Source organism: Brachycentrus maculatus, unplaced genomic scaffold, assembly GCF_059751285.1.
Source record: "Brachycentrus maculatus isolate JH-2025_06_01 unplaced genomic scaffold, ASM5975128v1 h1tg000231l, whole genome shotgun sequence".
Classification (NCBI taxonomy): domain Eukaryota; kingdom Metazoa; phylum Arthropoda; class Insecta; order Trichoptera; family Brachycentridae; genus Brachycentrus; species Brachycentrus maculatus.
Window position 1 is genome coordinate 145,699 of NW_028280982.1, and position 288,358 is coordinate 434,056.

The window sequence follows — 288,358 nt, forward strand, 5'->3', positions numbered from 1 at the left end:
ATGGTTCTGCCATTGCGTTCAATACGACTGTTTAAAAACCACATGTTTTTACCCGTCGCAAAAAATTAAAACACTAGTCACTTTTTTTACAAACACGCGCGTATTCGAACTAAAAATTGTGTCGAAATTTCATAACAATCGGTGAATTACTTGAGAAGATTTAAAACATTGAACATACGAGCATTTTCACTTTTATTATTGTAGATGTATTCCACTAGACCTGAAGCGTAAGACTGATCACATTGCCACCATATAATTAACGATCAACTAAACACATCATCATTTAACATTTGATGCAGTGCCCGATACACCATCGGGTACGTTTGAGGATAATGAGAAAGAAAACGGAACGATATTCTGTACATGGTAAGTATACGGGATAAATACGTACTAAGAAATTTGAGAGAAATGCAAAAACACTGCATTCGCGACGGTTGCCAATTTCGGACTGAGTTGACGACGCAAAAAAAATTGTGACAATATTTTTTCAGGTAAAAAATTGACAAAATAATACAGTATCAAAATGACACCTGCATGCGGAAATTTCATAAGTCGCGCAAAAACAATTTCGTTTTTACTCATGTTTTGCAGGGGTGATCAAACCATTAAAAATTACGACCTGTTTAAAAAAATAATTACATCGAATTTATTGATCCTTTTCATAACCCTTATTTGCACCCAATGGTGCATAGGGCACTGCATCGTATTGACGCAGTGTCACCTTGATCGTTGGTTACTTGAAGGCAAGGTGATCATTCCTGCGCTTCAGCGACCAGTCCAGGGTTATATTAAATAAATATTGCAGTGTAAAATCACTCAAATTTATTTTCACCCCCCCTGGGAATCGAACCCGGGACCTCCAGCACGGTAGCAAAACACGCTAAACATTACACCACTGAGGCGTATAATCGATCAATAGTGATCACTTGACCAGCCTGTACATATAATATTAAAATACATATGTATTATCTATTAATTCAAATGTCATATCACTTGATCATACCAAGTCTTCTTCTTCTTCTCCTCTGCTTCTATTATCATCCACATTCTCATCAGATATTTGTTATACTATTCTTTCCTCACTCATTCGTTCCTATTGGCCAAATCACCTTAACACACTTTTCTTAATTTTATCGATAATGCTTATCTCAGCCTTGCATTCTTTCTTTATTTCACCATTCGACAATCTCTCATACATCGTTTTCCGCACATTGGTCTGAGAGATCGCACTGCGATCATGATACCTTCATCTTTCTATTGCCAACTCCATGCTTTAGTTCTTTACATTAAGGCTGGTACCAGGACACCTTTATTAATTTTATCGATAGTGCATATCTCAGCCTTGCATTCATTCTTTATTTTACCAGTTGACTATGTATCATGCGTCGTTTTCCTCACACTTGTCTGAGAGATCACACTCACTTATTTTAATTTCATCCACCTTTTGCAAACTCCGTGTTTTTCTTCCATACACTAGGGTTGGTACCAGGACACCTTTATTAATTTTATCGATAGTGCTTATCTCAGCCTTGCTTTCTATTCTTATTTCACATCCATTATACATCGTTTTCCGTTACATTCGTCTGAGGGATGGCACTTCCACTGCATTCATTCTACTTTCAAATTTATTTTACAAACCCATGCTTTACATCCATACATTAGGGTTGGTACCAGGACTCCATTGCATACCGCTGGAAACATGACATTGCATATAATTTTTTTTATATAATTTTTTGACATTGCATATTTTGGGAAATATTTTCATATTGTACACATCAAACAGGCAGTTGACTAGAATTATAAACGCAGTCCACTAGTCGACCGCGGCCTACGCTTTGGTCACCCCTGATGTAATTTGTTATTTATGTACTGATTTTATAACGCAGAATATTTTTAAATTGTTAAAATACCTATTTGCACATTATATAAATAAATTAAAACAACAACCACGGAGTCCTGGTTCCGACCCTAATGTATGGAGGTGAAGTATGGAATTGTGAAGAGAAAGATGAAAGTAGACTGATTGCAGTCGAAATGCGATCTCTCGCACGAATGTGCGGTAAAACGAAATAATGCAATAAATTAAAAAATATTTATACTTATTAATTAACCATCACGCTGCTTCTCCGTAGAGGTAGGCAGAGAGAATAGAACGCCACACCACTCTGTCTTTACAAACAATCTGTGCTCTTCCACATTCATGAATCTTCTCATACATACGCTTCGATTATTCCGACTCCTGACTTGACTGCACCCAAGAATTTGACAAACTTGATTATGGCAAGTTTTCCTCGGACTTCCGCTGCTCCTTTTTCCAACACTTTTTGCCTCATAAGTTTGTTCTCACCGTTCTTACTTCAGTCATTCATTCCACATATCCAAACCATCTCAACACAACTTTCTTAATTTATCGATAACTCTTATCTCAGCCTTCATCATTTCAACATAACCACGGGACCATAACCCGACACAATAGCTCGAATAGCTATTTGCTTGATTCTTTCTGCCTACCCCTGCGGAAAAGCGGCATGATTGTTGATTAGTTTGTTTATCAAATCAAAACGTACTTTGGAAATACGTGACTTGATATACCGCGTAGGACGCAGGTGTTTTCAGGTTAAAACGTACCAATAACATGTTTACAAAATTGTTCTTTCAGGTAGCAATAAATAATTTTGTCACCAGTACGCGCACGTTTTTTAGCGGAAGTGTTCATTGCGAATTCGATGACATTTTGTTGATTTAATCCTGTGCAATTACCATGAGTCATAGTGAAAAAATATTGTGAAATTATTTTTGCTAGTACCATTATTTATTTTAAAAGATTTCCAAAATTATTCACCGATTGCGTAAGATATTTTACATACATTTGCACCCCAATACGTGTGTGTTTAGTTTTTATTCATATGCGGTTTTAATGATTTACATATCGCTCACTCCTTTCAAGAACGTCATAAATCAAAAATCGTCCATTTCGAGTTTTGCATGTTTTCGTAATGCCCAGAAAATGTACTATATCCCAGCAAAAGCGGCATATTTTTAACTTAATATTTACCCGCTACAGGGCAGAAAGTGTTGTTTTTGCATTTTTAAGAAAAGGTATTGTTTAATTATTTTTTTAAATATACTAAATATTTTTCATATGGACAAAAAATATTCAGGTTTTACCTAAAAAAATCTATATCACAGTAAAAAGTTAAATAAGTGGCTTGATATTTATTTTTAATACATTGTGTTATATTTTCAAACTTTAAAAACGTTCTCCTGAAAAATCAAGTTTTTTGATTTATGACGTTCTTGAAAGGAGTGAGCGATATATTGAAAAAATATTGTAAAATAATTTTCGTAAATATCTATGTACCATAATTTATTTTAAAAAAATCTCCCAAAATAATTCACCAATTGATCTGAATTGTTTACATACATTTGTACCCTAATACGCTTGTGTTAAGTTTTTATTCATATGCAGTTTTAATGAGTTACATATATTGAAAAATATATTGAAATAATTTTCGTAAATATCCATGTCCATTATTTATTTTTAAAAATCTTCCAATATTATTCATGTGATGACATGATTTTTTTACATACATTTGTACCCCAATACGCGTGTGTTTAGTTTTTATTCCTATGCAGTTATAATGAGTTACATATATTGAAAAAATATTGTGAAATTATTTTTGTAAATATGTATGTACCATAATTTCTTTTTGAAAAATCTACCAAAACTATTGAGTTTTTGTTCATGTGCAGTTACAATGAGTTACATATATTGAAAAAATATGGTGCAATTATTTTTGTCAATATGTACAATATTTTATTTTTTAAAAATCTCTCAAAATTATTTACTAATTGATCTGAAAATTTTACATACATTTGCACCCTAATACGCGTGTGTTTAGTTTTTATTCCTATGCAGTTTTGACGAGTTACATATACTTATTGAAAAAATATTGTGGAATTATTTTTCTAAATTTGAACCATATATTATATTTAAAAAATCTCCTAAAATTATTCACCAATCAATCTGAAATGTTTACATACATTTGCACTTCAATACGCGTATACTTATACGTTGAGCCACAGCAACGCGTGGCCGGGTTAAGCTAGGTGTCAATTACCGTATGGAAGTTTGGACATCCCAGGGCATACGACATGGCATTTGGCTGACTTTAATAATATTGGAACTTCATTCGTAGGGTGAATAGTACAGTGTCTAATATAATACATAATATTAAAATTGTAATTTTCAATATTTTTATTGCATTCTTAATGCAAAGAATTTCATCACTTTCATTGCTACATATTGTGAAATTAGACATATTGGAATTGTGTGCTTTCTGTTCCATTAAACTAAATTGAGCCCCAGCAACGCGTGGTAGGGTAAAGCTAGATATACGTCGCTTCATGTGTGAGTTTGCGACAGCATGTTTGGTTGATTTGAGTTGGCTTCTATAGCAGAGACCCTTATTTTTAAAAGTATGCAAGATCCTTCTCAAATTATTTTACATACCGGGAGACGCCTGAAAACGTGACTTCAAATTAGTATAATGATTATAATTTTACCATTTATTTTATTCACAACATTTTGGGTGTGTAAAAAAACTCCAACATTGCAAAAAATCCAGATTTGTGAACAAGTATTTGGTTATGGTATTTTTATATGGTATTATATGGGTTATATGGTATTTTTTAATACATTCCGCTTCCCCGCAAGGGTAGGCAGAGATAATAGAACGTCACACCAATCTGTCTTTGCAAACAATCTTCGGCTCATCCACATTCACGTATCTCCTTAACATGCCTACCAATTAGTCCGACTCCTGACATGACCTCACCAAAGTATTTGAAATACTTGATCATGCCAAGATTTCCTCGGTCTTCCTCCGCTTCTGTTACCAACCAAATTCCCCTCATAAATTTGCTTTACTATTCTTCCTTCATTCATTAGATTTTTTTAAAAAATGCATATAATTTTTTTTTATTTACATATATTGTATACATTTATTTAAAAGAACAATTATTTATTTTAACCTTATTAATATACACAAAAAAGAGGAAAAAATGAAAATATAAAGTATTTTACTATTTTCATAGAATTTACTCTTGATCATTTACTTATGCCTATATTTTGGCTTTGTTCCATATTTTATTTTAACCTCTAACCTCCGTTTATAATGTTTAATGTTTTTATACTTTTCCAACAGTTCTGGATTTCCCGTCGTCCATGGTTACAAGACATCTATAGTCCTGTATGATCGGACGGAGTTTGATGGGTAAGTCTATTGTTTTAATTAATTCATTAGATTACATTTGTATCTTTATATAATTTTTAATTATGTATTATTTTGTATTTTTTTATATTATGACAGGTACAATAAATTGTTTCCGGCATTTCTCGGAATTAAATGCGATCATATGAATATTTAAATGATATCAAAAACTCCTTGTGTAAAGGGAATAATACGGTTTTATTTAAAAATCTACATATGTATGTATACATACACGCTCGTTTATACATAAAAATACCCCTTATTTTTAAAGATTTTTTTAATGCATAGGGACTTTTTTTCGTATTGCTATAAAACAATATAAAACTTGAAATAACCCGTGGTGTCTTGTATCGGATTTTTTATTATATTTTTTTATTTGGCAGTCACCCAGTGAAAGAATGTTTCTGCCAGTGTCAAGTTTTATTTTTATTTACAAACAAAAAAATTATGGAAATAATAACTATTTATACAAAATTTCGTAGTTTAAATGCGTTTAGCTTTATCATTCTAGAAATTATGCCCGCAATTCTAGAATTAGGTTCAGAAAGAAGGGTGGATTCCTGCTCGTGTTAAGCTATTGAGAAAGTTCGCCTTCTCTGTTGTGAGCGGACGCTGAAAGAACGTATGGTTTGCATCCCCTATATCTTGTCCACATTCGCAATATGGTGATCGGAACATTTTCCTTTCTTGTTCATTCGGCTTTAACGTTAGTGAACATATTAAGTTGTTTTTTAAGGTAAAATATTTGCAATCAATGTAATATTACAGTAATTAAGTAGCAATACAGGTACAGTACTGCAAACTTTAAATTGTGGAGCGACAAATTATACTTTTCCAGCTACCCGATTAATATTGTATTCCTTGCTTTTCTTCGCTTAAAATTTCATTCCAACAAAATTTTTGATGTAAAACATTACTTATTTTAATAACGCACCGTTTGGGTCTACAAAAAAAGCATAAATTTAAATATTTGTCTATATAAATTGATTTTTTTACATATTCCTTATACGAACTTTAAATATGTAACAATACATATTTAAAAAAAAATTAAAAATCGGAAATAAATATATGTATCAAATTGTTTGGCCTATACGTTATTTAAATTTAAATTAATTTATTGCGTTTCACAACCATGTATTTTGTTAATCTACTGAACGTTCTACAAAGTGTGGCGCCATCACGAAGTTTATTTAGCACAAAAATGAACCATTCTAAATCTACTCAACTACAGATGTCTCTTTAAAGCAGTAGCATGCGTCTTCAATATAAATATATTTTTTTAGTTTTGCTATTGACCGCTAGAGTAAATACTATTATTTAGTTTCACTATCGTCCGCTAGAGTTAACGGAAAAACAATAATTCTTACCAGTTGGAGAGGTGAAGGTAAAATTATGTATGAAGGTGTTGATTTAAGTACAGTATCGAACAAACAACGAATGCTTTCATTTTTCTCTACAAGCGTTGAAGAGTTATGTTTATTCCAACGATTATATGAAAGAAATATGTAACCTAGTAACCTCTTTTTTAGATACTTTTCTGCCAATCACATAAGTACCTATAAAATATGACCTGAATACTTTTTTACTAGACAGAAAACAATATCGCCCTTGAGGTATTTTTTTACGAAAATGGCGCTATATAAGTTATCCAATTTTATTTTTATTATAATATCCAATTGTTAGAAACAAATATTGAATAAGAAATTGCGAATGCTTGACATAATTCAATTTAAACTAACTTACTGACTAACCGACTAACTAACCATCACGCCGTTTCCCCACAGGGGTAGGAAGAGAAAATAGAACGCCACACCAATCTGTCTTTACAAACAATCTTCGCCTCTTTAACAGATTTGTAAAAAAAATGGTAGCACCTCAAATGTAGTGAATTTTCTCATTAATTTTTCTCTTTAAAAAAATAAATATTTCTGCAACAATATTTATAAACAATTATAATAATAAAACCTTTATCCGCACCCCAATGGTGCATAGGGCACTACGTCATGTAAACGCAAAGTTATGTTGATTGTTTACACATGATAGAAAGGTGACCAGTCCAGGGTAATATTGAATAAATATTACAGTGAAAAATTCTAATATTAATTTGAATTTGAATTTTTGGATATTATTATTGAATATAAGTATAAAAAAATACTTTAAAAAAAAGTTTTGTGGCAATTTTTTTAGAAATTCATAAAATATAACTAAAACTTTGTTTTAGTCATTTTTATTTTTGGTACTTTACTCCAAACGGTTTCGACAAGCATCTTGTCATCTTCAGGGATGGAAATGTACTTATCTACCCTTTAACCATCCATTCAGTACAAATCTGTTCTTAAAGATGACCAGGAGATTGTCGAAACCAGTTGGAGAAAAGTAGTAAAAATAATGTTTTAGTTTTATTTCATAAAGTTTTGTAAAACAGCAAACTTAACTGGCAGTACACCACGGAGTCCTGGTTCCAATCGTTATGTATAGAAGTGAAGCATGGAATTGGTAAAAGGAGGATACAAGTAGACTGCAGGCAGTCAAAATGCGAGCCCCCAGACGAATGTGCGGCAAAGCTATGTATGACAAGACGTGGAATTTTGTCCCATCGTTTTTGTTTAATTTTTTATATAATAACGTAAGAACTACATATTTTTTTCGAAACTAATTTTATTTGACCAGCAACCGGGTTTCGTCGTGACCGGCATCATCAGGCTGTTCGAAATTGGCTCTTATTTTTTTTCCACAAAATTAAAAATTATGTGGAAAAAATTACTTAGTTTTTATTTTATTATATGAAATTCCAGTTCCACCAAGAAATGTCAGTACATAACTTAAATTGATTTATTTAGTGATTTTTTAAAAATCCTAACTGATCCTAACTGTCCATCAAACCTCCTCCCTTAGTTTTTCCCTCTACCTCCTTCCCTAAACTCCGTTTTTCTTTTTCCTTCCTTATTACCATAAATTTGTAATTTAATTATGATTTTTTTTAATGTCTATGTACTATAAGCGGAGGGCTGATCACTTTTCTTTCATGTGTTAACGATCGAGATAACACTGCGTTTATATGATGCAGTGCCCTATGCACCATTGGGGTGCGGATAAGGGTTTGAATGAATGTTCTATTTACCCCCTGATTGCAAATAGCTATATATGGTATCAAACGTTTTGATCAATATCACTGGTCTGTTTTTGGTTGGTTGGAGAAAATTGCTTTTTTTAGCAATAATAACCTATGTACTTATTTACTTTCTGTACAATTTGAATAAAATAATAATTATCTGTACTAGTAGAAACACATTTTTTTTATTTGATCGAAAATCTACAGATTATCTCAGATTAAATTTTCAATTAAATATACTAAGAGGTTTAACGTTATGTATTTTGCTACCAGGAGCGCATAATTTTAATGGTTAAATATTATTTAAATTCGATGGCGTTAATGTAGTTCAACAGTAAACGCACCCCTCCCTTCTAGCACTATTTATCTATAACTTATTTTTCTGTACATGAAGTTCTAACATTTTGTTTTATTTGTTATTTACAATATATTACTAGATTCAATAAAATATGAAAAAGATATAAGAAAGAAATGTAAGGCTGAACGAGGAATAATTGAAAAGATTAGGAAGAGCTCTTTGCGGTGGTATGGACATGTGGAGCGAATAGATAGCGAGAGAATGACTAAGAAAATATATGTGGCGAATGTGAGAGGGAAAACAGAACGTGGACGACCGAAAAAGACTTGGCACGATCAGATCAATCAGAACCTAAAATCGGAGGGCATGTATGACTAGATGTATGGATGTGAAGGAGGCGAGGAGTGTATGTCAGGACAGAAGAGTGAGGCGTTCCATCCTCTCTGCCTACGTGTGATGGCGGTGAAACGGCGTGATGGTAGTAGTAGTAGTAGTAGTAATAAAATATGGGGTTCACAGGTAAATAAAAATGCATGATACGTATTTTTAAACATTGTTTTTATTTAAAAATAATTATAACTAGCCAAATTTGGCAATAATTAAAGGTAATTTTGTGATTAAACATGACACGTCCAAGCAGATAAAAATGATAAAAATAAAATTATACAAAATAAATTATTCTATTACAAAGTACGAGAACTCGTGTAATACAATTATACAAAAACAATCGATGACACAATAATGTAATTTAAAATTTCCGTTTACCAATTTTTTTCCTTAATATTTAATATCCGAATCCTATTCTTAAGAAATTTTCAAACTAAATGTTTTACATTTTTTTCCATATATAATTTACATTTTTTACAATTTTTTTAAATTTAAATATTGCATCCGAAAAATTGCCATCTTGATAAATAAAATTAAATTTAAAACTAAATAACACAATTAAAATGCGGTAATTATAAAAAAATAAATGTTCACAGTTAAATGGTAGATACGTGTAATATCAATTATTTATATCTACTGAACACCAGTTATTGCGAAATTATACATGTTTTTTTAAATGCAGAAAAAAATTGCGAAAAAAATGACGGAAAATCCAAACACTTTTTTTTATTATTATCCAATTATAATATTAACTTGTGATTTTCTATGCATTAAGTACAAGATTTTTTTTCTTTTATTTCTGTTTATTTTTTTGTATTTTTTTTTGTTTTATTTTTTTCTGCATTACATCGATTACGTTTGTGTATTTTGTCCAATAAGATAATAATTTTGTTAAATATATTTATTTCTAAGTAGGGGCTATCTCCTATACATGAACACATGAGCACTTGGGTGTAATGGTTCGTCGACGAATGAATCAATTTAAAATAAAATACATGAAATGACAAATTAATTTTTAATATTTTTTTATGAAAAAATATGTTTGAAATTTGAGAAGGAATTTTCTCAGTATATAACATACAGTAAAACCTCGGTATAAAGGACTAATTGAGAGGAGTGGGTGTCCGTTACAGCCGGAAGTCCGTTTTATAAAAATTGACTTAAAATAACTCAATTAAAAAAATATGAACACTTTAAATATAAATAAATAATACAAAACGCAAACAAAATTCTATTTATCGTCTTCGGACACTTATCGGAGGGTGACGTTGCTATTTGATATCGACGCGCTTGCTTTCGGTAATCCTGCTTTGAAAAGGAATCAAGTTTTATTTGCACTTTTGAAGTTTTGAGAGATATTTTGTGATTATCATGGCAGCTAAAAATTGTTTACATGCGGCGACACTTGAATTTAAATATGAATGATTTAACCAGGACGTTTTTAATTTTTACTATTTTTAGTTGTTTTTTTTGTCTATTTGATTTGACCGGAATTTGGTCAGTGCTATCCGAAATTAGTTAATAGAGGTCCGTTATATCAAGGTTTTACTGTTTATGACTTATGGTAAGTCCTTTTTTAGCTTTTTCGAAATTACGTAGTCTTTTTGGATTTGAATAATATGATACCCACATTGTAATAATATGGCTTTACTTTGATTTAATGCAACGCTATCTATGCATCTTTTTGATTTGCACCGTTATTATTGAGAATACTGCATTCTACGTGCAATTATTTCTCCCCACACGCTGTGTAAATTGCAGGAAAATCGCACCGAAACGCCGCGTTTAAAGAGTTATCGTACGTATATTTTTAGTACAAATTTTATGCAATTGCTCTTTTCTTGATAAATGTCTTAACCTTTTCAGTGTTACAGTAAAAAAAAAGCGAAAAAATATTATTTGGTCGTTTACACCTTTTTAAGCGAGTGTCCTATATGAAATATCTTTTGCACGTTAAGTAAATTGAAATGATGTATTCGTATCTCGAAATGTCCTTATTAAGTCTTAAAATTACGGAAATAACGTTTATGGCATAGTTACGGAACGGTAAACGTAATCAATAAAGATCGAGACTCTTAATAACTATGAACATTACGAAGATGGAGACTACAACACTGTAAATACGACTTGAACATCGATAAAACACCAACTTGAACATTAATTTGAACACACGCTTGAACAATCGAAAGTTCGACTCCTAACGGACTCGTATCCGTATTTTCGTAAGCGGTTATGTTCAAACTTCTTAACCTAAATTCTATTGAGATAATCGTTAATGTGTTTAATGCATAATTAATATCTATCCTGTGTATTTTATAATCAAAAACCTGTCTATCTTGGCTACGTATTAATAATTAATTACTTCTAAACATTAAGGAATATAACTGTGATCTTAACTAACTGTTATAAAGCAGTGTTATACAATAATATAAAAAAAAACATATTTCAAATATTAACTGACTTGTTAAGTGTTTACTCATATAAAGTAAATAAATAATAATATTTTATAAAGAGTAACATTAACAAAATAATTATAAAGTTTATAAACAATTAAAAAATAATCATTTCACTTAATAACTACAATTATAACATTAAATTAATGTTTTTATAACAACAAAATGCATTACTGTAAAATCGATGATAAACTGAGTACGATTTGTTTCGTGAATTATTAATTCTAGGCCTTTATATATTCGTCAATTAATCGTAAATAATGTAAACGATATTGATTAATTAATTAAAATAATATTTTACTATATATGGCAACGTGTTTCAAGTATTTTACGAAGTTTAATAATATATGTAGGTACACAAGGACATACGAAATACAAATGAAGTGCAAAAAATATTTCACAGTAATTTTATAAAGGTTATTTCGTCAACTAACCATTGGTTAGATAAATACGAATATTTTTTTTCTCTAAAGTTTTTTAACCTTTATAAGCAGGACACAATTATTTCAAGCGCTCACGTGTATATAACATGTATAAGAAGATTATTACAATAATTACAAATATAATAGTCGTATAACATAAAAAAAATAGTAACCAAATCCGGTTCTATTGCAACTATTTATTTAAAAAAAAACTTCACAAGGAATAGTATTAAATTCAACTGATGATGGTAATTATAAACTTAATGTAAATAACAGTTTTTAGTGCTGGTTGTCGTCCGAAAAAATATTGGTCGTGTGAATAATTTTGCCCGAATCTTAAAACCGCGTTTAAAACGTGACTTATATGTTTTTTGTAATGTAGTTGTGGTCTAAGTAATTTTAATCAGTTACAAAATTATTTTTGGTAGATTATACAACCTAATTTTGTTAGGGCAATGTATTTTTTTCAAGATAACACGATTTTTTAAATACTTTATTTTTACAATTTGGTAGCGTGAATAATTAGGTTTAGTCGTATGTGGGTTATTTAGTCGTGTGAATAATTTATTTGTCTTTTTCTAAATGCAGCGTGAGTCGTATTTTTTAATGTTTTTACTTGTACTTAATTGAATTGAATATTGTATAATATCATATACCAACACTGTTATTTATACAAATTATGTAGAAAATAATAGTCTTTTGAATTACAAAGAAAAACCTTATCTTAGTAGTCTTTCACATAAAAAAATCATTGCACTGAATTATATAGTTTCTTAATATAACAATTATTTCACGAATGTGAAAAAAAATGCATAAGAGTCGTGGAAAATCAGCATGAACAAATTGTTCAAAAATATGTAACATATCTTAAAGAAAAAGCACATCATTCATATATTTCATTAAAAAAATACTAAACATAATTTTTTACACTCAATAAACTTAATATTTTCAGTAAAAAATGTTTTTTACTAGGAATAACAACACGTCACGATCCAAAAGGTTAATTGTTTTTGAGTTCTTACAATTTATTTATTATTTGTCTTGGAAACTCAATAAATACGGTTTATTAATTTTAAAAATTAATTTTTATAAGTACTAATAATGCCAAATATCAATAATTATTGTTAATTTTCTACTTATTTCATATATTTCATTTTTTACAAGATACGTACATAATTTCTTAAACCGACCAAAACGAAATTTAGGAACTATTTATTTTGTTTTATTCTTTTAATTTTATTACAATAGAATTCCGCATAAGTGTACCTTTAATACAATTTAAATGGTAAATGTATTTTTCGACACGGAAACATTCATTTAAATACATTTCGAATGTTGTATTTATTTCATTTTATACTATTTTTCAATATTGACCGAGACGTAATTCATTATAGTGTATTATTTCCACTATTACTATATAATTAAAAATCTATATTTACCGGTTTCCATAAAATATTAATTCCGAATGCTTATCACATTTTTCCGTGTTTTCTTCGTAAATGATATTTTGAAATCCGAAATTTTTGTGTTTTAAAATAATGTAAGTAATTGAAATGAAAAGGTCTTAAATGTTATTTCGAAACAATACTGTTAATATAAAAATAATCTCGAATACTTTGGGCTATTGCGAATGAATTTATTTTATACATTAAAACATCATTTTGAATTATATGACGTTTTAATTTTAATTCATATTTAAATAAGTAGATAAATCAAAGTCATTTTTGATTGGTTGAAAATAGTAGTATTAATGCAACTGGACGCTTACAATATCCACACGATTTTAAAGTAAAATTGAACTTGTATTTTGGGTGATTTATTTCAAATAAATAATATTTTCGTAGAGCGATGGGTACATTAAACGTACAATTAATGGTGAAACATACTTTTATACGATTATATGGTAAATAGGTTGATCATTCCATGAAAAACTGTGTTTTAGATCTACAACGAAAAAAACAGGTTGCATGCTTTGAATCTGTTTTTTTTTATGGTAAATATTTTTGATATTCAATAAAAGTCAAAATAATGAATATTTTAAACGCAAAAGTTCCATTATCTGTTTGTCGATGATTCCATTAATTTTTCTTCGATTCGTCGATCGCTTCATTAATTAATAATAATAAAACCCTTATCCGCACCCCAATGGTGCATAGGGCACTGTGTCATATTAACGCAGTGTTATCTTGATCGTTTACACATGAAGGAAAGGTGATCAGTCCTCCGCTTCAGGTAATGAAGTCCATGGTAATATTGGTCCATGGTAATATTGAATAAATATTACAGTGAAAAAATCACTAATATTTATTTTACCCCCCTTGGGAATCGAGCCCGGGACCTCTAGAACGGTAGCCGAGCGTGCTGACCATTACACTACGGAGGCGGACAAAAATTACTGTCATTTATCAATTTAATTTAATTTATGATCACCGTAATCTCAAATTAAAATGTCCATGTTATTTTTACGGTACGGTTATCGTCTGTACATTTTAAGCTACCGCTCCTTTAAAAATCGCGGAGTTGCATTAAAACTAGTATTTAACATATTTCAAATACACATTTTACCAAAAACTTCAGCCAAGATAATAAATCAATATTATTTTTGAATTTGGTTTGTTTTGAATCAACTGACAATCCTTTATATTATATTATTTGCAATTTCAATGATTGAACATTTGTCATTCAACCGTTGACATGGCAGAGAGCATTTTTTGTCAAAAAAATGCCAAAGTTCAAGTGATGAGTTAGTTTAAAAATTACTATTGTAGTGTGTGGGCTATAAGAAATACTTGTATCAGTATTTGTGTGTGTAGCAATGTTCTGGGCTATTGATGCTTATGTGTTATCAATCAGTTATAGAAACAATCGTGGGAAATCATAATGCTTTATCTTAAATACATAAATATTCATAACATCTTTTGGGTTATTGTTCCTTGAAATTATTATCTAATCTTTATCATTCTTCTAAAGATTCAACGGCAAATACTTCTATTTGTTCATTTCAGTGGTTAGGATGTCGTTAGATTGTATGGATTTGTGTAGTTTTTGTCAAAGTGTCTGATGAAATCGACACGCGGGTTGTTTTTTTTTTGTTTTATTGTAAAATTGTCACATTTAAAAAAATATATTATTTTAACCCCTTATCCGCACCCAATGGTGCATAGGGCACTGCATCAAATTGACGCAGTGTTATCTTGATCATTACTTACACGAAGGCAAGGTGATCACTCTTGCGCTTCAGGAGCCAGTCCAGGGTAATATTAAATAAATATTTCAGTGTAAAATCACTAATATTTATTTTCACCCCCCTGGGAATCGAACCCGGGACCTCCAGCACGGTAGCTAAACACGCTGACCATTATACCACGGAGGCGGACGAAAAAAAAAATATTATTTTGCGAAATGTTCCCCATTTTAACGTTTGAAATACGCATTCAAATTTAAACGGAAAATGAACAAGATACAATTTGTATTTTGTTTTGCTATTTCTTAAATTTTCTCCTTTATTTACATAAAATTCCGTTAACCTGTCCGGGAGTATGGACGTAAATGAACGTCAGTGCAAATTTTCCTTTAAGGAGTATCGACGTTAATGAACACCGAAGTCCGTCAGTTAGTATGATGTAGCTTGTATAACAATGACATCTGTGGATATTTGTGTGTAATTTTGTCATAATTGAAAAATATTTTGAAAAGGTATTTTTTTTAAAATTATTTTAACATAATTTTTATCTTCATAACACATCGATTGAATGAAAAATTTGTTTTTTTCATGTAAAAAGAACCCACTCCCCAGAGAAAGTCGGAAATCAATTTTTGTACTCCCGGAAAGGTTTACGTACTAAAAAACAACAAAAAAAAACTTAGATTTTTTTTTTAAATAAGATTTTGTTCAAATAAACCTAAGATTTTCCCTTCAAATAAAATATTTTTTTAAATGTGACCATTTTGATTATAATTATAGGAGTAATATTAAGTTTTTTTTTTTACATAATTAGATGACGTTGTTATGTTGTTATTCTAAAGCTTTGTTCTCGGTCAATTGACATTAAATTATTCTCCTAAAAGCGATATCTAAAGCTCATATACATATTTACAATTTTCAAAAAAAATTGTCACGAAAAAAAATAGATTTAGTTATTTTTTAAATGATGTCCAAAATATTTCCAGTTTAAAAAAAATAATAAATAATTTTTTTAAGTATGTACAGCTCTAAATATTTACAATTTTTCAGTTCAGTTAAGAAATGAAACAAAATTATTAATTGATTTTATTTTTTTTTCATATTTATTTTTGTTTATTCTTTCTTAAAATGAAGTCTGTATGAGGTTTTAATAATAGGAACATTGATTTTCTTTATTTACCAGAAATTTTAATTATTTATCACTATTCAATTTATGGCTAAAAACAGACTATTTTCAAAATATGGCAAAAATAATAAAATAAAATATTGGCACCTATAAATTTTCTTTGTTTTGGCACTATTTTGTACTCAATAAAAAGAGAAAAAAAAACACTAAAAAAAGAGAAAGTAATAGTTTGAAAATGAGATAAAATATAATTTTTAAATCTATATTGGCGAGAGTACGTTCCTTCATTTACTATCGTAAATATATTATTTTTTATTTATATACATTATATACAATAATTTCTATGTTAACCTTAAAATTACAGGTATAAACAAGATCATATTCATAAACAGCTATCTATGTTTATATATATATTATACACACCGTAAACCCCCATATAACGTTAACATAGGTACTGCAGTATCGAAGGGAACGTTATAAGGGGTAAATTTTATAAATTGAATTTTTGCATTTAAACCAGCGGAAATGGCTGAAATGAGACAATATTTAATAAAAATACAATTTGAATTTACCCTCTATAACGTTTCCTCCAATAACGCGGTACTTATCTCAACGTTTTAGGAAGTTTTACCGAATTAAACCATGAGATAATAATTTGTATACATTTTTAATTAATCTGTAATTTGTTCACACACTTGTTCCGAATTTTTAATTTTCATAAATCAAAAATTAAAATCCGAAATCGACTTTCTTAATCGAAAAACAAAAAAAAGATTTTTTCGTAAATTTAAGATTTAACAACAAATATCCTATTTTCCTAAAAGTACAAGAACCAAAGTTTACATTTTTATCACTTTGTCGAATGCCCAACGTTTCTTTTCCAATGAAGTTTCTCTCATTCTTTATAAATATTTATTTAAAATATAAATTTAACATGGATATACTTAAAATTAAACGGGAAATAATCATGGCAAAATGTTTTCAAAGGGCAAATTAATATATTTAATTCCAACAATGAAATCTTTCTACCCTCAAACCCTTTCCTCCCTTACGCCTCAAGTATCATTTTTATAGTTATTACTAACCGAACGCGCATTTTCCTTCCAAAAAAACTAACATATTGTGGAAAATTCAACAGATTTCTTAGTTTGAAACAATACGTAATTGTTTTGTAAATTTGATCATCCGTGAACTGAATCTGTAGAATTTAAAAAAAGTTTGGAAAAATAAGGCGCGTTCAATTAGTAATAACTGAATTTTCATGGTTGCTGACCCTGATTCTGTTGGCTGTGGTGTTGGTTCTGTTGCATCTGAGCCTGATGCTGGTTTTGATGCATCAAGGAAGGTTGTTGAAGAGACGGTGCAGGAGAGTGGGATAGTCCGAATCCCAGCATTCTCGGGTCTCCGTGGAGTCTCAGAGCTTGCTCCAACCGTTGCTCTTGGGCCATTCTTAAGGCCTCCCCTAGATCAGGGGACAGTCTTGCCGGACCACTTGGTCCACCTTCTAGACCCTGGGGAAAGCCTCCATTATGACGGGCGACATTCGCCTCAGCGCCAGCCGCGGCGGCTTGAGATACGGCCAACCGAAGAGCCGCTTCGGCTTGGCTGCGAAGAAGAGCCTCTGCTTGCTGCATCCTCAGTGCCGCGGTCGGATCAGGCTGTTGCTGCTGATTCAGCTGATTTTCCAAGTTGGCCATCGATCGCATAGAGTCAGCCATGGACCGCATCGTGGCTGCATTCATAGCGGCCTGTGCCGCACTCGGAGAATCACTTCCCATCGGAGGGGTTCCACTTTGATTATCCAGCAAGTTTTGCTGCTGTTGGTGGTGTTGCTGCTGCAAGTGCGCGTTGTGAGCGTTGTTGATCCTCATGGCAGCTGCCAGACTGGCGGCGGCTGCTTGGACAGCCGGGTCTACCGGAGATCCCAAAGAACCCTGAACTCCTCCCTGGGCTTGTCCCATGATTCCGGCAGCAGCTGCCGCAATGGCCGCCATTCTGTTAGCGTTGTGAAGGTCTTCAGGACCGTACTGTTGATGATGTCCATTATTAGTCGCTGTTCTCAAGAGGTCTCCGAGCTTAGGAGCGCAGTTGTTGTTGTTGTTCGGCGGCGCATCGGAACCGGCCGAAGATGGCCGACCAGTTGAAGAACTGTCAGAATGAGCAGACGGAGAGGCGCAAAGGGATCCACTCCCCAGGATCAAGCCTGATCCGGATGCGGAAACTGCGGCAAGAAGAGCTGTTTCACGCTCCCTCCTTTCGGCGGCTGCTCTGGACAGGACGTATTGGGCAGCGAACTGATGTTTGGGCTCCATACGCATATGCTCCATGTGAGACAACAGTCCTGGGGAAAAAAAACAATGCGTTAAAATTTTAAAATCAACCTTACGGAGATAGAAAAGGTAAATTTGAAACGGTAGGCCGATAAAACTCACCACTCTCGTGAGTGAAGACAGCCTGGCACACGGAACACGGCCACATCCGGAGGCTGCTGGTGAGCTGCGTCTCAGGGTGGCAGGCCAAGTGCTTCCTGAGGGATCCTTCGTTGACGTAGTGCTTGCCGCAGACCGGGCAGGGGTGGTTGGCCGTCCTCCGCTTGGCTATATAGGGGTCAGTCTTCATTTGCGGCGGGTAGGGCGACGGTGACTGGGGGACTTGCGGTGGGATCGAGAGGTCGTTCGCTCCAGAACCCATCGGAGCTCCGCCGTTGGCTGGCAGGGCGGTGTTAGTAAGAGGAGAGGGAAGGTTTGGATAGACAAAAGAGACAAACAGACAAGGTCAATGCAAGAAGCCGGTAAAGTGATCACATTTACGAAACAACACCAATTTTGTGGGATTTTGTTGATAGGATATTACGAGAATAGCTTATCGAATGTTGGTAGAATTCCATATTGAATTGTTGGGTAATATATCCAAAAGAAAACAAGGTTTGTTGGATTGAATTCTACAATTATTTATGTATATGTTAATACGTGACGCGTTTCTTCTTCTTAGAACATTATCAAACACTCAAGTGTTTGATAACACTCAAGTGTTTGATAATGTCCTAAGAAGACGAAACGCATCACGTATTAACATATACATAAATAAATGTGGAATTCAATCCAACAAACCTTGTTTTCTTTTGGATATATTACCCAACAATTATCAATGTTGCTAATAATTTAAAAAAAAAATAATACTTCCAGAATTAAATAACAAAAATTTATTTCTCAAAAAAATAAACTATTATCATAAAAGTTAGTAAGGAGAAAACCAAAACATAAATTACCCCCAACGATTTTGAAATGATAGAAAAATGATAAATGGACAATATTGACAGGATATGGATATAAATATTGGACAGGATATGAATTAGAATATGCATGAAAGCTTCCCAACGAATTCCCATCACCAATAAGGGATAAAGCAAAAAGGAATTCGGGATACAGTCAAATTGTGGGGTTCTTATTCAAAATAGACAAATTTCAAATGTGCACCTCGTACATTTGAAATTTGTCTATTTTGTTTATATTCTCAGTTAAATATATTTTTAATATTATTAATATTCCTTAGGTTATATTTTCTTTGGAAATAGACAAATTTAAAAAAAGAACCCCGCAACTTTTGCACTTTATCAAGTGCTGATATTTATTAAATTTATAAATATTTCGCAAAATAACATTTTCTTGTAAAAACTGATTTAAGTGATTTGGAAACGGATTTGAATTATTTTCAATACAATGTCATTCGACGAAACATTTATGGGGAACAATTTGAGGCAAAAGTCATCATGGTACTTCAAATATAAAAATAAACTTCTTGTGTAAAACCACTTTTGGGTTAATTAATGTAAACACTACACGAGAAGATCGGTAGTTCTCGAAACTAGTCGTATATTTAAGCTTTGTGTAAGACTTTTGCATCATATTGTTGAAGTACATTGACATCACAACATATTAAAAAAGGCCTAATTTATTGGTAACGATACTTTTCGTACAGAACAAAGTTGATATTTTATTACACGTCCAATACCCCCCAAATATTGCTTTAATTCAAAAGGTGTTCTGAATTATTGACGAAAAAGTGTCAATAATTCAAACACCCTTTATAAATATATTTTAAAAAATGCCTTGGTTCATACTAATAAAATTCAAGATGGTCGCCAAAAGTGAGATTGTTATATCGTATGAACCACGAGCAACGAAAGTAACAGAAATTAAAATTTTTAAATCATAACTTAAAAATGTAAATAAAGATGTAAAGGTTTTTTTAAATGATAAAATATTAAGATAAAATGTATTTAAACATTTTAAAGATATCAGCGCGATATTCAGAGACGTTTTGCGACCTGTAAATACAAAGTTAGACGAGCCCCCAAAACGCGGCCGGTAACGAACAGCAACTGCGGGCGTGGCTTAAACACTTACTGGCAACGCCGGACGCGTTCGGGTCCTTGTGGGTGTTCTTCATGTGCTCCATGAGAGCCTCGCCGCCGAACACTAGCTTGTGGCATATGGGGCAAGGGGTGGCGTTGGGCCCTCCGATCATCAGCGCGGCGTGTTGCTGCAACACACCAAGATGCAGCTGTAGCTCCTGCATCGGACCAACCAATCGGGCATTGCGGTCGATTGTTGGCGTGGTGTGGAGGGGCGGAGCGACAAAAGGTAAAGAAATTTTAATAAATTGCCAAGACAGAAACGAAAAATATGCGAAATTTTGAAAAAGTGAATGTGAGATAACCAAAAATTCAGATAAAGAATAAAATCGAAAAAAAACAGTAAAAATTAAAAAATCGTACATAATAATCCAATAATGGTACAAATTCTAAAATAAATGAACCTTTTCAATATAAAAACAAAACACTCGTAAAATACACTTTTTGAGTATATTAATGTAAACATTCCTTATGTCGAGTCAAATATAAAAAAAATGTTTCAATTTATATTTTCACCTGTTAATGAGAACATCTGTAGTTCTTAAAACTGGTCGTGTTTACATTAACAAACTCCGAAAATTGTCTGTTACGAGTGTGAATTTTTAAACGAAGTTAACATCAAATCTAATAAATATTATAAACGTACACTGTAAAATGAATTTCGATCCACTTAACGCATTTTTTCGTTTATAAAATATAAAAATATATCAAGAGAAAATTGATGCATTATTTGTATTCCTACATTAAAATTTAAAGCGCCAATATATAATTTATCAACTCAAAGGAGTCTCAGGTATTTAACAAAAAAACATGTTGAAATTTTCAATCTTATCACGAATAAAACACAATCTTTTAAAAATGCTAATATAACAAATAAAATATTTTTAAATAATGTTTCAATTATATAAAAAAAAATGTTATGATTTTCAATCTTATCACAAACAAACACAATCATTTACAAAATGCTGATATAACAAATGAAATATTTAAAAAGTTTTTGTTATAAAAATCTCCAAAAAGTCATGCGTGGTATTTATTAGACAATCTTATAAGTAATTTTTGGAAAGGAGAGGATATATAAATATTATAAAGTGCATTTTGGGATATTGAGGATGGAATGAAAATATAGAGTATAAATAAAAAATAAATAAACACAAATTGGGTTAGAATAAAATAAATAATATAATTTTATAATTTTATAAATTTTATATACAAATGTTATGAACCCCGTTTTTAATGAATTAAGTAAAAACTGTAAAACGTTAAATAAAAAAAAAACTTTAAAACGAGTATTCTAATCTAGAGAGCAGAAAAGTAAAATCTCTTTTCACAGTATTTTTTAAAGGCTAATTACCTTTTGTTGAACATTTGAAACACTTTGACTGTTTTTAAATACTTGTTAACAAATTTGGGTTTCTCCACTCTTCCTAAGTGGAAAAATTATGATTTGTGAACAAGTATTAAGATACACTCTAAAAGTTGTGAAATTTAGACCTTTAGACTAGAATACCCTCAAAATACGTAAATGACAACTAAAACAGCAAAACATTAGAATGTTATTCAATTTATTTTAATCGAAAACCCCATTAATATATAATTACAAATAAATAATAAAATACCAATATGTTGCACGAAAAATAAATTAAATAAAAATAAAGACAGGAGTGTGGTTCGGGAATACATACATGACTGACCTTGGAGGTGTGTGTACGAAGGCTACTCTCAGTGGCAAATCCTTTACCACATATGTTACAATGGAAAGGTCTGTTCTTGGCCCTTTCCACCTGGGCATCATGGTTTCTCAAGTGCTGCTGCAGGTTGGACAGCTGGATGAAGGCTCGTCCGCAGTCGGGAAGATGGCACTTGTACGGTCTTTCACCTGGATAAGAAAGAAACATCGATTAGTATTCAGTATTGTCATTGAGAGAATGATTTGGTTGCTGGGTTTTATGCAGTTCTTGATCAGATGAGGCGTCTTCATTGCTTCCATTTTTGGTCCAGTCCTCCAGTGTATATGCAATCATTCCTGTATTTTTTTTTATTCTGAATAAAAATCAAAAACGACATGCAGTGGGGAGTTAGAGGTAAAGCTAATGCGGCAGCGTATACAAAAGCTAACAGACATCACAAATGCCGATCAGGTGATTGTTCTGAAATTCGAGCTATAATATCCGTTCAAGGTCAAGACGTTGATAGTCGTAGTAAGTGATATCTCCATCGAAATGCAACAGCAGTTCTGAAATCGGATCCAATGTACAGACAAGTCATAATGGCATGTTAAAGTCATCCGAGAGATTCTTCATTTTTGTGATGCTTCAAGAACTCTAAGATACTGACCGCAATCAAAGAATTTGGATAGCCAGGAGCAGATTGGCAGCAGGTTGGCTGCTTTTTGGGTTGTTTGACCTTTGAGATGGTTGGATCTGCACAATACAATAAAAGAATATCTCGGATAAATTTGACATACTGGTAGAACATTGGATCTTATTCTTCGCCTTCAGGACTTGGGCATCGTGGTTCCTCAGGTGCTGTTGGAGGTTGGAGAGTTGGATGAAGGCCCTGCCGCAATCAGGCAGGAAGCACTTGTACGGACGTTCGTCTGAAAGGAATGGATAGTTTTTTGCCTGTTATTAAAGAAAACGGAACAGAAACGGAATACGTCGAAGGAGTTTTGACTAACGAAGCAATTGGTTTTATGGAAGACAAAAAATGGATCTTGTTGATAAGTTGGGATGGAGTCAGGAAAAGAAAAAATTAAAGATTTTTTGGGATAAAAAAGAGATTTTTATTTGAAATAAATACGAATCTATATTATATTATACCGATAAACTGTCTTTAGGTATTTTTTGGTAGCAAAAATAAATCAATATTTTCGAGGAAATTATTCATTAAAATTATGGCATTTTGAATACTTTATTAACGAGTATGAAAGGGATTCTTCAAATTAAGATTTATTACATTTATTAAATGGTAAAATTTTCTAAAAAAGTTATACAATTAATTAATAAAAATTATAAAAAATAATCATATTTTATATTCTGCATCCTGAAAATAAACATCATTAAATAAAACAAAAAAGTAAAATTACATAAAATTTATTTACTGTTTCAAACACTGAACATTTCTTAATTTTATCGATAGAGCTTATCTCACTATAAATTGTTATTTTCTATTTTTATTACTTTACTTTTAACCAGACTGAGCCGCAGCGATGCGCCGGGTACAGCCAGTAAATAAAAAATAACAAGTATAACGGTGCTCGCATGCTACTCGGAATTATTCACTCGTTTGGCATCCGCCTCGTAAACATTCGCGCGTTTTTCTCGACTTGCCGCCAAAAATATGTAGGCCGCCATTTTGTAGCCGAGGGCCATTTTGTTTTTCTCTTTTTCCCGCCTTTATTTTTAATCCAGACGGACTTGTCCGTGGTCAGTTCGCTTTCGGAGCGATGCGCAGGAAACTGTGTCAGAGATTTGAACAAATATTTACATATTGCAGACACGTACTGTGTTGTATGAGCGGTCGGGTGAAAATTGAAATTGAAATTAGTCGGCAAATATACACACATTGTTATTTTATGAAAATTAAACACTTGAATATACACTTTAATGAGTTTTATTTATATTTACGACTAGTTTCGAAAACGACAGATGTTTTCATCCTCTGGTACAAATTAAAACTAACAAACCAAAATATATATAGGTGTGTATATAGGTTAATAAATATAGGGAGGGGGGTTAAGGAACAAGATTTTTTGTAAAAGGAACCATTGATAATAATGGTGACGTATTTTGAAACAGTATATTATAATCATGTCATTCCACAAAGTTAATGCCGAATCAATAAATAATACACACATTGTCATACAAAAATTTCTTTGAAACAAAATATATCGAGTTCCGTGAAATTTAATGAAATAACTAACTAACTAATTAACCAATGCGTCGCTTCCGCCTCCGTAGTGTATCATTCCGGAGGTCCCAGGTTCGATTCCCAGGGGTGTAAAATAAATCAAAGTGATTTTTTTATTCTAATATTCATACAATATTATTCTGGACCTGGTGCTCGAAGCAAAGGGCTGATCACCTTTCCCTCGCGTGTTAACGATCAAGATAACATGCGTTTATATGATGCAGTGCCCTATGCACCATTGGGGTGCGGATGAGGGTTTGAAGAATGAAGACAAGTAGAGTTTTGTCTTTAGAATTTTAAAATGGAAGAGGTATCCTCGAAATGCTCCATACATGACACGTAAATATTTGAGTCAACGCAAAGTTTTTTTTTATAAAAATTGAAAATTTTTGTATAGTTGGGAAAAAAAATTATCGTAATTTTTCCCTGTTCTGCTTCTAAATATCAATTGATTAGCGAAACCTGAAAAAATATTATTTTTTAAGTTAACAAATATTTTTTGATGCTTTCTCTGGGCATTATTGAACAGTTCTGTTTCGGTAACGGTTTGTTTTATTTTTTTTCAAATAATAAATTTAACGTGTAAATGTTATTCAATTCGTTTGTGTTCTATCAATAACATCATTCAAGTCAATAATAATTCTGTACGCCAACACGTTACATGAATGACTATTTACTTACATTTCGTATGCAATGCATACTGCATAATTGATTTTCTTCACATCAGAATGCAAAAATGCATCAATTCTATTTTTAATCTTTTGGGACATCTTTGTTAGTACTGAGCGCATAGGATATTACATCGCGTCGATGTAAGATCGCAAATTGCATGAAGATAAGGTGATCAATCCTGCGCTTCAGGTACCATTCCAGGATATTATTAGCCCTAGTTAACGGGACATTCGTAAAATGCGAGTGTTTTTGCCTAGAATTTTTTCGCTCATGAATAACATGAAATTAAAGTTACTTTATATTATTTTTTTGATATTTGAACATTCGCCAATTCTACTCATGATTGACAACCACACTACTCAAATTTTTGGGACTTCTATATATATTTATGGTTCAAATTCGAAACATTGTCTTGAATCATTAGAATTTTACTAGAGACATCTACGGTGAGATATATTGAAACTTCTGTTAGATATATTGATCAAACTCGGAACACAGTGTTTGACTTCACTAAAACTTCATTAGGGATATCAATGGTGGGATAAGGGAAGCTTTTTATTAAGCAGAAACTCTTCAATTTGTATGTGAGGTCTGAATTCTGGATTATATTTACATACTTGAGAAAAATTAGAAAATATTATACAAGTTTAATATTTTATTTAAGATAACACGTGTGTGCTGTAAATGCCCAGACTTCCATTTTTTTTATTGATTTAGTGTTTAATTTGTAGAACTCCATTTTAATTTATGTAATAATTGTTAAATCAAACAGAGTTTTTGAGTCTACTAAGTTGTATTTTATTGTTAAAAAAAAAAATTGTCCTTATATTAATTTTCATGTGTTTTTTGACAATAAAATACAACTTAGTACACTCAAAAATCTGTGTTTGATTTAACAATTAATACATAAATTCCATATTCTTCTTCATCTATGTTGAGTTGTCAATTTTTTTTTTCAAATTATGAGTTGGATGGGATCCCTCAGACAAATGTGTGGCAAAACGATGTTTGGTAGATGTTCGAATGATTAAATAAGGAAAGAATGCAAGGCTGAGATAAGCACTATCGATAAAATTAAGAAAGGTGAGTTGAGATGGTTTAGACATGTGGGAGAGGAAAGTACTGTAAACAAATTTATGAGGCGTATGTATTTGGAAAAAGAAACAGAGGAAGACCGAGAAAAACTTGGCACAATCAAGAATGTCAAATACTTGAAAGCGGGCGGGTCGTAATAACCGTCGGGTATGTATGAGGAGATACATGAATGTGCGAATCTTGTATGAATCTTTGCGAAGACAGAGTGGTGTGGCGTTAAAATCTCTCTGCCTACCTCTGTTAGTTAGTTAAGTTATGAGTTGGGTGGTTTTAGCATAACATGGTCCAACTAAGATTGGTACAACATCATGTTATTGATGCAAATTTATCGGTAACATGCGTTCCGAGCGAAAAAGTTGCAATAAAAGATGGCGGCCGCGTTCCTTTTCCCGCCTATTTCGCTGTCAGCCGAGCTGCGCAACGGTCGCATTAATGCGCTCTGCGCAAGATGCAAATTTTAGGCCGGTTTTACGATCGCCGTTGTAAATATTTCGAGCGAACTATGATCCCGCACCACAATCACCTTTTCCGCGGAATTTATTTTATCTACGCAAACGACAAGAATGAATTTCCTGCAGCCTTTACGAAGCATTAAACTTGTTTTATTATGCAGTTAGATTTATGGACTAAATATTTTTATTATATTTTCCTTCTAGGATGGAAATACGTATTTTTGTTCGGTTATAGTATTTAAGAAATTTTATATCAATAGTTTTACGTATATTCTGCAATAAAATTATACTTTATTACGATATTTTATATTGCTTACTGCTTTTATTTTAATATATCTCTGACTTTTATACATTTTGCAAGGAATTGTAAAACATTAAACATAAAAAAATGTTTATACATATATGTATGCATATTTACACGTAATATAGAGAATGATTGCAAGGCTGAGGTAAATTACGATGAGTTGAGATGGTTTGGGCAAGTGAATCGAATGAGTGAAGAAAGAAATAAAATAAGGCGAACGTGGTGAGTAATAGAAGCAAAGGAAGACCGAGGAAAACTTGTCTTGATTAAGTATTTAAAATACTTGGGCATAGTCAGGCCAGGAGTCGGAATAATCGGGGAGCACTTATAAGGAGATTCATGAATGTGGAAGAGGCGAAGAATGTCATAAATCAAAAGTCTGCAATTTTCAGTTGTGCATGTTTTCGGAATGCCCATAAAATGTACTATATCCCAGCAAAAGAGGTAAAGTTAATATTTACCCACTATAGGGCAGAAAATTTTGTTTTTGCAATTTGAAGAAAAGGTATTGTTTAATTATTTTTTTAAATGTACTAAATATTTTTCAAATGGAGAAAAAACTTTCAGGTTTTACTTAAAAAAAGTGGTTTGATATTTATTTTTAATACATTGTGTTATATTTTTAAACTTTAAAAACGTTCTCCTGAAAAATCTTTTTTTTTTTTATTTATGACGTTCTTGAAAGGAGTGAGCTATATGGATGAAGATAAACGTCAAAGAAGAAAAAAGTTTAATTGAGAAAAAAAAATTAAAACGAAAAAAAAATAAAAACGAAAAAATTAAATAATAAAAAGGTTGTCGATGGCTGAAGGCAAGAACACGAATTGCTCTTGTTGCTTTGATTTTTCAGAGCCGCTAGAGCAGTGTAACGATAGAAAAACTGAACTAACTCAAACAAAGTTAGAAAGGGACACACTAGCGGTCATGTCAATGAACCGAACGAGCCCGATCATCGAACCCGGGACCATTTTATAAGCGGCCATTTTTATTTTCGAAAAACGACACGCAATAACAAATGAAAATAAAATGGCGCGTTCTCAGCGTACGCGCTGGGCCTATTTCCGTCCGGACTTTTAGAACATCCGAAACGGTTTTTGAATTTGAATTGTAGATAGTTCTTAATTCTAATACAGGACTGGGCAAAATAAAAAAATAAAAAATAAAAACATAAAAATATATATTTTTAAATTTTGACATCTTAACATAGATGAAGAAGATTGTGGAAGTCTGGGTATTTAAAGGGCTAACAACCTGTCATAGGTGGTAACATTCACCAATTCTACCTATGACAGACAACCACACTACTCAAAATTTTGGAACTCCTATATATATTGATCAAACTCGTGATACAGCTCATGTGAGCTCACAACAACCATCTACGTTCAAAAAGGGAAAGCTTTTATTTTTTAAAAGAGAAATATTTATGTTTTTTTTTTTTACACAAATGTTTCAATTTCATACTTTTTCTGGGAGCCTAAGCGGCTCATTATTCGAAATAGGTATCAAATTGTGGTAGAGTGGGTTCGAACCGAGAAACTATGACTTAAGAGTCAGCGACACTAACCACGGGACCACAACCCGATACGCAGACTCTTTATATTTGTATGCAAGGTCCGAATCCTGGAGTAAATTCTCATACTTAAGACCCGCCTGTAAACAGTTCATTCGTTTATTAATTAGTTTTTGAGAAAATTAAAAAAAAATAACTCCTATACTTGGAGATAATCCAGATGTCGCGTATTCTTTCTAACAACGTCATATATAAAAAAACTTGATTTTTCAGGAGATCGTTTTTAAGGTTTGAAAATATTATACAATGTATTAAAAATAAATATCAAGCCTATTATTCAACTTTTTGATGTACAACAGATCTTTTTAGGTAAAATCTGAAGGCTTTTTTCTCCATTAAAAAAATATTTTGTATATTTAAAAAAAAAAATTAAATATACACTATATTTTCTTCAAAATGCAAAAAACAACACTTTCTGCCCTGTAGCGGGTAAATATTAATTTAAAAATATGCCGCTTTTGCTAAAATAAAGTACATTTTCTGGACATTCTGGGAAAATTGGCGATTTTTGAAAAATGATGTTGTTGAAAGGAGTGAGCGATGTGTGAACAAGTATTTGAAGACACTCAAAATGTTGTAAACTGTTTTCTCGTTTAATTTTCGCCCAAGTTTCGCCAACGCGAATGTTCGATGCGGTTCTGTCGGCCATATTGCAATTGCGTGCATTATCCAGTTTGTAATAATGTATTTTTAAATCCGAGAGGGGCATTGGCTCGAGATGCAGACTCTCTGGACCAAAAATGCACCGCGCTCGAAGAAGCGGGAAAAATCCGATTCGCAACGCGGTTTATGTTGGATAGGTCGTGGATTTCACATGCAATGCTCTTCCGGGTTGGGAGGAATGTTTATAGAGATGCGATTTAATAAAGTAATCAATAACATCTATAAATATACATATACATGTACACATAATTCGTTCACCATTCGAAAAAGTAGAAATAAATTCAAATAAATCATTAATTCATTCGAAATCGGAACGTGTATTGCGAATGTATACTTTCGAAAAATTCATATTATTTTCATATTATTTTAAATATTATTTTTTCATAAATAACTCCTGTAATTAGAGATAATCCAGATTTTGTGAACAAGTATCTGGACACACTCAAAATGTTGTTCGAAAAATTCATTCGAACGAGTAAAAATAAATTCAAATAACTCATAAATTTATTCGAAATTCAAATGTGTATTGCGAATGCATACTTTCGAAGAAATCCATTCGATCGAGTAGAAATAAATTCAAATAAATCGTTAATTCATTCGAAATTCGAATATGCATTATGTATGTATAGTAGGTACTTTTGACAAAATATTTTATAAGTAGACCTTCACAATTGAAAAATGTAGAAATAAATTCAAGTTTACATATAAATACTCGTTATTATTTCAACTTATGTTTTCAGATACAGAATAAGGAAATTCATTTTATACGCCGACATGTTTTATGTTAGGCGCTTGTTCGTATGATCGAATGGCAACAGATAATGATTTGTATTCGCACGCATAGCTACGATCGTATGAGAATTTTGCATTTAAACTAAATATGTATCAACATTGATAAAATTAAACATGAAATACAATCCGACCAATGCATTGCAATGTATGGGAGTGTTCTTTAGGTATTATGTCAATATATGAGTATATAAATATAAACTAAAATCTGGTTATGTCAAGTCTGCGTAATCGGAAGGCATGTATGACTTGATGTGTGTATATCAGGACAGAAGAGTGCATAAATGAATTAAAATAAGTATTTTATAAATAAGCAAATTTTTTAGTTGTATTCTTTTCTCGTTTTGTATACATTTTTTTTAATCTTTTTTCTTAAGTACTTTTGTCATAGCTTTGTTTTGAAGAATCTCCAATTTATTTAAATTTCTTTCATTGGCCATTGAATATGGAACGGGTGAAAATTGTTTACAAAACCAGATTATTGTGGCATTCTATTCTCTGTACCTACCCCTGCGGATAGCGGCGCGATGGTTTTAATTAGTTTAATTTATGTATTAATTTCTAAATCAAGCACAGATTTTTTTAATCTACTAAGCTGAAATTTACTGTTAAAATTAATACACAAATTAAAATGGAGTTCTACAAATTAAACGCCAAAACAGTAAATAATTAGTTGGGTTAGTTTTAATTTTTTTTTTTTTATAATTTTTTAAATCAAAGATACATTGTATGGCAAAATAATCAACATAGCTACATATATATTTTTTTTACGTGCTACCTCACTAAGAGAGCAGATTGCTCGTGTTTAGAGAGGGAGTTCGCTTACAGGGTTTGTACATATAAATAGGAAGTAAAAATAAACTTACAGGGTTTGTACATATAACTAAGAAGTAAAAATAAGAAATAATAAATGGTAATCAAACGGGAGTTTGCCTTATATGTTTTTGTAAATCATTTTTGAAAGATTTTAAATTGATTATATTTTTTATTCTTGCAGGTAGTTTATTTAAATGTTTTATTCCTATAAAAGAATAGTGGTTTTGAGCTGCACTAGTATTATATTTTGGGGTCTTTAAGTTATTTTGTGATCTTGTATTTCTAAAATTATGTGTCAATAATGTTTCCCTTTCTTTAAATATTATTTATTAAATATTATTATATATTTATTTCATTTGACTATTTTGTTGAAATGTTCGATAGTTAATGATCCATAGTTCCACGGTACATACTCCGATATATATAAATCAGACTCTCTTGTCATACGAGTGGGTGTTATGATCGAAAAGGCAATATAATCATAAGCGTTGATCATTCCTGTATACTTATAATGTGGGTATGACGTATAACTTGTATACTGTGGATAATTTAACCGTGAGTTGCGATTCGGTATCATGCTATGCTTAAACGGTATTCAGTAGGTATCCCAGGGTATGTACCAGAAATAATCAAGTTTAAAAACCGGTTAGAATAAATACCGCTTTTTGAAAAATTATAAAAAAATGATAATAAATCATAAAAATCATAATATATCATAAAATACAACATTTTGAGTGTGTCCAAATACTTGTTCACAAAATCTGGATTATCTCTAATTACAGGAGTTATTTTCATATTATTTTTTGGTATTTTCTGGCGTTTCTCATGTGTGTGATTATAATCCAGGATTTGGACCTCACATACTAATATAAGAGTTTCTGCTTAGTAAAAAGCTTCTTTACATCTCACCAATAGATGTCTCTAGTGAAGTTCTAGTGATTCAAGAACAATGTTTCTAAATTGGTTCATATATATATATATATATATATATATATATATATATATATATATATATATATATATATATATATATATATATATATATATATAATATATATATATATATATATATATATATATATATATATATATATATATATATATATATATATATATATATATATACAACTTCCAAGAATTTGAGTAGTGTGGTTGTCAATAATGGGTAGAATTGGTGAATGTAAAGTGATCACGTAAACCAGCCTATGACGGTCGTCAGCCCCGTAAATGCCCAGACTTCCATTTTCTTCTTCATCTTTGATGAGATGTCAAAAAATAAATCATAAAAAAACTCTTTCTCTTCTTCTTTCTTTTCTTCTTCTTCTTTTCTTTTTATTCTTTACAAACTAAAATCTTTTTCTTCTTTCCAATATTTTGAGGGTGTCAAATACTTTTTCTCAAATCTGAATTCGATAAGAGTGTGTTTTTTTAACATTTTTTTCACATTTCAACATTGGTGAATAAGAATATTGAACTCTAGGTATTCAGGGCTTATGACCTGTTTTGTGATCACTTTACACACGTGCAACATTCACCAATTCCACCCTCAATTTCCTATTCAATATTCGTTAGTCCAAAATAGATGGCTCTTGTGAACTCGTATGTATTCACAAATATGGATTATCTCATTTTTACTGTGTCACGAGATTGATCAATATATCTAATAGCTTGATCAATATATTAAAAATTTGAGTAGCGTGGTTGTCAATCATTTGATGTTATGGTATTTACAGAGCTTATGACCTATCATAGACTGGTTTTTACCAGGTAATAAGAAAGCATACACATTTTTTAATGTTATCGATAATGCTTATATCTGACTTGCATTCTCTTCTTATAACAGCATTGGAACATCTATAAATTGTTTTGTTTGGTAAAATATTCAAAATTAAACACGGTTATAGGATTAAATTCTACTTTATTAACATATCGCTCACTCCTTTCAAGAACGTCATAAATCAAAAATCGTCAATTTTCAGTTGTGCATGTTTTCGGAATGCCCAGAAAATGTACTAAATCCCAGCAAAAGAGGCACATTTTTAACTTAATTTTTACCCGCTACAAGGCAGAAAGTGTTGTTTCTGCGTTTTGAAGAAAAGGTGTTGTTTAATTATTTTTTTAAATTTACTAAATATTTTTCAAATGGATAAAAAACCTTCAGGTTTTATTTAAAAAGATCTGTTGCACAGAAAAAAGTTCAGTAAGAGGCCTAGTATTTATTTTTGATGCATTGTATTATATTTTTAAACATTAAAAACGTTCTCCTGAAAAATCAAGTTTTTATTTATTTATGACGTTCTTGAAAGGAGTGCGCGATATATGATATGTGACGCGTTTCGTTTTGTTAAGACATTATCAAACACTTAATAAGACGAAACGCATCACATATCATATATGTCAATAAATGTAGAATTCCATCCAATAACAGTGTTTAATTTTGGTTATATTAATACCTAATAATTCGATATTGAACTCTACCAATTGTCTGCAGTTACAATAAATAAATGGTTTTGTCGCGCTGGGAGATCGCATTTCGACTGCATTCAGTCTACTTTCATCATTTTTTTCCAATTCCATGTTTCACTTCCACACATAAGGTAACAGACAAGAACCAGGACTCATCATCAGTTCATCTTTCGCTGTAACGTTTTTATTTGCTCTAACTGGTCTCACTGCAGCATTTACCATGAAAACACTTTATGTAAAATAATTAACATATGCCACTGCTAAATTGGATTGCAATTTTCCCACACCATTTCTAGGTACCTACACACCACCCCCATCATCATTCCAGCGGCCATTTTGAATTAGGAATCATCAATAGCGCTAGCGGGGAGGGGGTAGTTTTAATGGGGATGCATATACTGTTGAACTTAAATACATTAACGCCATCGAATTTAAATGATATTTAACCATTAAAATTATGCGCTCCTGGTAGCAAAATACATGACGTTAAGCCTTTTAGTTAACATATCGAAATTTCAGCTGAGATAATCTATAGATTTTCGATCAAATAAAGAAATGTGTGTTCAGATAGTTCGGACATGTAGAATGTATTAGACCGATATTTTAGAACGGTAAAACCAATGTATTAGACCGATATTTTTATTAAAAATAGAAGCCGGAGAATACTTAACATGGACTAGATGAAGAATTATCTATTATACCAAGTATATTACAGGTCAGGAATACATGAACATGTTTGTGAAAATGGATTGTTTTCAAATACATTCAAGGTAGAAAGAATGGTATGGTGCTCTGCTTACTCCTACGGGGAAATAACGTGATGTTCACTTAGTTTTTAAAACTTAAATAATGTGTTAATTTCGGGGATGCAAAAAAATTGTAGCGTCAATTAATAATTATTTTCGTTTATTTTACTACTTCGAAATCGGTTAAAATTGTAATATTTTTTAAATTTAAATTTTACTTAGTAAATACCTGTATTTCTTAAAATCTATTATGACACGTGTTTTGATGCGTTTCGCATCATATATAGACTCCAAAGTTCTTGAAAATGATGCAGAATACATCGAAATATTTATTACAATAGATTTGAAGAAATAAAGTAGTAAAATTTTTAATTTATTATTAGATTAAAACCAATATTTTTAGCTTTTCCACTTTTTTTTTTTTTTTTTTAAAAAAAAAAAAAAAAAAAAAAGTGGAAAAGCTAAAAATATTGGTTTTAATCTAATAATAAATTAAAAATGCAATTCCATCACGAAGTGTCAGTGGATAATATAAATCTAGTAAAATTTTTATTTAAAATTAGATAGACTTTATCACAAAGTGACTGTTGAATCAAATAATTAAAAAATAATTATTTTATTTTAAAACAAATGAAAAAAAACTAGCGAAATCAAGTTTATGACAAGCAATTTAAGAATAATATAACGTATTTACATTAAAAATAATATTGCCATAAAATACTCCTTAAAATGCAAATGTAGGACTGTAAACTTGACTGCTAAATACAATAATAATCGCTTCAGTAATCTGTTTGACATTTTTCATTGCAATTCGCTAGGGGTAGGTACAATGAACCAATCATAGTCACTGTAGATCAATGCTTATTGAACAGTAAAGGGTGTTTATTGTACGGGTAGGTTATTATTATTATTATTAGGGGTTGGTTTAATGGCGGCACGGATGGATTTGCGAATGTTGTAGAATGATTTCTATTCAAATGGCAGTGCTTGTGATGAGATGAGTGTGATGTAGAGGTGTGTTGTTGATAGGAATTGTAATTTTACCGATTTAAAATTATTGCAGCATAAAGTTATCATAAAACGAGTATTTAAGTATGTATATTTTTCTTCGTTATTCATTCTGCAGTCAGTTATTTTAATAATGCATTAATTTTTTTGTTATTGATAAATAACACTATTTAAAATAAAATGTTTGAAAATGACGCGGAACGCATAAAAACACGTGTCATAATATATTTAAAGAAGTAGTGGTATTTACCAAGTAAAACTTGAACATTTTTGTTTGTATTTTAATTGTTAATTCAATTTATTTAAACATAAACACATATTTAAAACACCAACATAACGTCAGGTTGAAATTTAATTTTTTTTTTTTTTTCTTTATTTAAAATTCTTTTGCATTACATAAATTCAAAAACAAAAAATATTTATAAAAAATAAAAATAAATACAAAAAAAGATCCCACAAAGGCATGGCCTGTGTGTGGGTATACAAAATAAATAGTCATAGTACAGGGTATAAGGGTATAGGTTTCTAAGTATAATTAGTTAATACAAAATACAAAAAACTTAAATTAAATACAAAAAAAAATAAAAATAAAAATACTTGACTCTCAGTGAGCAATTTTTTTTTTTTTTTTTTTTTAAATTAAAACTTAAACATAAAAAAGATGACAAAGTAAAAAAGTAAAAAGCTAGCGATCATGTTCTAAGTGAAAAAGGAACTTAAATCTGTCTCTTTTATAAATAATCTAAGCAAATTTTTTAATTTACACGAACTTAGGGAATTAACATCTAACAAAAAATATAATAAAAACCAAATGAAAAATTAAATAAAACAAGGAAATACCAATATGGTGAGGAGTAAGAAATATCAAAGAATTGAATGCAAAAAAGGAACAGTAAAAAATGTATAAACAGAAGTAAATAAAAATCTTGGGAGTAGAAATATTACCAATTTTTATGAAATTCTTTGAAAAAATCATTTATACACCAGACTACTCATCGGACAAATATCAACGACTTCCTCTTGCAAACAGTACCATAGTGAATCATTGAGATAATTGATTTTTGAATGAACCAATGAACTCACTACTATTATTAATCTCATATTATTTTTTGACATCTCATCAAAGATGAAGAAGAATATGGAAGTCTGGGCATTTACGGGGCTGACGACCGTCATAGGCTGGTTTAAGTGATCACTTTACACACGTGTAACATTCACCAATTCTACCCATTATTGACAACCACATACTCAAATTCTTGGAAGTAAAATAACTCCTGTAATTGGAGATAATCCAGATTTTGTGAACAAGTATTTGGACACACTCAAAATGTTGTAAATTATTAATCTCTATAATACAAATATCATTATGTTTGTGTTTTTTAGATACCTTACTAATGATAAAGTATATAATATAAAGATTTATCAATTAAACCAAAGCCTTAATCAAAAATAAAAAACATTGGTTGCGAAATAGTTCTGAATTAAAATAATGTCTGAAAAGCTATGAAAACCTGAAAATAAATAAAAGGAAAAATTCTCTCAACGTTTAAACGTTCTATGATTCTCGTCTTAACAAGTTATCCCTTAAGCCTGAAAAGATTCTTTCAGTAATTGAAAACGTGCGGCCACACTCATCCCACCCCCACCCCGACCCCCAGATAGTAGCCAACCCTTAGCCAAGTAGCCATTGAAAGATGTCCAAACCCCTTGATTCTTTTCACCTTAACTTTGTGTGCTTAAAAGCTCGGTGAAATATTTACTAACTTAAATTAAATTAATTTTAAAGCTTTGCAAATAGTTTTATTTTTACTTTTGATGACGATTGAGGTGAAATTTAAATTTATCTTTTACAAATGGCCTTTTATTCAAATTCGTTTATACATTTAAAATCACTGTATGCAATCTTACTTAGAATAATATTCTTATATATGTATGTAAATGTCTGTACAATATTACACATATATAAATTTATCTCTTCCACCAACCTTTGTATGGTATTAAACCCTATAAATGTTACACTACTACATATTTTTTCACCTACGCTGGGGTATCAAAAATATTGATATAAACAACTCCTTAATGGAGAAATATCTTTTATTTGTCACCAAAAATTTAAACAAGCACAAAGTTTTGTGCATATTATGTTGTAATTATTTTTATTGATACTTTGCTTGTGTTAAAACATCTTTATTGATATACTTTTATTGCAATTAGAAATATTTTTTACATACCTATATAAAGATTTCAATAACAATTACATATGCTTTGTAAAATTAGTTCTAGTAAGAGAGAAGCAACAAAATCATTTAAACGTTCTTGTTTTTTTTTTTAATACGTAATTATGAACTATTACTTGTACGTACGTAATTTAGCCCCTCAATCGAAGATATAAAATATTTTATAATAAGAGCTGAAAATTTATTAATTTTAGCCCAAGAACTTGAAAAAATTAGCAAATTTTGGTGATTTTTTCATTTAAATATTGGTTTAATGTAAATATATGTACATATTTATTTACATATACACAAAACATAAGTTTCATTACCAAAATACAAACCTCAAATGATGAATTTGTTTAAAAATGGTTATAATTTAATTAAAAACAAACGTTTCAACTGAAATATTCCTCAAAAAGCTTTTCCACTTCTACTCCAATTCATACCTTGTTCATAGCGCAAATTCTTTTTAATTTCAGATTCCCACAGTTTCAAACTCGGGAGAAAAATAATTTTCTTCAATTCCACAGAAGTCGGGAATTTTTATCTCAACAGGAAAGTTTTAAAAAGATAAAACCAACCGCTCGCACTTTGCTCTACGCTTCTTCATACAATTTCTTTATTTTTTCTTCCTCTCGCTTTCCCCACTCTAACCCCTCCTCTAGTCTTTACCTTTCCCAAGTAGAATTTACAGGGAAATGATTCAATAGAAAGTATGTAAGAAATAATTTAACCTTTCTAGTGCAGAGATTTAAAAAAAAAAAATATAATATCTGAGGACTTTTTTGGAAAAATTATTCTTTATATTAGGTGTTTACTAAATCATTAATATTTTTCTCAAATACTGACCGAATTCAGTATTTTTTTCTGGTTTTAGTGGACAAGGTATTTATGTAAGCAAATATAATAAAGAATTTGTTACTTATCGTACTGATGTATTTTTTTACATTCTTTTTTTACATCTCTCCATAGATGAAGCGGAAAATGGACGTCTAGGCATTTACATAGTTAACGACCGTAATAGTTTTGATTAAGTGATCGCTATACGTGTAATAAGCGTTAAAGTGTAACATTCATCAAATCACCCATGATTGACAACCACACTATTCTAATCTCGAATCTTCCAGATGTATTGATCAAACTCGTAACACAGTATCTGCTAGTTCACAATAACCATCTTTTGTGGGATGAGGAAAGCTTTTATTAAACAGAGACTCTTTCCATTTTTATGCGAGGTCCGAATCCTGGATTATATTCACATACATGAGATTTGCTTCAAAACACGATTCTCAATCTATTTTTAATTATAATTTGACCATTTTTTTTATTTATACTAGAACAAATATTTTCGTACAATGTTTGACAGTTGCTTTTACAGACAGACGAATTTGATATCGTTTGGGCGAAAAACAAGGTTTTTACAAAAAAAAAATCTTATAGTAAGTAATTTGTTATATTACTGGTCGAAACTTAGAATATTGAAATTTAGCCAAATTTGTCGGAATTCCGCGAAAGTCTCGTGCGAGACACTCTTTCCCTATTTTTCTTATTCATTTCCACTGTGTCGGGGGTAAGTGAGGGATGAGAAGGTCCAGGGGTGGGTTCCTACGTGATTTTTACGCGGTTTTATTTGCAAAGTAAATACTTTGAGAGGGGTTGAAAAACTTCGTCCTGCTCAGAGCTGAGGGTAGAATTGTCTTGTGTTCCAAACATGTAAAATAGATGAGCCACTTTGGGGTTCTTTACACTTAAATAAAAATTAAAATACGTTAAAAGTTCTTATAAAAATCAACTGACAGGAGTTATAATTTTTTAAGTTTTTTTTACAATTTTTAAGGGTTTGTAATGTATTTGAAATATTTTAAAGTCAATTATTTTTGATTAAAGGTTTGTAATTTATTTAAACTATTTTATTTTATTTTTTAATTAGCGTTTGTAATTTGTTTGAACACATTACGTACCGTTTTCTCGAAAGAAAAATATATTTAAAAAAATATATAATTTAAATACATACTGATTATTTAGTATTGATATTTATTGATCGGGATTTTACTTTGTGAAATAAAATAATGATTTAAATATAAAAATAAGACAACGTTTTTGGTGTGATCAAATCCTTGTTACAAATCTGGGTTCCCTAAACCAAACGTAGATATAAGCTTTCTAAAACTAATTTTCATCTACATCTCTCCAAATTTACTATTATTATTATTATTATTATTATTAATTTTTTCTTTCATTTTTTTATTTGTTTTTTATTCTTAATTTCATTGTATAAAAAAAAATGTTGTAAAACATATATGGCTGACTAAGTATTGCACTCACCACTTAGTCAAGCTGGAAAAAAGAGTTATTATTATTATTATTATTATTATTGAAACCAGCCATAGATAATATCGTAAGCTCAAATATTAAGGGATATGAGCTTTATAATAAATGTATGAATTCCAAAATTTTGAGTAGTGTGTTAAATGGTTAATATTAGGTGATCACTTTATCAGCCTATGATAGGTCATATGAGGTGAAAATACCCAGACTTATATCCAAATAAAGAAGTTTCTGCTAAATAAAAGTTTTCGCAAGGAAACATATTTAGCTCTTATGTACTGTATTATGAGATTAATGATACATATAGGAGTTCTTAAAATTTGAGTAGTGTGACTGTCAACCATGAGTAGAATGGTGAATGTTATTTGTGTATAAAGTGATCACTTAACCAGCCTGTGAGCATAGGTCATAAGCCTTGTAAATACCCAGATCTCCATATTCTTCTACATTTTTTTATTTTTTATTTTTATTCATTTAATATATTTACATTTTTATTTATAACATAATACATTTGAATCATTTATACATATAGAGAATTTTTATATTTCGATTCGCTGTGCCTCTCCATAAAAGAGTCTATGCTCTTGTGCTTGGAAAGGGACTTACACTCGTGGTTTAATGTTATATAATAAAAGATATACTTAATAGTTTTTTATATATATTTTTTAAGATTTAAATGTATAGAGCTTTAATTTTTTTCGTAAGGATTTTTATATCAATTTTTTTATTTCTTTAGGGAGTTTATTGAAATGTTTGATTGCCAAATATTTGAAGTTTTGCTGAAATTGCTTGGTGTTGCATTTTGGAGTAGAAAAATCGTTTGAGAATCTCGATGATAAATTTTTTGTTAAATTTAAATAGTTGTCACCCTTTAGTATTTGAAAAACTGCGTTTTTTTATAAATGGATTCTATATTTGGGACTTGAAATTTTTTATTTAATAATTTTGTTGGAAATATGTTTTTTTTTTCAAGATAACTTTAATTATGGTTTTCTGTACTATTTTCACTGAGTTCAGTATGTTGTTGTATGAGCCTCCCCATGCAACAATGCCATACTGTAGTAGTGAGTGTACGATAGCATAGTAAACTCTTTTTAGGTTGTCGATGGTTAGTGTGTTTCGGATTCTAATACATCTATGTTAAGATTTCAAAAAGACGAAAAATATTCGTTTAATTTATTTGCAATTATTTTGAATATATCCGGGGGACATCCGATCCGATAATGAGACACTTGTTACTTGTAATAAATGGTATTTGCCAGAACCGGATGTTGAACGCAGGACGCATCCCCGTTGACCATCTGCTGAGAGCTGCATGTGAACTGATCAAGTACCTGCGTACCTTGTCCGGTCGGCGGTATTCGAACCGAGTACATTTCGGCTGCTTTGCATACGAGGGTACCACATTATCGAAATAAAGAAATCAATAACAATTTCTTATTGAAATATATTGTTTTATTACAAATTGACTTAAATTGTACTGAAAAATATTTTAATTTTTTAAATATAATTTAACAGTTTTTTTTTACAATTTGTAAAAATTTCTATACATTTCTGATTGGTACGATCTTATAATTTTAGTTGCGCTGAGCCTCTCCAAAAAAGAGACAGAGCTCTTGTGCTTGGAGAGGGACTTTTTCATCTTTTTTTGTTGTTTATAGTATCATGTTATACATTAAAAAATATATATTATTGGGGAACATGTATTTAAATAATATATGTAGCATCGTTACGTTTGTAGTATAGTAGTATAAACACTATCCATATCATTCATCGCTCACTTTATGTAATACCGCTTAAAAATAGTGGTATTACACAAATATAACAATAATTGATAAGGAGAATACTATGTTTAAATATTTTATTTTTAAGTGCGACATGTTTAAATTTTTGACATCTCAACATAGATGAAGAAGAATATAGAAGTCTGGGTATTTACAGGGTTTATGACATATCATTGGCTGGTTAAGTTATCACTTTAAACACGTGCAACATTCACCAATTCTACCCATGATTGACAATTGCACTACTCATTGAAAAAAAAACTAGATAAATTGATTTGTCTCGTGACACAGTACATACCGCTCACTCCTTTCAAGAACGTCATAAATCAAAAAACTTGATTTTTCAGGAGAACGTTTTTAATGCTTAAAAATATAACACAATGTATTAAAAATAAACATCAAGCCACTTATTGAACTTTTTACTGTGCAAAAGATCTTTTTAGGTAAAACCTGAAGGTTTTTTCTCCATTTGAAAAATATTCAATATATTCAACAAAATAATTAAACAATACATTTTCTTCAAAATGCAAAAACAACACTTTCTACCCTGTAGCGGGTAAATATTATGTTAAAAATATGCCTCTTTTGCTGGGATATAGTATATTTTCTGGGCATTCCGAAAACATGCACAACGGAAAATTGACGATTTTTGATTTATGACGTTCTTGAAAGGAGTGAGCGATATGAGTACATAACAGCTATCTATGTTGGGTTGAAGAGAGCCATTTTTACTAACCAGAGAATATTTTATTTGTATGCGAGATCCGAACCCCGGACTATATTTACATACTGAGAACCGCCTGAAAACATGTTTTTTTAATGTAACTTTTAATTTGACTATGAGTGTGACTACGACTTGATTTACAACATTTCGAGTGTGCCCAAATACTTGTTCACAAAATCTAGATTATCTCCAATTGCAGGAGTTATTTTCATATTATTTTTTGACATCTCATCATCATCATTATCATCATCAGCCTTTGACGGTCGTCAGCCCTGTAAATGCCCAGACATCCATATTCTTCTTCATCTTTGATGAGATGTCAAAAAATATTTGACTACGACTTGGAAATGTAAAAAAAAACTCATGAGTGGAGATAATCTAGATTTATGAACAAGTATTTGGACACATTCAAAATGTTGAACGACATATTTATTTACTAATTTCGGTCGCATACATAATTGTTACATTTTTCCATTTCATGTTAAAAATTTGCATCCCCCCATCAATATGCCTTAACATGTTCAGGACCCGGTAAAAAAAACAAACAATGTAATTTATCGTTGTTCGTACTGAGCGACGCATAACAGGCACAAAATAACACATTCAGGCAATCTGTAGACAATAAATTCACCGTGAATCACATGCCCGATAAGTAGTGCGTTGTACATTTGTTTTAGTTTTATTCTGTTATGCCTCGTTTGAATTCGTTGCGCCGGATGGCCTCACGCCGGGACGCAAGGTGTTAAAGTACTTATGTAACATCTTACGAAATAAGTACCAGGTTCGAAAGTGTTCAAATAAGCTCGTAATTTTATCACAACAGGTCATGAGCCCTGTAAATACCCAGACTTGCACCCAATGGTGCATAGGGCACTGCATCGTATTGACGCAGTGATATCTTGATCGTTACTCATATGAAGGCAAGGTGATCACTCCTGCGCTTCAGGGTAATATTAAATAAATATTAGAACGTAAAATCACTTATATTTTTATTCACCTCTCCCCCTTCCTGGGAATCGAACCCGTGATCTCCAATACGGTAGCCGAGCGTGCTGACCATTACGCTACGGAGGAAGTGATATTTACCAAATTAAAAATACCTGGAATTTAAACTTAGCTTCATACACGCACGGTGTTAAAAATGAGGTAGAATGCGTCGAAACATGTGTCACAATGGATTTAAAGAAATAGTGGTATTTAACAAGTAAAATTAGTTTTTCATTTAAGTTTTACTTAGTAAATACCTCTATGAGTAAAACTTAAATTAAAAATGGATTGATTTCATTACAAAGCGACGGCCGAATCAATTAATGAAAAGTAAAATGGAATTATAATACATATTAAATTATATGCAGCTAAAATATTCGAGAAAAAAATATTGAAGTATTAAATGCATTTTAATTATTTCAAAATCAGTTTTAAAAATCTTATATCGAAAGGCAGCTGCAAACGTTGGTCCATTTTTAACCCTATCCCAACCGGCCGGTGTTTTTTTTTATCTCTCCATCCGAACCGTGTAATTCCGAAAGCATTGTTCGAGATTGACCCTTTTCGAATTTGGGCCGGTCCGAATTAAGACCAAACAATGATCCTCGCAAAAAATGGCCATTCTGACGACTTTGTTCCGGGATGTGCGAAAGGGAACAAAGAATGAGTTTTATTGTATGGAATGAGACATTTTTTGCGACGCATAGGTTTATCTAATCGCAAACGTATTAATTTCTGCGTCATTATCAATTTACGTCACATAATATGCAAATACAATTCAATTGAAATTTTGATTTTATATCTGGTTGTACCGTGTAGCGTTGGCTCAGCCGGGTTAGACGAAAAATATAGAAAATATTTATATTTCTGATAAAATGAATGACAGGGCTTACGAACTGTCATAGGCTAGTTTAAGTAATCACTTTATACACGTGTAACAATCTGCAGACAGTTGGTAGAATTCTATATTGAATTGTTGGGTAATATATAAAAAATTAAACAAGGTTTATCGGATTGAATTCTACATTTATTTATGTATATGTTAATACGTGACGCGTTTCATCTTGTTAAGATATTATCAAACACTGCTTTATGTGAAATATTCAAAAAGTGTTTGATAATGTCTTAATAAGACGAAACGCGTCACGTATTAATATATACATAAATAAATGTAGAATTCAATCCAATAAGCCTTGTTTGATTTTGGATATATTACCCAACGTGTAATATTCACCATTCTACCCATGATTGAAAACCACACTTAATTATCTTTTATATTAAATTTAAATATATTAAAAATCGAGTAAATGTAGTGCAATTTTAAATTATGGATTGAATTTTGAACGTTACACGTGTGTAAAAGTGATCACTTAAACCAGCCTGTGACAGGTCGTAAGTTCTGTATATACCCAGATTTTCATATTCTTCTTCATCTTTGCTGAGATGTCAAAATGTAAATTACAAATTAAGATTTGTTAGCAAGGATTTGGACACATACAAAATGTTGCGAATTGTAGTATGTTTAATTTCACAATGAAAATTACTAATTTTGATTTAATTTAATTAGAATATTTGTCGATTTTCGTATAACAACATATATAAGAAATTATTCAAATTAATTTTACAAAAAAATAAATTGTGTTTTTATTTTATTTTATTTTTCTTGAATGTTTTCGCAGATACTTTGCGGCACATTTTATAAACGTTATAAAATAAAACAACACTTAAAGCATCGTAAGGGAAGGGTTAAACCTGCCCACTCACCTAACTATGAGTATTTCAATGTTGTAGAATAAGTACATGTTAAACCCTGATTACAAGGGTCTTGTCGAAACTGGTTGGAAAAAAGTGTAATAAGAAAGTGTTTTAAAACAAAGTTGTTTTATTTTATAAAGTGTTTTTATTATATGTCATTCGATTTGTATTATTTACAGTATTTAGTAAATTAGATATGCTAATGTGTTGTGATATTCACTGATTACCTTTTCGGAGACATCTCGTCCTGGTATACAATGGTATTCCGTTTACTTCCGAAACGCATGTTCAATCTGACGCTCGTGTTATTATAACGATCCGGAATCAATCACACGTGGGGTAAAAAATGCCTTATTTGTCGTTATCACCCCAACCCTTTACGGGCATGAATACCTGGTCATTAGGTTTGACCCCGGGCGCATCTGCCCTGCATGGTTGAATTACAAAACCATCTCGAAAACGCACGCGAGAAAAGGTCTTAAAATTTGTTTTTTAAATTTAAAGTTTTACTTGGTAAATACCACTATTTATTAAATTCTTATTGTGACACGTGTTTCGATGCATTCTGCATCATTTTCAAACACTGTACGTGATGCTAAGTCTAAATTTTAGATATTTTTTTTATGTTTTACTTGGTAAATATATTACTTTTATATAAAATCTTTTAATAAACACTCTCCTTAATTTACAACGTTTTAAGTGTGTCCAAATACTTCAGTAATCTGGATTATCTCCAATTATAGGAGTATTTTTCATATTATTTTTTGACATCTCATCAAAGATGAAGAAGAATATTGAAACTTGGTTCATATATATAGAACTTTTAAATATTTGAGTAGTGCGGTTGTCAGTAATGGGAAGAATTTGTGAATGTTACACGAGTGTAAAGTTATCACTTAAACCAGCCTATGCTAGTCGTCAGCCCCGTAAATGTCCAGACTTCCATATTCTTCTTCATATTTGATGAGAAAAAATAGAATAATACTCTCCTTAATATTCATCGTTCACTTTGTATATACCTCTTAATAATATAATACTACTTAATTTTTTTTTTCATGACTACCGGTTTCGGAATAACCATTAAGTGAAGGGAATTTTTTATGGTTTCTTATTTATATATTACATAAAAGAGTTTTAGTTTAAGTCTACATTTGGCCGGATGATGGAATGGTTATTCTGAAACCGGTAGTCATAAATTAGTATTTTTAAATGGTATTACACAAAGCAAACGAAGAATGATAAGGAGAGTATTATATTTTTGTACCATACCTAAAAGAAAGCAATGCTTTGATACTTAAAAATAACTTTTAAAAATGCCCGAAATATCACAAAACATTCGCAATTTTCGCCTTATTTAATTTGACCCTAAAGACGGGTTAGTTTACAGACAAAAGACTGGAAATCCGGGGGTTGCCAGTTAAAAAAATGAGTCGAAAAGAAAACAATGACTAGGTACGGTCAATAAAGGGTTGATTTTGATATTAAATTAACTATAGCGATGAAACGCTCCTCTATCATTATTTAATACGTGAAAGGGGTCATCCGAAGACCAGCTTGGATGCGTAGGGTTAAAAAACGATTTCGGAACTTTGACGTAATTTTTAAAATAATTGTTTCCGGTGAGTTTGAATATGGAATATCATTTTTTTAAACCGTATTTCGTTCGAATTTCGATTTAAAAAATATTTTGACAGTTGTTGTGTCAATTATTTAGTTACCTACTTTAAAAAAAACGGAATCTTCCAGTGTCTTGAATCATAATAAAAAATTTTGATGTCGTTATTAATATGACTAATTGTACCCGTAAGGCATCAACCCTTGATTTTAAATAATACATTAAAAGGGGCTTTAAAAAAACCTTTGAATCTAATTATGCTCATTGTTTTAACGCAAAAATGAATTGAATTTAAGAAAATTATTCATGTGTACAATTTTTAATTTGCACCCTTAAAAATATGTGAAAATATCAATCTCTATTTTAAGTCATTTATGAATTCATAATATTTAGAGTGTCCAAATTCTTGTTCTCAAATCTGGAAGAGGCGAAGAATATTTGCAAAGACAAAGTTATATGGCGTTTTATTCTCTCTGCTTACCCCTGAGGGGGAGCGGCGTGATTATTAGTCAGTTTTTTAGAAAATTAGCTCCCTTTGCCCACTAAAATTCTGAAAAGTTTAAAAAATAACTAACGTATTAAAATAGTATTTTATTTTGCATGTTAAAAGCATTGTTAACTTTATGGTATGGCAATATAACAATCTCCTTATCGTTAATTTCGTGTAATACCACTTTAATTAATTATTTAATATATTTTATATATTAAAGTGGTATTACATTAAGTGAACGATGAATGATAACGAAAGTATTAAATTAGTATTATTTGTCATGAAAAGTATGCCTATAATTGGAGATAATCCAGATTTGTGAACAAGTATTTGGACACACTCAAAATGTTGTGTTAAATTATTATTTCTTTAAAGCATGCGCGATTTCGAAAATCATTCCCTCAAAATATCATAACAATAGATTAAAAACCTAATTTATTTTCTTACCTGGCAATAATTACTGCAAATTGTAAAGAAGACGAAAAATAAAAGGATGGGGTTCTGGATAAAAGCAGAAAGAAATTTATACCCTCTGTCAATTGTTTCCATCGGGCGAAACGGGTTAAGACTGTAAATTAACCCCTTGCTGTTCTGCTTAATGTGAAAGGAATACTGTTACAATTAACGAAAAGAGCGGAAAAAATACAATAATTGTACGGTGAACAATGGAATCAAGCTGTTGTTAGGGGTGAATGGGTTAAAACAAAAAGAAAGTATTAACCATTAAAAAATGACACGTAAAGTTTGGTTTAGTTTAATTTGTTTCACTTATACAGGATGTTAATTTATTCACTTAATAAAATACTAATTATACATTAAAAAAGAAAAAAAAGAAGCAGAGGAAGACCGAAAAAAACATGGCACGATCAGGTATGCCAAATACTTGAAAGTGGTCAGGTTAGGAGTCATAACAATCGGCGGGTATGTATGAGGAGATGCATGAACGTGGAAGAGGCGAAGAATGTTTGCAAGGACAGAGTGGTGTGGAGCTCTATTCTCTCTGCCTACCCCTGCGGGGAAGCGGCGTGATGGTTAGTTAGCTAGTTTTTCTAAGTATACATAATATTTTTAATATTTCTCATAACACTTATCATTAATAAACAAAAACTATAAAAAAATTGATAAAAAAATTAAAGAAAAACCAGGATTTATTTTTAAATTAAATCATTGTTCTACTAAATCATAGTGCTATTACATAAAGTGAACGATGAATGATAAAAAGTGATATAACAGATGTGTCTAAAGAGGTGATCATAGTCAAAATTGAAAATGCTACAAGGTGTATAATGCGTTTAATTATTACCGGCCGATGACAGGTCGTTAGCCTTGTAAATACTCATATTCCGACCCCCGTATTGACGTTTAATTTTGATTTGGTTACCTTAAGACGTTAAATATTTCCATTAATTGATCCGGCAGTCATTTTATGGTAAAATCTATTCGTTTTTAATTAATGTTTTGTTTGGTAAATACCACTATATCTTAAAATCTACTGTGGTACGTGTTTCGATGTATTCCGCATCATTATCAAACACCTGTTTTTGAAAACGATGCAGAATGCAACGAAACATATTATTTTTTGACATCTCATCAAAGATGAAGAAGAATATGGAAGTCTGGGCATTTACGGGGCTGACGACCGTCATAGACTGGTTTAAGTGATCACTTTACACATGTGTAACATTCACCAATTCTACCCATTATTGACAACCACACTACTCAAATTCTTGGAAGTTCTGTATATATGAACCAATTTAGAAACCTTATTCTTGAATCACTAGAACTTCACTAGAGACATCTATTGGTGAGATCTATCTCAACGAAACATGTTTCACAATAGATTTAATGAAAATGTGGTATTTACCAAGTAAAATAAAAAATAAAATAAAAAACTTTTAATATGGTATTTAAATTGCATTTTTTTATAAAAATAATTCATAGAGACCAAAAAGTTAGTTTATTTCCTTTTAATTTGTAATTTCATCTCGAGATATTTTTCATATTAAAATTTTCTGAACTGGTATTCCTTTCAACTTCTATTTTATGCTGAAATTCCTACTTTACGCTTTCATCTTAGTTACTATGTGGTCTACTATTTACCCGTTTTATTCTCAAAACTACAAATTATTTCTCACAAACTTTTGAATAAAATAAAAAAAAAACTGTAGAAGATAATTCACATGAAACAATGCTTTAAACAGCCCTTGTTTCATTATGAATAAGAAATAATACATTTTCTAGGGTGCATTCTTCCATTCATACCTTTAATATCAAACCCCTTTTGTCTTTTTTATTCCATCCTTCGTGGCAACAATTGCAATATATATTTTGAAAGAGATCTTTTTTCATGATTTTGGCAAGGGAATACTTATAAAAATTTCATTAACAACATTTTGAGTGTGTTCAAATACTTGGTTCACATATCTGGATTATCTCCAATTATAGGAGATCACATATTTATAAAACTTCCAAAAATTTGAGTAGTGTGGTTGCTAATAATGGGTGGATTTGGTGAATGTTACACGTGTGTAAACTAGCCTATGACCGTCGTCAGCCCCGTTAATGCCCAGACTTCCATATTCTTCTTCATCTTTGATGAGAGTCAAAAAGTAATATAAATTTCATGAAATATTTTTATAAATATCAAATAAATAATTATTTTTAATAATAATGAATTGTTCACAGGTTTAATTCTCTCATAAAATAACTAATTTTATCGATAATTTTTTTTCATAAAACTATGCAGTTGTTGTTTTGGTATTTTAAGTGCAATTCTACAGAAGAATGTCAGTAAAAAACTTAACCCAAATATATATTTTTTTCCATGAAATGTTAAGAATATAACGTTTATTTAACCAAATATATAATTTTACCGTTCTTTCCTCACTCGTTCGGTCCACATATCCAAACCATCGACTATATGTTTCTTATTTTTATCGTAAAACAAAAGTGGAAAAAACTTATTTTTCTAATATTATTTTTCATCATCTCGTCAAAGATGAAGAAGAACATGGAATGCTGGGCATTAACGGGGATGACGACTGTCATAGGCTAGTTTAAGTGATCACTTTACGCACGTGTAACATATACCGATTCAACCCATTATTGACAACCGCAGTACTCGAATTCTTGGAAGTTCTATATATATATGATCCAATTTTGAAACATTGTTCTTGAATCACTAGAAAATCACTAGACACATCTATTGGTGAGATGAAAAGAAGCTTTTTATTGATCAGAAACTCATTTATTAGTACTTATGTGAGGTCCGAATCCTGGATTATAATCTCATACATGAGAAACTCCAGAAACAATTATTATTTTATTTTTATATTTGTTAAGTTATTTTTCTTGTTTTATTGTATTAAATGCACTTTCACCTAGAAATGTCAGTATAAGATATGCATTTCAATATACTCTGCATAATGTTCACGTTCTCTAAAAATGAAAAACTTGTCACGATTGATATTAATAGTTGTATTTAAAAAGCTTTATTGAAATTAAAATAAAAGTGATTTTTTTTTCATCTTTACGATTTTGAAGTATTACACATTTAAATGGTACCTACTCATATGTTCCTAAAGGAAACAAAATAAATGAAAAAATATTCTCTAATTCCTCTTTTCTTGATAATATTTTCTATGATTTTATTTTCTTTTGTTATTATTATTTTTTTAATATGAAAATTGTCAGATGGCAACCCCTGATTGGAAATAATTTTTAATGGTAAGCCCGCCCATCTCTACGCGAAGACAATTCCCAATTGGAACAAATCATCCCGCACCAATGGGCGTCTTCCTCTCGACTCTTATTCTAAAATCGAACGTTCGTCCTTTTTTTCAAAATAAAACTCCTACAGGGCGGGGGAGGGTGCTAATGAAAGACGTCTAAGTGGAATCCGTAATGAGAATGTAGCGTCGGCCATTTTCTATTTCAACTTATTGACATTTCTGCAAAGATGAAAAAAAATATTGATTATTTAAAAAATCGTAGTCATTATTGACTATTTGATGTCTTACTAGCTTAGTGTTGCCCTGAAAAATCCCAAAGCGATTTTAAATTTGGAAATACAATATGTTGACTTGTTAAAAATTACCAACTGCATTGATGTTTATTTTCTTGCCAGGCAAAAGTGACTTAAATGGCCCTCCCGAACATTTAACGCTTTGTTAGTTGGTCACTTTCTCCTGTATGACTGCGATATATTAAAAGCATTGTTAACTTTGTGGTATCGTAATATGACACTATCCTTATCATTCATTATTCACTTTGTGAAAAGTGAACGATGAATGATAAAGACAGTGTTAAAAATATGAAGTCTAAAAAATTAAAAATGCTTACGAAATCATAGTCTGGTTAAAGTGAGCACTTTATACACGTGTAACATTTACCATTCTACCCATGATTGATGCCCACTTCGCCGATATACTATATGTGGTTGAAGTTAGTATTCGTTTGTATAAGTATGCGTATCAAATATGTTAACTATATATCGGGCACTGGATGTAAATATTCTTCTTCATCTATGTTGAGATGTCACAATGTAAAATAACTCATAAAATGACAAACCTAGATTCGTGAACAAGGATTTGTATACACACAAAATGTGGTGTATTTAATATGTTTTTTTCCCATGATTTTTTAAATTTATCCAACCATAATTAGTAATGCATTTTCTCGATACTTGTTTTATCACGAATTTTGACGAAAAGAAAACTAGCTAACTTATCTTACCATCACGCTGCTTTCCCGCAAGGGTAGGTAAGGAGGATAGAACGCCACTCCAATCGTCTTTGCAAAAAATATTTGCTTCTTCCACATTCATTCTTTTTATACATACTCGCCTATTATTCCGACTCCTTACCTGACCACTTTAAAGTATTTTAATTACTTTTCTTTTTCTATTTTTCTCTGCTTTTATTTTCAATTACACTTGCCTCGTAAATTTGCTTTATTTTGCTTTCTTCAATCATTCGATAAAATGATTCGTGTTTTATAGACTAAAAAAATTGACAATGATGAAATTAACATACTTTACAATGAACATTTTTTGTATTTTTTATTTTCATCTAAAAATACTTGAAAATGGTCTCAAGTCAGGAGTTGTGATGATTATTTACTTAGTTTTGTATTTCAATTTCATTAATTGATTTGGCATTCAAATATATTCATTTTTGTTTAAATTTTCACTTAAAACTTAAAATCTGTTGTTACACGTGTTTCGTTACATTCCGCATCACTTATTAACACCGTAAATATATTTTAAGAAACTGTGGTATTTACTAAGTAAATCTGAAATTTATAATTTAAATTTTTTTCGAGTCAAGATGGCTATTGCGTCGTACGTTTCAAACGTTCTCCACTGCCGTAGGCTTATGGTCTTTATAGGAGGGGTCCAGAGTACATTTTTTCCCTCACTCTTCAAATATTTGCCGAGTCCCGCGGACACTTACGAAGTGTCGAAGTGGAAAAATTCTTCAAACGACTTGTTCAAACAGTTCAAAAACTCGTTTCGGACATGGGCCACTCCGACAAAAGGCTCAATGATTTCAACCGTGCCAAATACAAGCCTGAAATGTGATTTGTCCCTTTTGAAAAAATATAAGCTTTGTGAAAATCGTTTCTTTTTTACGATCCGAGGTTCGTTTTAATTGCTCTGAATTGAGAAACGAGGATTTTTGTCAGTTTTTTTTATTTGGCAAAGTTTGAAATTAAAGATTTTTAGACATCTTTAATGAATGATTTTGTATTAGATGGGAGTTTTTATTTTTAGGAGAATTTAATTCTTGAATGTTTTTCGCAGATACTTTGTGGCACATTTTATGAACTTTATAAAATTAAACAACTTTGTTTTAACCATATTTTTATTATAAGTACACTTTAACCTACCGGTTCCGACAAGAACCTTGTCAAGGTTTTTTAAATTCTAAAACATTCAAATACTCATAATTAATTACATTCCCTTATAAAAAACTTTCACGCACTCCGTAAAAAATCCTAAATGTTACTTACGTTTTAATGTTTTAGAATTTTATAAACCCTTAAAATTAATAATGTTTTTTTTTTAAATAATGTATTTACTACATAATTTTTCATAGATTTTTCTTACGTCATTCCGAGTATTAAACACAAGTGAAAAAATCGCACTACCCTTACTCATACTGATTGGTAAAAGATTAAAAAATAATCTGTCTGTGGCAGATAAGTACTTCAGGCATCAGAAGGGTTGAGGGTTGATGATTTGGATTTATTAGGGTTTCTGGTAAGAAAATAGGGGTGCTAAATAGGTTTTTTTGTAATATATGCATGTGATGGTGTGTCATCCTTACGAGAAACTCGGTGGCAAAAAAAAATTCAAAAAAATTATAAAGGTTCCACTTTCTTTCTTTTTTCATTCTTTCCTCACTAGTTCGTTCCATATGTCCAAACCATCTCAACACACCTTTCTTAATATTATCGATAATGCTTATCTCTATGTACTATATCGCTCACTCGTTTCAAGAACGTCATAAATCAAAAATCGACAATTTTCAGTTCTGCATGTTTTCGGAATGTCCAGAAAATGTACTATTTCCCAGCAAAAGAAGCATATTTTTAAATTAATATGGTAAATATACAGGGCTACAGGGTAGAAAATGTTGTTTTTTGAAGAAAAGGTATTGTTTAATTATTTTTTTAAATATACTATAATTTTTTTAAATGGAGAAACCTTCAGGTTTTACCTTAAAATATCTGTTGCATAGTAAAAAGTTCAATAAGTGACTTGATGTTTATTTTTACTACATCGTTTTATACTTTAAAACTTTATAAACGTTCTCCTGAAAAATCAAGTTTTTTTATTGATGACATTCTTGAAAGGAGTGAGCGATATGCACATATACATGCTTCATGCTGATAGAGAGTAAGGTGAGAATGTATAAGACCTGCGTAAGACTGATCATGACATACGGCACAGAAAAACAAGAGCTGACACCGCGAGAACGTAAATCCTTCTTAGAACAACCGAAATGAAGATTCTACGACACATTGCAGGCCTAGCACTTCGCGACAGAGTAAATAACTCTGAAATAAGATAAATCTGCGATGTTGAAGATGTTGTGTGATGGGGAAGAGAAAGAAGACGTTTTTGGAGAAATCATGTGTGAAGGGCAAGTTCGGATCGAGTGGTGAGGATAGCAGCATAAGAGGAGCAGACCCCTAGGAAGACCATATAAACGATGGAGAGATAGCTGGTCTTCCACCTCCCAGGAGTGGACCGGAGAATGACAGGACATAGTCCTAAATAAATAGGAAGAAGAAAAACAAATACTACATACATACATTTTTAAATTTTTTAAATTTTATTTCTTAAGTTATCTTATATTACAACTAATATAAACTATTATATACACTTAATTTACTACATCTACATTAATATATTTACATTTCCTTAAAGTAAACAAAAAATGAATTTTTAAATTCTTTCAGACTCTTTTCATTCTTCATACATTCAGGCATCATACATTTTCAAACCTTTATACATTAAATAATTTTGTGACTTTGTTTTTTTTCATAAATGGCAGTCTTATTTTATCCTTACATATACATTCTCTCTAACCTTTTTCGGTTTTCCGAGCAGTGACGTAGTCCTGATCAATCTTGAAAGGGTATAGAAAACAAGGGTAGTTTATTCAGGGGGCGTGGGGGTGTCGATTCGATTTACATAATTAAAATAAAATATCGCGCGAAAACATTTAAATTAGGTTTCTTTTAATTGAATTTTAATTCTTCTCGAGAATTCCATCAGGCACAATATTGCCTCCGTTTGAAAACTTAAGCCCGTCGACATTATAATCCTTTATAAAAAAATACGAAAGATGGTTTCCCAAGAAATTCTAAGGTATCGTTTCGTTATTAGAATTGCCCCTGAAATATTTATAGCTGTATTAATGGTGACACAATTATTATGAACAATCACTCTTCTTATTATTTTTTGACATTTCATCAAAGATGGAGAATAAAGAAGTCTAGGCATTTACGGGGCTTACGACCGTCATAGACTGGTTTAAGTGATTTTTAAGTCAAGATTCAGATTAATACGCAAGTACGTATGAGGAGATACTAAAAATAATAACCCTAAGATGCATAAATTAGGAAAAGTCGAAGATCGTTTTCTAAGACAGATTGATGTGGCGTTCTATGCTCTCTGCCTACCCCTCTGGCGAAGCGGTGTGATGGTTAGTTTTAAACCCTTGTCCGCACCCCAATGGTGCATAGGGCACTGCATCATATAAACGCAATATTGTCGTAATCATTAACGCACGAAGGAAAGGTGATCAGCCCTCCACTTCAGGTACCAGTCCAGGGTAATATTAAATAAATATTAGTGTGAAAAAATCACTTATATTTATTTTTCACCCCACCCCCTGTGAGTCGAACCCAGGACCTCCAGAACGGTAGCCCAGCGTGCTGACCATCACACTACAGAGTCGGTTGGTTAGTTAGTTAATCAAATTAGTTTAAACATGACTTAACCTCAAATTACTTAAATTGACGTCACCTAACATTACCTGAACCAAGAAAATATGTATACGTTTATTCAGCGTTCTAGCCACATCATAGTAATTAGTTTTACAGTTTTACTTTTATTAAAATCTAGTCACATTTTATTTTGAGTGGTAACGCCGTTTTTATTTTTGATCTCAAGACGTTTTAATCTTTCACCGCTAGGTGGCGGTATTATCTACCCTTTAATAGGCTACGATGGATTATTTCCATCTAATATTCAAGATATTATGGTTAACCCTTTCTTATATCTACCGCAATACTTAATTATGATTATTCCTCACCCCTGTAATTCTTTTTTCAAATATTTTCCTTCGTTTAGCAAAGAAAATAATAAAAAAGGGGTAGCATTCACCCGCTGGTCGTTATCCATTCAGGTTTTCAATCCAGATGAAAAGCCTCATAATTTCATTTTGTGTTTTCTAGATTTCATGCTTTCTACGTTTTTACCACGTACTTTTCTAAAAATAGTTATTTTTTGTAAATTTCCGGCTATGGTTGTTTTTTTTTATTTATTATGTTTGAGCTTTACCACTTAACTTTTAAATGCCATGATAAAATTCCATAAATACTGTTACTATTTGAAGACAAGTGTCTTTTACAGTTTTTTTAAAGCTGTCTGCTTCTTCTTCTTCTTCTTCATCTTGTTGTAGGCCTTGTGGCCTGTTTTTCAGAGGAAACGCTGTATTTTTCTTAAATATTATTTTATTCGTAAATTTATGGTTATTGTATTTTTTATATTTGAGCTTTATTACTTTATTTTATATTCCCATATAATAACATCACAAATCGTAAAAAAATCATTGAAGATAAGTGTTTTTACAGTATTTTTATGGCTGTATGTAACTAAAATAGTAATTTGTTTGTAATTTTCTTGCTACGGTTACTTTTGTTTAATGTCATCATATATTTGAGATTTTCTGTAGCGTACGATGAAATGACACCATAAAAAAACAACTTACTCTCTGTAATTTATAAGAGATAAGTGTTTTTAAGAATAATATTTTTTTTTTTAAAAATATTATCTTAAATTTTTTGGAAAGTTCTTGCTATGGTCATTCTTGAATAAGTGACATTTGAGCTTAACTATGCCATGCTATGATTCCCATAAATGCATTATGATGTCATTATATGTTGTATAAGTGTTTCTACAACTTTAAGCGTATTTTTTCTAAAATAAAAATAAAAATATTTTAAAATACTTAAATTACTTTTATGGTTATTTTTGTCATGCTATTATACTTGATATGAACTTTCACAAATTTTACTTTTGCAACAATTTATGTTATTTCTTATTTTTGAACATATTTGAAGTTCATCGTGATATTTGGTAGATTAATTATATCTACAATATATTTTTTATTTGATCGATAAGAATATTTTTTAATCTGACTTATTTATATTCGAGTTACGACGGTTTCGCTCTACGCCGCTCACTTTTCAGGAGGTATTCCTATAAGTAATTCTTCTTCACCATTTCTCTTGTGCCATCCATCAGGGTGATTAAAAACCAATTTGGGAACAATCGAACCCCGTTCTAGAACGATCTTTTTTGCTTCTTTTCTTTATTTAAAATCCACCCAATGGTAAACGCTCTGAAGAAAAACAATGGAAAATCGACCAACCAGATTCATTATCCAAAATCGCATTCCAAATTTGAACGATTTCGAATAAAAATTCTTATTTTAAATTTCAAATACTTTCAGATTACTTCCGTATAGAATAATATTTTTTCTTCTTTTTATTCTTATCTTTACCCGCAGTCAATGGTGCATAGGGTACTCTGCATCTTATCAAAATCGTTGATCAGGCGAGTAAAGAGAAAGCGTTAAATCTTTGAGGCGAATGTGGTTGGTGATAGAAGCTGAAGAAGGCCGAAAAAAACACGGCGTGATTAAATGTTTTAAATACTTGAAAGTGGTCAAGTCAGGAGTCGGAATAATCGGCGGGTATGTATGAGGATATGCATGAATGTGGAAGAGGCGAATATTGTTTGTTAAGACTGATTGGTGTCGCGATTCTCTCTGCCTACCCCTGCAGTAAAAGCTGCGCGATAGTAAGAAATTTGGTCACATTGGAACACAAACAATATAATTAAGTGAAAAAATATTATTTTTTAGGCATATCTGAAAAAGAATATATCATTGTATTTGATTGTATAAACAATTTTCGTGCCCTAAAATTCATAAATAAATTTTGTAAAATGTGCCCTCGGCACGGAAAAACTCAGTTAAGGCACATTGTTGCAATTTGTTATTTGTAATTAAATATATATATGATGAAATAAATAAATCTTTATAAAATAAAACAAGAATTTTGTTTTTAACCACTTAAATTTTTAGTACCTACTTTTCTCCAACCGGTTTCAACAAAAACATTGTCATCTTCAGGAATCGACATCTACAAAATAAATAAATAAAAATAATGGTATAGAAGTATATTAAAAATTAAAGTGGTTTGAAACAATATTTTCGATTTATTTTATATAGGTACATAGTTTTATATAATGTGCCAAAAAGTATCTAAAAAAATTAAAATTCAAGAAAAAAAATATATATATTATTGTATCATACATAGAGCCGAGTTCCTACTTTGCATAAATTTGTCATTCAACTCGCGTCTAATTCAACAAAGAATTCGCATAGGCGTATGTGCAGGCGTGTTCGTCGTAGGAACTCCCACTATTTTAATTGCAAAACATTATGTAAAATGCAGGCTAATCGCAGAAACGAGAATACCTCGGAATCTATGTACAAAGAATGTACTCGTATGCACAAATATACTATACATACATGCATTCCGTTGATGATGCACAAAGACATACGAATGCCTACCTGTGTGGGAAAAAATCTGAACTGAAGAGGCACAAGTCTTCAATCACTACTACTCTTGCCTATATCTCATGATTTCAATTTTACTCGGTAAATACCAATTTTACCAAGAAGATAACTTTAGAATTTTGGTCGTTTACTAGGGTTTGCGAGCATATTTCATCATATTAATGGTTACAAATAACAATTATGCTTAGTAAATACCACTTAAAAGAACATACTCAATACAATAAGAACTTTTTTTTTCCATTTTATTTTACTAGTGACCGGGTTCCATCGTTTTCGAGATCATCAAACTGTAGATTTACTGGTGTTTTTTTTTCTTATTAAATAAAATGTATTTCTACCAAAATATGTCAGTACAAGACTTAATTTTAATGGTTTATTTCATTAATTGACTCGCAGTGACATAAAAAAAGTCAAAATAATTTATATTGAGATTTTTTCTATGATTATAAACTTTTATGAATTATTTAGGTGATAATGTAAAAAGCATACTAATGTTTATTTTACGTGTGAAAGTTGACAAAAATAAAGACGTTATTATCGGTATGCGAATGGTTTTAAGACCATTGTATATAAGTATACAGGTTTCAATAATTAATGCAATATGGATGTTCAATAATGGGCAGAATGGTGATCGTTACACAAGTGTATAAAGTGATCGCTTAAGCCAACCAAATGCTGGGTTGTAAGCCCTGGGAAAAAATAAATATTAAAAAAAAAATGTTATTATTTTTGGACTTGTGTTCTTATTGTCGTGATGTATATAACTGAATTCTTTAATGCATGTCATAGTACGCAACAATGGTTTACTCCAAGTTATCTGTGTAAGTACTAGGTACGTAAAGACTCTTGTGCATAATTCTGTAATTACTGTGGTCTGCGATGCGTTGCATTTTTTCTCTTATAATTATCATATTATACACTTATGGGCGGAGTTTACTAAACGCTTTTCCCATCACTAAATCAAAACATTTAAAGTGTAATATTTTTTATATTATCCTTTGTTTTGCATTTATTTTGGGGTAAGTCATGATTAAAATACTCTTTATTTTTATATTCAAATGCTTAAAAATAACTAGTACTTTTTTATAGTTTTATTATTTTTTAATGTATGTAAACTACACAGTATGAAGAAGACTTTAATTGAATACATTGAAAATACGATTCATCAGATAAATGTGCGGCAAAACTTTGTAAAATAAAATGTAGATGTTCGGATAGTGAAAAAAAGGAAAGAATTATCGATGAAATAAAAAAAGGCGTGTTAAAATCGTTTTGATATGAGGAACAAATGAGCGAGACGAATGGTAAAACAAATATATGAAGCACATGTAGTTGGAAATAGAAGCAGAAAGAAACCGAGGTAAACTTGGCATATCATCTTCATCTATTTTTATATTTGTTTTTACTTGATTAATACAACTATTAGAACTAATTCGTTCTTGGTAAATACCACTATATTCAGAATTTATTTTTAGTTAATACCACTTTTTTCTAAAATATATTTATTATGCTTGAGATAACCATATTTATAACGTAAGCCGTGTGTGATAACGACTATTTTCGTCACTAGCACACACACATAGTTCGTCAAAGTTACGTCAAACTTTCATAAATGTTTCCTTTCAGATACAAGGTGATTTATTTTATCTACGATAATACGATAAATACCTTTCGTTAGACGTTGATAAATCTTTTTTAGTACTGCACACTGTCTAGGAGAGTGGGCGATTCTTTTCAGAGATATTGAAAAAGTTAGCGAAGAAAATATCCATTATGGTGATTGATGTCTGTAATGGATTTTACCATTATGCACCCAGTAAAACAACGAGAAAAGGGTTGCTTTATGATATTACAAGAGGGTATTATATTCGTTTATTAGATGATGACGTATTATATGGATTTTTTACACAATTTTTAAAATATCAACATAAATGAAGAAGAATATATAAGTCTGGGTATACAGTGAGTTTACCACCGTCATATGCTGATTTAAGTGATCACTTTACACAGGTGTAATATTCACCAATTCTACCCATGATTGACAACCACACTACTCAAATTTTTTGAACTTCTAGATATATCGATCAAACTCGAAACATAGTGTGCGAGAGTCACTAAAGACATATATTGTGGGATGAGGAAAGCTGTCATCAAGCATTAACTCTTTCATTAAAATATAAAGTCCGAATTCTGGATTATATTCACATACTTAAGAAACGCTAGAAAATATCATTTTGAATTATCACTTAAGCTTATAATTTGAACAGTTAATTAAAATTAATTTATAACATTTTCAGAGTGTCCAAATACTTGTTTATAAATCTGGATTATCTCCAATTATAGAAGTTATTTTTCATATTATTTTTTGACATTTTTCTCATCTATGGTGAGATGAAAATACACAAATTGGACACACTCAAAATGTTGTAAATGCACATCTCAGCCTTGCATTATTTCCTTACATCTCCATTCGTTCATCTATCACGCATCGTTTTAAGGCACTGAGAGATCGCATTTCGACTGCATTCAGTCTACTTCTATCCTACTTCTGCTAATTCCATGCATCGCTTCCATATTTTTATCTACTGAAATATGATATCTGACTTCACATCTCTTGGGAACAAGGATTGACTTAATACTATATAGAACAAGAAAAAGCTTTTTTCTTCAATCTATTAGACGTATTATTATTTAAGTCGTGGAGCTTTGGTGGTAAAAAGTACTTATTTTTTCGGTAAATATCCCGCGGGAATTTTTGGGACCACCCCCCTTCAAAAAATGTAATGGCGGATAATAGTTTATTACCCCTCTCGTATTTTGTTGAAGTTACCCTTAAAATGGAAAATACCGCGAAATGATTGGTTAATTTAAAAAAAATAAAGTGCCGTAGAAAAAATCGTAAAAAGGGCGTAAAAAATTATTAGAAAAAATGGTTGGATCGGAAAAAAAGTGATCATTTTTAAAAAATAATTGAATTTAATATTAAGAAATATTTTTGTTTGTTTTCATTAAAAAAATACTACAATGTCATCCAATTACTGTGAGCCTAAGCGGCTCATTTTTAATAAAAGGTATCAAATTGTGGTAAAGTGAGTTTGAACAAAGAAAATCTGACTCGAGAGTCTGCAACACTAACCACGGGACCACAGCCTATCACTAAAATTAATTTCAGGTACGTTGGGAAGAAAATATATTAAGGAAAATTAATATTATGAAAAAAACAGAATTTTTAGTGTGTCTAAATACTTGTTCACAAATCTGGGTCTCTCCACTTTGAAGTTGTTTTTACAAGTCTGGGTATTTACAGAGATAATGATCTATTACAATCTGTTTAAGTGATCACTTTAGACACGCGTTACATTCACCATTATACCTTCATATGTTTGTCAACCACACAACTTATTTTTTTGGAACTCATAAATATAACATCAATCTCATAATGCCTCAGCATTGAGCCTGTTTTCAGGCGTCTCCCAGTAAATAAAAATAATCCGTAACTCAAATCTAGGGTACTTTAAAATAAAAGGGTCTTTACTAAAAAAGCTTTCTCAATCCAACATAGATGGCTGTTGTGAACTCAAATGTAATCTAACGTGAAATTGATCATAAAGTATATCTAGGAGCTTGAATAGTGTGGTTATTTATCATGGGTAGAATGGTGAATGTTGCACGTGTGTAAAGTGATCATTAAACCAGTATATGACTATTCAAACGCCCTGTAAATTACCCAGACTTCCGCATTCTTCTCCATCATGTAGATATGTATTTTATTTTTTATTTTTGATATATTTGGTTGTGTTTTCGGCGTATTTTCCATACAGTCTATGGTATGCAAATTTGAAGCACTACTTCAAATTCGGGAACCATAGAGATACCATAAACGAGTGTGTACTATACAATGCGTATTGTACATACTTGCAAATAGTAAAGTGGTGAATGTGTTGTTTACGCGTGCGATATTTTGGCGCGTCAGTGTGGGCGCGATGATCATATCGATCCGGTAGGTACTCGAATGCACCCCTGGACACCTCCCACCCAACTCTCAACAGGAAGTCAATAATTACAATGGTAACTAATTAACTAACCATCGCACCGCCTCCCCGCAGGGATAGGCAGAGAAAATAGAACGCAACACTACTCACCTCACTTAAGGGTATTTACAAACAGCCTTCGCCTCTTCCAAATTCGTGTATCTCCTAATGTATACCCGCGTATTACTCCGACTATTGAATCGACCAACCCAAAGTATTTTAAATACTCGATCATGCTAAGTTTTCCTCTGCTTCTACTCTGTGACTATCAAGAAGTACGCTGTCCACAATGAGCAATGTTTATTATAGCTGTTACTGAAGAGATGGCGCTGCCATTGCAGTAAAAAACTGTTCAATTTTATTTTATATAACACAGGTATTTAACAACACACGTGTATTTCAATACAACGTTGTATTGAAATATAAAAGCAATAGGTTAATAAATTTAAGGGACTTAAGATTTTGAACAAATTAAATATTATATTTTTATTTATGGACATGGTTGATTTTTCATCAGATTAAGTAATATTTCAAAATTCTATTCATTAATTTAGCAGTCACATTTTGGTAATATCTTTCCGATTTTAATTTAATTAAAATTTTTACTTAGTAAATACCACTATTTCTCAAAATCTATTGTGACACCTGTTTCGATGCATTCCGCATCATTTTCTAATCCCCCTCTAAACACAAGTATCTACTTTATTAGAGAGGTAGAAGCGTTATATTTTAAATATTTTGTATATGTACCAACTATTTTGTATATTTAAATATGTATTTTCTAAAAAAAAATAATTTCAAAGAAACAAAAAAAACCGTATGTCAAACTTAATCTAATTTTTTTCTTTAAAACGTTGAAGGATGAAGATTTTTATGTACAGTTATTTTACTATAGATAAAAATTACATTTATTTTAAAAATTAAAGATAATAATTTAGTCCGCCTCTGTAGTGTAATGGTCAGCACGCTCGGCTACCGTACTGGAGGTCCCGGGTTTGATTCCCAGGGGGGTCAAATAAAAATAAGTGATTATTTCACTGTAATATTTATTCAATATTACCCTGGACTGGTACCTGAAGCGGAGGGCTGATCACCTTTCCTTAAACGTGCAATAATAACCTCGGCTCGTAACTCATGTCTGTATTGAAAACTATAGTGCATGTTGATCTTCGGGTCGACCAAAAATCGCATGTGTTAGACATTTTGTGTAGTTTTGAGTGTGTAAATGGTGCTATGGTGGTGAAGGGTAGTATTGTTTGCATGCTGTGTTAGTGATTGTCCTGACGAAGAGACGGGTACGTCTCGAAACCGGTAGACGTAAAAATCTCGGTGAGTGGTTATATACTAATTTTATTAACATTTTTGTAAAAAAATAAAAAAGTAAAAATGACTAACCACAAAGTAAATGCTTTAAATATTAATAATATTGAGAATATAATCATTTAATTTTATTTATATGTATCTGTATATACATTGAACACCATGGATGACTCGTTTTAAAACTAATCCATGGTTAGCGAAGCTCGTCCCATTGCTATCCACAGTTTAATTTATGCAAATTAATGTCGTATTTAGTTGCCAAATAATTTAGATAAAATTAGCATTTTCAATAAATATTTGAACGCAGCCACGGTGCATGGAAAATTTATGTAAATATAAAATCAATACCGCGAAAATTTTGTCGCACCGTTATAATTGTACGCGCTGGTAATGGTAATAAAAGACTGGTCAATTATATTTTGTTGATTATCATAATTAGGGAACTAAATCATCATTATGTTGCCTCAGAGTAGGCAGAGAGAATAGAATGCCATACCGATCTGTCTTTGCAAGCATTCTTCATCTGCATCTATTTTCAACTACATTCGCCTCATATATTTGTTTTACCGTTCTTGCCTAACTAATTTGATATTTTTATGTTCAGATTTACCCGAAATTTATAAAGGAATATATATTTCTCAGTATTATTAACCTAATATTTTTTTACAAAACAACATCTAGGCTTACTTTCAATCACAAAAATTTTAGATATCTATCGAGACATTTTGAACACTCTACTATATAAATCATTTTAATTTAAAGCGATTTTTTTCAATTGAATACTTGATGTTATTCATGTTTACAATATCGAAATTAAATTGTGTTTGAAAATGTTTTTACCAAAATTAAACAACACAAATTACTTTATTATCTAAACATAGATGAAGAAGAATATGGAAATATATTTATACTTGATATTTACAGGGCTTGTAGCCTGTCACAGGCAGGTAAGTGATCACTTTACACACATGTAACATTCATCATTCTACCCATGATCGACAACCGCACTACTCAAATTTTTGGAACTCTTACATACGTATATCATAAATCTCAATCTCATGACGCTTATGTTTGATTTCGCGGCAACATCTATGATTGGTTTAAGAAAGCTTTTATTTAGCAGAAACGCTTTCATTTATATGTTCGTTAGTTTTTTTTATAATAATTAAAAGTAATTTATGTAGCGTAATTTTCGTAAAATACTACTTTAAGGGGTAGGGTTTTTTTATTTTATTTTATTTTTTAATATTTTTAATATTTTCAATAATATGAGGTCAAGGAATCTTGCGTCCTATTAGTCACTGCAACCATATTAGATCTATTGTGACCTCCCTCAAGACCTACGGAAGCCATGTATGTAAATCACGACCTGTCTTGGTGGTAGGAGCTAAAATGGCAAGGGTTAGTGAATTATTTAATGTTTTTAATACAAATTTTTAAATTTCGACCAGACGAAGCTCTCAATGTTCATATGTTCAACCCCGAGCCGCTCATACCACCCCTACGCGTCAAATTAGGCCTACGATCCAAAGTGCATACTAAATGCACTCGCGCGACCACTCCCCACTGCACACTCGGCCGACCAATGCAGTCCGCCCACGCACACATGTGCCGAGCACACACTCACACACACATACACACGGTACACACATCACCCCCCTGCCACCACCACTGGCATACGAGTGTGCGTGTGTTCACGCATGCGTGAAGTGCAACACTTGTATCTGTAGTCGACTACGACCCCTAGGTTACGTAATGGTAGGTGAATGTGCGTGCAATTTTGATAATAAATGGATACAAATGCATTTACCATAAGAGTATCGAATATTATATTAAATACAATATTACTATTTGAAGTAAATTATTAATATGAAAATTAATTAAAAAAGAAACAGCTTCTTTTCAGTCATCATCTTTCAACCCCTAAAGAAACAACTCCTAAGGGCTGAAGGATGATGAAGACTAAGCTTCGCATATGGTGTTTGATAATGATGTTAATAACGAATGGATAAAAACACCTTTCACAACAGATTTTAAGAAATATGTAGTTGTATCTACAAAATGGAATTTATATTCAAAATAGATACATTTTACCTCAAAGTGACTGCTGAATCAATCAATCAGAATTAAAATATATTTTCTGTATTTTACCAAATTGTAGTGTTTCAAATTAATTTTTCATTTGCTTAATTAAAAAATAAAAGCTCGCGCTGTCACCCCTACCCTTGATCATAATTCTCGCGAGATAAAATTCCATTATTATTTCGAAGAGAAACATTTGTAATAAAAACAAAAGCTCGCAGCGAAAAGAATCTCATTTCTTTATTTGAAATTCCCACGATGGAAGGGAAAAATGCCTCCCTACGCTAACACAATTACTCTCCAAGAAAAAGCTTTTTCAGAAAAGTTTTCAGCAGCGCTTCACGGACCAAAGAAAACAACTAAACGAGTTGAAAAAGTGGAGTTGCCGAGTTTTTCTTAACATTCAATGCTTCTTTGTTTGATTTTTTTTAAACTTTGCATTCCTTCAGTTTTTAAATTATTTTTTTATTTTATTCATATCACCTTTTGTAAAAAATAAAACATATTTAACTTTAATGTATGAAATTCACTGATTTGGCATTAAATATGGTTTATATGAATGAAATTCATTGGTGAGGTAAAGAGTCGTAACAATCGGCGGGTATGTATGAGGAGATGCATGAACGTGGAAGAGGCGAAGAATGTTTGCAAGGACAGAGTGGTGTTGCGCTCTATTCTCTCTGCCTACCCCTGCGGAGAAGCGGCGTGATGGTTTGTTAGTTAGTTAGTTAGTTAGTTTAGTTAGAATTATGTTTTATTAAGATACAAAAATAATAAACAAATAAAAGACCACGTTTTTTACTTACATATGAAAACACGTTTAGTTTTGAGAACTACATCATCTCATCAACCATACATATGCTATTCTACGTTTAAAATTACTATTTTAAACATATTATAACACAAGTGTAAAATAGTAATAACAATGGTGGTAGTAGTATTTATCAAGTAAAACATAAATTAAATAATAATATTATTTAGACTTATGTAGCTTCACATACGTTGTTTGAAAATGATGCGTAGTAAATAGAAACACGTACTACAATAGATTTTACGAAAAAGTGGTATTTTGCGGACGAAAACTAATATTATTTTTATATACCATACAAGAATACGAGAAAGCAAGGAGAGTTGGACAAAAAACAGAAAAAAATTAAATATTACAGACTAAAAATTTCTAATATTCTGTAACGTTTGATTTTCATGTTTGTTGTATTTTGAAATAATAAAATACAGTACAAATAATTTGAAACATTATAAAAATAATGTTATGAAAATATTTTGATGAAAATTGTATTATAAAATAAAATAATATATTACAATATAACGTGGAAGAAATATATTAGGCTTAATTAACACAACAGTTTCTTTGCCCTCATCATTAATGATTAATAAGCCCTTTCACATTTCACATTAAAAATAAGGCTTTTGATATAAAACAGTATTTTTACACCGTCAATGTTCCTGCCAATTATTTTTATCGCGCGGCAATTTAAAGTTCACGCCTCACCGACCTTTTCCACCCGCTACCCTTCTTTTGTTAAAGGCAGAATTTATTGTAAAAATTGTCTTACGCTTTGAGATTTTCAACCCCCTAGTCTCCCATTCATCACATCCGTAACTCATGGATTATTTGGGTTATTTATAAAGCCCACAGATATTTTTTAAAAGAAAACTCAATATAGAATCAAACGGTTAATAAACTTCTTATAGGTTAAAAAAAAACCTAAAATACAAGTTTTAAAAATAAAATAAAATAATACATTTTACCCAGTTAATACCACCTAAAATCCATTGTGACACGTGTTTTGATGGATTCCGCATCGTTTTCAAACACTTTATGAGAAAATAATTCCAAATTTTAGAGTTGTGTCCTTGGGACGTTGAAGATTGAAGAGGGGGTACGAGCTGTGTCTTATTATAATTTATCCGTTATTTTAAAAATCGAGGTATTTTGTTTTAATAATGAATAATTTTTTGAAAAATAAAACACCTTTGTACATGTCCATGTTTAACCCTGATGATGACAAGGTTTTTGTCAAACCGGTTGGAGAAAAAAATGTGCCAGTAAAAAAGTGGTTAAAAACGATGTTCTTTTATTTTATGAAAAAAAAATAATTTCATTGAAATATTTGAAAACGATTTTCTTTTTTTAATTGTTTTTATGTCAAAAGTCTACAAGATAAATCCCATCACTAAAAACCAAGTAATGACTGAAGGCTCTATAGAAATCAGAATAAGAAATGAACAATGAATTTTATACATTGAAAGCCTTCTTTTTGTCACCATCTTTAAATGCTAAGACCTTTTTCACTTAGCTAAAAGAAGGTGTGTAGAAGCCTTTTTTAAAAGTTAAGGGAGGATACAAGGGTGTTCTGTTGTTCAAATAATCACCCTGATGGGTAAATTTCGTTAGGTAATTAGTTAGTAAGGTGACAAAGAAAATGGATTCATTCATCTCATTGTTAAAAAATAAAATAAAATTACTGTACGAAATTTTGAATTCAATATACTTTTTAGGTAAAATATCCTACATTATATTCAATAAAAATCTTAATAATCATTCCACGTAACTTATTTAATATAAATGTTAATTAAAAGAAAATAAATATACAAATATTTTTTATTTACTGTTGATTTTTTTTAATTAAAGGGAGTTAGAGTTATAAGCTAAAAGTTATATTGAATAAAATAATAAAATAGATAGTGTAATGGTCAGCACGCTCGGCTACCGTTCTGGAGGTCCCGGGTTCGATTCCCAAGGGGGGTAAAAATAAATATAAGTGATTTTTTTCACTGTAATATTTATTTAATATTACCATGGACTGGTACCTACAGCGGAGGGCTGATCACCTTTCCTTCATGTGTAAAACGATCATGATAACACTGCGATTATAAGACACAGTGCCCTATGCACCATTGGGGTGCAGATATGGGTTTTATTATGTTTTTGTTTACAATGATCACGCTTTTGTAAAAAAAATGCGCTTGGTCACTTTCTTTGTATGACTACGATATCATGATATTAATACATTTTATTTCTTGATATTTTTAAACCGTTTCAGTATATTTTGCAGAGAATGACATGATACAATAAAACATATATAAATTCATTATCACTTTATTTACATTCTCTATGATAAGGATTCTCCAATGACCTATATTCCATTCTTACGATAACACGGTATTGCGTTTCATATCAACAACAAAATGCTAAAAATAATTATTTTAATAATACATATTTCAGAATCACTTATTTATTTTATCTTTATTTCAACTTTGAAGCAAAGTGTGCAAGGTTTTAAGCGTTCATTAACATAAACATTTTATTTATTGTTTCGGCATTAACTTTGTGGTAAGATATGTTACAATGATTAAAGAAAACACTTGTTTTTTACCACTTGAGTTTTATTATGGACTACATGTTCCATATAAAGGCCAAATTGTGAATTATCTTGAAAATTTAGAAATCCCAAAAAACCTAAATTCTAATAATAATTTATCAAATAATATATTGTTTCAAAATTCTTCACCGTTGCTTTCAATTTTTCCTTTGTTTTTAAACTCCGCCCCGTGACTAACCCTTTCCCTTTACTTTCCCCTCTCCTTATTTATAGAACAATTTTATATTTTATATTATAGTTATTATACAGACCTGATGATGGAAGTTTAACTTCTGAAACATGTAGTCTATAATAAAACTCAAGTGGTAAAAAACAAGTGTTTTCTTTAATCATTGTAACATAAACATTATTTAAAAACATAAAAATAAAATAAAAAGGAAATAAAAAAAATTATATGCATTTAAAGAAATAACAGTATTATAAAAATAAAAGAAATAAATTAATATGCATGCTATATTTTGATATCTTGAAAATTGTATAAAAAACAACTCCTATCATTGGAGAGAATACAATCTCTTGAAATGCAACCTCTCAGAAGAATGTGCGACAAAACGATGTATGATAGATGTTCGAATAGTGAAATAAGGAAGGAATGCAAGCTGAGACAATCGTTATCGATAAAATTAAGAAAGGTGTGTTGAGGTGGTTTGAACATGTAGAACGAATGAGTGAGGGAAGAATGGTAAATTTATGAGGCGAACGTAATTGGAAAAAGGAGCAGAGGAAGACCGAGAAAAACTTAGCACGATTAGGCATGCCAAATAATTGAAAGTGGTCAGGTTAGAAGTCGTAATAATCGTCGGGTATGTATGAGGAAATGCATGAACGTGGAAGAGGCGAGGAATGTTTGCAAAGACAGAGTGGTGCGGTGTTATATTCTCTCTACCTACCCCTGCGGTGAAGCTTCGTGATGGTTAGTTTGTTAGTTAGTAAGTTAATTGGTGATAATCCAGATTTGTGAACAAGTATTTGGATACATTAAAAATATTGTATTATGCATACGTTTAATTATACTTATATTACACACATGCAAGTTTGCCTCGAAAATAGAACGCCACACCAATCTTTCTTTGATTCATTTATTCAACAATATACGCCTCTTTTGCAATTATTCATTCATGTGTACATTGATGCATCTTTGACTCCTGACCTTACACTTTTCAAATATTGGAATTTAAAACTTGATGGTAGTAAGTTTTCCACAGTCTTCTATTTCCATCTTCATTCCCCTCATGATTTAGTTTTCTTTTTCTTTCTTCAATCATTCATTCCACACGCTCATTCCACCTCAACCAGCTTTCATGGTTTCATCGATAATGCTTATCTCAGCCTTGAAGTTTTAAATAATATATCCTTAAATATAGAATTCACAAAGACAATTTCACTTAAAAATGAATTAATGAAGAAGCTTAGATTCAAGCCCCTTTCATAAAATGTATTTGATACGTTTTTGATCGTTTTTCAATAAATGGCTGAGAAATTAAATGGTACCAATTTAAAGTAAAAACCCCTTTCGAAAATTCTACCTAATGGATTTTTAAATACAACCTTGTTCAGTCTGTTTTTAATAGAAGGTTTCTCTAATAATTAAGGCTTTGAAAATGGAAAATTGAAGGCTTTAAATTCCTTCCATCTAAGGAAACAAATGATATCTAATTTTTGAAAAATTATATTTGGGGGTCGATATTATTTTTAAGGTTGTGAATTATTGACTATGTAAAGAAGGGTTTGAAGGTATTTTTCAATGTAATTTAAATGGCTAAGTATATTTTAATTAAAGGGTGATTAGTTATTTTAAATTAAGGCACTATTGTTATTAGACGCAGATGGCAAGAGGGTGAAATCACAACGATATAGAATTTACTGTACATACAATTAGGGTGTACTTAATTATTCATAAATTATAACTTTCACATACACAGGCTTATTAAACGTATATGTACATATCTTACCACTACTACACCGCTAGCTGCTTCCTTAAAGAGGTAGGTGGAAAGGATGGAATGCCATTATCTAACCAGATATTCACTCCTTTACATCTGGTCATAAATGACCTCCGATAACGTAGACTTTATGTTCAACTTTGAGATTCTGTTTCCAGTTCTTTCATTTTTACTATTTGTCATTCTCTCATTATCTATTCTTTCCACGTGTCCAAAACACCTTTCTTTCTTTGGCTTTCTTTATTTATCAACTGTTCCTATTTCAGGTTTTAATTCTTTCTAAAAATACCTTTATTTTAAATTCTAACAAAAAAAGTTGTCATACAAAAGCTATTTTCTAACTAAATTGATGTTCTCAAAAAATTGCATTAAACATGTCTCGCTATGGACAACTATATTTTTTACACAAAAAAATATGGGAAACTAAGAATTCACAAGATTTACTATGATTTGCGAATTTTATCTTGTAATTTCGAGGTTATATATAGAAAGTAATGAATGCAATGGTCGACAAAAATATTTTTTATTACTCGGGTTATTCGGAAACCAGTAGTCATGAAGAGGTATTTTAAAGTGGAATTACGTAACATGAACGATGAATGATAAGGAGAGTGTTATATTACTACACCCCAAAGTTAACAATGCTTCTAATATACAAAATATATAAAATATCTTGCAATTAAAAATATATATTTTGTATATCAAAAGCATTGTTAATTTTGTAAAATTAGTAATTATTATTAAACTTCCATTGTACGTAAAATTTCGTTTATCTGTCTGTATTTAATTTATTTTTTTAAGTTTTGAAAGATCTCGTATTAAAACAGTTGTCTTAATTTGTGTGGATGAAATTTAATCTGAAACCGTAGTGGGTTCCACCTCCTGAAAAAAAGGCAGAAAAAAAACTTTCAGCCAGCGAATGAGGTCGGGTTTCACGCCGCGGCGGCGCATTTTTCACGACTGAAATTTTTATTTTCAGCTTTTCACGAATTTCCTCACATTCCCCCTCCCATTGGCGGAAAACGTGTACGCCTATAGAAAAAAAGAAAACGCGGATAGCCCGGTGCAGGAAAAAAGTTCCCTGGCCAATCAGAAGCCGAGGATTTTTACGTTCTACGTTCGGATGATTAATTACGGTTTGGGCTTTAAAAATCGAAATTTTTACTAAGGGATGTTTTTTGAGAATCAGATTTTTATTGGTTGGAGAATTTTTGACGGGGATATGATTTTTGTTTGGAATAAAATATGATAACATAGGATTACATTTATTTATTCGGCTGTCACTTTGTGGTAAAATGACATATAATTTTTTTATATTTCATTTTATTTTAATTTCACTCTACACCACAAAATACCATTTTCCTTCAGAACATGACACACGTTTCGATGTAATCTGCATCATTTTAAAAGTATTTTAAAATGACGCGGAATGCATCGAAACATTTGACAAAATTTATAGAAATATGCAGTTGTATTTAAATTGTTAAATTAACATTTTAAATATAATCAGACCTACGTTTTGAATATTTGATGAACATACAAATTGTATATGTGTTCGTATGAACTTAAATATTGACGGTTTTAATGTTAATAAAATAATTATTGTACTCGAATGCCTTTCTTTAGTTCAAGTTTTTATGTGTGTGTATCTAAATTTCATAGTTATATTTATATTAAAAGTAACAATAATTTCACTTTTTAATTTAATTTAAGTACCGTACATCGAAAAATTCATTTAATATTTCCTTTTATTTCAGTAAAATGGCTGTATTTGTTTTTTGTTCTTTTTTTCAATTTCCTTTTATAAACTATAAATATTTTAACACCGTTTTTTTCATTAAAGCCGAAATCACTCTTGCACAAGAAAAGCCTTAAAATATTCTTTTTATTATAATTTCGAAGTCCACATTATGGTTGCAAGAGTCAAAATATTCACAAAATAAATTAATAAAAAAATTAGTAAAATATCTGTCTGTAGTTCAGTTTAACCCTCGACCGCCGCATGTTCTAAAAAACGATGAAAAAGAGCTTTAAAAACGATGAAAAGAGTGCTTTTAAAAACTCGATTCTTACCTGTGTGAAGCCTCGTGTGCTGCTGCACATGGCTGAGCTGCTTGAAGCGCCGGTCGCAGTAGGAGCACTTGTAGGGCTTCTCGCCCGTGTGGACCCTAATGTGTTGCACCAGCTGGTGGTTGGAAGAGAAGGACTTGAGGCACTGCTGGCACTGGTGCGGCTTGATCTCGCCCCCGGCGCCGCCGGCCAGGCCCCTCTGCAGCTCGCGCGCGTGCATCTGCATCGCGTTCTTGTGCATGAAGATCTGCGGACAAATTCGGGGTTAAATTAATTGTCAATTTAAAGAATTGTGTGGAAAAGGGAAATAAAATATGAAAGGACCGATTGAGGGTTAAATTAAATATTAAATTATGAAATAAAATATTAGATTTTGGGCTGTCCTAATCCGAATCCTCACAAATCACTTCACAATTCACACATCTGGGTTTCTCCACTCTGGAGTTATTTTGGGATTTTGACATCTCAACGTAGATGAAAAAGAATATGGATGTGTCGGTATTTACAGGGCTTACGGCCTGTTAAAGGATGGTTTAAGTAATCATTTAATATAATTAACATGTCGTTTCATGTGCGAGTTTCCAGCAGTTTCGATGATTGATTTAAGTAAGCTTTTTATTTAGCAGTCTCTTTTAAATGTTAGTAAGACCTTAACCGTATGTACTGGGAAACCTTATGAGTGAAAAAAAAAATTAACCTCAAATCAACCATAGATACTGCCGTGAACTCGTACATAAAGAACACTAAGGAGATGGATTAACAGCTGGCAATCGACATCGCAGGAGGATAATAATCCCTTTTAAAAACAGGGCACAAGGCCAACTCCAAGAAGAAAAAGAGAAAAATAATATTTTAAGTATTTTATTTCAATTTTTACAAAGTACAAGATAACCTTGCTGATATTTGAGCATCGATTTTCATGGAATATTCCATTAATGTGGCTCTAACGTGTATTTAGAAAACTATTAAAAGTTTCCGCGGGGAATATCGGGGAAGGGGTAGTATTTTTTAAACAAATCGTATTGTAATTTAAAAACAAGCCCCGAACGCGCTATTCGATAATTTCTTTATACACGACTCTTTGTCCTAACCTCCTTTCAGCGCTAAGTGCTCCGAGTCACGGAAGAAAATAATTATAAGAATTTACGAAACTGGGAGAAAAATTAATTTAAAATATTTGAAAAATAGGTCTCTTTTTAATACACGAAAAATTGGTTGCGTTACTTAAAAATCAATAAAAATTTTAGTGTATCGGAATTCTTGTTCATAAATCTAGATTGTCTCCAATTCTATGAGTTATTTTTAAATTACATATATTTTTTCTACATCTCAACAAAGATAAAGAAGAAAATGGAAGTTTGGGCTTTTACAAGGCTTACAACCGTAATAGGCTGGTTTTAAGTGATCACTTTACACACGTGTAACATTTACTAATTCTACCCATGATTGACAACCACACTACTCAAATTCTTAAAACTTCAATGTACATATAGTGTTGAGATAAAAAAAATCAAAACATTAATGTATTTCGGAATTCAGTCAAAATTCTCAGAAAGTTAAAAAAATATGTAATCAAGTATTTCTTATTTTAATATATGTGGGTATGAAGTAGGCAAAAGAAGGATACAAGCAAGTTGAATCAGATGAATATGCGGGGGAACGTTTTATGAGAGATGTTTGAATGGTGATATAAAGAAAGAATGCAAGGCATTCCCGATCAAATTAAAAAAGGTGTACTGATATGGTTTGGGCATGTGAAGAAATAACAAATTAGGAGCTGAATGAAGTGGGTGATAGACGCAAGGGCAGACCAAGAAAAACTTGGCACTATTAAGAATGTCACATACTTTATACACGTGTAGCATTCACTACTTTATCAATGATCATCCTGCTCAAATTTCGGTTAAAGTAATTTTTATGCTTAAATTGAACCTTCTTCTTCTTATTGCTAGTTCGATACTGTCTATGGTTGGACTATGTGAGTTTAAAAAAAAATTAGCAGATAAAATTTGCCTTTATTAAATGTGTATTAGATTCTTACCGAACTAATTACCAAACTAGGAGTTGCTTGCAAAATAACGTTAATTTTTAATTGTTAATGGTAATTAACTATGAGTATTTCAATGTTTTAGAATTAAGTACAAACATATTGATGATGAAAAGGTTCTTGTCAAAACCGGTTGGATAAAGTGTACCAATAAAAAGTGGTTAAAAAAAGTTGTTTTATTTTGTAAAGTTTATAAAATGTGCCACAAAGTATCTGCGAAGAACATTCAAGATTTTTTTTGTTAATTTTTTGTTTTGACCAGTTTTATTCACGATATTTTAAATGTATCACAATTTCTGAGTTTGTTTCCACTAAAAAGATATGTAAATTAAGAATTTTATTTATCTCAACAAAGATGAAGAAGTGTATGGAAGTCTATTCTGAAGAATATGGAAGACTTAAATATTCATTTTCACCTAAGCTGAGATATTGATAAAACTCTTCGTGTAAAAACTCCCCAGTGGAGAAAAACCCATAAATTGTATACCAAAGGTTTGAAAACACTCAAAATATTGTCATTTTTCCTGTTTTATCATGAATTTAGATTTAAATATTCCAAACGATATTCTTATTATATTCATTAGATTATTATGATATATACGGGCGAAGCGATTTAAATTGTGAATTTACGACCTACCGAGATGGATGTCGATACAATTATGAGTCGATTCGTATCGTCACATCACTAGTGCATATATTTCCATACAAATAGATTGGATTAAAAGGGTTGTGCGACGTCTCTGGGTAGGAGAATCGATAGTTTTCTCTGGGGCTGCGCATTTTTGTTATCATTTCACTGTTTGTTCGGAAACGCGTGTTTTGGTTCGAATATTTCATTATATGGAGGGATGGAGCTTTATAAAAACTGGGATCGCGTGACAAAGAGCATTAAAAAACAAAAGTATCTACTTCTACACAAAGTTTAGATTACCGATCGGAACTTTATCTCTGTTAAACGTGTATTTTTAAACCTACATTATATAAAAGTTCCAGGTTAAAAGCTCATTTTAAAGCGTTTTCCTTCGCTCGCAGATACGGTAGTTTTCTTTAAAAAAAATACTAAACTTTATGTAAATCACTGGGTTAAATACAATATGACAGGGCTACTAAAATTGTAATGTTACTTAATATTTAATAAAATATGTAGTACAGGGAATACTGTTTCTATGTAAGTTCTTAAATATTTGTTTTCAATTAATTATAAACATTAAATATCACATTTTGCTAAATTTTTGTTTGTGAAAAATACTTGATTAATTTATCAACATTTATGTCCGCCTCCGTAATGTAATGGTCAGTACTCTCGGCTACCGTTCTGGAGGTCCCGGGTTCGATTCCCAAGGGGGGTAAAATAAATACAAGTGATTTTTTTCACTGTAATTTTTATTCAATATTACCCTGGATTGGTACCTGAAACGGAGGGCTGATCACCTTTTCGTTCATGTCTAAACGATCAAGATAACACTGCGTTTATATTACGCAGTGCCCTATGCACCAGTGGGTGCGGATTAGGGATTTGTTATTTTATTTATCAACAAAAAACATCTACCTTTTAAACTTTTTTCAAAAACCTTAACTTAAAATATGTAAACCATTGAGCTAAATACTACATATGTTACAGAGTTAAATAAATTATTTATTTACTACGCAAAGAAAATTGATCTTATTTTCATTAATTTAAAAGTTGATTATTTTTTTAATTGAATTTTTCTAACCTTGTTATTACTTAGTGAAAAGTGGGACAAAATGTTTTATTTTCTTTCTTCGACTTAATTTTTATTTCACTAGTAAATATCATAAAATATATTCCCAATCCTTTTATTCCCACGGTATTATTTTAAAATCATAAAAAAAATAACGATTGATAATTTATTCAAATTTCGCATCTATTGTGATCGGATGACATTTTTTTGTTTTAAGCCCTTGGCATTCAAAACACGATCTACCTGAATGTGATTATAACTATCGTTCGGAGAGAAAGGGTTGAATGATGTTACTTTTCCCTGGCAATTTATCATTCGAAGGGGGGTTAATTTTTTATGGCCTATAATCGATGTAGCAAAGGGTTAAATTAGATTTAAAAATAAAATTCAACATTTTAATGCGTACCGTTAGTCGCTACCATGGTTTAGTTTACATAATGTTTCGGGTCACGCTATGAAGATAACGTTTTTAAATAAATTGAACGATGTTTTAAAAGATAATTTCATGGATTTATATTTTTTTTATAAGTTTATAAAATAGAACTAAATAAACATTGCTGTAGTTTTATTTTATAAAATTGTTTATTAATCACTTTTGTTTTTGGTACTTTTATCCAACCGGTTTCGATAAGAACCTAATCATATTCTGGACATGTACATGTCCATCCCTGAAGACGACAAGATTTTTGTCGAAAACGTTTGGAGAAAAGTACCAAAAATAAAAGTGGTCAAAACGAAAGTTCAAAGTTATTTTTGTATCCCGTTTTAAAACATCATGGAGCTAATATATTTTATTTATTTTTTCGGCATTTACTTTGTGGTAAGATATGTTAAAATGATTGAGGAAACACTTACTATGTAAATACCACTTTATCTTGAAATCTATTGTGACACATGTTTCAATACATTGATCATTATTGTTAGACATGTGTTGCAATAGGTTTACAAAAAAAGGTTTTTAACAGGTAAAATAAAAATTTGAAATGTATAGATATTAATTACTACAAATTTGATTATCTTTAGTAACTTTATAAAATAAAACTCAGAGTTTGTTTTTAACCACTTAAATTTTTTGTACTTTTTGCAACCGGTTTCGACAAGCACCTCGTCATCCAACAAGCACCCTAAAAATGACAAGCTCGAATCGGTTGAATGACTTATCCAAATCGGTTAAAAAAATGTCCCAAAAATAAAAGTTGTAAAAAACGTATTGTCCGCCTCCGTAGTGTAATGGTCAGCACGCTTGGCTACCGTTCTGGAGGTCCCGGATTCGATTCCCAGGGGGGGTCAAATAAATATAAGTGATTTTTTCACTGCAATATTTATTCAATATTACCCTGGACTGGTACCTGAAGCGGAGGCCTGATCACCTTTCCTTCATGTGTAAACGATCAAGATAACACTGCGTTTTTATGAAGCCGTGCCCTACGCACCATTGGGGTGCGGATAAGGGTTTTATTATTATTATTTATTATTAAAAAACAAGTTTTGTTTTATAAAGTTTATAGAATGTGCCACAAAGTATAAACGAAGAACATTTTTTTAAAAATATTATTTACGTTATCATGATAAATCTTTGTGTTAACACCTTCAGTGTATAAATAAACATCAAGGTGTTGACAACCTTAATGTGTTAAGCTTTTAGGGCATTAACAGACTCGCAAAACACAGGAAGTAAATTATTATCCAATAAAAAAACGCGCTTACACACATATTGAGTAATCAAAAGGGACCTTGAGGGGTGAACGCGCGTGTCAAAAAAAAGGAAAAAAAAAGAAATAGGGTGAAAGGGGTTAAAAATGTTATTAGAGTTACTGAAGCGATTGAACGGGAAACGGAAATGTGACGCGTGTAGATGTGAAAAAAAATGTTTATTTAAAATTTAGAGCCAGTTTTTTAATACCGTTTTTTTTTAAGAATGGAAAAGTTTATGAGGGTAGCTAACTTACAATGAAATGTAAGGGTAGATAATTAAATTATTAAAAAAAAAACATAAAAAATGTTTAGTTAACAAAACAAGAAAAAATTGACGCTATAGAACATTTTTTTCGATGCTAGCTGTATCCGGTCACGAGCTGCTGTGGCCCAGTCTTGTTAAATGGAGAAAAGAAAAAAAAATAGAAACGTATTTTTTCTTATATTTAAGTTCACAGTGCCTGTGGAAATACGAATAATATTTTAGTTGCTTTCAAGAAAAACGCTGTCCGCCATGAGCAATTTTTTTTATAGAACTTGTTGTTGCCTTCAACAGATGGCGCTGCCATCACGATAAATATCTGTACAAATTATTATTTATTTAAAATTTATATTTGAAGCACTAACTTTGTGATTTTCCATTTTATAATTAAAATGTTACATTTTTCATTTAATTTAAAAACAAAGTTACATTTTAATAATACCATTTATTTATTTATTTTAATAACCTTTCCAGAGCTGAGATAGAATATAACATATAATATCATGTTTTATATACAGACTAAATTCAAAATGAAATCCGAATACAAGATACAATTTCATTGATTGATTCGGCAGTCACATAGTAGTAATATATGCAAATTCGATAATAATATTGAAGCGCAGGAGTGATCACCTTGCTTTCATACAATTAACGATCAAGATAACATTGCGTCAATACGATGCAGTGCCCTATGCACCATTGGGTGCGGATAAGGGTTAGAAGAAGAAAATATTAAATGAAACACTCGGTGAAGGCGTAGTTATGTTATCAAATTGCTGCCGCCATAAAAAAGAAAACAATTTATTTTACATCAATAAAAAAGGCCTTTGGGGGTTAGCGGACGTTAAAAAAACGAAATAATTACCGTTTAATCCGAGAGAGGAATGTTTTTTTTCCATACGGAAAGGGTAGGAAATGTGGTTTACGAAGCTCGTTCACCGTTTAATGGAGATGAATGAATACATAAAAAGTTGTGAAATTTGGTGCGGGTATTTTGAGACCTTTTTTGTTTACCTCGCACCCAAAGGGTTAGAATCAAATTTTCATTATTCTTTATTTCATATTCATTCTCTAAACAACAAAAATGTGTTGTCTTAAAACGTGCATTTCAAATTTAAAATCCTATCGAGGTATTGAGTGATTTATTTACATATATGCCTTATTTCAAAATCCGCCTCATCCAATTTTATAAGATTTAAAAATAAATGCTAAATCGGAATGCCAATTGTGGACTTGAAAACCCTGCTACAAATACTTAAAAACAGTGTTGCATTTCAAATTCCACTATATTAATGAAACTTGTCCTCTGACTGGTCAAAATTTAAGATGATGTCATTATTGGTTTGTGTCTTGTGTTTTTTTTTTTAAATACTGTAAAAAATTCCAAAAAAATGGGAAAATTCTCTAAATCACAATATTTTTTCTAATGATAGACAAATCTTTTTTCAATTTTTTTTTTAATTCTAAGAATTTTGCATTTTTCGTAAAATTGACTTACATGGATCTAGCGGAATTTGAAAGTAGGCGACACATATAGAAATGTATTTATTTTAAAGGTGAAGATCTCGAATGTTGAAATTAGAACGCGTTCGGCTGAGCTGTGGGCTAGATTTGTATTCACGATCATTTAAAAATAATAATAATTGAAATTAGATTTTTTAGATCAGATAGTACTAAAAGCGTTTGACTACCAAACGCGAGGTCCCAGAATCAATTCCCGGTGCTCAGAAAAAAATGAAAATATATGTAATATAGTCGTACAGGAAAAAGTGACCAACTACCATAACGTAAAAAGTTCGGGAGGGCCGTTTAAATCACTTTTGCTTGGCAAGAAAATAAACACCAATGCAGTTAGTCATTTTTAACAAGTCAATATATTATACATTCAAGTTTAAAATCCTTTTGGATTTTTTCAGGGCAACATTAAGCCAGTAAGATATCAAATAGTCAATGATTACGTTTTTGTGAAACAATTCAGTTGGTCACTTTCTCCTGTATGACTACGATATATCTATGAAAGAACAAAGCAACACGCTATGTGTATGTATATATTGTTGTTACGTTCAACAGATGGCACTGCCGTTGCGTTTAAAAAACTGTTAGAAGCATGTTATTACCAGGCAAAGAAAATAAATAAAAACAACTGGTAGATTTCAAAAATATTTTTTATACTGTGTCAAAATTTAGATGATAAAAAATTGGTGGATAATTTTAGAAGAATTGAGGTTTTTTAACATTTTTTTTGCTTATTCAGATATTCATGACTGATACTTGAAGCCCTGAACCTACGTTCCGTCTACCGTCACGTTATTGATGGGGGTAGTGCTCTATGCACCTTTGTGTGTGGATAATAGTCAGAGAAAAAAAGAAGCACGTGTCTTTAAACATAATATTATAATACGTCATTAAACTATTATAAAAAAATTATATCATCATAGGTGACTATAATTTTAATACAGAAAATATACATACATATATTAAAAATATATATTGTGTTGTTTTGTAAGGTAAATGTCCCCTATGAAGGCTTCCAGCAGTTTGTTCACGCACGATGACTCAAAAATGCATATATGTATATTTTTACGACAAAGTCAAGACGTAAACACACTGCTGTACGAGCGTAAACGCTAAAGCAATAAATACCTTCTAAGTGAAGGGACCCCAGATTTGTGATCGAGCATTTAGACACACTCAAAATGCTGTGAATAAAATAACTAGTCTAATTATCTTCTTCAAACCGTTATCCGCACCCGATGGTGCATAACGAAATGCATAGTATAAATATTCTTTTTGACATCTCAACATAGATGAAGAAGAATTTGGATGCCTGAGCATTTACGGGGCTTACGACTGTCATAGGCTGGTTTAATTACTTTGCACATATCGCTCACTCCTTTCAAGAACGTCATAAATCAAAAATCGTCGATTTTCAGTTGTGCATGTTTTCTGAATGCCCAGAAAATGTACCCAGCAAAAGAGGCATATTTTCAACTTAATATTTACCCGCTACAGGGCAGAAAGTGTTGTGTTTGCATTTTGAAGAAAAGGTATTGTTTAATTATTTTTTTAATAAACTAAATATTTTTCAAACGGAGAAAAAACCTTCAGGTTTTATCTAAAAAAATCTGTTGCACAGTAAAAAATTCAATAAGTGGCTTCATATTTATTTTTAATATATTGTTTTATATTTTTAAACTTTAAAAACGTTCTCCTGAATAATCAAGTTTTTTGATTTATGACGTTCTTGAAAGGAGTGAGCGATGTGTAACATTCACCCATTCTACCCATGATCGACAATCACACTAATCAAATTTTTGGGACTCATAGATACATCATTAATCTCATGATACTGCACGTGTGTAAAGTGATCACTTGACCAGTCTATGACTGGTCACAAGCCCTGCAAATACCTAGACTTCTTTAAAAAAATATTTATGCTGACAAGTTTTTTTTTTTAATTGTGATCATTTTTGACATCTCAACATATATAAAGAATAATTTTTAAGTCTGGGCATTTACAGGGCTTGTGACCGTTATAGGCTTAATTAAGTGATCATATGTCGGTCGTAAGCCCTGTAAATGCCCAGACTTCAAAATGCTTCTTAATCTTTGTTGAAATGTCTAAAACGTAAAAAATAACTCCTAAGCTGAGATAGTCCAAATTTATCAACAAGTATTTGGACACACTCGAAATTTTGCATAAAAAATTTGTTGATCAGTTGGTCACCCCAGTACACATACACAAACACTCTTAAACGTCACACAAAGTTAATCACAAAAGATAAGTGCAATTATGTGTATATAATTGTGTAAGTCTTTATACGAGTACATGTATGCACAATGTGTCTCGACCATACCCTGCGCAATATGAAAAAGTTCAACGTCCGATTTTTACACACACAGAGTCTATATGAGATGTTTATTCTTCCTATCACGATATGTCCACGTCTAATAATAAAACACCACACAGTGCGATGTCAAATATTAATTTACACTGAGTTAATTGGGTGTGTTTAGCGACTGTTTTTACCCAGAATTTTTCACTCAAGAATTACATGAAATAAAAGTAATTAAAAAAAAATCAAATCAAACACTGATTTGAGTATACTTAAATGATTACCTTATGTTAAGGAATATAAAAACAAAAATTCTATGACATTTGTTTCGCCTTGTTAGGGCATTTTCAAGCTAATGTAAATCAAAATGAACCCACTTACAAGTAAGAATAGGCTACAAATAAAATTAAAAAAACTTTTAATGTTGTAGACTAAGTAGGGCCACGATAAGCCACTTTTGCATAATAATATTAAATTGATTTTATAAAACATTTTTTAAGATCTGAAATTTTTTGCATGTAATTTTACAATAATTCAAAGTATACAAAAACAAAAATTAAGAATACAAAAACAAAAATTCTGTGACATTTGTTTCGCCTTGTAAGAACATTTTCAAGCTAATGTAAATCAAAATGACCCCTCTTACAAGTAAGAACAGGTAGGTTACAAATAAAATTTAAAAAAACTTTTAATGTTGTAGACTAAGTAGGGCCATTATAAAGCCACTTTAACAGAGTAATATTTAATTGATTTTAAAAATAAAGCCTTTTTTACAGATCTGAATTTTTTTGCATGTAATTTTATTATTATTATTATAGTTCAAAGTTATGTAAAGGTATTTTAAAGGAATTTTAGATAACAAGAAGATAAAAAAGAATAACAATCAAACACATTAAAAGTGATAAAAAATGCATTGTTTTCACACGGTAGAGAGGAAGTAAAAAAAACATTAGGAAGTGGTTTAGATAAAATATAAAAGAACATATACTTATCTCCCTTAGAAAAAAATCGATGCCTTATTTTCCGGAAATATAAGATTATTTTCCAATTATATAAAAAAGTTCCTGTATTTTTTGAGGTAAGTTCAATATATTTTTTTAAATACCTTATTTAATAAATTTAGAATTTTCCATAATTTTGATTATTATAGTATTTGAGCAGAAATAATAGATAATTCTCAATTACAAAAACCCTTCATACACTTAGAAAATATGTATTTTTTAAATTAGAGCATATATTTTTTAGTCACTTTTACCTGTTTATTATGAAAAATCTGTATTTTTTATGTTGAGAATCAATTTCTGGATCATAAAAATAATATATCTCTGGTAGATACATATTATACAAAAACGAGAATTAAATTAAAGCATCACAGATGCTCGCGTTTTAAAATTAGTTTCAATTAAAAAATGGCGTAGGATGAATTAAAATTGTTATTGCGTCCTTCCTATTTCATATGTTTATAAGTTCATTGCACTAATGCATAATACTGTGCTGATTGTCATACTGTATTCTGCTCCAACTGCAATGCGCCCTGATATCGACGCACGTATAAAAATAACAATATACATTTTTACGGCATACCCGCAAAATCTGGCAAGGGGATTCGAGATTTATCTCCCCTAGAAACCAGTTACTCACATAGAGCTACCTAGTAATACTTATTTTTAATTAACCAAAGTCAATTTTTTGCGAATTGCAATCAGAGGATAGATAGTATGGATAGAAGTATAAACGAGAAAGAAAAAAATTACACATCACAATTTACTGCTCTATACATGACGCAGTTACTTGTTTTTCGAACCCTTATCTGCACCCCGATGGTGCATAGGGCACTGCATCATATAATTGCAGTATTATCTTGGTGTATTTATGAAAATTACAAATTAAAGAGATAATAAGGAAGGACAAGGAAGCAATGAGGTTTGATGGTCAGTTGGGATTCTACTGATAGATATAAATATCTCAGATGTTTTTAAAAAGCTATCAGATCGTCTTATGACTGATCATATTTAACTACCTCAGTAAATAACATTAAAATGAAATTAAAAATAAAAAAACTGAAATTTTCATTTTTATTAAGATTCTACTAGGTACGGTAATAGGATGCACCGCCCACTCAGAAAGCGCTTATGCATTTTGCTATCGATAAGGATAAAATAAATACGCGTATACACGCTGAAAAAATATAAAGTGCAAACAATGTGGACTGTGTAATGACTGACCGTGAACTCGCGAGTGAAAAATAATATCGCAGACTACAAGGATTTTTCGATTTCAGTACTTTGTTCATACTTTTTATACAGCTCATCGATAGTAATTAATACTTAAATTAATTTAATTATTAAAAAAAAAGAGGTTACAAAACTGAACAGAGTTGTACCTTTCCTTAACTTTGTATCTTTGAAATAGGTGATACTTAAACCAATTTTTCAATTAATTACTCTGTTGTTTTGATCGATGAAAATAATAATAATAATAATAAAACCCTTATCCGCAACCCAATGGTGCATAGGGCACTGTGTCATATAAACGCATTGTTATCTTGATCGTTTACACATGTAGGAAAGGTGATCAGCCCTCCGCTTCAGGTAATATTGAATAAATATTACAGTGAAAAAATCACTTATATTTATTTTACCCCCCTTGGGAATCAAACCCGGGACCTCCAGAACGGTAGCCGAGCGTGCTGACCATTACACTACGGAGGCGGACACATTGTGATAAGTAAAAAAATGTTACTTTATATATTCGCAAATCGGACGACGAGGGGTCAAATAAATATATGTAATTTTTCACTCCGTAACGTTTATTCAATCTTACTTTGAACTAGTGACGAAGAGGTGGGCTGGTCACTTTTCCTTCGTGTATTGACGATCAAGATAACACTGCGTTTATATGATACAGTGCCCTGTGCATCATTGGATAAAAGTGGACTGAATGCAGTCAAAATCCGTTCTCTGAGATGAATATGTGACGAAACGTTGCGTGATAGATGTTCGAATGGTGATATAGGAAATGGACTAACGGCTGAGATAAGCACTATCGAGAAAATTAAAAAAGGTGTGTTGAAATGGTTTGGGCATGTGAATTATTAAATAAGTAAAGAAAGAACAGTACAAAATATAGTAAAGTAATAGAAGCAGAGGAAGATGGGGGACAATTTGCCACAGTCAATTTTTTCCCCTTTATTAACGACTGTAGTAAATTTTTTTCAACTATTTTGAAAACATTTAAACTACAAAATAATTTAACATAGCATTTTCGATTCATTGGTTATTGTGTTATGTAAATAATTTGAAATAAGTAGGTCAGGTTAGGAGTTAAAATAATAAGCGGGGATGAGGAGAATATTTTTGACAGAGACAGATTGGTGTGGCGTTCTATTCTCTCTGCCTACCCTTTCAGAAAAGTGCCATAATGTTTATGATTATTTATTAAGTTAGTTATTTTACACATTTTATATATTACTACGTTTTTATGGTTTTTGTATTTGCGTTGTTTTTTTATGATATCATTTTATGACATCCTGATTCAGTTTTATTTTCATGTACACGACTTTGAAGCTGTATACAGCAATGCATCGCATGCAAATGTATCCACGGCGACACAACTCATGAGTAGCGTAAAGGAATCAATTACCATACCTTTAAAATAAATAATTGAAAAAAAAACCTTCTCCTTGCTTTCGACATATTCCATTTAAAAGAAGGTCGAGTACGAAACGAATGCGTTTAATATTATGTGTCTTTTAAAGCTGAACATTGCCCACAAATGCGGGTGATGGCGCAATTTTTCGAGTGTGTACAAATCTTTGTTCAGAAATATGAGTTTATCCAGGAGTTATTATTTATATTATAAGTAGTGTAATGGTCAGCACGCTCGACTACCGTTCCGGAGGTCCCGGGTTCGATTCCCAGAGGGGTCAAATAAATAAAAGTGTTTTTTTCACTGTAATATTTATTCAATATTGCCCTGGACTGGTACATGAAGCGGATTTCCTTCATGTGTAAACGATCAAGATAACTCTGCGTTTATATGACGCAGTGCCCTATGCACCGTTGGGGTGCGGATAAGGGTTTATTTTTTTATTATTATTTATATTGATATCTCAACAAAGATAAAAAAGGTGTGTTGAGATGGTTTGGGCATGTGAATCGAATGAGATAGGAAAGGATAGTAAACTGAAATATATGAGGTGAATGACGTTGGTAAAAGAATCAGAAGAAGTCCGAGGAAAACTTGGCATAACTTTTGATTCCAGTAAATTGATTTACTTTTGTGACGGTTGTTTCGCTTTGCAGGATAATTATCTTTTTTATAATTAATTAATAAAAAAAAAATCAGATATTTTTTAAAGTTTAATTCTTAAATATTACTAAAGGATCTTGCATACATCCAAAGGGTCTTTTCTTAATAAAAGCTTTCTCAATCCAACATAGATGGCCGTTGTGAAATCATATGTCCTGTTTCATGAGATTGGTCATATATCAATTAAAAAATTTGACTTAAGAATTTGAGTAGTGTGGTTGTTTATCATGGGTAGAATGCCGATACTTGCATCTGTGTAAAGTGATCACTTTACCAGCCTTTGATAGGTCGAAAACTCTTTAAATATCAATACTGCCATATTCTTCATCCTCTTTGTAAAGACGTCAAAAAGTAGGAAAATATATTTGAAAACAAAATTAGAAGATATCAAAATTCTTATGAAAAAAAAAAAATCTAGAATGTTTTTACAAATACTTTGTGGCACATTTAATAAACTTTGTTTTAACCACTTTTTATTTTAAATGATGATTTTTTTAATGATGACAAGGTTCTTGTCGAAACTGCTTGGAAAAAGTGTACCAATAAAAGTGGTTAAAACTGATTTGTTTTATTTTATAAAGTTTTAAAAAAATTATGCCCATTACATGTTCATCTTAAAAAAACTATACTAAAGAAAAGAAAAATACTATTTTACCACTAATCAAATAAAACAAAATTTCTCTTTTATGTCTCTTTTTTGGAGAGGCACAGCGAAACTAACATTATAAGATTGCCATTTGTTTAAATGTATAGAAATTGTATCAAATTGTATTCAAAATGTAGCTATATTAAATAAATAAATAAAAAATAATAAAAAATATATACATTATAAGTAAATGTATTTTTATATTGTATACACAGATTGGATTGTGTACGCTTAGTACAGACAGACAAGTCATTTTATGTTGTGGTAGGTCTGTGTCAGGTCATTGACTTATTTATTTATCAAAGGCTAACGGTATTTATTACATATTTTTTATTTATAATAAAAATATTTACACGACCAACGATGATACCATATCTATAAACTTTGAATGAAATTCTAGAATGATTTTTTCTTACGTAATTTTTTTAAATAGATAGAAATTAGGTCGATATGACGTCATAAGGATTGTCAAAATATAGTATTATATTTATTAAAAAAAAATAGGCTAAAAAATCATCATTCTATAATTATCTGGCGATTTAATGGTGTACAGGTCACCGGTTATAATTTCTAAAGCGTTATATCATTTTCATTTTTTATTATTCGAATACCTATCATACATCGTTTTGCCACACATTCATCTGAGAGATCGCACTTTATCAACATTCTGTCTTGTCTATTTTCATCCTTCTTTTGCCAATACCATATGCTTAATTAACGCCACTTCCCTGCAGGGGTAAGCAAAAAAATAAAAAAAAATCACCAGTCTGTCTTTGCACACAATCTTCGCCACTTTCACATTCGCGCATCTCCTCATACATACAAGTACACACCTTAATCTGCCCACTTTTATGTGTTTTAAGTACTTGATCATCCTTCAATTAACTCCTTGATTTATTTCTATAAATTAGGATTGGTCCCAACACTCCGTTGTTAGGCTGACAATAAATACTGTGTTGTTGTATGCTCATAAATATGGATCAACGTGCATCATTATTTAAAACACCTTAAAATTATACGGAATGCATTGAAACACGAGTCACAATAGATTTTGAGAAATAATAGTATTTATCAAGTAAAACTTGAACTAAAAATAGTATGCCGAATCAATTGATAATTTTTAATAATATTTTTTTTAAATAATTCATTACGGGGTATTAAATTATTTTTGACAATAACTACATTTCCTTAAGAAAAAGACGGCATATTGCAAAAAAATATATTTAAACGAATTTTTTTTTTCTGGGATGTTTTCCGCAGATACTTTGTGGTACATTTTATAATATCTTTATAAAATTAATAAACTTTGTTTTCACCACTTTTTTTATTAATACAATTCAACCTACCGGTTCTACCAATCCATTATCATCATCAGGGTTTATTTCAAATAAAAAACAATAAAATAATTTCACCAAAAACTTCCACACACTCCATAAAAATCCTAAATGTAATTAAAAAAGTGGTGAAAACAAAGTTTATTAATTTTATAAAGAATTTCTTTTTTTTTTCTCAGCCCTGAGTGATTCCTTATTAGAGAGTTTATTGACACTAGCGACATATGTGTGGCTTAGAATTTATTTTTATTATTATTGTAACACGACCTACGACAATGATGACATTTGCAGACCCATTATCATTTTTTATCAGTATAGATAAGTGCTGTATGGTTTTATTTCTTATCTGAATAAACTGCAAACGTGTTTTTTACGCAACGAAAATTTAAGTATTATTCTAACGAACGTTATTTTATCTCAAGTAAGTTTAGAAAGTTGTAGGAAATTATTTCAAAGGTATTTGGTAAAGCATAAAAAAAACTGTTAATAAAAAAATATTAGTCAAAATATGAGTGATATATGGTATTTTTTGTAGGTATATATTATTTTTGACACCTCAATATAGATGAAGAAGAATATGGAGGTCTTGGCATTTACGGGGCTTGCGAGAGTCATAGGCTGGTAAAAGTGAATACATTTAAGTGGTAACATTCACAGTGAATGACGGTCGTAAACCCCGTAAATACCCAGACTTCCATATTCTTCTTCATTTATGCTAAGATATAAAAAAAAATAAAAATTAAAAGCTCGCAATAGATTTGTTAACAAGAATTTGGACACGTTCAAAATGTTGTAAATATTGTATTATTGTATTTTATTTAAAGACATGGTTGATTTTCCATCGGATTAAGTCATATTTAAGAAATGCATTAAATGATTCGACTGTCACTTTGTTGTAATATCATTCAATTTTTAAATTAAGTTTTACTTGGTAAATACCACTATTTCTTTAAATGTATTGTAACATGCGTTTCGATGCATTGCGCAACATATGGTATTTGAAAATGTGATTTTATGTTATAAATAGTAATAGTGGTTTATACCGAACAAAACAGATATTAAAAAAATATATATCGTAAATATTTTCAGTTTCAATCAAAGCCTTTTCAGGCTTTATAATTTTCGGAATCAGGAGGGTGCAGGCTTCGCAGTACGAAGGCTGTATACGTAAAACCTTTCCTCTATGATTCCCACGACTCCGTGCCAAAACGTGAACTCATTTTTGATCTAATATCACGCATGCGTGTTACGAATAAGAAATCACAACACGTATTTCGCTCACTCCTTTCAACATCGTCATATACCAAAAAACTTGATTTTTCAGGAGATCGTTTTTAAAGTAAAAAAAATATAATAAATTGTATTAAAAATAAATATCAAGCTACTTATTGAACTTTTTGCTATGCAAGGGATTTTTTTAAAGTAAAACCTGAAGTTTTTTCTCCATTTGTAAAATATTTAGTATATAAAAAAATAAATAAACAATACATTTTCTTAAAAATGCAAAAATGACACTTTCTGCCCTGTAGCGGGTAAATATTAAGTTAAAAATATGCTTCTTTTGCTGGGATATAGTACATTTTTTGGGCATTTGGAAAACATGCACAACTGAAAATTGACCGTTTTTGATATACCACATGTTGCTGAAAGGAGTGAGCGTTATGTTGAAGGAATGTGAATTTGACGCTTAAAAATTATTCCTGTATGAGAGTCTCTCATTTGATTATAAATAACATATGTTATGAATATACAATGTATTTTCTCAAGAAAAATAGATAAGAATGATTCAAATGGCATTCTTTGTGATACCTACTCGTATTACTCTAAGGAAAAAACATGTTTACACTCGTCTATCTTGATCCTTGAACGGAGGACATTGGCGATAAAGGAGTATAAAAAAAGATTGTGGACTTTTTAATTATACTATAAAATTGATACAGCAATATCTATAATAATAATAACTTATTTATTCACGCTACAGTTCATCTTTATAAATAAAAATGTAAATATTCATATGTTCAAAATTTTTAAATCTCCAAAAATATTTCACCGTTTGATTTGATTTTTTGGTGAAACTTAGCAATTGAATACGCGCATGTTTTTGTAAGTCAGTAAAAAAAAATTGACCAAAATGGCAGCGCCATCTGTTGAAAGTTAACAGCAAGATACGCAAAACTAAACACCGCTCGTGTTTCTTGACAGCTGCCAAAATATTGTTTATCCAAAGGGATTGTCAAATTAAATATATGGCACTCGAAAAGGACATCTCTTTACAATCTTTTCTACATATACCCGAGAAAGGTGTTTTTATCAACGACAGATATTTTTTTCAACAGCTTTCTTGACCACAATGGCAGCGCCATCTATTGAAAGCAACAGCAACACACGAAATACTAAACATTGCTCATGTGAGACAGCGTGTTTTTTGCTGTCACTTAGCATTTTCAATATTTCCCTTGCTTCAAATTCATTTTGAAATAAAATGTATGTCTACGCTATATATCTCATCTCTCGCACGTACCGCAATGTGCCTTAAAAACGTGTCGCGTCCTTGAAATTTCACTCTTAATTTTTATCCTTACATCGATTATCGGATTGCCACTTAAGAAGTATCACTTCAAAATCAATTTATAACATTGTAGCAAGAACGAGGACTGTAACGTGAGTGATCTACACCAAAATATTCAGCGTTGTCTTAGGTTAGGTTTGAATATTAATAAGAAGTATTTTTTACGATCGTAATATATTCAAATTGAATCAACTAGCAATTGATAGGGTTGTCACACGTGATGTTTTATTTTAAATATTTATTAAAAAAAATAAGCATGAAAAACTCAGAAATGAAATGTCTCTGATAGTATCTTAAATTTATAAAATAAAATAAAAACAGTTTTGGGACAATTATATATGTAGTTTCACATCAATGTACAAGCGTAGACACCCATAAATATTGTTCTTCAAACTCTTATCCACACCCGATGGTGCATAGGGCACTGCATCATATAAACGTAGTGTTATCTTGGTCCATAACAGGTGAAGGAAAGGTGATCAGCCCAGTGCTTCAAGGTACCAGTCCAGGATAATATTGAATACATATATTATACATATACATATGTACAATAGTATTGTGTATAAAAACATAAATATTTATATGGGCAAATTTAAAAAAATCATCTAAATATCACGCCGCTTCTCCGTAGGGGTAGGCAGAGAGAATTGAATGCCACACCAAAAACATAATACTTATTTTTCAATTTATTAACACTCTTTTGATAATATCATCATACTATTCGTTTTTAAACATTTATACATAAAACACTCTCCTTACCATCCATTGATAATTTTTAGTAATACCGCCTTTTTAAATACTTATTTGTGACTATAGGTTTCGGAAATCATTCCATCATCAGGTCATTAAAATAAAAAGAAAATCATTACACCAAAATTATTAAAAACAAAATAAAATTATTACGGTTTGGCATTTGGATAAATATAATAATTTTGAAAGAGAAAATTTGAAAATATTCCCAGTGTGATTCATTTGTCGTCTTTTTCTCTTTCAAAATTTTTATTGTTATACAAATGTCAAATTGAAATAATTTATTTTAATTTTTATAATTTTAATGTAATAATTTAATTTTTATTTTAATGACCTGATGATGGAATGATTTTCCGAAACCTGTAGTCACAAATAAGTGTTTGAAAAAGTGGTATTACACAAAGTAAACAGTGGATGGTAAGGAGTGTTTTATTACCATAAAACAAAGTTATCAATGCTTTTAATATACAAAATACTTTATAATTTTTTTTAAATTACCTAACGTCAAAGTGACTGAAATCTAGCTACGGCTTATGCAACACCGCTTATCATGACCCTACTCAGGCTTCAACTTTTTAAGTTTCATAGCTTATGCCTACTCGTGAGTGGATTTACTCTTTATGTTTAAAGTTACTATAATTTCATGTAATTCATGAGGGAAAATTCTAGGCAAAAACACTCGCTTTTATACATAATGCTATTTTGCATTTTATTTGACAGTGTAATTTTTATTCTATCCTTATCTCTAGTGAAATGCGTATAAAAATTTGCTAACCCTGTTTTAAAATCTTTAAGGATTCTCTCAACGTTTCTTTGCCAACACTAATAAAGAGGAAGAGGTCTGAATTATTTATTCGACTGACGATTGTCACGGTCAACGGGGGTGAGTAGTGCACAAAGTAGAGGAAGAAACAAGCGAGAAGTGTGTCTGAATAAATGCATAACCTTATTGCGTTTTAATGCCAAGCAGAGAGCCTCTGTCTTTGAATTCTAAAAATATAAGTCGCATTATTCAATTGTCGAACCGGTGCAGTTCTGAGAAGCATTCGTGTTTATATTTTTATAGTTGGACACCACATGTAGTTTTGTCTTGTCTGTCTCCGTAGCATAATGGTTAATGTGTATGGCTTTCAAGCTGGAGGTCCCGGGTTCGATTCTTAGGGGAGGATCAAATAAATATGATTTTTTCACTCTGATATTTATTCAATATTATTCTGGACTGGTATCTGAAGCGGAGGAGTGATGAGTTATCCTTCATGTGTTAACGATCAAGATAACACTGCGTTTGTATGATGCAGTGCCCTATGCACCATCGGGAGAGGAGGAGGGTTTTAAGAATGAAGTTTTTTCAGTCTAGTATTATACGAAAATGGCACTTTATAAATTATCTAAAATTATTTTTATTATTATTCGATCTTATATTTCATTTCACTAATGACGTTTTCTTTATTCATTTTTAATGTAGAGCTATTTTTCGGTATTCGTCCGATTCGGAATAAGTCCAGACGTTGTTTATTGATTCGGCCATTGTTTTGCGGTAAGACATGATCAAATTACCAATAAAACACTTGTTTTTCAACGCATGAGTATTAGATTGTTACGACTAGTTTCGGAAGCTACAGATGCTTCCATCTGTGAGTTTGATTATAAACTTATAAATTGCTTATATTCAAACCCGTATATCGTAGATGGGAGCATCGGTAGCTTCTGAAACTAGTTGTAACAATATAATGCAGTAGGTACTCAGGTTCAAAAAACTAGTGTTTTATTTGTAAATTAAGTTTTGTTACGATACTTTTTTTTTATTTGTTAAAATTACTGTCCATTTAATAAATATTTAAAAAAAACTTATGTAAAAATACATATTTTTAGTACTATGGGTTAAAGATCTTTACCGATGTGCTAAATCGAGGGGTAAACTTTATGGAAATATGTGGGACATATCTTGTGTTACTACTCAAATTCAACAAACGGTTGATTCTCATTTACAGTGTGTGGGATCGAATCATTGACCCATAGGGTCAGTCTAAGTATTCAAATTGCAATGATCAAATTATGCACATTACAAAAAAGTATTGAATTATGTGATATTTTAAATGAATGTCAAAATACTTTTTTTTTTAGTAAAATATAGCATATTTTTATTATAATTAGTCATTATTTATTGACCGAATATGGAATCAAAGTCGATATTTATGTATGCGAAAACCCTATCAAGGCAGACAAATATGAAAATCATAATGTTTTACGGACAAATTATGGGCAAAAAAGAGATTACAGGCAAAATTAAAAAAAAAGTATAATTTGATAGAATTTTCAAAACATTATGAATCAATTTAGTATTCAGGGGACAAGTATATATTGCTTTGTGCAAATTTTGCTTATACGAATACCGGTATGTATACCCTAGTTTCCTACCCATTAATACAATTCTCTGTAGCAGTAATGTTATTCACTTTGAGCTCCTTAACTTACATCTGCATGTCTTAAAATATATGCTTGATACTAAAATCTGAAGGCCTTATGTTATTTACGAAAAAGTTGACACTGCGTCAAACCAGCAAAGTGTTCATGAATTATTAGGTACGAATAGGAAAAATAGTAGAAATGAATGTTTTTAAAATAAATATGAAAAACTTTAGAAAATATATTAATAATATTTTTTCATACAAATATTCAAATAAATATATGGGAAATTTGATGAAATAAATCAGACGTTCTCTCGGTGATCGATAATTAAAAAAGATAGTTAATATTACTTCTCATATGCCAGTTCAAGGTAACATTAACGTTACAGCGATAACACTCGCATTTTATTGACCCAGCCGGAAACCATTCATGCCAACCAAACATGTTATATACTAAGTATGAATTAGCAAAAATAAACCAATTTAAAAAAAAACGTATATAATTTATAAAAAACGTATACCCTAGTTAAAAAAAAAAACGTGTTTTAAAATTAGATAAGTTTGTTTTTTTTCTTACCAGCTCCAGTTTGGATTTTTTCGGTACTCCCAGTTTAAAAATCACAACAAAAAATACAAAAATTATGTATATATATGTATCTCAACAATTGTCATATATAAACGTCATTTTGAAGTTCCATTTTGACGTTCCGCACTGAAAAAAGTACTAGTATCTGTCACTTTCGGGTTATTTCGGCACCTTTTTTGACAGATGTCAAATCGCGTTCCGAATTCCGAATTCAAACACTTTCCCGCGCGCCGCCGATTGGCCGAATTCGAATTCCCGCGCAATATTTTTTAAAAACGTGTACCACATTCGCGGAGGGATTTTTTCAAATGTCGAACGGCGGAAAAAATTGCGTTTGGAAGTTGTTCAATTCGTGGAGTGGGAGGAAAGTACTGGGGGAAAAGGACGGGCTTATTGCGTCACCGAGTGCAAACGCGAGACGGATGTAGTTACATAAATAATAATATAAAAGGCACGAGGCTGTGGAATTTATTAAAAAGAAGATGGCGGTTGAGAAATTGAAAAATAATTAAAAATATAAATTTTTCATAAAATGTTATTTTAAAACAATACATTTATAAGATTCTCCTTATCATTCATCAATTGTATAATACCACTTAAAAACCCTACTTCATAACTACCGGTTTCGAATAATCATTCTATCATCAGATAAAACGTAGAATTAAGTGAAATTATTATATTATTTTTATTCCTTAATATGCACACAAATATATTATAGCAGGTAATTACTTTTTTAAGAGGATTTTTTTTTTTCATAATATTTTGACTGTCTGGGGCATTTCGTAGGGCATAACGTATTATGAAAGTGAATTATTTTCATTTTATAAGGCAAAACGTCTGTTTCATAATAAATAAGACGCTGAAATCTAGCTACGGCTAATGCAACACCGCTTATCATGGCCCTTTAAATTTATAATGCGAATGCAGCCGGAAAAAGTAGCAGAAGAAGACTGTGGGAAACTTGTCATGATCAAGTATTTCAAGTACTTCAAAATAGTAAATTCAGGAGTCGGAATGATCGCGGGGTACGAATGACGGATGCACGAATGTGGAAGAGATAAATAAAGTTTGCAAAGACGAGAGTGATATGGCGTTTTATTCTTTCTGCTTACCCCTGCGCTTAGTTAGTTAGTTTAAAAATTTAAATTTCATTCGATAAATTCACATATATTTTTTTCAACAAACAAAAATAAATTACTGAAACGCAGTTCGCAATAAATTACGCGATCATTTCTTCCGCCTACGGTGCTCCGTCTCTTTCCAACTCCGTACCGGTCTACTGCCCTCTCTGTCTCGCCCCGCGACCCTGGCTGTCGTCGTCTCTGTCTAGCGCACTGTCTGGCGCGTACGCCCGTCTCGCTCGCACATCGCAGAGTGCATTCGGATTTCGCCTTGGGCGCAAAAAGCGTTGCGGTAGGTCAGTTATTTTTTATGTGCATATATACATATATATTTATATATGTAAGAGTGCAGTTTGCTTTCTACTTGGGATTTTTCGATCGTGTTGCAATTTAAAATGCGAAAAAATGCATCAAATAATCTGGGTACCTACCTCCTTATGCTTATACACCGTGGTACTTGTCTAAACTAACATATCGCTCACTCCTTTCAACAACGTCAAAAATAAAAAATAAACGTCAATTTTCAGTTGTGCATGTTTTCGGAATGCCCAGAAAATGTACAATATCCCAGCAAAAGTGGCATATTTTCAACTTAACATTTACCCGCTACAGGGCAGAAAGTGTGTTTTATTGCTTTTCGAAGAAAAGGTATTGTTTAATTATTTTTTTAAATATACTAAATATTTTTCAAATGGAGAAAAAACCTTCAAGTTTTACCTTAAAATATCTGTTGCACAATAAAAGTTCAATAAGTGGCTTAGTATTTATTTTTAAAACATTGTATTATATTTTTAATCTTTAAAAACGTTCTCCTGAAAAATCAAGTTTTTTGATTTATGACGTTCTTGAAAAGAGTTAGCGATATGTACATATATCCGCCGATTATTCCTCCATACAACTTCAAAATATTAATAGATTAACAAAAATATATGTTCATGATTAAGATATTTAAGATAAATAATAAAGGTATTTTTAATTATATTTCTTTCATGATGAATGATAAAGAGAGTGCTATATTTATTTCAGTCTATGTATATATGGATTAAAACGGCTAAAAAATATTTATTTTTAATAAAAATCACAATCTTTTCACATATGTGGCCGGGTACAGCTTGTTAGTCGTAAAAATATTATTTTTTAAACCTTAACAAGTAAATGTATTCATTCTTTAGCGTGTGCTTCTCCTATTTTGAACAGAACATTTCATTTCATGCGCTTCGTCATATAAATTCTGAGACTGAATTAATACAAAATTAAAAATAAATTAAGCTGTAAGTTTTTATTATTATTACAGTAAAATAAAACGATTAAGATTACGTTCGTAAGAGATATTATGCACTAGAAACTATGGTTCTGACAAAAAGAAACGCAGAGAAGCTTAAATGTATACAGCAATCCATGGAAAGATTCATGCTGTATTTAAGCCTGAAAGATAAAGTAAAAAAAAACAAGAAATCAAATCGATATCACGAAAGGATAAAATAAAAATTCTATGTACCAGGAAAAGAACCAAAATATCGGATATCATGGATCGCGAGGCAAGATCAATGAAGGTAAGATCGCGAGGCAAGATCACAAGAAGTGGCAATGGGCGAGACATGTTGCAAAATAGGACCCCACAAGAAGGACACCCAATTTTTTGAGAGGGAGACCTTGGGAAAATAAAAGAGGCGTCATAAAATCCCAAAAAAGATATCCCGGCGACATAGCCGCTGTGTGGTAGCAACTGGCTGCAAACAGGAAACGGAAGGATACGAAAGAGGCCTTTATTCAGCAGTGAAAAACAGAAGGCTAGAGAAGAAGAAGAAAATGTAAAAAAATAACTATTTTTCTTGGTTAAATCTTCATTAAAACTCATCAAATACTTGAAAGCGGCCGGGTCAGGAGTAGTAATAATCATCGGGTATGTATGAGGAGATGAATGAATGTAGAAGAGGCAAAGAATGTTTGCAAAGACAGAGTGGTGTAGCGTTCGATTCTCTCTGGCTACCCCTACGGGGAAGCGACGCGATGGATGTTTTTTTCAAAGCGCTACCGTAGAACGGTGCTTGAACTTTGATGTGTTACTTGAGCCCAGTACAAAAAAAATATTCAGATCTGCATTTGGTCTACAATAATGAACGTATCGACATGATTCATTGTTTCCCTGACAGGTGACACTTATAACGTCCATTATTGGAGACCTAATACAGATCTAATTTTTTTTGTACTGGTCTCCAGTAACACATCAAAGTTCAAGTAGCCCCGTTCTACGGTATCTCTAATTAACTGAAATTTCCAATGTCAGTCTCGTTACATAGTTGTCACACGGGCCACATTGAAATGCATACCTACTGTCGCTACATAAACGCAGTAAGTGCATCGAACGTGAACAAACTTGTTTTTTCTGGTACCAAGAAATATAAATACATAGATACGTATGATATTTATGCGAGAGAACCGTTATATGAAATAAAAGCATAGCCTGTTTTGCATACGACTTAGCCATTAAAAACGGCGTATCTGCGATGCATTTACCCTAGACTTTGCGGACCTATCGCATTCCATACAAATGCTGACTAACAAGAGAGATTTTGAAACTATGGGTTAATTCATATTATTTTCTGACATTTCATCAAAGATGAAGAAGAATATGGAAGTCTGGGCATTTACGGGGATGACGACCGTCATAGGCTGGTTTAAGTGATCACTTTACAAACGTGTAACATTCACCAATTCTACCCATGATTGACAACCACACTACTCAAATTTTTGGAAGTTCTATATATATATATATATATATATGAACCAATTTAAGTTCTAGTGATTCAAGAACAAGGTTTCTAAATGGGTTCATATATGTAGAACTTCCAAGAATTTGAGTAGTGTGGTAGTCAATAATGGGTGAATGTTACACGTCTGTAAAGTGATCACTTAAACCAGCCTATGACGGTCGTCAGCCCCGTAAATGCCCAGACTTCCATATTCTTCTTCATCTTTGATGAGATGTCAAAAAATAATATGAAAATAACTCCTGTAATTGGAGATAATCCAGATTTTGTGAACAAGTATTTGAACACACTCAAAATGTTGTAAGGGTTAATTATTTATTGAATCTACGAGTATGTCCTGATGTTTCGTCCGTCTCCGTAGTATAATGGTCAGCACGCTCGGCTACCGTTCTGGAGGTCCCGGGTTCGATTCCCAGGGACCTTATTCCCATATCCCATGAAGTCCCTGTATGTTGCCTTAATTAGAAGTCAGTTGGAATACGGCTCCACAATCTGGTCTCCTCATTATGCTACGTGTTATTCCACAAAGTTAATAAATAGCAAATCAATAAATAATATAGTCTGTTCATAAAAACAGTTTTAAAATATCAAGAAACGTAACTCCAATTTTTTTTTAAACCCTCATACGCACCCAATGGTGAATAGGGCACTGTATCATATAAACGCAGTGTTACCTTGATCGTTAACACATGAAGGATATGTGATCAGTGAGTGAAAAAAATCACTTATATTTTTATAATTTATTTGATACCCCCTGGGAATCGAACTCGGGACTTCCGTAACGGTAGCCAAGCGTGCTGACCATTATACTATGGAGGCGAACAAAAACTTTAAGTTTGGCTTATAAAATTAATTAAAAAAATAATTACATAATAATAAAGCGATAAATTTCCCAACAAAGTAATTTATTAATCATTAAAGAAATTCTACACCCCTTTAAAAAAATTTAAGATCCATTTTCTGTGTTTTCCTTCTCAAAAAACAAGGATGAAAACATCTCGGACATTTAATCTCATATTTAAGCGATAAATTTCCAGCGATCTACCCGCGAGTATTTTTCTCACAACCTTAAAAATGTGTTTTTCTCGTTTTACTTGGTTTTTCGCGGGAAATATAAAGGGGGTGGCTTTGTAGGCAGTGGCAGGGGATGAAACTAGGGTGGGTCACATTTGTTTTTTCCTTTTAATATCTTTCTGAGCGTTTCTTATATTAAGTTTTGTGCATGAACTCAGTGGAGTACGGAAATATTAATTGATTTAAAAAATATATTTTTTAAGGAATTCCCCACAAAGCACTCGTACTTAGTTACTTTAATTAGAGGCATGAATATTTATCATGGTAAATGCATTGAAACACGTGTTACAATGAATTCCTATACCACGGGACTTGTTTCAATATACTTTTTTTTAAAGAAATAACCAGCAATGCCTCTTCTTTTAGAGGCTTGTCTGCAGGTTGGATAGTAAGGATAGGGAATGCAAATGTAAAAAAAAGCATCACAAACACATAGACCAATATAAAATAAATATTTTTAAAATTTATTTTGCAATTGGCGGGAATTATTTCGTAGTAGAACGTCTATCCAATTATGCCACCGCGCCTGCCAACTGATTTGATCAATTTAACTAATTTGTTAAATCCCATATTTATATTTTTAATAAAAAAATCAAACAATAATTTGATTTACAACATTTTGAGTGTGTCCAAATACTTGCTCACAAAATCTGGATTATCTCCAATTACAGGAGTTATTTTAAAAATAATTATTTAAAAATAATTTGAATCTACTTATTTGTATATATTAATTTAAATAAAATATAATTCGTGACATGTGTTTCGCCTTGTTAAAGCATTATCATTCTGCTGTTAGTACATAAGTTTACAAGGCGGAATAATTGAACGATTTAAAATTATTTCTGTTTTTTTTTTTATAAAATAAAAAACTAAGTAGACTCAAATAAGTGTTTGATTTTAATTTTTTTTAATATGTAAAAAATAATGACAATGCTGTCTTCATAGTAATAGTTATAAAATAACTAGCTAAAGAATGCAACACAATAAATTATGCATTGTGAATGACGACTATGGAAAAACTTGCATGATTTAGTATTACAAATACTTTGGAGTGGTCGTATTCCTTTTAAAATTATTGAATTTAAAAGCTTTTACCCTATTTATTTTATATGGAGGTTTGATTTGATAAAAAAAGTTCTAAATAAGGCAGAAGATAACAAGCTTTTTATTGAAATTTAATTCAACAAATTTTTTTTATAGTGTTTTCAGGATGCTTTTAGGACAAAACCTTGAAAACGGTAAACAAACGAATGAACAAATATATACACAATTAAAAACGGTATTTTGCTAATAGAAAAAATATCTCTATCATTCATTTTGCGGTAAAAAAAATAAAATTCAATGCCTCTCTACAAATTGAAACCTAGAAAACTCGAAACTTTTCAGAACAAAATAAAAAAGTAAATATTCATCGTTTCAAAACTCCCCTGAAACTCTTTAGAAAACCCCTTTCCTTTTTTCCTTCCCACCCCCAACTTGTCCTCTCACTTGCTACTGCTAGGCACCAACCACCCCTCGTTTTAATTTCTGCTAATTTTTATCTTTTCATCCCCACATCTGACATTTTTCTTCCATTTTCCCTCTCTCGACCTTTTAGAAATATAAGGGTTGGTTTGCAAACATTTTTTTATTTACTTTGTCATTTAAACCTTTTATAAATTAAACATCAGTATTTTTTTTTTAATCGAGAGAGTGAAGATGTGTGTACCATATTGTTTTACCTATAAAATCTACGAGAATATTTTCAAAAAAATTTGAAATATTTTTTGCTTTGCTCTTATTCAAAAAATTATTTAATAACCTCATTTAGTTTTTATGCAAAAGGTTTTGTATCGATAGATACATAATATCAAAGGGATTCAAAGTATTTTTTGTCATAATTTTTTTTATACTTATAAAGAAAAACTATCGAAAGTATTTTACGATTAAATAAGTAATTTACAAAAGTCATTAATTGATTCGGCAATCACATTGTGCTCAAATTTATCCATTTCAAATATAAGTTTTACTTAGAAAATACCTCTTTATCAAAGTATTTAATGAAAGTGGTATTTACTATTTAAGTACAACTTACATTTAAAAAAATCGTAATAAATTGCTTGGTGTAAATTATAAAAATATTAATACAAATATAGATTATCTTTCGAATAATATTATCATTAAAATATAATATTAAAACACTTCTAATTATTAACCACTATTTGATATTATTAAAGTAAACTGATAAATTCCGAGAACATCTGTAGTTCTCAAAACTAGTCGTGTTTACATGAATAATCTGAAAAGTTGGTATTATACTAGTGTTTTATTTTTATATTTAAACAAACATTTATGGTATTTTTTTATTGATTTGGCGTTTAATTTGTAGAACTCCATTTTAATTTATGTATTAATTTTAAATCAAACACAGATTTTTTGAGTCTACTCAGTTGTATTTTATTAACAAAAACACATAAAAAATTATATAGTGACAATTGTTTTGCCTTGTTAGGGCATTATCAAACGAATGTTCAAAAATCTGTGTTTGATTTAAAATTAATACATAAACATTTTATTATTCTCAATGAAGCATATTTATGAATATTTAATAGTGAAAAAAACATATTTTAGTACTTTGATTGAAATTCGTTTGAAAGAGCTTAGACAGTATCTACAGACTACTACATGTGTCCTTTCGATTTGACTGTGTACAGTCAACACAATGTGTAGATGTAAACTATATTTAATTTATTTTTTAAAGTAACGCGGAACCATCTTGTAATATTTTAAGTATGTCTCTAAAGATACTTTTAATAACCACCAGATGGTAGAATAACATTTGCAAAATTAATTATATCGATGATTTTAATGTGATGTTTTGACACCAAGTTTTAAAATATACCTAACATTAATTTGACATTAAGAAGTTTGTAAAATTTAAAAATCCATCCGCCTAAATTCCAAATCTATCATAAATAATTACTACTACTAATAAGCAAAAAAATCTAACATCATTGTATAAATTTTAAAGTTCTTTTGAACTTTTCATCTAAGCTAGCCAAAAGCCATGTAGTAAGCCTTGGAATACTCAGATATTGTCTTCTGTCATAAAAATGAAAGAAGAAGTTTCTCATCAAGTTGAGATACTTCGAATTGAGATCCGTGGGGTGAATAATCCATTATCTGATATAATAAATAATAAACATTGAGTGAGATATGACATTTCTTTGCGGATACTGCGTTTATAATAAAATAATAACCATATAATTTGTTCCACATTTTTAAATTTGACCAGTGACTGAATTATGTAGTCTGATGTCGGTAACGAAGAAACCAGATCACTGGCCAAATAAAATATATGCGAAAAAACTACATAATAATTATTTTATTATATTAATATAAGATATAAATTGTTCTGACTGTTCGCAAGTCCAAGCGCGGAAGGATCCGTAATTAGAATTTGTGTCCACTTATTTCAGTCGTGAAAAACGCCGAGGAAATTGCCTGAAAACTCTGATCAAACATTGTCCCCACTCTCGCGGGAAATTTTCTCAAATGACCCGGAGAAAGCTCGCCGGAAAATGGGAAAAAAGCTTTTATCTACCTTCGCGTAGAAAACTTCGGGAGTTTTGCTATTAGAGTATGTATATGCATTTAGTGGAAGGACAATTTTGAAGCTTTTAATGATTACTCTTTAAACTACAGATGCGAAATTATGACATTCATCGAACAACAAAAAACGTTTTCAAATAAAATCTCATAATGTTCTTATTTTCTCAACAGATTATAATACTATCTAGTGCATTAGAGTTGGTTTTGAATGCAGTAAAAACAATATTTAAAAAATTACGTCATTATATCTTCATTCTATCATGGTATAATAATATATCTTTTTATATCGAATAGGATTTTTATGACCATTGATCCAAAACATTTTTTAATCTTACGCTGATTTCTGCAGGGGTAGGCAGAGAGGATAGAAAGCCATACTAATTTTTCTTTGCAAACAATCTTTCCCTCTTGCAAATTCTCCTAAACTGACAGCTTTCAAGTATTTGAAATACTTGATCATGCCAAGTTTTCTTAGGTATTCTTCTTCGGCTTTCTATATAACACGTAATAATGTCTAACACGTGTCACAATACATTTTAAGAAGTGTTTGTCCGTCTCCGTGATGCGTGGTCAGCGTATTTAGCTACCGTGCTAAAGGTCTCGGGTTCGATTTGTCTCAATATTAGTGGTTTTACACTCCTTTTATTTCATATCACCCTGGACTGGTCTCTGAAGCGCAGGAGTGATCACCTTGTCTTCATGCAAGTAACGATCTAGATAACACTGCTTCAATACGATGCAGTGCAAGAACAAGAGTGCGATTAGAACAAGAAGAAAACTTAAATAAAAAAATATTCATTATTAATTTTGATAAAAAAGTCAAAAGATAAGAAATTAGTTGAAAATCGTTTTTTAAGTAATTCATTTTTCTTTTTCATGAATTTTTTTCATATATTTATCAGTACCCAACGCAGTACTATTTGTCGTTAAAATTGATGCGGATTGCATCGAAACACGTGTCGCAATAGATCGTAAGAAATGGTGGTATTTACCAAGTAAAACTTGAATAAAATTATTTGTTTACTTTTGTTCAAAATACACGAATTTTAACTATGGTTAAATTCTCGAATGCATCAGCGAAAATAATTAAAAATGCAACTTAAATTGTATGCAAACCTAAAATGCATCATAAAAACTCAGTGGGCGGTTGAAATGTGTACAGACTTGCATTTTGGGGTCACGGACAGACCTTGATCTACTTTTTTTAAGTCTGCGCGGATTTATATAAGTGCAAATGCATTTTTTTATCTCTCTGACGCACCCAGCGCACTTGAAATGCATGCGAGATGCTCTTTCTCTGTGTTTTATTTTTATTTTTTATCTTCGCTCGATGCGTTTTACGACCGAGGCAAAGAAAAAATACCAGGACGTTCCGATGTCTCAATACGAACAAAAAGAAATTTTACAATGTTACATATCATTTATTGATTTAGTATTTTTTTATAAATAGCTTTAACTAATATTGTATGTCGCTTGCAATGTAACATATCATATGTTGCTTAAGTATTTATTTTATAAATAATTTTAATCATTATTTTTTGTCGCTTTTCCCTATAAGATAGTGCAAAGGATACTGCATCAGATAATCCAGGGTTTTAACAATCGTAAATTATACGAATATATAGCCATCATTAGTAAGAAAAAATGTAAACCACAAAAGTACAAAAATTATATTAGTATGTACATTTATTTTCCACTCATAATTTCGTTCTCTTTATTTTTCTGTGTTATTAAAACACATATTTTAAATAATTTTATATGTATATGTATGTAAATGTAAGGTATGATTATATATGTGAAGACGTTCACTAAGCGATCGGCTGCGCGAGGAACCAGCCGTGTCTACGCACATTTTTTTAGAATTCATTTTGAAAATTTGTTTATTGTTTCAATATATATTGAAAAAATATTTTTATCATTTTTTTAACTCCTGACCTTTCAATAACTTTTTTTCTTTTTAAAACCATATATTTATTTAAAGATTTATTTTTTACAATACAAAAACGGTGTTTAAATAAAAAATTAAAAAGTCTTATTTTACCTAGGTTCAAGGGAAATCATGTTGATAATTATTGTATATGGGCCCATAAGAACCCGATGACGAACTGCTGCATTAGCAGTTCATCGTGAATATTTATATATTTTTTGTCATATTTATATACATCGCTCACTCCTTTCAACAACATCATATATAAAAAATCTTCAATTTTCAGTTGTGCATGTTTTCGGAATTGCCCATAAAATGTTCTGTATCCCACTAAAAGCGGCATATTTTTAACTTAATATTCACTCGCTACAGAGCAGAAAGCGTTGTTTTTGCATTTGGAAGAAAAGGTATTGTTTAATTTTTTTTTTTAAATATACTAAATATTTTTCAAACGGAGAAAAAACTTTCAGGTTTTACCTAAAAAGATCTGTTGCACAGTAAAAAGTTCAATAAGTGGCTTGATATTTATTTTAAATACATTTGATTATATTTTTAAACATTAAAAACGATCTCCTGAAAATTCTAGTTTTTTTTTATATTTGACGTTGTTGAAAGGAGTGAGCGATATGTGTCATAAATACCCAGAGATAAAATAAAAATTATTATTAAACCACAAATTGTCTATCTGTTTAAGGGTCCAAAAAAAACTTGAAATAAAATCAGTTAACGTATTCTTTCACCCCGTTTTTAAGAATTGTATTTAAAAACAAGAAAAAAGTCAGGGGATGAAACTTAACATCTGCGCTTCTAAAAAAACATTTCAATTTTAATTTTCTGAGCAACTTCTTTACAATATCTTACATTTTAAATTATACGTAATAAGTTTTTAAATGGCACGACAAAATTTCGTTCTCCTATTTATCTTGGAGCTTCTCTCAACTTCGAAGGGTGCTAAGTAAAAAAGCCAAACATTTCCAAAAGCATCCCTTATTTCGCATACACGCTAGAGCCAGATTCGCGTGAACTTCACAAAGGATGAAACGGCTTTCGGTATTGTCCTTAACACCCCTTTCTCTCGCAAAAATGAAATAAAAGTCTTGAAAAATCATATCTTTCGAGCAGATTTTAAGGGAGGGGAAATGTGTCTATACAAACAGACCCCTATCTTCATATTCATTAAGGACGACATTTCAATGTCAAAGTATTTCTTTATTATCATTAGAAAATATTATCAAAATTACTTCAAAAACAAATATTTTCCCCCTTTATCCTTTTGAAACTGAATGATACAATTTAAGAGAGAAAGTTAATGATTTGTAATATTTTAGATTGCTTAAAAATAATATTGAAATTAACACTAATGACATATTTATTTTCATTAATTGATTCGGCAGTCATTTTATGGTAAAATCCATCCATTTTTAATTTAAGTTTTAATGCGTTTTTTGGCTTTTGAAAATGATGCGGAATGCATCGAAACACGAGTCACAATAGATTTGAATAAATAGTGGTATTTACTAAGTAATACTTTAATAAAAGTATATATATTATTAAGTAGAATGGTAATAGAATAGTTTACTTGCTAAACGGACATTTTTTTGTATACCTTAAAACAATGAATAAAGGGTATTCACCCTTTTTCAAAAGTGGTATTTAATACTCCACAGAGATAGGCAGAATGAATAGAACGCCGCACCCACCATCTGTTCATACATTTTCGTCGATCATTCCGACTCCCTGACCACGTTCAAGTATTTTAATTGCTAGTTCATGCCAAGTTTTTTTGTCGAGTCTTTCTCTGCTTCTATTGCTCACCACATTAACCTCATAAATTAAATTAAATTAATTTTGTACAATAAGTCAAACAAATAAATCTGTAGATTTGAACAATAAAAAAATAAAAAATCGATACTTTGTGGCACATTTTATTAACTTCATAAAATACTAATCAAATATTGGTTTTTAACAATGTTTGAGATGTATTTTATAAAGTATATATTTTAACAATAAATTGTGTCCAAATACTTGTTCACAAATCTGGAATTTCTCCACTTAGGAGTTATTTTACAATTTTCGACATCTCAACAAAGATGAAGAAAATATGGAAATCTGTTTCTTAATCCAATCATAGATGGCTGTTGTGAACTCAATCAATTGTGATTGATAACATGTTTGTATGACTTCCAAAAATTTGATTAGTATGGTCGTCAATCATAGGTAGAATGGTGAATGTGACACGTGTGTAAAGTGATCACTTAACAAGCCTATGACTTGTCATAAGCTCTTTGAATAATCATAATTCCATATTTTTCATCTTTATTGAGATGTCAATTTTTTTTAACAGATGTAGTAGAATAAGGTTCCATTACCCACACCCCTATATATTCCCCCCTTACATTTTCTTCTTTCGATTATTATTCTTTCTGCGAAAATCGTTTACCATTTTAAAATGTACCCTTCCTAAATGGTTTTGCAAATTTCATGCTATACAGTACGAGCGTTATTAATGTCTCGATTCGAGAAAACGGAATTATTAAGCGCTCGGGTACGCGACTTTCGGGTTTTTATCGCTTGTGAAATATTTATCATTCTGAATGCTGTAAAGGCGTAATTATATTACTGATAAAAAATGACGCTTCTTAGAAAAGTTCTGCAAGTTTGTTGTGACTATTTGTACAAATTAAATTCCTCTTTATTTGCAATTTATACAAATGTTTAAACATTTAAATTTAATATCATTTAATTAAAAAAACATCAAAAAACAAATACGTTTTGTCAAATCTGCTGGTAGTAAATGTTTAAGTATGAATCTCTCGTTTTGTACTGTGACAATATTATTTAAATAACATTGTTTTTTTCAAATTTAGGTTTTACTTGGTAAATACCACTACTTCTTATAATCTATTGTGACACGTGTTTCGATCCATTCCGCATCATTTTCTAAATTAAACATGGATGGATATGACCACAAAGTGACTGCCGAATTAATTAATGATAAAATTGTACAATTTAATTTTTCGTCCAAGTTTATATTTTAAATTTAATTGAATATTTATTATTGTAATTTAAAACTCGTACGTATTTATAAAATTTAAAAAAAAAAACCTTTCGTTTGTTCAAAATCTTAAATCTCCGAAACAGATTCTTTGAAATTTTAACACAACATTGCATTAGAATCCACGCGTTGTTACATATACGCACCTATGACAAGTAATTTCATTTTATTAAAACAGATTTTTCACATTTATGGCAGCACCATCTGTTAAATGTTAAAGAAGCACACCCAGTACTTAATATAGGTCCAGGATGAAAAGCGTGCTTCCTTACACATGATGTCACTTTGTGTTCGATTGCAGTGTTGTTTCATAGATTGTAAATACTTTCGTTTTTTCAAAATCATCGTGAAATTTAACTTAGAGATTTGTTTTTTTTTAACCACACGTAGTCACAAAATAGAGCTAGTGTATAAATTAACATTTTTTTGACAAAAAGGAAAATTCCATTTGATATAATTATATATCTAATATTAAATAAAATAAGAGACAACCAATAGAAACCAGTAGAAAACCAATAGTGTCGGGTTGTGCTCCCGTGGGTAGTGTCGCGAACTCTTGAGTCAGAGTTTCTCGGTTCGAACTCACTCTACTGCAATTTGATACCTATTTCTTATAATGAGCCGCTTAGGCTCACAGAAATAGAATGAAATTGAAGTATTTTTGTAAATAATAAAAAAATACTTCTATTTCTCAAAAAAATATATAATATATATTTATTGATTTGGCGTGCAATTTGTAAAACTCCGTTTTAATTTATGTATTAAAATTAAACCGAATTTTTAAATTTAATTTTTTTTTTTTTGACACAAAAAATCTTTGTTTGATTTTAAATTAATACATTATATATTCTTTTCGTAATACATTTTTATTTTTGTACACGCATTTTACATAAATACTTAACGAGATTCTCGTTATTGGGCTCACTCAAAGGACGTCGCATCTTTCTAAGTGTCCGAGCAATCAAAACATTAAAAAATCTGAAAACAAGCATCTGCCACTCCTCTTAGAGTGAAATATGAAAAAAAACCCTCAAGAAATTCATGAAAAATGAAGGGCTTAAGTGACTGTCTTCATGGGAAGGGAGGCAGAATATCAGGGCTGAATTTTATGGGATGGTAAAAATAATCCAATTTTTCCGTAAATGCAGATTCGAAGAATTTAACCAGTGATTTGCGAAATGAACGTACCGAAGACTACTATTATAATTTGTATAATATTTAGCTCTAGTTTTATAATTTTAAAAAGCTTGATATTCAAGCGAAAGCTCTCAAGTTCACCCCTGGCAATATTGGTCAAACTTGGAAAAACTCGTTTCGTGCCATTTTTATTACGAGTCCTCGACAGCCTTCGGAAAAAATTACCCCCATTAACGAGGAGACGTGGTTAAAGGGTTGGGGCGGCGAGCCGACTTTTCGGGACATTTTTATGGCGTTCGCGTAAAAAAAGCGCCACCGTTTAATGGGGTTTCAGTTCGCAAATTGCCCTGAAAGGGTGTCCGAGGATGTGACACATTTCTTTAGATGATTTTTTGACGTTGGCGGAATTTGAATCGAGAATTAAAAAATAAAATAAAATCATTTTAATAAAATATACTCAGTTATTGTAAAAATTATATGCATATATGCGTCATAATTAACAAAACAGATGAGAGAATAATCCCTTAAGACATAAAAAAAACTTTCTAATAAAATTATTATTTTCTAAAATCAATCGATTTATACGTTTTTTTAGTTTTATTTCATTATTCACGACTACTTTCGAAAACTACAGTTGTTTGATCAACAAATCAATTTAATTTTTGTTCATGAAAACAACTATGGTTTTCGAAACTCATCGTTTGTAATGAAATGAAACTCAGTCAGTGGTATTATACAAATGTTTAATTTTTAAAATAATCAACATGTCATTCCAGAAATTAATGCCGAATCAATACAAAATAAGTATCTTCAGAAGAAACCATTTAAAACGCAGCAATTCTTCAACTTTTTAAGGGGGATAAATATTTGAATCTAAAGAAAAGATGAGATTCCCAAACGATTTTACAATAGCAAAATACAGTATCAAACAATTTCGACAGAACTTTAAATACTTGAGAACCACATATTTCTAAAACCATCCTATAGATATAATTAAAGAAGATATTTTAATTAAAAAAACACCTTTTTATATTTGTCAATAAAATAAAAATAAAACAAAATAAATAATACAATGGAAAAGAAAACTATTATTTCATTCATAAGTATTAACGATAAATAATGAGCCCTAAAGTAAAAAAAGTGTCCGCCTCCGTAGTGTAATGGTCAGCACGCTCGGCTACCGTTCTGGAGGTCCCGGGTTCGATTCCCAAGGGGGGCAAAATAAAAATAGGTATTCGCTAAAATGATTTGTTTCATGTGTCTGGAGTAAGAGAGTTACTTACAAAATTATAAAAGTGATTTTTTCACTGTAATATTTAGTCAATATTACCATGGACTGGTACCTGAAGCGGAGGGCTGATCACCTTTCCTTCATGTGTAAACGATCAAGATAACACTGCGTTTATATGACACAGTGCCCTATGCACCATTGGGGTGCGGATAAGGGTTTTATTATTTATTATTAAAGTAAAAAAAAAAGTCCCTCTCGAAGCACAAAAGCTTAGTCTCTTTTTTGGAGAGGAACAGCGTTACTTATATTAAGATATGTAGAAATGCCTAGCAAATGAATTAAATTATAAGCTAGTAAGATCACCTAACATATAGCAGGTATTATAGCCGATCAAAGCATGAGACGTCTTTCAACGAATTCGCCTGGAATGCACAGGTCAATTAGGTACTCTGGAGCCATATAGAGTACATTTTTGTTTTTTCTATGAAATAAATAGTACTGTAAGTTATAATCTAGCAATTTCTTTAGCGGTTAAGCGTAGGTATAATTTATTTTTAAGTTCACTCGTTTTGCACGAAGTGTGTGCTGTGCAGTTCTCGATGCAAACTAACGGTTAAAAAACTACCCACGCGGTTTGGCTTAAACCTTAACTGACCTTTCGTAAGCTGGTATTTGTTGATCGCTTACGGAGGCCAGGTTTTTTAAATTAAGTCTAAAAATATAATTTTTATTATTTGTAATTCTGTGAAAAAGTGATAAAAAAAATTAACACTACTTATCATTCATTGTTCACATTGTGTAATGCTATTTTTAAATGGTATTACACAAAGTGAACGATGAATGATAGAGAGAGTGTTATATTACTATACCACAAAGTTAGCAATACTTTACTTTACATTATATTTCCAAAGTATTGTTAACTTTGTGGAATAGTAAAATAACACTCTCCTTATCACGTTTTCGCTTATAAGCATGATTGATGAAATTTTGAAAGGCGAGTTGAGAGGATTTGGACGTGTGAAACGAATAAACGAGGTGAATGAAGTGAGAAAAAGAAGCAGAGGAAGACCGAGGAAAACTTTTCACGATCAGATATTGTCAAAAACTTGAAAACGGCTAGGTCAGGAGTCGAAATAATCGGTGGGTATGTATGAGGAGGTGCATGAATTTGGATAGGCGAATAATGTGAAGACATAGTGGTATGGCGTTCTATTCTCTCTGTCTACCCCTACGGGGAAGCGGTTTGATGGTTAGTTAGCTAGTTGCATATATTTAATAATGTTTAGAGCTAAACTCTCATTGATAAAATGACCTGCGCGTCCGAAGACCTGATCTATCCTTCTCTTCTTATCTTATTATTTTCATATAGTGCTGTCTCTTACTCCAGACACATGAAACAAATCATTTTAGCGAATACCTACGAAGTTGCCAGTGCAAGATGAAAATTTACAAAATGCATATTTATGACGAAAGAAAAAAATATATAATGAAATATAATTTATATTTGAAGCACTAACGTAGTGATTTTCCATTTTATAATTAAAATATAACTTTGTTTTAAAATCAATGAAAATTATTATCCCTTCACGGAAATAGCTGTTTCTTTGATTAATGCAATAAATAAAAAATCATTGATGCATGTGCTAATAATTATGGTAAAAATAATTTATGTTTTTCTAAAATTATTATTTTACTTTTTCATAATGTCTGGAGGGTATGTACGACTAGATGTATGGATGTGAAGAAGGCTAGGATTGTATGCCAGGACTGAAAAGAGTGGCGTTTCATCCTCTCTGCCTAACCCTGCGAGGTAACGGCGTAATAGAAGTATGTAGTCACGATAAAGCTCCTACCACCAAGACAGGTCGTAAGTTACATGACTCATGTCGGTCTTGGTAGTGAGCTGTAATACAAAAGGAAGTCACAATAGACCTAATATGGTCGCAGTGACATAAGGGATGCAAGATCCCTCGACTCCAAATGAAAATATAATAAAAAAATGTAGTCACGATAACACATAAATATATACGTGTGGATTATATACATATGTGGAAGTCCAAGAGGAAGGCTGAAGTAGTCAGTGCGATGTACCTTCATATAAGTAACGATCAAGATAACACTATGTTAATAAAATTCAGTGCCCTATGCACCGTTGGGTGCGGATAAGGGTTAGATCAGATCTGCTGAGACACTTATGATATGTTTAAATATATTTGAGTGTCTGTGTATGTGTGTGTGTTTTCATCACTTTACTAACACATGCAGTCAACATCTCCAAAATAAAATGTTAACCGATTTTTAAGATGAACATTACATACAAAATTTGGCGAGCGTGCCTTTGCTGTTGTAGGACCGACGGCGTGGAATGCTCTTCCACCAATGGTTAGAAATAGTGAGAGTGAGATGATCTTTAGAAAAAGACTAAAAACACATTTGTTTGCTAAATCATTTCCGCTCTAATATTTTCCCCAATTCATTCACAGTGAAGCGCCCTCGAGGTATTTTTTTTACGAAAATGACGCTATATAAGTTATCCAAATTTATTATTACTATTATTAAATAAAAAAAACGGTTAATGAAATTGTATTTATCCGTTAATTGTGTATAGTTTTCTGTATTGGAATTTTTAACACTAACGGTTCTAAAATGTCACTCTTGACGTTTCGATCCGTTTTCGCGACGCTTTCTCAGATGTACATTTATTGCATTGCGATGCGCCCGACATATGCATGTGTTTGGATGCAGTCGGACACGGTGTCGGAAGTCGCTGTCCGAGCGGGAAAAAAATACGTATATCACGTCTATTGTGCGCAGGGAATAAAAAAGAAACTAATTTAGAAAGCTGTTTGAATGTGGATTTCGTCCCCCTTTGGATTTCACCGCATGAAAATTTACGTCGAAGTCTTAAAATGTTTTTAAACTTTTTTCAATTGAAATCTTACTAAGTAAATACCACTACTATTTAGTAAAATCTATTGTGACACGTGTTTCGATGAATTTCGTATAATTTTGATACACGCGGTGTTTAAAAATGACGCGGAATGCATCGAAACACGTATCTTAATAGATTTTAAGAATCAGTGGTATTTACTAAATAAAACGTAATAAAAAATGGATAGATTTTACGACAAAATGACTACCGAATCAATTAATAAAAAATTATGAATTTTCTTTTAGAATCTATATTTGACTAACTAAATATCACGAAGCTTCACCTCAAGGGTAGGCAGAATGAAAAGAACGCCACACCAACCTGTTTTTGCACACAAAATTCACCTCTTCCACATTCATGTATCTTTTCATTATTATAAGACCACAACGTTTCCCGTGGATTGTGTCAATTAAAAAAATATATATATTTACTCGTATACATGTGAATAGAATGTGTGAAGAAAGGATAGTTAATCAAACTAATGAGGCGAATGTGGTTAGTGATTGAGCAGAGAAAGACCTAAGAAAACTTGGCATAATCAAGCTTTTGAAATACTTGAACATAGTCATGTCAAGTGTTGAAGTAGTCGGCGGTTATAAGGAGATGCATGAATGTGGCAGAGTCGAGGATTGTTTGCAAAAACAGATTAGTGTGGCATTAAACTCTCTCTGCCTACCGCTACGGGAATGCGGCGTGATGGTTCGTTCGATTAGCTAGTTGGTTAAATATTGTTTTAGCTTTATACATATTTATCTAATTTTAATTCCAATTATAGTTAGTAAGTACTACTTTTTTTCAAATCTATAGAGACACGTGTTATTCAAATCACTGTAAGTGTTTGATAAAAATGTTGAATACATCGAAACACGTGTTTCAAATGTGTGTGAAAAAATCCCAATAGATTTTGATGAAAGTGGTATTTACCAATTTAATATTTTTAAAAAAATATTACCTTGGACTGGTACCTGAAGCGAAGGGCTGATCACCTTTCCTTCATGTGTAAACGATCAAGATAACATTGCGTTCATTTGAAGCAGTGCCATATGCACCATTGGGGTGCGGATAAGGGTCTTTTTTTTAAATGAATTTTTGAAAAAAATTGGCTTATATTAACGCAAAGTGACTGATGAATCAATTAAAAATTAAGTTAACATCCTTCTATATAACACAGTTATTCGAAATACTTTAAAATCTACATGCTGTCGAAAAAATAAATACTTAACCCTTAGTTAGTAAAACGTGCATAAAACTTGATTGAATTGATAGAGCTGCTTCCGCCATTTTTTTTATATTCAAATGAGCCAATCGAACGGGCGTTCCATTTTCAAAGTACTAGATTTTTTTCGTTCCTTTTTCAAACAGCGGAACGTTCCTTCAAAAGACAGTTGCGCAATGAGCGCAAGTGAAAAAAAAAGAAAAAAAAAAAAAAGCAAAGAGTTATGGCCGAAAAGAACAATTGACTTGAGCATATGTTACTTTTTACTGAGTACATTGTTTTTTTGTGCTGGGGTCGCTCGTTCGATTGCGTTCAAGGCCTGTTTTCAAGCAGTTGAATTTGAATACGCATTATTTAAACTCGACGAATTGAGGCGAGTACTTTTGCGTAGAATTTTTCGCTAAAGAATCACACAAATGCGATCCCTCAGACGAATATGTGGCAAAACGATTTTTGATAGATGCTGATATAAAATTAAAAGAAATGTTATGAGATATTTTGGATATGTGGAACGAATGAATGAGGAAAGAACTGTAAAACAAAATACGAACCGAATGTACTTGAAAATAACAAAAAAAGACAAATTCTTGAAGGTGGTCAAATCATGTGTTGGAATATTTGAAGAATGAGATGAATGAACGTGGAAGAGGCGAAGATTGTTTCCAAAGACAGAGTGGTGTGGCGTTCGATTCTCTCTGCCTATCCGTGCGCGAAGCAGCATGATTAGTAAGTTAGTTAAGAAATATTTATAAATTAAGTACTTTTCGAATGAATATTTAGAAAAAAAATACGTTTACAAATATCGTAATTCGAATCGAATTAAATATTTTGTTTTCAGATTCGTTCTGTCATTAATGGTGATACAGAAAATTTCAGTTTAAACTTAATTGATAAAATATTTATACGTTTTTATTTTTATATTAAAAATTAAAAATTAAATCTTATTATAATTTAATTTTAAATTGTGGATATTTTAACAAATTTTGACCGTTTTTTGTTGCATAAAGAAGGAATATCTGAAACGTAAGTCAGCCTTCAATTTTTTTACCTTCCGGTTGATATTTTTATATTCAAAACGTCAAATTATTTTTGAAAACTGTATAATATTTATGCGCCGGATACGAAATTCTACGTACACGCATTGCATTCACTGGTATTTTGCATATAAGAAAAATTTATTCATAAATTTATATTATACAATACTTTCAATATTTGATACCATCTATATTTCTGCGTCGTTGAAATTGAATTTTTAATTCTGTTTCATTTTTTTTAGATTCGTTATATGGAACTTCTCACAAGTACTGTGTTTATCAACATTTTAACTCGTATATAAACGTAAGCAAATATATCCAGTAGTAATATTTTATGTATTTAAAAAAAATGGTAGTGTAGAGATTATATGTAATAAAAAATATTTATGCTCATTAGTTTAAAATCTTATCCATATCCTTTGCTATTTTAGCTTATTTTAGATTCTTTATCTTTATCTTTATCTTATTGATTCAGACTTTTGTGTACCTAAACAATTATGAAGAAAAAAACACGTGTTTAAATATTAACAATAAAAATAATGTTAATTATAATACAGTAAAAAAATAACTAACCTATGTATGTAAATATAATAGTATAAAAATTGACCAATACCCTTACGCTAAATATAACCGAATTGACCTAGCATTTCTTTATAGTGAAAAAAAAAGTTGACTTAAATGTCATTGTGTATTATTTAAATTAAATCACTATACATGAGTTAATAGAAAAAATACGTATAAAATATCATTATCAATATAAATTACATATGTACATAAATTGAGATAGTGTTTATAATAGATAAATTTTGTACTGACATAAAAAAATATATGTTTTAAATGATTGGCATTAGTGATATTGAACAATTTAAAAAATAATTTTTATGACCATGAAAAAAAACATTAGATATTTATTTTAAAAGAGATTTTCAACCACTAAAGTTTTATTTTAGTTCATTAAATTAACCCTTCCATTCCCTAATAATTTATCAATTAATTTAGTTGTTATTCCAAGTACGAGTATTTTTTAAAGTTGCTTAATCCTTATGTTTCGTGTTTTTAAAGAAACAATATAATTAATGGAAAAGTTTTCTTTAAAATTTTAGTTTGTATTTTTGGTAGCTTATTTGTTTTAAAGTCATTTATAATTAGACATTGGCTAACCATTTGCTATATGAATTATGAAAGAATGAATTTAATATTTTATCCTAGTAAATTTTAATCGTTTCTCGTAGGATCTGTATACTTTGCTTAGATCTGAACTATACTGCTACCAGTAGTATTTCACACGGAATTTTGTAAACTCTATTGATTTACATGTGTATGACTATCGATAAAACATTGAACAAATCGTAAAGTGCAGTTAAGTTTTGCTATTTTTAGTAGTTAAGTGTTTTTTGTGAAGTTGTAAATGGTTTCGTGTGCAAACGGGAGTGGTTCATGATATAATAAAATATTTTACGTATGATATTTAGTTTTCGTGTGTAATCGGGGGTGGTTCGAAATATAATAAGAAATTTTATTGTATACGGTTTCGTATACAATCGAGGGTGGTTCGTGATAAAATAAGATATTTTATTGTAATATGGTTTAAAAGGTGCGATCAGGGGTAGTTCGTAATATAATATAATAAGATATTTTATCGTTCAGGTGGTGAAATGCGAGGTCATTTCGGCTGCACTTTGGCGTAGAGAACGATAACAATACGCATTGAAACAGGTGCCAACTCACTCGTTGCAGAGTCGACCAGCACTCCTCCAGCGTCCGCTCCGAGATGGACGAGGAGCGCGACAGCTTGGGTAAGTCGGCGTCGGCCATCGGGTCGCCGTCCAGGGCCAAGGCGGCGGCGTCGGCCGTCATCAAGTCCGTGTCGATATTCAAATCGTCGTCGGCCAACAGCAACATCGTTAAGGAGCAGAAGAACGAGAGCAGCGTCCAGTTGGGCGCGAACGATTCCAAGATGGACAATGCGCGTCACGGGTCCAACATGAGTTACACCCATCGAGGATCCAACACGAGCCAGGTCCAGGGATCCAATACGAGTCAAGATCCGTAAAGATCCATATCCGTTAAGGCGAGGGCAGGCATTAATAAAGAGAGACAATGTCAAATTAATACATTGGATGATTTGACTATTCGACAATTAAACATTCTTATTTATGGTGGGAATTGACCGGAGTCATTTCGTCGTAACGTAACACATTATTTATTATAATTTATATTTGAAGTACTAACTTTGTCATTTTCCATTTTATAATTAAAATGTAACTTTGTTTTAAAATCACTTTAAATATTTTATTATAACTTAATTATAATGTCAACCGGTTTCGAAGCTAACCCTCGTTCTTTATCAAGACTGAGTATAAATCAGTCTTGATAAAGAAGCGGTTAGCTTCGAAACCGGTAGACGTTATAATTAAGTTATAATTAAATATTTATAGTGATTTTAAAACGAAGTTACATTTTAAGTATATATTATTTATTGTAACTGCAGACAGTTGGTAAAATTCAATATTGAATTGTTGAGTATTATATCCAAAATTAAACAAGGTTTATTGGATTGTATTCTGCATTTATTTATGTATATGTTAATACGTGACGCGTTTCGTCTTATTAAGTTATTATCAAACACGTAACGTATCAACATATACTTGAATAAATGAAGATCTCAATCTAATAAACCTTGTTTAATTTTGGATATGTTACCCAACAATGTAACGAAACACGTTACGATGCGAGCGTTCGTATAGTCAGTACAGCGAGCCGAGCTCGTTTCGAGTACTCCATCCGGTGTTCGGATGCTCGCCCCGAATGTTGCGTTACGACGAAAAGCTCCGATCAGTTCCCACCTCTAAAGTTCTATCAAACAATTTGTTTTATTTTAATGTGAAAATTATTTGACGATAAAATCAATTTTTAAAACAGTAAAATTATATGGCAAAAAATATATTGCCTTTAAACTATTGGTCCAGATGGAATTTAGGAATTAAATAATTCAATATAACACTCTCCTCATCATTCATCGTTCCATTTGTGTAATACCACTTAAAAACTCTACTTAACGACTATAGGGTTTGAAATAACTATATCATCATCCGGTCAACTGTAGACTGTGATCTGATGATGGAATGGTTATTCGGAAACCGTAAGTCGTGAAGTAGAGTTTTAAGTGGTATTACACAAATAAAACAATGAATTATAAGGAGAGTGTTATATTACTACATTACAAAGTTAGCAATCCTTTAAATATTATTCCAATTTTACTTAAATATCAAAATGTAAATATCTTTTATCAATAAATGAAAAAGAAAAAAAATCTATGTTATTTAAATAAACAATTTAAACTTGGCTATCTTAAATGGATATTTTTGAAAACTATAGGTACTTTAGTATCTCACTAAGCAGATACAGATATTTTTTAATTCAACGAATTAACAATTTATAAAAAAAATATTTTTGAGTCGTGGCCAAATTTAAACTGGGTATACTTAAGTTATAAATTACAAACATCTAATTAATTTTAAAATTAGTTAAAATATAATTTAACAATTATTTTACACAAGGGTATCTAACTAGAAAAATATAAAAAATAAAAATAAAAAAATTATAAAAATAAATCAACAACAAATTGTTGAAAATTAAAAAAAAATCACTTGTTCAAAGTTATTATCCTGTTACAGGTAAAAACATGTTTAAAAACAGCTTTAAAGCCGCAATGGCAGCGCCATTTGTTAAACGTAACAACAACACACGCAATTCTAAACATTGCTCATAGTGTACAGCGTGCTTTATGAAAGATGTTTACTTAGAATATTCTGTGATTTTTTATTTACTGTTTCGGCATTAACTTTGTGGTAAGACATGTTACAATGATTAAAGAAAACACTTCGTTTTTAACCACTTGAGTTTTATTATAGACTATATGTTTCAGAAGTTAAACTTCCATCATTCATATATTATTATACAGACCTGAATGATGGAAGTTTAACTTCTGAAACATGTAGTCTATAATAAAACTCAAGTGGTAAAAAACGAACTGTTTTCTTTAATCATTGTTCTGTGATTTTGTTTGCATTACTGTATGATAGATTTTTCCATAGGATATTTTCATACCCTGATAAGCATTTGAAAATTTGATCATGTTAAAAATATGTGCTTTTTCTTTTTTTCTTCTCCATTTACCCAAGCTGAGCCACATCAACGATTAGCCGGGTATATCTAGTTAAAAATAAAATTCAAAGTTGTTTTTAGAATTGAAAAATAATACATTATTTCCATGCATCCTGTACATATTTTTGACACAAAGATCTTCGTAAGAAAATGTAATTCAAAAAATTAAACAACGATACAATACATCGAAACATGCGAAAAGGTGAAAAAAAACTACTTAAAAAAAACAGAGTAACAAATAAATTACATTTTTTAAATTTATTAGTATTGGGACTTTACCAAGGGAAACGGCATTAGTGACCTTTCACTCATCGATGAGTCGGCGGACGGAGATTGCTGTTGCTGTCCCGTTCCAATCCAAGGGTAAGCGTATGGTGAGGGAGAGAGACAGACACAGATTGTTAGTATGGTGGTATAAAATAATATTATTATTGCACGATCGGTCGCAAAATGTTGCCACACTTGCAAGATAATAAATTATCGCTAAGTAGGTACTTACATGCTTTTTTGCACGCACCTGGTAACCCACAAAACCAATAAAAATTATAATAATTAATAAATAATTAATAAGACAATACTCTAATATCGCATTTATAAATTTTAATACATTAAAAAAATCTATTCTTTTAAATAAAATGATTAGTGCACAAAATTACAAAGTATACATCAGAAATAAAATTTAATATAACATTTAAAAAATACATCAATATTTTTATAAGTTTGGGGTTTTTGATGTTCCAACATGAGTTATCTCCAGAAAAGTAATTTTTACTTAGTGAAATTATAAGTAAATATTATTTTTTAATATGTTTATTTTATTTGACTAGTATTAAATAATTTAATATAACAATGAAATAGTGGTATTAAATTTTTCATGAATTAGTTCGACAGTCACTTTGTGGTGATATCTGTCCATTTTAAAGTCAAGTTTTACTTGGTAAATACCACTATTTCTTAAAATCTATTGTGACACGTGTTTCCATGAATTCTGCATCATTTTCAAACACCGTACGGTTTTTACCAAGTCATGCTTAAATAAAAAAAAACAGATCGCTCATAAACGATATGTAATTGTTAAAATGGTAATAAATAAAAAAAAAATGAAAATTTATTTAAATAACATAAAAACACTTATATAAAATACAGATGAACAAAATAATATTTAAAAAATAAATAATAATATAATAAACTAAACTGAATATTTTATTATTATTTTTTTTAATGCGGTTTAAGCTTCGGTAATTTTATACCCGATATTATAATAACCCTTCAACTGCGAATGCATTTCGAAACAAATGTAAATATAAAAAAAGGAAGTATTTATTTACGCGAGTCCTTTGAAATATGTCACGCACTTAAAATCACAGACTGTTACTATTTTTCATAATTGCAAAAAAAGGTCCGACAATGAATTGAAAACCTGTTTTCATAACAATAAATATGAATTTGTGCGAAAAAAACGGATTTCGCTTTTTTTTACGCTTCCCACTGAATGTGCTCTAAACTTGTTCCATTGTCTTTGGAAGGGTCGTTGAAAGGGGTGATTTGTTCACAAGGGTTAAAAATTCATATATAATGTAGCTACAAATTTGAAATACATTTTTTGCTTCTCGCATTAAAATTTTAAATGTGTTATTTATTTTTTTAAATCTCTCGAATCTCGAAATAAAAACGATTCCAGTTAATCAATAAGTAAATCAATTGTATTATATAATTGAATTTAAATGTATTTAAAGCATTTTGAGTGTGTCCAAATAATTGTTCATAAATCTGGGTCTTCTCCACTTTCAAGAATTTGAGTAGTGTGGGTGTCAATCACGGATAGAATTGGTGAATGTTACACGTGTGTAAAGTGATCACTTAAACCAGCCTATGTCGGTCGTAAACCCCGTAAATACCCTGGCTTCCATATTCTTCTTCAGCTTTGTTGAGATGTCATTTAAAAAATACTATTGATGAAGTAGCTGGATGATTTTTTTTCATAATATGATTCGAGCCAAACGCACTAACCACTGTACTACGGCCCTTCCCGTCATTCTATCAATCCATTCTTACAAAAATTTTAACGAGATTCTTTATTCATTAATATTTCCAACAGTAACTAGGTTTTAGTATACCTGAGTTAACCCTTTCATACCCGCTGAAGTGTCACCATTATTCTCAGATTTTTTTTGTTTTAGTTTATTAAACAAACACGAAAACGCAGTGGGGTGGCTCGAAGGGTTGAGCGGTGTCTTCCTTTGTTTTTGACGTTTCAAGTGTGTTATGCATGAGACCGGAAGAATCCAATAGTTTTGGATTGCTTTTTTGTCTGTCTTTAACCGGTTTCGCCTGTTGGGCGCGCTATCGCAACGGAAATATAACGAGAACAATAGCAGTTATTAAATATGTAGGTATATCTGGACGTGTCCCCTAGGTATTTGTATGGGAATGTATCTTTATGTTTGGTTGTTCTGATTCTAACTATGGGAAAATATATAATTTTTTACATCTCAACATAGATGAAGAAGAATAATGTAACAAACTGTGAACGTACCCACGAAAAGGTTACACCCAACTATATGGGATTTTTTTAATTATTCTCATGTCGCTTCATGTTTGAGCTCGCATCAGTATCTACGGTTTATTTGAAAAAGCTTTTATTTGTCAGAAACCTTTTTATTTATTGATTTAATTTGTAGACTTTAATATTTGTTATTTGAAGGACCGTCAGTCCATTTGATGTTCACATTCGTTTGAAAATGTTTGCGTTTGAAAACTAGGCGAAACAATTATGTGCGTTTTGATAAAATACAACTTAAACTTAGTACACTCAAAAAAATTGTAAGATTTAAAAATTAATATTTGAAAGGAATTAATTGCTTAAATATATATATGCAAGATCTACATATATAAACTCTTAAAAATAATATTACCAAAAATTGTATTTACCTTTAAAACATTTCTCTAAAAATTAGCAGGTCAATAAATTCTTCCTTTTCTAGAAAATAAATATAAGGGTACGTTCCTACATCCCCCATTAGCTACTGTTGTCTCCCATAAATTATTGCTGCACATGTTAAAATTATCACTTAGAATTGTATAGCTACATAAGGACCGTCAGTCCATTTGATCTTAGGCGAAAGAATTCACACAATATTATTTTTTATGTGTTTTTGTTGATAAAATACAACTTAGTAGACTAAAAAAATCTGTGTTTGATTTAAAAATTAATACATAAATATGCAAGACCCTTAATATCGTATATGGCCAAAGTTTCCCTAAGATGCATGTCTAGGGCTATGTTAATGTGGAATTTAAATTACCCCAGCTTTATATCCACCGAAAGCTTCACTTCTTCACAATCTAAATTCAATTACTTTTAAATTATTAAATTGGATTGAAACGATGTTTGATTTGTAGAAATTCCCCCGTTCATTTGGATAGTAAATGTTTTTAAATTACTTTAAATAACTGTTCATGGGCCGTAAATCATTTTCAGTAGTTGTAATAGACCCGATGTTGGATTTATTAAATTATACTTTTCCTCGTATAGAAAAGTCTGTCACAAGAAGACTAAAATTCAATATCGTTATTTGATCGTTGAAAGTATTAATAAAATATTAAATAAAGTTTTTTTTTTTAAATGAAAATAAAACTTTGTTTTTGGCAAGTTTTGATTTTGGTACTTTCCTCCAACCAGTTTCGACAAGTAACTTATCTTTAGGGATGGATATCCACTCTTCGCATAGTACGAATTCCGGATAGTCATTGGACAAATAAAAATGTATGCTGAGAAAACTATAAAGTTATTTTTTATATAAAATGGAGTTCCACCAAGAAATGCCAGTACAAAACTGAAATATAGTTATGGTTTAATTTTAAAAAATTTTGTTTGCCTGCGAAGTGTAATGATCAGCACGCCCGGCTACCGTACTGGAGGTCCCAGGTTCGATTCTCAGGGAGGGGGTAAATAAATGTAAGTGATTTTTTCACTCTAATATTGATTCAAAATACCCTGGACTGGTGCCTGAAGCGAAGGGCTGACCACCTTTCCTTCATATGTTAATGAACAAGATAACACTGTGTTTATATGATGCAGTGCCCTATGCACCACTTGGGTGTGGATAAGGGTTTGATATAAATTTTGAATTATTCTTGTTTAAAATTGTGTTTGTTTGATTTGGTTACAATAAATATGTATTATTTAATTTAATTCATAAGCTACGAATATACACTTACAAAAATCTCATACCTACTAGTTACGCTATGCCTCTCCAAAAAAGACATATAACTCATTGCATTCAATGTGTGATCATAATCAAATTTTTTAATTTGTTGATATTGTTGTTATAAAGATTATTTAATGTTTTTATTGTTTAAAATATTTGTAAAAATATTATATTCAATTTATTAGATACAAATATCTGCTTATAAAAATCTTTAACTAGTTACACGTTATGCCTCTTCGAAAGGCAAATAACTCATTGCATTCGATATGTAATCATTCTTACCCGAACATAAAGAAATTTAAGACAATATGCCTTCCTGGCATGTTAGGGCAATTACCCCGGTAGCTAGAAGCGAACCCCGAAATTAAATCCTTTCCCTTCGTATAATTCAAAACTTATGCCATGTAGACCCTCCGAATCCTTTTCTAAACAAACCGGAACTTCATTTTTTGTCGGACTCGGAACAACACCTTTGTTCCTGTACATTATTATACCTGGATATTCAGGTCCCATTGAACACATGGGGTCCAGTTGTTCCCCGAATTCTTGAGGTCAGTGCTTAGAGCTACTTTGCCGTGAGAGGTCTCATCCCTGTGCTTTGCGCAAGCTCAATGTTTATTCAAAACTTTGATCGAAAGCTCTACTTAAATTAATCAATTCGTAAGTTCGTTTATTGTTTTGCCAGTCACTTTATATATATACATTTTAAATTCAAGTTTTACTAAATAAATACCACTATTTCTTAAGATCTATTGTGACACGTGTTTCGATGCATAACGTATCATTTTCAAATATCGTTTTTACGGTAAAAATTGGAGGCGTTTATATCCGGAAATCCGCCAAGCATACCTAATTAAATCAAATATAAAAAAATCGTTATATGAAGCGAAATAAAGTTTCAATTTATATAATTGTGGATTTTACAGTGGTGTTTTTTTTTATAAATTTGTGTTATAAATATCAAAATAAGGTAAATTTTATTAATGTACATATTTATTCAAGTTCAATTTTTGAAAACATGTAAATTATCAATTAATTTTCGTGTTTTGCACTTAAAATTAATTTTGGATGAATGTAGAAGAGGCGTAGATTCTTTGCAGAGCCAGAATTTTGCGGCCTTCTGTTTTTTCTGTCTACTCCTGCGGAGAGCGGCGTGATGGTTAGTTAGTTAGGTACTTAAAATTTTGGATTGTTTTATATTGCTAATATTGGGAAATACAAAGAGCCCTAAGATCGCTTTGAAAGATTTTTTTAGATATAATTTAAAAAATTAAAACATTCAACAAACGCTAGAAAAAAATCATTAGACTTCAAAAACATAAACCAAAGGATACGTAATAATACTATTGACAAGTATTATCTGTTTTTTTTTTACGTTTATTTTAATTTGAAATAATTTTCTTCATTTATCCGTGATAGTTAAATTGTTTTAAGAACGACAAATACATAAAAAAGTCTCGAATCGAACTCTAAACCTTATTGTGTTAGTCAAATGTGTAAAACAACTTTCATGCCAATCTTTGCAATATGCCAATTGAAAACTAAATTCTTAAATATTGTTCAATTCATTTATGAATTTTTCATTTATTTTATAACATATGAATCAATAATACAAATACAAAATAATACAAATAAGTAACTAACTAACTAACCTACTGATATAAAGAAGTAACTTTTTTCTGAACGTCACTGTTAACGACTTTATTTTAAGCAATTCTTTTAAAAATCTTTTCCTAAGATATTGACCTTATTGCATTCTTTCAAACTTGCTAATTTTGTATATGTCAAAGAAAAAAAGAAGAAAAACATCACGTATCCGTTTCCAATAAGTCGGTTGCTTATTCTACCGACCGCTAGATGTCTTAGGGTTGCTATTAAGCCTGCGGTTCCGTGGTTGTTTTCTTTTAGCAAATCTTCGAACCATTTCACGAAAAATGGGCCAACTTGGTTCAAAGCGGTTTTCATATCGAAACAATGGTTGTATTGCCCATATACTTCAATTTAGTATAAATACATCATACATTTACGTAATAAGAAAAAAAACTTCTTTCAAATTAGATTTTTGCGTTTTCCCACATGAAACATAGTTACATTTGAAAATGGTATTTAACAACATTGTGTGTAGGTATTTGTATAATCGCAAATATTTTTTCTGAACATAAATGTTTTCTTCAACGCACATTTTTTTCTAATCAATTTGTATGTAGATAAGCACCGGATATTTGAAAAATAATGTTCCACGTTAGCGTAAAAAATAAAGGAAAAATAACTTAGATAAGTTCGAAGGAGGAATTCAACTTTTAATACTGATAGAATTGTAGCTGTGTTTTGTGGATAAGAATACTATTTTGCGCTGCCGATAATTAAGTACAGAAAAAGTGACAGAAAAAAACGTTAGGTATTATTTTTCATTTTTATTATTTATAAACACGATTTAGTAATTTAAAAAATGATTTAAACACATAAAATATCAAAACATTAATGAAATCAACAAAACAAAACAAGGAATAAAATACGAAAATATAACGAAAGAAAGGGTGAAGAAAGATAGCAATTGGTATTGAATATGTCACTAACCTGTATTTCATTTACTAGTTTTTCAGTCATCATCTTGTGGTCTTGTGGATTGGTCAGCATCTGCACCATAGCGTTGGCTCCCGAGTTCATCTGAGCCGCAACCATTTGCTGCTGAACGGGAGTTAGCTGCTGCTGTTGCTGCTGTAGCTGTTGCTGCTGCTGTTGTTGTCCGGGAGTCATTTGCGACTGTTGCTGCTGAGTCTGTGCCATTTGCTGCTGGTTCGGAGTCATTTGTTGCTGGTTTTGGGACATTTGCTGATTCGGAGTCAGCTGTTGTTGCTGGTTTGGGGTTAACTGTTGTTGTTGGTTCGGGGTGAGCTGTTGCTGCTGTTGGTTCGGAGTGAGTTGTTGGTTGGGTGTCATCTGCTGTTGCGGGGTCATGTCTTGCGCTACCGGCGACTGTCCGCGGCTGTGTTGCCAGAACTCGGGGCTGGGCTTGAACTGGCGCTGCTGGTGCTGGAGGTCTTGCATGGTGCTGAGGTTAGGTATCTGCAAGGACAGAGGCGCAGCGCGCAGGTCCAGGGCCCCCGGTCCGGCGGGGCCCGGCGCCCCGCCCTCCGCGGCCGCCGTGATTTTGAACGAGTTCTGCAGCCAATTTGCCACGAAGTTCTCCTCCTCCACCTTGGCGGGAGCCAACACGTCCGCGTTTAGGAAAATCTTGACTGCCGTTTGCAAGTAGAGCGGGAGATCCTCAGGCCTCAGGTCGGGCCCGCGCTTGGGCGACCTCCTGCCTTCGCGGGGGTAGGTGTCCTCTCTCTTGGGCGACCTCCTGCCTTCCCGGGGGTAGGTGTCCTCTCTCTTGGGCGACCTCCTGCCTTCTCGAGGGTAGGTCTCCTCCCGCTTGGGGGAGCGAGCTGCCTCCCGCGCGACCCCGTCCAGGAACTCCTGTCCGAGCAGCCTCTGCAGCGGGTTGACTGACCCCTCTTGAGCCTGACTGAGCAGCCTCGCGAGAGGGTTCAGGCCGGACGGCTCCTCCGGCTGGTTGAAGAAGCGGTGCAAGGGGTTAGAGCCCGCGGCCTCCGGGGGCTGATTGAGGAGCCTCGGAAAAGCCGTATGGCTCTGGTAGTCCTGACTGAACTTGGAGAAATCCAGGCTTGAAGATTGATCGAACGGGCGTTGATTATCAATTCTCGCGGCTTTTACGAAACTTTGAAGAAATATATCGCCTTCGATTAACCCAGCGTCGTACTATATTTTATATCAGTACGTTCATTTAACACTGCTGAATCACGTCAGCGAGAGTAAGTGTTTAAAAAAATTACGAGTTATATGATTTTTGGTCACAAAATCAGAGAGCGCAGTGGAAATATTCTAAAATCGACTTGCCGTCGCAACATATAAGCCGATGGTCAGACGAATGAAGTCGCGACTTCAGAATATTTATTTAATTAGTTCACTCAAAATAAATGCGATTTAAAAATATTTAACTTTAAAGTCTGTTTTTACGGGAATAACAAATGACTAGTTGATGAAACGTATGTCAATGATTGCACTTTGTTTTAGGTGGTCGAGATTGTCAATATTTTAAAAACACGTCAAATGCTTTTGTATTATTTTGGTGATTTAATGTCTTAACTGGGAGATGGTCACTATTTGCACTTTTAATCACAATGATGATATTTTATTAATGATTATTTGTCACTCGATGATTCTTCTGAGGTCGTTGCAGGTGTGTCTGTAGATTTTCAAAATCTGTAACAAAAAAATAAAACATTGAAATTTCACTTTTTTAAAAGCAAATCTACCCCTTAAAATAAAACACTTAAATTAAAAAAATTCTTCAAGACAATTATTATAAAAAAATGAACACAAAATTTTCTTCTATTTATTTTAAAAATTACAAATTCATCCTTCAAAATACACAAAAAATTATCAAATAAAAAAAAACATACAAAATTTATTTATATTTTAAATAGTTATTTATTTTTAGTATTTAACTATATATTTTTTATTTTGATGTTTAACTAAATTTTCCATAATATTACTTAGAAATGAAACCTTCCTTTAAAATGATAACTAAAATATGGGTGTATTATATAAATTATCACACTAGTACAATTGCCGCATATTTAAACACTTATGTATTTTACGTACGTATGTAGTATGGCACATACTACGCACGGATCATCATGTCACACATATGTACAACACCTGACTCGACAAAAATATATGTAAACACAAGTCTCTAATTTTTTTACTCGAATCAAACTTTTGACACTTGTACTAAAAACCAAACTTCAAAAAAAACTTTTCAACTTGCGAAAAATAATTGACACTTAAATAAAAATTTAAGATAACGGCTATTATCTTTTTTTAAATATAAGAAAATTCTTAATACATTAAAAAAATATTTTCGCAAAATAAATTCGGTTATTTTATGTGTCAAAATAATACATTTTTCTTAAATTTCTTTAAAAAAATGTATTTTATTTTTGATGTTTAATCCACATTTATTCCTTTTAAATGACAATTTCTAAATTCAATTAAAGTTTTATTTAAAGATTAAATAATTTTGAGCTTTATATTAAATTTATAAAACTTTTCCATAAAATCATGGATTTTCAAAATTATTCGAATAGCAAAATCACAATATATTAAGAAATGTATTTTTGTTTTGTTGTTATTTTTTAAAAATTATATTTAAAAAAAAATCACTGTACGATTTTGGCACGAGATTTACAAAATGGTAAAATCCATGGTAAAATTTCGAAATCACAATGTATTAAGAAAATTTTATTTGTATTATTTTATTTACGATTTGTTGTTATTTTCGCGTAATATTCAATAAAACCACAATAAGACGTTGTAATAAGACTTGAGAAATAACTAAGAAATACGATGTCTTGCAAGAAATTTCAAAATATAAATTCCAAGAAAATTTGCCGAAAATTTGAAGAAAATTTTCTAAGTGTCTGAAAGTGTAGTATTAGTATGGGGTCCGAGGACGTCTGGAGCGCCCAAGGCAAGACGCACCTTCTTCGCGGGACGACGACGCCGACTAACTTCTTGGGTATTCGAACTTGACGGAAGACTGTGCCTTCCACCACCCTCGGAAAATGCGACGCGGAAAGCCGGCGTCTTGCCTCGCTACCGGCGCTCTACTGTATATAAGATGGCTGCTCCCGCAAGACAGAGAAGGTAAGTTTCTCTCCCCGCTCGAGAGAGAGACGGAGTGTTTTCCCGCGCATTTTTCTCCTCTTAGACGTCCGGCTAAGGACTTGCGTCTCCCCGCCCGTTCCAGCGCCGCGACACCCCGCGTCGGCGCAGAGCGTCGCGGCGCCTTTTTTCCACTCACTATCAACTGGTCAGTGTGGACAGCGGACACTCACTAATATATGCTCGCACGCGGTAGCGCTTGCACCAAAATACCTCCTATAGCGCGTCAAACATCGAATTTTACGCAATTTTTCTTGTATATTCTTCCATATAATATCCTAGTGACGATTCGACACTCTATACTATTTCTCTCCTCTCATAAAAGTTCGTTACAAGTTTTCAATAAAGTTTCTTATTTTCTTAATTTTTTACTGATGGCTTTTTAACCTTCAAGATTGCTAAAGCCAGTGCCTACTTTATTTAAATCTCAAATAATTTTTCGCATTATTATGAATATTTTTATAAGTGAGTTTAAATTTAAACCCTTTTTCGCGAAAGTGTTAAATTTCATATAAAATAAAAAAAGTTTTAAGTGATAATAAGTTATAATCAATCTACAAAAAAGTGATGGTAAAAATAATTTAAGTTGACAGCAATTTTAAAATTGTTAAAAAATTTAATCATAATAAATTAAAATCGTGTTTTTACGGGAGTTAGCGTGGAATTATTTTATTAAAAAAATTATAATAATATTAAAAATAAATACTTATTTGAATGAAATGAATAATTTTATAATTTCTTCAAGAATTCGATGTTAAAATAAAACTTGTAATTGGTATAAATTCGCGTAAAAATTTGCTCCAATTTCACCCCTCCAATAATATCCTCTCATACCATCAAAACACCAACACGTTCGCATCCCTCTCGCACTCATTCGACTCAGGCATACAGAGGGGTTGGTGCCGAGGGAGTGCGAGAGAGACAGCCCGCTTCTAACATCCATCTCCTCACACATACATCAGCACGAATAGAAAAGAATGCGACTGGCCTTTTCAGATTTTTTTCTTCGCCCCTTTTTAAATATGTACAAAGAGAAATATTTCTGTCTCATTTCGACGCGCGGGATTTCATAGCTTGTTCTCGCTCTAGATAAGGTTTTTTTCGCAGAAGTAAACGCCTTTGGATTTTTTTCTTCAGTTTGAAAAGAGGGGATGAATTTTTATTTTTTGATACCGCCCTTAATTTAAAGCGCGCGGATTTGTGCATGTGAAAATATAGGTGGGGATTTATTTCGCAAGATTTTAATACCTATCGAGTTATCGGAAAACATATTTTATTTAGAAATGTATTAATACAGATTATAAAGAAAATATGTGAGGAAAAATCAAATAAAGATAAATATGCGAGAACAAATCGGAATGATTGAATAAATATTAGATAAATTTTGACAAATATGTACACAAAAAACAACGACGAATGGCAAGTGAAAAAAATGATTAAAAATACATGTTTTAATAAAAGGTTGAAAATGCGATCTAATAAGGATAAGTTAATTTACATTATTTAAAAAAAAAATGAAAAAAAATATTGCCACATTTTAAAAAAATTATAAAATATTGAAGCGATTTTTGATTTTAAGATCTTACTTTAAATAAATAATAAAACGTGTTGAAATTATATGATCATGACCATATTAATACAATTCGGTTATAAAGGCATAAGTATACAAAATTAAATATTGAAAAAAGTTTAATATGCATGTATACATTAACTACTTTTATATTTTTTTGTTGTATAACGTGCATCTGTATTATGATTTTTTAAATGTAAGTATTAAAAAAATGTATATGGAATCGTTTTAAGTAATAATATATTAAAATATTTACTTATATTCATGTTTCGATATGTTCATTTCTTTATTGTTTTTAATAGTTTTATTAAATTTAAAATTTTCCATTTAAACATTATTATTATTTTTATTTTTATTTAAACTTATTTATTCGTTATTTATATTTCGAATGTAGATGTCCTTTTATTTCGTTTATTACTTATTAAAATTGTTGTAAACATATCATAATAACCGCACATTGTAATTTAAAAAATGAAATTGATTATATATTTCAGTGTCCATTTTATTTTCTGTGCATGACACTTATATCATTAAACATACTTAAAATAACGTATTGCATATCTTGTTAGTAGGTAATATGAGAAAGTCTAAGAAAGAAAAGATTCTTTTTACTTATTGTTGTATATTAATATGAAGGTATTTTGAATTGAGTGTGACATCTCCTTAGATTAATAATTTTATTTGTACTGTACAAAACAAAACAATATACTTGTAATTATTTTAATTTGTATCATATAACCTACAAAAATTTTGGAGTTTACCATTGTAAACATGATTTGTTTCGATAACTACAGATGTTCTTGAAACTAGTCATGTTAACATTAACAAACTCAAAAGTGGTATCAAAGTTGTGTTTTAATTTTATATTTAAATCATCATATTATTCCACAAAGTTAGTAAAAAATTATTTTTTAAAATTTAAGTATTCCATATGAGCTGCAATTGTATATTTTTCTCGTAATTCTAACATCTTTGGATTACTATCTATACAATAATTTGTGTAAACAAACGGTGCTGTGTAAGTTATCCAAAATTAATATCTTATTACAACGCTGTAAGACAAAATAAAATACATACGGAATTGGAAATTACTTAATTAAGGGTTTTCTTGCGACTTTATCTATTACATAGAATAAAACAGTTGCTAAATATTTACCAATTTCTCAAATAATTTTATTTCATATATAATATGTATACTTATATTTGTTTTTAATATTTCATATATATATTAACATTTCAAAAGATGCTTTTAAATACCTCTGAATAAGTATATTTTTAGTGCTTTTGTGTAATTGTAAAAAATATTATTAAATTAAATTGACGAATTTGTGTTAGTATGTGCGAAATAAAATTTTTAGAAACTTGAATAAAAATGAAATAAAAATAAATAACAAAGTGATTTTCCTATCCTTATTTCCGCATTCCTTATTTTGTAAAACTATTGAATTATTTTATAAGAAACGCAATTACGTACTAAATTTTACATAATCATTTTGTAGTAGTTTTTAAAAAAAAATATGTTTTCATTAAATAATAACTCTTGATTTTTTTAAAAGATTTTTTTAAATAATTTTTGATAAGCTGCATTCTCTTATAAGTATTACGAGTAAATATTTTGTTAGTTCAACGATAAAAAATACGAGTAAAGCGAACCTAGCGGCGAGTAGAATGGTAAAAGTTATATTGAATAATAAGGGTTAAGAATCACCAGTTCGAGGGGTGCCGAGGAAATGAAAAGGTTTGTGTCTCGGATAAGGGATGGAACGAGAAAAGTCAAGGAACAGTAAAGTAGCAAATGGAAGTACGATAGTGGGTAGATACTGCTGTCTTTGTAGGGTAGGAAAGAGCGCCTACAACAAATTTTTACTGAATTGAAAAACATATTTACTTTTGGCTAGTAATAAAAATAGTATATTTAAATTAATATATTACACCAGAATAAAATTAGTTTGGTTTAATCTTTTATGATTTCTATTCATACTCAAGTGGTGCATAGGGCACTGCTCCAAGCAGATGTGGTGTAAAAACAAAAGGTGATTGTAATTAATTACATGAAAGTAAAAAGATTAGACGAACCATCCAGATTCTCGTATTTAGGAATGGAATAAGTACTTACTTATATATATTTTTTTAATTTTTAATTTTACTTGATAAATACAAATTATTCTTAAAATTTATTAAAACACGAGTTTCGAAGCATTTCACATCATTTTGAATATGACGAAATTCATCGAAACATATATCGCAATACATTTAAAGAAATGGTGGTATTTGCCTATTAAAATTAAAATTTTTAAGTGGATAGGGATTACCGCAAAGTGACTTTGGAATCAATTGATGGAATATATCTGTTAGGATACAGATAACGTTAGTAAAAGAGCTCAAGGTATTGGATATTACTTATACACAGGAAAGGAAATGGAAGAAGAATAACCGGTACTATATTTACAAAAATAGTCTTAGGGGTCAAATATGAAAATTGGTCAAATAGTGTACAATAAAGTATGGTTTTAATACTAGTTTCGGCCAACGTATTAAATATCAAAATAAAATTACTTGCAGGGTTTTTATAAAATCCTTTAAACGTTTAAAAATCCCTAAATTTAAATATTTGGAAGTGATCAGATCAGAATATAAATATATTTATTTTAAAACATGTAAGTAAACCTTTACATTTTTTTAATTCAATAATTATTTTGATTTTTTTTGGGCGAATACAATTTCGATTGCAAAAAAATTAAGGTTAATAGCAGTAGGTACTTTAAATCTTAGCTATTTTTGAAAATAATATAATTTTGGATGAATTAGAATTAATGAATTAGTGGGAGATTGTTTACCGAGACAAAATGGTATGGCGTTCTATTCTCTTTGCCCACCTCTGATATAAAGCGGCCTGATGGTTAGTGAGTTAGTAAGAAATCAATCACAGACCTTGTTAGTAAAATTCAAGAGCGCTAATCACTAGCCTAATTTAAAATGACACCATATATCTACCTCGTGTTTTAGTATGTAACTGAAACAGATTCAAAAAGTTTCTAATTAACTTGTTGTATGCGAAAGCCAAATCATTACGTATGTAATTATTTTTAATTAATATGATTAAACCGTGAAACGAATGTTATATAATTTTCGGGTACTTTGCCCTGTAATTTACTTGACCCTTTGGGCCTGCCATAGGCCATCTGGCATCACTCATTTTAATTCTGATAGATAAACAAAGCTCCTAAACTAGGACGGAAAGGGTTATTTTTTATGCAGTTAATGAAAGATATTTTTTCCATCGAAATAGTGAATTGGTTTTATAATGTAAGGAAAGAAATATTACATAAATCGATGTTACCATTTTTTAGAAATAAAATAGATTTAGGGATTTTCATCCATATATCGCTCACTCCTTTCAAGAACGTCATAAATAAAAAATCGACAAATTTCAGTTGTGCTTGTTTTTGGAATGCCCAGAAAATGTACTATATCCCAGCAAAAGAGGCATTTTTAAACTTAATATTTAACCGCTACAGGGCAGAAAGTGTTGTTTTTGCATTTTTATTTAGTATATTTAATAAAACAATATATTTTATTCAAAATGCAAAGACAACACATTCCGCCCTGTAGCGGGTAAATAATAATGTTAAAAATGTGGCGCTTTTGCTTGGATACAGTACATTTTCTGAGCATTCCGACATAACTGAAAATTGACGATTTTTGATACATAACGTTGTTGAAAGGCGTGAGCGATATGATAAACGATATTTAATATTGCATTTAGGTTTCCTGAATTTTAATGTATGATTTGATTAATAGATTTATATTATCAACTGATACTTCGTGATGGAATTGCATTTTTAATTTATTATTAGACAAAAACCAAAATTTTTAGCTTTTCCACTTTTTTATTTGACCAGCGACCGGGTTTCGTCGTTACCGACATCATCATACTGGTGAGAGGCTATACAAATTGTTATGTTATATATAAAAGAAGGCAGGAGTTAAAAACCATGATTTGATATAATTTTATTGAGAAATTAATTTAATTTGAGTGAATTTAAGTATTGTATGATATTAAAAATATTTTTTATAAAGGTTTTTTTTTTGTATTGAGAGCACGATTTTAAATAACTTTATATAAAATCGTGCTCTCAATACAAAAAAATATGATTTGATTTTTGTGGTAATTTTTTTAAAACATCTGGTCATATATTACATTAGTAAATTTTAAATGCAAATTTTTAACAATAAAATAAAATAAGGTTGACGCATATTTACTGGCATCAATCATAGACAGGACTTAATATGTGATATAAAAAATCAGTTTTAACAAAGCGGCTTCAAAATTTGGTCTTTCTGCGTATGCTAACCCTTCGTTGCCCATCCTGACCCCATTGTGCAATGACCCTAGGGGTATATCGGACCCTACTGCACCTATTGAAACCCGGAAGACCATTGTTTGACCCTAAACAGGTCACGTGCGTCCAGGGCTGGGTGGTAAAATTGGTAAAATTTTATTTTTAATATTTCAATCAAATAGTGACTTAATAAATATATTTTTTTTACAAAAATGTTAATAATATTAGTATATAACCACTCACCGTGAGTGGTGATTTACTAATATTATAAACATTTTTGTAAAAAAATAAATAAGCGAAAATGACGAATCACAAAGTATTGATAATATTGAGAATATTTCATTTATATTTGAAGCAATTACTCTCTGATTTTCCAATTTATACGTATAATATTACTTGGTTTTAAAAAAATTAAAATATTAATATTGATTTTAAAACAAAGTTATATGTTAATTATAAAAAAAACTGTTAAAAATTACATTTAAATCAAAAACTGATTTGACTCTACTAAACTATTTATTTTAATTAAAAAAAAACACAAATACATAAAAACAGAAATTCTGTTATAATTGTTGTGCCTTGTTATGGCGTTTTTAAACTGTTATCTACATTAAATGGATTTAAGTCTTTACAAAACTATATTATTTAAAATACTTATAAAATAAATATTTTTGATAGACTTAGATTAGTGTTTGATTTAAATAATTATCAGTATTTAATTTAAACATTAAACGAAAAAAAAGAGATCTACAAAATAAACGCCAAGTCTATAAAAAAAAAGTAATTTTATAAATTAAATTTATTTAAATAAACTTATTTAATATAACCACCTAACTATCACGCCGCTTCCTCACAGGGGTAGGCAGAGAGAAAAACTTCCACACCAATCTGTATTTGCATACAATCTTCGCCTATTCCACATTCATGCCTACCGATTATTCCGTATCTCCTCATACATACCTACCGATTATTCCGACTCCTGACCTGACTATTTTCAAATTTTAGAAATACTTAATCACGCCAAGTTTTCTAAGATCTTCCTCCGCTTCTACCACAAACCACCCTGGCCTCATAAATTTGTCTTACTGTTCAAATTATTTTTATTTTATTTGTTGCCAATTAAGAAATTAAATCAATAAACATATATCCTAAATCCAGCCCTGTTAAGAATAAACCCATGTATGTACTCGTAGGTACATATAAGTACGTCGTGGCAGCTGCACGAATGTTTAATTTAGGTATTTATTTTTCGCAACCGATTTCGAATGTAACATACTCTTGCGATCATGAAGATATGTATAGTCAACAAAAAATACCAATAGGAATTAGGTATTAGTTTATTTTTACATCTTATCAAAGATGAAGAAGAATATGGAAGTCTTCATCTCACCAAAAGATGTCTCTAGTGAAGTTCTAGTGATTCAAGAACAATGTTTTAAAATTGGTTCACATATGTAGAAATTCCAAGAATTTGAGTAGTGTGGTTGTCAATAATGGGTAGAATTGGTGAATGTTACACGTATGTAAAGTGATCACTTATAGCAGCCTATGACGGTCGTCAGCACCGTAAATGCCCAGACTTCCATATTTTTCTTCATCCTTGATGAGATGTCAAAAAATAATATGAAAAATACTCCTATAATTGGAGAAAATCCAAATTTGTGAACAAGTATTTGGACACACTCAAAATGTTGTAAATTAGGTATTAGGTACATTTACTCACAATATGTTGGGTTTGTCTAAATCCTTGTTTACAAATCAGTTAAAAATATAAGCTTCTTAAAAAATGAAAATCATGTTTTCAGGCGTCTCCCAGTATGTAAAATAATTCGGGAAGGATCTTGTTTATATTTAAAAATAAAAGATTTAAGCAAGCATTGTCGATAAAACTAAGAAAGGTGTTTTATGAGATGGTTCGGATTGTGGAATAAATGATTGAAGAAAAAACATTAAACAAACTTATGAGGGAATTTTTTTTATTGGAAACAGTATTTGAAGAAGACCTAAATATAGCATTTTTTATTAAGAATTTAAAACATATAAAAAGGTCAATTCGTGGGTCGGAATATTTGGCGGATACCTATGTATGAGGAGAGATGCATGAATGTGAGAAGAGGCGAATATAGTTTGCAAATACATGCTAGAGTGGCGTTATATTTTCTCTTATTACCGCTGCGGGGAAGCAGCGTGATGGTAGGTTAGTAGAGTTTAATTTTTAGTTATTTAAAACATTTTGAATTCCAAAAACAGCCACAAAAATAAAAGGAAGATAGGTTGTTAATATATATATATATTATTAGATTAAAACCAATATTTTTAGCTTTTCCACTTTATTTTTATTTGACCAGCGACCGGGTTTCGTCGTTACCGACATCACCAGCCTGATAATGTTTTAATCTAATAATATATTAAAATGCAATTCCATCACGAAGTGTCAGTGGATAATATAAATTCTTAATATATTACCAAATGTTGCTAAAAAGAAAATTCATCATAAACCACCCCTAATCACGTCATATTCCCATCGTCCCGAAAGGGAAAATCGTTAGCATCTTGCGATTAGAGCGGTCCTTGCCTAGAAAAATAAGGGAGGATTTTGGAAATGGAATAAAATTAATTGCCCGACTGTAAAAAGACATTCGGACAAAACGTCTCTACGACTCCAAGGAAAAATAGTGTAAGTCTTAAAATATGTTATAATAAATATTTTTATTTTAAGATGTTTTTTATTATTGATTCAGCAGTCACTTGGTAGTAACATCTATTCAATTTAAATTTTGCTTGGTACATACCACTATTACTTCAATAAATCTTTACCAATGCATTCCGTAACATCTTCAATTATATTATTTATTGATTCGGCATTAACTTTGTGGAATGACATGATTATTTTATTAAAATTAAACACTTGAATATACCACTTTATCGAGTTTTATTTTTATTTACGACTAGTTTTGAAAACGACAGTTGTTTTCATCTTCTGGTACAAATTAAAACTAATTTTAATTTTAATTTTAATTTGTACCAGAAGATGAAAACAACTGTCATTTTCGAAACTAGCCGTAAATAAAAATAAAACTCGATAAAATGGTTTATTCAAGTGCATAATTTTAATAAAATCTTCAATTATGGTTTGTAAATTTTACGGAATGCATCAAGACAAGTGACACAATAAATTTGAAGAATAAGCGGTATTACCAAGTAAAATGAAAAATACAATTATTTATTTTAATCTTGATCATACTAACTAATTAGTAGGTACGTCGCTTCCCCGCAGCCGTAAGCAGGGGAAAAAAATAACGCTAATATAATTTTCAAACATGGTTTGAAAATGATGCAGAATGCATCGTAACACGTGTCATAATACATTTTAATGCAAGTAAAAATGGTATTGATCAAGTCATTTTAATTTTATTTTATATAACTAATCATCGCGTATCTTCCACATTCCTGCGTGTCCTTGTACATACCCGTGATTACTTATGAGAACACTTTTATATGTGTAATAAAATAAGAACTTTATGTTTTTTTCCTAATGAAACTTTATTTGACCAGTGAGTTTCGTCGTAACCAACATCACCAGTGTGATGATGAAAGTACAAAAAAACCCGGTCAGTGGTCAAATAAAATTCAGGTGGAGAAAACTACATAGTTTTTATTTTATTATATAAAATGTAGTTTCACCAAAAAATCATAAGTATAAAACTTAAATCTAATAAAAGGAATACTTTTATTTGATAAATATTTAGATTCCAACAAAATTTTAGTGAACATTCAATACATACTTAGATTTTTTGAAGAAAATAAGATGACGTCATTTATTCATAAATCAAAACGTACTTTTTGGTATTATACTGCTTTTCCTTGTTACCGCAGCGCGAAGGGAGCAGGCTTTTTATATGAGATAAAAAGTTTTAATTAAAAACGTCACGCAAAATTTTTATTTAGGGGTTGGAAGGGGTGAGAACATTAATAAGACGAGAATGGAATTCGTGTTTGAGTAAAATGACAGAAAAGAGGGAAAATGGGTTAGAATAAAAGATTGTAACAGATTTAATAAAACGAACGCAAGAGAATACGGCCCCATATATTTTTAATATTTTTTTTTTATTTGAATTTCCGGTAAATCAATAATAATTATAAGTAATAATAAACCCACACTTAGCAACAGTGGCGTGTACAGAGAATTAATTACAACTTACTAGGGTAGGCAGTAGAGGTAGGTAGTAAGGTAAGCTGGTACTACTTAGTAAGGTAGGGTAGGTACTGGTTGCGTTTTTATAGGACATATTAGGAGTTTGATCAATATTTCTAGAAGTTCAAAAAATTGAGAAGTGTGGTTGTCAATCATGGGTAGAATTGGTAAATGTTACACGGGTGTAAAGTGATCACTTAACCAAGCCTTTGACAGTCCTGTTAATGCCCAGACCTCTGTATTCTTTCATTTTTTCATTAATTAATTCGGCAGTCACTTTGTGATAAAATCTATCAATTTTTAATTAATGTTTTACTTAGTAAATACCACTATTTCTTAAAATCTACTGTGACACGTGTTTCGTGATAACTAACAACATGACAATGACTAAAGCCCCCCCTTTCGTCTATGTTCCCTCTGATAAGAAATAAAAATAAAAAATTAAAATTAAATTAATAAATAAAAATAAGAAACAGCTACTACCCCCTCTTCAACCTTCAACGTCCCAAGGACCCAACTCTAAAATTTGGAATTAGCTTCACATACGGTGTTTGAAAATGATGCGGAATGCATCGAAACACGTGTCACAGTAGATTTTTAGAAAAAGTGGTATCTACTAAGTAAAACATTAATGAAAAATTCTGTATTCTTCATTATTATTATTGCTTTTCTCAACTTGTACATCTTACAACTGTTTTATGTTTTTTTTTTATTATTTTTACTTTACTTCCAAATTAAGCCTGCCTATTAATTTTCTTAACTTTTCTAAATTTTATTATTGCTTACCTCATTTAACATTTGTGAAATTTTATAATTGGAATGTTACAATTACCTGTTTTATTTGTTATTCATTATTGTAAATGTATTTATGTTAATGTTCTGTTCATTTTCTAAACAAATAAATAAATAAATCTTTGCTGAGATGTCCGCCTCCGTAGTGTAATGGTCAGCACGCTCGGCTACCGTTCTGGAGGTCCCGGGTTCGATTCCCAGGGGGGTCAAATAAATATAAGTGATTTTTTCACTGTAATATTTATTCAATATTACTCAGGACTGGTACCTGAAGCGGAGGGCTGATCACCTTTCTTTCATGTGTAAACGATCAAGATGTTCAAGATGATCAAGATGTAAGACGATCAAGATCAACGATCAAGTGTTCATATTATGAAGCAGTGCCATATGCACCATTGGGGTGCGGATAAGGGTTTTATTATTTATTATTATTGCTGAGATTTCAAAAACGCTTATTGAAATAAGTTTGCAACATGCATGTGAAATTTACAAAAATTAAATATTTATTTTTTATTTTTTGATAAAAATATACCATTACATCCACAAGGCCTTCTTAGGATTACGAATGACAAGCTCAAACTACATGGACCAAATTATCTCAAATGTGCATTGTAGCGGGTACGCCAAGTTTAAGAGACGAGCGGAGGATAGAGTCGGGTGGACCAATCATCCCAAATATTGTATCCCGCGAAGGAGTCCCAAGTTCTTATTCAAATCTAGAAAGTGAAAATTACAAAAATCCCTAAAAATTGTGTTTTACTATGGAATGTTTTGTGTTGGTAAGGGAAATATTTTAAGGATCTAAGCTTTTAAATGATTTTTTATTTATTACGATTGAAAAAAATAAAACTTTATTTGATCTTAAGAATTGTATAAGAATATCAATTCAGCTCTCCAAATGGATTCATCTTTGATTTATTTAAACAGTTTTATTGTAAACGGTGCATAGAAAAATCAGTAGGTAAAAAGAAATATCTTATTCCAACTAGAATTGGGATCATTTGAAAAATAACTATATTATTCCAAATACCTCCTCTAATAAAGGTTTTGAATATTTAACTATTATTTTAAAAAAATCCATTTTATTTTTCATAAATATTATGTTCACCCGCTTTTTTAAAACACACCTGTGAATTTGACTTCAAAAGTGTATTACTGCCATCTATGAAAGGGTAGAAATGACGTTTAAAATAAAAGGCAAGCCAGTCATGCTTATACGATTTCTTAATTAACTTGAGATTAAAATAAGTGTTTTTTTTTACAACTAACAGTAGCGATTTTTATAAAAATAATATAAATTAAACCAAGAACAAAAAAATATTTTATTTGGGGTTGGTTGGAAAACGAATGTTCTGGAATGGTTTGCGTCTTCGCTATATTTAATTTAAAATCATTATTTTTATATATTTAAAATTACCAACAACAATGACTCACTAAATGCGCATGTAATTATTAATGAGAAAATCAAATTACGTACCTTTTTAGTAAATATGTGACCATGGAATCACATACTACATAAGTAGATGTTAAAAAAAAAAATCACACTAATTATAAAAACCACATATTCAATATTTTTATGTAACATAATGATTATGATATAATTATGACGTCATATAATATGTATGACGTAATATTTTTTCAATGTGTAAAAAAATTAATAACACGTCCTGTTAGCTAAAAAAATATTCTTATACTGTTTTTGATTTATAAAATTGCAGTTGAAAAAGATAGAAAATAGTGCAGTACAAGGGAAAAAATAAAATTTTCCATTGGCATCGCTTTCTGTCCAAGTATTTTATGAGTTTCAAGCGATTTTCTATCGATATTTTAACGAAATATTTGTTGTTATGGCGTAATATTGCGAGCACGGCAATAGGACATGTGCGTTTCTGATCTAAATTTATATTTATCTATGCGCTTATAAAGTTTGTTTGATTTAGACCTTAGCGCGTAGGGATGGGGCATTCTAACGCGAATCAATCGCAAATATAATATTAGCTTTAAAAAATGAAATTTTAAACTAAGCAAAATTTGGAGAATGATTTATTATTGACTCACTAACTGTGCATGTAACTATTAATGAGAAATTCATATTATTTAACATGATAAAATAAAAGGCTACAAAACGATGTACAATAGGTGTTCTAACTAACTAACTAACCATCACGCCGCTTCACCGCAGGGGTAGGTAGAGAAAATAGAACGCCACACCACTCTGTCCTTGCAAACATTATTCGCCTCTTCCACGTTCATGCATCTCCTTATACATACCGCCGATTGTTTCGACTCCTCACCTGACCACTTTCAAGTATTTCGCATACTTGATCGTGCCAAGTTTTTCTCGGTCTTCCTCTGCTCCTATTTCCAATTACATTCGCCTCCTTCGTTCTTTCCTCACTCATTCGTTCTACATGTCCAAACCATCTCAACACACCTTTCTTAATTTTATCGATAATGCTTGTCTCAGCTTTGCATTCCTTCCTTATTTCACTATCGAGATAAGGTATAATAGGTGTGCGAATTATGGCACAAGGAAATAATGCAAGGTTAAGATATGCGTTATCGAAGAAATTAAGAAAACGTGTTGAGATGGTTTTGGCATGTGAATAGGATGAGTGAAGAGAGATAAGAAAAATACGTTGTGAGGCGAATGTGGTTGGTAATAGAAACAGAGAAAGAATGAGAAAAACTTGGTATGATCAAATACTTGAATCTCAGGAGTTGGAGTAAAAACAAGACATCTTTATATTTATTTTTATATTGAAATCATCATGTTATTTATAAAAAAATCCAAATCCCTAAAAAAATACAGAAATATTACTTAATAACTGCCTTAACATCATTCCGTTTTCCGCAGGGGTAGGCAGAGAGAAAATAACGCAACACCTTGTCTGTCTTTCCAAATATTCATAGCCTCTTCCACATTCATGCATTCATGCCTCGTAAATTTGTTTTACTATTCTTTATTCACTCGTTCGTTCTATACGTTATGTCCATATCGTCTCAACACATCTTACTTAATTTTATCGACAATCTTTATAAAATTAAACAACTTTGTTTTAACCACTTTTTTTTTATTAGTACACTTTAATCTACCGGTTTCGACAAGAACCTTGTCATCATCGGGGTTTATTAAATTCTTAAACGATAAAAACATTAAAATACTCAAAATTAATTGTATTTCCTTACCAAATTGTTTTTGGTAAGGGAATGTAATCAATTCGAACATTTATCATACAACTTTTTGACGCACTAAGAGATAGCATTCCGACTGCATTCAGTCAATTTTCATCCTATTTTTGCCAACTCCGTGGTTCACTTCCATACATTCGGTTAAACTTAATTCGAAACAAAATCGAAGGTTATTTCAAAAAGGCACGGCACATCTCTACGCACATTTTCCCCTTTTCTTATCTACTCCAGTTCTAGTTATGAAGAAGATAAAATTTAGAAAAATGCAAAACTTTTCATAGATAACCTTTGGCTCAGTGTTGCCGCTAGTAAAAATCTGCCAACACATCATAGATAAAAACGTCGCTAAAACGATCTAGCACTACAACAAGCTGTATAATAACACAATTTTATTATTGATAATTAGCAAATTTGGTATTTGATGGCTTATGACCTGTCATGGAATTCTTCAAACCCTTATCCGCACCCCTATGGTACATAGGGCACTGCATCATATAAATGCAGTGTTATCTTGATCGTTAACACAAGAAGGAAATGTGATCAGCCCTCCGCTTCAGGTACCAATCCAAGGTAATATTGAATAGATATTAGTTTTTTTTCTCCAATAATTGATTCGGCAGTCACTTTATAGTAATATTTATCCATTTTAAATTTTAATTTTACTTAAAATTTTAGTTCTACTTGGTAAATACCACTTTTCCTTAAAATGAATTATGTCACGTGTTTTGATGTATTTCGCATCATTTTACGGTGTTTGAACATGTTGTGGAATGCACGGAAACACGTGTCACGTACTAAAACATAAATAATGATTAAAGAAAACACTTCGTTTTTTACCACTTGAGTTTTATTATAGACTTCATGTTTCAGAAGTTAAACTTCCATCATTCAGGTCTGTATAATAACTAAAATAACATTTTATTAATAATATAATATTTTATATTTAAGTTATTATACAGACCTGAATGATGGAAGTTTAACTTCTGAAACATGTAGTCTATAATAAAACTCAAGTGGTAAAAAACTAAGTGTTTTCTTTAATCATTGTAACATGTCTTACCACAAAAGTTAATGCCGAAACAATAAATAAAAACATTCATAAATAAAAAAAAGTTTTTTCACTTCTATTTTATTTGACCAGTGATCAGATTTCATCATTACTGACATCATCAGACTGGTGATGTATTTATTCATAAAAAAACAGAAACATTGTTTTAGCAACACTTATTTTTGATACGTTTTCCAACCGGTTTCGACAAGCACCTACAGAGATGTGTATGTACTAAACTTAAAATAATAATAATAATAAAACCCTTATCCGCACCCCAATGATGCATAGGGCACTGTGTCATATAAAAGCAGTGTTATCTTGATCGTTTACACATGAAGGAAAGGTGATCAGGCCTCCGCTTCAGGTACCAGTCCATGGTAGTATTGAATAAATATTACAGTGAATAAATCACTTATATTTATTTTACCCTCCTTGGGAATCGAACCCGGGACCTCCAGAACGGTAGCCGAGCGTGATGACCATTACACTACGGAGGCGGACTAAACTTAAAACTGAGAAAAATTCGTAGTTGGGAGAGTAGATGAGGGAGTGGGTAATTAAGTTAGGCTAGTAATAGACCCAGAGGAAGACCTAGGAAAACTTGGCAAATCAAGTATTTCGAAGTAATAAACGGCGAAAATATATAAGGAGATGCGTGAATGCGGCAGAGGCGAAGATTGTTTGCGAAGGCAGATCATTGTGGTATTCTATTATTTCTGCCTTATCATGCGGGTAGCGGCGTGATGGTTGGTTAGATTCTTGCACGTAAACCGTTTATTGACGGCTCCTTCTACTGTGCTGTACTCGTCTTGCGAAACCAGGTATTCTCTGAAATACCTAGTCTTCCACCAGTCTGACAATGTCGGTAATGACTAAACCCGCTCAAAAAGTATGTGTTAAAAATATACAATGAAAAAATTATTTTCACTTAATTATGCATATTATAAAGTTTTCACCTTCTATGAACTGGCAAAATATACTTAGTTGGAAATGTCATATATTTATATGTGGTTTTAAAAGTAAATTCAACTTTAAGTTTAAAAGCGTAAAAATAACAAAGATTATTCAAACAGGATTTTAGAGTTAACGTCGTTTGCTATATTATGGTAAATAATCTTTTACGAGTATTACATTCATAGCCCACTTAATATATTTTTAGTCCGCCTCCGTAGTATAATGGTCAGCAAGCTGGGCTACCGTACTGGAGGTCCCGGGTTCGATTCCCAGGGGGGGGCAAGTAAATATAAGTGATTATTTCACTCTAATATTTATTAAATATTGCCCTGGACTGGTACCTGAAGCGGATGGCTGATCTCCTTTCTTTCATGTGTTAACGATCAAGATAACACTGCGTTTATATGATGCAGTGCCCTATGCACCATCGGGTGCGCATAAGGGTTTAAAAAATAAGTTTATTTTCTTAAATATTCTACTTCGTCTTTGTTGAGATGTCAAATGTAAAAAAAAACATAAAAATGATAATATTTATTGAGATATAATATTAAATATTTATTAAATGCTAATGATAAACAGTGAAAAATATAAATGTCGCAGTTAAATCAGAATTAAATATGTATTTATTGAAAACAGTATGATACAAGTGTTGAATTTTTTAATAATAAATAATAGTGTCGGGTCGTGGTCCCGTGGTTAGTGTCGCTGACTCTTAAGTCAGAGTTTCTCGGTTCGAACCTACTCTACCACAATTTGATACCTATTTCTATTAATGATCCGCTTAGGCTCACTAAAATAGTATGAAATTGAAATATCTGTGTAATAATAAAAACACAAATATTTCAATTTTTTTTAAATAAAAAATTATTTAATACTGGCAAAAACCGTTAACTCGAAAATACGCAATTTTTACTTAATGATTCTAATTAATAAAAAAATAATGTAAAATGTGAATGCTAATGATAAACATGAAAAATGTAAATGTCGGATTTGATTCAGAGTGAAATATGCATTTATTTAAAACAGTATTAGGAGAGCAGAAGGAACAAAGAGACGCCATGTTCTACAGTGTGAATTAAAACACATTATATTTCTCTTATTTTAAAGAATAAAATAAATTATATACTGGCAAAAACCGTTAACGCGAAATTATGCAATTTGGATTTAATGATTCTAATTAGTAAAAAATAATGTAAAATGTGTATAAATGCCAATGATAAACGTGAAAAATGTAAATGTCGGATTTGATTCAGAGTGAAATATGCATTTATTTAAAACAGTATTAGGAGAGCAGAATGAACAAAGAGACGCCATGTTCTACAGTGTGAATTAAAACACATTATATTTCTCTTATTTTAAAGAATAAAATAAATTATATACTGGCAAAAACCGTTAACGCGAAATTATGCAATTTGGATTTAATGATTCTAATTAGTAAAAAATAATGTAAAATGTGTATAAATGCCAATGATAAACATGAAAAATGTAAATGTCGGATTTGATTCAGAGTGAAATATGCATTTATTTAAAACAGTATTAGGAGAGCAGAAGGAACAAAGAGACGCCATGTTCTACAGTGTGAATAACCTCTAGCATCGCTTGTTTTTGTTTTTTCCGCACTGCATTCTTTCATCTCATGAGATGCATATAAAGGGGTCAATACACGTTGTATCATTTCGATCAACTATTTTATATTATGAAAAAAGTATAGGTTACCATATTTAAGTAACAAATCACGCCGCTTTCTATATTTATTTTCTTAAAACCAAAAAAAAAAACTAAATACATTATTTTAAAAAAAATCGTGCATGAACAGACATGTGACCTCTCCAGCAGTGTCCGGTGGAATGAATATCCTGTCCTTGCGAATATCCCCTTAACTATATACATCTACTATCATTTTTAAGACATTTAAACTAAATATGCTAAAAATCCTTGTAAATAATAGGTAAAGAGAATTTTCAAAGGCAAATAATAAATAAATAGTTAAAATGTAATTTGTTTTAAAATCACTATAAATTTCAAGTGATTTTAAAATAAAGTTACATTTTAACTATAATATGAACATTTCAAAGTTAGTGCTTCAAATATAAATTACATTAAAAATATATATTTTTTATATTAATTAATTTCTTGTTTTTTATAGAATCTGATAATTTGGCATATTTGTGGTGAATTAATGTTAGCAAGTAATTTTAAGTACTAATTAATTTGAAGTAAGGTCCCTAAAATATATTACCTATACCCAAATTAACCAGCTGCCTGACACATATAAAATAGAACCCATTCGGGGGTCCAAAATAAATGATCTGAAAAAGTACTTTATGGAAAGATATATATGTAGCGTTTAGTCACATTTTCTTTTTTTGTTTTTACCTTATGTTTTTAATATTTTCTCATTTGTTATATTTTCTCATTTTTTTATATTAAATATGCTTCTCACATAATGTTTTTTATTTATTTCTTTTAAATATGCTTCGTATGCCTATCTATTATACCTGTTTATTGTTTTTATATTTTGTCATGTATTAGTTTTGGTTATTTAAAAACAAAAAATTGTTACTTTATTATTTGTGTTCCAGTCTTGTTAATCTAAATCCCATGTCCCAAAATGAGAAATAGAAATTACTCATCGGCAATATTATATAAGTTATGTATGTAATATGTTTTGAAAAATAAAATAAATAAATAATGTTACAGAACGAAGACGAGCGAAAAAGACTTGGCACGATCAGATTAATCAGAACCTAAAATCTGGCGGTGTCAAAAGTCTACGTGATCGGAGGGCATGTATGACTAGATGTATGGATGTGAAGGAGGCGAGGAGTGTATATCAGGACAGAAAAGTGTGGCGTTCCATCCTCTCTGCCTACCCCTGCAGGGAAACGGCGTAATGGTAGTAGTAGTAGTAGAAATGTTAAAGGAATTAACCGCAAATAAAATAAAATTTAAAAATACATATTTACAAAAAATATATTTTTAAAAAACAACAAATTGTGCTATGAGGAAATGTGTGTGGAGACCTTTAGAGGGCATTCATCTCGGTCTGTGCTGACCTAAGCCAATGGTACATGCATTGAGATACTGCGAACTCGTATTGCATGTATAATAAAAATCTTACAGATGCAAAAATATATATAACAAAGACTGCCTCAACTTTAAACTCGGCTGGCGCGTACGAGTGTGTTCGCATTGGCATTGTACACAAATGTATTCACGACATATGTGTATAATATGAGCATACATACATATATGCGCATACTCGCGTTATAACGGAGAGCGCTGAAAAGTTCACGCATGTTTTTACATACATACAATTTTCTTAGATTTTAGTTTTGTGCTGGTATTTCTTGGTGGAACTTCATTTTATATATTATTTTTTTACTTTTGTTTTATATTACCAGTGACCGGGTCTCGTCATTGCCGACATCATCACCAGTCTGATCATATCAGTAACAACAAAACCTGGTCTCTGGTCAACTAAATTAAATGGCTATTGTTTATATTATAAATTTTTTAGTATGGAACAATCCACAAAATTTGTTAGGATATTAGAATTTTTCTATTTTTCATTAAAAACTAAAAAAAATCTCGGAATATGAAATATAACACTAGCCCAATATTTTTACTATTCACCAGTATGTAAATTAAATATAATCAAAGTGTGTTGACTAAACAAAATCAAAATAAAACACTTGCAAAAAAAACACAAATAAAATTAATAGTTTTACTTGTTAAATACCACTTTTTCTTAAAAATCTATTGTGACACGTACATTCATCGATGAACTCAGCATTATTTAAACAGCATTGGAAAATTATACGAATGTATCGAAATACGCGTTACAATAGATTTTAAGGAAAAGTGGTATTAATAAAGTAAATCTTTAAAATTAATCTCACATATCGCTCACTCCTTTCAAGAACGTCATAAATCAAAAAACTTGATTTTTCAAGAGAACGTTTTTTAATGTTTAAAAATATAACACAATGAATTAAAAATAAATATCAACCCACTTATTGAACTTTTTACTGTGCAACAGATCTTTTTAGGTAAAACCTGAAGGAGTAAAAAACTCATTTGAAAAATATTTAGTGTATTCAAAAAAATAATCAAACAATACCTTTTCGTAAAATGCAAAAATAACACTTTCTGCCCTGTAGCGTGTAAATATTACGTTAAAAATATGCCGCTTTCGCTGGGATATAGTACATTTTCTGGGCATTCCGAAAACATGTACAACTGAAAATTGACGATTTTTGATTTATGACGTTCTGAAAGGAGTGAGCGATATCATTAAAAAGTTTTTATTGAAATAATATTGACCGATATGCCAAATGTGGCATATCGGTCAATTTGACCGGCGATTGTACATTGCGTTTAAAAATACAGTACGGTGCAACAATGACCTATCCCAAGACGCTTCTTCTTGAGCCTTTTTTACACTCTATTTCGGTACAAAAAATTTCAGACCTGCCTCAATAAAAATAACGTTGCTCTCTTTATAACCCTTTCAAGCACTGGGTTTTTTTATGTGACAATTTATATAATATATTTAAATGGTAACTGACATAACGTTAAAACTATACGAGGAAAAATCCGCTTATACATAGCTTTTACATATCGCTAACTCCTTTCAACAACGTCATATATCAAAAAACTTGATTTTTCAGGAGATCGTTTTTAAAGTTTAAAAATATAATAAAATGTATAAAAAATAAATATCAAGTCACTTATTAAACTTTTACTGTGCTGCAGATATTTTCAGGTAAAACCTGAATGTTTTTTTTCTCTATTTGAAAAAAATGTACTGTATTTAAAAATAAAATAATTAAGCGATACGTTTTCTACAAATGCAAAAAAAAACACTTTCTGCCTTGTAGCAGGTAAATATTAAGTTAAAAATATGCCACTTTTGCTGGGACATAGTACATTTTCTGGGCATTCTGAAGACGTGCACAACGGAAAATCGACGTTTTTTTTTAGAAAAGGAGTGAGCGATATGTATTCAAGAATTACGTTCACATATCATAAGAATGCACCTCCCAGCAAAACACTTAAGTCACAATTAACACACTTTATCGAAACGTACATAGAACTGCAAAACTAAAAACAAACACATCAAATAATACCTACCGCTTTCGGTTAAAAGAATTTTAAATCATATTTTCATATGGTGTTCGGAGTGCGTGGAAGTTTTTGCCATCGTAAGGCAAAGGTAATTAAATATTAACTTACAATGAGAATTGCAATGTTTTTTTAGATTTATTACATAAGCCCTGAGGATGACAAGGTTCTTGTCAAAATTGGCTGGAAAAAGTGTACCAATAAAAAGTGGTTGAAAAAAAGGTTTTTAAAAAAAAGAAATGTTTTATTTTATAAAGTTTATAAAATATGCCACAAAGTATCTGCGAAAAATATTCAAGAAATAAAAGAAAAGGGTCTCTTTTTTTGAGCTTTTTGAGAAATTTTAGTTTCCCGAAACCAACCATTGATGACTCTAATGAACTAACATGTAGTGTCATGAGATTAATGATATATAAATATATATGGGTTCCAAAATATTGAGTTGTGTGGTTGTCAATCATGGGTTGAATGATAAATGTTGCACGTATGACAGATAGGACTATTTTATAAAAATATTACCAACAATTACAATATAAATCATTTGTGTAATTTTTTTGTTGTTTAATTTTTCTTCAAATTGATGCTGTTTTATTTTCATCAATACAGGATATATTTATTATATATTGGCTTGAATAAGACGTAGTTGAAGGGGTTAAAAACAGGAACAAAAGAATTTCGTGATCTAAAACACAAAAAAATCAAACAGATGAGCGTCATGCACCCTTTAGGTAGGATATCTAAAGCAAGCTTCATTATCTCCCAAAAATGTACTTGATATAATTTTTTTAAATGGTTTACAAATTGATTTTTCCTTAAATGTGCTTTGAATTTCATAATATAACAGATATCTCAATAAAGACTGGAAATTTTTAAAAGTAAGAGATAAGTACGTACATATAAGTACTCAAAAAAGTTTCAATATAAATAAACTGGTTTCAAATAAAAGTGTGAAAAAAAAAACAACAAAAGTTATTTAAAAGATTAAAATATTTTTAATAAATCTCATTCCTATTAAAAATGGACTGTAATTTACTTTACAGGAACTTCCATAGAAGTCTGTAAAGTTAACATTCATATGGTAAAATTTATTGTAAATTTGTTGATATCCAAAAATTTTAATAATATTGATGAATTCAATCATGGATAGAATAATGCATATCACACAGTATTAGAAGTCACGTATAACATTGACTAGCAACTGATAGGTCATACATTTTCAATAAATTCACGATTTTCTTCAATTAAATCAAAACAATTCAAAATAATTTTAAAAAATATTTATTTTAAATTGGTCTGGATAGTTGTTGTTAAGTATTTTTCACATTTACTTTCCCTATCCTTACTATCCTAACTGCAGAGAGCCCTCTAAAAGTAGACAAATTTAAAAAAAAAATCGTTCCCTTTGCATTCATGGATAATGTAACTGGGTAGATCTGAAATAGATCTCATCATTCGGCCATGTAGTATTTGATTGCATGTCGCAAACAATTTTCTTTCAAAAAGAAATATAGTTGAAAAAAATCATATCACAAATAATAGCGTGCATAAATCTGTCTTCATCTTCTGCAAACTCTCATCCGCACCCGATAGTGCATAGGGCACTGCATCATATAAACGCCGTGTAATCTTGATTGTTAACACATGAAGGAAATATGATCGGCCCTCCGCTTCAGGTAGAATTATATTGAAGGTAATATTGAATATATATTAGATAGAAAAAAAATCACTTGTATTTATTTGACCCCCCGCTGGGAATCGAACCCAGGACCTGCAGTACGGTAGCCGAACGTGCTGACCATAACTCTACGGAGGCGGACAAATATATTTATCACCCCAAAAATGCGCATTTTGAAAGATGAATTTTATTATATTAAAATCTAATAACTCACAACTTTTAGTTGAAAGTTGTGCGATTTAAAAAAAAATCTAAATTTCAAACGCGCATTGTGATACCGTCCTAACCATCTCGAAAGCGGTACAAAAACGAGTTTTCCTTAGGACGGTCGGTAGGGGGGGGGGGAGGGAAAGAAGAAGAATTAAGTCGCGGCTAAAATAAAAATAAAAAATAAAGTTCGCGCAGAGCTTATGGGGTTAACGACCGAAAGGCAAATAGTATGCGTCAAGATCTCGGAACCTAAAGTCATGGGCGCGGAGAAAGGGTTAAAACAATACTAACATTTTTACAACATTTTGAGTATGTCCAAATACTTGTTCACAAATTTGGATTATCTACAATTATAGGGAGTTGGATGAAATGATGTAAGTCTGGGTATTGACGGGGCTTACGACCGTCATAGGCTGGTTTTAGTGATCACTTTAAACACGTGAATTAAAAAGTATTTGGACACATTCTAAATGTTAATAATTTTTTTGGTCAAATTAAGCTAAAATAATTCAATGAAAGGATACTTTCTGGCGTTTCTCATGTATGTCATGAAGCTGTGTTACTTTTATCGCTTATGACATGAAAGCGAGGTAATCAGTCCTGCGCTTCAGGTACCAGTCCAGGGTGAAATCAAATAAATATCCTAATGACAAACACACATTTTTTAAACCCTCGAGAAAATATGTACTACCTAGAAAGCCTTAGATAACAGTGAAAATGCATACAATAAAAACGTATATATGGTGTCGGTTTGTGGTCCCGTAATTAGTGTCGCGAACTTTTGAGTTTATCGGTTCAAACCCACTCTACCACAATTTGATACCTATTTCTAATAATGAGAAATATTATAAATTTTTTTATTGTAGCTGCAGACAGTTGGTAGAATTCCATTTCGAATTGTTAGGTAACATATCCAAAATTAAACACGGTTATTGGATTGAATTCAACTTTTATTTTCATATATCTTTATGGTAAAATTAATTAAGTTAAATAATTTTATTGATTTATTAATTTATTTTGTCTTATTAAGACATTATCAAACACAATATATTTGATAATGTCGTAGTATATGATAATGTCTGAATTAGACGAAACGCGTCACATATCATCATATGTTTGTAAATAAAAGTAGAATTCAATCCAATAACCGTGTTTTGTTTTGGATATATCACCGAACAAAGTTTAAAATGTAAGTATTGTTGTAAATAATAAAAACAAAAATATTTAACTTACAAAAAAATAGTGCAAGTGTATTTTTTGAATGCACGCCTCTGCATTGTACGAGGCAAGAAACTCTTTTCTAAAAATATATATTTCACAGCACATGTAGGTACGAGAGTGAACGAGTTCTCGAATGCAAATTATTTGCAAGTAACTGCAGTAAAAAACGGCTAAGTGCGGGAAGAAAGACGTGGAGCTATTCCTACTAATGAAAAACGCCTAAGTGATATTCTACAGTTGTTAAATCACTACTTCGAAAGTTCGTGATCAAGTTTTTAATGTAAAGATAGGCTATTCACACAGTATAATGAATGAAAACGTTTAATTTACATATATCGCTCACTCTTTTCAACAACGTTACACATAAAAAATCGACAATTTTCAGTTGTGCATGTTTTCAAAATGCCCAGAAAATGTACTATATCCCAGCAAAAGCGGCATATTTTTAACTTAATATTTACCCGCTACAGGGCATAAAGTGTTGTTTTTGTATTTTGGTGAAAAGGTATTGTTTAATTCCTTTTTTTAAATATACTAAATATTTTTTAAATGGAGAAAAAACATTTAGGTTTTATTTAAAAGATCAGTTGCACAGAAAAAAGTTCAAAAAGTGGCTTGATATTTATTTTGAATACATTTTATTATATTTTTAAACTTTAAAAACGATATCCTGAAAAATCAAGTCTTTTGATATATGACGTTGTTGAAAGGAGTGAGCGAAATGTATATTTTTTATCGTTATTTTTTTAATTTTTTTTTATTTTCTAATTTTTATTTTTTTCTAATAATTCTAAAGTTGTGCGAAACAAGATAAAGCTTTATTAATTGATTCGGCAGTTACTTTGTGGTAATATCTGTTCATTTTATATCTATCCATCCACCGTATGTGGGTATCAGTATTCCACTGTGTACTACCAGTTTAGCTTTCGGTATTTGACTTTTATTACGGAATATTTTATATGATTACCACTACATTGGTGTTTAAAAATGATGCGGAATGCATCGAAACACGTGTCACAATAGATTTTAAGAAATAGTGGTATTTACCAAGTAAAACTTTAATTGATAATCCAAGTATTGCACTTTTCTCTTAGTCAATCTAGTACAATAACTATTATCATAATAAGTATTATTATTTAAACTTTCTTAGTAAATTGCATCAATATATAGGAGTATCTTTGTGTGTGCACGTACAAGATGGCGCAAAATTGATCACCCTATCGGAAGATGTTATAATTTTTACAAATGGCATCGTACGTCAATCATATTTGACGTTTGTGAACTAGACAGCTGCATTATACAAACAAAAATTCAAAGTGACGTTAAATTAATTATCCAATGCTGTTTACAAACAATTTTTTTAATAAATAAAAAAAAAACTAATTTTTGGTGATGGCGATTTTTTTGGATTTTATATCCTGTCAAGTGGAAAATATGATATCCGCCAAGTGGCTGCCGCCAGTGTCGATACACATTTGTGCCCATTTTATCAATTTGTTTGTTTGCCGCAGCTGTCTGTCTAGTTCACAAATTTCAAATACGTTTGACGTACGACGCTAAATGCAAAAATTATAACATCCTACGACATGGTGATTAATTTTGCGCCACCCTATATTTATATTTTACATATACATACATATGTATACAAAAAAAAATGCCTCGAGTACGTATAAAATGAACTATCACATTTTCTTGTAATACTATTCTTTCGTACTGCATTCTCTTGCAATGTTCCATCTCCATTTAACTACTCCACTATCTAACACAAAGACACATTATCAAAAAGTAAAAAATGATTATATATACTTTTTTCAAATACAGTTGGGAGATTTTGCCCTTTTTATGAAGTTGTGAAAATTGCAGACGTTTTTATAAACTTTTTAGGCTGTTTAGGGATTAGAATCGTGAGGAAAAACAGGTTTTTTCACACTACATAGGAACAACGCCGTTGTATGCACTTTTGAAAATGCTATTCTGCCGATATTCGATATAACGTTAGATATTAAAATAGCGTTTCGTATAAAGGTACTCGGGTATAATTTATTAAACAATTTTACGATAAACTTCTATGGATAATATTAGTACCTACAAGATAAACTGAACATCGATTTATGATTTTAAAATTTATGATTTTTTTTTGATTTGTGATTTTCAAAATTATGGAAGAGTATTATATTCAAAATGTGTCGTTAACGTTTAAACACATCGCTCACTTCTTTCAAAGACGTCATATATCAAAATACTTGATTTTTCAGGAGATCGTTTTAAAAATTAAGTATATGATAAAATGTTTTTTAAATAAATATCAAACCCCTTATTTAACTTTTTATTGTGCAACAGATGTTTTTAGGTAAAACCTGAAGGTTTTTTCTCCGTTTGAAAAATATTTAGCATATAATATTTGAAAAAAAAATCTGCCCCGTAGCGGGTAAATATTACGTTAATAATATGGCGCTTTTGCTGGGATATAATAGTACATTTTCTGGGCATTTTAAAAACATGCACAACTGAAAATTGACGATTTTTGATATATGACATTGTTGAACGGAGTTAGCGACATATAAAATAAAAACTTAATTTTAGTTTTTATAAAATATTGTATTTTCAAAAGGTGATTCAGAAATCACTTGCGATAACATCAATAAATTTTTAATTTAAATTTCATTATGTACGGAAGTGAATCAAAGTCCAGGGTGAAAGGAGACTGAATGCAACCGAAATACGATCTCTTAGTGTGGTAAAACCATGTGTGATAGATGTTCAAATCAAGGAAATTTTGTAAAATTTGAGATAAGTATTATCTATACCATCAAGAAAGCTGTGTTGAGATAGTTTGAATGTGAGAAACGAAAGAGTGAAGAAAGAACAAATTTAAAAGTTAATGTAGTTCAAAAAAAGAGCAGAGGAAGACCGAAAAAAACTTGACAGGATAAGGTATGTCAAATACTTGAAAACGGTTATGTTAAGAGACGATATAATTGTTGCGTATATAAGGAGATCCATGAATGTGGAAAAGATGAAGAATGTGTGCAAAAACAGAATGCTGTGGCATTTTTTATCTTTTCTTATTCCTGCGGGGTAGTAGCGTTTTAGTTTTTTATTTAGTTTTGGGTAACACCACTTTCTCTTAAAATCTATTGTGACACGTGTTTCGATGCATTTTGCATAACGTTTTTTTCATATCTTTAAATACGTTGTTTCAAATTCGAATACAAGTAGAAAAAATGATAATTTTTTCCGTGATAATAAGTACAATACATAATAAGGTAAGTATAATATGTTTGTTACGTATTAAAAGGGGTATTGATTAGTTTATTGCATACTCGACTATTGGAAAATTTGTATGTTTTACGTGTTCAAATAAACAATTCTATCTTGTGTACCAAATAATTACATTAAATCAACCCTATGATACCTTATAACCCAAGTTGTTGAAAACGGTTAGAAAAAATATTCTATTTTTTTTATGCTTCATTTTAGCTTATATTTTTTTTATTCAAGTAATGGACTTGAATGAAAAAAATTAAATAAAAAAAATTATATTTTCTGGCGTTTCTCACGTATGTGATTATTATCCAGGATTCCTACCTCACATAGTATCAAAAGAGTTTCTGCTCAATAGAAACCTTATTTTCCACCAATAAATACCAATAAAATTCTCTTGTGAAGTTCAAGTGATTCAAGAACAAAGTTTCAAAATTAGTTCATACATATAGAACTTCTAAGAATTCGAGTAGTGTGGTTGTCAATAAAGGGTAAAATTGGTGAATGTTACACGTGTAAAGTGATCACTTAAACCAACCTATGGTGGTCGTCAGCCCCGTAAATGCCCAGACTTCCATATTCTTATTCATCTTTGATGAGATTTCAAAAAATAATATGGTAAAATCTGTTGATAATCCAGCCTAAGACGGTCTTTGGCCTCGTAAATGCCCAGACTTCCATGTTCTTCTTGATCTTTGATGAGATGTAAAAAAATAATATGAAAAATAACTCCTATAATTCGAGATAATCCAGATTTGTAAACAAGTATTTGGACACACTCAAAATGTTGATAGATCTTTAATTTTTTGTTTTTTTTTTGTTGTTATTTTGATATTTTTGCTTGTCATTTACTAAAGGGTTAAAAGTGCATTAGTCGTTGTAGGAAATTTTCCAGCCACCGAGGAAATGTTTATTTACAAAAGCTGCGTCTATTTTCACGCCATTTTCTTAGCGCAAAGTTTGGTTACGTTCATTCCTCCATTGCTCAATGTTAGCTCATTTTTATTTTGCATAATCTTGGAACGGAGCCAGCATAAAATGCAGTAGATTGCACAAAATTTAACAAACGGTTGTAAATGTCAGTAATAAAAAAAATGATACTCGATATTTAGGGGGATACTAAAATTGTAAGTCCTTTTCAGTCCTTGATTCGTAAATATAACTAAATGTTTTGGTTATTATAATATATAGAGTTCATCTCATGGTTTGCACATAAGATTCTTTCATTTTTCTTTCAGTACATTCAAAATGACATTCAAATTCTTTGTTCGAAATCTTAAATTTCCTGAATTTATTCACCGACAGCGACAATGTTGTAAATAATTGATTTATTTATTCATATGGATTTTACTTTATGGAATAACATGATGATTTAAAAATAAAAATAAAACATTCAAGTATGATCACATTCCAGTTTATTAATGTAAACACAACTAGTTCCGAATACATCTGTAGTTCTCAAAACTAATCATTAATTAAAAGAGAAATATTTTTGTTTTTATCATTTACACAAATATTTCAATTTCATACTATTTCTATGAGCCTAAGCTCATTATTAGAAATAGGTATCAAATTGTGATACTGTGGGTTCGAACCGAGAAACTCAAGAGTTCGTGACACTAACCACGGGACCACAACCCAACACCCGAAAGTAATAATAATTTGTCACATAAAATGAGGTTATTAATTTCCAAAGCAATTTTAATTGTCAAGTCAAATCAAAGTCATAGGGGTCAAATAAATATAAGTGATTTTTTTCACTCTAACATTTATTCAACATTACCCTGGACTGGTACCTGAAGCGAAGGGCTGATCACCTTTCCTTCATGTGTAAACGATCAAGATAACACTGCCTTTATATGACGCAGTGCCCTATGCACCATTGGGGTGCGGATAAGGGTTTTATTATTATTAAGTTTAATGATATATCTTGATCATAAAATTCTATGACGTAAAAATCTAGGTCGAAGCCAACAGTGGGATGTGTTCCGAGAAAATGTGTACTTAAAATAATAATTATCTATTGCCGACTCGTTTAAACTGATGCGAAATTGCAAAACATCTCATAACAAAAATGAAATAATCTATTTTTATTGGTATTATGCTTTACTTTAGAAAATATGTGCCAGTACGTTTGACATCATTTATTCAATAAATTTTTAAGTGGACTAATAATAATAAAATAATAAAACCCTTATCCGCACCCTAATGGTGCATAGGGCACTGTTTCATATAAACACAGTGTTATCTTGATCGCTTATACATGAAGGAAAGGTAATCAGCCCTCCGCTTCAGATAATATTGAATAAATATTACCGTGAAAATATCACTTCTATTTATTTTACACTACGGAGGCAGAAGTGGACTTAAGGACTTTGTATTTATAAATTTATTTATTCTTATTTCATTATAAAAAAAATTACAATAATATGCCATTACTGATTCTTCCCGTACCGAAGGCACATTTTACAATGCTTACTTTTAAAATTGTTTGACATGCAATCACTGTTTAAACTTTTTTTAATTGTTTGACATGCAATCAAATACTAAAAGGTCAATTTATTTCAAATCTAACTTATCTACTTACTCATTTCAACTTATCAAAACTCCAAAAGTCTCAACAAAAATTAAATTATGTTTTTTTTATTAATCTTATGCTATGGGAAAAAAATACACGAGCATTCATTTTATAATCTGTCTACTGACTAAAGATTTTGGTATTTTTTTATTATTATTTCATAATAACAAAGTTTAATTTACGATTATGCGCCCCACCTGAGTTTTTCTGTACTGAGGGGCACATTTTTAAATTAATTACGCTGTTTTTTCCAATAAAGAGACTAAATTCTGGTGCTTGGAGAGGGATTTACATGTATTGTATATAGTTCATGTTTGTGAGAGATATAGTCGATTATTTAATCCCTACTTATTTGTATTTATCTTTATAATTTTTTCCATCCCTAAAAAAGATTTTACTCGATGAAGACCAAATGCCGCCTATACAATGCTTGCATTGCTCCTGTTCTCTTATAGGTACGGCTGTGAAACATGGCACCTTACAAGAGCCCAGAGCAGCCGCGTACTAAGCTTTGAGAATAGGTGTCTGCAGAGAATTTTAGGCGTGCGGTGGTTTGACTTTGTGAGGAATGAAGAGATAAGATGCAGCAAATCATGGTCACAGTTATCGTCAGCGATTCAGTTGGCTTGGCCATGTACTCCGCATGGCTCCCGAGAGACTTAATCAAGCTTGCCTCTTTTACAAGTCGTTAGGTTCGCGCCGCCCAGGACGACCACTGCTGACAATTCGTCGGCAGTTCTCGTCAAAACTTCGGGACGTGGATCTGACTTGGGAGGATGCAAGGGAGCTGGCAGCCGACAGAAAAGCCTGGAGACAGTTTGTGGACTCTATATGCTCCACCTTGGGAGCGGATATAGTTTAATAATAATAAAAATATACTTCTTAAATAAAGGAATTATCTGTTAATATAAAATATTGAATGCGGATAAAACCTCTGCTTATTGCTATGATTCAAGTGTCACTGACACCCACTATACCTAACTATATGAGTTTTACCATGAATAAAATCAAAAAGCTATTTATTTACATACGTAAATCGGTTTTAATCTTAGAAAAGATGGCTCATACATCTGCAGTGACAGCCATGCAAATTCCATTAACACGAAGAGGTAATAACAGTTTCACAATATCCCTACAAAATAAATATCGCAAATTTACATAAACAATTTTCAAAAGGTCTCTCTTCAAAGCTCCGAGCGGTTGCGAAGCTCGTTGTGATGTTATATCCCTGCCGACAAATGGTCGTTATTTCTAGATTCTGATTCTGCACACGACGATTATAAGTCGGGTCTTACGGTTGTCTGAGCAGTACTTGCATAAATAAGTTGGATATCGAAAACATTATTTTTAACCCTCATAGATTTTTCTTGTTATTTATTATTTATTGATTTGGTATTATAATTCATTTACAACATTTTGAGTGTGTCCAAATACTTGTTCACAAAATCTGGATTATCTCCAATTACAGGAGTTATTTTCATATTATTTTTTTACATCTCACCAATAGATGTCTCTAGTGAAGTTTTAGTGATTCATGAACAAGGTTTCTAAATTGGTTCATATATATAGAACTTCCAAGAATTTGAGTAGTGTGGTTGTCAATAATGGGTAGAATTGGTGAATGTTACACGTGTGTAAAGTGATCACTCAAACCAGCCTATGACGGTCGTAAGCCCCGTAAATGCCCAGACTTCCATATTCTTCATCATCTTTGATGAGATGTCAAAAAATAATATAATTCATTTATTTGATACTTAAAAGGCTTCATTTATTGATATACTAGTGTACATAGATTTAACTTTGTGATATAACATGATGATTTAAATAAAAAAATAAGCACTTGTATAATACCACGTTGAGTTTTTAATATAAACAAGACTTATCATTACATTCCTTGGTGAATACCAATATTTTTTCAAAATATTTATTGACTTGGCGTTTAATTTGTAGAACTCCATTTTAATTTATGTATTAATTTTAAATCAAACACAGATTTTTTGAGTCTACTAAGTTGTATTTTTTTTTTTTTTTTTTTTTTTTTTTTTTTTTTTTTTTTTTTTTAACAAAAAACACATAAAAAATTATATTGTGACAATTGTTTCGCCTTGTTAGGGCATTATCAAACGAATGTCTGAGTCTTTTCAAAATCTTAAACGAATCCAAAGCGAATGTCTTTTCAAAATCTTAGTGACACTATTTTGAAGCTTTCCGGATTTTGTGTCGAGTTGTGGTCCCGTGGTTAGTGTCGCAGACTCTTAAGTCAGATTTTCTCGGTTCGAACCCACTTTACCACAATTTGATATTATTTCTAATAATGAGCCGTTAGGCCCACAGAAATAGTATGAAATTGAAATATTTGTGTAATTAACAAATATTAAAAAACAAAAATATTTATATTTTATTTTAAATGCCGTTTAATAACCGCACTTGATTAAATAATTTTATAAATTGATTCGGCAGTCACTTTGTGGTAATATGTATATCTATATTATTTTTTGATAACTCAAAATAGATGAAGAACAATATGGAAGTCTGGGCATTTACGGGGCTAACGACCGTCATAGGCTGGTTTATATAATTGGAGATAATCCAGATTTGTGAACAGGTACTTGGACACACTCAAAATGTTGTAACATATATCCATTGAAAACCTAAATATCTCTCGATAAATACCACTAAATCTTATAATCTATTAGTAATATAAATGCATAGGTACTACTGATCTGTAGTAATATCTCAAAAAATGTTTTGATATTATCATAAATTCACTGCCGAATAAATTAAAAAAATTATCGCACTTTAAAATTTCAGCGTAGATGAAAAAGCATATCAAAGTCTGAATGATTTCAGGGCTTACGATACTGTTATAGGCTGGTCTAAGTGATCATTTTATACGCTTGTAATATTCACCACTATACCCGTGATTTACAATCAAACTACTCCAATTTAGGCACGTTACACAAGTGTAGAATAAAATAACAACATTATAGTTTTTTTCCACATGAATTTTACTGATGATGTCAGTTGCAACGAAACCCGGTCACTGATCAAATAAAATATATGTGGAAAAAAACTACCTAGTTATTATTTTATTTTATAAAATGCAATTTCACCAAGAATTGTAAGTACCGAACATAAAGTTATACAAGTATATAGGGATTACTTAACTCAGCCAAATGTCGCATACCCTCAGATGATCTTCTTTCATATAAAAGGAAGAAAAATTTATCTTTTATAAATAGAGTTGAGACACCCTTAAATTGTATCCTTATCCGTAGGTTAAATAAACCAGTGTCTCATTTAATGAAAAATAAAATACTTAGAATATAGCTTTTAAAAGTGATAGATTGTTTACAGATAGTAAAACAAGAATATATTTTTAGTCTTTGCTTTATTTCATTCAATTAATATAACATCGTGATTTACGATTTCAAACGGTACAATCGCGAAGTTATCCTATTTAAATAACCCATAAAATACAGCCTTAAAGTAATTTTAACTGTATTCTCGACTCTAAATCATTGCATGCGATCGCCTAAGAAGTGTATTCTAACAGTTTTATATTATGGTATATCTAAAGAACTTGGTATAGTATCGCCTTGGCTAGAACAAAAACTCGTTTGCATGTAGGATTATATTTAAATGTACGTAGAATAGTTAGGTTGTATTGCACGTGAAAAAAGCCTACCGTGCTGATTAATATGCCGTTATTTCAGTAACCCTGTTGCTGCTGAAACGGGTTTCTTTTTACCCCGGCGTCGAGCGCCATTCGAGGCGTGAAAATGCGACGCAACCTTTCAGGAAATCGGTTTTGGATGTACAAAGAAACTCCCAAACCAAATGATGCGTAAAAATCAAATAACCATGACTCCGTTTCTTCGCAGGGGTAGGCAAAGAAATAAGAACGCCACACTACTCTGTATTTGCAAACATTCTTCGCCTCTTCCACATTTTTGGATCCCCTAATACATACCTGCCAATTGCTTCTTAACAATAAGTCCGTTGATGGAGCTTTACTTTTTTCAAAAAGTTTTTTTAATTAATACATAGTTTATATATATATATATATATATATATATATATATATATATATATATATATATATATATATATATATATATATATATATATAAATATATATATATATATATATATATATATATATATATATATATATATATATATATATATATATATATATATATATATATATATATATATATATATATATATATATATATATATATTTTTATATATATATATATATATATATATATATATATATATATATATATATATATATATATATATATATATATATATTTATATATATATATATATATATATATATATATATATATATATATATATATATATATATATATATATATATATATATATATATATATATATATATATATATATATATATATATATATATAAATATATATATATATATAAATATATATAAATATATATATATATATTTATATATATGTATATATATATATATATATATATATGTATATTATTTTTATAATGTCTTATTTTTAATGTATTTATTTATTTATGTTTTTTTTACAAAAATACTTCAATTTCATACTAGTTCTTTGAGTCTCTCTTATTAAAAAAGAAATATTTGTGTTTTTACTATTTACACATAAATTTCAATTTCATACTGTTTCTGTGAGTCTAAGCTCATTATTAGAAATATAGAAATAGGCAAGTTCTGGTAGAGTGGGTTCGAACTGAGAAACTCTGAATCAACAACCACGGGACCACAATCCGATATTTTTAATTCAAGTTTTAATTGTTAATTACTAGTATTTCTTAAAATCCAGTGTGACACGTGTTTCGATGCATTTCGCATTGTCTTTGGGACGTTGAAGGATGAAGAGGGGGTAGAAGCTGTTTCTTGTTTTATTTTTATCAGTAGGAACATAGACAATAGGGGGGTGGCCTTAAACATTGTCATGTTGTTAGTTATGGGTTAGTTATTATATGAATTACTTTTATCTCACAATTTTGGAGTCTATGGCTTTTCGTTTTTATAATAGATTATATAAGATAACTTAAATAAGACATTTGGAATGCAGTAAACCGTGTTTGTTTTAACCACGCAAATCATTTAAATAATTTACAATATTGCTTTGTATAAGATAAGCATAAAACCACAACTATTAATTATTTAAGACTGTTATAAATAAGTACCTATACTAATGTTTTTTACCTGACAGCTTGAGAGCCGTCGATATAATATATAGTGCGTTTGTCAATATTACAATGCAGCATTTAAATACGAGAAATTTATTTTTCATAAGACATTTTTGCTATGAGTCAATCTTTCTTTTTTTAACCTTTTTAAAATATAACAACTTTGTGTTAACCACTTTTTATTTTATTTATTTCAACAAGAACCTTATAATCATCAGGGTTTATATACTAAATCCTAAACATTTTTAAAACAAAATTTTTAAATCACATTTTCATATGGTGTACGGAGTGCGTCGAAGTTTTTGGTATCGCAAGGGAAGGGTAATTATCTATTACCTACCTATGAGTATTTTACGTTTTATAATTAGCGCATAAGCCCTGATGATGACAAGGTTCTTGTTGAAACCGGTTGGAAAAAGTGTACCAATAAAAAGTGCTTAAAACAAAGTTGTTTTATTTTGTAAAGTTTATAAAATGTGCCACAAAGTATCTGCCAAAAACATTCAAGATGTAATTTTTTTACTGATTTGTATTTTTATATTTAATTGATATAAAATACCAACGCCTAGCCTGCCTACTCTTACGGGGAAGCTGTATGAAAGTTAATATTTAGTTAGTGATTGTGATTATGACATATTTTATATCAAGGTGTCGTGGCGTAGTTAGGTAGACGCTAGACTGTCAAACTTACGTTGTGGGTTCGATTCCCGTCAGTTGTTAATTATTTTAAGACATTTTTATTTTCAATTTGTCTAGGTGTTGTAATGTATTTATCACATTTACCTCGCCTTTTTAACTATTCTATCCATAATACATCATGAATTCCAAGGCTCAATGCCCAGAAGAGTCTCATAATAAATATCAGTATTTAAGTTAAATACTGACATTTCTTGGTGGAAATGCATTTTATATAATAAAACATCAGCTAAGTATGAAGTTTTTATTTTTATTTTATTTGACCAGTCACCGGGTTTTGTTATTACCGGCATTATCAGTCGACGATGTCAGCAACAACGAAACCCGGTCACTGGTAAAATAATATAACACTGAAAATAACTATATAGTTGATATTTTATCAAACAAATATGAGTATTTTTTCACTACATATAATATTTATTCAATCTTTCCTTAGACTGGTACCCAAAGACTGGTAGCCATCACGCCGTATCTTCGAAAAGGTAGACAGAGATGATATAACGACCAATCTGTTTTTTTTTTGCACACAATCTTCGCCTCTTCCACATTCATGCGTATATCCTTACACATATCCGCTGATTATTCTATCCGCTGATTATTCCGTTCCCTGACCCAACCACATTCAAATATTTGAAATATTTGTTCATGCCAAGTTTTCCTCGGTTTTATTCTGTTTCTGTTACTAACCACATTTGCCTCATTAATTTGGTTTATTGTTCTTTTTCACTCATCCGACTCACATTCCAATCAAATCTCTTATAATTCAATGGATAATGGTTATTGCATTCTATTTTTACATGAGGATTAAAAAAATTATCATAACACTGCAAAACTGGCGTCGTGGGTTCGATTCCCGCCAAGTGCAAAAAAAATTTAAAAAAAAAAAATTTTCAATTGGTCTGGCTATTTGTGATGTATTCTTCATATTTACCTTCCCTATCCTTACTTTCCTACCTACAGACAAGCCTTAAAATGAAGAGGCTTCCGTCTGCGAGATCACATTTCGACTGCATTCAGTCTACTTTCCCCTAAATATAATGTATCAACGTTTAATATACTGTTTTATGTATGAAAAAATAGGATAAAATCACTTACATGATTATTGATTCCTTTCCTGCTCTTTTACAGCATTCTTAAATCTTGATCAATGAATTTATTGGAAATAATTTTTAATTTAATGGAAATAAATATATATTATTTTAAAATATATTTTTTTTAACAATATTTTTTATTTTACGTAATAATTTAAATGTATATAAAATATCAACAGGATTAAACAATATCTTTTTATATTGGGTAAATACAGTATTGAGAATTTTTTACTTTAAAAAATTAATAAGCACTTTTTAATATATTATTTACACGTATTTTTATACTTAAAAAATGATTTTTAACGTTGAATAAATAGTCCCGATATACAAGAGTCTTATCACAAAAAGGATATTGATTGAATATAGTGCATTATCCTTTTAATTTCCTGTCATAATCCACAATTTATATGCACTTTTCTTACACGTCTTTTGAGCACTGTTTAAAAGCACATAATAAATAAACGATGAAAATCACGCGATAAAACAATAAAATTGAACCCTCGTGAGTTAAAAACGCGACTGATTGGGAGAATATCGACGCTACATTTTAAGGCGTCGATTTTTCGGCGCTTTTTCGCGGGACCCGGAAGCGAGCGGACGGAAGGAGCGATGCCTGCCGTCGCAGTGTCGAAGGCTTCGTAGGAGGTTGTATACACGGTATTCATAGGATCGGGCGTTAAGAACTATAGGGAACGACTGAATTCTTGGCTATGGTAGGCGTACCGAGCTAAGTGAACACAGGACCGGATGCAAATATTATAACATATTAATAATTTTCAAAAAAAAATATAAATATTTGATAGCAATAAAATAATAGCAAATACCAAATTATATATTTATATACATACGAGCTACCCCGTCAAGCAATTATATGACACAGTCAGGTTTAATGGAAAAGAAACAAAATATAAATCACAATTTGTTAATGAGGGACATCTTTAGTTTTTGTAACTGGTCGTGTTTCCATTGATATACTCAAAAAGTGGTCCTCCACACGTGTTTTTAAAAAAAAAATATTTGAATCGTCATGTTATTTTACAAACCAAAAGCCAAACGAATAAATGAAATTATATATTATTCACGGATTGCTTGTATTTTTTCCGTTTTTTTCTGTCCTTATGAATTACAAATTAAAAAAATATGCAAATGTTTTACTCATGTATTTATAAATGTAAATTTTATGTTTTATTTTAATTTTTAAATTTGATTTTTGATATTTCTTTATTCGCACCCAATGATATTATAGGGCACTGCGTCGTAAAGTAGCAGTGTTATTAAGTGCCAGGTTGTGGTTCCGTGGTTAGTGTCGCGGACTCTTAAGTCAGAGTTTCTCGGTTCAAACCCATTCTACTTCAATTTGATACTTATATTCTAATAACGAGCCGCTTAGGCTCACAGATATAGTATGAAATTGGAATATTTGTGTAAATAATAAATAACACAAATATTTAAGAAAAAAAAATGAAAGAAATAGACAAAAGACAAGTGATCAATCATGACATTCAGGTTTCAGTAAAGGGTAATATTATATAAATTCTACCAAGAGGGGTGGATCTGTTTCATCTAAGCACTATTAGATTTGGGCAATTGCTCTCAATTGATTATACAACATGATGTATTTTGATTATTTTGTTTGTCTTGTGATTTAAAAAAAGATTTTAAGAATTTTTCTTTTTTTTGAGCATTTAAAAAAATATGAAGTTATTTATAAAAATTTTAATTGGCTTTGTTGTCATGAACCTACATGTAAATTTAAATAAAGAAATAAATGAATGAATACTAAAGTGAGAAATTATCTATATTTGGTTTGACTCTCCCAAAAACCGTACCCGGGGCCTTTAACATGATAAACTAACGCTTTAACCTTACACCATACAGGTAGATTTTTAAATATAATTAAAACATACTAAAAATTTTATTAATTTTTTTTCGCCCGCTCCTCAGGCCGACTCTGTAAAAAATGCATTGCAAGCGCTCGTATGGAGATTGCATTCTCCAGGGCTGTCACTAGATCATTTGCATTGCTAACATCACCGCGAGAAACGAAAATGTTTTAATTTAATTATATACTGGTTTTTCTGCTTGGTTTTAACCCATTTAGATACGAGAAAACCCACTATTCGATTATTCTCGCCATCGCATTTATGAATTAGTTTGCCTTGGTGTAATTATCTTACGTGTAATGCATTGCTAATGTGTTAAGAATTATTGATTTCTATCGATTATAAAATAAGTATTTTAATATTCATTTAAATAAATATTATAAATACGTATTCATTCATAATATGATTTATGAAATTATGAATATTCATGTATGTTTTGGTGTATGTCTACACACACACACACACAAAAACTCACAATATATGTAGATTATATAGATGAAGAGGGGGTCGGAGCTGTTTTTTATTTTTATCAGTTATTACCGACATAGATAAAAGAGGGAGGTTTCACTTTTTTATAGTCAGTTTATGACTTGTTTATAATTGATATATATATATATATATATATATATATATATATATATATATATATATATATATATATATATATATATATATATATATATATATATATATATATATATATATATATATATATATATATATATATATATATATATATATATATATATATATATATATATATATATATATATATATATATATATATATATATATATATATATATATATATATATATATATATATATATATATATATATATATATATATATATATATATATATATATATATATATATATATATATATATATATATATATATATATATATATATATATATATATATATATATATATATATATATATATATATATATATATATATATATATATATATATATATATATATATATATATATATATATATATATATATATATATATATATATATATGCGTAGGTGTATGAGTGTATAAAATTATGCATGTTTTTGTTTATATATCAATGATTAAATGTCTTAAGTTTTCGCACATCTTAAGTTTTGGAATATAATGATAAAATAAATAAAGAAATATTTTTATCTTCTTTTCCTATCATAAGATCTGAAGATTCGCTTTTTTCAAGAATGTTGATGTTGATGTTGACAAAATTATTATCAAACGGAATATGTTAAATTATTCTGTTGCCATTTAAATAATTGTTTTAACAATGAATTTATTTATTTCAAATCCACACCAATAAATATTTGTGTATTTGAAATTATTAAAATATTCATTGATGTATCAATTATTTAAATGGTAACCTAATAATTTTACGATAATTCCGTTAAAAACCGTTAAACGCATTTGAGAAGTATTATATTTAACTCTATTTATAAAACAGCATTTTGAATCCATTTTTTTTAATAAATATCGCACACAAGTATTATTCAGTTTTAAAGATACCATATTTTACTAACGTAGATTACCCAGTATCCAAAAGTATTTACTGAAATATTGGATCTAAAAAAAGAGGTATTTCGTATTTCAATATCGTTTTCATTATTTATTGATTAGGCGTTTAATTTGTAGAACTCCATTTTAATTTATGTATTAATTTTTAAATCAAGCTCAATTTTTTTGAGTCTTCTAAGTTGTCACAGTATAATTTTGTTTTGTGTTTTTGTTAGTAAAATACAACTATGTAGACTCTTTGTATCTAAATCTGTGTTTGATTTAAAAATTGATACAAATAGTTTTCACTGTGTAATATATTTTCTCCCTTTCTCTCAGGACTTAATTTTTTATTTCTTTATAACTATAAAGAATGAAAAAATAATTTCGAATCAGTTGTTTTTTTCATTTTGAATTAATTTCAAGATATTAGGTAATTCCAAAAATAAATACAATTATATTTACATTTCTATTTCTATTACTTTAAGGATTTTGTTCGCCTCCGTAGTGTAATGGTCAGCACGCTCGGCTACCGTTCTGGAGGTCCCGGGTTCGATTCCCAAGGGGGGTAAAATATATATTAGTGATTTTTTCACTGTCATATTTATTCAATATTACCCTGGACTGGTACCTGAAGCGGAGGGCTGATCACCTTTCCTTCATGTGTAAACGATCAAGATAACACTGCGTTTATATGACGCAGTGCCCTCTGCACCATTGGGGTGCGGATAAGGGTTTTATTATTTTATTATTTATTATTACTTTAATGCCTCTAAGACTTTTTGGAGTTCCTTATGAATACGTACATACCAGGCTAGACATCGTTTAAATACAATATAATTCACACATTTTTCATCCCCTTTGCTAGTAACTGGTTAGCACATTTGGCTGCCATTTGGAAGTCCTAACTAGAATTTTCAGGGAGTGAAATAAATATAAGTGTTTACTTATATCGAATTGACATTGCCCTGGACTGATATCTTCTCAGGTATGATGGCCGATGGCGGTGCCTTCATAAAATGGGCAAGCAAATTAACATCGCATCGATTTTATGCAGTGCCCTATGCACCATTGGGTACGGATTAGGGTCAGTGGTAGTAAACACACACATTGTTTATCATACATGGCTTATAATTGTCAACTCCTGTATAATCTTGTAATGGACATGAATAATAGAAGTTTTAATCTCTCCAAAATAGAGAAAAAAAAATCATTTATGAATTATTTTAACCTTCACTTGTAGTAATATCTATCCACTTTTTATACGGGTTTTACTTGGTTAAACAAATATACAATACTGTATTTGAAAATGATGTGGAATGCATCGAAACACACGTCACAATATATTTTTAAAACGTGATATATAACAAGTAAAACTTAAATTAAAATCGAAATATTGTAGCTCGGAGAGGGACTAACACTAAATTCAAACATTACAAATACATACATATACGCTCAAATACAAGGTTTTTTTATAAAATTTTATCTTTTATTGTAGTCAAATTACTCATTTTTTATTAGTCTACCCTTTAAACTTTTCTTTTCTCTCTCTAAAACCTTTTTTATATATTACTAAATTATATTTTGTAATAGCTAATAACCTTTTAAAACCAATTATTTAATTTCTTGAATGTTTTTCCCAAATACTTTGTGGCACATTTTATAAACTTTATTAAAAAAAATATCTTTGTTTTATTTTATGAAGTTTTATTTAAATATCAATCATTTATATATTTTTAAAAAATGTATAAATAAAACCTTTTCAAAAAAATAATAACAGGAGTCCATAAGAAATAATGTCGAACCCTGTATTACGGTCTATTGGCTATAGCCAAGTCCGTACATCCATGTACCCACTAGAGGTCACACTACATATCTCATAGCAACTACAAGTCTGGTGCGAGTCTTAAATACCTCTTCGAGATTGGTTGTAAGAAGAAATGCATTAAAAATTTAACAAATCAAGATTTTTCGATATTTCAACAAGGAAGAACATGAATAAGATAATAATAATAAAATAAATAAAAATAAGAAAACTCCTATACCTTCTTCATCCTTTAACGTTTCAAGGACTCAACTCTAAAATTAAGAATCAGCTCCACATACAGTGTTTAAAAAAAACGGTAAATGAATGCATCAAAACACGTTTCATAATACATTTTAAGAAATAATGGTATTTAGTAAGTAAAACTTAAACTAAAGATGGATAGATTTTACCACAAAGTGGCTGTCAAATCAATGAATGAAATTCATAAAATATATTTTTTTTGACTCAAAAGATCAATGTTTAATTTAATATTTAATGTTTGAATTAAAATGGAGCTCTTCAAATTAAACTCCAAATCTATAAATGAGATAACAATAATTTATAACTTCGAAAAATATTTTCAAGCGGTGAAATCCAATAGGGGACAAATCCACATTTGAACAGCTTTGTATAATAGTTTTATTTTTTTCCCTCCAAATAAGAATAAGAAAGTTTGGGAATTTAAAAGGCCTATGATCTATCATATGTTATCATACGCATTATTTTAAATCACAATTTTAACTTGGTACCACCATTTAAAAAATTTTATAATGACACGTATTTTGATATATTCCTCAACATTTTCAAGTAAAGTTTTAATTTAAAATGGGTGTACATATTTTTGTCCGCCTCCGTAGTCAGCACGCTCTGCTACCGTTCCGGGTTCGATTCCCAGTGAGGGTGAAATAAATAAAAGTTATTTTTTCACTCTAATATTTATACAATATTACCCTTCTGGCGGATGGCTGATCACCTTTCCTTCATGTGTTAACGATCAACATAAAACTGCGTTTATTTGATGCAGTGTCCTATATACTATTGGGGTGCTGATACAGGTTTGAAAAAACTGAATTAAAAACGATTTATACATTTCAACGACGAAGCCTTAAATTTCTTGATGATTTAAGGATTTTACGTTCAAATAAATTTGTGTTAACGATCAAGATATCACTGTGTTTATATGATGCAGTGCCCTATGCACCATTAGGGTGCGGATAAGGGTTTAAAAAATACTTTTTTAATTACATATTATTGGAGTCCTAGTTCCAACCCTAATGTATGGAAGTGTAGCATGGAGTTGGCAAGATAAGGATGAAAGTAAACTGAATGCAGTTGGAATCTATCTCAGACGAATGTGCGGCTAGAAGTTGTACGACGGATGTTTGAAAAATGATATATGGGAAGAATGCAAGGCTGAGATAAGCATTGTCAATAAACTAAAGAAATTGGGTAGACGCTCGACTGCGAAACTCGCATCGCGAGTTCGATTCCTGCCAAGTTAAAAATCAATATATATCGCCGTTTTTGTAAAAAATCACTTCAAGGGAGCTTCATAATTTATAGTCATTTATAATTTCACAATTGCTATTTTTTTTTAATAACCTAACGTCCAAGTTACTCTGAAATTTAGCTACGGCTTATGCAACACCACTTATCATGACCCTACTCAGGTTTCAACTGTTTAAGTTTCATGGCCTATGCCTAATCGTGAGTGGATTTACTCTTTATGTTTAGTTACTATAATTTCATGCAATTAATGAGTTAAAATTCTAGGCAAAAACAATTACGAATTTTACAGTTGTCAATTCTCACAATTTGATATTTACATATACATATGTATGTATGTAACATAGATAGTAACGCTATACAATCAATGTGTGAGGGTTAACGTGAAATAAAAAGCTTTAATTTAATCTGGTTACTATTGGATTTAGTTCGTAAGGACTCTCTCTTATCATGGGGTATTAAATGCTTCTCAAAGGAGCATGAAACTTTGCTTAATCGAAACAATCGCTTAATCCTTTCAAAAACGTCATATATCAAAATCGACAATTTTCAGTTATGCATGATTTTGGAATGTCCAGAAAATGTGCTATATCCCAGCAAAAGCGGCATATTTTTAACTTAATATTCACCCACTATAGGGCAAAAGGTGTTTTTTTGCATTTTAATGAAAAGGTTTCGTTTAAATATTTTTTTAAATATACGAAATTATTTTCAAATGTAGAAAAAACCTTCACGTTTTACCTAAAAAGATCTGTTGCACAGTAGAAAGTTCAATAAGTGGCTTTATATATATTTTTAATACATTTTACTGTATTCTTAAACATAAAAAACGATCTACTGAAAAATCAAGTTTTTATGTTTGTTTTTATATATATGACGTTGTTAAAAGGAGTGAGCGATATATGTGCGTAGAATGTGGAAATCAAAAAACACCACATTAAAAACCCACGATGGTTTCCCAAGAAGAAAACAAGCATGGATGGTTCTTCAGTTAAATATTCCGGATGTAAAATGGTCCTATGCTTCTTACGATTGCGGAAGGCATGTGTGAAGGCACAAACTACAGAGGATACCCGCTTAGCCTACATGGACCAAATTATCTCAGACATGCGTTGTAGCGGGTACGCCGAGTTGAAGAGACGAGCTGAGGATGACGGGTGGAGACTGACCAAGAAAGAAACAAATCAATCATCACAAGGATTAATGAAAAAAAAGCAATGAAAAAAACTGTGCTTTGGACATGTGGACCGAATGGTTGACGAGATAATGAAAGTATATTTGATGAATGTGTATGTGACACTTTCTCTCACGTTTCTCGCGGAAAAGAAATAAGTACATTGATAAAGTCTTAGAAGTTTCTTAAAAGTTATTAGAGAAGGTGCATTTTTTACAAGGAGAGGTAATTCATTTCGTAGTCTGGCCGCTTGGACAGAGAAGGAATTACTGAAGAACGATGTGTTATGGCGAGGAATGGAAAGTGTTCTTTCTTCGGAAGTACGAAATGATAGACCATGATCTGAGAGGTACATAAGTTTTTTAGCAAGATATTTAGGTGCATTTGGGGTGGTGAAGAATATTATAAAGTAGCGTGAGGGTTGCAGATTTATGCGCTGGTTGAGTGAAGTCATTCTAGTTCCATGTGAGAAGGTGAAACATGGTCATATTTTATTTTATTTTAAGTAGTTTTATAAATACAAATGGTAAAATGTGCCCTCGGCACGGGAAAACGTAGTGAGGGCACATTGTTGTAATTTGTGATTATGTATATTATGAAATAAAATAAATAAATATGTAATGAAAAAAGTACAGTGTGTTTCAAAAATATTTTTAACAGTTGACTATAAAACAAGATGGCCGCCGTTATAGGCCTCATTTCCCAGCGAGAGAAAGGTTGTATACAGGATTATAAACGAAATAAAATATCTAATGTTCCGATAGCACACTGCGCAGGCGTAGTAAGCTAGCGTGGGGTGAATACAGCCTCCGCAGGGGTGTAGCGAGGTAAAATATATATTTTTTAAATCTTATTAGTAAGAAAAACACATATTTATAATTTACTTAAGTAATATTTACATATAGGTCTACATTTTAGCATCTCAATATAGATGGAAAAGAATATAAATGTCTGGGTAATTACAAGGCTTTTAATATGTCATAGGATGTAACATTCACTATTCTACCCATGATTACCCAAATTTTTGGAACTCCAGACATTCATATTCATGTTTTTGAAAAGTAGAAATATAAAAATAATTCCTAAGTGGTTAAATATAAATTTGGGAACAAATATTTGAACACGTGTATTTTTCTAACAGTGAGAAGAAGAGAGATTTAGACACACTCGAAATAAAATACGTCTCTTCATTCTCCTATATGTTACTTGATCATATGATATAAACAATTAACTATTAGTATAATTTGATAAATAACTATTGCAAAATGTGCCTTCAACACGATAAACCCAGAAGGGGTGCATTGTTAAAAATTTTAATAATGAAAAAAGAAAAAAAATCCTTTAACCACTCTCATTAATTCCTCTCCTTTCCTTTTCCCTCCTGCAAATTCTATTTTTTATACCATACCTTTACCATTTTACTCCCTTCCTCACACACACACACTTCCACTCTTTTTTTGTTTTGTTTATTTTTTATATCTTAATGTTTTCATAGTTATTTTAACATAAATGTAGAATTGTTTAATTGGATTTATTTTTATTCATGTAACTATTTTTGTTAATGTAACTTTTTTTTATTACATATTTTTTTTAATCTAAAGCTGCACGATTCCCGGAGAAATAATATAAATAAATAAATAAAGTAGATAGTTTTTTAGATGCACATTCGCCTCGACTACACCCCTGTCGCAAAATAAATGCAAGTACGTATACTATTGCAGGCATGCAAGTTTGTATGCACACAATTCTATGCAACGGGCTGAACCAATATATAGATGTCCGTTTCTATAGCAACGGTCGCTATGGTAACATCATGTACATACGTACTGTTTATGTAATACGTGTGTATTTGTCTGTTCATTACCATGAAGTTTACATGTGTGAGTTTTTACATGTGTATGTGAGTAGTGATCGCGGAGAAGAGGATTTTATGCATTTTTCTAAACCGTTTTTATTAAATATTTTAAATCTAGAAGTTTAATAAATATTAATATTTCTTGAATGTATTCTATTTTTCCGTTGATGAGAATCGAAGTCGTTATGCTATTTTTGCAAACACCTATCATACTAACAACGTGTGTTTAAATATGATGGATAAAAATATGTAATAAGTGAAAGACTGATTAAAAAAATAAGCATATTTAAACAATATTATTATGTAATGACATGTGGAGTAAAATTATTTATACATTAAAAAAAATACAACTGTTTTAAGACCACTTTTGAGTTTATTAATGTAAAAACGACTACATTTGAGAACTACACATATTCTCATCAATATATGTTTTTTTTCAATTTGATTTAATTATTTTCTTATTTATTGTTTTGGCCCTTACTTTGTAGTAAGACATGATTAAATTATAAATAAAGCACTTGTTTTTTTACCACTTGAGTATTTTATTGTAACGATTAATTTCGGAAGCTACAGAGGCTTCCATCCACTGTTTATATTCAAACCCGTAGATGGAAAACATCTATAACTTCTAAATGTAATCGTTTCAATATGATAGGTACTCAAGTGTTAAAAAAACAATGTTTTTTATGATAAAAAAATTACAATTTTTTTTATGTTCAATTTTATCGCTTACTCCTTTCAACAACGTCATATATCAAAAATCGTCAATTTTCAGTTGTGCATGTTTTCGGAATGCCCAGAAAATGTAATATCCCAACAAAAGCAACATATTTTATACTTAATATTTACTTGTTACAGGGCAGAAAGTGTTGTTTTTGTATTTTGAAGAAAAGGTATTGTTTAATTATTTTTCGAAATATACAAAATATATTTCAAATGGAGAAAAAACCTTCAGGTTTTACCTTAAAAGATCTGTTGCACAGTAAAAACGTTAAATTAGTGGCTTGATATTTATTTTTAATACATTGTATTATATTTTTAAACTTTAATAACGTCCTCCTGAAAAATCAAGTTTTTTTTATTTATTTATGACGTTGCGGTGTTGAAAGGAGTGTGCGATAAGTTTAAATGTATAAAAAAAGCTTCAAATCTTTTTTATTGAATTTTATTGTGCATAGATATATTACATACACATAAAAATGAATGCAAAATATACATACAAAATAAAATAAAATATCGATTTTAATTAATATTCGGTAATTTTTTTGTTGTGCGAATCAGGATTACGTAGCTTGTTCGTTACCGTCGGCCGTTAAAATTTCGTGTTTTCAATGAGCGGGAATCAATATTCAATTTAAATATTAACTAACTTACCATCACGCCACTTCCCCGCAGGGGTAGGCAGAGAGATTAGAACGCCACACCACTCTGTTTTTGCAAACATTCTTCGCCTCTTCCACGTTCATGCATCTCCTCATACATTCCCGCCATTGTTACGATTCCTAACCTGATTTAAATATTATAAATGCTATTTTTTTACTATTTTTAAATATATTGTTTTTTGTCCATTCAGTATCATACGCCGTACTGAACGGATCGAATCACGTGTCATAGCACATTTTAAGAATAAGTGGTGATAACCTAGTAAAATATAAATTTCAAATTGATAGATATTGAAACAAGGTGACTGCCGAATCTATTAAGTTATAAGGAATCAAACCTGGTGCTTTTAGCAGCTATTCCTTAAACAAAAAATTATCAGCTAACAATTGGACTAAACTATGGGAAAATTTCAAAACATTTAACTATTATTTTTTGACATCTCATGAAAGATGAAGAAAAATATGGAAGTCTGGGCATTTACGGGGCTGACGACCGTCATAGGCTGGTTTAAGTGATCACTTTACACAGTGTAACATCCATTGATTCTACCCATTATTGACAACCACACTACTCAAATTTTTGGAAGTTCTATATATATGAACCAATTTTGAAACATTGTTTGTGAATCACTAGAACTTCACAAGAGATATCTATTGGTGACATAAAAGAGTATTAAAAGAGTTTCTGTTCAATAAAAACATTCATAACATCTCACCAATAGATGTGTGCTAGTATTAAGCACACTCAAAATGTTGTAAATACATTTAACTTATTATCATTAATATCAATATTTAAAAAAAATATTGATATTAATATTTTTAAAGGAATTAAAAATTTCAAGAATAATTTTTGATAGAAAAAAATGAAAAAAAAGTAGAAATTTCAAAAATACTTTTTTCAAAAATAGTTTATTACTCTCCTTTCCCTTTGAATAATACAACTTAAAAATTGTTTTTTTTAAGTGATATTACACAAGTGTGTTTTTAAGTGGTATTACACAAAGTGAACGATGAACGATACGAAAAGTGCCAACCTTATAGTTGTAATATCACATGATACAAAGTTTGTCAATTTTCTTTACAAATGCTGTCAGACCCATGGCTGTTTTATTTCCAGCATTGCAACTACACTGACAAGCAAGGGTTAGAGTGCAGAGTATGGTATGCCTGCATAATGTAAACTAGATGATTTATACTAAGTTCTTAACGATGTATACTAATTAGTGGAATGTGAATATTAACTCTATTATTGTCATATAACAACGTACTATTTGTGGCTTTCTGAAATAACATAATAAAAACTTGATACGATTTAAGTTATGAAACCGCAATTTTAAGAAAAGAAAAACTTATATTTTAGCTTATTTTTTGACATCTCATCAAAGATGAAGAAGAATATGGAAGTCTGGGCATTTACGGGGCTGACGACCGTCATAGGCTGGTTTAAGTGATCACTTTGCACATCTGTAACATTCACCAATTCTACCCATTCTTGACAACCACACTACTCAAATTCTCGGAAGTTCAATTTATATGAACCAATTTAGAAACCTTGTTCTTGAATCACTAGAACTTCACTAGAGACATCTATTGGTGAGATGTAAAGAAGAGTTTTTACTAAGCAGAAACTCTTATATTAGTATGTGAGGTCTGAATCCTGGATTATAATCACACACATGAGAAACGCCAGAAAATACCATTTTCATTTTTATTATTTAAGCTAAAAATTATTATTTAATTATTTGTTATTTAATTATAATATTTTTTTAAATTATTTAATTTTCCATATTCTTCTTCATCTTCGATGAGATGTCAAAAAATAATACGAAAATAACTCCTGTAATTGGAGATAATCCAGATTTTGTGAACTAGTATTTGGACACACTCAAAACGTTGTAGATGATTTAAACTAAGTTCTTAACGATGTATACTAATTAATGGAAAGTGACTTTTAACTCTAGTATTGTCATATAATAACGCACTATTTGTGGCTTTCTGAGATAACATACTAAAAACTTGATACGATTTAAGTAATAAAACCGTAATCTTTAGAAAAAAACTAATATTTTGTTTATTGATTTGGCGTTTAATTTGTAGAACTCCATTTTAATTTATGTATTCATTTTAAATCAAAAACAGATTTTTTGAGTCTACTAAGTTATATTTTATTAACAAAAACACATTAAAAATTATATTGTGACAATTGTTTCGCCTTGTTAGGGCATTATCAAACGAATGCATTAATTGAATACATTATCATTCGTTTGATAATGCCCTAACAAGGCGAAACAATTGTCACTATATAATTTTTTGTATTTTTGTTAATAAAATACAACTTAGTAGACTCAAAAAATCTGTGTTTGATTTAAAATTAATACATAAACTTGTATTTTAGTTGTTTACTAACTGTTAAAATGTTTAATTTATATTAATATTTCAACAATAAAAACACTTTATTGTTGAAATACCTTAAATACCTTTAATTGTTGAATAATAACGCTTTTATTGTCATATTACAGTGCAATATTTGTGGCTTCTGACATAATATAATAAAAACTTGATATGATTAATAAAATCGTACTAGTGAGATGATCTTAAAAGAAAAAAACTTTAAATTCTCTTGTTACCAATGCTTATATATGGATAAGCGAAGCATGAATTTAAGGCAAAAAAAAGACGATCGTATGTGTGATGATTATTTAGTAAGTGAGTTCAAATAAAACAATAATTAATAATATACTGTTTCAAAATACGTCACCATTATTATCAATGTTTCCTTTTACAAAAAAATGTTGTTCCTTAACCCCCCTACCTATATTTATTAACCTATATATACACTTAAATATATTTGTATTCGTTAGTTTTAATTTGTACCAGAAGATGAAAACAATTGTCGTTTTCGAAACTAGTCGTAAATAAAAATAAAACTCGACTAAATGGATTATTCAAGTGTTTAATATTAATAAAAAAGTTAGTTACTTTAGTTTCTACATATCCGCGTAATTTTTCAAAATTCGCATCAAGTGGGCGAGATCCTTTACTGCGTTATTGTATTCTCCACTTCATGTGTTACAAATTTGCATAGTTTAAGCTGTTAATAAATAGTAATGTCTTCTAGTATAATACGCGTTGCATAAAATGCATTTGACTGTGTGCATTTTTAATTGCGCGTAGGTGGGTCTTGAAAAATGCAAGGAAATCAGTGGGCGAATAGCGGCGTACGGCAATTCACACAAGGAAATATTAAAAATGACCAACAAATCAATGCACTATCGTAAACAGGGACCAATCTATAAAAGCGTCAGTTTGTCAACGATATTTGGTAAGGTAAGAGCTTTTTTTGACAGCCCCCAAAGCTTGTATATTTATTTGACCGTAAAATTCTTAAATCGACAAGGAATTTAAGGCTTCATCGTTGAAATGTATAAATCGTTTTTTATTTCAGCTTTTTTAAAAACCCTTATCCTCACCAAATGGTACAAAGGGCACTGCATCATAAAAACGCAGTGTTATATTGATCGTTAACACATGAAGGAAAGGTGATCAGCCCTCCGCTTCAGGTACCAGTCCAGGGTAATGCTGAATAAATACAAGAGTGAAAAAAATCACTTATTTTTATTTGACCCCCTCGCTGAGAATCGAACCCGGGATCTCTAGAACGATAGATGAGTGTGCTGATCATTACACTACGGAGGCGGACAGTTTAACTTGGCAAATACCATTATTTATTGAAATCTATTTTGACACGTGTTTCGATGCATTCCGCATCATTATCAAACACTGAAGTGTTTGAAAATTATGCGGTATGCATCAAAACATGTGTCACATAGATTTTAAGAAATAATGACGTTTCCCAAGTAAAACTTAATTTTTTTTAAATTAGATAATATCACAAAATTACTGCCGAATCAATTAATGAAATCCCATATTCTTCTTCATCTATATTGACATGTCAAAATGTAAAAATAACTTCCAAGTGGAGAAACCTTGATTTGTGAACAAGGATTTAAACACACCCGAAATATTGTGAACTTGTATTTATTTTGAGCCTTCTGGGAACCAAACCAAGAAGCTACAGCACGTTGATTCAAGTAAAAGATGTAGTTTTTTTGTTATAATAAAGTTATTATATTGTTATACCCTATTGATTGGTTGGTGCCTTTTTGCGTAATGTAACTTTACTGGCTCATTGATTAGAAGTATATAGACCCGGCGAGACAGATATAGGAATTGTGTGTATAAAGATATGGGAAGAAATGCAAAAATAAATGTGGTGCATTCGTATGCAAGATAAATTTCAATGTGTTCGCTGTTCGCGCTGACGTAAAGCGATGTCACTTCAACATCGGTGCTACTTTGAAACTTGGGTAAGATATATTATTTTTAAATAAAACAGCATACGTTGGGTACGTCTCGAAACTGGTAGACGTAAAAATCTCGGTGAGTGGTTATATACTAATTTTATTAACATTTTTGTAAAAAATAAATAAGTAAAAACAGCATATAGTCCAATTTTTTTAAATGTTTTTTTAATTGATGTCTTAACATTGAAGATGAAAGTGGGTGCATTTACTGTGTTTACGACCTATCATTGACTGGCTTAGCATGCCTTTGCTGTTGCGGGAATGGTAGCATGGAATGTTCTTCCACCAGTAGGTAGAAACAGTGAAAGTGAGATGATCCTTAGATAAAACTAAAAACTTAAAACGCGTTTCTTTGCCAAATTCTTTCCGCAATCTCTTTTTCCCTAATTAAATCACATTGAAGCGACTTTGAGGTCGCGTTGTATAAGTTATCGAAAATTATTAATATTGAAGTGATCACTTAAGACCTTATGTAACCTTCACCATTCTACCCACTATTGACAACTGTACTATTAAAATTTCCAAAGCTGTATTTATGCTTCAATTGACAAGATCAACTGCATATTTCTTTACAGGAAACATCTATGGTTGAAATGGCTGTTTATAAATTAAATAATGTTATTTTAATCTGCTGTTTTTAAATTAAATTGTTCCGAATGCTCAGCCTTTTACATAGGAAAAAGATCGCGTAAATTTAATATCAGAATTAAAAAACATCTAGGGTGCCTTAATAATAATAATTTTTCTCAAATTGCTAATCACCTCATATCCGAAGACCATAATTTTAATAAATTAACGGGTATAGAAATTTTACGTGTTAAAAAAACTGGCCTTTGTTTAGATAATCTAGAAAAATTAGTAATAAGCTAAGCAATCAATAAAGCCTTACCCATAATAAATTACCAATGAAATTAAACTACAAGTCCACTTTTATAAGTATTGCAAGCGTGATTCATTTGTCGTATTTCTCTCTTTCAAATGTTTTCTGTATAAATGTCAAACCGTAGCAATTTCATTTTCATCTACATTTAACCCGATCGATGATGGACGATTTATCAAAAACCGGTGGTCGCAAAATAAGGGTTTTTAAAGTGGTATTACACAAAGTGAACGATGAATGATAAGGAGAGTGTTTGATCTTCGTTCAATTGGTTAAAGACTTTATGCAGAGACTTAAAAAGCTAAGCGTCTGCATACTAAGCTCATCACTTAATAAAACTTTGATTTCACGTCTTCGAGTCTCGAATGATTCGTAGTGTAAGTTCACTACGATATTTTTTTTATTGTTTCGGCTTTCAATTTGTGGTAAAACATGATGGAATTGTAAAAAAACACTTTTTTTTTACCACTTGAGTTTATTTCATCATGATGACTAGTTTTGTAAGCTATGCTTTCATTTTCAGGTCTTAATATAAACAACATAAATAACGTTTAAATTTAGATCTAAAGATATAAGCATAGCTTCCAAAAATATTCGTCAAACTCAAGTGGTAAAAAAACAAGTGTTTTTCTTTTACAAGTTCACTACGAATTACAGAGTACCCTCACTTTACATTTTCTTAATCCGTATACCCGTTGCAGTTCAAAGTAGATCTACATACAGCGCGTATAAGATGCAGAATCGCGTATGTGTGTGCGCTGCACGTGTGCTCGCGTGGTAGTGTGTGGTTTTTTATGCAAACGGCCATTCTAAAAATATCGCAGCACTCGCTGCAATTAGTTGCATTGGAAAGGTGTTAGGAACCATTTTTCTGAATCCGAAATCTAAACACATTTATAATTTTTTTTATTCTTTAAATATCTTTTGATAACTATATTTTTATTAAATTAATTATCTTTTTATAACCGTTGAGTGATTATCATAAGGATGATTTGGGTGAAACGGACACGAACATTTTTTGGTAGGAATCATAGAATTTATTTTTTAATTAATTGATTCGGCAGTCACTTTGTAGTAGTAGCGATTAGTTTTTAATTTTTTAAAGTTTTACATGGTAAATACCACTGTTTATTCAAATTTATTGTGACACGTGTTTCGATGCATAACGCATGATTTTCAAACACCGTGTATACTGTAAATACCGATACAGTGTTTGAAAATGAAGCGAAATGCGTTGAAATACGTATCATAATGAATCTTAAGAAATTGTAAGAGAAAAACAATTGTCTTTTTTATCACATGAGTATATTTTATTATGATGAATAGTTTCGGAAGTTATATTTCCATCTTCAGGATAAAGGAAATAGTAAAATTAACAAGAAAATTTCTTCCTTTTATTATTCTTCTTCGATTGGACCTTGTAACTAGGAACTGCTGAAATGCGAATGCTAAGGTCAGCTGGAGTGTCCCTTAGAGACAAAATAAAGAGTTCACGCATTCGTAAAAGCCTAGCTGTAACAGGCGTCAATAGGAAGGTAGAGAAAAGGCAATTGAGATGGTATGGGCACATAGGATGTAGAGAACCTAAACATACTGTAAATCAGGCAATTGCCATGGATCTTCCTCGAAAGACATCTACAGGAAGACAAAAAAAATATGGATGCTACAGAAAGATAACATTATTATAAGGTAGTCCTAGGTGACGTTGTATATGATAGAAAGACCTACAACTGTAGGAAAAGGAAAGCTGACCCTAACAGTCTATAAAGACAATAAGTTGGGATAGAGCTAGGAAGAAGACTCTCATATCGCTCACTCCTTTCAATAACGTCATAAATCAAAAAACTTGATTTTTCAGGAAGACGTTTTTAAAGTTTAAAAATATAACACAATGTTTTAAAAATATATATCAAGCCCTTTTTTGAACTTTTTACTGTGTAAAACCTAAAGGTTTTTTATCCATTTGAAAAATATTAAGTATATTTAAAAAAAAAAATATTAAACAATACATTTTCTTCAAAATGCAAAAACAACATTTTCTACCCTGTAGCGGGTAAATATTATGTTAAAAATATGCCACTTTTGCTGGGATATAATACATTTTCTGGGCATCTCGAAAACATGCACAACTGAAAATTGACGATTTTTGATTTATGACGTTCTTGAAAGGAGTGAGCGACATGTGAGAAACAATTTTGTATACACCCAAAATGTTATAAATAATTTTCAATTATATTCGCACATATCCACATTCGGTTTGCCACACATGCAGTGACATCACCCTCAAACATGTAAATCTTCTTTTGCTTCATCTACACATTAGCATCCTTCATAAATAAATGCACACTTGTGCGTCTGCGCAGAATACATTAACAGGATGCACAATAAAAACAATTTATTTTAATATGCAATCGTCACAAAAGAATTGCTAAATAATAGAAACTGCCTATTGGCCAATAGTATCTATTCACGATATTCTAGGTGTATTTAAATCCTTGTTCACAAATCTGAATTTCCTACTCTTAGAAATTAATTTTACATTTTTGATATCACAACATAGACGGAGAAGATGTGTAGTCTGGGTATTAACCGGGCTTATGACCTATGGTCAGCATGCTCGCCTACCGTTCTGGAGGTCCCGGGTACGATACTCAGGGGGGTTTAATAGATATAAGTGATTTTTTCACTCTAATATTTATTCAATATTACACTGGACTGGTGCCTGGAGTGGAGGGCTGATCACCTTTCCTTCGTGTGTAATCGATCGAAATAACACTGCGTTTATATGAAGCAGTGCCCTATGCTCCATTGGGGTGCGGTAAGGGATTTATTATTATGACCTGTTAATACCCAGATTTCAGGTAAAGTCAAAGTTAACCATTATATATTTCTTAGTCAAAACGTTTACTTATGTATGATATCTCAGCCCAATAGAGATAAACTTTATAAAATAAAAATATATGGAAGTGACGTAAGGAGTTGGCAAAAGAAGGATAAAAGTAGACTGAATGTAGTTAAAATACGATCTCTCAGTGCGGCAAAACGATGTAAAAAGAATTCAATTATGAGATGAATGTAGATAAATATTAGAGCAGAAGAAGGTCTAAGATAACTTGGCATGATTAACTATTTCATATTATTTTTTGACATCTCATCAAAGATGAAGAAGTATATGGAAGTCCGGACATTTACGGGATTGACGACCGTCATATGCTGGTTTAAGTGATCACTTTACACACGTGTAACATTCACCAATTCTACCCATTATTGACAACTACACTACTCAAATTCTTGAAAGTTCTATAAATATGAACCAATTTAGAAACCTTGTTCTTGAATCACTAGAACTTCACTAGAGACATCTATTGGTGATATGAAAAGAAGAATTTTACTAAGCAGAAACTCTTATATTAGTATGTGAGATCCGAATCCTTTATTATAATCACATATATGAAAAACGTCAGACTAAAAAATCTAAATTATTGTAATTTTTTACTTCATTTATAATAAATTAAGGGGATAAGTTATGAATGTCCGTTTTTTTCCGATTTAAAATCGCAAATTTTTTATTGTGTAGTGACTACCCAACACCGGGATGCGCGTTTCATTTTAACACCGGAAGAGAAAGGTGAAAACGACACACTGTAATAATCGCTCCTGAATGAAAAAAAAACACAGATTATGAGTAAGGATTTGGGCACACCAAAAAATATTCTATGATCTACTTTGCTGCGCAACACTGTTGCGCAAAATTTTAAAATCCTCTAATTTTGCGAGAATGAAAATTTTAGCAGTTGAAGTATAAAAATAGCCTGGAAAATTGCATTGAATGCATTTCGCGAGGTCAGTTCTCAAGTAAACACAAATGTTTTCGATCTCCAGCCTGCTTGCCAAGTTTCTGTCGGCTGAGATTTGAGAAAAATAGAAAAACGGGTTTAACGTTTGGCCAGAAGTTATGTAAAGAAGTGTTGAGATTGTGTAAAATACCAACTTCAAGGATTTTACGGTTTGCAATGTATACAGTTCTCACATTTTGAAATATCCACTATTTACGCTTTAGAATATGCACAATTTTTACATATTATTTTTTGAAATCTCATCAAAGATTAAGAAGAATATAGAAGTCTGGGCATTTACGGGGCTGACGACTGTCATATGCTGGTTTAAGTCATCACTTTACACACGTGTAACATTCACCAATTCTACCCATTATTGATAACCACACTACTCAAATTCTTGGAAGTTCTATATATATGAGCCAATTTTGAAACACTGTTTTCGAATCACTAGAACTTCTCTAGAGACATCTATTGGAGAGAATAAAATAAGCTTTTTATTGAGCAGAAACTCTTTTATTGGTATGTGAGGTCCGAATCCTGGATTATAATCACATACATGAGAAACGCCAGAAAATATAATTTTCATTAGCTTATAATTTGACCAGTTAATATATATTAACTTTACAATTTTTACATTAAAAAAAATACTCCTTAAGGTTTTACATTTTAAAATATCCAACGTTTTTACAATTTAAAATATCCACTTTTATAATATTCACAGTTTCAACAATTTCATGGTTCTTACACATTACAATACCCATATTTCTTACACATATTTTAAAACTTCTACCTCAAGGTTTTTGCGTTTTACAAAATCCACAGTTTTTTAACGCTGTGTAGTTCCCACTATAAAGTTTAACATTAACAATATTCACAGATTTTACGTTTTGAAATTCCTACTACAAGGTTTTTTTTACATTCTAAAATCCCTACTTCAAAGTTTTTACACTTTGCAATATCCTAATTATGGTGCGTATATATATGCTTGTATAATGATTAAAGAAAACACTTGTTTTTTACCACTTGAATTTTATTAAAGACTACATGTTTCAGAAGTTAAACTTCCATCATTCAGGTCTGTATAATAACTCCTGAATGATGGAAGTTTAACTTCTGAAACATGTAGTCTATAATAAAACTCAAGTGGTAAAAAACAAGTGTTTTCTTTAATCATTGTAACATGTCTTACCACAAAGTTAATGCCGAAACAATAAATAAATAAAATACGCTTGTATTATGGTGTTTTGTCTTCTTGTTTTCACCCTTTTCACCCTTTGATTGATACATAAGGGACTGCATCGTATCGATGCGGTGTTACATTAATCATTAGTCTGCCAAACGCAATCGGACAGTCCTGCTGTCATTGTATCCGTCCAAGATTATATTTAAAAAAATAAAGTGAGTGTGGTAAAATTTATTTTGAGTCCTCTGAGAATCGAACCCGGGACCCTGAGAGAGACCAAAATTCGGTATTTGCAATTTTCTTTCAAGATTTTTATTGTACTCTAAAAATGGATAAAAACTTCAAGTGCGTGAAAACCTAATTAACTCTACTTATGAAACACTTAATAATTTCAACAATAGATGTCATCAAGGATGTAACATACAATTGCACTTTTCGATCATTTTTTTTTAATTTCTCGACGCTCGACTGCGAAACTGGCGTCGCGGGTTCGTACGATCATTCATTTATTTATTGTTGAGTATTCCAAATTATTCATTTACGTTGATAAATAAATTTAAAAAAAATCAAATATAAATCAACAGTGATACCTGCATAATTATTTCAGCAAACTTATAACTGCGCTACGGAGAAAATTATAATTTCCCCTTAGTGTTCGTAAAACAAAGCCTGAATTTCTAATAATTGGTATGTACCTACGTATGTACATATTTACTGTACATAGACCTATTATACTATGCATGTACTGGCGAACGGTACATGGAGCTTTATATTATATGCAGCATTCAACCCATCCTGCTAAAACATCCCTCCACCCCTTCTATTTAAAACACCCTCCACAGCGAGTACGCCTACTTTAATGACAAATTGTATTACATACTATATGTATATGAAATATCGTTTTAACATACCATATAATCTTTTTAATTTTAATGTTAGGAAACGCAATACATTTATGAAATACATTGGTCAGTTTCGTTTTCAAAAACTATGTTTTCAAAAACCATTGGCAGGCTCTGTGGCGTAGTTGGGTAACTGGTAAACTGGCGTCGTGGGTTCGATTCTCACCAATCGCAAAATTGAATTCACAACATTTTGAGTGTGTCCAAATACTTGTTCACAAATCTGGATTATCTCCTATTAAAGGAGCATTTTTCATATTATTTTTTGACATCTCATCAAAGATGAAGAAGAATTTGGAAGTCTGGGCATTTGCGGGGCTGACGACCGTCATAGGTTGGTTTAAGGGATCACATTACACACGTTGAATTATTCTTCATCTTTGATGAGATGTCAAAAAAATAAAATAAAATTTAAATTCAATAAATATTCATTTTTTATAAGTAGGGCGTTTATGGTGAATTTTTTACATCTACCTTCCTTATCCTTACTATCCTACCTGCAGACAAGATTCTAAAATAGAATAATTGCGGATTATTCCTTTTAATAAAAAAAATGTCATCATTTCAATTTTTATGTTACGAATTGCAACACATTATTTATAACGTATATTGCTGAATATTGTTTGTACAAATGAAAAAAACACTTAAATTGTTTAGTCATTTCAATACCTATATGGGAAAATTCTTAATATCGTTTTTACATAACATACAGTTCATAAAATTATTATGCTACTTTTTATTGATTCAGCATCAACTTTGTGGAGTGACATGTTTTTTATTAAAAAAAAACACTTGTAATAAACCACTGAATGAGTTTTTTATTTTTATTTTACACGACTAGTTTCGAAAACTTACAGATAACTTAACCCCCCCCCCCTTACCCTATCAACCTATATATACCCCTAAATATTTTTTACTCGTTAGTTTTAATTTTCACCTGTAGATGAAAACATTTGTAAGTTTTCTAAACTTGTGTTAAAAATACGACTAGTTTCAAACATATAAAAAGAAAAAAATACTTTTTATTCAAATGTGTAATTTAAACCTTAAAATCTTAAATAACTATTTCTTAAGAATAAACTTTTGTATCTTATTGAGCAGATACAGAAAATAAATGATTTTTGCAATTCAAGGCATCATATAATTAATTATAAATAAAATGTTACTTTGTTTTTAAAATCACTATAAATATTTTATTAAAACTGAATTATAATGTCTACCGGTTTCGAAGCTAACCGCTTCTTTATCAAAACTTGGACTTCTTGGTAAAGAGCGGTTAGGTTCGAAATCAGTAAACATTATAATTAAGTTATAACAAAATATTTATAGTTATTTTCAAAACAATGTTACATTTTAATTATAAAATGGAAAAACACAAAGTTGGCGCTTCAAATATAAATTATAAAAAAATAATGAAATCGTATTATTTCAGCACGTCTGTATTTTCAGTTTTCAGTATTTTCACCCCTACCGCGTTGCACACAGTTGCATAGCAATTGCACACAGCCTTTCCACCCCTGGTGCCATCCCTCCCGCACAATTTTCCACCCTGCTCGGAAAATCCAACATGGCGACGATCAATAGTTGTGCAGGGTATAACTATCGCGATGATTTTGCGAAGTGGGAAGGGGTTGAAATCATCACGCGTGCGCACTGATGACTTTAATTAGCCCAGACATCGTCTGGCGTCATTTTGGGAATGAAATTTTAAATGACGTGGCGTCGAAAAAATTCGACAAAAATATTTTAAAGAAAGTGGAAAGAAATGACGGTTATTTTTTAAAAATGAAACACTTGAATATACCACTTTATTGAGTTTTATTTATATATACGACTAGTTTCGAAAACTTAAATATGTTTTCATCTTCTGGTAAAAATTAAAACTAACGGACAAAAAATATATTTAGGGGTTTGTATAGGTTAATAAATATAATCCCTATATATTGTATATTCAAGTGTTTAATTAAAAAAATATATATTTAAAAAAATATATTATATCAGACACTGGATTATTCACCCAATGGATAATTAGTCAATATTTTAACTGTATCAACTTGATATAAAAAACTCAAGTGGCAATGGGCGGGACATATTGCCATACAGGACCCTACAAGATGGACAGCTAATTTTTTGAGATAGGGTCCTTGGGAGAAATAAAAAAGCATCAGAAGACCCTAAAAAAGATGGTTATGGGGGATAGTAACTAGCTGCAAACAGCAATCGACAGTAGGAAACAGATAGACACAGAAAAGGCCTTTATCCAGCAGTGGAGAATGTCCGCCTCCGTGGTGTAATGGTTAGCGTGTTTAGCTACCGTACCGGAGGTCCCGGGTTCGATTAACAGGGTGGTGAAAATAAATATTTGTGATTTTACCCACTAATATTTATTTAATATTACCCTGGACTGGTGCCTGAAGCGCAGGAGTGATCACCTTGCCTTCATGTAAGTAATGATCAAGATAACACTGCGTCAACACGGTGCAGTGCCCTATGCACTATTGGGTGCGGATAAGGGTTGGAAGAAGAAGGAGAATGGAAGTCTAGAGAAGAAGAAGAACATGATATGAAACATCTATTTAATATCAGGTTGGGACACCTTATATTTAAAAATTATCGGTAGGATGAGTAATCTAGGTCTGACATAAAAAATTATATTAATATTTTTAATAATCAATAGGTCAAAATAGAAGTGTGGTATGTAAAAAAATAATATTTTATTTCTGGCTTTGTACCCTTAAAGATATTTGTCAAATAATTTATAAAGTTGTGATTTCATTGTATTAATGCAATATGGATGTTGAATAATGGGCAGAATGGTGAACGTTACACCAGTGTGTAAAGTGATCACTTAACCCAGCCAAATTCCAGGTCGTAAGCCCTGGGATGCTTAGTCTTTCATATTCTTTCATGTTAATGAACGATGGATGATTTCATACGTATATTAAGATGACACTTATAATAATTGACAATGCATCTGTAGGATGAATATTTTAGTATCTGATATAACTATTTTTTTGACATATCAACATAGATAAAGATGAATATGATAGTCTGGGTATTTACTGGACTTATGACCTGTCATATGCAACTTCAATGATCGCTTTAAAGAAGTGTAACATTTACCATTCTACGCTGAATGACAACCACACTACTCGGTTCGAACATTGCATACATCTATATAAAAGTGTCTACTACTACAACTACTACTACTACTACCATCACGCCGTTTCCCCGCAGGGGTAGGCAGAGAGAATGGAACGCCACACTCTTCTGTCCTGACATACACTCCTCGCCTCCTTCACATCCATACATCTAGTCATACATGCCCTCCGATTACGCAGACTTTTGACACAGCCAGATTTTAGGTTCTGATTGATCTGATCGTGCCAAGTCTTTCTCGGTCGTCCACGTTCTGTTTTCCCTCTCACATTCGCCACATATATTTTCTTAGTCATTCTCTCGCTATCCATTCGCTCCACATGTCCATACCACCGCAAAGAGCTCTTTCTAATCTTTTCAATTATTCCTCGTTCAGCCTTACATTCCTTTCTCTCTAAAAGTGTCTCTAGTAAATAAAACGTTTTTCAATCCAACATTGATGGCTCTAGTGAACTTAAATGTCCAGTGTCATGAGATTATTGAATATTGAATATATATAATTATATGTGCAAGAGTTCCATTTTTTTTAAAGTAGTATGTTTGTCAATCATGGGTGAATGTTGCACGTGTGTAAAATGATTACTTAAATCAGCCGAAATTATCACTTAAAACGTCTGTGGTAAGTCATAAGCCCTGTAAAAATCAAGACTTCCATATTCTTCTTTATCTATGTTGAGATGGTAAAAAAAGTTTAAATATGTTTACATTCTTTATTTTTTTTACTGTTAAAATATATCGCTCACTCCTTTTAAGAACGTCATAAATCAAAATACTAGATTTTTCAGGAGAGCGTTTTTAATGTTAAATATTATAATATATTAAACATAAATATGAAGCCACTTTTTGAACTTTTTACTGTGCAACAGATCTTTTTAGGTAAAAGCTAAAGGTTTTTTCTCCATTTGAAAAATATTTAGGATATTTGAAAAAACAATTAAACAATACCTTTTCTTCAAAATGCAAAAACAACACTTTCTGCCCTGTAGCGGGTAAATATTAAGTTAAAAATATGCCGCTTTTGCTGGGATATAGTAAATTTTCTGGGCATTCCGAAAACATGTACAACTGAAAATTGTTGATTTTTGATTTACGACGTTCTTGAAAGGATTGAGCGATATGTATTACAAAAGACTGTGTAAAGCTGTTTACAGCATTGATAATAGATGATGCGAAAAAATTAAGACGTGCGGTGGTTGCTACTTATGAGAAATTAAGAAATACGGTGTAGGACAAAGCAAACCATGGTGACAAATGTCGCCAAGAAAAGGCGGTTCAGTTGGCTAGGCCATGTATCCGTATGCCTTCCGAGAGCCGCCACCAAGCTTGCTTTACAAGGCATCAGGTTCCCGCCGCCCTGGACGTCCACTGCTGACAATCCGTCGGGAGTTAGGGACGCGGTCCTAACTTGGGAGGATGCAAGTGAGTTGGCAGTCAACAGAAATGCTTGGAGGCAATTTGTGGACTCCATATGCTCCACAAAGTTAGCGGATATGGACAAATGATTGAATGACAAGACATGAAAATTAAGAAATTAGCATGTTGTTTATTGTTAATGACAATAAAAACATTTTCTTATTATTTACCATATAATATTCTTTTTAGCTTTTTATACTAATAATAATACAGGTCACTGCACTTAAATTATGAAAGCTAAAGAAGATAAACTGATTTATTCTTACAATTAAAATATAACTTTGTTTTTAAGTCATTATAAATATTTTATTGTAACTTAATTAGTATTAATCAGTCTTGATAAAGAAGCGGTTAGCTTCGAAACCGGTAGACATTATAATTAAGTTAAAATAAAATATTTTTAGACATTTTAAAACATCGTTATATTTTAATTATAAAATGTAAGATCACAAAGTAAGTGCTTCAAATATAAATTATATGAATTATTCTTGTCAAATATTAAATTTCATAAAATAAAACTACTTTGTTTTTCACTTTTTTATTGGTAAATTTTTTCTCCAACTGGTTTCGACAAAAACTTTGCCATCATCAGGGCTTAACATGTATAACCCTAATGATGACAAAGTTCTTGTCAAAACCGGTTGGAGAAAAAATGTACCAATAAAAAAATGGTTAAAAACAAAGTTGTTTTATTTCACAAAGTTTATAAAATGTGCCACAAAGTATCTGCGAAAAGCATTTAAGAAAATATTAAATTGTTCTAATTTTTTTGCATTTTTCATTGGGAAAACTTCACAAAAAATTACACAAAGTAAACGATGAATGATAAATAGAATGTTTTATTACAATACCAAGAAGTTTGTAATGCTTTTAATATACAAAATAAACCTTTTTTCCTTTACATTTATACATACCTACAATTGTTCTAGGTTCATTCTTAATTATTTTTTAAAAATTTTATCTTAAAGGATTTTTTCAGTGGTATTACACAAAGTAAACGATGAATGATAAATAGAATGCTTTATTACAATACCAAGAAGTTGGTAATGCTTTTAATATACAAAATAAACCTTTTTTCCTTTACATTTATACATACTTACCTATTATTGTTCTAGGTTCATTCTTAATTATTTTTTTTTAAATTTTATCTTAAAGGATTTTTTTCAGTGGTATTACACAAAGTAAACGATGAATGATAAATAGAATGCTATATTAATTTACCATAAAGTTGGAAATGCTTTTTATAAATAAAATAAACCTTTTTTCCTTTACATTTATACATACTTACCTATTATTGTTCTAGGTTCATTCTTAATTATTTTTTTTAAATTTTATCTGAAAGGATTTTTTCAGTGGTATTACACAAAGTAAACGATGAATGATAAATATAATGCTATATTACAATACCATAAAGTTGGAAATGCTTATTATAACCCAAATCATTCTTTTTTTCTTTACATTTATGCAAACCTACTATTGTTCTAGGTTTCTTAATTTTTTTTTTTTAATTTTATCTTAAAGGAATTTTTCAGTGGTATTATATAAAATAAAAGACGAATGATAAGGAGAATATTATGAATAACATTATAATTTTTTTTTTAAAAATTGAAAGGATCTTACCTTTGTCGTGATGGTGTACTGGTTTTGTGCTTCGATGAGAACAGGTATTTCCTAGTTAAAGGTGTCTTCAATTCTTCATCAGCAATGTCTTCATATTATGGTAAAATACCGTTAGTTATTTACAATTATAGAACGTAACCGTTTAGAGATAAGAGTCTCAAGGGTAGATGTTAGTTTGCCCGTTGGTTTAATTACAGATTATATAAATATTATTAATATACAAATTCAATATAATTACTGAACTAAAATACATTTCATTCCTTAGCGTGATTTCTCTTTTGTACTTTCACCATATAAATTACTAATAATTTTTTAAAATAATCACAAGTTTTAGATTAAACCAATTTAAGGAGGGTTTTAATTTTTACAGTAATAAATATAAATTTTAAGGCCAAATTAAGGCACGAGAATTCTTGATTTAGTTTCAGATTTTTTAACTTTGTAAATTCGTTACAAACATATTGAAATCTTGATCGTAAATTGTTCCAAAAAAGTTCTTTAGGCCAAATTTCTTCTTTCTTCGTTCTTCTTTCGTCGTATAGAAACTATTTTATAGTGTTTTTTTGTAGGTAAATTAAACGGTGGTCCGAAAAAATAAATGTATGGTAGTACAATGGTTCAAAGAAATTATTTAAGAGGTCAATTCTATTGTTAATGTTATAACGATCGATATAAAAAGAAAACCTGGTTCTATTGCGATAAAAACTCGTCTCTTCTTCGTCAAATGGTGATGGATTGTTTGTTTATTGTTTTAAAATTTAAATGTTAGATTGTTGCGGTTTTAAAACATAAAATAGTATTGTTATAAAGTATAAACTATATACATTGATTGATATATTGTCGAGATTCACTCATGAGTCAATAACCCAGTGTTTATCTTATTACAAATATTACACTTGAATTTTTAGATGTTATATCGGATTATCAGTTTTAATAAAGTAAATGTTGTTTTTTCTGCTTTTATGATGTTAGATTGATGTTTATTAATAGCCCTTTTAATTCGCAGAATTAACAGACACGTTTTTTTAATTACTGACGAGATGTTAATTATTATTTATTATATTAACTTGTTTGTTTCGAAATAATACTTTTTAAGAATTTTCGGGGTTGAAATAATAAGGGTAGTTGGATTTATTTGCCAAAAGTTGCTTTAAAAACTGGTGTGCTTATGTTACGATGTTAATTTGCTGATTTTTTATGACTTCTTATGCCAGATGTTGCTTTTTTGCTTGGTGTAAAACAAAACTTTCGTTCAGTTGAGCCCGGGTGTTTTTTCTTTCCACAATGCTAGATTTCCAAACGCTGCGATTTTTCGAAAATGTCTCTTACGAATCCCGCGCCGAGAGTCCAGATTCGCACTTTTTTCTTATAAACCACGAAACGCGTTTCGAAAAATCGTCGGTATCATGACGCAGCAGCTTTAGAAGGAATCCAGAAAATCTACAAAAATTTTCTTCCAAGTCCAAAGTTCGCTGTAGTCGAAGATTTCACTCATTTTTGTAGATGTCTTTGGTTTTTGTAGATTTTTGATGTTTTTTTCTGGGGTGCTGAATATATTTTTTTCTAGCGTGGAAGGTATGATGGAAACACGCTTAAACACCGGGCCCCACTTTGCACACTGAAGCTAGTTTCACCCCGGCAGATTCAGCGCACCGTTTCGCCCCACCTACCCTCATCCCGAGCACATACCGATTGCAGTCATCACTACGCATTTTCCGATGATTTTCAGAACTGAAAATTTCATGAAAATTTTTAATCAACCAAACAAATTTTTGTTGTTTTTTTTAATTGAGTTTTACTAATTAAATATCACTAAATTTTTATCCGCCTTCGTAGTGTAATGGTCAGCACGCTCGTCTACCGTTCTGAAGGTCCCGGGTTCGATTCCCAGGATGGGTCAAATAAATATAAGTGATTTTTTCACTGTAATATTTATTAAATATTACCCTGGACTGGTACCTAAAGCAGAGATGATCACTTTTCCTTCATGAGTAAACGATCAAGATAACACTGCGTTTATATGTAGCAGTGCCCTATGCACCATTGGGGTGCGGATAAGGGTTTTATTAATTATTATTATTAAATTTTTTCAAATATATTTCAATTCAATTCAAACCCTTATTCGCACCCCAATGGTACATAGGGCACAGCATTATATAAACACAGTGTTTTCTTGATCGTTAACACATGAAGGAAATGTGATCAGCTCATGACTTACAGTGCTTTTTCATCCGGTATTCTTTATTTTAAATTTACGGTCCAATAAACCAATACGACATAGAGACAAAAGTAATTATTTTAGTTTTATGTGCTCTTATTAGTATTTTGTTTTAAATTATGACATAAATTTTGGCAGCCGTTATTAAATTTAAAAAAAAAAACATTTTTTTTAAAACGTTAAAAAAAAATCGTTTAAAAAGTACATATTGATCACGTGTAAAGCATGCAGCAATGAATTTGTATAAAATGTGCTTTCATCAAAATCATGTTTGAAGATAAAACCTGTTTTACAGCATCCTAGAGATGCATTAATGATATCACGAGGGATTTGAATACAACGAGATGTCACTTTTGCAGTTTTAAAAATGCATATATACAGGTCCTTCCACAGTCATACATTTTTTTCTAATTGTGCATTTATTAATAAAAAAAACCTTTACGAATTTAAGAAAAAAACTGGAAATCAAAAATATAAAGAAGTTGTATCTGTAAGTTAAATATAAAATGATTTGTCAAAAGGTAAAATTCAGCACTATTCCCGCCACGCAGGACGTCCGCTGCTAACAATTTATCTGCAGTTTCTGTATGAACTTAGGGACGCGGACTTGACATAAAGCTGCCAGCTGATATCCGTCAGCGAGTGGATGTATATTGACGCAATAAATATTTTAAAAGTAACCATTATTCTTACTTTATCCAATTTTTTCAATTTGTTTGGTAAAGAAATGAAAAATGTAGGTAGATCATATTAATAACATATCGTAGTCATATAGGAGAAAGTGACCAAGTGCATTTTTTACAAAAACGTGATCATTGACTATTTGATATCTTACTAGCTTAATATTGCTCTGAAAAAATCTCAAAGCATTTTAAACTTGTAAGTATAATGTATTGACTTGTTAAAAGTGACTAACTACATTGATGTTTATTTTCTTGCCAAGCAAAAGTTATTTGAATGGCCCTCCTGAACATTTTACGTTTTGTCATTTGGTCACTTTCTCCTGTACGACTGCGATATGTTAACTGCATAGCAATATATTTAAAAAATAGTTAAAATACCTGTACATCTTAAATTTCGTAGTTATATATACACGAGTGTTTATTATTAATACGTAAATATCCTTTGAAGGATCTTAGGACGCTAGCCTACGACGAAGTAGAGCCTTCAAGGAAGTCAAACGCGTGGGCAAGCAAGATGCCTTCCTTTTCGTCTTGGTGTACGCTAGCAATTTCAAGTATTGTCTTCTGGCTATTTACCGATCTTCTTCAAACTACAATATGTACAGCAGTTTTTAATTTATCATTAACGACATACTTTACAATTTTATCCACCTCTGTGGTGTAATGGTTAGCGCGTTTAACTACCGTGCTGGAGGCCCCGGGATCTATTTCCAAGGGGGATAAAAATAAATATTAGTAATTTTACACTCTAGTATTTATTTAATATTATCCTGGACTGATCCCTGTAGCGCAAGAGTGATCACCTTGCCTTTACGTAAGCATCGATCAAGATAACACTGCTATAATACGATGCAGTGCCCTATGCACCATTGGGTGCTGATAAGGGTTAGACGAGATATAATAATCTATCCCGAGACATCTAGTAAGGTATTCAAACGTGCTTTCCACTGCACTACGAAGGCGGACTAAATGCATTGTAAAAATTAAGAAAAGAAAAAAAACGTAAATATAAATTGTGCTTAAAAATATATTAATATTATCAAAATATGCATGATTTATTGCATTTTTTGTACTAATAATTTATTATATTATTTTTTGACATCTCATCAAAGATGAAGAAGAATATGGAATTCTGGGCATTTCGGATACTACTACGGCCTCACATACTAATAGAAGAGTTTCTGCTCAATAAAAGCTTATTTTCATCTCACCAAAAGATGTCTCTAGTGAAGTTCTAGTGATTCAAGAACAATGTTAAAAAATTGGTTCATATTTACAGAACTTCCAAGAATTTGAGTAGTGTGGTTGTCAATAATGGGTAAAATTGGTGAATGTTACACATGTGTAAAGTGATCACTTAAACCAGCCTATGATGGTCGTCAGCCCCTTAAATGCCCAGACTTCCATATTCTTCTTTATCTTTGATGAGATGTCAAAAAATAATATAAACATGATTAGTTACGAGAACTACAGATGTTCTCATTGAGAGCTGAAAATCCATCTCAAAATGAAAATACAAAGAGTTTGTTCTGTATAAATTTTAATATTACTTATTTTTAATCCGTTTATTTTGTACAAATGTATTTTTGAGTCTTTTTGTTAGTGTATTGTTTATTGGATACTGTATTTATATTTATCATGTTATGGGAGCCGTTAAAAAAAGTTAAAAATAAGGGTTATTTAAAAAAAATAAAGGTTTTGAAAATGTTAGTTAAATGTGCAGTCATTGGACCACAGAGCCGATGATTACGCCCGTTCAATTGCAGCGACGATGCAGGAGAGGCTGCATGATGCAAGCGGGGGGGAGGGAGGGGGAACGGAATTAATTTTAAGGGGGTCGCGGGGGTGACAAACTACTGTTTGTACGTAGGGGTAGTTAGAATTCTGCGAAGCCTGCGCATAAAGCCTCGTGCAATCGACACATACCTACCCAGTAGGCTCTATATGGTGCAGGCGTGCTAAAAGCCCAGGGAGTATCTGAAGCTTTGAATTATTTTATAATTTCAAACCTCAAAAATATGACATTGAAAGTTGTTTTTGTCATTTCAAGCTTTTGTCTATTTGAGTAATTTAGTTGACTATTATTGATAGGATGGCGAATGTTACATAATGCATAAATTTATCACTTAAACCATCCAAAGACATAATTCCTCATATATACATGCCGATTTTTCCGACTATTGATTGGACCACATAAATATACAGAACATATCAATAAATTCATCTCATATAAGGAGATATTGATGAATTATTAATAAAAACTTGTTTGCAAGATCAAAATCAGTATTCTTTCTTTATTTTCCAACCTTCACGCGCACCCCATAGTGCACAAGGTACTGCATCTCATATATACAGTAGCGCAGGGCTGAAGGGTGATCAGCCTTGCGCTTCAGGTACTAGTCCAGGACAATATTCAATAAGTATTAGTCTAAAAATGACTGATTTTTATTTATAACCCCTTGAGAATCGAGGCCAAGATCTCTAACTCGGTAGCCAAACGCACTTACAACTGCGGAAGAGAAAAATTCAGTAATTAGGTAAAAATATAATAATAAACACTCGATATAGCTTTGTATTTTTTTAAGCATTTTGAGTGTGTACAAAACCTTGTTTATAAATCTTGGTTAGGAGTTATTTTTACATATTGACATCTCAACATAGATGAAGAAGCAAACGAATGTCTGGGTATTTACATGCCTTATGACCTGCCATGGACTGATTTAACTGATCACTTTATATACTTACGTGTAACATTAACTTTTCTACCCATGATTGATAACCACGCTACTCAAATTTTTGGAATCCAAATATATACATATATGATATAATCCACACGCCGCATTATGTGGAAGTTCAGAAGTATCTATGATTGGTTTTAAAAAAATGAGTATTTAAATTTTAATGTAGATACCCCTATTGTGCCTAGTATAGCAGTAAAAGCATATAGACGCTGCCTACGTATTTGTTCGGAACGTGACTTCTATTATACCGCACACATAAGCACTGCTTCCTATATACGTAAAAATACATACTGCTCTCTATGTGCATTTACAGATCTTTCATATAAATTTGTTTGATTGTATTATAACATAATCGTGTGTGTGTATGAGTGTTATTTTATGCGCGAGTATCCACTTCCGTTTGAACATGTATTTGCAATCGAGGCAAACAGGAAACGCCTGAAAATTCATGAAAGAATAATGAACATACTCTAATATTGAACGTTTCCTGAAGGGTAAGCATTGGACTGAGGTTTCAGTCCTTTCAAAAGGATGTATTGATACCAACGTGGCCATAATGTTTTAACCAGTATTCTGACTGTCTCGTGACTGAATATTAAATAACCGAATGACCATAATGTTGCTTCCTCGCAGGGGTAGGTAGAGAGAATAAAATGCCACACCAACTTATGAACTGAAAAAAAAACAACTTTGTTTGTAGTTTTTTATCCATTAATTTTATTTGACCAGCAACCGGGTTTTCTCGTAACCGACATCATCAGACTAGTCTGAAGATGTCGGTTACGATGAAACCCGTTTACTGGTTGAATTAAATTTATGTGTAAAAAAATGACATAGTTGTTATTTTATTCTACAACATGGTAGGCAAAAAAAAAACAGTGTTTGATTTAACGTTTAATGCTTAAAAGATAATAATGTCCAATAATCTTGCAGGTCAAATAAATTTATGTGAAAAAAAAACTAGATACATTTTTGGTTTTTTTATTCTATAAAATGCATTTCCATCATGAAATGTCAGTAAAAACATAATTTGATTTTACATGTTAATATTTATTTCATATTACACTGAATTGGTTCCTGAACCGCTTGAGTTATCGTCTTGCCTTCATGTAAGTAACGATCAAAATAACATTGCATCAAAACGATGGAGTGCCCTATGCACTTTTTGGTGCGGATAAGGGTTAGAAAAATAGTCTGTTAAAAAATTACACCAAATTGTTATATAACTAACACTTTTCTTATCATTCATCGTTCACGTTGCTGAAACTCAAAGGACAAAAAGCGCGATGTATTACGTTTAAAATTATTTTCAAATCTAAGCACCAAGTATTGGTCTTCCACCCTTTATATACTATTTTAAAGTAGTTAAGAAAAAATATTGTCAACACATGAAAGTCAATGAACTGCTTCTCTTTGGTCTTCTCGAATACATTTATGAATACATAATCTTAGTATAAAAAAATACATAAATTCTTTTAAAACTCACTAATTTTTAAGGCACATGCAAAAAATACATATTGTTTTAATTCTTTGTCAATAAAAAAGATAAGCCAATGTCCATTGCCTATGAGAAGATGTGTTATCAGTATTGAAATCAAATGAAATATAAATAAAACTTTTGAATATATACTTATTTGGAAGTAACAGCATCTACATATAGCTACAAAAACTAGTCGTGATTGTATAATACTCAAGTGCTAAAAAAATTAGTATTTTATTTATGATATAATCATGTCATGTCTCAAAAGCTTCTTAACATCTCACCAATAGATGTCTCTAGTGAAGTTTTAGTGATTCAAGAACAAGGTTTCTAAATTGGTTCATATAAAGGGTCCGCCAAATAACTTTTTTTTTTTGAAAATGCTATAAAAAAAAACTACTGAATATTTTCTCAAATTTCTTTTTTTATTTATAAGTACAATCCTTCCGGTTAATAATGGAAAATAATTTCATTCAAATGGCTGCCTCGGCTGGCCATGCAGTAGCCTACACGATCGGTCCAATTTTTAAGCACATTATCGATTGTGTGCAGCTGTATTTCACCAATGGCTTCACGAATATTGTCCTTTAAAGCGTCAATTGTCTCTGGCTTGTCGGCGTAACATTTATCTTTGAGGGCACCCCACAAATAATAGTCCAACGGTGTCAAATCGCAGCTCCGAGGTGGTCAAACGACATCAGCTCTGCGGCTGATAATGCGATCTTCAAAAACAGGGCGCAAAACATCGAGTGTAGCTTCGGCTGTGTGGCACGTAGCGCCGTCCTGTTGAAACCAAATGTTGCCAATATCCTCCTCTTCAATTTTTGTGAACAAAAATCCGTTCAACATGGCCCGATAACGATCGCCATTGACTGTAACGGCCACTCCTTGCTCATTTTCAAAGAAAAATGGCCCAATTATGCCTCTGGACCAAAATCCGCACCAAACAGTGACTCGTTTTGGGTGTACCGGCTTTTCAATGTATGCGTGCGGGTTTTCTGTGCCCCAAATACGACAATTTTGCTTGTTTACATACCCGCCAAGATCAAAATGAGCTTCATCCGAAAAGATGATTTTTTTGGCAAAATCGGCATCTTCTGTAAGTCGATCGCAGGCCCACTCAGCGAAGCGAAAACGCATTGGATGGTCAGTTGGCTTCAACTCCTGAACCAATTGGACTTTGTATGGCGTCATACCAAGGTCTTTATGCAAAATTCGTCTCAATGATGTCTCCGAAATGTTCAATTGTTGAGAACGACGGTGAATTGATGTTGATGGCGCTTCACGCACACTTTCTGCCACAACATCGATATTCTCGGGTGTACGCACTGTTTTTGGCTTTTCACGCTTTGGTTTATCGATGAGGATGCCAGTTTCTTTCACTTTTTTCACAAGATAACGAACATACGGAGCTGACGGTGCTTCTCTTCTTCCAAAAACCGTACGCAATTTTCGCACACATTCTGCAACATTACCATGATTTTCAAAGTAATGTCGCAATATTTCCCAGCGTTGTTCAAGCGTATACACAACCATATTCGCTCAGCGGAAGGATAAAACTAATTATCTGTCAAATCAGACATGAGCTAAGTGTTACCATTCACGAAATAAGCACTAGTTGAAAAAAAAAAACTTTAGATGGCGGACCCTATATATAGAACTTCCAAGAATTTGAGTAGTGTGGTTGTCAATAATGGGTAGAATTGGTGTGTAAAGTGATAACTTAAACCAGCCGATGACGGTCGTCAGCCCCGTAAATGCCCAGACTTCCATATTCTTCTTCATCTTTGATGAGATGTCAAAAAATATTAGGATGGTTAATAAAACTATTTTGAACACCTCTAGTACTTATGATACCCTGGAAAATATATTGTACTTGCGGAACGATCTACATAAAAGCTACTAAATTTAAATACTGTTATTGAAGGAAAAGTTGTTTTTACACTTTGTTTATTATTCGTTTTGAGTATTCAGATAAATATTAGATTTTCATGCGCAAACCATAGACACGATAAACTTTAATATTGGTCCGCAAAGCCAAAACGCCATTTCACCAAAACGTGGCATTTGGCATATTTTGATGTATTTTATGTTTTTACCATACAGATACTACAATCAATTGCGCACATTTTTAGTGTGTCTTAATCCTTTTTCATAAATCTAGGTTATTTGAAGTTATTTATTTTGACACCGCAACATATATGAATAAGAATATAAGTATTTACAGGGCTTAAAACCTATCAATTATTAAGTGATCATTTCATTTATTGATTCGGCAGTCACTTGTGGTAAAATCTATTAATTTTTAATTAAGTTTTACTTAGTAAATACCACTGTTTCTTAAAATCTACTGTGACACGTGTTAGAAAATGATGCGGAATGCATCGAAACATGTGTCATAGTAGATTTTAAGAAAAAATCGTATTTGCTAAGTAAAACTTAAATAAAAAATTAAGTGATCATTTTATAGGCGTGTAATATTCACCATTCTACCCACGATTGACAACCACACTATTAATCATTGTAAGAACTCCTACATATATCATGAATCTCATAACGCTTTGAGTGATTTCACTAGAGCCATCTTTGGTTGATTTGAGAGAGCTTTAATTTATCAGATACCCTTTAATTTGAATGTATGCAAGATTCTTACTGGATTATTTTGCGTATTGGGAAACGCCTGAAATCATGATTTAACCAGATATTTTTTTTCACAACACTTTTATAGTGTTGCTAAAATAAATAAATAGTACACACATAATGCCCGTCTCCATGGTGCAATGGTTAACATGTTTAGCTACCGTCATGGAGGTCCCGGGTTCGATTCCTAGGGTTGTTAAAAACAAATATTAGTGATTTTACACTCCAATATTTATTTAATATTATCCTGGACTGGTCCCTGAAGCGCAGGAGTGATCATTGCCTTTATGTAATTAGCGATTAAGATAACACTGCGTCAATATGATGCAGTGCCCTACGCATCATTGGGTGCGGATAAGGGTAAGAAGAAGACATAGAATAAAAATGTTACTTACGTTCTTTTCAAGAAAGACTCTAGTTGTCGAGTGAACGAGATGAAAATACCTGAAATATTACGCGTTAGAGAGAGACAGACACTCAACAGGGCTTCGCTATAATGGCCTTGCATATTTTCAACACAATAATGAATAGTTACATTTGTCAAAAATAATTTACATTCATGCATACGATTTCAGGCACTAAAATCAAACATGTCGGGTTGGGAAATTGGACTGCACTTCGACTACCCCTGTAGCTATATAAATCACCGGAAATATCATGAATTTTTGTTTGAGGCCCAATATACGACATATCGTAATTTATTTTTTTTAAACCCAGGTAACATTTGATGAAATTGTATTTTTGTTTCCTAAATTACCATTTTTGTATTGAAAAAAAAAAGTTTTCTTCGAAATAAAAAAAGGTTTTGAAAAGAAATAAGTATTTGAAAGGTGAGGACTTGAAAAAAATTATCAACAAATATTTTTTAAAAAAAATCTAGTATTTTGTATATTTAAAAAAAATAAATATCCCTTTCTTATTTGAACGTTTGAGATCTCAGCCTTAAAACATTGCAGCAAACCACTTTTAAATATTGCTCACTACTTTCAACAACGTCATATATCAAAAAACTTGATTTTAAAGGAGATCATTTTTAAAGTTTAAAAATATAATGAAATGTAAAAAAAATAAATATCAAGCTACTTATTGTACATTTTACTGTGCAACGGTCTTTTTAAGTAAAACTAAAAATGGAGAAAAAACCTTCAGGTTTTACCTAAAAAGATCTGTTGCATAGTAAAAAGTTCAAAAAGTGGCTTGATATTTATTTTGTAATACATTGTAATATATTTTTAATCTTTTAAAACGTTCTTCTGAACAATCAAGTTTTTTTATTTATGACGGTCTTGAAAGGAGTAAGCGATATGTTAAAAATCATGTTTTTTGTGTTCATTTTTTGATGTCTGTGACAGGATTCAGATGAGAGATTTTTTCCAACGTTTTTCAAATCAAATACATATCAAATTAAAAAAGCGGTATTGCATCCCATACCGGATATGACAGGACATTTTTTTTCTTCAAATTTCAACAAAATGAAAACTTTTATTGAATGTGTATTTTTCATTGTCCGCTTGACGCTTCGTGTTTTTATTTATTCGAAGCTTCGGAACGAAATACATTACAAGAGATAGCTTTCAGGCAAATTGAATCGTGATTTTAAAACATTTGTCTGGATGGGAAAATTTTAAAATCGAATTGCTATTTCCGTTTGTACTACTCCAATAATATGACAAGTATTATTTTGTATTCGAGCATTATTTTATTTTATAAATAATATTTTTCAACATAAAAATACAAATTTATAATTCTATCAACTTGCGTTTTAGTATCACATATACATACACACACACACACATATATATATATATATATATATATATATATATATATATATATATATATATATATATATATATATATATATATATATATATATATATATATATATATATATATATATATATATATATATATATATATATATATATATATATATATATATATATATATATATATATATATATAAACATATAAATATATACTTTTATACATATATACATATACACATATACAAATATACATATTTATTTTGACTAGTGTTTCGAGGCATTCAGCATCATTTTCAAACACCTATAATTTTTTTCTGTATGTTTTGTTTTAATATTTATCTACGAAGCCGTATGACGTTATTGTTAAATTAAAATATTAAAAAAAAAAACACTTTTTTTATGATTGAATTTCTTGAATTTCGTTTTTTCTATGATTTTTAACTAGTGTTTGTATCAAAAAGATTATACATAAGAGTACATCTTTTGAAACTCGACTTTTTTTTAAATATTTTTATGTATTCATTTTAATCATTGAGTATTAATAATCTTAATGTTATGAGAAAAAAAGCGATAAGTTTTTTTTAACAATAATGTTTTTTTTATCGGTGGCTTTTCTTTGTTTAACGTTTTAAATACAATTAAAAACGTATCAATTTTATGCAGTTAACCAAACATGAAATCATTGGTCTAATACTACAAGGTGGTTTGAGATTTTTTGAAAACGAACTGACGAATGAGACATTTTTAATACTGAAGAACCTACTTTTTCTTTTTTACACATGTGACAACTGTTACAATCTGATTAAGGTGGTATTATATATATATATATATATATATATATATATATATATATATATATATATATATATATATATATATATATATATATATATATATATATATATATATATATATATATATATATATATATATATATATATATATATATATATATATATATATATATATATATATATATATATATATATATATATATATATATATATATATATATATATATATATATATATATATATATATATATATATATATATATATATATATATATATATATATATATATATATATATATATATATATATATATATATATATATATATATATATATATATATATATATATATATATATATATATATATATATATATATATATATATATATATATATATATATATATATATATATATATATATATATATATATATATATATATATATATATATATATATATATATATATATATATATATATATATATATATATATATATATATATATATATATATATATATATATATATATTTATATTGTATATAAATAAAATTTGTTTTCTAGAATTTATAAATATTTATAAATTCTAGAAAACAAAAAACCATTCCAACATTCTTTTTTTTTAAATCCTTTCAATAACTCTTCATTTCAGAAGCATATAATTAATTCGAAGAAAAACTTATTTTATTTAATGCAATAAACGGTGATTTAAGAAAAAAATTTACTTATGTGACCAGGATTTGACTAAAGAAAATTCAGTTGAGACTTTATGAATACTGGGCCTTAAGGCAATAATTTTTTAGTTAATGTTACTACCCAATTTCGGAGAAAACATTGAAATCGTATACCAAATGTAGAAAGTATACCTGTTTCAAAAATTATATACTATTCAGGGATATATACTTTATATAGATATATACTTTACACATTAACTTATCTATCCCTGAATATGACAAGGTGCTTGTCGAAATCGATTAGAAAAAAAGGTAAAAAATAATAGAGATTAAAAACAGTTTTATTATAGTTTTATTCAATAAAGTTCATAAATTGTGCCGCATATATCATTTAAGAAAAATTTCATTTAAATTAATATTTTTCCCACAAGTTTTATGACCACCCGCTTGGTATATAAAGTATAATGTTCACGATAGTAAAACATTAAACAAGATTAAATTTTAAATCGCATAAAATATTTCCGACTCAATTCATTTTTATATCGACATGAGCTATGGCTTGGTTGGCGTTTTTACTTCTGCTCTTGACAATATTGAGTAAGTTTTTAGTATTAACATTTTTTATTTATTAGCATTTTAAGTATTCCAAACTGTTTGGTATTTTGTGAACGTTTAAAGCACATATTAACGTATAAAAATGTTGATCCATTAAGCGATTTTAAGTGAGCTTTTGAAGTAATTCTACAATCATTTATTAAAATCAAAATATGCATATTTCAAGTTAAATTTGAGAATTAAGTATTTTACATACCAGGGAAATACTGTTTTAAAATAAAATTTAATGTACGTATTTTCATCTATTTTTTTTGTTAGGTAAAATTGACTTACTTACCATCTCCTCATTTCGCAGGTTAAAGTGGTATTATCAAGTAAAAATTATATTATTAATGAATTTGGCATTATTTTATAAAAGGTAAATGTTTGTGTTTTTATTATTTACAAAAATACTTTAATTTCATACTTTTTCTGTGAGCCTAAGCGGCTATTAGAAAAAGGTATTAAATTGTGGTAGAGTGGGTTCGAACCGAAAAACTCTGACTCAATAGTCCACGGGACCACAAATCGATATTAATTTTGTTGAATGACAAGTTGATTATTTTAAAAATTAAAAATTTGTATAATACCATTTATTGAGTGTTTTTTCATTACACACGATTATTTTCGAATACCATATATATGTTTTCATTAGCGAACTAGTAAAATGATGACAAAACTAATAATCTGTTTTTGTCTTCACCTATTGATGAAAACATCTGCAGTTTTCGAAACTAGTCGTATGTATTAAAATAAAACTCAATAAGTGGTATTAAACTAAATTTTATTAATTTTTATATCTCAATACAGATGAAGAAGAATATGAAACTCTGGGCTATTACTGGGCTGTCATAGACTGGTTTAAGTGATCAATTTATACACGCGTAACATTCATTAATTGTATCCATGATTGGTCGTAAGACCCGTAAATCCCCAGATATTTTTTTTTTAATTGAACACTCGGTTTATACCACTCAACGCGTTATAATTTCATTAATCACGACTGGTTTCGAAAACTAACAGATATTTTTTATCTACAGGTGAAAAGTAAAAATACCATTGTGTCATTCCAGAATGTTAATGTCGAATTAATAAATAATACAAATATTCTCAATATTTTATTTATTGTTTCGGCATTAACTTTGTGGTAAGACATGTTACAAATGATTAAAGAAAACACTTCGTTTTTTACCACTTGAGTTTTATTATAGACTACATGTTTCAGAAGTTAAACTTCCATCATTCAGTTATTATACAGACCTGAATGATGGAAGTTTAACTTCTGAAACATGTAGTCTATAATAAAACTCAAGTGGTAAAAAACGAAGTGTTTTCTTTAATCATATTCTCAATATTATGAATATTTAAAGCATTTACCTTTTGGTTAGTCATTTTTACTTTTATTTACAAAAATGTTAATAATATTAGTGTATAACCACTCACCGAGATTTTTATGTCTACCGAAGACAATCACTACCACAGAATGCAAAGCAGTCAGCTGTACTGACGAAGAAACGGGTACGTCTCGAAATCGAAATATAAATAATACAAAGTTTAATTATTTTTGTTGTTTTTATTATAGTTGGTGTTGATGCTAATGCTGATACCGTCAACCATGAAAATTTTTTAATGAAAAGGTTGAAGGAATTCGAGTCTGATCAGTCCCTAGCTTCTAGAATCGTCGGAGGGAGAAAGATCTCCATAGCCACCTGTCCATACTCTGCCAATTATGGGCTTATCTGTGGCGCTGCGATTCTCAGTGGATATTGGCTCATAACAGCTGCCCACTGCGGGTAAGAAGGATTTAGCAATTTTTTAAACCATTTTTTTTTAAATACCAAACAATTCATATTATCGCTCACTCCTTTCAACAACGTCAAATATAAACAAAAACTTGATTTTTCAGGAGATCGTTTTTAAAGTTTCAAAATATGATAAAATGTATTAAAAATAAATATCAAACCACTTATTGAACTCTTTACTGTGCTTCTTTGAACATACCTTTTTAGGTAAAATCTGAAGGTATTTTCTGCATGTGAAAAATATTTAGTAAGTAAAAAAAAAATAATTAAACAATACCTTTTCTTTAAAATACAAAAACATCTTTCTTCCCTGTAGCGGGTAAATTTTAACTTAAAAATATGCCGCTTTTGCTGGGATATGGTACATTTTTTGAGCATTTTGAAAACATGCTCAACTAAAATTGATGATTTTCAATATATGACGTTGTTGAAAGGAGTGAGCGATATGAACTGTGACATGATATTGATCTAGGAATTTCAAGAATTTGTGAACTTCAGTTGTCAATCATGGGTAGAATTGGTGAATGTTACACGTGTGTAAAGTGATCACTTAAACCAGTCAAACTTCAATATATTTTTTTATGTATTAATTTTTAAATCAATCACAGAGTTTTTGAGTCTCCCAAGTTGTATTTTACTAACAAATACACATAAAAAATAATATTGTGACAATTGTTTTGCCTAGTTATGGCATTTTCAAACGAATCTGAAGATCAAATGGACTGACGTTCCTTATGTAGCTATACAGTTCTAAATGACAGTATTAACATGTGCACCAATAATTTATGGGAGACAACAGTAGCTTATGAGGGATGAAGGTACGTACCCTTATATTTATTTTATGAGAAAGGAAGAATTTATTATATAATTTCGAGAAATAAAAATACTTTGTTTTGATCCACTCAAATTTTTACTAACCAACTAGCTTCGGCAACAACCTGTTGCCCTCTTCAGGGTTTAATTTATGACCTGAAGAAGGCAACAGGTTGTTGCCGAAACTTGTTGGTTAGTAAAAATGTGAGTGGATCAAAATACAAAGTATTTTTATTTCTTGAAATAATATATCAATATGATCCACAAAGTTAATGCTTTCAATATTCAAAACAGAAGAATTTATTGACTGACTTTTTGTGGATATTTGCACGTACTTTGGGATCACATACTCCTTGAGGTGTGATCAATATTCTTTTTCATCTAGGTTGAGATATAAAAAAATAACATTGTTTTTTTATTTATTAACTTTTTTCTAAAGAGGTGTTTTTTTGTTTCAGAAATTTACGGTTTGTTTACACAGGTTCCACTTACTTGTCGAGGGCGCTACAAAGCCAAGTAGATCGGCACGTGGTACATCCTTACTACAACAAACCGTCCAAGCGCTACGAATTCGACTACGACTTTCAGCTTCTAAAACTGAAAAAACCATTGGAGATGTCGACTACCACGCAACCGATTCAAATTGGAACCGAAAGCGATATCGAATACGGAACGTTTGGTATTGTTACTGGGTGGGGATCGACTTATGAATTTGTGAGTATGTTTCTTCTTCCTTTCATTTTCTTTTTCTTCTTCTCTAGTCTTCTGTTCTTCACTGCTGGACAAAGGCCTCTTCAGTATCCTTCCATTTCCTTCGATAAGTTGATACTTGCATCCAGTTTCTACCCCCCACAGCGGCTATGTCATCAGAACCACTTTTTTGAGGACTTCCAACGCCCTCTCCCAAGGTCTCCATCTCAAAAATTTTACTGTCCATCTTGTGGGATCCTGTCTTGCAGTATGTCCTGCCTATTGCTATTTCAGTTTTGCCATGCGATCCATGATATTCTCTATTTCTGTTTTGTTCTTGATTTCTTATATTATTTATTGATTCGGCATTAATTTTGTGGAATGACATGATTATTTTATTCAAATTAAACACTTAAAATGATTAAAGAAAACACTTCGTTTTTTACCACTTGAGTAGGGGAGAGTGCCCATGAGTGGGACAGAGGATGAATGGGACAATCGTCCTCCAGCCCAAACTATTGTTACGAAAAAAAATAAAAAATTAGCCAACATTAACGCTACGATATTAGACAGATTAATCTTCAGACCTCAGTTCTCGACTGACAGTGAAGCGAGTAAGACGTGTTACAATTTTTTTGCGTCAAAAAGTAAATTCTATACTGTAATTTGATTTTGTATGTACATAGAAGTTATGATAAGTGCTCCAATCGATATATACAATTATTTATGTCGGTTCTCTCAGGATATTATAAAGTAAGTTTCATCAAATTTACTTTAGTATAAATGTATCGATTTACCTTTTTTTCTAAAAATCACGCATTTCCTTGAATGGGACGCGTCCAATGATCATGAATGGGACTGTCTCACTCAAGGGGAAATTATCCCATTCATGGCGAATACTTTTTATTTACATTAAAAATCGTTTGTACTCGTTTGTATTACACGCATTGTAAACATTATATTGTTTTTAGGTTATTATACCACGAACACGCATCACCATCACCGTTTAAATTGAAGCTGCTGTAGAAGAAGTTTTAAATAAAAAGCAAAATATTAGGTCGGTTGCAAAGACATGTGGAATAGGAAAATCTTCTCTTTATAAACATGTAAAACAAGTAAAGGCTGATATTTCTAGTGGTTAGATATTTATACATACACGTAAATAGCATAGGAAATAAAGAGCCTTTCAGCGGAAGCTAAACTGGCAGTGCACAACGGAGTCCTGGTTCTAACTCTAATGTTTGGAAGTGAAACATGGAGTTAGCAAAAGAAGGATGAAAGTAGACTGAATGCAGGACAAGTGCGATCTCTCAGAAGAATGTACGACAAAAAGATGTATGATAGATGTTCGAATAGTGAAATAAAGAAGGAATGCAAAGCTTAGATAAACATTATCGATAAAATTAAGAAAAGTGTGTTGAGATGGTTTGGACATGTAAAACAAATGAGTGAGGAAAGAACGGTTAAACAAACTTATGAGGCGAATGTAATTAGAAAAAGGAGCAGAAGAAGACCGAGAAAAACATGGCATGATCAGGTATGCCAAATACTTGAAAGTGGTCAGGTTAGGAGTCGTAACAATTGGCGGGTATGTATGAGGAGATGCATGAACGTGGAAGAGGCGAAGAATGTTTGCAAAGACATAGTGGTGTGGCATTCTATTCTCTCTGCCTACCCCTCCGGGGAAGCGGCGTGATGGTTCGTTAGTTTTTTTAGTTAGTTTACTCTGAAGCGAGAAGAAATGCTTTCCACGTATTTAAATTCAGCTGGAAGAATATGTTCTACAGTACAGAAAAAATCAGCAAGGGGAAATCAAGTATAATCTCAGACACTCCAGAAAAGGACAAGTTTTTGAAAATACAATTATTGAAGAATGGAAAACGAAAACCAATAGATAGACCAAAAAATAAGCCTAACGCTAAAAGAGTTTAAAAAAACTCTAAGAAGAGATTTCAATGAGTGATGACAGATATCAGTTCAGATCAATCAGTTGAAATAGAAAGTGTATCACTGACAAAAACAAAAGTAAAGGAGGATAATAAGTGTCACATATGTGAAGGAGAATACCAATTTAGTGTTATGCAATGGCTTAAATGTAAATTATGTGGCCCATGAAAATTGTGAAATATTAAGTTATCTGAACTTTTTTTGCCAAAAATGTTGCAAAAATGATGAATAAAATTTCTTTTGCGTGCGTCTACGTATTATACGAAAGTGTCTACCGATTATTTTTGTTTTAAAATATAATTTTTCCATAGATCTTGCATTGTAATAAATGTCCCATTCGTGGTATACTTGTGTCCCACTCTTGGGAGGGTGTTTATGAATGGGACATTTTAGGACATTATTTGAAATCGATTTTTCAGGCAGTTAGGTTAATTTTTTTAGAAAACAAAGTAAAGCATTTTTGTAGCCAAAAGATTGAATAAAGAGATACCATGTTTACTTTTTGTGATTTATTTTATAGAGGAGAACTAGAGAGGCAAAATTAAAAACGTCCCATTCATGGGCACTCTCCCCTACTTCGTTTTTTACTCAAGTGGTAAAAAACGAAGTGTTTTCTTTAACCATTGTAACATGTCTTACCACAAAGTTAATGCCGAAACAATAAATAAAATAAACACTTAAACATGCACAATTGAAAATTTACGATTTTTGATACATGACGTTTTTGATACATGACGTTTTTGATACACGACAAATTTGGAATTCGCAAATCATATCATGGAAACTAACCACTCATTTGACTCTCATACACTTAAATTATTACACTCTGTTACAAATAAAGGTCAAGTCATGAATAATTTAGAAAATTTAGAATTACATAAAAATTTAAATTCAGATAAAGCAATAATTATTAATATACTGTTTCAAAATACGTCACCATTATTATCAATGTTTCCTTTTACAAAAAAATTTGTTCCTTAACCCCCCTTCCTATATTTATTAACCTATATATACACCTAAATACATTTTTGTTCGTTAGTTTTAATTTGTACCAGAAGATGAAAACAACTGTCGTTTTCAAAATTAGTCGTACATTCAAGTGTTTAATTTTAATAAAATCTCCATTTCTTACTTTTTGTGAAGAAGTATAATTTAAGTTTTATTTGTTAAATACCGCTATTTTTCAAGATGTGTTGAGACACGTGTTTTGATGCCTTCCGCATCATTTTTTTTTTCAGGAATTGTACAGCTTTACATTTATATAAGTATAAAATAAAAAAATATTTACATTAATATAAATAAAGCCAATTACACAATTCCACATTTATGTTATAATAACGATCAAAAACATCAAGAGTTAAAAAATAAAACAAAAAAATAATGGGAGCGTGTGTGTGTGACGAAGGGAGTAAAAGGGTAATGGTATGGTATAAAAAATAGATTTAGAAGGAAGGAGAAGGAAATTTCCAAACACATGTAAAGCTAAGTCTAAATTTAAGAACATTTTGAGTGTGTCCAAATACTTGTTCACAAAATCTGGATTATCTCCAATTACAGGAGTTATTTTCATATTGTTTTTTAACATCTCATTAAAGATGAAGAAAAATATGGAAATCTGGGCATTTACGGGGCTGACGACCGTCTTATGATCCAAGATTCGGACCTCACATACTAATATAAGAGTTTCTGCTTAGTAAAAAGCTTCTTTACATCTCACCAATAGATGTCTCTAGTGAAGTTCTATTGATTCAATAACAAGATTTCTAAAATTGGTTCATATATATAGAACTTCCAAGAATTTGAGTAGTGTGGTTGTCAATAATGGGCAGAATTGGTGAATGTTACACTGTGTAAAGTGATCACTTAAACCAGCCTATGATGGTCGTCAGCCCCGTGAATGCCCAGACTTCCATATTCTTCTTCATCTTTGATGAGATGTTAAAAAATAATACTAAATTTAAGAGTTGTGTCCTTGGGACGTTGAAGAATGAAGAGGAGGTAGAAGCTGTTCATATTTTTTTTTGTGTATTTTTTTTTATCAGTGGGAACATGGACATTAGGGGTGAGGATTTGGTCATTGTCATTTTGTTAATTATTTTTTTTATTATTTGTTCATACTGAAATTTACTATTGAATTTCTAATATTTGAAAATGTTGCAGTTTGAGTTTTCGTATCATTATTTTTTTCCTACCTTATTGTTGTAAAATGTGTAGTTATTATTATTATTTTTTTGTTTTATTTATTCGGGAATTGTACAGCTTACATATAAAAAATGATTTAAAACAATAGTTACATTAACAATAATAAACATTACATTACATTAACAAAATATACAAACAATTCCACATTTATGTTATAAAACTATTAAAAAACATTCAGAGATTAAACAAAAAAAAGGTATTTTATAAAATAATAGATTGAGCAGGAAGGAGAAGGAAAGGAGAAAAATTAATAAGGGTGGTTAAAGGATTTTTTTTCTAGGTAAGAAGTTTAAAAATATATTTATAAATATACATACATACATATACATACGCATACATACACACATATATATATACATATATTATCAAATATTGATTCATTAGCGAACAATAAAAAAATATTTTACACAATTCATACTCATGTAAAATTTAACATATTTTATTTTATTATGAAAACTCATGTCAAATATAAATTTCAATAATGAAAACAAAAATCTTATTTTTAATTCAATTCAATTCAAACCCTTGACCGCACCCCAATGGTGCATAAGGCTCTGCATTATATAAACACAGTGTTATCTTGTCGTTAACACACAAAGGAAAGGTGATCAGCCCTCCGCTTCAGTTACTAGTCCAGGGTATTGAATAAATGTTAAACAGTTCAGTTTATTCAATAGATATTAGAGTGGAAAAAATTATCATGTACATACTTAATTACAAATCACAAATTACAAATGTGTCCTCACTTAGTTTTTACGTGCCGGGGCCAAATTTTCCTAAATTAATTTATAGTATTATATACATTAAAAAAATATGGCATGCAATCAAATACAACATGGCCGAATGATTTCATTTCAGAACTATGCTATCTTAAATATATGTATAAGTTCCAAATATTTGAATATTATGCTTGTCATGGATAGATTAGTAAATATATAAAATGATCACGTAAACCAGCATATGACAGGTCTTTAGCCCTGTTAATACTCACACTTCCATGTTATTTTTCATTTCAATTTCAATTTATTTTATTTATAGATAAAATACACATTACAAACTTCAATTTAAATCGTATACATTAACAAAAATAGAAAATAAGCAAGAAAACTATTGCTAAAGGTGTAGAAGACTTCAGAGAACTCCTTCAGACACATGGAACAGATCAATATCCAATGAGATATTGTTCAACATAACGGTAGCTCTTCCTACAGACATAACCATCGGCAGGTTGGTCCTGTGTATAGGAATGTGAAACAATCTAAGTCGACGCAGTCTTAGGTAACTATCGGGAACATACAGACCAATATTCCGGATAATTTCAGGATTATCGATCATACCGCGCAACAATCGATAAAAAATATTTTTCATCTTTGTTGAGATGCCAAAATGTTGATTTAAAAAAATATATATTTCAGGGTCCGGCCTCAAACCACCTGTTGACTGTTCGAGTGCCTATTATCTCGGTGGAGGAATGCAGAAAGAAAGCACACGGCGCATATTCTAAGTTCGTAAATCAAAGGATGTTTTGTGCAGGGTACCAGCGAGGAGGGAGGGATACGTGTCAGGCATGTTTATTACAAATTAATAATTTTTATTTTATTAAATTCACAATACACGTATAGACTTACATACACAGTATGAATAATAAGATGTGTTTTAAACAACAAAATTACAAATATATATATATATATATATATATATATATATATATATATATATATATATATATATATATATATATATATATATATATATATATATATATATATATATATATATATATATATATATATATATATATATATATATATATATATATATATATATATATATCTTCTCAATCTTCATAAACACCATATCTACCCACTTGAGTTGTTCTTATCATCTCTACGCCGACGACCTTCAAATTTATCTTCACACTGATGCCAAAAATGTTGACAATGCTATAAAAACGTTAAACTCTAATCTCTATTCAATCTCTTGTTGGTCCAAAGATAATGGTTTACTGATCAACCCAAAAAAATCTCAAGCCATTGTTATAGGTAGTCGTAGACAAATTTCCCTTCTAAACTTAACTACTTTATCACCTTTAGTAATTAACAAATCTCCAATTCCTTTTACGAAAACTGTAAAAAACCTTGGTATCTTAATGGACCAACACTTAAGCTGGAATGAACAGATAACTGAAGTTAGTAAAAAATTTTACCGCACTCTCCACTCATTAAAAAGGTTGCAAAATTTTCTTCCGCCCACTGCTAAAATAAATCTGTCACAATCTGTCCTCCTATCTTCTCTGTGTTATGCTAATATATGTTACCTTAACGCTAGCACGGAACTTATTAATCGTCTGGAGCGTCTTCAGAATCATAGTATTCGCTTTATTTTTAACTTAAGGAAATATGACCATGTTTCACCCTGTCGCACTGAATTAAAATGGCTTCATTTTAAACAACGCATAAATTCACAATCTCTTGCCCTATTATACAACATTCTTCACGACCCCAGTGCACCAATTTATCTTGTAGAAAACTTCGTTTACCTTTCTGATCATGGTCTATCGCTTCGCTCTTCCCAAGAGAGAACACTCTCCATTCCTTGCCACAACACAGCATTCCTCAGTAATTCCTTTACTGTCCAAGCGGCTAGACTCTGGAATGAACTACCTCTACATGTAAAAAATGCACCTTCTATCTTAACCTTCAAAAAACGCCTGAAACATCATTATCTTACCTTAGAACCCTAACTGTCCATCTCCTCCTCCCCTGACCCCTCCTCTCTTTCTTAAACTTGCTACCGAATTCTACCTATTTATCATTAGAATCCTAGAATACTTTTTTGTCTAATTGTTAATTAATTGTTTTTAGTTTTTTGATAAAATCTATTACATCAGACAATAATATGTATTAACTTTTAAAAACGTCTGAGACATTACTATCTGTCATTAGAATCCTAACTGTCGATCAAACCTCCTCCCTCTACCTCCTTCCCTAATCTCCCTTCTTCCTTTGCCCTCCTTATTATCGTCTTTTGTTAATTTATGTTTCTTTTTTAAATGTCAATTTGTAATTTATGTTTTTTTTTAAATGTTCAAGTACTATCTGCCCACTGATTGCAAACGGCTATATATGGTATCAAACGTTTTGATCAATATCACTAGTCCGTCTTTGGTCGGTTGGAAGATATTGCTTTTTAGCAATAAGCCCGCCAATGTACTTTTTATTTTCTGTACATGAAGTTTAAAAATAAAAAATAAAATTAAATAAATAAATATATATATATATATATATATATATATATATATATATATATATATATATATATATATATATATATATATATATATATATATATATATATATATATATATATATATATATATATATATATATATATATATATATATATATATATATATATATATATATATATATATATATATATATATATATATATATATATATATATATATATATATATATATATATATATATATATATATATATATATATATATATATATATATATATATATATATATATATATATATATATATATATATATATATATATATATATATATATATATATATATATATATATATATATATATATATATATATATATATATATATATATATATATATATATATATATATATATATATATATATATATATATATATATATATATATATATATATATATATATATATATATATATATATATATATATATATATATATATATATATATATATATATATATATATATATATATATATATATATATATATATATATATATATATATATATATATATATATATATATATATATATATATATATATATATATATATATATATATATATATATATATATATATATATATATATATATATATATATATATATATATATATATATATATATATATATATATATATATATATATATATATATATATATATATATATATATATATATATATATATATATATATATATATATATATATATATATATATATATATATATATATATATATATATATATATATATATATATATATATATATATATATATATATATATATATATATATATATATATATATATATATATATATATATATATATATATATATATATATATATATATATATATATATATATATATATATATATATATATATATATATATATATATATATATATATATATATATATATATATATATATATATATATATATATATATATATATATATATATATATATATATATATATATATATATATATATATATATATATATATATATATATATATATATATATATATATATATATATATATATATATATATATATAATCTAATTTCGAAACATTGTGCTTGAATCACTAGAATTTTACTAGAGACATCTACTGGTGAGATAAAATAAGCTTTTGTATAAAGCAGAAACTCTTTCAATTGAATGTTAGTCTGAATCCTGGATAATCACATACATGAGAAATGCCAGAAAATGTCATTTTCGTTTTATTACCTTAGCTTATAATTTGTCCAGTTGATTTGTTTATTTATTATTAATTTCAAAATGAACTAGTCATATTATAAATAGATTTAATATTTATACATTTCTAGGGTGATTCCGGTGGACCGCTTGTGCGTAACAATCGTCTTATTGGGATTGTCTCTTTCGGGGTAGGCTGTGCAGAAGCAGATATGCCAGGAGTGTATGCCAAAGTTCCCGATGTGAGAGACTGGATCAGGGATTTCACTGGTGTTTAAATTATTTAATTAAAATTAAGCATTTCAAAATATACAATAAAATTATAACTACATATCGCTCACTCCTTTTAACAACGTCATATATCAAAAATCGTAAATTTTCAGCTGTGCATATTTTCGGAATGCCTGGAAAATCTACTTTATCCCAGCAAAAGTGGCATAATTTTAACTTAATATTTACCAGCTACAGGGCAGGAAGTTTTGTTTTTGCATTTTGATGAAAACGTATTGTTTAATTATTTTTTTTATATATATTAAACATTTTTCAAATGGAGAAAAAAATTTCAGGTTTAACCCAAAAAGATCTGTTGCACAGTGAAAAGTTCAATACGTGGCTTGATATTTAATTCATTTTATTATATTTTTTAACTTAAAAACGATCTCCTGAAAAATCAAGTTTTTTGATATATGACGTTATTGAAAAAAGTGAGATGTATATTGTTTTATTTTATCAGTGACTAGTTTTTGTCATAATTAATGTATTTATGTAATAAAACACTCTCCCAATCATTCATTGTTAACTTTGTGTAATACCACATTTATAAACTCTTATTCGAGACTACCGGTTTCGGAAAATCATTCCATCGTCATGTCTTACAATAAAATGACAAAGATTTGAATTTGTATAAAAATTTGTATTCAATTAATTTTATTTGTATTAATGTTATGTTACTGTTATAAGGTTCATGGTATTATTATTACAGTGATAAATGTGTTTGTCTTTGAAAAACATTGTCTTTGTGAAAAAACAGTGATTTTAAGATGAAAATAAAATATTGGTTGTTAAGTCCACTTCTGAGATTTTTACGGAAACATCATTTCATGAAAGTCTATGCTGATAAAAAAATATCCAATACAGCCGAAGATGGTGCTGAGAACTCGCATACGAAAGAATATGTCAATTGATGAATGAAGGTATATCTAACAATCTCCTTATCATTCATCGTTTACTTTGTGTAATACCACATAAAATGGCATTACGTAATGAACTATGAATGATACGGAGAGTTATATTACACTGGCCAACAAAATGAAAAAAAATGGTGCCAGAAATTTAAAGATTTTTAATGTGCTGATTTCAAAAATGCCAGTAGAATTTTTCTATCAGCTCTAGTTTATGAGATACGGGTTAGTTAATGTTTGTTCTGACAATGAAAACTTAATATTTATTAAATAAAATTTTACTTAAAATACCACTTTTTCTTAAAATCTACTGTGATACGCGTTTCGATACATTCCGCATCTTTTTCAAACACCGTACAGTGTTTGAAAATACGGTGTTTGGAAATGATGCCGAATGCATGCAGTAGATTTTAAGAAATAGTTATATTTACTAAGTAAATTTTAAATTGTTGGGTAATATATCCAAAATAAAACAAGGTTTTCGTTGGATTGAATTCTACATTCACTCAATGTCCTAAAAATTTCATAATGTCCTAAGAAGGCGAAATGCGTCACGTATTAAGATATACATAAATAAACGTAGAATTCAATCCAACAAAAACCTTGTTTCATTTTGGATTTATTACCCAACAATTCAACATGGAATTCTACCAACTGTCTGCAGTTACGATAAAAAGTAAATTTTTATTTAAAATACCTACATTTAACCACAAAGTGAATAAATAAATGAAATTTATTTTGTTGATTCCTTTAAATTGAAATATTTAACTTTTCCTCAATTTTACAAATCGGGTATTAGGCATCCGTGTTTGTATATTCCAAAGCCTAAATTTATATCTCTAGTAGCTGATTTTATAAATTGATGATTATCGGAAAATTCTCCACAGGGGCGGGGGGTGGTGTTTACAGAAGGGGTGGCCGAATATTGCAGCCAATTCAGGGGAGCCTATTTGATTTAAATTCGCGATTTGTCTGCGGGGTGAGGAGGGGGTGACTGGGGGGTGCATAGCGGAAGTGCAATGTGCAAGCGGGGCGGGTGGTTGCCATGGCGACTGGCGGAAAATCGCAGAGATCAGAAACTGGGCAACGCGGTGCACAAATGTTCGGTTACTGAAATAATAGTTGACATCTCAAATTATGACCTGTTCTAGGCTGGATTAAGTGGTCACATTATAAAGACATCTTACTTAAATGATCACTATATCCACCACATATAGCTTTAGATACTTATAGTTATTACGAGTGTTGTAATAATTTATGACAGAAAACAATAGTAAAGGGTAAGGCCAACTGTTCAATAGGTAATGAGGCATGTAGGTATTCATCTTTATTATTTTTTGACATCTCAAAAGATGAAGAAGAATATGAAAGTCTGGACCGTCATAGGCTAGTTTAAGTGATCACTTTACAAACGTGTAATATTCACCGATTCTACTCATTATTGACAACCACACTTCTCAAATTCTTGGATTCTATATACATGAACCAATTTTGAAACATTATTCTTGAATCACTAGAACTTCACTAGAGACATTTATTGGTGAGATGAAAACTAGCTTTTTACTAAGCAGAAACTGTTTTATTAGTATGTGAGGTCCGAATTTTGGATTATAATCACACACATGAGAAACGCCAGAAAATACCATTTTCATTTTTATTATTTAAGCTTACGATTTGACCAGACAATTTATTTACAACATTTTGAGTATGCCCAAATACTTGTTCAGAAAATCTGGATTATTTCAAACCAGCCTATGACGGTGTCCAGCCCCGTAAATGCCCAGACTTCCATATTCTTCATCTTTGATGAGATGTCAAAAAATGAAATGAAAATAATTCCTGTAATTTGAGATAATCCAGATTTTGTGAACAAGAATTTGGATACACTCAAAATGTTGTAAAATATATTCATAGTTTAACAGTAGAATATATATTAAGTTGGTTTGTTCATCAATTATTTTTAAATTAAAATTACAGTAATCCCCCCTATAGCGTTGAAATAGGAACCGCGAGATCTGAGGAAACCTTTTAGGGGGCTTATGTTTTAAATCGTATTTTAATTAAAAATTACTCAATTCAGTAATATCCGCTGATGTAAGAAAAACAATTTCAAAATTAGATTCCTACAATGTTTCCTCCGATAATGCAGTAGCTATCTCAACGTTATATAGGGGTTTACTGTATTTATGTATTACATAAATTTAAATGGACTTCTATAAGTTAAACGCCAAATCTAATAAAACATAATTGCCATTCCTGAAATTCAATTTCAGGTTTCACGAAAACCTTCGATTCCGAACCCCTAAAACAGAGAGCGCGGAATGGCAGGGATGATATTTTGCAAAAGTGGAAGCGATGCGCGCATGCGTGATGCATCGGGAGGTACGGCGAGTGCAATATAGAATGCAGGGGTGCTGGTTCACAGCCCGGCTAGACTCAAAAAATCCCACCCTCGTAATACTGCACTTTAATTTGGTTTTCTGCAACATCCCTTATTAGCTTTACACTAGCCGAAGGCTCTATTACAAATTCGTAGTAGATGAACCCTGTACTAATGAATTTACATAGGTGAATAATTACATATGTACAGTATATAGAACTTGATGACTCTTGGAAGGGGTCGTTTGAGACCCGACGATCATTTTGTAAAAAAACTTATTTTTTCTTTTAATAACCCTTCCATGGTGCATAGTGTACTGCATTATCATAGTATTTAAAATAATCCGGAGAGGCATACATCCAAAGAAAAGGGTCTCTCCTAAATAAAAGCTTTCCCAATTCAATCATAGATGTCTCCAGAAAATACACATGTACAGTGTCATGAAATTAATGATATATAGGAGTTCCAGATTTTACAGTTATGTGGTTGCCAATCATGGGTAGAACAGAATGATGAATGTTACATGTGTGTAATGTGATCACTTAACCATCCTATGACTAGTCTTAAGCCCTGTAAATACCCAGACTTCCTTATTCTTCTTCATCTATGTTGAGATGTCAATTTTCAATTATTATTTAAAAAAAAAATATATGTCTCATCTAGAATATGCCAGTATTTTTTTTTTCACTCAAGAAATTATAGTAACGTTAAACATAAAAAGTAAATCCACTCACAAGTAGGTTAAGGCTATGAAATTTTTTATTTTGAAGACTTAGTAGGGCCATGGTTAGCCGTGTTGCATAAGCCGTAGCTAGATTTCACTAGTCATGAGTCACTTGGCCATTAGGTATTTTTTTTTAAAATTCAGAATATGTCTCTAAAGTCTATATGTGCCAAAGTTTACATGGTAAAATATAAATAAAAAAGCAATACTGATTTATTAAATATGTTTTGAATTATCAGATAAGTGATGAAAGAGATGCAAAATAAATTTATGATGCGAATTATATTGAATGTAGAGGCCGAATGTTGAAGTAATCGATTACTTAAAATACATCCATGAGCTATATAAAATCGGAATTTGCAATTGTGTCGCCTACTTTCAAAATCCGCCAGATCCAATTATATAAGATTTTAAAATATATTCTCTATCGGAATGCCAATTGTGGGTTTTATTGTTAAAATATTTATATATAAGTATACTTGAATACTAAAAAAACAGCGTTGTATTTCAAATTCCGCTACATTCATGGAACTTGCCTTTTGACTCACAACGGCCAATCAGAGAGCGGGAATAGGTCAAAAATTAAGATGACGTCATTATCGGTTTGTGTCTCGTGTTTTTTTTTAAATACTGTTTTTATTTTCTAAAAAAATGAGAAAATTCTCTATTTTATAATGTTTTTTATAAAGGTAGACAAATCTTTTAAACATAAATGCTACACGGAGAATTTCGCATTTTTGTAAAATCAATTTATATGGATCTGGCGGATTTTGTAAGTATGCGACACAATTCATCGCTAAATTCACGGTCCTAAAGTCCCTTGAGTATAGCACTTACTGCCATCTGTGGTTCAAAAGCCAAACCTATGCTTCGAGAATTCGTCCGCTGATGTTGGGAAACTAGGTTTGCGTCTCGGATATAAATGATATTTTCCAATGCATTTATGCGATTAAAAAATTGGATAAGACAAAACTCGTGTTTTCTTAAATAAAGAAAGAAATGGGAAATATATTTTTTTGTCTGATTTATTACGGGGGACAAACTCAGATTGTTAAAAAATGTATAGCAAAAAATATAACGTAAATTGCGTGTTTATACATATGTATAATTCCGCCTCCGTAGTGTAACGGTCAGCACGCTCGGCTACCATTCTGGAGGTCTCGGGTTCGATTCCCAGGGGGTGTCAATAAATAAAAGTGATTTTTTTCACTCTAATATTTTTTCAATATCATCCAGGATTGGTACCTGAGGCAGGGGGCTGATTTCTTTCTTTTCCTTCATGTATTAACGATCAAGATAACACTGCGTTTGATGTAGTAGTGTACATAAGATATATGTTATTTCCTTGTTCAAGTATTTTTCACGAACTAACTAACCCTCACGTCGCTTTCCCACAGGGGAAGGCAAAGAGAGAAAAAAACGCCACACTAATCTTTGCAAATTATATTCGCCTTTTCCACACTCATGCATCTCCCCCCACATACCAGCCGATAATTCCGACTCCTGACCTGACTACTTTCAACCATTTGACATATTTGTTTTTGCCAAGTTTTCCTCGGTCTACCTCTGCTTCTATTACCAACCATATTCGCTTCATATTTTTTTTTACTATTTTTTCTTCACTCATTTATTCACATTACCAAACCATCTCAACACACCCTTCTTAATACATATTATCGATAATTCTCACTTCAGCCTTACATTGTTTCCAAACAAAATCTTGATGTAAAAATAATCTTTGAATTTAATATGACCCAAAATTTGTGAACAACGATTTTGACACATTCAAAATGTTGTGAACTTAAGGCTTAAATATACTTTTTGAATTCGAGTAGCAAAAATTGAAATATTTTTAAAAACTTTATAAAATAAAACAACTTTGTTTTAACCACTTTTTATTGGTACACTTTTTCCAATAAGTTTACAACAATACATCAATAAAGTGCAGACGTACCGTTTTGATTACCAAAGCAAACTTGTGTAAAAAGTGGTATTTTCTTGCCAATTGTCAAAAAAACATAGTCGAATACCTTCATATCGACTCTTCTTACCGGATACTCGTTAAACTGTGACACGGAACTGTGCAATAATAACATAAAAACATCATTTCGAAAAATATACAAACAAGCCATATCTAGTGTTCCTCGCTGATATTAAACGAAACTTCCGTGTGATTGGTTAACGATCGATCGTACCTACCAATACGCCGCTTCTATCAAATTGGACTTTGACCGGCAATTAGCGCTGAATATATCCAGGGGTACTCAACCTGAACTTATTTTAACTTTATTATGGAAACTGCTAGAAGTACTCGCCGCCAAGAGAGCTCAAGCTCAGAGGCAAATATGTCCAACTCTAATTTTAAGAAAGAAATTAATAATATAAAAAATGAACTTATGGGAGAGATGAAAAAAATCTTTGCTGAAATGAAAGAAATTAAATCTAGCATAGAATACTACCACGCCAAATTAGAAGACGTAACAAGCAAAGTCTTGATTCTCGACGAAAAGTATAAAGACGTCGATAGTATCAAGAGTCGCGTCGTAATATTAGAGAATACAATAACCTCGATGAAAAGGAAGTTGGAGCAATCGGAACAAACTAATTTAAACAAAAATATTGAAATTATTGGTATTCCAGAGAAAAAAAATGAAAATCTTCCAAGAATAATAGAAATGCTTGCCGGAAAGATAGGCTCGAAAATAACTTCGTCAGACATTATTTCTGCTAACAGGGTGCGTGTAAAGGAAATACCTAAAAACCGCCCTAGTTTCACCAGGCCTATCATTATTAAATTCGTCTCACAGAAAACTCGCGACCATGTCCTGGCAGCAGCTAAGAAGAAAAAGGATATAACCTCTGGGGACCTTGCTCTTCCTGGAGATACTAGGATTTTTGTAAACGAACACCTGACTTCAACAACCCGCGCCCTCTTCAAAGAAGTTCGCAGTATTTGCAAAACAAAAAACTACAGATTTGCCTGGGTGAAATATGGCCAGGTGCTTGTTCGTAAGAGTGAAACTAGTCCTATTATTCCAGTGATGGCGGACTCTGTATTACAAAACATTTTTTTATAATTTCTTCAAAATTCTTTCCATTTTTATTGAATATTTTTCTCAATTTTTACATTTTTTTCAATTTCTGTCTCACATATTGTAGTTTTGCAAAATATTTTTTTATAATTTCTTCAAAATTCTTTTCATTTGTATTGAATACTTTTCTCAATTTCTACATTTTTTTAAATTTCTGTCTCACATATTGTAGATTTAATCTAGATAGTAAAACAGGGCCAAAGCTCAAATAAGGACTTATTACCAGAATGTTACTGGTCTGCGTTCGAAAACTAATGAATTTTACCTCAATGTAACTATCAACGACTATGACGTGATCCTTATAACGGAAACATGGCTTCTTGAAAGTATTAATAACTCTGAACTATTCGATGACCGTTATCAGGTTTACAGACGGGATCGAGAGAACTCTAGACGTGGTGGAGGTGTGATGATTGGATTGAAGAAGGAATACAAAGTTTACCATCAAATTTCCTGGGAATCTTCAGCTGAAGACGTTTGGATTACGTTAACAGTAAACAATAATGTTAAAATTAATTTATGCTGTGTCTATATTCCACCAGGAGGAAACCACTTATTAAACACTTACAATTTTTTTGATAGACTAAGTGAACTTAGAACCGCGCATCCTAATGAAGAATTTATTATTATAGGCGATTTTAACTTGCCCCAAGTTTCATGGTATCAAAGTGTCGATGGAATTATGTCTATTTTGAATAGTGATCAATCAATTATATCAAAATTTTCAGATACTTTGTCATTTACTGGTTTATCTCAATACTGTTCAATACCAAATAGTAATAATAAATACCTAGATCTTGCTTTAAGCTCTCTAAAATTAATCGTCACTAATTCTTCTCAAACTCTAATCCCCGAATGTCGTCATCATAAAGCTCTACTTATCGATATAGAACCTTTGGTTTATACTCCAATGCCAAGGCAATCCCGTACAATTAAATTGTTTAGAAAAGCCGATTATAACATCATTAATGAATGCATGAGGAATATTGATTGGAACAGTGAATTTTTGAACCTCTCAACCAATAAGGCCGTAGAATTTTTTTACCGTCATTTAAGGGAAATTATAGCTATTAATGTTCCCACGAGAGAGTGCAATGAACATAATTCTTATCCAGTGTGGTATAGCCCTGCTTTGATTAAATTATCCAGAGAAAAACTAAAAGTATTTAGAAAATGGAAGAAATTTAACAATCCTCTTGATAAATTTGATTTTGATATTTTACGCGCAAGACAAAAAAGAATGGCCAAGAACTGCTTTAAAATTTTTGTTAATAATGCCGAGTCAAAAATAAGCCAAGATCCTAAACAATTTTGGAATTTTGTTAAAAACAAGCGTAAAAATAAGGGTTTGCCGCAAACCATGACTCTTGGTGACAGTATAGCAGATGATCCCAAGGAAATATGTGAGCTCTTTTCCGAACATTTTGTTTCTTCATTCAATCATCATATCCCTAGTTTACCCTTACCTTATACAAATTTACAAATAAACAATGAGGTTATATCAATATCTACTATCTCCGTCTCTTTAAAAATGATTGTTAGTATTATTAAAAATCTTTCTAACAATGCAAGTGGAGGAAGTGACAATATTCCTTCATATTTTATAAAAATGTGTTGCTACGAGATTGCAAAACCTCTTTTATTGCTTTTTAAAGTTTCATTAAACGAAGGAGTATTTCCAGACCTATGGAAATGTGCAAACATAACTCCAATATTTAAATCTGGTTCAAAAAACGACATCAAAAATTATCGCCCTATCTCTAAACTTTGTATAATGAGTAAAATTTTTGAAAAAATTATTTACAATCAATTATATAGCGCTGTTAAGGGCTCAATTATAGAGAATCAACATGGCTTTGTAAAATGTAAATCTGTGACATCTAATCTCACGGTTTTTTTGGAGTTTGTGTTAGGGGCAATGGACAAAAGAAACCAAATAGACGCAATTTACACAGACTATTCCAAAGCTTTTGATAGCGTTGTACACAAGATACTATTAACTAAACTGTCGAGTTTGGGTATCCATGGTGATCTCTATAGTTGGTTGGTTTCCTACCTTAGTGACCGACTCCAGTCTGTGGCAATAAATGGGTTTGTCTCAGAGGTTGTAAGCGTACCCTCTGGAGTACCACAAGGATCACACTTGGGGCCCTTACTCTTTTTAATTTTTATAAACGATATTGGCCAATGTTTTAGATTCGCTGATTTTTTGCTCTTTGCCGATGACATGAAAATATATTTTGAAATTAATTCACTACAAGACTGTATTAAACTCCAAAGTGACCTCGAGAGACTTAGCGAATACTGCAAACTTAACCATTTAAAATTAAATACTAACAAATGCTTTGTGTTGACATTTTCTAGAAACAAACTTAAAATTAATCACAATTATAAGCTAGATAATCATATTCTCTCTAGAGTCACCGAGATCCGCGATCTCGGTGTTATATTGGACTCTAAATTAACTTTTGAAGCTCACGTAGACTCGATTGTCAAAAAAGCTTATCAAATGTTGGGCTTCCTGTTTCGTTTAGGCAAAGAATTCACCAATATACATACTCTTAGATTATTGTATTATACTTACGTAAGGAGCCATTTGGAATTTGCTTCCCCCGTTTGGAACCCTCAATATAAAAAATACATCGATCGAGTTGAATCTATTCAATCAAAATTTATATCATACTGTAAATTTGCGATGAAAGTTCCAGAAAGTGAAGCAAGTGACTTTATTACTAAACTTAACCTAAAATCACTTAAATTCCGACGAAGCATGGCCGATATTATATATATTTACAAAATCATTAATAATCTTGTTGACTGTCCACAGCTTTTGTCACAGATTGGGTTTAGGGTTCCTGGGACCCAGACAAGAAACAAAAGTATTGTTCACGTTCCGAAATGTAATACCAAGTCATATCAAAATTCTTTCATTAACAGAACCTGTTATTTAATTAATAATAAATATGAGAATACAGATATATTCAATATTACACTACAATCCTTTAAGAAAGAAATTGAAGAATCCTTTAATCTTGAAAATAGTATGTAATTATTATTGCTTATTTGTATATATATATGTATGTGCACCGTGTACCTATGTGCGCATGCGCATGCATATCACGTTCATGAAATTTAATTTAATTATGTTTATGGAAAAATAAGTTACACTACTTTTCATTTAAGGCACTATCACACCAGTGAATGGTGTATGCATTTCTACATGTAATTATGAACATTGGTATATATGCGCACAGAAACAAAAAGGTACCTTACTTATTTGTAACAATTATGTTAAAGCCTGTAATTGGACATTACAAATATTACTTAATTGAATGTATATTTATGTTATACTAAATTGTCTGTTGGCCTTACAATAAATAAATAAATAAATAAATAAATAACTGCTCACCGAGATTTTTATCACTTGTAGACATAAAAATTTCGGTGAGTGGTTATAAACTAATATTATTAACATTTTTGTAAAAAAAAATAAATTAGTATTTAAAGAAATATGTAAGTATTTTTAATTTTGACTCGATCGAACGTTCTGTTTACATTTCAAAAAATACAAGTAAAACCACTTTTCTTAATTTACTGTGTGAGATCACTCTGAATACAAATGAAATTTGTATTTTAGAACGAGTGTATGTGTATATAAAGGGTCGGCAATAGTGAGTTGGTGATTTATTTTAATTACAGCGCTAAGACGGTCGATTAAATTCGATCATTAATTCCGTCCGTACCTTACTTCTTCCCAGCGCCCCCACCCTGTATATACTAGGACAAGACTTACACAGGGTGGATCAAAAACAAAATCGTAGTAAAAAATATTAATTTTAAGCGTATAACTTTTTACAACATTTTGAGTGTGTCTAAATACTTGTTCACAATTCTGGATTGTAACCAATTATGGGAGTTATTTTTCATATTATTTTTTGTCATTTCATCAAAGATAAAGAAGAATATGGAAGTCTAGGCATTTATGGGACTGACGACCGTCATAGGCTGGTTTAAGTGACCACTTTACACACGTGTAACATTCACCAATTCCACCCGTTATTGACAAACACACTACTCAAATTCTTGTAAGTTATATAATTGATCCAATTTTTTAAATATTGTACAAGAATCACTAGAATTTTCACTAGTGACATATATATATATATATATATATATATATATATATATATATATATATATATATATATATATACATATATATATATATATATATATATATATATATATATATATATATTGATAAATAACTCCTTTAATTGCAGATATCTAGATTTATGAACAAGTATTTGGACACACTATAAATGTTGGTTATAATATTCCATATTCTTTTTCATTTATGTTGAGATATCAATATGTAAACATCTCTAAGTGGACAAGCCCAGATTTGCGAACAAAGAAGTCACTCAAAATATTGTGAATTAATATATTTTCGTCATTCGTTCGAAAGTCCTTTCTTCAATCGTCACACCCTGTAAAACCCACCCTCTCCTCTCTTCTTTTAGGATTTTCATCCCCATCACCCCGAGCCACCCACCCCCCGCAGCCGGCGAGTATTTCTCTTCGTTTATTCACCAACGAACAATTTCTATGCAAAAAAGACAAATTAGATTTCGCCAGTTGTGCTTGGAGGAGTTGGAAAATTTCGCAGGGTGTTGGGGGCTGTTTTCTGGGAGGGGCGGAGCTTTAAAAGTTTTTCCGCTGCCTGAAATTTAGGGGTAGATTGCGAAATAAAATGAATGGTCGACGGAAACTGCTTGAAAATATTGGGAGAAAATTTGCGCCCCTGTCTTGGGCTGAAATAATTTATGGGGAAGATTTTTCTTAAACGTATTACATAGTACTTGTGTACATATATCACAAAAAAATTAAATATTTCGTGTATCAAAATACCCAGAAATTTATATTCTTCTTCATTTATGCGAAAAAAAAATGATTGTATACTATGTTATATATATTGTATGTATGTTAAAAAAAATTAAGTAATTATTATATTTTTGCCACAGCACGCCTGCCACATTGGGATGGCCTGTTAAGGCACCGAGTGGCAGGCTTCCGGGAGAGGCTGATGAAGAGCTCCAACCTCATCATAAAGCGGCTTGTGGAGCACAGATGGGGGCTAGACATGTGGGGCTGGACATGTTATATTTTTATTTTATTTATTTAAAAATTTAACAGAACATAAAAATAAATACATTTACAATAATGAATAACAAATAAAACAGGTAATTGTAACATTCCAACTAAAAAAACTCACAAATGTTAAATGAGTCAAAAGTAAACAGCAACAATAAAATAAAGCAAAAGTTAAGAAAATTAAAAGGCAGACTTAATTTAGATACGTAGCTATTCATATATTCATACATTGTATCAATATATTGGTATGTAGCATCAATATATTAATATCTCCTATGTGACCAAACCCAGCCCTGTAAACAAAAATTTGAACACATTTAAAGTATTGTCATATTTCTCATCGAATTAGGGATATGTAACTTTTATTACTATTTTTATTTTATTATTATTATTATTTGTATTTTTGGTTCACAAATAATGAAAAACATATTACAAGAAATGAAATACAGTGCAATACAAATTGTTTGAATGTTTTCCATCAATTAGTTTTTCATCAACAAACTTACAGAAACAAATAAGGGTGCAAGTTAAATACATATCGCTCACTCCTTTCAAGAACGTCATAAATCAAAATACTTGATTTTTCAGGAGAACGTTTTTAAAGTTTAAAAATATAATACAATGTATTAAAAATTAATATCAAGCAACTTACGGAACTTTTTACTGTGAAACAGATCTTTTTAGGTAAAACCTGAAGGATTTTTCTGCATTTGAAAAATATTTAGTACATTTCAAAAAATAATTAAACAATACCTTTTCTTCAAAATGCAAAAACAACACTTTCTGCCCTATAGCGGGTAAATATTAAGTTAAAAATATGCCGCTTTTGCTGGGATAAAGTACATTTTCTGGGCATTCCGAAAACATGCACTACTGAAAATTGACGAATTTTGATTTATGACGTTCTTGAAAGGAGTGAGCGATATGTAAAGAATAAAAATTTGGATGGAGTTATAACATTAAATGAAATTAAAAAAAATATTTATTAAAAATTTGAAGTAAAAATTAAAAGTGAAATTAAACTATGCTATCTAATATTTAGATGACCTTTGACCTGATAATTCAACATATATTATAAATTATCTCGACTTTCTCCCAAGCCCGAGAGAGTTTACAAGGCTTTGGATGCTTTTTAATTCAAACGGCATAATATTAATCTCCCAGCGCCCTCCTAAGCGTATATAAATATAAGGCTGTATGTTTTATCAACCCTCCACCCACCCCCGTCGCAGAAGATGGCTACTGAACCACCCCTCGCAGCGTGAAGGCCTCCGCAGGCACTGAACCCGTTTCTTCTTCTTAGCACAAAACAAAATGGGAAAAGAGACAAGAATGAAAATTAGATTACAGTGGCGTACTGCGTATCTGATAAATAAATCAAAATAAACTCCCAAAAGGAAAAAAATAGAGATACCAAAATTCTTAGGAAAATAACATATTTAAAATAATTTATTTTAAAATAAACTTATTTAAAACATAATAGTAACAACAGGAGTTTTTTGTGACATGATTCATTTTCTGGACATTTCTACTTTACAATGATAAAATTAATTACGCTGTTGTCTCCAATAAAAAGACTTACCTCTCGTGCTTGGAGAGGTACTTATTATTAATTGTATATATTTTTGAGTGATACCTACATTTTATTATTATAATACTTTTTATTTTTTAAATTAACATGTATAAAAGTAATTTAATTGAGTTATTAGCATTTTTAGGTCTTCAATTTTTTATATCTGTCGAAAGGTTATCGAAGTATTTGGTTCCCAAATATTAAATTTAATTTGATTTAATTATTCACATTGATCATTACCAGTGGCGTGTACAGATTATTGATTAGGGCAGACAGTAATTAATTAGGTGGAAAGTAGGTAAGCTAGGCACTACTTAGTAAGTAGGGTAGGCACTGGATGCGTTTATATGTCACGCAGGTAAGTTGGTATAGGCACTCCTTTTTTGTTTTGTGTATTAAAAGCATTATTAACTTTGTGGTATGGTAATATAACACTCTCCTTACCATTCATCGTTCACTTTATGTAATATCACTTTGATAAGTAATAATTACCACTGCTTTTCTGCCATATTTCTTTATATGAAATACAAGCCCCCAAACATAACTGTTTAATATTTGAATTAGAAAAGTTGAAAACATCAGGTAATTGTCATAAAATATAATGTTAATTTTTGCAATACTTACTCATAATAAAAGTATAATATTTAACATTTGAATTATATCCCACGTCGGCCCTGTAATACCCCCACCACCTCCGTGTCCCCCCCCCTCCCGCCCCCGTGGCCCGGAAAGAATGAATGCAGAAGAAGCGCTCGCCATCTTTCTTCTTATTATTCTAATTTCTCCTCCAAGTAATGTTTCACGCGGAGCCTTGCACGGACACCCAGTAGCGTGCGCGGGTCACATTTCGGATGTCCGTGACATATTTACATATTTTTTATCTAAAAATTTTGTTAACTTTGTAATTTTTTTATTCTGTGGTCTCAATCTCGTGGATTGATTTGCAGCAACAAGTAATACCTCTTATCTATTTTTTTTAAAGAAAATGTTAATAATATTAGTATATAACCACTCACCGAGATTTTAATGTCAACAGGTTAACATGCACACTGTTAAAATGCACATGCAAGTTAGGTTAAACATGCACATGCAGGTTAAACATGCACATGCAGGTTAAACGTGCATGTTAAACCTCGGCTCGTAACGCATGTCTGTGCTGAAACCTTTAGTGCATGTAGGTCTTCGGGTCGACCAAAAATCGCATGTGTTAGACATTTTGTGTAGTTTTGAGTGTGTAAATGGCGCTATGGTGGTGAAGGGTGGTATTGTTTGCATGCTGTGTGCTGAGAAAAAGTAAAGTTCATACTAAGAAAAAGCTATCAAAATGAGGAAAAAAGAGTTCGAACCGAGAAACTCTGACTCAAGAGCCCACGACATTAACCACGGGACCACAATCCGACACATTTATTAATCTTGATTTTATTTACTCTATTTAATGATCTCCCCCTGGGAATCGAACTCTAAAAACATGAGCCAAAACTAACTGCACTAACCACTGCACTTTTGATTTAAACACCTTGGCTACTACTACAAAAATGGAAGAAAAAAAAACAAAAATTTCAATAGACATCTTATCAAGCTTACACTGAACCTTTAAACGTTTTCTTGTATGCGAAATATACACACCTATATATACGTGTTTAATAGGCACAGGAATGTATACACCGTACACGTTGTACGTATCTTTTCCCGAAAGTACCCGGGGTGCCTTTTCTTGGAAGAAACGTAAAGGGCTGGCTCAATCATCCGGCATTAATGTTGATTGATCGTTCTCGATCTTGAGCATTACATCAACCAACATTAAATTTGAGTTTAATGGTCGCCGAGAAGACGATATTGGATTTTAAATACGTCCTCTGAAGGAATTTTATATGACTTAACAAACTGTGTAGTTATTAATACAGATCTTTTTCTTAATTTTGAATCCATTTCACCCTCATTCGTTTTTTTATTCCTTCGTACATTAAAAAAAAAATAAAGTGGCAATATATACACTCGTATATTGGAAAGTATTATTTTTTGACATCCCATCAAAGATGAAGAAGAATATTGAAGTCTGGGCAGTTACGGGGATGAAGACCGTCATAGGCTGGTTTAAGTGATCAATTTATACACGTGTAACATTCATCGATTCTACCCATTATTGACAACCACACTACTCAAAGTCATGGACGTTCTATATACACATATATGATCCAATTTTGAAACATTGTACAAGAATCACTAGAGACATTATTTTTGTGTTTTATTGTGAAACAAGAATTAATTAATTAAACTATATCCGCTCCCTAGGTGGAGCATATGGAGTCCACAAACTGTCTCCAGGCTTTTCTGTCGGCTGCCAGCTCCCTTGCATCCTCCCAAGTCAGATCCGCGTCCCGAAGTTAAAACAAGAATTAGAATCCTAAAATATGAAAAATTGAAAAGAGTGGTAATCAAAAAACTGATCTAAGGCGTAGATGTTCGGAAAATTCATAAAAGTGGAAATATCTGGAAAACTGAGGCACTTTTACTGAGGTCATATTTAATTTTTTTGGTAAGTCATGAGCTGGCTTAACACCCCTTAAGAGGGATACGTTGGATTTTGGGACACCCTGTATACAAGTATGGGAATTTACAGGGATAACGACAATTCGAATGAATTGAAAACATCTTCTCTTCCACATTCGTGCATCTTCTCATACATTACCGCAGATTATTTCGACTGACCTTATAAACAAATCTTTATAAACCTAAATAACTTTTTTTTTAATGAATAACCTGCAAAGCTTCTACTTTCAGAGGCTTGTTTGCAGTTATGAAATTAAGGATGAAGAAGGTAAATGTGAAAAAAACATCCAGACTAATTAGAAATAAATCTTAATTTTATTTTAATCAACCAAAGGAATCAAACCCGCGACGCCAGTTTCGCAGTCGAGCGTCTACCGAACTACACCACGGCGCTTGTATCTCAAGTCGTACTAAATCCAATTTGGACACACTGAAAAAACTATTTCAAACTCTGTGCCCAAAATATATATTTTATACAAATCGTTGAGGGGCATTTTAGCCCAACACTTTTGCGCCAAGAAAACTCTGGCTGGCGAAATTTAATAGCATTGAAAATTCCAAGATGGCCGGTGCCTGAAAGCCCCATCCCCCGTCTACTCTCCCTCCCCAGCCCCGCCCTAGAACCCCCGCTCATTAAAAACCGCCCCCAACCCTCGGAACAAAAACCTTCACACAGAAGTCCAAGACGGGAAGATCGAGTTTTTACTTTCACTTTATTTGTGAATCAGGTGAAAGTATTACAAAAATAAAATTGAAAAAAACATCTTCTTCAAACCCTCTGCTTCTTAGTCTTCCTCTGCTTATTTTTAAACCGCATCTTCACAAATTTGTTCAACCGTTTTTTTCCCACTCATGCCTTCCACATCTAAGCCATCTCAACGCACCTTTCTTAATTTTATCTATAATACTTATCTCAGTCTTGCATTCTTTCCTTATTTCACTATTCGAACATCTATAATACAACCCCTTGCTGCATAATCATCTGACTTAATATATTGTATTTCATCAACAGTAGTTGATAATATAAATATTATGTTTTGAATATTGAAAGCATTAACTTTGTGGATCATACTGATATATTATTTCGAGAAATAAAAATACTTTGTGTTCTCATCCACTCACATTTTTATTAACCAACTAGTTTCGGCAACAACCTGTTGCCCTCTTCAGGGTTTCATTTATTACTTAGTAATAAATGAAACCCTGAAGAGGGCAACAGGTTGTTGCCGAAACTAGTTGGTTAATAAAAATGTGAGTGGATCAGAACACAAAGTATTTTTATTTCTCGAAATAATATATAAATATTATTTTTCACATTACAGACTATCTAAATATGTTTATCTGGGTATTTACAAGATTTTCGAATTTTCATAAGCTGGTTTAAGTGAACACATTATAACGCGTGTAACATTCACCATTCTACCCGTGATTGACAACCATACTCCTAAAATTTTGGAACTCATAATAATTATATATACATATTTTATTAAAATAAAACACTTGAAGATACCACCTTAATGAGTTTTATTTATATATACGACTTGTTTCGAAAACTTACAGATGTTTTCAACTTCTGGTACAAAATAAAACAATTAATTCAGTTTTAATTTGTATCAGAAGATGAAAACATCTGTTAATTTTCGAAACTAGTCGTATATATATAAATAAAACTGCCCAGACTTCCATATTCTTCTTCATCTTTGATGAGATATCAAAAAATAATATGAAAGTGGCTCCTGTAATTGGAGATAATCCAGATTTTGTGAACAAGTATTTGGACACACTCAAAATGTTGTAAATAAATTATCTGGTCAAATTATAAGCTTAATAATAAAAATGAAAATGGTATTTTCTGGCGTTTCTCATGTGTGTGATTATAATCCAGGATTCGGATCTCACATACTAATATAAGAGTTTCTGCTTAATAAAAAGCTTCTTTACATCTCACCAATAGATGTCTCTAGTGAAGTTCTAGTGATTCATGAACAAGGTTTCTAAATTGGTTCATATATATAGAACTTCCAAGAATTTGAGTAGTGTGGTTGTCAATAATGGGTAGAATTGGTGAATGTTACACGTGTGTAAAGTGATCACTTAAACCAGCCTATGACGGTCGTAAGCCCCGTAAATGCCCAGACTTCCATATTCTTCTTCATCTTTGATGAGATATCAAAAAATAATAAATAAAACTCATTAAAGTGGTATATTCAAATGTTTGATTTTAATAAAATAATCAACATGTCATTCCACAAAGTTAATGCCGAATCAATAAATAATATAATGTGTACATATATTTAGTGTACAATGTACACTGTACATATAGCGAGACAGGACTCCGAGAATTCTACGATGGAGGCCTTGGGAGAGAAAAAGAGGTGTCGGAAGACCCCAAAAGAGATGGTTTGACGATATTGTCGCTGTGGGGGGTAAAAACTGTCTGCAAGCAGCAACCGACCGGAGGAAATAGAAAAAAAGGGAAGAGGCCTATATCCAGCAGTGAAGGTAGAAGAAGAAGATGGTGATTTATAAATTCGCTCATTATATTGTGAATTTATAAATATTTATGGCGAAAATTCTTTTTTTTTTTACAACATTTTGAGTGTGTCCAAATACTTGTTCACAAAATCTGGATTATCACCAATTACAGGAGTTTTCATATTATTTTTTGACATCTCATCAAAGATGAAGAAAATAAATTCTGCTTACTAAAAAGCTTCTTTACATCTCACCAATAGATGTCTTGAGTGAAGTTCTAGTGATTCAAGAACAAGGTTTCTAAATTAGTTCATATATATAGAACTTCCAAGAATTTGAGTAGTGTGGTTGTCACTAATGGGTAGAATTGGCAAATGTTACACGTGTGTAAAGTGATGACTTAAACCAGCCTATGACGGTCGTCAGCCCCGTAAATGCCCAGACTTCCATATTCTTCTTCATCTTCGATGAGATGTCAAAAAGTATATTTTTAATACGATAAGTTTTTAAGCAGAAAGCATCGTCAAAACGACGTCAAAATTTTCTTTTCCATAGTCTTTCTCTCTCTAACTCCTGACGTCATAATGTCCTTTTAGTGTTTGCGTCACTCTCGCACCCCCACCCTCGCCGGAACGCCAGAAAGAAAGGGGATGGCGGGGTGAATAAGAAACGGAGGAAAATTTCCATTTATTCTTCCACCCCACCGGTTATACTTGCATCTTACGGGGGTAGCTTTATAATGAAGTTGAAAGTTTGCGAACAATTCATTTTCGAAAATGACTTGGAGGAACAATTATTTCGAATTTGTTTATAACGAGCTTTCGCCGACTTTACGCCTTGTTTAATAACATTCCATTCTTCGGTACGAAGTTTTCATACCTAAAAAAATCTATTATTAAAATATTCAATTTTTAGTCCACGTTAGAAGATTATTTATTTATAATCCTCCGTAGTGTTATAGTCTGGAAGTCCCGGGTTCGATTCCCAGGGGGGCTTAATAAATATAAGTGATTTTTTCACTCTAATATTTATTCAATATTACACTGGACTGGTACCTGAAGTGGAGGGCTGATCACCTTTCCTTCATGTGTAATTGATCGAGATAACACTACGTTTATATGAAGCAGTGCCCTATGCACCATTGGGGTGCGGTAAGGGATTTATTATTTATTATTATTTATAATCTGAGTACATGTGTGCCTTTCATAAAGGCAGAAAAGCAGTGCCTATCCTAACTTCCCCGCGTGACATAAAAACGCAATCGTTATTATTAAATCATTGAACACAAATTCTTGATTTGGTCCGCTTAGAAATTATTTATATCTAGAAAAGATCTTGAAATACAATAAATAAGTCCTAAGTGTATCAAATCCAGAATTGTTATCAATGCTTTATACACAATTAAAATCATTCAATTAAATAACTGATGTAGAGAATTAGTTTGATGAATTTTAATTAAACTCTAAGACCGTGGAAAACTTGGCACAATCAGGTATGTCAGACACTTGAAAGCGGCCGGGTCAGTCGGGTATGTATGAGGAGATGCATGTATGAAGAAGAGGCGAAGAATGTTTGCAAAGACAGAGTGGTGTGGCGTTCGATTCTCTCTGCCCACCTCTATAGGGAAGCGGCGTGATGGTTAGTTAGTTAATTAGTTTTCTCTTGGCATGCAAAATTATTGGGGAAAAATCTTCATACAATTAAAAAAGGTTTTTTTCTCAAAAACAAAACATGCTTATTTCAACTATAGATTTTTGTGACTATAAAGTATAGAGTAATTAAAAAAAAAAACATAAATACAACATGTTGTCAATCATGGGTTGTCAATCAATCTGTCCGCCTCCGTGGTGTAATGGTCAGCATGTTTAGCTACCGTGCTGGAGATCTCAGATTCGATTCCCAGGGGGGTGAGATTAAATATGAGTGATTTTACACTCTAATATCTATTTAATATTACTCTGGACTGGTCCCTGAGTGATCACCTTGCCTTCATATAATTAACGAACAAGATCACATTGCGTCAATACGATGCAGTGCCCTATGCACCATTGTATGCGGATAAGGGTTAGAATACTGAATACTGTCAATCATGGGTAGAATGGTGTATTTTACACAGTGTTTACTTAAACCAGCCGATGATAAAAAAGTATGCCTTTTAAATGTTCAGATTTGAATATTCTTTTTTATCGATGTTGAGACACGAACAGCATTTCATAATTTTTTATGAGAAAAAGCATAGTTTGAGACATTTTTAAGATAAGAATTGTATTCTTTTGTCGGCTGAATACCGAAATAAAAGATTCAAGATAAATATTTCTATGATTTTAATGGAAAAGACCATATTTTAAAATTCACAAAAGCACATACGTATACCATATATACATATCATGTATGATTTTGGTAGCAAATATTTAAAAATCTACCTTCAAAGTAATATTTTCTAAGAAAATATTATTAGAATTTATTATTAAACAGTGGTGCTTAATCGGTGGGCCAAAACATATTTTTGTATTCAATTTTTTTTAGTCAAAAGGCGAGCTCGAATCCCTCCAATTGCAAAATGAATTCAAGAAATATTTGTTTTCAATTGGTCTGGGTATTTGTAATGTATTTATCACATATACTTTCCCTTTCCTAACTCTTATACTTTTTTATTCACTTTTATTTCACAATGTATTATAATTACATATACAAAAAAAAATCTATTCTATAAATACAAAAATATCCCACAAAGGCATGGCCTGTGTGTGGGTCAACATTTTATTTAAGGTTATAATAAAAGTCACTGGAAAGAAATAGCCAGCACGCTCGGCTACCGTTCTGGAGGTCCCGAGTTCGATTTCCAGGGGGGGGGGAGTAAATACAAGTGATTTTTTCACTCTAATATTTGTTCAATATTACCCTGGACTGGTACCTGAAGTGTTGGGCTGACCACATTTTGTTCATATGTTAACGATCAAGATAACACTGTGTTTTTATGATGCAGTGCCCTATGCACCATTGGGGAGTGGATAATAGTTTGAGGGAAGAATACAATAGATATCAGAAAAGATCCCAGAAGACAAGCCACTAAAATATAGGCATTGCGGGTTTTTCCTTTTTTTTTAATCTACGTCGAAAATAATCAAATAATTTTATAAAAGCCCCTTACAGTTTAATAAACCTAATTTCATTAATTGATTCGGCAGTCACTTTGTGATAAAATCTAACCATTTTTAATTAATGCTTTACTTAGTAAATACCACTATTTCTAAAAATCTACTGTGACACGTGTTTCGATGCATTCGATGTTGGAAAATGATGCGGAATACATAGAAACACGTTTCAAAGTAGATTTTAAGAAACAGTGGTATTTACTAAGTAAAACATTAATTAAAAATTAAGAAACCTAGTTTGAGAACCGCCGCTCGGAATATGGCTGCTAGAGGCTATATTACATCCACTTCTGTTCGTCTGCGAGAAAGATAGGGATTAATGAATGCCGGAAAACTTTATTTTACTTTCATATTTAATGGATAATTTTTCGGCGTGGCGCTTTCAACCCCCTCTTCGCCAGCCTTCCCATCCAACCCCCATGGCAATCTCATAAAATTCCAGCCTGAGATAATTTCGAGAGTTACCTTACTGGAGATATGAAAGTGACGCGTGTCCCGGTGGTGTGGGCAGACGAAACATGACTCAATTCACCATGGCTATTTTTTTCCAACCCTTATCCGCACCCGATGGTGCATGGGGCACTGCATCGTAAAGAAGCGACTTCAAATTGATTGACAAATACATCAGAGATATGATCAGTCCAATGCTTCAGGCGATGGTCATGATTATTTTCTAACCCCTATCCGCACCCGATGGTGCATAGGGCACTGCATCGTAAAGAAGCGGCCTTATATTGATTGACAAATACATCAGAGAAACGATCAGTCTAACGCTTCAGGCAATAGTCATGATTTTTTTCTTACCCCTATCTGCACCCGATGGTGCATAGGGCACTGCATCGTAAAGAAACAGTCTTATCTTGATCGACAAATACAGCAGAGAAAATGATCAGCCCTTTGCTTTATGCCTACGTTTATTTAACCTTTACGTGGATGCATTACATGATAGGTTAAACCAAGTAAATGCGGGATGCTCCATAGGAGGAGGGAGAGTGAATGCCATCTCATACGCCGATGATATGGTCCTGATGGCACCATCGATAGCTGGCCTACGTAAACTTATTGCCATTTGTGAATGTTATGCCACAGAAAACGGCCTAGAGTACAACGCCAAAAAATGTGAGCTTGTGGTATTTAAACCCAAAAATTACTCATTAAAGGTACCGTCCATAACTATAAATGGACAAGAAGTTAAGCGGGTAAGTAGCTTCAAGTATTTGGGACATATCCTACAGGAGAACTGTGCGGATGATGAGGACATCAAGCGCCAGTATCGTGCTCATTGCGTGCGGTCCAATATGCTGACACGCCGCTTTGCCCACTGCTCCGCGCAGGTAAAAAATAGACTGTTTCAAGTGTTGTGTACGCAGCAATACGGCAGCGAACTATGGTGTAAGGTTACACAACGAAGCTTAAAGAGCATGAAAATATGCTACAATAACGGCTACAGAGCTTTAATGAAGTTACCCCGACACTGCAGCGCGAGTGGTATGTTTGCCACAGCACGCCTACCACATTGGGATGGCCTGTTAAGGCACCGAGTGGCAGGCTTCCGGGAGAGGCTGATGAAGAGCTCCAACCTCATCATAAAGCGGCTTGTGGAGCACAGATGGGGGCTGGACATGTGGCGGCACTGGAGCGCAGTGCTGCGTTTGCCAGCGAGCTAATTTTCGTCTACATCTCTCCAAATTTATTATTATTATTATTTTTTTATTATTTCTTTCAATTTCTTATTTCCTTCTTATTTCTAATTTCATTGTTTAAATGAAATGTTGTAAAACATATATGGCTGACTAAGTATTGCACCCACCACTTAGTCAAGCTGGAATAAAGAGTTAAAAAAAAAAAAAAAAAAAAAAAAAAAAAAATTATGGATTACATATCAATAAATTATAAAGCTTAAATATTTTTTTTTAAAAACATGTTTTCAAGTTTCCTCGTTTATGTTAATATAATCCAGGATTCGGACCTCACACACTAATGGAAAGAGTATTTGCTTAATAAAAGCTTTCATCATCCCACCATAGATGGCTGTTGTGAGCTCGCGCACACTGTGTTATGAGTTTGATCGATACATCTAAAAGTTCCAAAAATTTGGGTAGTGTGGGTGTCAATAATGGGTGGAATTGGTGAATGTTACACGTGTGTAAAGTGATCACTTAACCAAGCCTATAACGGTCGTAAGCCCTGTCGTAAGCCCAGATTTCCATATTCTTCTTTATCTATCTAAAAAATTATATTGGAAAACTCCTAATTGGAGATAATCCACTTTTGTGAACAAGTATTTGGACACACTCAAAATGTTGTAAATTTTGCTAGCTTTATTCCTTTTGAACAAAGATGAGATACATTCCGAATTATATTTTTTTAAATTGACATCTCATTCAAAGGGTTAATAATTCAGTGATCCGATATATTGGTGATATTAATATGAAAAATACCTATTTATTAAAATACTTTCCTAATCATTCATCGTTCACTTTAAAAATGCTTTTAATATACAAAATATAACTGTTTATTGAAATACTCTCCTTATATATTTATTTAAACCTCATATACAGAAAATAAATAGGTACATTGGCGAGCTTATTGCTAAAAGCAAAATCTTCAAACCAACCAAAAACAGACTAGTGATATTGATCAAAACGTTTGATACCATGTATCGTAGTCATGCAGGAGAAAGTGACCAAGTGCATTGCTTACAAAAACGTGATCATTGACTATTTGATATCTTATTAGCTTAATATTGCCCTGAGGATTTTAAACTTGGAGGTATAATATATTGACTTGTTAAAAATGACAAACTGCATTAGTGCTTATTTTCTTGCCAAGCAAAAGTGACTTTAATGGCCCTCCAGAACATTTTACGTATGGTAGTTGGTCACTTTCTCCTGTATGACTACGATATAGCTGTTTGCAATCAGAGGGTAGATAGTACGTGAACATTAAAAAAAAACAAATAAATTAACACATAAAAAAACATAAATAACAAAATATGATAATAAGGAGGGCAAAGGAAAAAGGGAGTTTAAGGAAGGAGGTAGAGGGAAAAACTAAGGGAGGAGGTTTGATGGACAGTTAGGATTCTAATGATAAATATTAATGTCTCATCGTTCACCCTAACAATGCTTTCAAAATACATGATAAATCTATTTATTTATTCGGTATTAACTATGTGGAATGACATGTTGATTACTTAAAATAAAAATAAAGTTTTTTTAAATGATGAAATATACCAGTAAACTTTTGTTCAACAATGGATTTCATTCGTTAATTTGTCGGATTCGTTACATTTCAGACTTCCACGTCTGCCTTTGAAAGTGATTGAAAATTCGCCTTAGATATGTACCATCCCCCGCCAGCCTCCCAACCCCTAGATATTAATATTCTGATAGCCTTCCCATCCCGTTTTATCTTCTCTTCTTATTCTACAGTTACTTCTACCAAAACGTAGTTACCACTTTGGATTCGGCGCCTAACTTTTAATGATATGCATTAGAGAGATGCGGAAGAAAAACTTTCGGCATAATGGGAATTTTATGGTTATGGAAAGAGGAACACCAACAGTACTTAATCACCATGAACTGCCTTCCGAATAAATAAAGAAGGTTTTCTTACCATCTCAAAAATTACTAACGTATAAAATCAGGATACGTATTTTAATAAAAATTATCAATTGAATAATGTTTTTTTTTTCTCTTGAAATCAAATATTTGTTATTTATATTAGCGTTTTTAATCTATTTCAATTTTTTATTTTTTATTGTATTCTTTCCAGTGCCCTTTATTATAACCCAAAATAAAATGTATATCCACACACAGGCCATGCCTTTGTGGGATCGGTGTTTGAAAATGATGCGGCATGCATCGAAACACGTGTCACAGTAGATTTTGAGAAATAGTGGTATTTACTAAGTAAAACATTAATTAAAAATGAATAATCTGTATTGCACTCTCTTTATTATCCATTGTTTGCTTTGTGTATCCATTGTTCAATTTTATAAACACTTTTGCTGTATTTCTTCTGCGTCGTCATCCTTATTGATGAGCATCTGATTTGGTCAGCCCATCTTGTGGGGATCTTCTTCATGTTCTTCTTCATCTTGTTGTAGGCCTTGTGGTCTGTTTTTAAGAGGGATTAGCCTCCTGCGATGTCGATTCCCAGCTATCGACCCATCTCTTTGGTGGTCTGCCCGGGAGTTGTCTACCATGGGGTTGGCCGTACGGGGCGATGTGGGGGAGTCTGGATGGTTCCATTCTCCTCACATGCGCATACTATTGTCTCCTTCGTTACCTTCCCCATATAACGACCTCTTCTTCTGCTATCTTCAAATCCTGCCATGGGCATATAAGATTACAATTGGAGTCCCATATATATCATACACAACAATAATTAAAAAATCTAATACGATTCTTACCAGAAAGTAAAATTACAAATTAGAACCTATCAGTGAAAGCTGCACAAACTAGCAGTACACAACGGAGTCTTTGTTCCAACCCTTATGCATGGAAGTGAAGTATGGAGTTGGCAAAGGAAAGATGAAAGATCACTTTTACACGTGCAACATTCACCGTTCTCCAGCACTATTCATGATTGACAACTAGAATACTCAAATTAGTGTTGACATCTCATCAAAGATGAAGAAGACTATGGAAGTCTGGGCATTTACGGGGCTGACGACCGTCACAGGCTTGTTTAAGTGATCACTTAACACACGTGTAACATTCACTAATTCTACCCATTATTGACAACCACACTACTCAAACTCTTGGAAGTTCTATATGTATGAACCAATTCAGAAACATTGTTATTGTGAATCACTAGAACTTCACTAGAGACATCTTTTGGTTATGAAATAATAAATCAAAATGTTATAAAAGAATACTCAAATTTTAGAATTCATTTAAGTGACACTTATGTAAGAGTTCAAATTTTTAAACAGTGTGGTTGTCAATCAATGGTAGAATGGTGAATGTTAAAGGACTATAAAGTGATCACTTAAATCAGCCTATGAAAGGTTATAAGCCCTATAAATATGCAGACTTATGTGACCATGTACGTCTGCGTATACGACCATTGATTGATTCAACAGTCACTGAGTGCTACAATCAATCCATTTTTAATTTTAAATTTACTTGGTAAATACCACTATTTCTTAAAATCTATTGGGACACATATTTCGATGTAATCCGCATCATTTTCAAACACCGTTTGAAAATGATGCGGATGCCAAAAATGATGCCAAAAATGCCAAAAACAGTGTTTGGCTCCTCGAATTTAATTTCTCAAATTTCAGGAATTGTACATATCCTTTAATTAACACGTGAATTTTTCAAATGTGAAAATGACCAGTTATTTTATTGACAATACTCTTCTTTTAGAAAACTTCTAGGGGCACTGCTAGAAAATTTGGTGATGGATTTATTAACTTGTATTTATTTAGATTAGCAGCGACAGGGATATTGAAAGCTTTTAAATATAAATTCACAATAAAATAGGCATATAATTTTATTTCACATTTTCAAGAATTTTCTTAGTTCATAAAAAAATGCTTTGCAAGAGAAGGTGCCCAAATCCTCGCTCAAAAATCCTCAACTTGGTTATTAATGTATATTTACGGGGCTCATGACCATCATAGGCTGGTTGAAGTGATCACTTTGCATGCGTGTAACATTCACCAATTCTGCCCATGATTAACAACCACACTACTCAAATTCTTGTTACTCCATATATATTGTTCGAATTTTGTCAATCATGGGTAGAATTGATAAATGTTACACATGTTTAAAGTGATCATCTTAACCAGCCTATGACGGTCGTAAGCCCCGTAAATGCCCAGACTTCCATATTCTTCTTCATCTTTGATGGGATGTCAAAAAATAGTATGAAATAGTTAATCATGCCAAGTTATCCTAGACCTTCCTCTGCTCTGATATCTATCTACATTTGCCTCATAAATTTGTTTTACTATTTTTTCTGCACTCATTCATACTATATACCGCATCTTAACACTTATTTCTCAATTTCATCCTTAATGTTAATCTTAGTATTGAATTATTTTTACGTATTTATAAAATTAATTAACTCTTTAATTGATATTAGTAATGTTAGTAAATAACCACTCACCGACATGTTAAAATGTTTGACCACAAAGTAAATGCTTTGAATATAAATAATATTTTATCGGCGAGTACGGCCTTAAAAGCAAAACATTACAAAAAATTAACAATCAAGTATAGAATCATTTGCCTTAACATATATTTTTATCAAAAATGTATTAAAAATAACATTTTTCCTAAATTCATTGAATCTAAATTTGTTTCTTTCCAAAAATCCTCAGATATACCTAAAAAGTCTATCCTTAAATTAAAGTTAACTTTGTTGAAAGAAGTTTTAAAAAATTCATTTAAACAGAGGAATGATACTAAATTAATTCTAAAAGTTTTACATATGGAGTTAACTTTTGCTTTACATCCCGTTGAATGGGATTTATTTGATGATAAAATAAGACATTTTGCATCCATAGAAGCTTATAACAAAAAATGTTGTCTTGATAAAAAAGTTGACGAATTATTGAACAAAAAATTTTCGAATTCGGTTAATAATAAACCGTTGTTAAAAAAAAAACGGTGAGTGGTTATTTACTAACATTACTAATATCAATTAAAATGTTTGACCACAAAGTAAATGCTTTGAATATAAATAATATTAATTATCTCTGTTTTCACCACTTATTTTATTGATAAAATATAACCTTCTGGTTTCGACAATACATAAACATATTAAATATATTGAAACCAAAGTTAATTAATTTTATAAAGAAATTATAAAACGTGCCACAAAGTGTCTGCAGAAAACATTGAAGAAAAAAAATTAAAATATAAAAAAATTATAAATTGATTATAATCCAGGATTCGGATTTCACATACTAATATAAGAGTTTCCGCTTAATAAAAAGCTTCTTTACATCTCACCAATAGATGTCTCTAGTGAATTTCTAGTGATTCATGAACAAGGTTTCTAAATTGGTTCATATATATAGAACTTCCAAGAATTTGAGTAGTGTGGTTGTCAACAATGGATAGAATCGGTGAATGTTACACGTGTGTAAAGTGATAACTTAAACCAACCTATGACGGTTGTCAGCCCCGTAAATGCCAAGACTTCCAAATTCTTCTTAATCTTTGATGAGATTTTAAAAAATAATATGAAAATAACTCCTGTAATTGGAGATAATCCAGATTTTGTGAACAAGTATTTGGACACACTCAAAATGTTGTGAAGAAAAAAAATATTTTTACATTATTTTGCCACACCGATGTTGATTCATTTATGTTGAAATGTCAAAAAATAATAAAAAAATAACTCGTAATTGGAGATAATCTAGATTTGTGAACAAGTATTTGGACACACTCAAAAATATTGTCAAAAAACTGCTTCAAACTTTTACTCACAATTTAAAGTTTGTCTTCAAATCTTCGTTCACATATTTCTCCACAGTATTTTCTTTTACATTGACATCTCAAAATCTCAATAACAGGTCGTAAACTCTAATTACCCAGGCTTCCATATTCTTCTTTGTCTATGTTAAGATGTCAATATAAATAACTACTGAGCTGTGAATAAATATTTGGACACACTTAAAATATTGTGGATAAAATAACTGGTCAATAAATTAAAAACGGAAAACATATTCTTACAAAATGGCGTGAATTACTTTCCGCGTTTGGGGGGTGAAAAACTCGACGTGGATTCAAAGAAATAAAGCTAAAGGAAGAGGAGACTCTAAGAAAGAGTTGAGCCACCCCCTAGGGATGCTCGTGGGGGTGAAGGAAGGGTGGGACGAGAAGGTATGGGGTGGCTGGAAACGAAATGGGAACTTTGTGGGGATTTGAAATATTAAAATGTGACGGGAGAGTCCCAACTTCTGGTAATACGGTTAAGAGTTTAAAGAGTGGATGAAGCCAACGTCGCCAGTGCCTTAGAGACAAAACTACATTTTTAATTTATTATTTTCACTTCATATGTGGAAGAATACATATATGGAGCAAAGGTAAAATGAAGGAATGGGTAAATCATTCTCCTTACCATCCATTACACATTGGACATTGGATATTGATCTGTTCCATGTGTCCGAAGGAGTTTTCCGAAGCGGGATTCTTCTACATATTTAACAAGAGCCTTCTTGCTTACTTTTTAATTTTTTTGAATGTATACGCCTTAAATGTGATTATAATCCAGGATTCGGACCTCAAATACTAATAAAAGAGTTTCTGCTCAATAAAAAGCTTATTTTCACTGACCAATAGATGTCTCTAGTGAAGTTCTAGTGATTCAATAATAATGTTTCAAAATAGGTTCATATATATAGAACTTCCAAGAATTTGAGTTGTGTGGTTATCAACAATGGATAGAATTGGTGAATGTTACACGTGTGTAAAGTGATAACTTAAACCAGCCTATGACGGTTGTCAGCCCCGTAAATGCCCAGACTTTCAAATTTTTCTTCATCTTTGATGAGATGTCAAAAAATAATTATCAGTATGACTTGTCTGTTATTGATTGGCTGGATGATATGGTATTGCGGCTTACCAATCAGCCCACCTGTTTTCAAGAAGTTCAAAAAAAAAAAATTTTTTAATGCAATTATTTTAATATATCCACAACCTATTTAGTACCTGTAGTAGATATGTATGTTATTTTGTTTTGGTTAAATTTCACAAAATATTCACAGAATTCACCAATTCAGAATAAGACTTGTGAAACAAGTTGCGTCATCTCTCACGGCTGAAATTGCATCCCTTGGATTGTGTTACTGAGCCCGGGGGGTGCATAATATGAAGTGCACTCATGCGATGGTTGAATGCAATTTTTCAGCATAATTTATTACCCTCCCTTGACCCGTCTTCCTCAAGTCATCTTAATACTGAGATTCCTCGTTTCACGTTTCCTTTTGGTAAACAACATTAAAATTTTTTTTTTAATATTTATTATAAATAAGATTACATATATTTTTAAACTGAGAGTCTGAAATGACATATGTATTTAAAGATACTTCTATTCAGGTTTTTTTTTTAATAACAAGGTCCTGGAACTAATTTCATGTCAAGGCTTTTAATAAAAACATCTAACATTTTGAGTGTCTAAATACTTGTTCACAAATCTGGATTTTCTCCAATTAAATGAGTTATTGTTTATACTATTTTTGACATCTCAACAAAGATGAAGATAAATATGGAAGACTGAGCGTTTACGGCGCTTACTGACGGCTTACGACCGTCATAGGCTGATAAATTATAAGCAAAAAATTAAATGAATTTTCTAGCGGTTTCCATTTTTCAATTTTTATTTTATTATATTTTTTTAAAGGAATAACACGCAAAATTCTCTACATTTAGAGGCTTGTCTGCAGGTAGGATAGTAAGGATAGAGAAGGTAAATGTGAAAAATACATGTGAAAAAAATAAATGTGAAAAAAACACCCAGACCAATTGAAAATAAATCTATCTAGAATTCATTTTGCAACTGGCGGGAATCGAACCCGCGGCACCAGTTTCGCTGTCGAGCGTCTACCCGACTACTCCACAGCGCCTGTCTAAATGTCCTGTCCGAGTCCTGGATTATAATCATGTAAATGATTAAAATCCAGGACTCGGTGCTCTCATACAAACCCCCGTAAATACCCAGACTTCCATATTCCTCTTCATCTGTATTGAGATGTCAAAAAAAAACCTATAGTTGGAGATAATTCAGATTTGTGAAAAAGTTCCGGGTCCATTTTTTGTTGAAAAAAACCCTGGTAAAACAAATTATAAGATATACCAAATATTCGAGATTATTTAAACATCGTTTTTTTAAGCTTTTATAAAATATAACTAAGGTCTAAGAATGTGCTTGAGAATAAGCAAGTTTGTATAATTTTGATCCCCTATAAGACCTACCACGCTAGATGAGTGCGAACGGTTAACCTTTTAGGGACGACGTGCCTTTTCTTCTTTTATTACTTTCAGTCCATTAATTTCCTTCTAATACCAACACGTTCCTATACAGCAGAGTGTTAACTGCTAGCGGCTGATATACATTTTATACGATCAAACTAATTATTTAGAAGGCATTGAGAGATCCATTTTTTATAAAATTTCATTATTACAAATCTCTCAATTCTCCTATTTGTTTGATGTTTTCTAGTGATTAATTTATTTATTTACCTATATTCTAAGCTTTGAGGTAAAATGCGCAAACCTCTTAGGTTTATATGCCATAAATATATACATTATTAAAATACAATGATAAAAAACATAATATTAAAACAAACTAAACATCCATTTTTAATTTAAATTTCACTTCGTAAATACAACCATTTCTTAAAATCTATTGTTACTAAACAAAATATTGTTATCTTACAAATTAAACGTCAATTTTTTAATGAAATTTTATATGGTAAATACCACACTGTTATACAGAATGCATCGAAATACGAACCAAAATAGATTTTATAAAATAGTGGTGTTTACCAAGTAAAATTTTAATTTAAAATAAATGGAAAGTATTACTAGGTGACTTCCGATTCACTCTTTGAAATATATGACTCCTGATGTAAAAAAATGTAAAGAATCTTACATATGCTACGTTTGTTTCCTTTAAACATTCTTCTTGCCTTACGTTTTATACATGCATATTTACTGTACCTTTTGTTGTTTTATATTTTATATGTTTCCTTGTGTTTTCTTATTTGTGTTTCACTCTTGTTAACATAAATCCCATGTCCCAAAATGAGAAGTGCAAATTACTCACAAAGAATATTACAAATATGACTTATGTTTACAATATGTACAGACATGACAGATCATGGTCTATCACTTCGTCCTTTCCAAGAAAGAACACTTTCCATTTCTCGCCATAACACATCATTCTTCAGTAATTCCTCCTCTGTCCAAGCGGCCAGACTTTCGAATGAATTACGTCTCCTTGTAAAAAATGCATTTTCTCTAATAATTTTTAAGAAACGTTTGAGACATTTATATTTATCATTAAAATCATAATTGCCCATCAAACCTCCTCCCTTAGATTTTTCCCTCTACTTTCTTCCTTAAACTACTTTTTCTTTTGCCTTCCTTATTATCATCAAATTGTAATTAATTTTTTTTTTTTAATGTTCAAGTACTATCTACCCTCAGCTTGCAAACAGCTATATATGGTATCAAACGTTTTGATCAATATCACTAGTCAGTTTTTGGTTGGCTGGAAGATCGTCCACCAATCTACTTATTTTTTTTCTTTACATGAAATTTAAATAAATAAATATATTTATAAAAAAAACAATAAAATAACACGCGTTATAATATTGTGTTTGGTATAAACTACCCTTAGGTTAAGATATTTTGAAATAAGTGGATGATCGAAGCCTTCTTCCACCCCGAGAAAGGCTGAAAATATTCGCCAATTTAATTCTCTCACATTTTCTCATTTTCGCCGTTCATCATATCGGATAAAGAGGCTATGTCATTTATCATTAAGGGAGTGAATGGATGACGTCAGATGTTTCATAAGATGTGTTTTGTTCGCATTTCTTATTCTTTAGATATTATAATACACATTATACCTTCATACATAGGTGTTTATATTCAAAATAACTGCGGAAGAAATAATTTAAAATAAATTTTGACATGATTTATAATAAGTAAGTGGCATTGAAATTATAAATAAAAAGTGTATTGTGATTCCTTCTAGAAACATTTCGTATTTATTAAAAATATTTTCTTAAAAATCTAAAATTTTCACAAATAAAAGTGATTATTAAATTTATTTTATTTTAAGTTCAAAGTAAATACCTTTTTAAATGAATAGTTAAAATGATAAGTTTGTATGATGAAACAATTACGGTGACATTACACATCCCTGTTTAACACCTTGAGAGATGCCAAAGCATCATGAAAATGAGCCACTTATCTTAACGAATGAAATCTTTAAGACAATGAACAAGGTTTAATAAAAAACAATAATGCTATGAATCGTTAAGCATTATTATTGTTTAGTTTTAAATACCAGAGCGTTAATTTCTTATTATATTTATACCTTTCAGTTTTATCAAGAAATTATCGTTGTATGATGAAATTGTTACGGTGACATTACACATCCCTGTTTAACACCTTGAGAGACGCCAAACCAAGATAAAACACTATATTTTATATTATATCTTCAAGAAAATACACAATTCTCTTCTGAGAAATAATAATGCAATCGATCGTTAAGCATTGTCATTGTTATGTTTTAAATACCAGAACGTTAATTTCTTTTCCAAAATGGCGTATTTCAGAACCGTCTCCAGATAAACACATTACCCCCTCACCCACCCTCTCGGGCCAACCCTTCCCATTAAATGGAAACAATACAGCAACCAGACCGTCGGAATAGGGGTGTGGGGGTGAATCTTTTGTGTCCTTTTGTTCGAAAGGCCAGCGAGCCATTTACATACTAAGTTTTGCCTAGATAGCGCTGTCTTAGCTCGTAAACAAGCGAAATCTTATTTTGATGATATTTTCTTGCCTCTTTGTTGCCTGTTTATTATTTTAAAGCCTTTTGTTGCTTTAATATAAGGCCTTTCTCGTACGAGAAATCTGTATTCTTTAACTATCTAGATACCGTAACATCCCCTATTTAACGTGTATTGTATCCCGTATTTCACGTTGCGATTTTGCCTTTGACTGTGCGAATTTTTAAATATGAACTTTTTAAAAGCTTTTTCAATCCAACATGGACGGCCGATGTGGTTGATTATAATTTTTATTTTATTTTTGTTAAAATGTTTTGAATAAACCACTGATAAAATTAAGGAGCCGGACTAATTTTATTTAGTTATAAAACTATTTTTTATATAATTAAAAAGTAACTTTGTTTCTAAATAACTTTATATATTTTATTTTAACTTAATTTTAATGTCTACCGGTTTCGAAGCGAACCGGAAGACATTACAATTAAGTTATAATAAAATATTTATAGTAATTTTAAAACTAAGTAACATTTTAATTATAAAATGTAAAATCACAAAGTTAGTGCTTCAAACGTAAATTATATTTTCTTATCTTCACGATATTTTCAATGTGTCTGAATCCTTGTTCACAAATCTGGGTTTTCTTCACTTAGGAGTTATTTTTACATATTTTTTTGACATCTCAACAAAGATGATGAAGAATATTGAAGTCTGGATATCCACTCACTCAGAACTCATATGTCTGACTGTGTCATGCTATTAATAATTTAACTAGGAGTTACAAAAATTTGAGTGGTATTATTATCTGTCATGATTAGAATGGTGAATGTTGCATGTGTGTAAAGTGATCACTTGACCAGCCAGTGCCATTAGCCTTGAGATATCCACACTTTCATATTTTCGTAGTATAAAAACGGATTCATCATATACATAGGTACTACTAGAAACATTTTATCTAATTTTGTTAACATCTTTACACAAATGAAAAAGAATACGAAAGACTGGGCATTCACAAGGCTTATAACCTGTCGAAGGCTGGTCAATTGATCACTTTAAAATCATACAACATTCACCATTCTACCCATCATGGACAACCACACTATTCAAATTTTGGAACTCCTAAATATAAATTGATCAATCTCGTGACACAGTATGTGTATATGACCTCACTACAGCCATCTATGTTGGATTGAGGAAAGTTTTTTTTTAGCAGAGACCCTTTTATTTGTTTGCAAGATTCGAGCCTCGGGTTATATTCACATACTGAAAACCGCTTGAAAACATGATTTGTATCAAAAATAAAATATTTGGAACTACTACATATGTCATTTGATAAATGACATATGTAGTAGTTCCAAAAAAAATATTTTTGACACAAATCATGTTTTCAAGCGGTTTTCAGTATATCCATTAAATGTCTTAAAATTTTGGCTGAATTAAAAAACAACCCTTGTCGCCCAAAGCATGGGATATATAAGAATTTATGCAGATACCTCGAGAGATGGGGTGGTTCGGTTTGTTTTTAGGGGTGAGAGGGATGGAGGCTTCGCGTTCTTTCATCCCGGGGGGTGTATTCCCCCACCACCCCTAGAAATGGCAAGAAAGACATTTACAATGGGGCAGAGAGACGTTTTATCTGAGGCATAATAAATTATGGGAAGACATTGATAAAATGTATCCAATGTACCCTGATGTACCCAATCGTATTCTTATTTAAGTGTGCGAGTATAAAACTTTGGATGTTCGTGTATGTTTATGGTTTTTTATTTATTGTTTCGGCATTAACTTTGTGGTAAGACATGTTACAATGATAAATGAAAACACTTCGTTTTTTACCACTTGAGTTTTATTATAGACTACATGTTTCAGAAGTTAAACTTCCATCATTCAGGTCTGTTATTATACAGACCTGAATGATGGAAGTTTAACTTCTGAAACATGTAGTCTATAATAAAACTCAAGTGGTAAAAAACGAAGTGTTTTCTTTAATCATTATGTTTATGGTTTATGATAGAAAACACGTTTATTTGAATTTTAGAAAGATTTGTATTTAGCAAAATATTTTTATATATTAATAAAAACACACAAAAAAATAGCATATTTTATATATTGTTTCGGCATTAAGTTCGTGGTCAGACATGTTACAATGATTAGGGAAACACTTGTTTTTATACCATATTATATTATATTTGTTGAGTTTTATAGAAGACTACTAGTTTCGGAAGCTAAACTAGTAATCTTTAATAAAACTCAAGTGGTATAAAATCAAGTGTTTCCTTAATCATTGTAAGAAATAACATAACTGAAAAAAATTGTGTTAAAATTGAATAATTTTATTGTTTGAAGTATTGGAGTTTATAAAATGAGCATTTACTGTAGGAATTTCAATATTCAAAATGAAAATTTAAAATAATATTCATTATCACTATATTTAGTATGTTTCAATTATCATATTATCACCCCCACTGGTATGATATTATAGTTTTATATAAAAATAATCAATTAAAAACACGATATTAAAAAAATATTTTATTATTACTATAATAAAACCCTTATCCGCACCCCAATGGTGCATAGGGCACTGCGTCATATAAATGCAGTGTTATCTTGATCGTTTACACATGAAGGAAAGGTGATCAGCCCTCCGCTTCAGGTACCAGTCCAGGGTAATATTGAATAAATATGACAGTGAAAAAATCACTTATATTTATTTTACCCCCCTTGGGAATCGAACCCGGGACCTCCAGAACGATAGCCGAGCGTGCTGACCATTACACTACGGAGGCGGACAAGTTATTATTACTACTAAAGTATAATAGTAATACATTATGAATGTATCATTTTACAGTTCAGTCTGAAAGTATTACTCAATACATAATTTTAAGTAATACCTTCAGACCAAGAAAAACAAACAGTAATACTGACTAAAAGTTATAGCCTTATACAGTCGTTTGTAATTAGAGGACAGATAGTGCATGTACATAAGTAATTAATGTATGAAAGTAATAACATCAATTACAATAAATGTTACTTTTACATTACGAATGAACAAAATGTAAAATTATATATGTATTTTTTTGGTATGTTTTAATTATTTTTTTATTACAACATGAAACCAATTATGTGAAATACTATACACCATTGATTTTATTAAAACCCTTATCCGCACCCCAATGGTGCATAGGGCACTGCGTCATATAAACGCAGTGTTATCTTGATCGTTTACACATGAAGGAAAGGTGATCAGCCCTCCGCTTCAGGTACCAGTCCAGGGTAATATTGAATAAATATGACAGTGAAAAAATCACTTGTATTTATTTTACCCCCCTTGGGAATCGAACCCGGGACCTCCAGTACGGTAGCCGAGCGTGCTGACCATTACACTACGGAGGCGGACACCATAAATTATCATTTTTATAAAATTTACATTTTAAATCTTAAAAATCTGACAACAACCGTTCATTAAAAAAACTCCATTACAAATAAAAATACATAAATATAAAACACATTTTGTAAGGTATTTTTTATATGAGTATAAATATTTTTTTTAATAAAAATTTCACTTGGCATATACAAATATTTCTTAAAATCTATTACGAAACGTGTTTTGATGTATTCCGCATTATTTTCAAACACGAAATAAAATGTTTAATTTATTGTTTGGAAAGAATGCGTACGGAATACGTCCAAATAGATCATTAATGATGAAACCCGTTCACTGACCATTAAAATACTTATGGAAAAAACTGCAGTGTTATATTATTTATATATTTGTCATTAACTTTGTGGAATATCATGTTCGTTATTTTAAAAAATAAACACGTGTGTCATATTATTTTTTAACATCTCATCAAAGATGAAGAAGAATATGGAAGTCTGGGCATTTACGGGGCTGACGACCGTCATAGGCTGGTTTAAGTGATCACTTTACACACGTGTAACATTCACCAATTCTACCCATTATTGACAACCACACTGCTCGAATTCTTGGAGTTCTATATATATGAACCAATTTAGAAACCTTGTTCTTGAATCACTAGAACTTCACTAGAGACATCTATTGGTGAGATGTAAAGAAGCTTTTTATTTAGCAGAAACTCTTATATTAGTATGTACGTGTGTCATGTTTTACTAATTACCTATCGATGAAAAAAAACTGTTGTTTTCGAAACAAGTCGCGCGTAATGTAATAAATCTCAATAGGTAAAAAACTAACTAACTAATCATCACGCCGCTTCCCCGCAGGGGTAGGCAGAGATAATAGAGCGCCACACCACTCTGTCCTTGCAAACATTCTTCGCCTCTTCCACGTTCATGGATCTCCTCATACACACCCGCCGATTGTTACGACTCCTAACCTGACCACTTTCAAGTATTTGGCATACCTGATCGTGCCATGTTTTTCTCGGTCTTCCTCTGCTTCTTTTCCCAATAACATTCGCCTCATAAATTTGTTTTACCGTTCTTTCCTCACTCATTCGTTCTACATGTCCAAACCATCTCAACGCACCTTTCTTAATTATATTGATAATGCTTATCTCAGCTTTGCATTCCTTCCTTATTTCACTATTCGCACATCTATCATACATCGTTTTGTCGCACATTCTTCTGAGAGATCGCATTTCGACTGCATTCAGTCTACTTTCATCCTTCTTTTGCCAACTCAATGTTTCACTTCCATACATTATAGTTGGAACCAGGACCTGCAGGCGTTGGTGACAAAAGTGTATAATGTGTGCAAGGAAAGTGATTTATTGATGAATGTTAGCAAATCCAAAATTATGATTTTTGAAAGAAAAGAATGCAGATCTGAATGTGAAATCTCAATAAGTGGTTTTATATAATTTTATTTATATAAATCTTACATGTAAATAAAACTAGTATCTGTTTGAATAATCTAGAAAAATTAGAAATAAGTAAAACAATCAATAAAGACTTACCCATAGTAAATAACCAGCTAAATATAACTACGAGTCCACTTTTGAAAATATTTAGGCTTTATCTCTTTCAAAAAAAGTATTTTTATCCAAATGTCAAATCGTAATAATTTTATTTTAATGACCTGATAATGGAATAATTTTCCGAAACCGGTAGTCAGAAATATGTGTTTATAAACGTGGTATTATACAAAATAAACAATGGATGATAAGGAGAGCGTTTTATTACTATTTAATTACGTTTTATTACGTTTTAGCCCTATGCACCATTGAGGTGCGGAAGAGGGTTTTATTTATTATTAAAAATGATATATATGTATATTTATTGCCAGATTTTTTAAAATAGATTCTCTCCAAAATAAAACGTAGTCAATATATGTATTTGTAAATTATAACAATTGATAAAAAATGATTAAAAAAAATATAGCGGAGAGGGGTGTTTTATTCGTGGGTTGAATGCCCTTTCAAAATTCAATTAAATTTGCCTTCCATTAAACAAAAACGTCCTGTTTTTCTAAAGCTTCCCTCATATCGCTATCCTTCTCTGACCAACGAACTTTTAAGTGCGCTCGAAAGAGAGGGGGCATCGCAATAACATAAAAGTACCGCCTCCTTTTAAAACTTTTATGCCGAAGAGAGAAAGATAAAATTCTCTCCAATGGGGGGAGATGGAAGAAATTGGGGATGTAAAAAGGGTGATTAAGAGAAGAGGGGAGAGTCAGAGGGGGTAAGAAGAAATAATGAGAGCGATTATTGAGAGTTTAATGGAAATGCGAAATGATTCAGTGTCTACATATTCCTTAATATCTTACATCCTTTATATATATATATATATATATATATATATATATATATATATATATATATATATATATATATATATATATATATATATATATATATATATATATATATATATATATATATATATATATATATATATAAATATATATATATATATATATATATATATATATATATATATAAATATATATATATATATATATATATATATATATATATATATATATATATAAATATATATATATAAATATATATATATATATATATATATATATATATATATATATATATCTATATATATATATATATATATATATATATATACATATATATATATATATATATATATATATATATATATATATATATATATATATATATATATATATATATATATATATATATATATATATATATATATATATATATATATATATATATATATATATATATATATATATATATATATATATATATATATATATATATATATATATATATATATATATATATATATATATATATATATATATATATATATATATATATATATATATATATATATATATATATATATATATATATATATATATATATATATATATATATATATATATATATATATATATATATATATATATATATATATATATATATATATATATATATGTATATATATATGTTTATATATATATATATATAAATATATATATATATATAAATATATATATATATATATATATATATATATATATATATATATATATATATATATATATATATATATATATATATATATATATATATATATATATATAAATATATATATATATAAATATATTTATATATATGTATATATATATATATATATATATATATATATATATATATATATATATATAAATATATATATATATAAATATATTTATATATATGTATATATATATATATATATATATATATATATATATATATATATATATATATATATATATATATATATATATATATATATATATATATATATATATATATATGTATATATATATATATATATATATATATATATATATATATATATATATATGTATATATATATATATATATATATATATATATATATATATATATATATATATATATATATACATAAATATATATATATAAATATATTTGTAAATATATTTATTTTAATATTAAATGGCGCAAAAGATGCTTTACTGATGAGTTATAACTTTGATTACAAATTGCATGAATGAAAGATGATAAGTTTTTATATTTTTTTAATACAAAGAATTTAATAGAACGGTAATCAAACGGTTTTGCCACTAAACTACAAAGGCAGATATGTTCAATGTTTGTATATGTATATGTATGGTATGATGTGAAAATCCATATTGATGCAGTATTGTTTGATTATTTTCGTATGCTAGAGGTCATTATAATAAATGCCAAATATGATGACGGTGGTGCCCTCAGTAGATAAATTGTGAAGTATATAGATTTCTTTAAACTAAGTCAAATGCCCAGTCGTAAGTCCTTGGATGCTCAGACTTTTATCATTCTTTCGTATAAAAACAATATATGCTTAATCTAAAGTCAAGCACCTCTGGTAAACATATTTTTGTAAATATATAAATGAGTCGGGTTGTGGTCCCGTGGTTAGTGTCGCGGACTCTTAAGTCAGAGATCCTCGGTTCGAATCGACATTAAAACAGTTTGATACCTATTTCCGATAATGACCCGCTCAGGCTCACAGAAACAGTGTGAAATTGAAATATTTGTGAAATATTAAAAACACCATATATAATATAAATATTTTTTCACCAACATATAGCATAAAGAATACTTTGGAATTTATTGAGAAAACTAAATATTTAAATATTCCTTCTAATGCTAAAATTATTTCATTTGATATTGTAAATTTATTCACAAACGTCCCAATAGATGATGCCAAAAGTGTTTTTATGAAACTATTATGTGATTCAGATTTAGATGATTTGTATGTAAAAGAAATGACTAGAATTTATGATATTTGTACATCTCAAAATTATTTTGAATTTAATAGCTTAATTTATGAACAACGAGACGGACTCCCAATGGGTTCTCCTCTTTCGCCAGTATTAGCTGATATGTTCCTTAATGATTTTGAGACAGAATTATTAAATTCTAATCATCCTATTGTAAAAACATGTATTTTTAGATGGTTTAGGTACGTTGATGACATTTTTTGTATTTTTATTGGGACTGATAGACAATTAGATTCATTCCTTACCCACATCAACACTTTACATAATAATATTAAATTTACCATGGAAAAAAATGACCATAATACCCTAAATTTTCTTGATTTATCGATTAAAGTTATAAATAATAAATTAGATTTTAATATATATCGTAAACCAACACACACTGACACAGTCATTCCAGCTGATTCCATTCATCCCATTTCACATAAAATGGCCAGTTTCCATTCATTATTAAATAGACTAATTAATATCCCCCTCAGTAACTCAAATTATAATCGTGAATTAAACACAATTAAACTAATAGCAAAAAACAACGGGTATAATAGCGCGCTAATAGATAAAATGTTAAAAAATAAAATTAAAAATAATTTTACCAAAAAATACATATATTCAGCACCTAATAATGATTCAATAAAAAATAAATCTTGGCGAAAAATTTTATATACGGGTTCAATAACTAAAAATATTTCGAAAATCTTACCCTCCCATATCCAACCTGCATATTATACAAATAATAATTTACATAAAATCCTCGATAACTCAAAATCTAAAATTGATTTATTACAAAAAAGTGGTGTTTATGAAATTTCGTGTGGAGATTGTGATAGAAAATATATTGGCCAAACTGCGAGAAATTTAAAGATTAGAATTAAAGAACATCAAAGCGGTCTTGTTAGTAATTATTTTTCGGAATTTGCAAATCATATAATAGATACTAATCACTCATTTCACTCCCATAAATTAAAATTATTACACCTTGTTCCATATAAAGGCCAAATTATGAATTATCTTGAAAATTTAGAAATACAAAAAAACCTGAATTCTAATAATAATTTATTAAATAATATATTGTTTCAAAATTCTTCGCCATTGCTTTCAATTTTTCCTTTGTTTTCAAACTCCGTTCCTTGACTAACCCCTTCCCCTTACTTTCCCCCTATCCTTATTTATAGAACAATTTTATATTTTATATTTTAGTTATTATACAGACCTGAATGATGGAAGTTTAGCTTCTGAAACATGTAGTCTATAATTAAACTCAAGTGGTAAAAAACGAAGTGTTTTCTTTAATTATTATTAAAAACACCAATATTTTTCTTTAAGAAAAAAAAATCATCCGTAAGGTGAATAATCAAGTGTGTGATAGAAAATAAACAAATGTTTATACATTTATATTTAATATATATTTATAATTAAATATATATTTAATCCATATACGTATTTCTTGAAAAAATGTGTCTAATAAACGGATCTAAGATTTTATTATGTATTTTTAGAGAGATTCACAATGCTAACATTATTCTGTACATACGTACAAACATTAAAAATATTCTTAACGAGAAAAACCTTTTACCTTCCACTTCTCTCAAGTAAACAATAAGCACACCCTTTGGAGATCCTATTTAAAACCCACCCCCAACATCCCTTATTTTTGGGCGAACTCTTTTCCGTCCCAAATTACCTCCCCGAGGGAGCGAAGGACCCTTCCTTAAGCATAAAATATACCCCCTTTAATTATAATTACGAAAGACGAAGGCTTTACAATTTTAAGGGTGAGTTTTCGGGGTAAATTTGAAAACATCCCCCCGCGTCTTCGGCCGAGCGTTTGCAGTTCTAAAAAGAGAAACGGAGGGAAGAAAACGTATTAAAATGCGAAAGAGAGTAAGGGTGTCTCGGATCACCCCCGCTTCGCCTTCCATTCGCAGGGGTAGTGAAATATCGCGCGAAGGGAATAAGACGTTTCTAATTTTGCCTTTTTTTAAAATTATTTATTTAATATATTAACATTTTAAGTATATCATAATACATTTGGAACATTATGGAAAACTTTTATATTTCGATTCGCTGTGCCTCTCCATAATAGAGACTGAGCTCTTCTGCTTGGAGAGGGACTTACACTCGTGGTTTAATATTATATAATAAATGGTATACTAATCTTTTTTTTGAATATTTTTTCATGATTTATATGTAATGGTCTTTAAATTTTTTCTTAAGAATTTTTACATCAATTTTTTTTAAATTTCTTTAGGGAGTTTATTGAAATATTTAATTGCCAAATATTTGAAGTTTTGTTGAAATTGCTTAGTGTTGCACTTGGAGTAGAAAAATCGTTTGAAAATCTCGAAGATAAACTTTTTTAAATTCAATTAATTGTCGCCCTTTAGTATATGAAAAATTGCGTATAATAAGAAGTATTGCATTGTAATTATTATCACGTAATATCATCATTATTACCACGTAAAAACGAGATAGAGTGCTTGTGCACTACACAGAATTTTAACGTCCGGCAGTCCGGTTTTTTTAATTAAAAGTCACTACGACAGTTTAGCGTGATCGAATTTACGCGCAACGTGAACGCACCCCGATCAAGCGCACCGATACGAAAAAATACGGCCAAAAGCACAAGCCAATCCAAGCCAATCATCCGTTTTATCATGCCAATCGGACTGCCGGACAGTAAAATTCAGTGTATTATACAATCGCCCTTACTGGTCAGTTTTTTGTTGTTGATAAAACACACAATATTAAAATTTGAAAGCAAACAATGAATGATAATGAGAGTGTTATATTACCATACCGAAAAGTTAACAATGCTTTAAAAAAACAATATATATTTATTCATTTTTCTCGACGTCTCTGAACTTAAAAACAGAAATATTTTTTTTTATATGAAAGCAGATGGAAATGTGAGCATCCCAGGGCTTACAACCTGGCATTTGGCTGGTTTAGTAACATAAATATTTAAAATACCACAATGTTAACGATGTTTTCTAAATACAAAATATATATGTATATGTCACGGATATACAAACCATAACACTTATAATAATATAACTTGAATAATCGGCGGATTTATATGAAGAGATGATGTGGAAGAGGCAAAGATTGTTTTCAAAGATAGATTGGTGTGGCATTCTTTACTCTGCCAAGCCCTGCAGAGGAATGGCGTAATGGTTGGTTTGTGAGTAAGTATTAATTAACACAATTGAATATGTATTTGATAAACTGAAAAATATATATTTGAAAACCAACGTGTCTTTTTTTGTAGAATGTATCTTTTTATTTTATATCACTGTGATAATTTCATTCATGAAAAATATTACATTTTAAAAATGTTTTTAAAAAATTATGAATATTTTGTTTAGTCAGGGGTGGTATTTAGTTTTAAGATTGCCAAATTCGTTTTAAAAAAAGTTTGAAAAAACTTTAAAAAAAAGGAATAACCCGCAAAGCCTCTACTTTAAGAGGCTTTTGTGCAGGTAGAATAGTAAGGATGAGGAACGCAAATGTAAAAAATGAACATCACAAATACCCAGACCAATTACATACAAATAAATATTTCTTGAATTTATTTTGCTATTGGCGGGAATCGAACTCGCGCCACGCAATTACGCCACGATGCCGACGCATGTTTACTGAAATTAAATGTAACAGGATCGTAGACAAAAGAGAAGAAACCAATTTACTGTATGGAAAATAAAGAGAATTATAATAAAAGCATGTTTGAATCGATAATATTTAAATTAATAATAATAAAAATAAAAAAAACGAAATAAATTAAAATATTTCGTAGTAAATCTAGAGTCCCTGACAATGTAAGCCGTCCAAAAACTCGCGCCGACTGTGAATTTCTTAAAATTCTCATTAGCAAAGTTACGAACCCTCTCTTCACCCCTTTTCCTCTTCATTTCTCATCTTCCTTCCTCCCAACTTTCTCCCCCATCTCTCTGTTCCTACTTTCCACACTTTCAGAAGAAAAGTAAAGACTTTTCTTCAATCTCTCTCCATTCTACTTTGGCAACAATTGCGCTGAGACAGAGCTATTTCAATCTATTTAGAGACGGAAAGAAATATGTATTTTACATTGTTCGCTCATTACTTTGGTAAATTGTGGATATACTCGTAAAGACATTTCTAAAGACAGTTCCACATACAATAGTTTATATATACAGACAGATCTGTCGTATACTGTTTTTTTACTGATTCTAGATTTCATGGTTCCCCGTACACTAATATTTTCCGTATGAAGACAGATCTGTTGTTTATCGTTTTTTTTACTGACTTCAGATTTTATAAATTCCTGTTCAATTGTTTATATATAAAGACAAATATTTTTAGTATATATGTATCCGCTATTGAATATTTTTTTTTTTAAACTTTGCATTTCTATTGACATTATAGTATTAATATATTTTTAAAGCACTAACGTTGTCATGTTTTGTTTTATAACTAAAAATAACTATGTTGTAAACTCACTTTATTTCTTATTATATCTTAATTTTGTTCGCCTCCGTAGTGTAATGGTCAGCACGCTCGGCTACCGTTCTGGAGGTCCCGGGTTCGATTCCCAGGGGGGGGTAAAATAAATATAAGTGATTTTTTCACTGTATTTTTTAATTAATTTTACCCTGGACTGGTACCTGAAGCGGAGGGCTGATCACCTTTCCTTCATGTGTAAACGATAAAGATAACACTGCGTTTGTACTACTATTTTGTAGTGCCCTATGCATCATTGGGGTGCGGATAAGGGTTTTGTTTTTATTTATCTTAGTTATAATATCACTCGGTTTCGAAGCAGACAGTTCCTTCCTCAAGACTAATACTACTAAATAAAGAAGGTAGTTTTAAGTATAAATTGATCTCAAGGAATAAGCTATTTCCGTCAAAACTTAAAAAAAAAATTGATTAAGGTATAGAAAGATATCGATTTTGTAACGAAGTTATGTTTAGAGTTATAAAGTATAATTAATTTTGATTAAGTCATGTAGCATTATTTACTTAGTTGTATAGAATTAAATAACACTGCGTTTAGGGGTTTAATTATGTATTCTTATTTGCTTTTTAAAGAACCTGTTGCATTTATATTTTCCCAACTGATTTTAATTTCAACACAGAACCTGGGTTAATTAATTTGCTAAGGACTTAATGAATTTAAAATCCTAATGGGGGAAAAAAGGTAAAATAAAAACAGCAAAAACCACCCCTCTTGCTTTTGCCGTGTTGAATCGCGGCTTGGCAAAAAATACATGACTATGGAACGGTGAGAAAAAATGTTCGGAAGGGAAAATTTATTTTAATTTATTTTAAGGGAGTGTTAACATCTTCATTACACAGTTTAAATGTGTGAATAAAGAGACTGTAAGAAATAAAATACAGAAATTGAAAATGTATCAAAATGGTCAGTGATAATTTAAATATAAAAAAATAAGACCTGTGAATACCTAGATTTCCATATTCTTCTTCAACTAGGAAGCTGTCAATTTTTTTTTAAATATGATAATAACTTTTTTCTTGTAATAATACACTGAAAAAAAACAAATTTGTAAGAGTATTTGGACATACTCGGAATTTTTTGAATAAAAATAACTGGTCAAATTATAGCTACTTAGAAAAATTCAGAATCATGTTAGAAAACCCAGATATCGCTCACTCCTTTCAAGAACGTCACAAATAAAAAAAACTTGATTTTTCAGGAGAACGTTTTTAAAGTTTAAAAATATGACACAATGTATTACAAATAAATATCAAGACACTTATTGAAATTTTTACTGTACAATAGATCTTTTTAGGTAAAACCTGAAGGTTTTTTCTCAATTTGAAAAATATGTAGTATATTTAAAAAATTATTAAACAATATCTTTTTTCAAAATGCAAAAACAATATTTTCTATCCTGTAGCGGGTAAAAAATTAAGTTAAAAATATACCTCTTTTGCTGGGATAATGATCATTTTCTGGGCAATCCGAAAACACGCACAACTGAAAATTGACGATTTTCGATTTATGACGTTTTTGAAAGGAGTGAGCGATATGTGAAAAAGTATTTGGATTCAAATATTGTGAAAAAATTAAGATTAATGCAGTTTTTAACTACAATATATTTAAATGAATGGATACCATGTTTAACGAAGGGTTCTTTTTTTTTAAAAATTATTGATCTACAAAGACGGATCTTAATTGATAATAATTAAGTTATGTACATATAGTGATCACCGTACTTAAAATTTGAGTAATTTCACCGTTTCATACTAAATATATTTTTTAAGCACTCACTTTCATTAAAATATTTTAATAGAAAAACACTTCATATAAATTCCTTTAAATTTAACAAAGAGGTGTAAATAAAAAATTGAAACACTGTTTAAATACATTTATTTACGAAATATTATATTATAATATAAAGATTCAATCTTTTGTTATAGCAAGTTTAATTGATTCATTTAAAACATAAATTTATCACTGTCTTCTATGATATTCATAAGTATTTAAATAATGGTCACTTTTATATTTTATTATAACAAAAAAATACAAAAAAATTAAACACTTTTGATTTATTTTAAAATAAACGGAATAAAGTTTTTACAGGAGCGTGTAAGTGGGTCAAAAATTGGCTGTGAACTTTTGAGTTTCGACTTCAAAAGTGTACTGACTGACCTCAGGTCACTAGGCTTTAGACAGCGGTACCCCCTCGCCGTGAAATGCTAAAATGCAAAACCGGATTCATCCCCTATTTGACCATCCCTTGAGGGTTGCGAAACTACAAAAGATCGCTTGACTAAATCAAGGTATCAGACAACGCGTCAAAAGAAGAGAAGGTTTGGTTTTACAATACCTAAAGATTTGGAATCAGTTAACTTGAACGATATCGATAATGAATTTTAAACAGGGAGACATATTTTATTAAAAGAAATAAAATATATTATTTACAACACGAAAATGATATTTTCTGGCGTTTCTCATGTGTGTGATTATAATCATGGATTCGGACCTCACATACTAATAAAAGAGTTTCTGCTCAATAAAAAGCTTCTTTTCATCTCACCAATAGATGTATCTAGTGAAGTTCAAGTGATTCAATTACAATGTTTATGAATTGGTTCATTTATATAGAAGTTCCGAGAATTTGAGTAGTGTGGTTTTCAAAAAAGGGTATAATTGGTGAATGTTACACGTGTGTAAAGTGATCACTTAAACCAGCGTATGACAATCGTCAGCCCCGTAAATGCCCAGGATTCCATATTCTTCGTCATCTTTGATGAGATGTCAAATAATATTCTGATAATATATTATTATCAAACGTCGTTTATAGTAATTTCTTATATTATTCATAGATTCGGCATTAACTTTGTGGAATGAATACTACTTATTGAGTTTTATTTCGTTACACACGACTAGTTTCGAAAATTACAATTATTTTCAAAACTAGTTGTGTTATTTTTTTAGTTATTTCTTTATTTATTTATTTTGTTTATCAGATATATGGAAATGAAGCATGGAACTGGCGAAAGAAGGATGAAAGTAGACTAAATGAAATAAGTAGAAGAATGATAGGCGTTTGAGTAGTGAAATAAGACATGAATACAAAGCTGAGATAAGGATGATTGACAAAATTAAGAAAAATGTTTTGAATTGGTTTAGACAAGCAGAATGAATAAGTGAGCTAAGAATGGTAACACAAATTTATGAAGTGAATTTGGTTATAAAAACGAGCAGAAAAAGACCAAAGAAAACATGACATTCTCAGGTATATCAAATACTTGAAAGCGGTCAGGTCAGGAGTCGAAATATTCGATCGGTATGTATAATATGAGGAGATGCATGAATGTGGAGAAGGCGAAGGATGTTTCAACGACAGAGTAATTTAGCGTTCTATTCTCTGACTACACCATGGCGTGATGCTTAGGTTACGTTTGTTCAGAAAATGGATTATTCAACCGAACAGTATATCAATTTATATTATGTATATGTCTTAACTGAGCTATTATTTTTTTCGCATCAAAACGCGTGTAAATAGAATTTACAGAATACTGGTATTTACCACGTAAAAAATTAATAAAAAAATAAGTAATTATAGATTCTTAAACACGCAAACAGATGGCGAATAAGTATTTCAATTTCCGATCGAACTTTTTTATCCGTATTGAATTATAATGCGAAACCGGAACTATGCAATGATAATAAACATACCTTTTCCGGCCAGCGAGGCTGAAACCAGTTTTTCAGGTTTTTACCCCTAGTTCGGCCACCCCTTCCGCTCTAATAGTAACTTATTCCTCGTTCTGCATTGTCTTGGGGAAAAGATGTGACCGCTTTCTACCTTTTTCGACCATACTCGGACAAGGGTTGATTAAATGTTTGTGTTTTGCCGTGTAGAAAAATTTATATTCTTGTAATATTTTTAACAATATTTTGAGTGCATTTACATTCAGAATAATATGTGATATGATTTATTTATAATGATTGATTTATTTATTTCTTAACTATGATTTATTTATATTATACCATAAATATTTAATACTCTCCTTATCATTCACCGTTCACTTTGTGTTCACGTTTTAATAAATACTTATTCATGACTACCATTTTCGGAATAATCATGCCATCATCAGGTCATTAAAATAAAATTATTACGGTCTGACATTTGTACAAAAATAAAACTTTAAAAGAGGAAAAGATGAGAAATGAATCACAATTAATATTTATTTATTTATGTCATATCATTGTAGATAATTATATGTAGATACAATATAAACATAAACACTATAAAATATAATTATTATGGTTAAAAAAAGAAATTTTATCTTAATATAATAACAACATTGCTCATTTTTAAAAAGTGCTAGAAGAATATTTATCATCTAAAAAAATATTTTTTTTCTCAATATAAATAAAAATGATGATAAAGCGTAAAAATTTAAAATAGTTTTTATGTTGTATGGGCATGACGGTGAATTTTAAACTGTGCATAAAGTGATCACTTTAACTATTTAATGAATAGTTGTAAGTCCTGTAAATACCCACACATATTTTTTTTCATATGAGAGAACTTCTCCGTTTTTTGGGGTAGTATTACATTGATATCATTTTTAAGACAAAAAAGTATGACAAATAAATATATTTGAAATAAATAACCACGCTTTATCGTAAATATTTAAAAAATACCTAAAATATTAAAAATAAATAAAATGCCAATATTAAAATAAGCATACAAATATATATACATGACAATAAATAAATTTAAGTAGTATATTATAATAATTATTAGATAAGTATGAGTTATGATTAGGGTTTTAAGTATGATTTTATAAAATTTTACTTTCTATTTTTATATTATTTTAAATACAAATTTTACTATACAATGGATTTTTGAAGGTAAAATTGGATGAACAGGCGTTTGAAAGAAGCAAAAAAACATCATCACACAGGTTGTAGCCCACGAAGAAGATGTAAATTTAATGAAATAATTATAACAATAAACATTTCGAAGGACCTGTATACCGTGTCGCAAACATAACCCGTAACTGACCCACGGGCATAAAACGGTCAAATGACCGCTACCTCCTATCACCCCTTGTAGTTTACACAGCGAACAAGAAAAACCTGTTTCCTTACGGTCAAAATGTGCCCTTTGCCTATTTACATGTTAACAATGAAAATAATTCAATTTTTTTATTGTCTCCCATTGAATTGTGGAAGAATAAAGAATCACTTCCGTTGCAACTGGTCAAGTATTGGCTAGCGATATTTTTTTCTATTCTCAAATTACATGGTACATTTTTTTCCATTGTGGACAACAGAGGGTTAGTTCGGTAGCAAATTTCACTGCTGGATTTTAAATATTTAAATAGTTTGCTCAGAATATATTAACGTATGAGTGAGAAAAGAATGGTTAAGCAAATTTATGAGAAAAATGTAGTTGGAGAAAGAAGCAGAGAAAGACCAAGGAAAACTTGGCACAATCAGGTGTGTCAAATACTTATAAGCGGCCGGGTCAGGAGTCGAAATAATAGGCGGGTATGTATGAGGAGATGCAATGAAGATGATGAATGTGGAAGAGTTTTCAAAGACAGGATGGTATGGTATTCTCTCTGCTTACCCCCTTCGCGAAAGAAGTACGGTGGTTAGTTGGTTATTTGTGCTAGCCGAAGGATAAACGTGCTTAGGACCAAATTTATAATTTTGGTAAAAAAGATCAACAGTTGCCAGTTGCGCCTCTCAGATTCATTTTTCTACCGTATCTCGATATGATGCATGAATTTGAAAGAAGTAAAGATTGTTCGTAAATACAGATCAGTCTGTCATTCTATTCTCTCTGCCTACCCTCGTGGAGAAATGGCGTGACAGTTAGTTAGTTCGGATTAGCTGAACTTTTTCATGTAGTGTAGTGTTTGCGTGTGTTCTCTTTGCGTTTTTTCTTGTTCATTTAGCTCTAATAAAGACGGCGTTTTTTAAGGTGTATGTACATTATTTGCAACTTTTAACACACCAATCTAATATGACAGTACCTGAGTAGGAAAAAATGTATAGTTCAGTATACTTTATTATTTTCTTAATTATTTGGAAATAAAATGAGGTTCCATTATAATAAATTTATAAATGTGTTCTATAGTTTTTGTGCAAAAAACTACAGTGACACATCCCTGTTTAACACCTTTAGAGATCCCAAACTAAGATAAAAATTATCCACTTACCCTAATGCATGCAATGCTATCCTTGTATTGATATAAATTATTTTTTTTAAATGCATATTCAAACTCTGGCCTTTATTTTCGCGAAATGCAGCTGTTACGTTCACAGATTGACCGATGGCCGAGTGTATAAAGTTGCGCAACACCCGTATAACCTTTGACCGTGTACCCCAGCGCCCATTGTCCGAGCCACAAACCCGTTCGTCGCTAGAGGGTTGCGAATGCAGAAATCCGATGGTCATTGTCGCAAACCGGTCAAGCTGGTTCCAACCCTTCGCTAGCGGTCATCGGGTCCGGATGACCCTTTGAAATTACGCGTAGAAAAATTAATACAATGGAAAGGTACGCGCTTTTAAAATTGCGTGTACTGACCAACGCACAACGTGACAATAAGCACGTCCCGCTAAACTTCCGGATTTGAATATTTAATTTTTTAAAGACAGATGTTCGGCGTTTATAATTTTTTTAAATCGTAACTACCTGCATGATTTATACCGTCCAAAATTTACTTTTAAATCTGATATCAAAATATCTCTAAATATGTGCTCATGCGTATGCTAGGTGAATGCAAAAATAATAAAATGCGTTTTAATATAAAAATGAAATACTTGTAAAAGACCACTTTGAGAATTACAGATGCTCTGTTTGTACGTATTGATGAGAACATTTGTAGCTCTCGAAACAATTCTTGTATATTTTGGCAACTTTTTTCGTTTTCATCTTTTTGATGTTTTGTTTCCTGTTAAAATCAAATATTTGTAGTCTACATAAGCACTTTTAATTTAATTTAATTTCTGATAATATTCATTGAATTTTTGCCAGTGCCCTTTACTGTAAAATAAAATAAAATGTATACCCACACACAGGCCATGCCTTTGTTTTGGATGTTTATTTTTGTATTAATATCATATATTTTTGTTATACTCGTAAAAATATTATATTATGAAATGCAAAATAATTTTATATAAAGAAAAAAATCAAATAAAAACTATTTTAATATTACACAAAATGAACGATGAATAAGAAAAATGTTATTTTAGTCTTGTTTTCATTAATAAGAAGTGAGACAAGTGTTTATTTTTATATTTCAAAACATGATTTACTGGAAAACAGATTATGACACGTATTCTCAGTAGTTACACTCATTTATTGGTTATATTTTTACCATTTGAGTTGATATTCCATCTTCACGTCTAAATATACACTTTATATTAGAATATATCGGTTAATATAATATTAAGACTTGAAGAAGGAAGCATAGATAATACAATAAACTCAAGTGGTACAAAAACACGTGTTTTTCTTCAAAATTATTAGTGATAAATACAAAAATACGTATGTGTCCACGTATGTGACTCGTATTAAATAAATTCGTATTAAATAAAATACGTATGTGATTCAACATTTTTGAGATGACGTGAAAAGTTGTAAATGTTACTTTTACAACGCGTGGTACCTCATTGTTCATATATAGCATCCGACGTGTATTAAACATCTATGCATATATGATACTATCTTTATATCTTGTACTACTTGGTACCTCATTGTTCATATATAGCATCTGACGTGTATTAAACATCTATGCATATATGATACTAGCTTTATATCTTTTTGTATACGATGCACTTTTGCTTACTTCCGTGGCATCAAATGTATAGTTCTCTTACTTCTTCTCTCTACGTCATATTTTTCTTCTCTCTCGTGTAATAAAATGTGCCTAATAAACGTGACGCGTTCTTGAAATTTCACTATCGATTCTCGTCCCATTTTCGATTTTCGAATCACCACTTAAATAAAACACCACAAAGTTATATTATTCTTCATGATTTTTTTGCGCAGTACGAACATTGTATCGAATGTATCTGAAGAATGCAGGTAAAGAATTTCAAACCTTCCGCAAAGCGATGCATCCGCAATTTACAGGAAGTGGTGCTGGTGTCGGCCTGTGAGCCGGATACGGAAGTAGATGAACGTGCGATACGAGGTTTTGTCGGAAAACTAGAATTTTCACTCAGTTTTCGCTTCGAACGTAGGTACGCACGAAAGACTATCTAGCTACATTGTATTGCTGTGGTAAAACTTAAGAATAGAAAAAAATATTTATAACTTCATAATATTTTTTTCCAGACGAACATTATTAAAAATTTAAGTTACAAAATTTTGAGTGTGTCCAAATATATACATGATCACAAATCTGGATAATCCAGATATGTGAAAGTATTTTGAAATATTTAAAATGTTATAAAAAAAATCTTGTCAAATTATTGTATAAGCTAAAATAATAAATTAAAGTGGATTTTTCTGGCGTTTCTCATGTATGAAATTATAATCCAGGATTTGGACGTCACATACAAATAAAAGAGTTACTGCTTAGTTAAAAAAGCTTATTCGTCTCACTAATAGATATCTCTAGTAAAAAAAATTGTGATTCTAATACAATGTTTCGAAATTGGATCATATATATAAAGAACTTCCAAGAATTTGAGTATTGTGGTTGTCAATCATAAGTAGAATTGATGAATGTTGAATGAAGTTCACCATGTTTTTTTTTTAATATTTTTTCTCTTTAATTTTAGGTTAGGTTAAAGGTTGTAAAATTGTATACGATGCACTTTTGCTTACTTCCGTGGCATCAAATGTATAGTTCTCTTACTTCTTCTCTCTACGTCATATTTTTCTTCTCTCTCGTGTAATAAAATGTGCCTAATAAACGTGACGCGTTCTTGAAATTTCACTATCGATTCTCGTCCCATTTTCGATTTTCGAATCACCACTTAAATAAAACACCACAAAGTTATATTATTCTTCATGATTTTTTTGCGCAGTACGAACATTGTATCGAATGTATCTGAAGAATGCAGGTAAAGAATTTCAAACCTTCCGCAAAGCGATGCATCCGCAATTTACAGGAAGTGGTGCTGGTGTCGGCCTGTGAGCCGGATACGGAAGTAGATGAACGTGCGATACGAGGTTTTGTCGGAAAACTAGAATTTTCACTCAGTTTTCGCTTCGAACGTAGGTACGCACGAAAGACTATCTAGCTACATTGTATTGCTGTGGTAAAACTTAAGAATAGAAAAAAATATTTATAACTTCATAATATTTTTTTCCAGACGAACATTATTAAAAATTTAAGTTACAAAATTTTGAGTGTGTCCAAATATATACATGATCACAAATCTGGATAATCCAGATATGTGAAAGTATTTTGAAATATTTAAAATGTTATAAAAAAAATCTTGTCAAATTATTGTATAAGCTAAAATAATAAATTAAAGTGGATTTTTCTGGCGTTTCTCATGTATGAAATTATAATCCAGGATTTGGACGTCACATACAAATAAAAGAGTTACTGCTTAGTTAAAAAAGCTTATTCGTCTCACTAATAGATATCTCTAGTAAAAAAAATTGTGATTCTAATACAATGTTTCGAAATTGGATCATATATATAAAGAACTTCCAAGAATTTGAGTATTGTGGTTGTCAATCATAAGTAGAATTGATGAATGTTGAATGAAGTTCACCATGTTTTTTTTTTAATATTTTTTCTCTTTAATTTTAGGTTAGGTTAAAGGTGATTGCAAATAAAAATATGTCCATGGAAGCTATACCTGGCAGTACATAACGGTCTCCTAGTACTGACAATGATGTATGGATCGAAACATGGAATTGTAAAAGAAGGATGAACGAATATTTGTTAAAATATATTTATCAAAAAACAACAAAAAATTGACATTTTTAATTAATGTTTTACTAAGTAAATACCACTATTTTATAAAATGTATTGTGACACGTGTTTCGATGCATTCCGCATCATTTTCAAACACCGCGGAAATTAAGTTAATTAAGAAAAAAATTAAGATTTATTTATTATTTATTTACCGTTTGCAATACATTATTACATATTTTTTTAAGAACATAATATAAGCAGAACCCATTACAAAACGTTCAATTACATACATAAAAAAATACATATCTATAAAATAAAGTAATATAAACACTACATAATTACACAAAACACTCATCTTATCATTCATTGTTCACAAAGTGTAATACCACTTTTAAAAACACTTATTCGTGATTACCAGTTTTGGAAAATCATTCCATCATCAGGTCATTAAAAAAAATATTACCACTTGATATTTCTAAAATAAAATTTTAAAAGAGAGAACGAAGACAAATCAATCACAATGGGAATATTTTTAAATGTTGACTTGAAGTAAAATTTAGTTGGTTATTCAGTATGGGTAATTACATAAATAAACACAATTGAGCATTTATTAGAAAATAATGCAACGTTGACCTAGGGATAATTGAAAAGGCTAAAAAATATCTTCAACGTAGTTTGGACATAGGGAGCAAATGGATTCCGAGAGAAAGTATTTTTAGATTAAGTATTTGAAAGTATTTTTTGAAATATTTTTACATTTTTTTAATTTTTAAATAAAGTATTTTTAGCAAATGTGATCGGGAGAATAGAAGGAGGATGAAGAAAAAATAATGGTACGACCAAATAAATTAGAACCATATCTGGTCGTGTGAAAAGTCGTAACTAGAGGGCATGTATGAATAGATACAAGGTAGGAATGTATAGCGGGACAGACGAGTGTGGTGTTCAATATTTCTGCCTACCTCTGTAGTGAAACTGCCTAATGGTAGTAGTAATAGTCAGTATGCTAAAAATTTGGACTTAGTAATAATTATCTTAGGTAGAGAAAATATCAGGTAGCCCAAAATCATACTTTATTTTATCTCATAATTTTTTTGTTTTTATAACTCTTTATTTACGACCAAATTTATTAATTATTTATGTATAAGTTTGTCGTGTTCTCATATAATTGATGAAAAACATTTGAACGATTTGTATTGCAGTGAATTTCATTTCACGTAATGTGTTTTTCATTGTTTGTGAACCATAAATAAATAAATATATCGCTCATATATCAAAAACTTGATTTTTCAGGAGATCGTTTTTAAAGTTTAAGAAAATAACGAATATAAAATTTAAACAATACCTTTTCTTTAAAATGTAAAAACAACACTTTCTGCCCTGTAGCGGGTAAAAATTAAGTTAAAAATATGCCGCTTTTGCTGGGATATAGTACATTTTCTGGGCATTCCGGAAACATGCACAACTGAAAATTTACGATTTTTGATATATGACGTCGTTGAAAAGAGTGAGCAAATTATAATCACAAATCTTCATAAGGGTATTTATGTTTTATTGTTAAATCAAACACAGATTATTTGAGTCTACAAAATTGTATTTTATTGTTAAAAAACACACAAAAATTAATGTTGTGACAATTGTTTAGCCTAGTTATAGCATTTTCAAACGAATGTGAAGATTAAATTTACCCACAAGGGTAAATCATGACCAAACTAAGGGTTAGGATGAAAATAAAATAAATTATTTTCCGTACAAACTAAGCAATAAACGCAAATAATATAACTGCAAATTCACGGTTGGTTCTGTGTGTTATTTTGAATTTTGGCTGTACTTCCTGTCAAAAACGAATTCGTTTCATTTAGATTTAATGCCGCCGGAAGACAGCAGTAATACACGGTTACGTTTTAGAGAATTGTTTTAATGTTAAGTGACTTCCTTTTCCGCAAGGTGGTGTTAGTTCCACCGCAACTCCTGCGCGGCGGTATGTGTAAGGGGATGGGGTGACAAATCGCACCCCTGATACATGTCATTACAACCTCGATAAAAATAAAATGCCTCCTATATTTAAACAAAAAAATTAGACGATAAAATGTTTTTTTTTTATCTCACCAACAGATGTCCCAAGTGAAGTTCTATCGATTCAAGAACAATGTTTCAAAAATTGGTTCATATATCGCTCATTCCTTTCAAGAACGTCATAAATCAAAAAAACAGATTTTTTAGGAGAACATTATTAAAGTTTAAAAATATAATACAATGTATTAAAAATAAATATCAAGCCACTCTTGAACATTTTACTGTGTAACAGATCTTTTTAGATAAAACCTGAACGTTTTTTCTCCATTTGAAAAATATTCAGTTTATTTTAAAAAAATAATTAAACAATACATTTTCCTCAAAATGCGAAAACCACACTTTCTGCTCTGTAGCGGGTAAATATTTAGTTAAAAATATGCCGCTTTTGCAGGGATATGGTATATTTTGTGGGCATTCCGAAAACATCATGTACAACTGAAAATTGACGATTTTTGATTTATGACGTTCTTGAAAGGAGTGAGCGATATATAGAACTTCCAAGAATTTGAGTAGTGTGGTTGTCAATAATAGGTAGAATTGGTGCAAATACTTGTTCACTAATCTGGATTATTTCCAATTAGGAGTTATTTTATATATTATTTTTGGCATATCATAGATGAAGGATAACATGGATATGTAGGCATTTACAGAGTTTCCATGCTGGATATTGTTATCCCTGTAAATGGCTAGACTTCCATATTTTTCTTTATCTATTTTAAGATGTCTGAAAAGATGTCTAATGTAGAACATTGAATTGATGAATAAACTTTAATATAACTTTGATATTTTTAGATTTCGGTAAGAAATAAAGAAGCTCAATAAAAAAAGCTTCTTTTCATTTCACCAATAGATGTCTGTAGTGAAATTCTAGCGATCCAAGAATAATATTTCGAAATTGGTTAATATACATAGAACTTCCAAGAATTTGGGTAGTGTGGTTGTCAATACTAGGTAGAATTGGTGAATGTTACACGTGTGTAAAGTGAAGTCATCCCCGTAAATGCCCAGACTTCCATATGCTTCATCATCTTTGATGAGATGTCAAAAAATAATATGAAAATAATTCCTATAATGGGAGATAATACAGATTTTGTGAACAAGTATTCAGACACACTCAAAATGTTGTAAATAAAGAAAACATATTCTTTTGTATATATTTTTGATTGTATTTTATTCTTGTTGATTTTATGATTGCAATCCATCTCTCTGTATATCTTGAAAATATATCTACCATATTTTCGATACATCTTCCATTGTTCTCTTTTGGAAGCGCTCTCAGCAGAACTCCAGGGTTGTATTTTTGCGACCCTTGACAAAATAAACACATTTCTTAAAGGGGTGGGCGAACAAGAAGTCATTCGTCGGGAATTTGAATTTTACGAATGAAAACAGGATTAGGGCGTACGAGAGTAAATGTATCGCCAGTCCCTTACATCCTGGTACTGAAGAGTTAATTAAAGGTTTGATATATATTTTTTTAATGAATGTTTTACTTAGTAAATACCACTTTTTCTTAAAATCTACTGTGACACGTGTTTCGATGAATTCCGCATCATTTTCAAACACGGTATGTGAAGCTAATTCTAAATTTTAGAGTTGGGTCCTTGGGACGTTGAAGGTTGGAGAGGGGGTAGAAGCTGTTTCTTTTTTTATTGATTTATTTGATTGATTGAAGTAATATTTACGTAAACACAAAACTCTATATTTAGTCATTAATTTCCTTTACATTTTGCCCTATTTTAACCGTACTTTGTCACAGTAGATTTGAAGAAATAGTGGTATTTACCAAGTGAAAAATTAATTTAAAATGTATAGATTTTACCACAAAGTGACTGCCGAATCAATTATTGAAGTTTGATATATTGATAAAAAGGTACATTCAAAAACACCTTTTCTCTCTTACTATACAATAAAGATTCTTATATGGTGAATTATTTATTTGGCTTGTTATTATTTAAGCAAAATATTAAAAAAAATTGTTTAAGCTGTGAATTATCACAAATAAAAAAAAATTAAAAAATATGATTTAAATCTAATAAATAACACGAAATTAATCAGGCGTTAAATATTTGTTTATTAATAATATTTTCAGTGTGTCTAAATCTATCCATCTAACTAACTAATCGTCACGCCACAGCGGTAGGCAGAGAGAAAAAAACAACACACACCATTGTCTTCGCAAATTATCTTCGGCAATTCCACATGTATGCTTCTTGTTTATTAAGTCTTCTTGCTTACTTTTTACATATACGCCTTGAATATTGTTTGTTATGTACATATTATTTTTTTGTTGTTGAATAAATTGAATTAAATTTTTAAAATTGAAATTATTTCGACTAATAACCTGACCACTTTTAACTATTCAACTAACCTGATCATATCAAGTTTTCAACTACATTCATGGATCTCTCCATACACACCGCACAATTATTTTTTTCCTGACCTGACCACTTTTAAGTATTTGAAATACTTAATCATGTCAAGTTTTTTTCGGTCTTTTTCTGCTCCTTTTCCAACCAAATTTGCCTCACAAATTTGTTTTTCTATTGTTTGACATGCCAAAAACATTTTAACACACCTTTCCTAATTGTATCGATAATGCTTATATGAGCCTAGCATTATTTCCTTATATCACCATTCGAACATTTATCATACATCGTTTTTCCACACATTCGTCTAAGATAGATTTTTCTGCTTTTAATTAAAGGTACATTTATTTAATAAAAAATATTTATTCAATTTAATAAGTAATAAATTCAACCATAAAACCTGCCTTTATTGCCAAGTAGAAGCTGTTGTGAATAAATAATACATTTTCGTACCGACTTAAAACGAAGGTGAATTCAATACATAGATTATTTAATCAAAGTACACATTAATAAAGAAATAATTATTCGTTTCAATAAGTAAAAATTTTAACCATAAAACCTGCCTTATTGCTAAGCAAAAACTGTTGTGAATTTATAATCAATTTTTATGCTGACCTAAAACTAAGGTGAATTTTATACATAAATTATTTTTTTAACCCTCGACTAGGGGTGTCACATTAAACGAACAAGAACAAGCCAGTGGGTGACAAATGTCACCCATCCTTTTCAAGCATATTGTGACATTTCGCTCACTCCTTTCAACTTGATTTTTCAGGAGATCGTTTTTAAAGTAGATAAAATAAAATGTATTAAAAATAAATATCAAGTCACTTATTGAACTTTTTACTGTGCAACAGATGTTTTTAGGTAAAACTTGAAGGTTTTTTTTCTATTTGAAAAATATTTAGTACATTTAAAAAAATAATTAAACAATACCTTTCCTTAAAATTCAAAAACAACACTTTTTGCCCTGTAGCGGGTAAATATTAAGTAAAAAAATGCCGCTTTTGCTGGGATATAGTGCATTTTCTGGGCATACCGAAAACATGCACAACTGAAAATTGACGATTTTTTTATATATGACGTTGTTAAAGGAGTGAGCGAAATGTCACCCATCCCTTTCAAGAATATTTTGACATTTGAGATTTGAAACAAATATATTAAATAAAAAGTTTTATTTATAATAAACATATTTTAACTTGTGTGCAACATATCATGACATATGGGATCGAATATAGAGCGGGCACCGCAGTAACAAAAAAACGCGCCTAGATTGTCAGAAATGAAGACTCTAAGGAAAAAATCTTGCAAGAGTCTACAACATAGAATAAGGAATACCAGGATAAGAGAAATATGCGAGATCGAATATGTCGTTAACTGGGGAAAGGTAACGAAGAAGATAATGGTATGCGCATGTGAGGAGAAATAGAACCATCCAGATCTCCCATATTGCACTGCAAGGCCAACTCCGAGGTAGGCTCCCAAGCAGACCATCAAAGGGACGGACTGACAGCTGGGAATCAATATCGCAGGAGGCTTATCCCTCTTAAAAACATAACACTAGGCCAACACCAAGAAGAAGAAGAAAAAGAAGATATTTCGACAATGAAAATAATAATAAAAATACATAAAATATTTTATTAAGAACTTTACTTAAAAAATATGTCCTACCATTAAATTTTTATTCCTAGCACCTAATAGAAACGCCCTCCAAATGCTCTATGCATATCAACTGTCTACATTTTTAGTTCCGCTATCTTTGTAAACCTATATATAATATAACAATTTAAACATAATTGGTATTGAAATTATAATTTAAGATAACAATTAAATTGCAAATTAAATTAAAAAAATAAAATAAAACTTCCCAGTTTGGTTAGGCAGGTGACACCCTCTATTCGTTAAAAATAACAATTTTTCAAACTTAAGAGCAAGCAAAATGTGTTTTTAACAAGTTCTGATAATCCAAAAATTCTGCCGTTTTAAAAATAGCTTATTTCGAAAACATCTGGGTGACACATCGCTCACTCCTTTCAAGAACGTCATAGTCAAAAAACTTGATTTTTCAGGATAACGTTTTTTAAGTTTAAAAATATAACACAATGTATTAAAAATAAATATCAAGCCACTTATTGAACTTTTTGTTGTGCAACAGATCTTTTTAGGTAAAACCAGGTTTTTTCCATTTGAAAAATATAAAGAATATTATAAAAAAAACAATACCTTTTTCTTCAAAATACAAAAACAACATTTTCTGCCCTGTAGCGGGTAAATATAAAGTTATAAATATGTCTCTTTTGCTGGGATATAGTACATTTTTTGAGCATTCCGAAAACACGCACAGCTGAATATTGACGTTTTTCGATTTATGACGTTATTGAAAGGAGTGAGCGACATGTCAACCACGCGCCTACTCCAGGGTTAAAAGTACACATGTCAATAATTAAATAATTACTCCATTTAACAAGTAATAATTTAAACTATAAAACCTGCCTCTACTGATAACTAGATACTGTCATGAATTAATAACACATTTTTGTACCGACTGAAAGTAAAGGTGAATTTTATACACGGACTTTAGGGGCGTGGAGCTTTATTAGTTCTCGCTTTCTTTACTTTGCCTTTTCCGCTTGAATTATATATTTTCTAAAACAAAGGGGTCGCTTCCGGTAGGTGGGGTGTTTTTGTTTCCTAAAGACATGCATAGAGCCTGCATTCGTTTATTAATATACCCGTAATTATAAGTATCTACATTTATGTATTAATTTTAAATCAAACACAGATTTTTTGAGTCTACTTAGTTGTATTTTATTAACAAAAACACATAAAAAAATATATTGTGACAATTGTTTAGCCTTGTTAGGGCATTATAAAACGAATGTGAAGATCAAATGGACTACGGTCCTTATGTAGCTATACAATTCTAAGTGACAGTTTTAACACGTGCAGCAATAATTTAAGGGAGACAACAGTAGCTAATGGGGGATGTAGGTATGTACCCTTATATTTATTTTCTGGGAAAGGAAGAATTTATTGACATGTATTTTAGAGAATTAAAACATATTTTAGAGAATTAATATATTAAAACTTAATACAATTGTTGGTAATATTATTTTTAAGAAATTATATATATATATATATATATATATATATATATATATATATTTGTATATATATATATATATATATATATATATATATATATATATATATATATATATATATATATATATATATATATATATATATATATATATAAATATATATATATATATATATATAAATATATATTTATATATTTATATATATATATATATATATATATATATATATATATATATACATATATATATATATATATTTATTTCTACATATATATAAATATATATATAATTACATCTACATATATAAATTAATATAATAATGGGGGATGTAGGTATGTACCCTTGTATATATATATATATATATATATATATATATATATATATATATATATATATATATATATATATATATATATATATATATATATATTTGTATATATATATATATATATATATATATATATATATATATATATATATATATATATATATATATATATATATATATATATATATATATATATATATATATATAATATATATATATATATATATATATATATATATATATATATATATATATATATATATATATATATATATATATATATATATATATATATATATATATATATATATTTATTTCTACATATATATAAATATATATATAATTACATCTACATATATAAATTAATATAAATATATAATAATGCCCTAACAAGGCGAAACAATTATCATAATATAATTTTTTATGTGTTTTTGTTAATAAAATACAACTTAGTAGACTCAAAAAATCTGTGTTTGATTTAAAATTAATACATAAATTAAAATGGAGTTCTACAAATTAAACGCCAAATCAATAAATAAATGGTATCTACATTAGTGATACTGTGTATATGTATTATATGTATTATCTGAAAGGCTTCAGCCGTTCAATAAATAAATAAATAAATAAATAAATAATGAAAGGCAATAGATGTGGCGACACAATGGTGCCCGCATAAATCGAAGAATTCGCTTTAAATGTTTTGAATATTTAAAGCACATTTGAACGAATTCATTTATAACTGTAAAAGAACGAGAATATAAATTATACCTTAAGTAATTTATTAATGTTATATTATTAATGTCCGCCTCCGTAGTGTAATGGTCAGCACGCTCGGCTACCGTTCTGAAGGTCCCGGGTTCGATTCCCAGGGGGGGTAAAATAAATACAAGTGATTTTTTTCACTGTAACATTTATTCAACCCTGGACTGGTACCTGAAGCGGAGGGCTGATCACCTTTCCTTCATGTGTAAACGATCAAGATAACACTACGTTTATATGATGCAGTGCCCTATGCACCATTAGGTGCGGATAAGGGTATTGGTCTATTACAATACTGGTATAATTTTTCAATTTATGTATTAATTTTAAATCAAACACAGATTTTTTGAGTCTACTAAGTTGTATTTTATTAACAAAAAACACATAAAAAATTATATTGTGACAATTGTTTCGCCTTGTTAGGGTATTATCAAACGAATGTCTTTCGAATGTCTAAAAGCATTCGTTTGATAATGCCCTAACAAGGCGACACAATTGTCACAATATAATTTTTTATGTGTTTTTTGTTAATAAAATACAACTTAGAAGACTCAAAAAATCTGTGTTTGATTTAAAATTAATACATAAATTAAAATGGAGTTCTACAAATTAAACGCCAAATCAATAAATAATTTTTCAAGACTGATTTATACTAGTTGTAACTACTAATGGTGCCTACTGGAACACTTGATGATGAGGAAGACGGAAAAGCAAAATACAAAGCAAATATTTATTTTGCCAAAATTATAAAATTATTCGAGCGAGAAAAACAAAGCGACGCCAATAAATTGAGTCGTAGCACGATGTTTCGCTTCTTAACACAATACTGAGTCTGAACACAATCTGATTTTAATAGAAACTAATATTAAATTATTGTGAAAAAAAAATATATATATAAATGTAAAAATGACTAACCAAAGTAAATGCTTTAAATATTAATAATATTGAAAATATAACATTTGAGTGTGTCCAAATACTTTTTC

General features: G+C 30.7%; 3 protein-coding genes and 1 long non-coding RNA gene across 5 annotated transcripts; 2 read left to right on the top strand and 2 right to left on the bottom strand.

Moving 5' to 3' along the window:
- Positions 1-9,288: 9,288 nt before the first annotated feature.
- On the bottom strand, positions 9,289-19,205 carry LOC148306683 (uncharacterized). The gene is made up of 2 exons (XM_088264548.1): positions 18,688-19,205; positions 9,289-18,596 (listed from the first exon to the last, which is right to left on the bottom strand). Exons 1-2 carry the CDS (start codon positions 18,944-18,946, stop codon positions 17,515-17,517), a joined length of 1,341 nt encoding a protein of 446 aa, XP_088120674.1. The 5' UTR covers positions 18,947-19,205; the 3' UTR covers positions 9,289-17,514.
- A 1,391-nt stretch (positions 19,206-20,596) lies between these two features.
- LOC148306684 (uncharacterized) lies at positions 20,597-131,585 on the bottom strand. Its single transcript, XM_088264545.1, has 9 exons — positions 131,532-131,585; positions 130,490-130,787; positions 129,129-129,178; positions 127,487-128,674; positions 120,978-121,040; positions 73,299-73,527; positions 23,137-23,268; positions 22,364-22,548; positions 20,597-20,797 (listed from the first exon to the last, which is right to left on the bottom strand). Exons 1-9 carry the CDS (start codon positions 131,583-131,585, stop codon positions 20,597-20,599), a joined length of 2,400 nt encoding a protein of 799 aa, XP_088120671.1.
- On the top strand, positions 116,774-119,788 carry LOC148306685 (uncharacterized). 2 transcript variants are annotated; one of them, XR_015837966.1, is made up of 2 exons: positions 116,774-116,835; positions 118,269-119,788. It is a non-coding gene; the product is annotated as an uncharacterized LOC148306685 (long non-coding RNA). The 2 variants fall into 2 exon arrangements; XR_015837965.1 differs by having other exon boundaries at positions 118,179-119,787.
- A 78,257-nt stretch (positions 131,586-209,842) lies between the features above and the next one.
- On the top strand, positions 209,843-222,481 carry LOC148306686 (trypsin-7-like). The gene is made up of 5 exons (XM_088264546.1): positions 209,843-209,885; positions 211,465-211,675; positions 212,956-213,211; positions 218,752-218,901; positions 221,970-222,481. Exons 1-5 carry the CDS (start codon positions 209,843-209,845, stop codon positions 222,114-222,116), a joined length of 807 nt encoding a protein of 268 aa, XP_088120672.1. The 3' UTR covers positions 222,117-222,481.
- Positions 222,482-288,358: the final 65,877 nt, after the last annotated feature.

Coding starts and splice junctions, on each gene's coding strand:
- LOC148306683 (XM_088264548.1), bottom strand. CDS start 18,946: ATGGGTTCTGGAGCGAACGACCTCTCGATCCCACCGCAAGTCCCCCAG. Junction 18,597..18,687: donor TGTCTTCACTCACGAGAGTG/GTGAGTTTTATC, acceptor TTTTTTCCCCAG/GACTGTTGTCTCACATGGAG.
- LOC148306684 (XM_088264545.1), bottom strand. CDS start 131,585: ATGGATGTTAGAAGCGGGCTGTCTCTCTCGCACTCCCTCGGCACCAAC. Junction 129,179..130,489: donor CAAGTTCGAATACCCAAGAA/GTTAGTCGGCGT, acceptor TTTTTGTTACAG/ATTTTGAAAATCTACAGACA. Junction 22,549..23,136: donor TAAGATCCAATGTTCTACCA/GTATGTCAAATT, acceptor TTTCTTATCCAG/GTGAAAGACCGTACAAGTGC.
- LOC148306686 (XM_088264546.1), top strand. CDS start 209,843: ATGGCTTGGTTGGCGTTTTTACTTCTGCTCTTGACAATATTGA. Junction 209,886..211,464: donor TCTGCTCTTGACAATATTGA/GTAAGTTTTTAG, acceptor TTTTTATTATAG/TTGGTGTTGATGCTAATGCT. Junction 211,676..212,955: donor ATAACAGCTGCCCACTGCGG/GTAAGAAGGATT, acceptor TTTTTGTTTCAG/AAATTTACGGTTTGTTTACA.